The following is a 204,827-nucleotide window of genomic DNA, read 5'->3' on the forward strand; positions in this document are numbered from 1 at the left end:
CGCCGGGACACGGGCCCAGCAGATGTTGAGTCTATTTTGTCTTCCTGGCTCCTCTTGGGTTCTGCGTGGGCGGCTCACGTGAGCACAAAGGGGACGGGGAGCAGCCCAGCCTTTCCAACATCCAGCCTTGAGCTCGGGTTTTTGGAGAGCCAGGACGGGCACCGAGTGCATTTTCCCCCCGTGAATCACAGCTCCAGCCTCCTGGAAGAAATCCGTTTCGACGTTGTCCTCGTTCCTCTTGTCGTGAGCCATTGCGGAGGAATTTGCACTGAAGCCGATCGCAAAAGTCCTTAATTTTTGGTGCTGTGGGCATAGAGGGAGAGGGCCTTCCCTCCGTGCCACCACAGCATCACTCAGCTTGGAAAAGACCTCCCAGATCACGGATCCCAGCAGGGAATGGTCCCTGCCGCTGGGAAGGGAGCAGGGAGGAGAGGGGGCCTGGCTGGAGGGAGCAGAGTCCTGACAGTGCCATGAAAACCCCCAGGGAAAACCCACCCTGAGCCCAGCAGGTGCTCACCAAACCCACTGTGACCTGAACAAAGCACCAACGGAAAAAAGCGACACCTTGTTCTCCTTCTCCTCCAACCCTGGTGAGAAATGTTACTTCACTCGTGCTGCCAGATAAAATCAGGTTTGAGCCTCAAGCACGAGGCTGTGTCTGAGCCAGGCTTGGAGCCTGACCTTTACACAGCTCCCAGTTTCAAACACCAACCCAAAATCGAGCCCTGTGTCACCAGCGTGGGGGTGCCTGAGCAGCAAAGGTTGGATGGAGATAAGAACAGGTGTTTTGTTAAATAAATGCATATTTTAGTTAACGAAACCCCCAAACCCTCTCTGGGAGATGTCACTACAGCAGTGCTGAATCAAGTGACAAGAACGGCCCCGTTGTCACCTGAGTGGCCCCTGGGCTGGGCAGGGGGTGGCACTTGGATTCCTGCTGCCACCACTGAATCTGGGACCTGTTACAGCATATTTCAAATTATGAATTGTCCCTGTTGGGACAAGGGACAGTGCTGTGGGTGACCCCAAGGAGGGGGAGCAGGACTGCACCTTACTAATTACTTCAGCAACCTCACACTTTATCCTTGTTACTGCCTTCAAAGCCATAATTAATAATTAATAATAATTAATAATAATAATTAATTGCAGGGAGGTGGCAGCAGAAAGGGCTTGGTGGTGCTGGGGTGGAGGAGCTGAGGGAGAGCCCCAGAGCCCAGGGGGGGCCCAGGCTCGATGGTAGAGGGTAAAAAATGAGTAAACCTGGGTTTTCTGCAGAAGAAGAGGCAGAGGCACCCACCCACACGCCAGGAAATCTCTCCTCTCCGTGTGGGTGGTGGAGGCCCCAAGATGAGTTATCTCTAAAGGGCAACTCTGGGGATACCTCGAGATCTTCAGGGGCGTGGAGCCAGCGAGGAAATATCACCCTGCCAGCTGAGCCCTGGCCTTCATCCTGGCTTTTTGAACAGCCTGCTTTAAATCAACAACAGCAGAGCCTGCACCCCACCTCATCACCCCATTTTTACCCTTCATGGGGTGGGTTTAACCTTTCTCCTCCCTGCTTCCCATGGGATGATGGTGGGACAGGGCAGGAGCAGGTGGCTGGGACAAGGGGCTGTTTTTGAAGGTGTTTAATGTAAAATAACAGCATTTATTAAGGGGCAAAGCTGCAGCTAAAAGCTCCATCGTGCTCCTAATGCTCTGAAAAGTGCTCCTCCACGTATCCCTCTGCATCAGATGAGGAACTAAAAATATATAATTTACAATATAGATCTAAAAACTTGAGCCTGGCAGAGATTTTTGGCCTGGCCAGAGAACAGCTGGCTCTGGCTCAGCTCGTAAAAAAAAATGCAACTAAGGGGAGAAAGGGAACAAAAAAAGGCACCCCCAGCATGAAATGTTTATATTTCCAGCAGCTCCGAGGTTGCTGCAGCTGATCTCCCTCCTGGTGCAGCTCACTCCAGCTGAGTCAGGCACCAGCTGCTCCGGATCAAAGCTCAAGGCTTTTCCACGTGCCAGGGGAAGCTGGCTGCTTCCAAGGGGAATCCCAGAGGTTCTGCCACCAGGGCAGGGAGAGGAGCCCCGGCTGCAGGCAGAACAGCAAACCTGAGGAGGAGCAGCACATCCCAGCCCTTCCTGACCATCCCAGGATGTGCCAGGCTCACCGTGGCTCTCCAGCTGAACCATTTCAGCAGAGCAACAACACCCCTGAAGCAGAAGGAGGGAGAATAGGAAAGGCTGTTGTCTCCCTCCTGTGGGGAGATGCAAAAAAATCAAACTAATGCCCTCTCCTCCCTCGGGGTGGGGTTGTGCTGCTGAAATATTCCTTTTAAAGGAACGCTTTTTTTCCCCAAAATTCTGCCATTACAGGCAAATAAGAGACATTTGTCTTCTGAGCTTCCCCTGAGCTTGGATAATGATGTGGGGGAAGGCCAGAACTGGAGGTGCCAAGGGTGGATTCAGTCCTGTCCAACTTAAATCTGACCTGCACACCTCCATTTCCTCCATCCTAGCAATTCCTAAGGACAAGTAGAGCAGGAAGAGCCCAATCCAAGCACACCCCCTGCCTCTTAAACCAATTAACAACTCAACTCAGCATATTTTCCCCCTCAAAAAGCACAGAAATATGCTGAGGTCAACCCTGAACCCATTTATTACTTAAAACTGAATTATTATTAAAAAAAAAGACTCCACACCCATAAAACCCCAAGTCCTTGGAAACTGTGCAAACTCAGCCCTTATTTCCGCGAGCGCTTGTGCTCGATGAGCAGCACGACGAGTCTGTTCCGCAGGAACTTGATTTCCTTCATGTAGGACCTGCAGAACAAATCCCTGAGCTTCTGGCGCAGGGCTCTGAGGGAAGGCAGCTGCTGGCAGCTGGGAATGTTCAGCAAGCTCTCAAAGAACTCTTTCCACAGCTCAGCGTTGGCGAGCCTGCAAAAAAGCACAAAAAAAAGTATCAAGAAAAAGCACCAAATCCAGCTGCTAAATACTGATTTGCATTCATCTCCCAGCTAGAAAAGCTGTGACAGAAGCTGACCTCAGAGCAGTGAGGTACTGATTTTCAGGAAATCTAGGTAGGATTTGGGGGATGTTTTGGACACCCACCTCCTGAAGGTTCCCTCAGGCTTCCAGACGCCGTTGTCGTCCTTGAGGCGCATGTAGGTCCCGAAGAGCATGCAGTACACGGTGGCTGCGATCCCAAAGTAGTCTGTCTGCACCAAAACCACACCAGTTTTGTGTCAAAAAACACACCCAGAGCGCTGGGAACGAGCTGAGAACACCCCGTGGAGGGGGAGAGGCCACAAGGCTGGTAGAGCCCAATTCCACCAGAACTGGAGTGCAGGAAGCACCGGCGTTCCGGGCTGTCCCTTACCTGGTAGTTCCAGGGCTTGTTTGTCAGCATTTCCACGCACTGGAATCCAGATGTTTCACACCTGGCAGTGAAGGCTGTTCCCTCAGGGAAGAGCTTCATGTCGATGCTCTGGCCCAGGTCAATGAGGGTCAGGCCGTGGCAGAGCCCGTCGATGTCACACGTGTCGTTGTCCAGGAACCTTCAACCACAAGAAGCAACCCCGTGAGCATCCCCAGGCTCCTCTGTGGTGACACTTGGGGACAACAGGAGACACTTGCCTTTCTCCCAGGATGAAATTGTCAGGCTTGATGTCCCCGTGGATGATTTTGCAGCCGTGCAACTCCTCCACCATGTGCAGGATTTTGACGGCGAAGTAGACGACAAGGGCTTGGGGCATCACCTTCTCTGGGAGCTTCTTGTAAATGTTGATGGCATTCTGGAAGCCAGGGACACACACAGGGCAGGGATTAAGGAACAACACATCCCAAAGGAAGGTGATTATGGAGGAGGGAACGCCCCAAGGCAGGAGTTGGTGGCACTCACGAGCAGCGTTCCGTAGTTGTGCAGCTCTCCCACCAGAATGCTCCCGTTGGGGAAGAAGTGGGCCGAGTAGAAGTGGATGTAGAGGTGGCGCACGCTGGGGCTCAGCCTCTCCAGCAGCTGGGTTGCAATGTAGAACTCCCAAGGGTTGGCAGGTTTCTGGACCTGGGAGAAAGAAAGGCATTGTCATGGGAAAAGCTGGAGTTCCTCATGGGTTGGGTTGTGTTGTTGGTTTTTAATGGAAGATCAGGCATCTTCCCTCTTGAACTCGTCCTAGGGAACTGAAAGATGATCCAGTTCCATCTTCCATCCCTTCCCTGGGACACCTTCCACTATCCCAGGCTGCTCCTGGCCTTGAACACTTCCAGGGATCCAGGGACCTCCCCACCCTCACAGTGATTAACCTCAGTTAGTAAACTCCATGATTAATCCTCTCAAATCAAGACTTCGATTCCACACACTCCTTGTGATGCTCCAAAAAAAAGGAAAAATTGACTTTTTGTCCTGAAAAAGTTTCACTTCAGGGGATAAAGAGGGGCTCTAGCATTCCCTGAAGGACTGAATGCTGGAGGGCAGGTTCACAGAAAGGTGCCAGAGGCAGATGTGACGTGGAAAGCCAAAGATGTGTGTGAATCCACCCAGGGGGAGGGTCAGACTCAAGAACTGCCCCAACACCACTGACCTTGAATACCACTTTCTGGTTATTCCGAGGGTTACTGGCATCCAGGATGGAAGCTTGGTAGACTTGGGCAAAAGCTCCTTCCCCAACCAAGCAGTCCACATGGAATGAGCTGGGACCTTTAAAAGATTAACATTAATTCCTGCTTGCCAACTCCACAGAGGAAAAACAGGAGGAAAAAAAAAAGATAAAAGCACCAGCCCATATGAATTATTAAATCCTAGATCAAATCTTTCCCTACAAATCTCTTCCTGCTAGGAACAGGAGAGAGCAGGAGTGCTGGACGTGCCACACACTCGACCCCAGTGTTTCTATTTTTGCCTGACCCCCTGGAAGCAGTCAAATTCCAAAGGGCATGCCCTGAAAAGTAAACACTAATGTTTAAGTCCCACAGGGATGTTGCAATCCCTGTCCTACAGCTTTTGTTGACATGGGCCCGCTGCTGTTCCACACAAAGCTGGAGAGCTGTGGCCCAGTTTGCAGGGAAAACTGGGAAAAATGCCTCATCCAAAAAGCTCATGCTGCAAAAGACAAACAAACCAACCCCAGGCCTCATTCCCAACCTGAGGCCGAGATAATCTGAAGATACACACACAAGGAAGCTGAATTCCCACACACTCCTGAGAAGCTTTCCTAGGAAAAGGCTCAAGAAATGAGGGTTTGCAGGAGCTCTTACCCAGTGAGAGTGGAGCCTTCAGTCTGATGGGTGGGAGAGGAGATTTCCACTCAAAGTAGTTGGCGCAGGTGCGCAGCGGTTTCGGAAGCTCCGACAAGAGTTTGCCAATCAATTCCTTGTCCCAGGGGTTCTCAACAAGGACTTCATGGAAAAAAGGGAAGTGTTTAAGCTCTGGGTGTCATTCCAAGGAGGTAACACAAGCTTGGGCTTGAATGAGCATCACTAATTTAAAACCTAAAGCCCCCAGGAGGGATAAGGATGCGAGAAGCATTCCTCGGTTTGGACACTCCTGCTTTTGCACCTTCCCAGAAATCCAGAGTTCCCCAAGATGTTTGAGCCTCAGTGAGCCCAGAATGCTCAATCCAGGTACAACCCATCCCTACAGGAATCATGGCATTGCTCCCTGCAGTGCACAAAGCACTGGAATCCAGGCAGGAGAAGCAGGGAATGCCGTGTACCTGCAGGTCTCCCATTCCAGGCTGTCCTGTCCACCCCGAGGGAGGAGGGATGTCCAGCTCTGCTTGAAGCTGTCTGCTCATGCAGTCCTTGGGAAGCAGCTGCAGCAATTCCCTGGATCCCAGTCCCTTGTTTCAGGATGCTTCCATGAAGCCCTCTCTTCTCTGGGACGTGCTGGAGAGCAGTGCTGCAGATTTCAACAAAATATTATGAATTATTTTTGGCCAGTTAATTTTTAATTTCAAGGGGGCAGAACTTAAATCTTGGAAGGGTTTTTGGGGCATGGTCACCAAACCCAGGTCCATTTACCCCAGAGTGTTGGGATGAGTGTCAGGCAGACTGGAAAAACAGTGGAAAACCTTGGCAAGCTTGCATTGGAGCAGCATACCTTAACTTCTTGAGCTTTGGCTGCCTCTGCAGTTCTTCAGAGAATTCCACATCCATTTGGGGCAAATTTTCCTTAGAGGCTGAACACAGGGAGCAAGAACAGGAGCAAATCAATGTTTATTTCCCCCAAAGCAGGAATATTTGGAGTATTAAAAATCCTTGGAGAGGTGATGAGCTGCTGCTCCACAGGCAATGGAGTGGCTGCAGTGGGAGCCACACCTGGCTGGGATTTGGGCAGAAATGGAATTGTCAGGCACCAAATTCCATGTTTTTCCACTCAAAACATTCCTTATTTTACCTCTGTCCTCCAAGGGGGGCTGGGAGGGAGCTGCCAGGTAATTGAAGGGTGTGGACATGAGCTGGGCAGCTCGGGCAAAATCCCTGGTGTTGTCTGGACTGGGAGCCAGGGCTTTGCTGCTGCAGGGGCCATTCCACACCGTGTAATCATCCCGCAGGAATTCTGCACTGCCTGTTTCTTCCTAGGCAGGAAAAAAAGTAAATCCAGGTTTAAAATTAAACCAGCAAAACCACCCTGAAAAAAAAAAAATTTAAAATCCATGTTTTCATAGTTTTAGACTAGGTCTGACTGTTGGTAATGGTCAAGGCCACAAGCAAAATGCCAGACCACCAGAAATTGCTGTGAGAGCCTGGAAAAGCCAATCCCATGGGAAGGGATCTGTTCTATCCAAGCTTCATGCTTCTCCTTGGCTATGGAAGCTGTGAGGTGGCTGCTGGAAGAGGAAATGTGATGCCAACTCCACACATGTGAGGAGTTCTCCATCAATTCTCTGTCAAACAGCAATCAATAAAGCTCATCCCATGTGCAGCTGGGCATCATTCCTGGGAATATTGTGGGATTGGGATAGAGCAGAGGTTATTAATCCTTGCATAACCCACTTCCAAGGCTAATCCCTGCAGGATCACCACTCACTTCTGCTGCACAGTTGGTCAAGGGATGCTCTCCAAAAGTTCTGGGCTCTTCTGGTTTGTTCCTCTGCTGTGGGATCCTGAAAAACGATCCAAAAAATATTTAGAGCAGGCTTTTCCCCAGGAGCTTTCCCAGTCACAACAAAGGTTGGTTTGTTTTAACTTGAATTCTAATTTTATTTTAAGAGCCTCATTTCAGCAGCTTGCAGAAGCTGCAGCAGCTCAGTTATCCCCAAATCCTCCAGAGAATGAAGCCTCCCAAGCACTGTCCAAACAGGGAAGTTGTGCAATCCCAGAGCAGCAACTCCTGCTTTTCTCATGCCACTCCAGGCAGCTGCCACAGCCAAGTCCCATGGAATGGGATCCATTTTCTCTGTGATTTTTAAGGAGCTGAGCTCAGCTGCTCCTTTTCCCCTCCTCACCTGCCATTCTCCTTCTCCTCCTCATCCTCAAAGATGGCAAATGCAGGAGTGACAGGGACAGCAATGTTCGTTTTCAAACATCCACCAGGCTCTGAAAAGATAACCCCTGTTACCTTCACCCAATAATAAAGATTATTTACACAGCCACCTTCTCCCCCCTCTCCAGGGCTCCATCCAGCTGCACCTGCAGAATTCCCACTCCAATCACCTTTCCTACAACCTCTTGGAAAGAGGATTTTTTCCAGCCCAACCTCAGATGTGATCTCTCTCTGCTCACTCTGGTAAAGCCCCTGGGTTTCAGACTGACTCAAACTCTTCCACAGCAAGGACAGATGGGAGGTGGCAATGGGAAATAAAGGATGGAATTCCAAGGGCTGGGAAAGTAAAGAGCACACACCACTTTTTCTGCAAAAGGCTTCAAACTGTTCCTCACTGTCCTCCAGGAGAGATGGCTCAGGCAAGAAGGGCGTTTGGAACATATCCATGAGAACACCTAAGAAAGAAAGAAAAAAAAGAGATAAGTAATAAAGGAATAACACTCCCAGAAAAAGGAATTTTCAGAGGTTCTTCCATTGTGTAGTAGCCAAATTAAATGCCAATTGACTCTAGCAGCCTTAAATGCTAATTAATAATATTCTTCTAATTTATCAGCAGTCAATAACCAATTATTCCTCCCTCTTCGGATTTAAACACCTCAGGCAACTGATCAGACACAGGAAGGGCCAATTTGGCCAACACACACTTTATATTCCCTATCCAAGGGTAGATTCCAAGTTTCCTAAGAGCAAATTCTCCTTTAATTTCTCAGATTTCTGGAAAACTTAGATGTTTGTAGGACTAATTAATACCACTGGCTTTTTAGGTTTATTTTTTTCATTTTCATTCAGCTCAGCATCAAGCAGAGCTGGCTGTGAACTTCCAAATTGATGTGGTTTAGGTTTTCACCTCCCAAACAGGATTCCCTGAAAAGGCAGCTCAGACAGCACTCCCAAAGAAGCCTAGCAGTGATTGATGCAGGAATGGATGGGATGTGGCTGCTGGGGTGTTGTTAGAACACCAATTTCTGCTCAGAGGTTTTGGGTCACCCAGACACCAACAGACAAGGAATGATTTCATGTTATTTTCCTCCTTGACTGGTGCACATGCCCATCCCTGAGTGAAAAGGCTCCACTAACATTTCCAGGACTCCAGGGGAAGGAAAACTTTATTGCAGACCTTACCCAAGGCTTCCTTTGTGTGGACCGTGGGCGATGGCTGCACCTTGAAGGGTGTTGTTGTCCCCACTGCTCCTCCCAGAGAGGTGTTGGGGGTGGCTTGGGAAGCATTTCCACAGGCAAAGGAGGAATTCCCAACTCTGGAGGCTGGAAAACACAACAGCAAGATCATTCCTGAAGGAGCCTGGGATTGTTTATGAGCATTCCAGCAAAACGTTAGTGAGGGAAGTAAACAAAAGGAGCGGCAGCGACGCAGAATTTGGGGAAGGGATTTTGGCTTGTTCAGAGATTTGTGGGGCAGATTCCCAAGGGAGGCTGCCCTGGAGGGCAAGAGGGACCTGGGACAGCTGGATGGAATGGATCTGCAGTTCCCAGGAATGCTCTGTCCTGGCACAGAAGGTGAAGCAGGAAGCAGCGATTCCCCACCGTGCTCCAAAGGGAACTGCTCAGAACACAGGAACAGGGACTGGATCCATGTTCCATGGGAGGGATGAGAGACCCTGCTCACACATGCAGGGATGGAGGCTGGGAAGTCAAGAAGCTTTGCCAGGGTTGGAGCTGCTGTCCACAATTAATGATTCCCAGCTGGGAGCAGCCACACCAGTGGCATCAGTCTCCATGCAGAGGTTCCTTACCTTCCCTCACATCCACAGCAGGAGTTAATCCAGTGGATCTCTTGTTAGGGGACCTTCAGGAGAGAGTCACAACATTAGCTTGGAATAAAAGCCTTCTAAATCCCATTTCAATCCCTATTCCAATGAAGTGAGAGGTCCTTTACTAAAGATCACCCTGGAAAGCTTCTCCTACAGCTGCCAATAACCTGGGAGGCAGCAGAGTCCTTTAAAAAGGTTAAAATGCATTAAAACCTCTCCTTGGACACAGTTTGCCTCCAAGGAATTCTAGAATGAGTGAATATTGTTCCCATCTTGGCCAAGCCAAACCCTGCTGTGCCAGCCTGGGTTTCTCCCTCAGCCCCCCTCATTTTGTGGCCAATTCCCACAAAAGCAAAAGCGCAGGAGGGAAATAGCTGCACTTTTAATCTTTCTCTGGAGACCTTGGAGTGGGATCTGCAGATCCCTGGGGTTTATTCCAGGCAAGCATTACACACTGAATTTCCTCTTAGTGCAATTAAACCATGGGGTAGAAGGAATTAAACATGGCCATGAGGACCAAGTTTGACCTAAGTTTAATAAGCAGCAGTTTCAGGTCAGTTTTTTTTTTTCCAGAAGGGGAAGAAAGGATTATTTTCAGCTAGCTCTCAGTGTGCACCCTGAGGACACAAGTGCAGGAGCTCACACTCACAGTTCTGCACGCCGAGGCACAGCTGGGTTGGGATGAGCCTGTTCCTGAGCTGGAGCAGCACTGAAGGGAGGGTGCAGCAAGGTGTTCTGGAGCTCCCCAAGCTCTGCCCGAGCTCCAGCTGGGTTCTTCTCCTCTGCTGCTCCCCAGGGGGAGGCTGCTGGGATGTGGTCACCGAGGGGCTTCGCTGGCTGCAGCCTGGGAGCAGGCACTGCTGGTGCCTGGAGCTGGGGCTGCTCAGGCACCAGAGCTTGGCACTTTGGCACATCCAGCCCTGGAGCAGGAGCCATCCAGTTCCCTGGGGTGTGAGATGTGCTGGGCCTCACAGGCTGGGGCACCTTTAGGGATGAGAAGTGCTCTGTGACACCCAGCTTCCCCCCCAAACAGCCATTCCCATTTTCTCTACCAGCTCCACAGGAGCAGAATGGAACAGAACCTTTAGGTTCCCCCCAGTACAGCCATTCCCACTTTTCCTATCAGTTCCACATACCCAGAACCCCAGAGGACTTCTAGCTACATCTCAGACTAAACTGTGGAGAAGCAAAAACATTTCCAATCTGGGTGTTGTGCCAGGTTTCCACACTGGGTATTGCAGCCTCAGCCTCCACGTTGGGTTAACAACCAGCCCTGCTTCCTACAGCATGGCTGGATTTTGTGGGATAAGCCCAGGCAGAGCATTCCTGTCCCTCCCAGAGCCCACTCACCACCCTGTGGCTTGGCTCAGCTGCTGGTTCCAGTCTTGCTTCCTCCAGGCTTCTGGAGAGCTGGGTGAGCTGGTCCAGCTTCTGCTGCAGGGCTTTCAGTTCCAGGAATGCCGATTCCTTTTTCCTCATGGAGTCCTTCTTTTCTTCCTCTAAGGATTAAAGAATGATATTAAATGAATAAATGTGCTCTGGATGCCATGCTGGTGGCTCCTGTCTCCTCAGGAGAGACACCACAGATTGTGGCACTGGAAAGAGGAGCCCAAGGGATGAGCTTAACCAGGAAAGAGCCACTTGGAAAGCTGGAAAAAAAGGAGGATACCCAGTGCCTGCTGCCTCCTGAGGAGCTCATCTTTCCTGAAGTATCTCCTGGCCCTCAGCTCCTCGAAGGAGAGCTCAGAGCCCTGGCACAGGAGCAGGTTCTTGTCGTACATGGGGACCTGCTCCACGCCCGCGGCGCCGGGCGCCGCCTTGGGCACCACCTCGGACTTGGAGATGTAGGTCACATAATTCCTGGGAGGGAAAAGGAAAAAAAGGGCCAGGGTTGGGGGATTTATCCCAGGACACAGCTCCTTTTGGGAGCTCAACAGCACCACCCAAACACTTACACTTCTTTTGCAGCACCACAGCATTGAGAATCAGCAGCATCCAGGCCCTACAGCAGGGAAATAAAACACAAAAAATGAAATGAAATTAATTCAAGCTGGCACAGAATCCACTGCTAACGTTATCCCTGTGATTCTGGGAATGTCAGGCCACTGAGTGTGTCCCAGTGCTTCCCAGATGAGACAATCCTATGGAGATGTGATACAAACAGCAGCAATACCATCTCAGTGTCAGTTTTGAGATACACCAGATGCAGTCACTCCACCCTTATTCAGCCAACCTTCCCCAAATAATTCATCATTTACCTGATTTTTGCAGGGATTAGGACTTGAAACACCTTTTGGAGGAGCCATCTGATTTGCAGCATGGGAGGTCTGAAGTGGTTTTACAGCAGGAGCATCTGGGACAGAAGATATAATGTAACTATTTTCTGCTCATTAATGAGGAAAAATTGTTTGCTCTTTTGTGAGTTTTGATTAACTTGAAGCACTGGAAAATTAATAACTTGGTTTGAATACACTTCCCTGAAGAATTTTTCATGTAGAGAGGGAAAATAAAGTAGCTCTTACAAGGAATTTGTTTCCTTCAGTGACAAAACTCACTTGTTGAGGTAAAAAAAATAATTTTGTGGAGCTACAGATCAAACAGGACTCTCCATCCTCACCTTGCAAAGGGGGATTCCGAGGATCATAACTCTGCAGGGACCTAAATTGCAAAAAAACCCCAGTTATTACCATGGGATCACCTGTCCCTCACCCTTCCCCACCCTCCAGCAATCTTGGATTGTACAATCATGCCATGAAATTAACACTGAAAAGCAGGAATTTTACTGTATGTGGACATCTCACAGCTGCAAAACTAAAAAGAACCTTCAAGAGGCAGCAGGAGAACAGAACTGGCTATTTGTTTAGTATTTTATTTTTTTTTTTTACATTTAGCTTCCCAGAATTAAATGCTTAACTCCAAGACTCAACTCAAGGATTTGCTTCACTCTGGGATATTTTTTTTTTTTAATGCACATCCCAAAGCACACAATAAACATTCAACAGCAAAGAAATGTTGTTAAGTTTAAAACTCCCTTTACCAAAAATAAGCACATGCTAGTCATGGTTAATTAAGAGTGAGTATGAGCACTGAGTAAATGAGTAGAAGAGGCAGTGGGGTTACCAGTGGAGCTGCTGCAGGCTCTCCCGGGGCTGTGCCTGGTTGAGGAGCCCCTTTTGGAGCACAGCCCCTGCTCCCTGCACGTTTCCTTCCTTCAGCAGCAGCTGAGCCCAGGCCAGGTAGAAATCCGAGCTGGTGGCTCCGATTCCCTGCCCGTGCAGGTACTCCAGGTACTGGCAAGGGGAGGAGATGAACTCTGCCTGCAGGACACAAGTGCACCCAGCCATCAGCACTTCCAAACAAAACACAGTTTATCAGTTACCATAACAGGAAAGTATGATTTTCTAAGGATAAGACAAGGCAAATTTCTCTGAGTTTTTCTGAACCCACTGCCCTGCAGAGGATCAGGATTGCTGAAGCCTCCTGCTGCTCCCCGAGCTGTCTGCAGTCCCAGAAGTGAATAATTTAACCCCCGTAAGAACGCACCAGCTTGAGGCAGTAGCTCACAAACCGCGGGTCCTGCTGGTACCGCTTGTCGCCCACGAACGCCTTCACCAGCTCCTCCAGGAGCCCGGGCCAGCGGCTCTGCTTCTCCTGGGCAGGGAGACATCCCTCTGCCCACCGCAGGTACCTGCGAGCATCCCGGGTCAGCTCCGGCATGGGAAGGGGCAGATCCCGGGAGGGGATGGGGCAGGGAAGGGGCAGATCCCGGGAAGGGATGGGGCAGATCCCGGGAAGGGATGGGGCAGGGAAGGGACCGATCCTGGGAAGGGATGGGGCAGGGAAGGGGCAGACCCTGGGAAGGGATGGGGCAGGGAAGGGGCAGATCCCGGGAAGGGATGGGGCAGGGAAGGGACCGATCCCGGGAAGGGATGGGGCAGGGAAGGGACCGATCCCGGGAAGGGATGGGGCAGGGAAGGGGCAGATCCCGGGAGGGGATGGGGCAGGGAAGGGGCAGATCCCGGGAGGGGATGGGGCAGGGAAGGAGCAGATCCCGGGAAGGGAAGGGGCAGGGAAGGAGCAGATCCCGGGAAGGGATGGGGCAGGGAAGGGATGGGGCAGGGAAGGAGCAGATCCCGGGAAGGGATGGGGCAGGGAAGGAGCAGATCCCGGGAAGGGAAGGGGCAGATCCTGGGAAGGGATGGGGCATGGAAGGGGCAGATCCTGGGAGGGGATGGGGCAGGGAAGGGATGGGGCAGGGAAGGAGCAGATCCCGGGAAGGGAAGGGGCAGATCCCGGGAAGGGAAGGGGCAGAGAAGGGGCAGATCCTGGGAAGGGATGGGGCAGGGAAGGGGCAGATCCCGGGAAGGGATGGAGCAGAGAAGGGGCAGATCCCGGGAAGGGATGGAGCAGATCCCGGGAAGGGATGGGGCAGGGAAGGGGCAGATCCTGGGAAGGGATGGGGCAGGGAAGGGGCAGATCCTGGGAAGGGATGGGGCAGGGAAGGGGCAGATCCCGGGAGGGGATGGGGCAGGGAAGGGGCAGATCCCGGGAGGGGATGGGGCAGGGAAGGAGCAGATCCCGGGAAGGGAAGGGGCAGGGAAGGAGCAGATCCCGGGAAGGGATGGGGCAGGGAAGGGATGGGGCAGGGAAGGAGCAGATCCCGGGAAGGGATGGGGCAGGGAAGGGATGGGGCAGGGAAGGAGCAGATCCCGGGAAGGGAAGGGGCAGATCCTGGGAAGGGATGGGGCATGGAAGGGGCAGATCCTGGGAGGGGATGGGGCAGGGAAGGGATGGGGCAGGGAAGGAGCAGATCCCGGGAAGGGAAGGGGCAGATCCCGGGAAGGGAAGGGGCAGAGAAGGGGCAGATCCTGGGAAGGGATGGGGCAGGGAAGGGGCAGATCCCGGGAAGGGATGGAGCAGAGAAGGGGCAGATCCCGGGAAGGGAAGGGGCAGATCCCGGGAAGGGATGGGGCAGGGAAGGGGCAGATCCTGGGAAGGGAAGGAGCAGATCCCGGGAAGGGATGGGGCAGGGAAGGGGCAGATCCCGGGAAGGGCCCACACCCAAACCGGTCCCGAGCTCACCTGTCCCACGGCTCCAGCGGGTCGGGCCCTCGGTAGTTCCGGATCTGAGCCTCATAATTCCTGCAGGGAAAAGGCCGGGACCGTGAGGGTGGGCGGCGGGCACCCCCCCGCTGCCTGTCCCGATGCCGTTATCCCGCTCCCCACCCCGTTATCCCGGTTTATCCCCGTTTCCCGCTCCCCGCTCACCGCCCGGGCCCGTCCATGCCCGCCCGCCCCAACCGCTCCCGCCGATTCAAACTGGCCGCGCGCCGCCTCCCCATTGGCCAGCCCTAGGCCCCGCCCCGCTTTCCCATTGGTGGGTGCCGCCGTCAATCATAAGGGAAACCCCGCCCTCCCCACGGGTGCAGTTCCAGGCGCGGCCACAGGACGGCGCCCTGTGCGCATCCCCAAGGAAAATCCGGGCTAAAAGGAGGGATGGGGAAGGGAATGGGAAATTCTGGGAGCGCACGTGGAGCCCTAAAAGTGAGAAGCGACCCCACTCCTGTCCCCATCCTCATTCCCAACCTCCCAGCGCTGCACCTTATTACAGAGCAGCCACAACCCTCTCCCGACATTAACATTCCATCGTTTTTCCAAACTGCTGAATTTATTGTGCTGAAGAGCCGCTCCATTCAGCACACACCGGTGCAGAGCTGCGTACAAAAGTGCTGAGATACAATTCCAGTTACAAGGAGGAGTTATTGAGGAGTTATTGAGGAGTTATTCCATGGCACAGCGCCCACGGCGCCGTCCCTCTCCGGGCACAGCCGGACACTCCGACCGCCCCCTGCGTTCCAGAGGTTTACACCAGCCTTTACATGAAATAAAGCTCCTTGTCAGGACAAAGCTGTTTGTTCCCCCTGTGCCACCCGTGCCCCACGTGTGGGAGCAGCCAGGGAACATCTGGGCAGCAGGAATCAGCTCCAGTCCCTGATCCCCACATCACGCCGCGCTCTCGGAACTCGGGCTCCTGGGAACAGCCGAGCTGGGGGACAAGTTCAGGATCTCCTCAAAGGAAGGGCCTTCGTCCTCCAGGGGTATCTCTGCCTCAAACATGCGCTGCAGCAGAGCATCCACTGTCCTGTATCCTGGGGGGACAAAAAAAACGCTCTATAAGCGCCAGGTGTGCTCCTCTGGATACTTTAAAGGATTTTAAAAGAGGCAAGAAAATTCCCCAAATCACACTCCCTGCTGTTCCACCCCATCTCCCTAAGTTCTCACAGATGTGGGACTTTAAGCCCTTCTACTCCCATACAATGGAAGCCTGAGGTACAGCAGGAAAGCCAGGAGAAGGAGGGAAAGGAGGATATAGTCACCCCGTGATCCAAGGCAGCAGGAATGCAAAGCCCATGGAGGAAGGAGAAAGGAAAACAGGAGTCTTGGCACAGCAGGACCTCGGCCACCAGGGCAGTGTCTCCAGAGGGAGGTTAATGAAGACAAGGAACACAGAAGGGCTGAGGTGGGAGAGGAGAAGATGCTACAGAAGTAAAAACAAACAACAAACATCAAACGTCCACAGCTGTCCCAAAGTCTCCAGGTGGGTTTCAGCAGCTTTTATAGCCCCAGGGGAGCAGCAGGGGTTGGGATCTTCCCCAGGAACAGCTGGGAACCTTGGGCTGGACACCCTGGGGGGTCACACTTACGTTTGGAGGCAATTTTGAACACCAGCCCTTTGCTCTGTGCCTTCATTCCACCTTCTCCCTCCAGCTCGTGCTCCACACTCTCCATGTTGTCAAGGAGCTGTTCCTGCTGGAGCTCATCCCTGCACAGCAAGGGCCAGGAATTACCCCAGGGAGGGGGCACATCCCACCCTGGGAGCCCTGCAGGGATGGGGCAGCACAAGCACCAGCCAGGGGGTTATTTCCTGTCCTCTGGGCTGGAATTCCCAGCTGGAAGAGACATGGGAGGCAGCAAAGCCAACACCAGTGGCCTTCTACTGGAATCTAAACCAGCAGATGAGTCTCCATTTCCCAGGAAGATGAGCCAGAACTTTGTGACAAGGAAGGGGAATGTCAGCTCACACCTGGACACAGAGGGTGGTTTCCCCTCATCAGTGCCACATCCAGCATGGATACATTTGGGGGGGCTTACTCTTGAACTCCCATTCCCAGCTCCTGGATTTTCTGCTCGATGGCAGTTTCCACCTCACTCTTCTCCAGGGAGTACTCCACAAAGAAAGCTTCCAAGATGAACGACACGAAGATGCTGAAAGAAGCAATGAGCAGCACTGATGCAGCATTCCCAGGCTCATTTCCCAGTGCTCCTTCCCCTCCAGGTCAGAGCAGCAGATCCCTCTAAACACATCCCACCAGCAGTGCCCTGGCAGGGGCAGATCCCCCTTTCCATCTAAAGCAGAGGAAATCATCCCAAAAAACATACTTGACGATGATGATCACCATGACAATGTGGAAGGCGATGAAGTAGAGCTTGGCAGGCTGAACCGTCACGTTGGCAAATCCATTGGCAAAGAGTGGAGTGGGAGTTAAGGGAAAACAGGGAGGGAGGAGCTGAGGGAAGAACCAGGAACCCAACAAAACCCTCTGAGGGACCATCCCTGCTCCCTGTCCCTGTGCAGAGCGTGGATCTGAGAACAACCCAACCTCCCCCAAGGATCCAGCTGGGAATGTGCTCCACAAGGGATATCGTGCCACTGGTTGACCACGGTGAGCTCCATGAGGACGATGAAGGATGAAGCAAAATCATTGAAGTTGTTCTTGCAGTACCTCCCACGGGCAAACAGGGAATCCTTGAGAGCTGGATTCCCACATTCCAGGGCGTGAGGAGCATTGGAGTTGGCTGGGAAGTACTGGATTTTCCCGTGGAACAGCTCCATGCCAATGATAGCAAACACACAATACACAACCTGGGAAGAGAAAGCCCATCACCTGCTTCTCCAGCAAGCTGCAAGCCCCAGGGCAAGCTCAGCATCCCAGCAGGTTTTCCAGTTTCCACAGGCACAGCAAGGGGCTGGGGGGCAGCACAGACTCCAACAGCAATCACCAAGCAGCAATAATTAGCCAACAACAGATAGGAAATATTCCCAAATCATAACAGCAGCTCATTTTAGGAAATCACTTGAAATCCAGTTTTTTCATTCAACCTCTTGCCCAAACCATTATTTGATTCTTTGATGCAAAGCCCAGGCTGCCAGAACACCCCATGGATCTAAGGAGGATCCAGGAAAAAGCAGGAATGCAGCCCCTCTGCACCCTTTGCTTGCACAATGGCCACGATTCAAACGGACACTTACAGTTCCAAAGGGCCTGCCATCCAGGGAATTGCATTTATCCCCTTGGAAACAGCATGAGTGTGAGATTTAAGGCACATTTCCATGAAACTGGAGTGCTTTGAGCCAGGACACCAGGATTTCTTACCAGAGTGAGCCCACCAAAAGTCAGCATGGTCGGGACGATGTTGATCAGGGTGTTCATGATGACCTGGAACCTACAGAGAGCCCACGCTGGTTATTGTCACTCCCTGGCCACCACATGCTCCCCACATCTCCCCAAAAAAGCCTCCAGAGAGGCTGCAGCCACTGGGCTCATCCCAGGGAGGCTGGGATGCATTGCAGGGTGACCATGAGCACTGCTGGGCACACAGCACAGACCAAACCCAAAAACCATCTCCCACCCCACTTCCTTCCTCACCTCTGAATGCTGTCAACAATCCTGATCAGCCTGAGGACTCTCAGGATGAACACAATGTCCAGGATCTGCTGGCTGTTGTACTTCATGGCTGAAAAAAAAAGAACAAAGATGTTTTTATCGTGAAAATAAAGCTGGAGGGAAGTGTTTAGATAAAATTCTTTCATTTGTTATTATTGTGTCCTTGTTAAACACTAGAACAGGGAGCTTAAAAAAAAAATAGAAAAAAGGAGGAAGACTGGGTTAGTTCTTAGAAACCCTCCAGAAATTCCTTGTCTGGTCACAAAGGCTCTCAAGCCTGAGGTGCTGGCACAAGGCTGGGGAGGACACCAAGATTCCCAAGGCATGCAGGCTGCTCAAGCTGCACTTACTGGACTGGAGGGTGGCATTGAGAATCGTTGCAGTCAGGGCAGCAAAGATGATGAGAGTATCAAACCTGGCACGAGGGAAGGCACTGCTGTTAGATTTTGGGGGACAGGAGCAGGGTTTAAACGAGGAGTGACCCCTGCTCCTGGGTCAGCTCAGACTATGGGCACATGGGACAGCTTTGTCACAACGTCCTGGCACAGGAGTTCGGAGCCTTTCAGTGCCTGAGGAGCTGAGCACAGCACTCAGCACACCCCACACAAACTTCCAGCCCACTCACCAGTTCCAGAACTGGGTTTTGCCAAAGAACTCCCTGGGTTCGTAAGTGTAGACCTTCAGGAGGATCTCGATGATGTACAGAGCCAGGAACACCCACTCTGCATAGGAAATGTAGGGGCTCTCCTCATCCAGAGCAATGAAGATGGCATTTATCAGGATGATGGCATCATAAGTCCAAACAAAAGCCCTGCAAGAACCAGGAGAGATCAGTCTGCAGCTCCCAAGGAGGTCACAGTTATTTCAGGAGCTCTTTGCCTCCTCTCTCAAAAATTCTTTACCCATCAGTTCTCCCCAAACCTGAGAGTTTTGGGGAGTCACTGAAGAGTTCAGTTTTGTTCTTGAGGTCCAACACAGAATTTGGTTAACAGGTCCAGGGAAGTGATTTCAGTACTGGTGAGGCCACACTTGGAGGTGCTGAGGGAGCTCAGCTGGGCTCCCCAGCACAAGAGGGGCCTGAACACACAGAGCTGGTGCATGAAAGGGTCACAAAACTGACAGAAGGACAGCACAGTGCAAGGTGGTGTGTTAGGAGAGCTGGGGTGCTCCAGCCTGGCAGGGAAAGGGTCAGGAGCAGCTCCTGGGCATAAATACCTGATGGGAAGGTGCAGGGAAGATGGAGCCAGGCTCTTCTCAGTGATATCCAGGGGAAGCACAAGAGGCAAAGGACACAAGTTGAAATACAGGAACTTCCACTTAAACAAAAGTTGCTTGGGTTGTTTTGTTCTTTTTTTAACCAGGGGTGATCAAGCACTGGAAGGGGTTGCAGAGATATTATGGACTCTCCATCCTCTGGGGATACTCTAGACCCAGCTAGGATAGCCCTGAGTACCCTGCTGTGGCTGACCTTGCTTGGAGCAGAGGGGTTCCACTAGCCCATCCCTAGACGTTCCTTGGAACTGTGGGGGTTTGTAAAGTCTTTATCTCCACAGACTAAAGAGGGAAGTTTCCTGTTTCAAGGAAATTAGTGAAAGACTATTTTAGAAATGGTGAGCTAACTAGCTTTATACGTTTTCAGTGTGAAAAAAAAGTGTGTAGGGAAAAAAAAGAAGTCTAAAGTTTTATTCTGAGGGTTTTTTCTTGTAATAAAGTTTCTCTTTGTACCATTTAAAGCTCAGCATGTTTTTGCCTTCCTCCTAATCCTATCCAGGAAAATTTCAAATCAGTAAACCAAAACCATTACAGGAACCTCAGCTGTATGGGGATTCTGGGAAGGTTTGGAGGCTGATGAGGCAGCTCTGCAGCAGAAACTGCTGAGGCAGGAGCAGATCTGATGTGGCAAGACACAGAGCACAGCCTGATGTCAGCAAAGCCCGGCTCAGGCAGCGAGCTGGCTCCTCCACAGTCACAAAGGCACCCCTGAGAGTGGCCTGGCCACTGTCAGCATGGCCAGGTGAGCCCTGTGCCCCTGCCAGACCCACCTGTGCCCCTGCCAGACCCACCTGTGCCTCACGGCGCCGCGCAGGAGCCGGCTGGGCGCGGATCCGTACAGCGCCGGCGCCCAGCGCGCCAGGGGGTGCCTGCGGATCCTCAGCGTCACCACCTGGATGTTGAGCAGGTCTGCCAGCTGCACGAAGGACTTCTTGTCTGCAGCAGGGTGCCATGTGTCAGATCTCATGGCAAAGGAGCAGTGCCTGCTAAAGGCAAATCCCAGCCTGGGATCTGGACTCGGTGTCTGCTCCCAGCAAAGCCAGTCCTCAGTGGTATCCACCACAACAGGCTGAACTTAGAATTCAACCAGCTTCTCCACCCCACTCCTGGGTTATTGGTTGGAGCCATGGGCCAACAACCACCACAGAATGTTCAATCTCTCCCGATATTCCCTCTCAGAGGACTGTGTGGGGAGCCACATTGCATCTGATAGCAAGGGAGGCTTTCCACATCCTCTGCTCTGAGCAGGAGGTCCCACAGGCCATGGAGAGCTTGGCCACAAAGGGCCACTCACAACCTTCCAGGACTCCAGGAATCTGAAGGGAAACAGGAAAAGGAGCCTGGAGCCCCCATTCCTGGCAGCGCTCAAGGAATGACTGGTGGCACTCAGTACTCTGGGCTGGATTCTGTCTTGGAGGTCTTTTCCAACCTCAATGACTCTGTGATTCTGAGTCCCTCTGGGGCCATTAGAGATCCAAAATCCCAACTCCAACCCCCTGAAGGATCAGGCTCCTCCCCAGCCCCCAGCGCTCACCTACGAACCCTTTCTGCTCGTCATCCGAGATGCGGAGCAGCAGCTCCCGGTGGGAACTGCTGGTGTCAGGAGCCACCAGCTTGACCAGCTGCTTCCACTGGGCTTCCTTCACCACGAACTGCTCTCCCTCCTGCTCCTTCAGGAGGTTGAAGGCCTCGACCATCTTGCGGCGTTTCATGTAGGCGAGTTTACGGATCTCGTTCTAGAGAGAGCGCCGGGAGTCAGGCGGCTCCAGGTGCCCTTCCCCCTTTTTTTAACAAACAAACTCATTTCCACAGCACAGATGCAAGGAGAGACCCAGGGGAGTGACACTGGACACAAAGCACAGCACAGCTAGTGTGTGGGAGGGGTGAGGAATGGTGTTTCACAGGCAGCTGTGGGCTCTCCACACAGAGCTCTGGAAGGATCAGCAGATTGCTGGATGCTGGGACAGCATAGAGAAACCGGAAGGAAAGACAAAGGGTAGTGCCAGACAGGAAGGAGGTGACAGAGACCACGGGATCTGCATGGCCACAGAAGCAAAGAGGATGTGTCCACACATGCCTCCCATCCACAAGTGAATCCTGCTGAGAGCAGGGTGGGGATCCTCTCCTGCACACGGCTGTGAGCAGAGGGACATCCAGCACTCTGCTTCCTGGGAAAGATCCAACCCCTTCATGGGAACACCCAGGAATTCCCAGCTCTCCCCCTTTGATCATAGTTTGGGTAGAACAAAAATTCTGATTTACTCAGACCTCCCATTTCCAGCTCCCTTGCTCTAAAAGCACACGCAAAGATGCTGTGCAAAAACAGCTCCCTGCATGGGGACATCATTCCTGAGCTAGGACTAAGCCTCCAAGATAATGCAGAATGTGCTTCTTATCTGTTGGGAACACCACAGAATATTTAATTCAGTGCCAACAAACCCCATGATATGGAAAGTGAGTCTGTGCTTGTCATTTGCAGAGCACCAAAGGCAAGAAGCTGTTTCCCCTTCCCAAAGCTCTCCAATGGAAAGCCTGAGGTTCCTGACAGAGAGCAGCAGGAATCCACTGGTCAGAAGCCCCTCCAGGCATTACCTTCAGGTGTTTTTTGTAGTTGTTGTAGACCACAGCCAGGAAGAGGGACATGAAGATGTAAGTGTTGACGATGACGAAGGCGATGAAGAACAGGGCGTACCAGGAGCTGAAGTCAAACGCTGGCATCCTACAGAAGGGGAGAGGGATTGCTGCTCGCCAGACTGACACACAGGGAAAGTGAGGCCATGAGAAAACAGACTCCCACAGGGATTCCCAAGGGCCTCCCAGATCAAACTTGTCAGATAAAAGCTAAAAGCTGCATTCGTTCAGCAAGAGAACACTTTTCTCCTGCTGGGTTTTCATCCTGGTTTGTCAGGCCCTGACTGAAGGGGTGCAGGAGACAGCACAGAGATGAAATCTCTGCCAGTGTGGCCAAATTTAAGAGCAGACATGAGGCAATGCCTATTTTTTGGCCTCACACCCTTGCTGCACTCAGCTCTGCTTTTCCACTTGCTCTAGGACGAGCAGCATTTTATTTCTCAGTTTAAATTCCCAAGGGCCCTGTACCATCCCAGTTGTGCTCAAGATATTTCCAAGCACACAGATGACCCAGCCATCCCTCCCTGTCCTACTCTTGCCAGCACAAACTGCAATGGGAACCCAGAAGAGAGAGGGATGAAAAGCCCAACACACCCACACAATTTTAGCTCTGCTGTGCAAGTTAGAGGCTGCACAGAGAGCCCTGAGAACATTATGAGAGAAAGATTTGATCATCTGTACATGACATCTGGGCTGTTTGCTGTCGTCACCAGCACGTAGAGGTCAAACACAATCTCCAGGTAGTTTCTGAAGTAGGGCAAGCCTTCTGCTGTCTGGAGATTCCTAGGAGGAAAACAGCCTGGAGTTAAGCACTGGGATCACAACAACAGGAGCTGTGCCTATCAGCAGTGCTTGCATTCCCTAGGAACTGTTTGGAGTCTGCCCAGGAGCACAGAAAGCACCCACACCTCTCTCCAAAGAGCTTCAAGGCCATGAGGGAGAACATGAGGAGGCTGAACATGAAGAGCAGGAAGACGTAGGTGATCTCCGGCAGCGTGTTGCGGATGCTGCGGAAGGCCCTCCGGATCTGCCGGGGACAAGGGGAGGGTTCAGAGGCAGCCTGGCCCCCTCCCCTTGTTCCCCTCACCATCCCACCTCCATCAAACCCCTCAGCTGGGCTGCAAGAGTCCTTTCCTCCTTGTTCTCCAGGGGGATCCTACAAGGAAAGGCCCCAGCTACAAACACAGTGAGCCAAGGGACAGAGGGCCCCAGGGCACTGCTGAGATGTTCTTGCTGCAGGGAATCAGTCAGGGACACAAATCCACCACTCCAGGCCACAGAACACATGCTGTGAGCCCAAATGTTGAGGTGCTCCCTCCCACCAGGCCTCCTCAGCACAGTTTATTCATTTGTTAGTCAGGACCAGACCAGTCTTGGGCAGCAGGACAAAGATCTCTCCGTGCTGAGAGGAATCAGAGTCCAAATCTGGACTACAGGCTTGAGAACAGCATGACACTTGTTTACCCAGGAGACTTCCAGAAATCAGTAACCTGGAGAAACACTGGGCTTTTCCTGTGGTACTGTGTGAATCCACCCTTCTGCCCACCTCAAATTACTGCTTCAGGCCACTTCTGGAACAAAACCTTCTCTCACAGAACCCTAAATTCTGCCTTAAAACCTTTCTGCTAAATCCCCTGGATTGTGCAAAAACCAGGGCCCTGCACATCCCACCAGGCTTTTTCCTTACCTGGCGACTCTCTGCAAAGTTGATGAGGAAGACTGGCCTCACAATCCTGGACCATCGGATGCTCCTCACACCATACAGCCTGAGGACCCCATACACAGCCAGGTCTGTCAGGGATAACTGCAGGGAAAGAGGGAAAGCTCCCAGAATCAGTGCTGGAATGTGTCTGGACAGCAAAAAGCGTTCACTGATACAGGAGAGGTGCATCCAACAGGTTTGTGAGAGCTGGCTTGGCCTTGGCTCATGGATGCCAGGTCTGGGATCCCAGGACAGCAACAGGAGGGGAAAAACCAAACCTCCCCTGAGCCCAGCTCACCAGGATTGCCACCACGATGCAGATGTTCTTGGTGTCCTTCCAGAAGACGTTGTGCAGGGTGACTTTGGCAAAGTGGATCAGCCTGCCGAGGAACACCAGGAGGCACAGCACCTCCAGCACTGAGGTGGCCTGCAGAGAGAGCAGGGCTCAGCCAGCACGACCAGCAGCTGCAATGCTCCTTTTTGCACCATAAAAAACAGGCAGAGCTGTATTCTCAGGCTTCCTTTTGTGGAATTCCCTGCCACAGAGCCAGCAAGTCTGTGTTTGCTTAGGAATCAAGGAGTGAATCTTTCACAATCGCACTGGTGCAGGACAAATAAAGGCTGCAGAAAAGCCTGGCCTAAAGTAAAACTTGGCTTCTGCTTTCACACATGAGGACTGGACTTGAGTCCCAGAGAAGGCTGGAACTGGTCTCTGAGATGGAGAACAGCAACATGAAGTTGTCCACAGTCACATGGGCCACTGCTGGTAGCCACAATGGCTCCTACAGTCCCTGGCCAGCTCCTGTGCCTTTTTTGTCCCCATTTCAAACAGATCACAGAATTTTAAAATCACAGAATCATCTGGGTTGAAGGGGACCTTAAAGATGATCCTATTCCACACCCTGCCATGGGCAGGGACACCTTTCACTACCCCAGGTTGCTCCCAGCCCTGTCCAACCTGGCCTGGAACACTTCCAGAAATGGGGCAACCACAGCTTCTCTGGGCATCCTGTGCCTGGGCTTCACCACCCTCACAGGAGACAATTTCTTTCCAAAATCCCATCTAATCCCTGCCCTGTGGCAGTGGGAAGCCACTCTCCCTTGTCCTGGCACTCCAGGCCCTTGGAAACAGTCTTTCTTGGTGGCCATTTCAAGGTCTGAAAGATCCAACTGGGTGACTCTGAAGCTTCCCCAGGCTGAACAACCCCAATTCTCCCAGCTCCTCCTCACAGCAGAGCTGTTCCATCCCTCTGATCAACTTGGTGGCCTCCTCTGGACCCACTCCAACTTTCCATGTCCTTCCTGTGCTGGAGACTCCAGGCTGGGTCTCACCAGAGCAGAGGACCAAAGATATCCATGAAAACATCCCCATCCACAGCCTCTTGGCACCTCTGACAAAGCCCTCTGAAGCAAGCAGCCCTCGCTGGCTCCAGCAGCTCCATGTGCTGCTCCTACAGCACAAACTCACCAGGAAGGGCAGTGGATACACAGCAGGCTCCTCAAACAGGGCAAGGGACAGGTTGAGGAAGATGAAGAAGTAGGTGGCTCTTCGCATCACCCAGTGGTTGTAGAGGCGATAGAGCCTGGGGGAAGAAGGCACAGGCACCACAAACAAAGGCTACAGGGCACGTCCCCAAATGTGTCCTGGAAGAACAGCACTTGCTGTCCCAAACAAACATCTTTGCCAGCGAGGAATTTGGCAATTTGTTTCCAAATCAGCCTCGGAGCTGATGCTGTCTGGCAGAACAGGGTTAAATAACAGAATATTTATTACATAATATATTGATTACAGTAAACAAGGAATATTTAACTATGCACCCTTGCTCCAGCAGCTGAGGGCTGACCCAGCCTCCCAAACCCTTTTGTTCCCACAGAGGCTTGGAAGACTTTATGTGAGTTTTATTTTCTCCTCTCCAGCAAACCACAACTTTTTTATGCCATTACCCATCCTCAACATACAGATGGGCTGAGCTTAAGCCCAGTTTTTGGCACCACACCCATTCACCCTTGAGGAGCGCTAACACTCCCGATTTTTCCGGCTGTTGCTGTTTGCCCACGGATGTGTTCAGCTCTCCACAGGTGCGTTTGGAGCGAGGGGGCGCATCCCTCCTTACCTGACCGCCTCGGGAGAGGTCTTGAAAGGAATATTCCTGTTGTACTGCGCATCGGAGACAAACGCCGCTGCCAGCAGGAGATCCTGGGGGGAACACGAGACAGCGTGTGAGGAGCTTCGGGGAAATCGCAGAGCCAGGGGAAGAAGGAGCAGGGGAAGAAGGACCCCGGGACGAGGCGCTACCTGCGCCGCCGCCTCGGCCATGGCGCGGGCGATCGCGGCGCCTCCCCGGCCCCGCCGCCTTTAACGGGGCCGGTCCCGCCCCCGCGGCGGCGGAAGCGGGAGGCGGTGCCGGGCTCGGGGCTCGGGAAGGGCGGCATCCTTGGAATACAGTGCGGGAAGAGACGACAGCATCCTTGGAATAGCAGCGCTTCTGGGGAAGGACAGCATCCTTCTGTTGTTGCCTGCCGGAGAGGACAGTCATCGCATGGTGCTCCTGGGTGTTTATTTCTGGAATAAATGTGAAAGCGTGCCTTAGGGGCACACGTAACAAGTCCCGTTATGGCTGTGCGTGGGGACAATTCCGTACAACTTTCCCTACTTGACATTTGTTGTGTTCATTCCTCAGAGAAACAGCCCTTTGTTTAACTACCAGGAAAACTTCTTCTCTTGCACACAACACCGCTATTAAGCTTGTAGGAGACAAGATTCTAAGCTCTTTTCTATAGAAGAAAGTACCTGGAATTTAACTGCGAAGTGGGTGAGAAATGCTTGGACAGCGGTAGTTAAGAGCCCTTTTTACTTCTTAACCCAGCCAAAGGGCCAGAACATTTGGCTGTAGGGAAAAAGGCTGGCAGTAGCTGGGATTGTATCTTGGGGAGCCGTAAGTACCTGCGTGCACTGCAAAGTTGTTAAGCCCCAGTTCAGCCCAAAGACTCCCAAAATATCCAAAGCCTGTGTTCTGATTGTGGCCTTTGAAAAGTGATGTGTGAGAAAGGAGGATACCCTTGGGGGATCCTTTGATGAGTCAGTGGTGGTGTGGCTGGGGAAGTCATTCCCACATCAGCCCCCGTGCAGGTTCCTATCAGTGGTGTCTGTCCTCTTCCACAGGGTACTGAGAATTTAAAACCCCTGTCAAAGGCAGAAGCTTACAAACTCTGAGCAGCAAGGAAGAACACAAAATGTCCTTATTTCCCTGCGGATGGGTTGGGCTCGCTCAGTAAAACCAAATGCCCTCCATGCCGCGCGACCGCCACGCGAGCCCCCACCACGTGACCCCCTCACGTGACCCCCCCTCACGTGACCCCCCCCTCACGTGACCCCCCTCGCGTGACCCCATCACGCGAGCCCCCCCACCTGACCCCCCCCACGCGTGACCCCCCACGTGACCCCCCCACGCGAGTTTTTTCCACGCGAGTTTTTCCACGCGAGTTTTTTCCACGCGAGATTTTCCACGCGAGTTTTTTCCACGCGAGTTTTTCCACGCGAGTTTTTCCACGCGAGATTTTCCACGCGAGTTTTTTCCACGCGAGTTTTTCCACGCGAGTTTTTCCACGCGAGTTTTTTCCACGCGAGATTTTTCCACGCTAGTTTTTCCACGCGAGTTTTTTCACGCGAGATTTTTCCACGCGAGTTTTTTCCACGCGAGATTTTTTTTTCCACGCGAGTTTTTTCCACGCGAGATTTTTCCACGCGAGTTTTTTCCACGCGAGATTTTTCCACGCGAGATTTTTCCACGCGAGTTTTTTCCACGCGAGTTTTTTCCACGCGAGTTTTTTCCACGCGAGATTTTTCCACGCGTGTTTTTTCCACGCGTGTTTTTTCCACGCGAGTTTTTTCCACGCGAGATTTTTCCACGCGTGTTTTTTCCACGCGAGTTTTTTCCACGCGAGATTTTTCCACGCGAGTTTTTTCCACGCGAGTTTTTTCCACGCGAGTTTTTTCCACGCGAGTTTTTTCCACGCGAGTTTTTCCACGCCAGATTTTTCCACGCGAGTTTTTTCCACGCGAGATTTTTTTTTCCACGCGAGTTTTTTCCACGCGAGATTTTTCCACGCGAGTTTTTTCCACGCGAGATTTTTCCACGCGAGATTTTTCCACGCGAGTTTTTTCCACGCGAGTTTTTTCCACGCGAGTTTTTTCCACGCGAGATTTTTCCACGCGTGTTTTTTCCACGCGTGTTTTTTCCACGCGAGTTTTTTCCACGCGAGATTTTTCCACGCGTGTTTTTTCCACGCGAGTTTTTTCCACGCGAGATTTTTCCACGCGAGTTTTTTCCACGCGAGTTTTTTCCACGCGAGATTTTTCCACGCGAGTTTTTTCCACGCGAGTTTTTTCCACGCGTGTTTTTTCCACGCGAGTTTTTTCCACGCGTGTTTTTTCCACGCGAGTTTTTTCCACGCGAGTTTTTCCACGCCAGATTTTTCCACGCGAGTTTTTTCCACGCGAGTTTTTTCCACGCGAGTTTTTTCCACGCGAGATTTTTCCACGCGAGTTTTTTCCACGCGAGTTTTTTCCACGCGAGTTTTTTCCACGCGAGATTTTTCCACGCGAGTTTTTTCCACGCGAGTTTTTCCACGCGAGATTTTTCCACGCGAGATTTTTCCACGCGTGTTTTTCCACGCGAGTTTTTTCCACGCGAGTTTTTTCCACGCGAGTTTTTTCCACGCGAGATTTTTCCACGCGAGTTTTTTCCACGCGAGATTTCTCCACGCGCCCGCCCCGCGCCCGCCCCGCGCCCGCCCCGCGACCGCCACGCGACCGGCACGCGACTGCCACGCGACCGGCACGCGACTGCCACGCGACCAGCACGCGACCGGCACGCGACCGGCACGCGACCGGCACGCGCCCGGCACGCGACTGCCACGCGACCGGCACGTGCCCGGCACGCGATTGCCACGCGACCGGCGCGCGACCGGCACGCGACCGGCACGTGCCCGGCACGCGACTGCCACGCGACCGGCACGTGCCCGGCACGCGACTGCCACGCGACCGGCACGCGACCGGCACGCGACCGGCACGTGCCCGGCACGCGACTGCCACGCGACCGGCACGTGCCCGGCACGCGACTGCCACGCGACCGCCACGCGACCGGCACGCGACTGCCACGCGACCGGCACGCGACCGGCACGTGCCCGGCACGCGACTGCCACGCGACCGGCACGCGACCCCACGTGCCGCCCACGCGAGTTTTTTCCTCGCGAGTTTTTTCCTCGCGAGATTTTTTCCACCCGAGTTTTTTCCACGCGAGATTATTCCACGCGAGGTTTTTCCCGCGAGTTTATTCCACGCGAGTTTTTTCCCCGCGAGATCATTCCACGCGAGTTTTCTCGGACCGGGCGGTGTCCCGAGGTGCTTCCACCCGCGCCTGCTCCGACTCCAGCCGGGGGGCACAGAGCCCCGCTCGGTGCTCGGGGCGTTCCGGAGCGCCCGGCCCCGCCCCGGGCCCGTCATCCGGCGGCGCCGGCGCTGTCCCGTTGCCCGGTGACCATGGCGGAGCGGCGGGCGCGGGGGCCGCTGCAGCGGGTGCAGCGCCGGAGCCGGGAGCTGCTGGGGCAGGTACCGGGGCTCTGCCGGGCTTATACCGGGGCTCTTCCGGGGCCGGTACCGCGGTTATATCGGGGATGCACCAGGGCCGGTACCGGGTTATACCGGGGCTGTACCGGGGCTGTCTCGCCCTCCCCGCCCCTGACCCGCCCGTGCCCCGGTGCAGGTGGAGGAGCTGCGGGCGGAGAGCGCGGCTGCGGCCCCCGGGCAGCGGGAGGAGCTTCGGCTGAGGTGAGAGGGATCCCGAGCCCCATCCCGAACCCCATCCCATCCCATCTCTGCCCTCACCCTCCCCTCTCGTACCCCCATAGGGTTCGTTCCCTCTGTGCCTTTCCTCTCCCAATTGTACACCTCTCCCAGCCCCTTCTCTCTCCTGTTTTCCAGGCTGGCTCTTTCCCAGCCCCTTCTCTCTCCTGTTTTACAGGCTGGCTCTTTCCCATTCCCTTCTCTCTCCTGTTTTACAGGCTGGCTCTTTCCCAGCCCCTTCTCTCTCCTGTTTTCCGGGCTGGCTCTTTCCCAGCCCCTTCTCCCTCCTGTTTTCCAGGCTGGCTCTTTCCCAGCCCCTTCTCTCTCCTGTTTTACAGGCTGGCTCTTTCCCAGGCCTTTGGGGCTGAGGGCAGTCTGGAGAAGGGAAGATTTCACCAATCCATATAAATATCTCCAAGGCAGCTGCCAAGGGGATGGTGTCAGGCTGTTTCTGAGGGTGCCCAGCAATGGCCATAAATTCAAACACAAGATCCATTTGAACATGAGGGTGGCAGAGAGCTGGAAGAGCTGCCCAGGGAGGGTGAGGAGGGAGATCTCCCTCTCTGGAGACATCCCAAACTCACCTGGATGCATTCCTGTGTCACCTGCTCTGGGTGATCCTGGTCCATCCCAGTCCCAGCTATTCTGGGATTCTGTCAAATGCTGCTTTTCGGGGCTTGGAATTCTCGACCTGCACATAAAATGAAACCTTTCAGTTTTGCTTTCAATGCAGATGTACACAGCTGAAGAAATCGGTGGAGGAGAATACAAATGCTCTTCATGCTTTGAAAAAAGTAAGTGTGGAGATTAATTTGGGGTTTTCTCCAAAATTCAACTTGGAAAGTGTTTAAATAAAATCAGTGCTCTATTTTAGAGGTCTCAGGACAAGAGCAATGCCCAGTCCCTGTTTGTGATCTCTCCAATTTATATTTCTTTATATCCATCTAAATAATTTTAAAACTCACTTTAATGCTTTATTTTGTCCAAGTCTCAGGTGAAAACAGAGAATTTCACCTTGCCATTTGTTGGGTTCTCTGTCAGGCTGACGAGCCCGCGCCCGTGGGGAATTACAGCCAGAGGAAGGAGGAGGAAGAAAAGCTGCTGCTAAAACTCTCCCAGCAGCTGCAGAAACTCCTTCTTGTCCTGGATCAGGACAATGTGGCAAAGAGCTATGCAGGGTGAGTAGCTTAAACATGCAAAATGCAACCTGGTTTTTTAAAGGATGGCTGGAATGGACCTTGAGAAATCATTCTCTCACCCCCTTAATTGGAAATAACAGAAGGATAAAAAAGAAATGCTCAGGAGAGAGAGAAGTCATTGATGACTTGCTGGGATTTTCTCAGGGTGCTGGATTATGGCTGGAATACAAGGTTTGGAGGAGTTTCTTCAGGACAGAGAGCAAAGCACAGCAATGAAAATGCTGTATCTGAATAATAGCAATAATGGTGGAAATGATGCTAAAAAATAGTTTGGTTTGTTTTGGGTAGGGCTGAAGAACACAAGAAAGGCCCTCGTGCAGAAGAGGGAAATGAAGAGGAGGAGGAGAGTGAAGATGAAGAAAGTGAGGAGGAAGACACTGAGGAAGATGATGAGGAGAAGTTGTTGGATGACCCAAATGTTAGAGAATGTGTTGCTGTTGGGAACTTTGATGCCCAGCAGGAAGGGGATCTCACATTTGTGGTAAATATCTCTCTGTAAAGGGTTTTTACTGCTGATCGCTGTAATGAAATGCTGTGCTTTTGGGATTCAGCCAGCTGTGGGGAGAAACTGGAGTTGGGTCCTGTTTCATTGAAATATTTGGTTTTTTTGTCTCTGTCTCTTCCTGCAATGCCAAAGAAAGGTGAAATCCTGCTCATACACGACAAGAAGGCGGATGGCTGGTGGGTAGCTGAAAATTCCAAGGGGGAGAGAGGCCTCGTTCCCAGGACCTACCTTGGGGTTGGTGTGCTGTCCTCTTCTCACCTCTGCTCTTTTGTACAGATTCATGAGCTTATCTCTGCACAAAATGGGTGCCAGTGCAGTGTGTTGTTGGGAAATAAAGCCAGTTATTTGGGAATAACCCCATGTTTTTATCCATGGGGATGGAGATAGCCATCAAAAGCAACATTTCTGTGAAGTTGTGGCAGGGAAGTTTCTTGCATATACAAGTCAGAATCTTTGTCACTAAAGGTCGGCTCTGGGGACTCCAAGCTGCTGTGGGATTTATTTGAGGTTTTAATAATTTATCTGAAATGGGAGTCCATGTAAATGTGGGACCGTTTTCTGCATCACAGAGAGGAAATCTAAACTTACTTAATTTATTCTAAACTTACATTACCATGGGCTGTGGTTGGAGAAGGTATTTTTAAGAACAGAACTGGGAAGAAATCAAGCCCTTTGCCATTTCAAATATGAATTCCAGGTTCCTAAAGAAGAGGAAGAAAGCCAGGAGGAGTCAGAAGAACACATAGAAGTGGTGGATGAAACAGCAGAGGGAACTGAAATTAAAAAAAGGTAAATGGAACATCTCAGATATGGTTATGAAGCAGCTGCTGCTGTTTGAAAACACAGCAATATTTAGAGGTTATATTTTTCTTCAGGTGAGGATTTACTAGAAATCCTTCTATTTTCCTCCAGAACAGATTCCCACTGGAGTGCTGTCCGAGCCATCACAGAGGTGGGTGCAGCTTCACCTGCCATAATCCTCTTTATTTTGTATTTTTGCTGTGCCTTTTCCCAAACACTGTGTCCCACATCACACACCACTGTTCTTAATGAACATTAGGATGAAACTAGCTGTTGAACAGCAGCAACAGTAATCTCCTTTTTTCCTTTGTTTTCACTAGAATGACACTGTGGAGGTGCTGACCAGCACAGGGGCAGTTCCTGCAGGATTCCGTCCATCCATGCTTTTCCAGCTCTTGCAGGAAGGTGAGGATTTCACCTGGCAGGATTCTCTGTGGTGGCTTTCTCCACCCTGGCCACCAGCCCTGTTGGACCCCAATCTGTATTGCTTAATTTTAATTAATTGGCTAACTGGCTGTATTTGACCCAGGTTTATTTGATTTTTTAAAAATTTTAATTTTCCCCTTTTCTCAAAGGTCTTTTGTACTCTCTTCACCAAACATAATAAGATATCTCATGTGTTGTTAGTCTCTCTGTTTAAAGCTGTTTTAAAATTAAGTTACTGTGCTTTTGGGATGAAACACCTCAGAACACTCACAAATAGTAAAGAGTGCTCATGGCCTATAATTCCATAGTTTTGTTTAGTCAAATATTCAACTGGGCATGAATTTTGGGTGTTGTCCTTTTTGGCACAATAAAGACCACTCGAAAAATGAAGAGTTTTTAAATTTGCTCCTGTTGCAGGTGAAGAGTTTCGAGCGAGTTCCTACTTGCAACCTGAGCTTACCCCATCCCAGCTGGCTTTCAAAGACTTGGTGTGGAACTCTGAGAGAAATACTGTGAGTATTGCAGGGAGACACAAACCACAGCAGCTCCTTTTGGTTGATGATTATGTCTTAATTTGCACCATTTCTGGAATATTTCTTCTGCTGGGACCCCAAGAAACGTGCTTGGGGCAGAGCTAAAGGCTTGTGAAGAAATCCTGCTGCTGTCACTGCGCTGGGTTTGTGGCTGGGAGAGAACACAAAATGACTCCACATGCCCTGGAGGTCTAACCCTCCTTCTGCTGTGTTTCAGATCCATCCTAGACCCACCAGAGTGTCCCTGATTGTCACTTTGTGCAGCTGCAAGATGATCCCTCTGCCTGGAACCGGCGTGCGGGTCCTCAGCCGGCATGTCCGGCTCTGCCTCTTCGATGGCAGCCGGGTAAGGAGCGAGCCTGCTTCCCAAAAAATCACTGGAGGAGGTCTGCATCTTCCAGGATCCTTCAGGTTCTGCTCCAGCTGTCTCTCTCAGAGACACACACACAGCCTGCCTGCCAAGCTGCTTCATTTGTGCTCACAGCAGTGTGGTGTGAGCCCACTGGCCCAGAATAGAATTGAGAGCTAAAACAGGCCAGACTGCATTGATGGCCATCGGGCATGGCCAGGCAGGCACACTCTGCCCTGCTTCCCACAAAGCACTCCCTTGGTTTCTCCCCCTCTGCTAAGTCAGGTGTCCCTGAGCAGTGTGAGGTGAGCCAGGGAGCTGCTCCTGTCACACCCAGCCCCCGGGGCTCAGGGCTGTGCTGGGTGGCCCTGGGAGGGGCTGGGGTGGCAGCTCCCTTTCTCTGAGTCCCTAATTTCGGCTCCCCCACCTGCCATTGTGCCTCCTTTGTGTTCCTGGTGATGAGTGTTTCCCTGGGATGGGCCTGGGTCAGATTCCTTGATCCTCTGCTCCTTTGTGTGTGTGCAGAGCAGCTTTTTATAAAAACATAACCTTGATTATCCAGCAGTTTTCTTCCAGGTGTTTTTGTTGGGTGCAGTGTTGGATCCATCTGGGATAACCCTGCATTTTCTGAAAGCAGCAGGGCTTTCCAGAAAAACTTGCCTTAGCTTATTTTCCCCACTTTAGGTGCTGAGTAACATCCACACAGTGAGAGCTACATGGCTGCCTAAAAATCCTCAGACTTGGACCTTTTCTCCCAGGGTAGGTGACACAGCCACTGGCTGTTCACAGCTTCTTCCTTCAGTGTCACCGAAGTGTTCCTTGGTGGCACAGCTGTGCCCCATGGAAAGACAATAAGGGGAGCAAGGTTTTGTGTGGAATTGGTTCTCCCCTCATTTTTATATGCAGTGGGATTGGGTCTTAGATCTTGTCTTAAGTGAGGGATTTTTTATTTTTTGTAAGTACATTAACTTATTTTCTTTTTACTCCCTCTCTCTGTATCAGGTGATGGGCATCTTACCCAGCTTGCTTGATGGTGACACTTTTGTCAGGTCCAGCTCCCTGTCTGCAGACATTGGGATATTGTTTGAGCTTGGCATCACGTACAAGAGCAATGTGAGTGTGGGGAGGTGCCATGGAAATGTAGAGGTTTATAAAGGGAACCAGTCAGAGAATAGGACTGGAGAATATCCCTCATTGGAGAACAGGATTAGACAATAGGATTACCTGGAAGGAGCCTACAGCAGAGATGGAGAAAGACTTTTCACTCATGAGGCCCTGGCACAGGGTGCCCAGAGCAGCTGGGGCTGCCCCTGGATTGTTCCAGGCCAGGCTGGATGAGACCTGGAGCAGCCTGGGATGGTGGAAGGTGTCCCTGCCCATGGCAGGGGGTGGAAGGAGATGATCCTTGTGCCAAGGATCCCATGCCATGGACCACAATGGATTAGTTCTCCCTTCACTCCTGCAGTTTTCCATCTCTGATTTATTTCAGGCTAATGTACTGTTTGAAAATTAAAGTTTTGACTGTTTCAGCAGCATGGACAGTGGTTTTCAGCTCCAGTTTCCACAGATAGAGCCTGTCCATCTGGGATATGCTGCTGGAAACCACAACAGGTAGTGAGACAATAGATGGTAAAGCCAGAAAAACTACCCTCAGAGAAGGCAGACTGTGATTTTTAAACACCCAAGGGTGAAAGAGGAAAAGGGGCATAACCACAACAATTTTGAAGTGGTTACTGTTATTAATTGTGGTTGAGTCACTCATTCTGGGTCAGCTGCTCAAATAATTTACATTTCTCTTTTTTTTTTTAGTCAACAGGTGAAAGAGGAGAGCTGAGCTGTGGCTGGGCCTTTCTGAAGCTTTTCACTTCCAGTGGGATTCCTGTTCCTTCCAAGTGGGTTTGCTGCCTTTTCCTGCCCTCCCTGTATTTCCACTGAGATTTTAGACATTTTAGATTGGTTTTAGACTAAATCTCACCTTTCACACTGCTGGGGCAAGGGACATCCAGACGAGTCTTTTATGATTCTGGCTCTTCCTTGCTGCATTATCCCTTTGAAAATTGGGAGACTGGTTCCCAAGATCTGGAGGCAGGTAGGAGTTGTTGTGAACAAATCTCTCACTGCTCTTGGAGTATGAATTGAATTTATGTTTAGTGGATCCAGTCATCTGAAAGGATAATGAAGTGTATATATTTTTATTTTATTAAATGTGGGAAAACTTTCTGTTTATTGACAGAAATAATTAGTTGTAGCTCTGACTTTCAAGACTTGGTTTTTACCAAATATTGGTGGACATATATATATTGTGTATATGTGTTCTGAATTTATCTGGGTTACAACACCAAAAACATACCCACAGGACACCTCTGCTGTTCTAGAAATCTCTAAATCTCTTCTAAGTATAATTTTTAAAACATTGTTCTACTATTTCATTAAGTTACCATGGTATTACAGATTAAATTTCGTGCTTATTTCAGCAGTGACTTAGTCTTGGCAGAACCGGGGTTACATTATTCTTTAGCAAATTTTAAATATGGAAGATTTAAATTGTTGAAGTGATGATTCCTCAAAACCATTTTAGTGAAACAATTGCTAAATTGGAAAAGAAACAATGTTGTTAATGGCTTTTAAAATAATTGACCTCTCAGTATAATTAAATTCCAAAAGGAGTTGAATTCCCAATATCATAGAGGCTTCAAATTTATCTTTATTGACAGGATGTATGAGCTGGTCCTGAGTGGTGGAACTCCCTATGAGAGAGGTGTTGAGGTTGACCCATCAATATCAAGGAGAGGTGTGGTTTCTTTTCAATATAACATAAACATAATAATGTGATTAATGCTGCATCTCCTCCAGCCTGGTTTGGGGTTTGTAGTGTGTTCTGGTTTTGCACATATTTCATTATTTGGCTGTGGGGAGCTGGGTGGTGCCAGGCTAACTGAACTCAGAAGAGTTCTTCAAGCCACTGAAATGCCCATTTTTGTAATATAATCATTGCTGTTGTTTCAAAGTGACTGCTTGAATCTGGGCTGTTTGTTCCTGCAGCAGGCTCTGGGGTTTTCCAGCAGTTCATGAGCCTCAGGAAACAGCCTGTGCTTCTGGTGAAAGTGAAGTCACCAAGTGTGCACTCAAAAGACATCCTGAAGTGAGTCCTTGTGCTTCCATAAAACAAAAAGTATTCCAGACAGCCTGGAGAAACCTGCAGTGTTTGCAATAAACATCTCAACTGCTTTCTCTTACTTTCCCAACAGCTTTCTCCCTGAAACATTAATTGGGGGCATGTGCTACATCCATCTGCTGGTGTTCTATCGGCAAATCCTTGGGGATGCCCTCCTGAAGGACAGGGTGAGCATGCAGAGCACAGGTGAGCACTGCAGGAAGGGCAGGTTCATCCAGGGAATGACTCTCTCCAGAGCCTGCCTTTGGTAAGAGATGTTCCTGGCACTCAGGCTAAGTTAGCCTCTTCATTTTTATTTTTTAATTAGTGTTTACTTACTGACAGTAGGGAGAGACAGGAGTTGGAGAATTCTGATTTTGGAACTCAGTGTTTTGCCCTGATTATTCAGCAGAACTAGTCTATAGCCTTCTCCATTTCAAAACTAACTTGAAATAAGGAAAAATTACATTTCTTAACTGTACTACATATGAATTTATGTGGGTGAGAACTGCCACACTTACCTGATTTGATCTTCATCATTTAGGACAGGCTGACAAACTCTCCTGGAGTTAAATTGCATCCCTTTGGATTCAGACTTGAAGTGATTGAAAGGCTTTATCCCAGAAGTTGTTCTGGTAGCTGTGCAACTGAAGCAGATTCCTGTTATTTCAAAACCCACCATCACTTTAGGAATAGACAACTGAAAATGTCTGTTCTGCTTCCCAGAAGTCATCAGTCCTGGCTCTCTTCCCCAAAATGTTTTGGCATTAGTAAATGCTTCATGTTTACCAAACTTCCCTTCAAGTGTACATCCAGTATTTGAAATCACATGGTAAGGAAAACCCTTCAGCCAAAATCCTGCTCCCTGTCACTTGGAATCTTATCCACAGTCTCATCAATTAAAATAATGACAGGAGCACAGGGATTTCTCATGGAAGTGACCCAAAAAAAGCAGTGGGGTATGTGCCCCATTGGGAAAATTGGGAAAATTCACTGTTCTCCTAAAATGCCCCACCACACACACCAGGCTGAGGTGGAACCCAAGTGTGTCCATGCATAACATCCAAAGCTGGCAGCACAATTGCAGCTGTGTATAAAAAAGACAGGTGCAGAAATGAGGGAAAACAGCCCTGGCAGGTAAATGGGGAAGGGCTGGTGTTTGCTGCCGTTCCCAATGCACAGCACTGGGGTTTGTGTGTGTCCTTTCCTAGTTCAGCTCTCTCAGCCACTGAGAACTGGCTGCAGGTTTTAGGGAGTTCTTCACCTTCCCTGCTCTGGAGAACTGTTACAGCTCATTTTCCATTTGGAATAATCTGACAGGAGGGGATGTGCTGAACACCTGCATGTACCAGTACTTTGAAAACCATCCTGATTCTTCCTTAGCCTTGAATGTGTTTGTTTTCTGTTTCAGACCTAATCTGCAATCCTGTTTTAGCAACTTTCCCTCAACTCCTGGATCAGCCAGACCTGATGGATGCACTTCGGGTATGTTACCTTGTCAGGATTTCCAGGCAAAATTTGAGCTTTTTTTTTGTCCTAGGAGAGGACAAAGCTCTCCACAGCCTTGGTCTGATTTTACATTTCATTTTAGAGTGCCTGGGCAGACAAGGAAAGAACATTGAAGAGAATTGAGAAGGTAACAAATTCATATATTCCATATATTCAGGGAAATTCCAACTAGCTGCACTCTTCCAGTGCAATTGCTGCTTAGCTTTTCCTCTCACTGTGCATCTCTTTAGAAAATAGAGATATGTAAATGCAGCTCTTAACATTTCTCACCCAGATTTATAACAGTAAACCAGGAGCAGCAGGAAAACTAAATTAACTTGTAAGTTTTGATTTCAGCGTTGTTAAGAGGGAGCCTGTTAGAGGTTGGTACCAGAGTGTGGCTCCCTGTCATGATGTCCTCCAAACTCTGAGCTTCAGTCCTCCCACAATGTGCCTGGGAACAGCCCCCCAAATTCCTCAGATCTCCCTGCTCCAGACAGTTGTAATCCCACGTTTTGGCACGTACACAGCAGGAGAACTGACCTGGCTGTCCCTGGGCTCACCCACACCTTGTCCTACCTCCTGTGCCCCAGGCAGAGAGCAGCTGCAGGGAATGCATGGGATGGCAGAGCTGGATTTGCTGGGAGCAGCAGTGGGATGTTTCATTCCCTGTGCACTCTCCTGAACTGATGCACAAGGATGGCTCCGGGTTTACGCAGAACAAACACCTGCTGAGTCACAGCAGCTTCTTCAGGGCCGTTCATCCAGAAGGAAAGCAGATCTGCTCACGGAATTGGCAACTCCCCACGATCCCAGAACCATCCAGTTCTACCTGACTGGCATGTGCCACTCCCAGGGCAGGATTGCTGCCTGCTGAATGCTCCAGCCTCGAGTGGTTCTGTGGGGCTGAGCTGAGAAATGCTCTCCTGGGGCTGGGATCTCTCCCATGTGTTTGAGAACTGACCAGGCTGATTCCCTGGGTTTGCCAAGCTGATCTTTACAGGTCACACCATGCACAAAGAGGGGGACAGCAGTGCCCAGGGCCAGCATCACCTCTGGCTCCAAGGAGTGGGATCAGAGCCAGGACAGCAGGGAAATGAGGAATTTGGGCTTCCAGGGCAGGGAGGTTGTGGCACTGCTTTTAGGAAATAGGAATAGCCCCCAGCAAAGGGCTCTCAGTGCCTGTAGTGTGTGGGAAGGCTGGCAGAGTTCAGGTTTGTTGATATGCTGGAAGTTTATCTGAGATAACAGATGTGTGTTTAGGAAGGTCAAATCTCTTCCCGTTGTTTTCCTGGCAACTGGGAGGGAGTTGTTTGGGTTTTTTCCCATGTGCATCACTTTGGAAAAGTGCTTGGCAAACACTCTTCTCTGCAGAGAGATCAAGAATTCCTCAAGTCTGCGTTTGTCCTGGTGTACCACGACTCCGTGTTCCCTCTGCTGTGCTCCACCTTCCTGCCCAGCTACAAATGGGCTGATGAGGAGGTGGAATTGTCCCGCTGGAAGGTGATCCATGACTTCCTGAAAAGGAGCCAGGAGAAGGATGGTGCACTGGAGTACCTGCTGTCATCAGAGAGCACCCACAGAGCCTTTGACATCTCAGAGCTGGCCTATGATTTCTTAGGAGAAGTGAGGGAAAACAATCCTGGAGAGTGAACAACTCAGGCTCTTCGAAGGACACGGTAACAACACCATTAAATTCTTACCAAAGAGACTGTGCAGGATCTGAATTGCAATGGATATTTTTTGCACAATTAAGGTTTTGAGAGAAATTAAAATTATTTTTTCCATTTATCTACTGGAAATTGTACTTTAAATTTTTAACTTTGCAGCGTTAAACAAGGCTCTGGTTGCCTGTTACCACCTGTTGTAGCCATGTCAGGTGTCATATTTTGCCTTTTTCTCCTCTCCTGCGGCTTCCAATTAATTTCCAGGGTTGTTTTAATCAGGGTGAACAAAAGGCTCTTTGTGCCAGTCCCCCAGCAGCCTGGGAGCAGGGAAGGGGAAGAGCAGGGATCTCTAAGAATGCTGCTGAGCAAGGGCAGCCAGCTCAGGGGGAGAATCCTCTCTTGCCCAACCCGTGGCCAGCAGGTTGCTCTGTTTTTAGACTGCCTGTTCTTCTCCCCTGCTCAAGAGAAGGCTGGGTGACTCCCAGGAATGTGCCTGACCCAACACAAACAGCAGCTGGTGGGAATCCTGGGAATGCTGCATTTCCCCAGGATTATTTCCTCTGCTGATCCCCCAGTGCCTTGTGGCCACAGGCTCTGTGTGCTGCCCACACCCAGAGGGAAGTGATTAATCCACTTTCTCCTTGGTGCTGGAGCATCTGGATGCTTCCTGCAGGCCGATGGGGACATTGCCACCGAGTCACACAGGGATTTAAGCTCAGGCTTAGTTTTGTTTGGAGAGATTTAAAACAATATTTTTTTGAAAGCCTCCACTGCATGGAGCCAAAAAGCAGCTCCCACTGGAGTATCTGTGAACTGGAGCCTCCAGAAATACCACAGGACACTTCCCCCAGCCTAGGAAGGGCTCAGACAAGAGCCGTGGATTTGATCTTTGCTCTGTGTTGTGCAAGAGCTTGGCATGGAAGCCGAGTTCCTGGGGCATCACCTGTCTCACCTGGCAGATATCTCACTGGGACAGTGTCTTCCTCCTGCTGTAGGTCATTCTGTCCTCTCTGGGCCACCAGGCCACCAGCCTTTCATCCCACCCCTTATCTGGGCGCTCTGGGGCCAGGCACAGTGCACTGGATGAGCCAGGAAGTGCTTCCCGAATCCAAAACGCACTTGCCAGGAGGCAGAAATTCCTGTAGCTCTCCTCCAAACCTTGCTGGGCACTTGGGAGCACATTGCCAAACCCTCCTGGTGTGTTTGTAAAACTGACCTGCTGCTTTCTGAAGGTTGATGTGCCGGGAGGGCGTGGAGGGGTCTGACGTGACCACGGAGCAGAAACCTGAACAGAAAGAGGAGGAGGCAACAACAGTGGAAGCAAAAATATTTCAGGCTTGGAAACGTGCCAAGGACAACTGTTTGCAGGAAACATTTCCATTCCGGCAAGGTGTAGGGAGCTTTTTTGCTTTTCCCTGCAGCTAATGACCTTGCATTGGTGCGTGGCGGGGCCGGGGTCCCGCTGTCCCATCTCTCAGTCGCATCCCGGCTGGCAGTGGGATGCACGGAGCCTCCGCAGCCTCCGGCGGTGCCAGGGGCAGGTCGGGCCGGGCCGGGCCAGCGGCGCGGTGCCAGCCCGGGCCGGTTCCTGTGCTTACGTGCCGCGGGCGTGTCCCTTAAATCCCGCACGGGAGCGGCGCGGGGCGGGCGGGAGCCAGCGGAGCCCGGCGGAGCGGTGACAGCGGAGCAGAGATGGCCTCGGTGGGTCCCTCTGCAGCCTCCACGCAGCCCGCCCTGCCCTCGGGACCCGCCGTCTTCAAAACCATCCCCTACGCCTTCATCCTGCCGGAGATCGTGAGTATGCCTGGCTCCGCTGCCTCCCGGCGCCCGCTCCTGCTAAAGTGTCCCGAACCCATCCTGAAGGCAGCATTACTGGGAAGTGGCACCTTGTGCTGAATGCACAAAGTATTCCCGACGGGGGTTTTAGGGACGGCTCGAGGACTCGGCTCCATCGCAGCCTGCTGCCGTGGGGCTGGGAGAGGCTGGAGAGCTGCTGGTTCACCTGGGGCAGACGAGCAGCTCCTGTTATCCTGTAGACATGGCTTGGAAAAATCACGGGAATTTTGCTCTCTGTATCAAGTCGTTGCAGGCGTTGAAGACAATTGGTGATCTTGTAGTTTGTGATTCCATGATTGTCTCAATTGCTTCTGGGTCCAGAGGGCATCCAGTGGGACTGGCCAAGATAGCAGCTGGTGTACTTTGTCATGGAGCACTGGGCTGGAACCCCCACACCCCGTGCTCCACAGGCACGATCCCTGCCCATGGCAGCGGGCTCAGCTCCCTGCTGCAATCCCAGGGATTTCACCATGGGCTCATCCCAATTACCCCATGAGCTTTCTGTGCTCACTGAATATTTTGAGTGGATCCAGAGCGAGCGACTCGCTCCAGGCTGGTGTGTGGAGCTGAGAGGAGACTTCCTCGCACCGAGATTCACCAGTGGGCAGGGCTGGGTTGAGGCAGCCATTCATTTTTCCCAGATAAAAGCACATTTTCTGGCTTCTCCACCGAGTCCCTCGGGGTGAGACATTTCCTTGTGTGGAAGGCGGCAGCAAACCCTTCCTTTTTGTGCGAGCACTCATTTCCCATGAGTGTTCAGGGAAAGTGCTGCCAACTCGCCAGGATGCTATGGAAAAGATGCAGGAGGGAACTGGGGAGGAAAAGAGCATTTCCTCGTCTCACACTCATCAGAGGCGCCTGCTTGTCCCTGGCAGGTCTGCGGGACCTGGGTGTGGATCCTCGTGGCCGCTACCTCGGTCTCCTTGCCGCTGCTGCAGGGATGGGTGATGTACGTGTCCCTCACCTCCTGCCTCATCTCCCTGCTGCTCCTCCTGAGCTACCTCCTCGGCTTCCACAGGAACAGCGAGAACTGGAAAGTGCTGGTAAGGAGGGGATGGAACGCGGGCAGATGTTGGCAGCAGCAGTGCGGGTGCAGGACCAGCATGGCTGGTGACCCTTTCCTGCTTTTGCCTCGTCCAGGAGAGCCCTGCTGTGCAAGCACTGCCTGCAAGGGCTCGGTCCCAGCCCCATCCAGGCACTGTGGGGCACTGACAGAGTGAGCCCTGCCTTGTTTTGCAGGACAGTTTGTACCACGGCGCCACGGCCATTCTGTACATGAGCGCCGCTGTCCTGCAGGCCAACGCCACCATCACCTCTGAGTTCGGCCCCAACGCGCCACTCAACTACCAGCTCAACTGCGCTGCCTCGGTGAGTGCAGGGCAGCCTGCGGGCTGCAGGGCACACAGCTCCCCCTGGCAGAGCAGCAGCACCTGCTACAGCCACAGCAGAGCCAGCCACAGGTCATGCTGGGCAGAGCTGCAGCTCCTCACCTCTGTGGGTCGGCTTCTCAATCCACCGGTTCACAGCCTGTGATGTGGCTGGATCCTGGGAAAAGCTGAGGCTTTGCCTCTCCTGTGAGGCTGGGAGAGCACTGGGAGGAGATGGGGTTTGACTCTGCCAGCTGACTCTTCCTCTTCTTCCTCTCTTTGTGCAGTTCTTCGCCTTCCTCACAACCTTCCTGTACATTCTCCACGCCTTCAGCATCTACTACCAGTGATCCTGGCAGCACCACGTTCACCTTCACAGGACGAGGGCTTTCCCAGTGTGAGAGGCCCTGCTGTCTTCCCAAGGTGTCCCTGCCCCAGCCCTGCCACCAGGCTCAGGAACAGCAGGTCCTTTTGCACTTCATCACAGGAGGGATTTTGCTGGGACATTTCCTGCCTTGCTGGGGGCTACGCAAGGGGAGGGGCTGGGCACAGGCCCTGAGCCTCCAACTCTGACATTCTGCCAAATATTGACACCAAGAGAAGGGGGGGGGGAAAAAAAATCACTGTTCCTTCAGCAAACAATCTCCTTTCATATGTTATTTGCCTTTCTCTGGTTCAGCTCCATCCCTCCCCAACACAAATTCATAACAATCGTACAAGATTGTGTTCCTTGACTTTCAGATGGTTTCATTTGGTAAATGCTGTATTTGGAATAAAGTGTCAACTGACAGATTGTGACTGCTCTGTAAGCTGTGTTCACTGAACAAGCTCGTTTTACTCCCCAAGAGTTAGAAAAGAACCAGAAAACGCTGGCTTGGAAAGCTTACAACAGATTTGAAACAAGTAAATCATAGAACTCACAGGAACTTTCTAGATGTAGTATAAAACTACAAAGAATGATTCCAACAGCTCTCCTCCCGTGCCTCCTGATTCCCATTACAAACCCTGCAGCTGTGGAGTCCGGCCACGGGCACTGGCGTTACTGGATTCCCTCTTCCAAAGCCTTGGGCTGAGCTGAAGGAGCTCCCTGCTCCAGGGAATCCTGCAGGGGTGGCACAGAGCTGGCTCTCAGCACATCCAGGTAGAGCAGGTAGTCCTGCAGGCAGGCGGGCAGCGGCAGCTCCCGCACGGCGCGCTCCGAGCGCAGCCGCTCGCTCCCCAGCAGGGACCGGATCCGCAGGCGGCACAGGTGCGACAGGGGAGGGAGCGAGGCTGCAAAATGGAGCCCCAGGTCAGACTGCACAAATAGATTTACTAGCAAAAAGGGAAATAAAGAGAGAAAATCTCAATTTCCCAAATAACCCCCACTTTTGCCTTTTTTTAACTCCAAAAACGTCCTCATTAGCATCAAACATTCTAAAGGAAGTACTATTAAATGACTTTATCACTTGGACAACTTAGAAACTATTACAGACCCTTTCAAAGAAGAATTTTCTTTGAAAAGAATCATTAACAAAGTGCAGTTTTTCAATCATGACCTGCTTTTCTATCAAACATTCCTGCACAACCAATTGAATCTTTTTGGCTGGTCACGTTTTAGATTATGTTTGATTTTTATGGTTTGTATTTCATTACTGCCCAGTGTTTACAAAACAGGACAGATGCTTCATTGGAAATATAAAACACAACTAAGTCATATTGTCATCTTCTCCTCAATCTCCCCACCTGCAGTCTGGAAGCTGGATATGTGGAGACATTATTTTCCTGCCTGTATTCCTTACCAAAACGGCTCTTGGAATTCCAAGTGAACTTCTCCTTGTATTGGGAAAAGTGTTGCTCCACAATTGGAGGAAGTCTGCTCCAATTCACGAACTCCAGGATGAAATTGAGGACATCCTCACTCATGGAGAAAATCCTGTGTAACAAAGACTCCCCTAAAATACCTTTTAGAAGTATTTGTAGATTACAGAATAAAAGACCAAAAAGCATCACTTGTGATGGACAGTGAGATGTGTTTTCAGTCACTGAGTTGCAAACTTGTAGTGTGCTCACTGCAGAAAATACAAACATTTCATAACTCCAAGTTAAATCCTGAAGTGCCCAATTAAATATCAAACATCACCAAGCTGTTATTTATATGTGGAACAGCTTCAATAATAATAATAATAAAAAAAACCCAACTGGAATTTTTGCCACATTGTGTTAAACAAAACAGTCTCAAACTGCATCCGTTTCCTCTCCTCCCAGCCTTGGCCCAGCTTCACTTCCCATTTGTTTCCCATCCCTCCTGACCTATTTCTCCCATTGGAATTTCTTCTTACCATGGCTGCATTAAAGTATTACACACACAGTTTGCAGCTGAATTTGGGGGTTAATTAGAGATGTTCTATATAAATTTGGGAAGTGATGCTTTATTGCTACCCTAGAGGAAAGCAATTCCCAGTCTGGTTTCTTCCTAAATAAAACTGTTTTACTCCCTCCAGACGTGACGTGTGAATGATTTATTTCAGACTTTCCACAACCCCTCCCGTTCCTGATGGTGGCAACTGATTATCAAGGGCCATCCTGTGAGAGCCCTCCTTCAGCAGCAGCTCTGCACATCAGCATGGGATGTTGAAGCAAATAAAGGAAACAGTTCTGCTCACCAAAACTTGCACATGAAATTCACGGGGTTGAAGCCAGCCAGGAGCAGGCAGGGCAGCCATTCCTTGTACTCCTTGTGCACCGTGCTGCTGTAGTGGATGAAGTCTTTTAATTCCTCCCCCGAGGGCAGGGAACAGCCCAGCCTCAGGAAGCGCCGGAACACGGCAAACTTCTTATGGCACAGGCAGTGTGCCAAGTTAATCCCACGCAGGGTGATCCCGTATTTCAGCAGGACATCGATGAACTGATAATACCTGTGAGCAGGAGAAGGAACAGGGCATCCCATCAGCCTTCCCTCAGAGAGCACCTAGCACCCTTTACATCTGCCTGCAATAAAACACTTTAAAATGCTTTTATTAAAATCCTTTTATCATCACCCACTGCAACAAGGAACAGGGCATCCCATGAGCCTTCCCTCAGAGAGCACCTAGCACCCTTTACATCTGCCTGCAATAAAACACTTTAAAATGCTTTTATTAAAATCCTTTTATCATCACCCACTGCACCAAGGTAACAGGATGAGGACTGAGACTGTGACTGGTGCTGCCTTTCAGTGATTAGATGGCACATCACAGAACTGGTGCCATGTGTTACCTGCCTCATTCACAGAACAATCACCTGCTCTGCATCCCTTCCTAAATTATTTATTGTTAAAAAGCAACACCAGGACAGAAAGGGAAGATTGCTGTCCAAGGATTTTTAGAGCCTAAACTCACCACCACCAAACCTCATTAATTTAAATGGCAGCACCTACTCCATAAATAAATTTCAATCCACATACAAAGAAATCATCTGTTAAAATCTGAGAGGATTCAAAAGCTGGTTTTGACAAGGTTGCACACGAGTCACATTCCAGGACTTCACACTAATATTCCCAAGGAGGAGTATTAATGAGGAGTGTCTGCAAAGGGGGAACACATTGGAATTCTGGAAAAATATTAATGATAGACAGCAGGGAGGTAGGTGGAAAACTACACATTTAAAGTTAATTAAAGCAAACATGATTATGAATAACTTCAAAAGAGGAGAGGTTTGCCTACTGCTTTTGGAAGACCATGCACATGGGGGACCTGCAGTCGAAGTCCAGGCACTCCTGAGCATCGGGGCTGAAGCCCTGTCGGAGCAGCATCTCCAGGCACTCCCCGTGCCCGCCGTACAGCGCCGAGTACACCGGGCTCACCTTGCCCTCGCCCCTGTCACAGACCCGCTCAGTGACGGGGATCAGCAGCTCCAGGATCCTGCAGGGATTTAAAACCACACTTTTCTGATTTTATTCAATGAGTAATTTTAAACACATAGTCATTTTTTTCACAGGGACATGGCAGCTTTGGAAGGAGATGGTGGTTTTTCACTCTTGAGTTTGTAGCTTTGTAATTCCATACACAGACCTCTAGCAAACCTAGAGGTGCTTTGGGATGGATTTGGACTGGAAAGAAGTATGATGAACCAAACCAGGGACAGCCACTTCCTATTGCCCAACAATTCTTTATACAGCAACAGAACACCACTGCACCAACTCTGAGGAAGTTCAGAAGCAAACTGGAAATGTGAGATGCAAATGAAATGAATTTAGTTCTGTGAAAAATCATTCTGTTTACAGCTCACATCACATTAGTGACAAACACCAGTTCCTTTGCTGCTGGAACTTACTGGTGCTGCATAAGACTTGGCAGTGATGCATCATCATTTAAATATTTAAGTGCTGTCCATGTGTGAATCATGGAGTTCCTGAGAGATCCTTCTCCCCAATGGCCAACTCCCAAAACTTCCTTCCACTCTTGGCTCTCTGCTGTGGAACTGACTTGTATCTCTGAAACTGGGCAAAGCTACAAATGCATCTCTGGAAAGATTAAAGAAACTCTTTTGTGGCTTTAATTTTTCTGGCTGGTCCAGCTAATTCAATATTTGTATGTAATTACTTCTGCTACTTAATAGAGAACTCTAATCAGCAGCTGTTCAAGTCATGTATAATGTAAATTCAGTTACTTGTATTTTTAAATGGAAAAGTAATATGGCCATGGAGTGAATTGACATCTGCTTCAGCACTGTGGAAAACCCTCTAAATTCATTAGGCTATGGATCAAACCCAGGTTAGATGCTGAATTAAAAATCATACAAGCACAGAATGGCTGGGGTTGGAAGGGACCTTAAAGGTGATCCAGTTCCACCCCTGCCATGGGTAAGGACACTTCCAATATCCCAGGTTGCTCCAAGCCCTGTCCAACCCACTCTGGAACACTTTCAGGAATGGGTCAGCCACAGTTTCTCTGGCAAACCTGTGTCAGGGCCTCACCACCCTCACAGGGAAGCATTTTTCCCTAATATTTCATCTAAACCTACTCCGTGTCAGTGTGGAAGACACCACTAAGAGCCATTTAAAATACAAAAACAACCAGAATTTCTAAACTAGAGAATACTTTGAACACTCAATATTTCTCCCTTTTAGGGCTGAGCTTCCTCCTTTGGGGATCATGCTTGTGTGCCCAGGACTTTGTGCAACCACCTACTTTGCATGGCCCATCTCAGCTGCTGCATGAATGGGTAGCTGCCACTTATCCTCGTTGCAGTAGAGGTTTGGGTCTGCCCCTGCAGCCAGCAGCAGCTTCACACAGTCCAGGTGTCCCTCCTGCGCAGCAATCAGCAGGGGGGTGGCCCTGTCCTTGGCCTGGCAGTTGACATCTGCACCTGACACAAAACCAAACGTTATTCTCCACAGGGTGGCTTCAAACTCAGCGAGTTCAAACCTCTAAAACTGCACTGAGTGGGAGCTGATGGAAGTGTAACAAGGGAAATGAAGGGTCATGGTTACCGTGGGACAGCAGCAGCTGCAGACTCTCCGGTTTGCCATACTGAGCAGCCACAAACAGGGGGGTAATTTCAAAGTCATCCCGACAGTCCTTGCTGGCCCCTTTCTCCAGGAGCATTTGCATGATGTCAGTGGAACCCTGAAATAATTGTTCTGAATTCTTAAACCAGCAGGGAAGTGAGGAAATGGCACAATCTGGTTTTCCCCACGTCTCCCAGAAATAACAAAACCCACAATACATTCAATATTCTGCAGATGCACTTAAAAATTAATGGTAAAAGAAATTAGGCAAGTTCAAATTGATCACTTTAGCTCATTTACATGATAAACTCATTTGTGTGTGTTAGAACCATTAAGCCAACACATTTTTAAGTACAAGCTTATGACTGCTAGGGTAGGTCAGGAAAAAACTACTTGACAAAAATGCAGTCATTATTAAATAAATAATTATCCCCCAGAATACACCAGTTACATGGAAATTACAAGGTTACCTGAAAGGAAGCTTGGTGCAAAGAATTCCATCCAGACCAAGAATGAGGACCTTCAACATTTGCTCCGTGTTGGAGCAGAAATTCCACAACCTCTGGGTGTCTATTTTCAACAGCTTCCATGGAACAGTAGTAATAAAAATAATTAAAAAAAAGAAAATAATTTTATTGAAGAGTTTTAAAAAGAAATAATTAAATTATTTGGATTTAAAAGCTCAAAAGGTCTCACTGCCAACTTCCTGAAACAATAATCATAATTCCTTTAAACTTGCCCCATTCTTTTCTATTTAGATCCCCAAAACAGCGCTGGAGAATGGAAAGGATGCCAAGATTCCCCCAGACTTGGAAAAGACTTGGAAACAAAGGTAACGTGGCACCCATGATGTCTGGGTACAGAGGCAGGTAAATCAATAAAAGTAGACCCTCAAATTGACAGTAACAGAAGTTTAAGCATTCATCTGGGTCAAACAGAAATCACAGAAAAAAAGCTAAAATAATGGACCTTAATGGCCAAAGCAGGAATGCCAAAAACAAGTCTTTTCACATAAAAATTAGGGAGGAATTATAAAAATCAAAAAGGCTACGAAACAGCCTCATACAGACATAATCCTGAACTCCTCAAGTTTTTCTGTGCTTGAAGCAGAAAACCAGCTTGCTTCTATAATTTTGTTTAAAACACTATCTGAAGCAGCCTGGCCTAGAGCCACAAAAAGATGCAAAATGGCAAGCAAGGAAGAAATTTAACCCTGGTGAGCTGAAACTCAGAGAAAGTTGAGTTTGAAGTGGAGAGCTCAAGCTGTGGGACTGCAGGGAGGTCTGTGTCACCTAGGAAGAGCGGGGTGCTGGCGGATCCGGTGACGGCGTTGTCGAGGACTGCCCCAGCTTCCAGGAGAACCCGCAGACATTCCAGAGAGCCGTGACGGGCCGAGAGGTGCAGAGCACACAGCCCTTCAAACGTCCTCGAGTGGATGTAGTCCTCAGCTGGAGCTGCACAGGGGCATCAGCAGGGGGAAAAGGGAGTGAGAGGAATGTTAGAGCTGTCTTTACAAACAAGCTGTGGATCTGATAGCGGATCAAACCAGCACTGAGAGATAAAAGAAACAATGGGAAGGATTCCACTGATTGATGAATGGAAAAAAGATATTTGCCTTTACAAACAAACTGTAGGTTTGCTGATAAATTAAATTGGATATTGAAAGATGAAAGGAGCAATGAATTCTGTAAGAATTAAAAATTAAAAGGAGGGTTATACATTAGAGGGGAATCTCAGGTATCAGAAGTCTGTATGTCTCAAGTACATCAGCCAGTGGGGAAAGAGAGAGGGAAATGTGGATGGGAACACAGGATAAAAAGGAGGCTGTGTCCTCCAAAAACTGGAGAGACCCCATGGCTTCTCCCTTTATTTATTATGTCCTTTCTGGACATAAACCTCTGGAGTTTGTGGATTAATTTTCCTGACACCCCCAAACAAGGCTGGGATAAACCCATGTAACCTGTACTTTCTGTGACAGGGTGATTTAGCAGAAAAGCCACGCTATTTCTCATGAGGTTTTCCTTACCTGTGTCAATGAGCAGCTTCAGGCACTCAGTGGAATTGTGAGCTGCTGCCTCGTGGATGGGCAGCCACCTCCTGTTATCGGGGACATCGACGCTGTAGCCACGACTGATCAATTCCCGCAGGATTTCCACGTTGCCCTCTCGGGCTGCAAGGCCCACGGCTGAGCAGCGGTCGGAATAGGCTTCTGTGAAATCCATCCCTGCCACGGGACTCTGCAGGAGCAGGGAGGGAGGGGAGGGGAAAAAAAAAGAGAGAGGTGTTGGTACAATATAGGTACAAATGGGATTTATTTTGTTTTGCAGAGGATTTTGTGTGGTTTTAGGAAAAATGAGGTTTATTTTTTAGTAAAATTTTAATAAAAGACAATAGGAGACAACACCTGGGTTCTTGGTTCTTACTATTCTTGGAGTTATTTTAAAATATTTTAAAATTACATCAGCCTGTTGTATATTTATAAACTATTATGCACATTTAAACTATTTTATAAGCTAGTTTACACATTTTAGGAACTGTTTAGCATGGCCACTTTTTGGGTCCGCCTTTTTAGAGTGTGTGCGTGGTTTTAGTCTATTTTTATTATTACTTTTAGTCTGGGCTTTGGTTTAGAATTTTTCTAGACAGCAGGTGTTGATAGTTGGCATATCAGTAGCAGGATTTTTATTATGTTAATTGGATGTTATTTTAACTAAACAGGAGGTTTAATTACAAGCATAACTATATTTTAGCTGTCCCACTACCATGTTTAAGCTTTGTTAATAGCAGAAATAAAGTTACAATAATAAAGTTATTTTAACATTATCCATATAGTATTTATCTCAATATTTGTGAAAAGCCGATTTTATGACATGTATTTATAACAGTTTGTGGGGTTTGATGGTGGCTTGAGGGGCTAGGGGAGGTGGGTTGGGGCAGGTTGTTCGTGGATTTTGGGGTGGGTGTTTGGAAGGTGTTTGGGGAGGTGTCTGGGGATTTAAGGGGGGGGTTGAGTTGGAGGAATTTTTTCCTGGAAAGGCTGAGCTGGAACAGAGACTAGGCAGAGCAAAAGGAATAAAATAGGGATTTATGGACAGGACACACCTTGGGCAGGATGGATCCCACTCACGAGTTTTCACACTTTTATAAATTTGGATCCATCTACATATTGGGGTCAATTATCCAACCACAGCCCCAGGCTATGAAGTCTCATCCCCCAGGCTTTGCCCCCTTTCCTTTGCCATTGTTTGTGCTTTTTGGGTACTGCTTGTCCTTGATTCTCCAGCTAGAAAGGATTTGTTTTGTCACTACGCTGTGAAGAGAACTTATTAATACCCGATATGGGGTTCCAGAGCTACACACTAAGCAGCAGAGATTCTGAAAAATATAGAAGCTAAGACTTAAGGCATCAGAGACACAGACTATCGTTTATGGGGTCGTTCTTTGTGGGGTTTGGGGCAGAGGGGACTGCGGGGCTTGGGGCAGGGTGGGTGCTCGGGGGGATGTTCGCAGGGCTCGGGGGATGCCTGCAGGGCTCGGGGGGTGCCTGCAGGGCTCGGGGGGTGCCTGCAGGGCTCGGGGAGCAGGGTTCCGGGGGCTCGCCGGGCGGGGCCGCTGAACGGCTCCCGGGCAGCGCCGCTCCCCGCGCGGCTCCGCAGCCGCCCCGGGGCCGCCCCCGGCTCTGCGCAGGCCCCGCCGGGCCGGCCCCGGCCGCCATGTGGGTGTTCGGCTACGGCTCCCTCATCTGGAAGGTGGATTTCCCCTACCAGGAGAAGCTGGTGGGGAGCATCCGCGGCTACAGCCGGCGCTTCTGGCAGGGCAGCACGGACCACCGCGGGGTGCCGGGCAAGGTGAGCGGGGCCGGGGAGCGGCCGGGCCGGGCCCTGGGAGCTGCGAGAAACCCGAGCAGGGCTCTGGAATGCCCGCTTTTGGCTTTTTTAGGGGGTTAAAAACACCCCGGGTGTGCGCAGGGAGTAAGAAAAGATGTAAATAACACTCTTTGGAACCCCAGACACTGTAAAATAACTTGCACAGAGCTCAAAGGTAACGCAGCTTGAGCCACCACTGACACAGGTTAAAGAACAGCAAGGAGGAAAAACAGTTCTGACAAATATACAGCAAATTACACGCTAGCTGTGTTTTTAAAATCTTTTCAGAGGATTATTCCCAGCAGTACAAACAGTAATTAATTCCTCCGATCGATAGGTATTTAGTGATTTGTTTGTTAATGTTTGTTTTGGGTAGTCCCAGGCAAGACGAGGACTCTGCAAAGCGATTAACTAAATATCCTGCCCTTCCTTAGGCAAACAGATCCTTCTTCCACCACACAACCCACCTGGACATGAAGCTCTGCTCAGTACTGCCCTTCATATCAAATCAAATTGGAAATCAAATCAATTATTAATTAATTGTCATGTTTAAAACAGAGTCTGGACAGCACATGCAAAGCAAACAACATTTGACATTCAAACCCTGCCCCTTTCTGACTGCCTTAAATTTTTGTGTCACAGGCCCTGTCCACACAGAATTTAACATGTTGTTTATTTTATCTAGTACACACCAAAAGCCGCTCTCAGGAAATACTTACAGTGGATCTGGGCCTTATTGGAATTGTGCTGGATTAGTTCTCTGAGTGTTTCACTCCCGTTCCTTGGTTTTTTCTCAGTTTGGTTTGGTTTTGCTCATGATTTAGGGCAAAAGCCTGTGACTGAATGATGATTTCTTCTTTTAAATTTTAGCCTGGAAGAGTTGTGACCCTGGTTGAAGATGCTGAGGTACAGTACTGCTGTACAGAATATCCTGTTGCACTTCCACTCATTATCTTTAGGGAAAAATTCTCTCAGTGTTTCCCAGAGTTACACCAAAGGCTCTTGATTGTTTCAAATAATCAATATAAACTGGAAGTAGTTTGGGTCTGTTATTACCACAGGGATATTTTAAAGCATATTCTGGGATGGTCACTTTGGCTATCCAGTTTTGAGATGCAGAATTTGATATAAAGATACGTCAAAGGTAAATGATGGAATGATAAATGCAATTGTTTTAATTTCAGCTTCACCAGGTTTAACCAGATTGGGAAGGTATCTCAGTTCAGGTGTGTAACAGGTGTGGGTGACCCTCAGGTCCTTGCCAAAGTGTCACTAAACAGAAGGGACCTGATCAAAATTCCTTCAAAGTCAGCATCACTGAAATCTGTCCTTGTGAGGTCAGGGAGGAACTCTGTGTCCTTAGTGGCCTGTAAGTGTGGCACATTAGTTATCAGTGCCTAAATAAAGGAACCATTTTATTCTGGGATTCTCACAGACAGTGCAAAAAGCAGCAGGAGGGCAGATAAAACCGACCACGCTTTTAACTGAGCCTCCCCACCCAGGGCTGCGTGTGGGGCGTCGCCTACAGACTGCCAGCCGGCAAGGAAGGAGAGGTGAAGGCCTACCTGGATTTCCGGGAGAAGGGAGGCTACAGGACCACCACGGTGATCTTCTACCCCAAGGACCCGTCGGTGCAGCCCTTCGACGTGCTGCTGTACATCGGCACCCGCGACAACCCCAACTACCTGGGCCCCGCGCCGCTCGAGGACATCGCGCGCCAGATCCTGGGCGCCGCCGGGCCCAGCGGCAGGAACACGGAATACCTCTTCGAGCTGGCCAACTCCGTCAGGAACCTGGCGCCAGAGGATGGGGATGAGCACCTCTTCTCCCTGGAGACGCTGGTCAAGGAGCTCCTGAGCAAGCACCAGAACCTCAACTGTCTATAAAGGGCTTGACAAGCTGGCTGTGCCTTGGGAGGAGAGGTTTTTGTCGGCGGTGTGACCTCTGGTTAATACTGCGTATCTTAATCGATGCTGCACTCAGAATTAGGAGCTGGTTACTTCAAGCAAAACTGCCAAAATAGTTTCTTTCAGGAGTCCAGGAAAAACAGCAAGCAAGGAGAGCATTCTGGGTCTGAATCTGGTGTCTGAGCTTTTCATCCTCAAGACAACCACTTCAACTTCTCCTTGTGTTTTATTATTATTTCAGGTTTAAAATAAATCCTCAGAATATTTTTCAGATCAAAATCAGCATGGAGAGAGACAAGTTCCATAGATTTAAGTGACAGTTTGCTCTGATTCCAGACCACAAGGCAGGAATTTTAATTGTGTAGTATAGAACATTGATATCAGCATTCAGCTCCTCTGAAATGAAGTTATGCCACTGAAATAGGCATCTCACCCTTTTTATGTTAATTTATCCTTAAAATGCAGAGGATAAACCAAGGAAATAATTCCTTCCCTTGGCTGCTGCTGCCAAGCCCTGAAAACCAAAGCTCTGGGCACTCTGACTCAAAGAAGCCATAAGCTATCAGTGCCTCATTTTAATTTTTAACCCTAATATAAAGAATAACCCCAAAATATTAAAATTAACTAAGAGCATGACTTGAAGTCACAGCACAGCAAGAAACTCTCAGGTGCTGTTGTGGCCCCACCTCTTCAAAAATCCCAGCTCCAGGGATAGATCTGAGTTTCAGGGATGCACCCCAGAAGGTAATTAAGGAAAAAACCCTTTTTCCAGTAAGTTTAGGGGTGTGTATGGACCTGCCAAGAGGGTTGGGAACCCCCAGTTTAGGCTGGTAGGTTTCCTGACGCACTCCCATCAGCACATGGAATATCCGTCCCAACATGGAATTGTCTTGCTCCTCAAAAATTTGTATTTTTATTAACTTTTAACCGAGTATATTTTTATATCTTAATATCAAAGGTCCTGTTTTCCCATCTAGGGAATGTGTAAGTGTTTAGTAGCAGCCTGGAAGTCTGGATTCTGCATCAGTAATTGCAGAAAAGGTGTTTTTTCCCCTAAAAAGTTTGACCTTTTCTGTTCTTTACATCTTCCTGGTTTATTATTTGTGAAGGTAAAAATGTGCAATGGCACTCTCTGCTTTCTTGAAAATTCCTTCTGGATTTAAAAGTTCTTTCCTCAAAGACTTTTCCTTGTTCCTTAAAGCAGGGCAAGGGATGCTTGTGCTCAGCCATGACCCAGAACCATCAGGGCTGATTCTCTCTTTGAAATGCGAATTATTTAAGTACTGTGATTCTGTGTAGCTCCACATTCTCTCTCTTTAATTGTCTCCAAGGCTCTGTTGGTTGCTCCCCAGATCCATAAACCATTGCAATAATACACGTTCCTCTGTGTGTGTGTACGACTTCAGTGCAATAAAAACGCATTACAGTGACTGACGGGGTTGGAAATTTCCAGAAGTGTTGTGTTTAAAGCGTGTTTGTGTGAGGATGGACAGCAAGGTGTGTGTCCAATGTAAAACTGTTGTTGGGACTGAGAATGATTAACAACACAGGGGCTGCTGAAAAGTGTGGCACTTCAGGAATTAATTAAAGCATGTTAAATATAAATATATACATTTGTTCTTGCTGTGTGGGATTAAAGCCACTGCTCTGCCCCCAGCTTTGGTCACCACCAAAAACCTCCCAGATCTGCTGCCTCGAAAATTTTAGGCCATTTAGGCTTCTTTTGTTAAACTCGAGCTCTATTTGTGCAAATACAGATTTTAGATCTGTAGGCTTCACTACACAACCACGCACACACAGCTGCTGCTAAACCTGTTCTCAAACCGCGTCTGGGCAAACAACAGGCACATCCACGACTGTTAACAGAGCATAATGCAGACAGGAGGGAGAGGGAGGTATTTTCCAACCACAATAACTCCAAAGCTCTGCAATAAGGGGATTCTCTGCAGCATGGCAAATTAATTTCCTGTCTTCCCTTCAATTATTTATCTCCTGTATTTCCTTCAGTGATCCAAGGATCAGATGGGACTGGCCTAAACCTGCTGTGATGTGAAGGCTGCTGGCTCCCTTGTATATGTATCAGGTGTATAGATACACACATATATATACAAATACACACCTAGGTGAATGGAGAAACACACAGAGGAGCCCCTGAAGTGCTGTTTTACCCCCTTAACCTCATACCTGGCTGGTCATGTTAAACCTTTAGTGCTGCCACTAATGACCAAGAGGTGAATTACTCACATCCCATTCCCCCCATTCATTCCCTCATTGCCCTCCTCCTCTTACCCCCATTTTATCCCTCCCCAACTCATTCCCTCACACTCATTCCTTTTTTATCCCTCCCTGGCTCACTCCCTCATTCACACTCCTCCCTCACACTCATTCCTTCACTTACACTCCTCATTCAAATCCCTCCCTCACACTTCTCCCTCACGATCATTCCCTCACACTCCTCATTCAAATTTCGCACTCCCTTATACTTCTCCCTCACACTCATCCCCTCATTCACATTTCTCCCTCACGTTCATTTCCTCACATTCCTCATTCTATTCCCTCACACTTCTCCCTCACACTCATCCCCTCACTCACACTCCTCATCCAAATTCCTCCCTCCCTCACGCTTCTTCCCCCTCGCTCCCTCCCTCACACTCCTCCCTCACGCTCACTCCTTCACTCACACTCCTCATTCAATTTTCTCGCTCCCTCACGTTTCTCCTCCCTCCCTCGCTGCCTCCCTGTGTACACACGCTCCCTCACACTTCACTCCCCCTCACACCCCGGCCGCCTCCCCTCACAGCCCGCGCCCCGCCGCTCCCCCGCCGTGCCCTCACCTGCCGGCGGGCCGTGCCCCGGATGCCGCGGCCCGTGGCGGGCGCTGCCCCGGTTGTTGATCGCCGCTGCCGGAAGCCGACGTGGCGGCGGCGCGGCGCGGCCTCGGCGGAGCCGCCGGCCGGCATGAGGGGCTGCGGGCTGCGGCCGCCGAGCCCGGCCCCGGCCCCCCGGAGGGGCTGCGGGCTGCGGCCGCCCTGCCCGGCCCCGGCGCTGCTCTGCGGGCTCCTGGCGGCCGTGGCGGCCGTGGCCGAGGGCGGCCGAGCGCTCCCGCAGCTCAGCGACGACATCCCGTTCAGGGTGAACTGGCCCGGCACCGAGCTCAGCCTGGTCGGTACCGCGGGGCCCGCAGGCCGGGGAGCGGCTCGGAGCCCTCCGAGGGGGGCTTGGGTGGGGCTGGTCCGCCGCCGGAGGGAGCCCGGCAGCCGGGAGAGAATCCCGGGGGATCCTGTGCTGGGAGCGCCGTGGGGAGGGCTGGGCGTGAAGGGGCTGGGGCTGCCGTAAAGGCCTGAAATGGGGGAGCAGGAGTGGGGGCATTCGGAGGGGAGCGGGGATCTGGGCGGGATCGGGAATCTGGAGAGGATCAGGGGTCTGAAGGGGAGAAGGAATCTGGAGGGCAGCAGGAATCTGGAGATGATCAGGGATCTGAAGGGCAGCAGGGATCTGGAAATATGGAGGGGATTGGGGAACTAGAGAGGATAAGGAATCTGGGTATCTGGAGGGGATCAGGGATCTGGAGGAGAGCAGGGATGACTGGAAGTAGAAGATGCAAAGTGAAGGCAGCAGCAAGCAACTCCCAACTAGCTTAACCAAGGCTTGTGGTGTAATTAAGTCCCAGGAAATGCTCTAGATCACCACTCAGGAATTCAGGGGTGTTTCTAATGAGCAGCATTGAAAAAACCCTACCTGGCTGACCCATGGGTTGGTTGTTTTCTCAGCCGACCACTGGTGTCTTGTACAAGGAGGACAATTACATCATCATGACCACTGTGGATAAAGAGAAGTACAAGTGTCTCCTGCCACTCATAGCCAGTGGCAACGAGGTGAGTTATTCTGTAAATAGAAACTGTAGCTGAGTCTTTACATTGTTGGTTTTAATGTCATGAAATGTGCTTTTGTTGCAGGAAGAAGAAAAGGACTATAAGGGTCCTACTCCAGGGGAACTGCTGGAGCCTCTCTTTAAGCAAAGCAGCTGTTCCTATAGAGTATGTTACTTCTGTCTTGTTCATTAGTTGCCAATTAAAAATGTTGCACACCAGTCAAGGTTTAGGGTAGTAAATGAGATACAGGCTGAAACAAGGTCTTTATAACTTTATGCCTTAATATCACTGACAAAATTCTGTGTGATTAAAGATATCAGAATTCAGATTAATGTGTTGCTGTGGCAGCAGTTAAAAATGTGGATTTAAAAAAAAATATTTTCCTTCATTTTGTCTGTGTGAAAGTCAAGGAAGTCTTCTCTGGCATGTTTGTTTGGGCAGCACTGAGTCCACTCGCTGTGCTCTTGGTTTTGAGGCTGCTCCAGCATTTTGCTGCAAAAGCCAGCATTTGGGTGGTTCTGTGGCGTGTAAATCCATCTAAAGATCATGTTTTAAAATGTGTTTTATTTCTAAGATTGAATCTTACTGGACTTACGAGGTGTGCCATGGGAAACACATCCGTCAGTACCATGAGGAGAAGGAAACAGGGCAGGTAGGCTGCTCACATCCCCCTTCTCCACTGGCACCTCCCTGCTGAACTCCTCCAGCAGCCTTGAATTCCCTGAAAAAGCTTGGGAAAAGTGGTAACTGGTGTTTGTTTTGACTGCAGAAAATAAACATCCAAGAATACTACCTGGGGAATATGATAATGAGGAACCCGTTGTCAGAACCAGGTGTGTTTTGGATTATTTCATTCTGCTGATGTTCATGAAATATTTTGGGTTTTAATTATTCCTGCCTGACCAGTATGAGAGCCTTTTGTTAGGGAACTTGGCTCAGAAAAATTCAAGTGTCTAGAGTGGGACTTGGGTGGAAATGTGGTGGCTGAGCCCCAAACTCAAAGAGCAGTTCAGAATAAATGATTTTTGGAGCATTTTTTGCCTGTGAATTAGTTCAAATAAGTCTTATTGTTTTCCTAGAAGTGATTACCTGGAATGCTGCAGTCTCCTGGGGGGGATTTAGTGCTGTTCATCCCACTTCTGGATCCCTGGCTGCAGCCCTGAGTTAGGGATCTCAGTCCTGGAAGGAAACAGGGGGTCAGAACTGCCTTGTTCTGGGGGAGTGGGTGCACAGAACACAGCATGTTTGATTCTAGCCCCCATTTTGTGGGGCTGGATGTTGTGGTGGTGCCTCAGGTCACCACAGCTGAGTCTGTCAGGCTCTTGTCCCTCTGCCCTTCCTGGCTGGGAGGCAGATTGTGTCCTGTGTCCTTTCCCTGCCTCCTCTCTGGCAGCTCCTGCTCCTTCCAAAGCACCTGCCTGTATCCTGTGCAGTTCCCACCCTTCCCAAACAGCTGCAGTGACGTTTCTGCAGCCCTGCCTTGGTGTCAGGGCTGGGTTTGGCCTGTCCTACCAGCTCCAGGTGCTTTTGTGATGAGCTGACGTGTGCTTTGTTCTGTTTGCTGTGGGCCTCAGATCCCTGGTTATCTCCTTTCTTTCCTCTTTTGCACCTGCAAATGGCTCTTGGCAGTGTATAAAGCACCAGCAAATAACACAGACCAGAAAAAACTTCTCTGTGAAATCCCATTTCATTTCAAGTGCACAAACTTACCTCCTTCTTAATTATTCCCTAGATCAAGAAGAGAAGGAAAATTCCAAAGACGATGCAAAAGAGGCAAGTGAAAAACATCTGTTTTAACTTCTGCCATCAATAGTGGAGGCAATTTATAGATGATCATAGAATCCCAGAATGGTTTGTGTTGGAGGGGACCTCAAAGCTATCCAGTGCCACCTGCCATGGGCAGGAACACCTTCCACTATCCCAGGCTGCTCCAAGCCTCATCCAGCCTTGGACACTTCCAGGGATCCTGGGGCAGCCACAGCTTCTCTGGGCACCCTGTGCCAGGGCCTGCCCACCCTCACAGGGAGGAATTTCTTCCTAATATCCAATCTAATGATAAGAGGATGTAATTAGTCCCCTCCCAAAAAGAAGATCAAGAAATGAAATTGTTCCTGAGCTGCACTTCTCTTGCTTTTAATTATCAGTTCCAGCTCAGAAAATTTATTTAGTCTGGCTACTCAAATTACTGACTTACACTTAACACAGCCCTACAGCACAAAATCCCTAAGAGATGGAGCTGACTTGCTTAGAGAACTTGCCCACTTGTTTAGGCCCCAAAACTCCTGAGTTGCTGATTCTGTAGCAAAACAACAGGAATACCTGAAGCATGGTGGAGTTTGGAGTTAGTGAGAGCAGGTTTGACTTTACTGCCAGTTCCCCTTCATTTTCAGGCTGAAATGAAGTTTTTGTGCCTGTGGCCTTTGGAGTAGCCCAGGGTGGTGGTTGTGTAGGGATCTCAGCAATACCCAGGATTAGGGAACAGTTTAAAAGTCATTTTTGGGACAGAACACGGCCTGTTCTGGTGGCAGTGGCATCTTGGAAAGCCAAGAAAACAAAGTGTTTTGCAGTGCAGCTTTTTTTCCCTTCAGCTTCAGAGCAAATTAAGTCTTTTATTGCCTTTTCCTTGGGCAGTATTTATGATGCACTTGCCATGTCAGGATTTCCTGGAATCTCTTATCAGGAAAGGGCATGTTGGTTCTTTAATCTCATGAATGTCTTCACTCATGGTGGAGCAGTTTCTGGGAGGAGTCTGGGCTGGGTGACATGGCTTGAAAGCCAAAGCAGGTGAGGGGCAGAAAGGTCCTGGATCCCTTAAATATCCTGACCCCAGAAATCCCTGGAATGTCCTGGATCCCTGGAGTGTCCTGACCCCACAAAGCACCCCTGTCTTTAAGCACAGACCCCTGTCTGTTCAGCACTGAAAACTTTCAGTAGCTCAAGCAATACAGGTAAAAAAGAGTCAGTTTGTGGGTGTAGGAACTTTGGGAAGCCAGGAACTCCAGCTGCTTCCAGGATAGAGACTTTACCCCTTTAGGGAATTAAGGTCTTAAAGAGGGAGCTGGATGAGACAGGAAGGAGCAAAGCTGAAGAGAGCAGAGTGGGAGGTGTGACACAGTGGGATTTACTCTGTACATATTTATTTTGTACACACCATTAACTCTGTTAGACACAGCCAGGGGTGGTGTGGGATCCTCTGGATAAGGAGCAGCCTGGGCTGGGAATGCTGAGAGGTGTAGTGCAGGTGCTAGAGTGACTTTGCAGGGATTTTTTGGATTCTTTAGGGCCTGGTGCTGAGCCTGGGCAGACCCAGGTGTGGATGTTTCAGAACAGGGTCCGATTTTAACCTGGCAATGTTGCCTCTGCACACAGGAATAACATTTTTTGTTCCAGGGGAGTCTCAGGAGCTCTCCTGTGCTTCTGACCTATTCCTTTCCCTCTCCCAGATCCCCACAAAGAACATTGAAGGGCAGATGACACCCTACTACCCCGTGGAGCTGGGCAATGGCACTCCCTGCAGCCTGAGGCAGAACCTGCCCAGGTCCAGCACAGTGATGTACATCTGCCACCCCGAGGCCAAGCACGAGATCCTCTCCGTGGCAGAGGTCACCACCTGCGAGTACGAGGTGGTGATCCTGACCCCGCTGCTGTGCAACCACCCCAAATACAGGTACAGTGTCCAGAGCCACCCCAAACACAGGCACAGTGCCCACAGCACTTCTGTCTCTTCCTAGTTTATGATTTCTTGAGGGAATCTCAGGAATCTTCATGGCATTTGGAGACTGCAGGTACCACACTTTACAAGTCTATCAAACCAAAAGTACCTTCTGCAGTCATAACCTGAACCTTGATTTTAGCTCCTCCCAACATGAGGAGCTCTCTAGAAGCCATTTCCATATGGAGAATTCACAATTTCAGTGTTATTTTCCAAAAATTAAGTGTAGGCTTCTTGTTTCCTCCCCTTCTCTGAACTGTACCACGTATCTGAGGGAACCCCCTGAGTCTTTGGACCTTCCAAGGGGTGTAAAGAGAACTGCCAAGGGAATGTGCCATACAGACAAGGGGGGATAATGGACAGGATGCCTGGATTTACACAGATGTTGGAACAAGTGAGTATTTAATCAGTGATCTGAAACAGGCAAAATCCTGCATTTTGTGAACACTTGGCAGTTGGAGTTATTAAGTGCTGCTGTTTTTAATGTTTGTTATCCACTGTAAGTTTTCTCATGTGCATGGGTTTGGTTATCTGCTATCTCTGTTATTTGCTGCACTTGTCTGTGGCACTGTTGTGAGCCTTTTAAGCCTCTGTAGCAGTAGGAAAAAAACATAGAAAGTGCACAGGGAAATTGTTCTGTTGCTGGATAAGGATAAAATCTGGAGCTGCTGCCTCCTTCCAAAGGGAAGGCCTGGAAGGGTTGATGCAAACACTGAAAATAAACACACAGGATCATCATTCCCCCCTTACATCACCTTGGTAAAAAAGGAAAGGTGGAGGTGGCAGCCTGGGAATGCTGCCCAGTGACATCACAGGGTTCACAATCCAAATTCCAAGTTCAGTGCCCTTTTTTCCTGCCCTCAGCAGTGCCTCAGCCTCTGGGGCTTTCCCTATCTCATCCAGGGAAGCACCTGCACCACCTGGGCAGCGGCACAGCCAGAAGCTCAGAGCACTGAGCTGATTGCTGTACTTGCAGGTGTCACAGTGACATGTTCTTACCTTGCTGGGCAGGTTCAGGGCTTCCCCTGTGAATGACATCTTCTGCCAGTCCCTGCCAGGATCCCCACTGAAACCCCACAACCTGGAACAGCTGGAGAAGCAGCAGGAAATGCTGAAGATGCCTTTTAGGAGGGTTAAGGAGGTAGGGTTTGTTTCATTTCCTTTCCATCTTCAACACATTTTGTGAGATGATGTCAGTCTTTCATTGGTCTCTAAGACTGTTGAAACCATCTGTAACTCATCCTGTTTGGAAGGAAAACAAAGCAAGTGTGGGCTTCTGATTTAAAATTTTTGTAGCCTACAGTTCACAAATGTGTGAAGGGTTTGACTGGAATTTTCTTTCAGGTAAAATTGACCAAAACAGCCAACCTGCTTCAGTGTTCAGTGACTTCATATAACCTGTAAGACTTTGTAGGGGACTCAGTGGTATCCTTTAATTGCAGGAAGAAATGCCTTCAACGAAAGAAGAGAAATTCTCTTCCATCCACAAGCCTGTGGCTGTTGGGAGCCACCAGCTCTTGACAGTGGGGACAACCCACATCTCCAAACTGACTGATGAGCAGCTCATCAAGGAATTCCTCAGTGGCTCCTACTGCTTCCATGGGGTGAGCAGCAAAGCCACCTGGAATAAAGCTACATGGAATGCATCCTAATTCATGTGCTTGTTTAATTTTGAGCTTCTCTGTTGAAATTCAGTTTATTTGAGCCTGGGTTAACTGAGTGCTACAGCTGAAACAGCAGCTTTAGGGTCTGGGGGGATAAAGGATGGGTTTGGTTTGGGGTGTGCTGTTTGTTTCAGGGGTTTTGTTGGGTTGTTTTTAACACTGAGGTTGTTCCTCTCCCCAGGGCGTTGGCTGGTGGAAATATGAATTCTGCTACGGCAAATACGTCCACCAGTACCACGAGGTGTGTTCCTTTCAGTTCTTTTAATATTATAATTTTATAAGTTATGTTTTATAGTATTTTAAGTTAAACTAAAAATTGAGGGTTTTTTTTAATAAGGTTTTTGAGGATAAATTGTTTAATTAAAGAACGATACTTAAATTATTTCTTTGAACTTAATAATTATTTGTGGTTTGTAATGTGGATTTTTTAATTCAATTGTAAAATATTAATTAGATTTATGAAGAAGGTGAAAAACTTTTGTTTTAAAATGTTTATTTTGGTTTTTTATATATATTATTATCTTTCAAAATTTTAAACTTTTAAGTTTTTTACTATGTGATACTACACACATCTATTTAAATTGCTCACTTATCGTTTCAGTTTTATTATTTAATTTTGGAAGGTTTTTTCACAGCCTCAGGTTAAATGTAGTGGGTTTTTTGGGGGGTTAGTTTAAAATTCTCAGTGGCTAGGGTTCCAACATTCCTGTCAAGGAAACACAATCCTCTGTAGTGATCAACTTTTGCTGTTTCAGGATAAGGAGAGTGGCAAGACCTCGGTGGTGGTGGGCACCTGGAGCAGGGAGGAGCACATCGAGTGGTCGAGGAAAAACGCAGCCAGGACCTTCTACCTGAGAGAGGATGGCACCCAGACAGTCAGGTACCAGCCCAGCCCTGGCAAATCTGGGTTCTGGACACACAAATAAACTGGCAAGAGCAGCAGGCTCAGGTTGCCCCCCAGTCAACATCCCAGATGAGGAATTCAGCACTTTGGGTAGGGCACAGAGAAAAACTATCAACAATGAGCAACTGCAGTGACTGCAATACCACCTATTGCTATATAACAGTATAATATAAAATAATAGTAAAATATAAATTACAGTGTAATGTATTTGTTACTATTGGTTTGTATATTAAATACTTGACCCATGATGAGGTGCTGGATCACACCATGGAACTGCCTGCTTGGAAATGGTGCTGAATACTTCCAAACTCTTCCATTTCTGATCTTTCCTGGCAGGATGGTGTCTCATTTCTATGGAAATGGAGATGTTTGTGACTTGACAGACAAGCCAAGGCAGGTGACTGTGAAATTGAAGTAAGTGGACTTTCACACAGTGATGTTTTGTGCCTGTTTCCTGCTGCTGAAGGCAGGATCTGTTAACTTTATAAAATGCTGCAGGCAGCAGTGAAATAAGTGTTACTGTGTGCTTACTGCCTCCCAACCCCCAAATTCTCCTGTTTCCAGATGTAAAGAATCAGACTCCCCTCACGCTGTGACCATTTACATGCTGGAGCCTCATTCTTGCCAATACATCCTTGGGGTAGGTACAGACACCCTGAGGTCAGGGCTGCTACTGGAGCCCATCTCCAGCTCTGTGTTTAAGTGGCCCCTTCCTCCCAGTGGCTCTCCCCAAGATTCCTGCAGGGCTGAGTTCATGCTTTGGTCTCTCTTCCAGGTGGAGTCTCCAGTCATCTGTAAAATCCTGGATACAGCAGATGAGTATGGGCTCCTCTCGGTGCCCAGCTGAGGACAGCACAGCCCCCCAGGCCAATTCCTGGCATTCCCATGGGAACAGTGTCTGTGAGCTGACAAAGGCCTCACCAGCACAGCTCTCCAAGCTGAGGGACTCGTGAACCACTTGTGTATAACTATGTGTATATAAGAGCTTATTGATAAACTTTTAATGATTAAAACCTTGTCTTGCACTTGCTGCCTGGCTCGTGTGTGACACCTTCCCCCCTCAGCTCAGAAAAGGCACAACTGAAGCTTCAAGGGAGGAGTTCAGCTGCCAGCAGAAGGACAAGGTGAAGCCAACACTTCCTGCTCAGGAGCCACAGCACCACTCCTGGTTTTCCTACTGTTCCTGCTTTCTCCAAACACCAATGTCACCTCACCCTGACTGCTGGGAATTGTATTCTCCTGTCACTGTACCTCACCCCTCTTCAGCTGCTCTTTCTGGGCTGCTTCCCAGGACATTCCATGGATTTATTTATATTTAGCACTGTAGGGTTCATCTTCATATAGTTACTTTGAACATCCTTCCTGCCACCAGGTGCAGTTCCCTGGTGGAAGTTTTGATCTGCTGGCAGTAGGCATTCCTAGAAGAGAGGGACCAGATGAGCTGAAATACTGCTGACAGGAGAATCAGAAGTAGATTTACATTATATTTTTGAAAAACTTTGTAGTGGCCAACACCCAGCAGAGCCTTGAACGTCTGGGGCTGTAGCAACAGTGTCCAGTCAGCGTGTGTTGGTCACTTCCATGTGCCCACCACATTTCCTCTTTTCTGCAGCCCTTGTGCAAGGCACAGGAATTTCTGATGCCTGTGGGGAGGAACCTGCCAGCCACGTGGCAGATGAGTGGGCAAATAATGCCCAAAATACTCCCCTGAGCTGCTGGGCTGTTGCAACAGAACCTGTTTTAGTGTCTCACCAAGCAGAAAACCCAAACAGCAGCAGCAGCATGATCTGGCATTTAAATTGATTCTCACTGCTCTTGCTCATATCCCCAGTTCTGAGGCTCAGCAAGGTGGCAGGGAGAGCTGGAAATGGAAAAGTCTTGTACTGATTCCCCCATTCCCAGCCTTCCTGCCTGCCAGAGGCAGCAGCAGCCATCACAGAGTAAGAAAAGATGAAAGCATTTCACCTTCTGCTGGCTGGATCCCCTCGTTGTGGCTCAGAGCTGTGCAATCCCTCAGGATGGTTTTATTTGGGATCAAGGCTGCCCTGATGAAAGGCTGGAGCCACCCAGCTCTGGGCAGCCTCAGCATCCCCCAGGCTGTGCCAGGGAAAAGGGAACACAACACACTCACACCCCTGCACATCCCTCCTTGTGGTGATTAGATCAGAGGGCAAGCTGAGAAGAGTTATTTCTGTGGAATGTCAGAATTCCCCCCACGAGAGGGAACTCCCTGGCAGGAGGGGGAAGCACATCCCTGACTCAGAAGCCACAGCACCTGGTGCCCCCCAACAGCAGCTTTGCCATGGTGTGAGCAAACAGGCTCTTGGCAAACCCGTGTTCCTCAGCCTCCACTTCCCCTTGCACAGGAAGCTCCACACTCACAGCTATTCCTGCCCAGCACCCACACCCACCTCCAAAAGAAACATTTTTTGCTTCCCCCTCTTCTCCCAGGCCCTCCTGACCAGCAGCTGACTGAGGTTTGCTCCTACACCTTCAGGAGGTAGAGCTGTTCCACACAGACAAGTGCATTTCCAGCTCATAATTATATTTTCATTCAGCACCTAATAAGAAAAGCTCCTGTGAGGTCTGGTGCTGATCCTCTTTGGATTTGAGCAGCTCCTGTGCAGGTACAGCTCTCCTCCATTAAACAATATTTCCAAAAAGCCTTTCCCTGCAGAGAGAGGCAGGACAAGTGGCACAGGACCTGTTTTGGGAATGAAAGCACTGCTCCTGTGCTTGGCCACATGGTGTGGACTTTCCAGCACAGGGAATTCTGCTTGTACCAAAAAGCTGCCTTTTTAACTTTGTCCCTTCCAACCATGACTGGCTCTCTCTGGGATTTTGCTGGCCCCTGTGCTGGGATGGAGCTGTCCCATCTTCCCAAAGGAAAGCACAGCCCGAGGCTCGTGAACTCCACTGCATTTAGAACTGTCCAACTGCAGGGCGTCACCCCGCACTGACAGCAGCAGTGAAAATTCCCCTGACATATCCCAGCTTATCAATTTCCTGCCCCTTCTACCAAAGCAGGTTGGGATCTGTCTGAAGCTCTGTGGGGCAATTCCCAGAACCTGCCACAGCAGGAAAGTGCCCACTCAAACAGCACAAACCACCTCGGGTTTTCCAGCCCCCAGGGCTGGACAGAGGGGCCTCTGGTCTGCCGTGAGTTTCCAGTCACTGGTGGTTGCAAAAGAATTGGAAAAAAAAATTGAAGTGATATGAAGCTCCAGGTAATAACTTAGAGTAAGGTTCTTACCCAGGTGTCCCTGTGGGGCATCAACTGACCCCAGGATGTGATGGCCACTCCTCTGACCTCCCTCCCCACTCAAGCTGCTTTTATACTATTTTCTTTGAGGGAGAGGCAAAGGTGAAGTTACAGTTGATGTCACTTCATGGTTATGAGGACTTTGAGGGACTTTGGCCATCAGGACGGGCTAACAGCACAAGTAACCTGGATTTCTGAGTCAGTGAAGCCAGCCCAGCGTTGTCTGGATCATTCCTTTGGCTCTGTTCCCATTAGTAGTGCTGTTTCTGGCAGAGCATGGCCACAGCACCCCAAGCTCCACCCTTTGCTCGGGGTTCCCCTGGGAGCAGCCCCCCAAGCTCCCTCAGCATTCCTGCAGTCTGTCCCTGCTGAATTCGGTTTCCCAGCTTTTCCCCCCACCTGCGATGCTGTGAAAACCCTCGACACTGTGTTGCATTAAACGAGCAACTTCCACCTTCTATTTCCCCCTCGGCCACGGGTTGGGCAACGCCCGGTAGCGACCCGAAGGGGAAAACTTGACGGATTCCACCGGGGAGGATCATCTCCGGCATCACCTCCTCCTCCTCCTCCTCCCCAACCCGCCCAGCTCTGCTACAGCCCCACAAAAGGCACCGAGGCAGCAGAAAGGGAGGCAGGAGCACCCGGGAGAGCAGGTAGGGGGTGTCACAGGGATGGGAGGGTGCTGGAAGGGAGGACAGAGAGAGGGGGGCATCAATTGATGATGATTTTCACCCCTGTGGGACTGTGGTGACACAGGTGACTCACATGGAGTCTGCACCTGCCTTTCCAGGGAACAAATGCTGCTTGGAGCAGCAGGGTCAGGGACTCTAAAATTATTACTATTAATATTTATTATTATTTATTAATATTAATCATTACAATAATAATATTCAATAATAATAATACTCCCGGCACTGGGAATGCTGTGGGGCACTGGGGCAGGGACCTCTCCTGGCCGCCTCCCATATCCTGCTCCCAAAAAAACTTACCAAACAAATGGTAAATCCTCGGCAGAGCAAAGCTCCAGGGGCTGGCACCAGGGGAAGATCCGAGGTCAAACAATCCCGTGGAGCTCCCTGGGGCGTCGCTGAAGCGGCTGAGCAGGTTTTGGAGGGCTCAGACTTACTTGGTTCTCATGCACTGGGATGGGAGACTGTAAAAGCTGAGCCCCACGGAGCCCTGAGGCATTTCAGATTCTGCAGGGGGAAGGTGGTATTGCAGGGGCTGCCTGGGAAAGAAGAGAAGGAAAAATTCAGACTTTATCTACCACGACCTCAGATGATTAGCACTCTCCTTCAAATCACTGTCTCTTTCTCTCTTACTCTGAAGTAAAATTTGTTTATTTTGCTTGATATAAAGGGATTAATGGATACACCTAACAAAACAATTTATACACTTCAAGTAAATTAGGATTATTTTTAAGGGTATTCACTAACATATTATAATGATGGATTTAACATTTATTTTCTCCAGGATGAGGACCCTTCCTGGCTGCCTTAATTTCTACTTCATTCCTTTCTTACTCAGCGGAGCACACGGATTCCTAACGTGGAGAACACCTCCAGCCTTCCTGGTTTATAACTACTCCTATTCAAATCTCTCCTCTGTCTCAGAAGCACAAGCTCCAAAAACAGCAAGAGCTCTCAATTTCTCACACAATGTCATTGAAAAAATTACCCAGGGAGACCTGGAAGGATTTGACTGGCTGGAAGTTCTGGACTTTTCCTACAATCGGATCAGGGCTGTTGAGCCTGGAGCGTTCCAGAGTCTGCTCAGCCTGGTTTCTGTGGATTTATCATTTAATGATGAGAAGCTGCTTCTGTCAGATCTCCCACCCCACCTGAAGCTCTCACCTGCTGGCAAAACTCCGAGGTCTTTGCAGCTTTTCAAGAATTCTGCCACATCCTCGGGGGCTGCTCTGGAGCCTTCTGCTCCCACCGAGGAGCTGCCACGTCCTGGAGTTCCGTCCCTCCTGCAAATCCTCAGCCCCAGGCTCAGGAGAAGCACAGGGAATCTCCTCAGGAGGGGAGATAGGAACACAACAGCCCCTCCCACAGCCACAGCTGAGCCCACCCTCTGTGGAATTCCCATCAATGGGACACTCAACCTGTCCCACAGCAACCTCTCCCACGAGGAGCTGATGTTAAAGCTGGATGACAAACTCTGCCAAGCCCAGCTGGGCAGCATTTTGGAGCTTGACATCAGTCACAACAATGTAGAATGGGATCTTCTGTCACTGTTCTCCCTGTTCTTCCCAATGGAAAACACACTGTCCATTGATGCCAGCTCCAACAAGTTAACCATTAACATCCTGGATGCCGAGTCCTTCTGTAAGTTCCCGTCCCACCGGCTCTTGTTCCTGAACATCAGCCACAACCCCATCAACAACCTGGATACGCTGTGCCTCCCTTCCAGCATCAAGGAGATTGATTTGTCCTTCACCAACATCAGCCAAATACCCCCGAATTTTGCTCCCAAATTGCTTAACTTGGAAAAAATGTATGTTCATGGAAACCACTTCATCTACACAGCATTCTCAGAAAGCGGGAATTCTCTTCCCAAGTGCGTCCCTCCCCCTGGAACTATAACCATCTCTGCCATCTCCTTGGTCAGGAACCAGGCTGGGACACCCATTGAAAGCCTTCCTGACAAGCTGAAACACCTGGGAATGTCCAACTGCTCCATCGTGGAACTGCCAGAGTGGTTTGCTGACACAGTGAAAGAACTGTTATTTCTGGACCTCAGCAGCAACTACATTTCTGTGCTCCCCAATTTCCCGCCCAGCCTGCAGCACCTCGACATCAGCAACAACGACATCCAAGTCATCGCCCCCAGCCTGAAATCCCTCTCCAACCTGACAATATTTAGGATTCAAAACAACAAAATTGTGGATATAGACACGGAGTATTTTCCATCAGCCTTAAAAGAATGTGATTTTAGTAAAAACAAGGTGAAGGTGCTGTCCTTAACTTCTGCCCTGGAGAAGCTGGAACATCTCAACGTTTCTGGGAACCTGATCACACGTCTGGAGCCTGCTGGCCACCTTCCTGCACTGACCAGCCTGGACAGCAGCCACAACCTCATCCCAGAGCTGCCTGATGGCCTTGGGGAATCCCTCCCAGGGCTCAAGTATTTGAATCTCTCAGGGAATAAGATCTCCTTCCTGCAGGCCGGCTCTCTCCCAGCTTCTCTGGTGGAGCTGGACATCAGCGACAACGCCATCACCACCATCGTGGAGGCCACCTTCAGCCCGCTGACGAGCCTCAGGCTTCTCACTGTCCAAGGGGAGCATTTCTTCTGTACCTGTGACCTGTACTGGTTTGTCAATGTCTACATGCACGAGCCCCAGCTGGAGATCAGGGGCGGGGGGGCTGTGAGGTGCAGCTTCCCCCCGGAGCGCCGCGGCTCCCTGGTGGGCAGCAGCCGCCTGACGCTGCTGCGCTGCTCCCTGGGCGTGCAGCTGGCCGTGACTGCTGCGGCCGCTGGGCTGGCTGTGCTGGCCCTCACCGCGCTCTGCTGGAGACTGGATGGGCCCTGGTACATCAGGATGGGCTGGTACTGGTGCATGGCCAAGAGGAAGCAGTATGAGAAGAGGCCAGAAAACAAACTCTTTGACGCCTTCATCTCCTACAGCGAGTATGACGCCGGCTGGACCAAGGAGAACCTGCTGGAAAAGCTGGAAAACGACGGGTTCAGGATATGCTACCATGAGAGGGATTTCAAACCGGGGCATCCTGTGCTTGGGAACATTTTTTACTGCATAGAGAACAGCCATAAAGTGCTTTTTGTTCTCTCTCCCAGCTTTGTGAACAGCTGCTGGTGCCAGTACGAGCTGTATTTTGCCGAACACCGGGTCCTGAATGAAAACCTGGACTCCCTCATCATGATCGTGCTGGAAGATCTCCCACCCCACAGCATCCCACAGAAATTCAGCAAACTCAGAAAACTGCTCAGAAGGAAAACCTACTTGAAGTGGAGCCCTGAGGAACACAGGCAGAAAATGTTCTGGCATCAGCTAAAAGCTGTCCTAAAAACAACCAACGAGCCGCTGGTGAGAGCCGAGAACGGATCCGCTGTGGAAATGCAGGAGCTGGAATAAGACACAGGGAACCTTGAGGGCTGGAAAGCCTGTGCTCAGATAAAAGTATTCACCTCCTGCAAAGGCTGCTGTGGTGCCCAGGGGTTTGGATCAGCCCCAGGAGAGGCTCCCAGGGGGACTGCAGCACTCCCGGTATTCCCTCTAATAAGAATCCCAAAGAGATGAGAGCCGAGCACTGATAAAGAACCTTTTCCTCCTGGATGCCTGAATTTGTCCAGCTATTCCCAGCATTTCTGCAAGTGCTGTGGCTGTCCCCTGAAAGGAAGAACTGCTCAGGCCACAGTGCATGTCCTTGCTGCTTTCCTGGCAGATGGTGGCAGCGAGAAGTGGTGTCTTAGGACTGGACTGAAGTTCTGGGACAGCTCAAGGTGGGAACAAACCCTGTGTGCAGGTAAGAGAGCCACAAACCCCACTGGTGCACAGGGAGCAGCTCCTTTCTGTGCTCTGGTTTAAAGCTGAACTTAATTTAGCCCTCTGAGAGAGGCTAAACCCACACTGCTACAGACTTTGGGTTCAGTGACTGCTGGGAGAGATGAGACTTGAAAACCTTTTGTAAATTCAGAATAAAATATACAGCCAGACAATACAGAAAGGAGAGCTGAGTGTGGTGGTCTCTGCTGTCAAATAACTGGGGTGAGCTTTGTTTAATCACAAATCTCTGGAGAGTAAGCAAGTTCTGCACATTATTATTTAGATTTAGGGAAGTTCCACCTTCACCCTGACCCATTTCCAATAGATTCAGTGCCACCTCTGCATGGTCCTTGCCCTCAACTAGTGCCACTTGATAAATTTTATTTATTGTGCCTGGGAAAAAAACAAAAGAAATTCAGCTGATCCAACTTTGACAGGGAGATCAACAGACTGTGACAGAAAATAAACACCAGGTGAGGACAAATGATTTGGTTTAGCACGACTTGCTCCTATGAGTAAACACAAACAACTTCCCAGCAGAAAATCCCAAATCCAGGAATGCAGCATGTCTGGAACACTGACTCTGATCAGCTATGAGCTTTCATATATTAGGATAAAACCCACAATCCTGCAGACCAGCAGCTGAAAAAGCCAACTCTTTACACCACAGAGATCTAGGGCTTAAAAAGACTGTGAATTATACAAACGTTACAAATATTTTTGTTCATTTAAGCAACCAGAAGTCACTTGCTAATGAGACTAATGAGCCCCAAGTAATTAAACAGTTGTTTTTCTAATAACCTTTATGCTTTCCTTTTGCTAAAGCACTCAGTGGTCACATTTCTCACCTCCTCTCTTCCCCCACATTTCCCACCTCCACTGCTGCTTCCCTCTCAATTCCACTGCTGCTTGTTAACCTTGCAGTGACTCTTTACTGGAGCTTCACTGGTTCTTTACTGGTTCTGTGCTCAGAAGGCTTCTGACAGAAGAGGCTAAGGGAAAAAAAGGAGAAGTTATACTCCAGAAGAGTCTAAACCAATTATTTTATCAAAATTTTGATTCTTTCAGTCCACAATTCACTGCAGTTGTACCTGCTTTCAAAATCCAATTTCCATTTGCTACATCCATGAACCTCCCACAAAACAGCTATTTGGTGCAGCTGGCTACTTAAACGAGGTTTTGTTCCTCCTGCTGATTGAAAGGTGTTGCACCTTCTTACTGGCACTATGACACTGTACAGATGAACACCAGTATTAATGACACAGGTGGTGTTAAGGGCACCAGGAGTGAACAGAGAGCAAATTACAAAGAGCTTGGGTGGGGCTTCAGTTCTTCTGTCACACAAAGGCAATAAAACCTCCTGCTTGGCCCCTTCTTGCTTTACTCTCACATGAATACTCAATGCAGATGTTTTATGAGGTGTGAGTGGTTTAATTTTGAAACATGGGATGAAGTTCCTGTGAGCTAAAGGCACAGGAGAAGTTGCACAGCAACACAGCAAACCCCAAAAACTGCCTCGTGTGTATTTTTCCCTCCAGTACAATTTGTACTGAAGAGAAATTCAAATACAGAACAGTCAAACAAGATCTTTTCATTATCTTTTATACTTGGTTTAGAAAGAACCACATTATTCATTCAGAGAAAAAAGAAAGAATTTGGGCAGAGAGAAAAGACTTACGGAAATAATTTCCATTTTACATTTGTATTAGAAAGTCGTTCACACTGATTTTATTGCAAGGAAGCTGGTTTGAATTATTCAGAATTAATTCATACTCAGTGTTAAACAAAGAACAGTTTAGTTAACCAAAAGCCTGACCCAACAACTCACAGACAGCAATGATGTGGACATTTTTTGTTTCTGAAGTAACAAATCACGTTCCCATCACTGACACTTTCCTGAAGATGTGGCACTTTCCTTTAGCAAGGCATCAAAAGCCTGTGGCACAATAATTTTGGAGACACTGAGGCTGAAGGCCACAGAAGCTGAAAGGTGATTTGCCTGTTTGGAAGAGATCTTAGAGCAAGAAGTGTCAGGAATTTAAATTAAAGCCCCTGAATTGCTCTGTCTCCCAGGGAATTCCCACAATAGGATACAACACAAATGGGTGAATTTATTTTAAAAATACTTAAACCTCTGTGACTTGCTCACTGTGTAGACCAACAGACAAAATTTCCAAGCAGACAGATGAAATCAAACTGATGTTAGACTTAACAAAACCACAAAAACTTGTCGTTCTGGTTTCAGAAATGTTAATAGCTGTCAGTTCTGCCTTTGTATAAATCCCAGTTTATACAAAGTCATGGGCAAAAGAGCAAGCAGCAACACGACTGCAGCTGACCAGTTAGGGAATTCCAGAGGTGACTGTGCTCCTCCTGGTGCATCAGTCACAAAGTATTGCAAAATTCACCTTTACCCTCAAATAATGCAAATAATTAGGTAGTGCATGGTTATTTCTATCAGATGTAAAACACTTCTCCAAATTATTTTGGGGAACAGAACGCCACCACCATTAAAATCAATGCCCAGCAGATATTAATATACACACTGCAGAGGTTTATCCCAGTGCCACACTTCCCAAGTGTCCCTCCCCAGTGGAAATGCAACACTGACCAAACAAAGCCTTGTCCCACTTGAAGCCAAAGTTGAAATCCTGAACTTTAGCTGAGTTCATGGAAATTCTGCCATTTAGCTCACCAGAACCAGGGTTTCACTCTGTGAAGATAAAGGGCTTTTGTTATTACTGAAAAACACTGATTCATGAATCAATGAAATGGCAAAAGTTTAAACTCAAATAGTCACCTCTTCAACTCTTCCTTCCTGAAAGCACAAGGTATTTATGATACTCGGTGTTACCACAGAATGGTTTGGGTTGGAAGGGACCTCAGAGCTGATGGGCAGGGACAGCTTCCCCTGTCCCAGGTTACTCCAACCCGGCCTTATCACATAACGAACCACAGAACTGTGGCGCTTAGGGTTTTTTTACTTGCCCAGCAGTAAAACTGGGTAACAAAACCACCCTCGTGGAACAACCCCAAATGTAAACCATGCCCCTGGCTGGCTCTCCAGGCGAACTCCAGCGCGCGTCACGGGGGCGGCAGCTCCGCGTTTGCTTCCAACCGTGGAGTCCGGAGCGATTCCTGCCCGGGGCAGAGCAGGGCAGTCTCTGGAACGTCTAGGGCTACACGGAGGGCAGCGGGATGTGCCTGGCGGGGACGGCGCTGCCGCAGTGATGGAGCGCGGGGCCGCAGGGCTTGGCGAAGGCGAAGGAGGAGCCCGCGGGCTGCAGGCTGTGCGGGGTGCTCAGCTCGGCCGAGGGGCTGCTGTTGTACACGCTGTAGTAGGGCTCCACCCGCGTGTTCATGGGCGTGGAGCTGCTCTGCCCGTAGTGCTGCTGCTGCTGCCCCACCGACGCCTTGGGGCTCAGCACGCTGTCCTTGGAGTGGCTGGCACCAAGCTGCTCCAAACCCTTCTTCTGGGGCTTCGGGGACAGCATGTAGGCCGAGTTGGTCTCGTGGTGCGAGGACTTGTTCCTGTTGACCTCCAGGCTGCCCTTGCCCACGGCTCGGAGCCTCGTCTTGTGCTGGCAGCAGAAGCAGAGCAGGGCCGCGTACTGCAGGCACCAGAGCACGCGTCTGCGCAGCCCCGCGCTGTTGCGGGAGTAGATGAAGGGGTTTAACCCCGACTTGAAGAAAATGAGGGTAAACCCACACAGCTCGAACTGGTAGAGCACAAAGCCGCCGCTGCCGGACAGCATGTCCTGCACCAAGGAGATGGCCAGCGGCAGGCAGCACACCAGCACGGACAGCACGATGACCACGCACGTCACCACCGCCTTGGAGTCTTTGGCCGTGGCCAGGTTGACGGCCGAGGCCAGCGGGAGGCGGCCGGCGAGCTTGGCGTGCCCGTGGGGCGGCTTGGTGCAGCTCTGTGTCCTGTACAGCTCCGGGCCCGCGAAGGGCTGAGCCCTGGCCGTGCCCGCGGCCACCGCGGCCGGGCACTTCCTCGCCCGCGCGTTCCTGCGCAGCGCCTGGGCGATCATCACGTAGCACACGGACACCACGGCCACGCAGCAGATGAAGTCGGTGACATAGAGGTAGGGGATGAGCTTGCCCTGGCCGCTGGGCAGGCTGGCCATGGGCAGGCAGAGGCGGGAGCCGCGGGTGCGCAGCGTGGCCAGCGTGGCCAGCGTGAAGCTGGCGGCCCAGAGCAGCAGCGTGAGCAGCAGCGAGCAGGGCGCCGAGGCGGCGCGCTGAGGGTGCTTGCCCAGCACCATGCGCAGCCGGTGCAGCGCGATCACCGCCACCGTCTTGAGGGACATGATGATGAAGCCCGAGCTGGTGAGGTGGAAGGTGAAGCAGAAGGCGCCGGGCACGCCGCGGGCCGGTCCGAAGAACAGCACGAAGGCGAACATGGGGGCGGCCACGCCGCAGATGAACAGGTCGCAGAAGGAGAGGTTGAGGATCATGAAGTCGAAGTCGGTGCGGAATTTCCGCAGCGCCGGGTCGAAGAAGGAGAGCAGCACGATGAGGTTGCCGTAGGAGCCGAGGCAGAAGACGAGGGCCAGCAGGGAGGCGCAGGCGGCCAGTGTGGCGGCGTGGGTGCCCTCCCGCAGCTCCGCGGGGCCGCTGCTGTTCGCGCCCAGCTGCTCCGCGGGCCCGGCCGGCAGCCGCCCCGACCCGTTCATCGCCCGCGGCCCCTCACAGCCCGCTCATCGCTGCCTTGACCCGCTCATCGCCGCCCGGCCCCTCACAGCCCGCTCATCGCTGCCTTGACCCGTTCATCGCCGCCCGGCCCCTCACAGCCCGCTCCTCGCCGCCGCGGGGCTCCCGCCTTGCCTCTCGGCCGCCCCCTCAGGGCTCCCGCCCGGCCCCGCTCGCCGCCGCCGCCTCAGCGCCGCCCGCCCCGCCATGGCGCCCGGCCCGGCCCCTCCCCGCTCCCCGCTCCGCTCCCTCCGCCGCGGTGGGGCCGGGCCGGGCAGCGGGGCTGGAGCCGCGGTTCCCCCCGCACCGCCAGGGCCAGGCACCGGCACAGCGGGCCCGGGGGAGGCGGCACCGAGCTCCCCTCAGCCCCGCGGTGCTGCGTCCCCGGCGCTCCCGGCTCGGGTGGAGCAGCGGAGCACAGAAAAGCGTCTCGTTCCTCTCTCTCCCTGCCATGGTGAAAGGGTTCTCCGTGCCTAGAGAAAGATTTCACTAGCGCAGGTTGCTCCAAGCCCTGTCGAGCCTGATCATGGACACTTCCAGGGATGGGCAACGCGTGCCAGGGCCTCACCAGCCTCACAGGGCTTGTTAATTTTCACACAATTTCTTCCTAATATCCAGTCTGAAACGACTCCCAATTCTCTCTCTCCCTCGTCCTGTCACATGCCCTTGTAAATAGTCTCGGCTCATCGTTTTGTAAGTTCCTTTCAGGTACTGGAAAGGCTGAAGCTTTTCTTTTTCAGGCTGTACAATCCCAATTCTCTCAGCTTTCCTCACAGCAGAGCTGCTCCGTCCCTCTGGGCTCACTCCTACAGCTCCCTGCTGTACCAGGGACCCAAATGCAGTGTTCCAGTCCAGAGCAGAGGATCTGTGCATCAACAGAACACCTGCCTCAACCCAAAACCTGTTCAGCATCAGCATCAAAGCTCTGCCTGCTCCTCCTGCCCTGCTTGCACTTCTGCACCACTTTCCTGAGCCAACTTAGTGTGGCCAGGGTGCCCCTGGCATTTGCTCAGAAGCACAGGATCTAAGGCAAAGCATCTGGTGTGCTCCCATGGGCAGAGAGAACAATCAGCATCATTTCTTTATCTGTTAACTCCCAGCTATCACAAATACAGCAGTGATGGAGATCCAAGCACTAACTTGAAGTACTTACAGGGATGTGAGGGTGAGGAAATGCTCAGTGCATGCTCTCCAAGGCAGACACAGCTTGAGGGGCCTCCATGGCACTGGAAATGCAGGTGGAAGAGACCAAAATCCAGCCAGGCAAGGCACAAAAGCACTATGAAAACACAGGAGAGCCAGCATTTCTGACTTATGCATGCATTTGTCTTACAACCATTATATATACATTAATCTATTGTTTAATAGCCATCTCCTTACCCTCCAGCCAGCCACAAGTGTGCCAGTTTGGCACCTGAAAGCTTCCCAGTGCCACCTGCCTGTTTATTTTTCAACACATTCCTTTCTAAAGCCCAGAGCAATGTTTCTCCAACCCTGCATTTTTTATTGGTTTTGTCCTTAAAGTGGTTGTGTACAGGAGGGGGAAGGTCCAGAACCCAAAACGTGGTTTCCTGTGGCTTCAAATGATGTCTTTCTCAGCTTGGCTGCCTCTTATTTTCTCTTACTTGTATTTTTGTTCTCCAGTTGTGGTTAATTTGAAATCTGTGGGTGAATCTTGGCCCTCCTGAGTAAGAGCTGCTTTTTAATCAACAAGCTGGGATCTCCCTCCTTGAATTTTCTTATTTATAAATTCCAGAGGACACTGAATTATGAGATCAAACAAGAGTGACAAAAATGTTAGCATTGTTAGGAGTGGGGTTGGGTTGTTTTACCACTAACTGTGGTTTGAAATGGAAAGTGTAGCTGGTCCAAGCTTCCCATTGTTCAGTCTTGGAGTTCCTGCTGCATAAGGAGTAACATGTTTCCATGGCATTTTTTTACAACAGTGTTCTTTTGCAGCTGTCTACTGGAAATTAATTTTAATTGTTGAAATCTGCCCTCATCTCAGCCTAAGATTTGTATCTTATGATTTTAACAAAAGAGTTCTAGGGGAAAGCAGATGGAATAATAAAAGAGGAAATTAACCCAGGGAAAAAAAAAAGAAATAAAAGCCAGGAGAGAATAAATAAGAGTAGCAGTGAAAAGCTTTTAAGAGAATACTTTCAGGGTGAACTCAGCTGGGCTCGTACCTGGATTTACTGTAATTTGACTGCAGTTCTTGCTAGAACAGATTTATTTGGTTTATTGCTGGCTTTCCTAAGAAGCCAGCCAGAAATAATGGCATCTCATATTCCCCAAGGGAAGTGTGTGTCCAGCTCCACCTGCAGCAGCAAAATCTGCTCAGCAGCGTTCTACATCCTGCACAGAGTTTGTCTTTGTTAAACCAGGCTGTAACTACCATGGCACCAAAGCCATGAGGACCTTGCCTTGGATTAACCACCTGGAACCCCTTCCTTGGAGCAGGGATTCCTCTGCTGAGCCTTAATTCCCCTCCTTTTATTAGAAATCCCCAGAAGTTGCCTTCCAGGTACTGCAGGATGCAAAACACATCAGCTGGTAACTCCCAGCAGGGTTAGGGTTAAAGCCTTCCCAGCCACAGGGAGGCCCTTGCATCTTACCAGATTGTTGTGTTTTCCACAGCCCTGGGGAAAAGGGGGCTGGAGGCTGTGCTGCAGGATTCCAGGAAGCTGGGGAAGGAGGAAGTGTGAGACTGAGCAGGGTGTGGGATGCTGGGGATGCCTGACTGTGAAAAACTGTCAGGAGACATCAGCACATCAGCACAGCAGTCCCAGCAGCCTGGGAAAGGAGGAAGAAGGGGGAAAGGGAGATACCTGGGTATAGCAGGAACGCAGCCATAATATTCCAGAAATAAGGAACTTCATCTCTTTGCCTCTTTAATTAAAACCCAAACCCCTCCATACATGAACTTTTTAGCGACACAGTGCTGAGACTGTGGCACCACACAAAAGCGCAGGTTAAAATCTAATTTGCCTACTTGGTAATTTTCGTATATATCAAAATAAGCATCAAATTCACCCACCTGATTATGGAATTATTGGAGATCACACCACTTAAGGGTCTAGCAGGAGTCACTGAGCAGTACATCACTGGCAACTTGAGTAAAAACCAAAAACCAAACCCCCAAAAAACCCCAACAAACCAAAATACCTCCCAAATTCTGCCTCACATCTCTGCCTTCCTTTGGTGCTTCCCCATGATGCTCACAGGTTGTCTGTGCAGTCTGACAGGTGGTCTCTAAGGATGTCGAGGCTATCAGACTATCCTCAAGATGTTTTTCCATCTCCTTTCCTGTTCCAAGGGCGGAAATTCTCTCTTCTCATGCTAGAAATCTCTCTCTCTCTCTCCAGACTGAGGTACTGCAGTTGGTTTATTTGACAGCTTCAGGGAAGAGACAGTATAAGACATCAGTGATGGAAGTTCAGAATTCAGGATGTGGGTGTTGCTTGGGGAAAGTTAGGGAATAAATCCAGTGGTGGAGTTGTGGTGTTTGGTGAAGAGTTGGTGGTAAAAAATTGTCTCTGCATTTTCAGGACAAGAGACTAACAATCCTTCCCTCACCAAAACTCAACCAGCACAAGTTTGCTCACACTACCACAGGTGTGTTTTATCCTACAGAAATGCATTGTGAATATTGTGCTGCACTTACTGGGGGATCTGTTTGGATAAAATTATTTACTGTGGATTTATAAGGCGTTGGGAATTAATACCATTCCTGACCATGATTCCCTAGAGTGCACTGAATCCTCAACCAATGGACTGGCTAGGCTAGACCAAGGAAAGAGATTCCCACATGCAGTGTCTGCTCCAACACTTCACCAGCAAAGGATCCTTTAAATCCTTCCACCACTTGCAAAGATTTAATTCTACCAGCAAAATCCTCTCCAACAAAAAAGAGTTTCTGCATTTCTCAGAAGTTAACAAGTGTTTTCCTGGCACAAGATACTTGTCCATAAATGTAAAAGCTGATTTCCTAGACATTAGAACAAGATCTTTAATTAATCCTCAGTGTTGCCTTAACTCATGACCAAATCCCAGGACAAACACAGGCCTCATCCAAAAGCTCAAAAGCACTGTAAAAACCTGAATTGTGGTCTTAAACCAACACATTTCCTCTTGAGAAATACAGGAAGATGCAGTAGTTACAAACAGTCCATTTATTGGGTCTTAAACTACGTACACAATTGAAATCATAATTTTGGCACTACGCTATACAGTGGTTACATCCGTGTGCTGACACTGCTCAAACACTGCCCCAGGAGCACTGCTGTGCTTCCAGGTCTGGGATGAGCCACACAAAGGTCTCAGTGCTCCTGGGGGGGATTTTGCATGGAAGATGAAACACACACCAGCTGATGAGTTATTCCCATGTACCTCACGTTCTAGGAATGGATCACACCAGAGTATGGGATGTCAGCATTGAGAAATGGCCACACGTGTTGCAGTAAAATCTGAATGAGACACAGTCATGAGATACAGGAAAAGCAAAACAAACCCTCTCAGACACAAAGAGATATTCTGTTAAAGAAAATAATTTAAAAAACTAAGAATGGCATTTGTTTTGATACAAAAGCCAGAACCACTACTGTATTAACATCTAAGTATGAATCTTTACAAATTAATCTCACAATGGTGTTATGTAAAAGGTTGCAAACTGTACAATGTTTTGTCAATGCAATGCCTCTACAATTTATACAGTCTTTTACAACTATGTAACACATATTAAACAGCTTGTTAAACAGCCAATTGATACCAGTCTCTTAACAAAGCTGCAGGCAAAAAAAACACAGAGCTTCCACAATCTTCAAAAGAGATATGCTTGCTCAATCTTTAGGAGAATACACTGTTAAAAACTGCCTTTCCACACTGTGCATACATTTCATTCCGTGAATTCAACTAAAAGTCCATCATTTCCTATCTGTGGGCTCTAATTACATGGAAACACCCATTTCCCCCTTTAAAATATGCAGAGAATCTCATATTTTTTATTCCACACGTGCTCAAGACAGCCCCAAAGGCCTGGCCTGGCCTGGCCATGCTGCGTCCTTCCACCCCTGCACTGCACAGAGCTCAGCTATTTACATTTGCACAAGGGAGAGAATACAAAAAGGCAATGCTGCCCTGAGGTGGACTGGATGTTTCTCAGATCCCAGTAGTGAAAAATAAAACTCTGAGGAAGGAAGGAAGGCCCCCGGGGTTGTGTAGGGACTGCACAGGGGAGGAGTTGCATCGGCAGAATTGGAGAGCTCCACGGAGAAAATTCCGGTTTGTGGCACTCTCTGCTTCTGCACATCCTTAATGCTGGGAACAGGGGGCACGAGAGGAGGGTGAGGGGTGTGCACTGTAGGTCACTGTGTGCAAGGAAGCAGAAACAAGACTGATGTGCGATGCAGGCCAAGGAGAAGGGTCTTGCCATGGACTCACGATCAGGCCCTGCAGGCGCAGCCTCGGGGTTCCCCTGGCTGCTCCCTGGGGAGGAGAAATTCCTTTTGAAGAGAACCACGTCTCTAGGTTTGTATTTAAAAGTGGTTTTGATTAGGCATCAGGATTTCCAGCACAAAGTTCTCTACATGATCAATTTCTTTTGAGTTTCCTTTATTTCCCAGAAAAATTCCTACATCCTCATTTTCCCCAGGAGAAACCTGAAAGGAAAGAAGACAGAGTTCAAAATACAAATATTGCTCTTGTTAAAATAAAGCTTCTCTTGGAATAGTGTCATAAAACATCACAATACAATAGAGATGGGAATCCTGTAATGGATTCACTCTTTGGGAACATGGCTGTGTGAAGAGCCCTGGCAGCAAAGCCAGAGTGTGGAAGAGGAAACCGAGTGGTAGCAGCCATTCCCCATCCTGAGATATAGGTGATAGGGTGGTGTAAAGTCCTCAGATGCATCAGAAGTATAAAACAGCACTTTAGGGACACTGCCAGGCATTTAAAAGGCAGCCAACTGGCAGAAAATGGAGAAAAGGAACATCAACATTCAAGAAAAGAAGTGTAAATGTATTAGCAAAGCACAGGGATGCACAGAAAGATGGGCAACATTTAAAATATTTAACCCAAATAAATCTGACCAAAACCACTGGAGGAGGCAAGGGCCAGATTTTGGCTGCAGGTTCAGGACTCCTAAGAGTGAAGTTTATGGCAAAGCCCATGAGCTGACCCACCTATGCATAGTAGCAGGGTGAAACCAGGAGGTCAGTGAGCACCAGGAGCTGGTCATCTGTGAACTGCTGCTTGTGCTCCTGCCAGTTGTCGTGGTGGGTCCTCCGGAAATTGGAGAGCGTTTTCTTCACAGTCATCTGCCAGCACAGTGGGATGGAGCTGTCAGCCAGGGAGCTCCACACCAAAACCAGCATTGGGTACAGCAAACACCACTGCTCAGCACCACCAAGGGCTGCAGCACACCCACACATCCCCAGAGACCCCAGGGAATTCAGGCCAGGATTTTAATTTTCACAGCTCAGGGTTATGACTCCAATGACTGCACCTACAATTTTGAGCTGGGAAACATTTAGAGATTCTTATAAAATACAAGCCAAGTGCTTTTCCCTCACAGGGTGTTTTTGGTCTGAAAACATCAAAGGAATTCTTCATCTCACTCCTCTGGCTAAAACAGCCACAGTCAAGAGAACCCAACATTAAAAATTCCAGACCGATGTTTTGGTTCTAGGTTGAAGTTTCCTAGAATGGCATGCACAAAAGGGACATCTTTACTGAAAAAAATCCCACTCCCTCATTATAAATACAGCTCTTGCAGCTTTCAATTTAATGTTTTAAATTTGAAAGCAAGGACAGATCTACCACAAAAAAATACTTGAAAGCAGGTCATGCTTGAAAACTATTTTGAGTCATTTGGTAAAAAGCAGCAGAAATTAAATTTCTTAATGGGTTCCTGTGCTTTTCTAGGAAAAGAGAACTGAGTCACAGGTGCTCAGCTGTGCTCTGTTGAATAGAGAAGTGCTGTGTTTTTACCTCAATAGGCTGGGGATCGTTGAGGTGGGCACTGAGGTCCATGAGCAGCTGTGGCATCCAGGTGGGCACATCGTAGGGGCTGGACAGGATGCAGGCGCTGAGCCCCAGCACGCCGGCGTGGCGCTTCACCAGGTCTGCAACAACAGGGCATCAACCCTCACCAGTGCAGGGAGAGCAGCAACAAACCCCTGTCTGACTGCACTGCAGGCACCTCCAGAGAAACCCAGAGTGCTACAGACTCCAGGCTGCTTCTGCTCCCTTACTCAGAATCCCAGATTCATTCTCCTATCTTTAATTTTTTACACCTTCTTCCAGTAAGAATCAATCTGCGACTGCTGGACACTTCATAAACATTTCAAATGAGCTTTCCTCTCTCAAAGAAACTAATGAATGACATCCCTATGTTCCCTCTTTCTGCATTCAGAGTGTTTTCTCAAATCCCAGAACTACTGGGCAATATGGAAAGCCAAACTTCTGGGTGAAATGACTGACTCAGATGCATTAAATGCCAAAGTTCCAAATCAGAGTGAACTAAGGGGGTTTTTGTTCTGGTTTATTTTTTGGTTGGTTGTTTTGTGGGGTTTTTTTAGAATAAAAACCCCACACTGCTAACAAATAGAAGGTGAGGTGGGCAAGAAGTAAGAAATTAATTTAACATAGGAATACATAACAAAGAGATTTGCCTTTGCTGTGTATATTGCAAATCAAATGCTATGGTAGTGTGTGTTACCCAGAGCACTGATTTCTTCCCTCTTACCCCCTGAAGGAATTGTGTCCCCCATGGAGGCCAGGTCCCTCTTCCTTTTCTTGGGCAGCCTCATCTTGCAGAGCTGCTCGAAGTGGGTCTGCATGGGCCCGTCCATGGTGAGGAAGTTGCACTGCAGGAGCCCGCTGAGCGTGGTGGCAGCCATCTCCCTCACCTGGGCACAAACACAACACCCAGTGATGCCTCTGCTCCCTGGGAAGCACACCCAACTAGCCCAAGAGAGCAAGTCAGAGAACCCTCTGAAGTGTTAGCCTGCTATTAGTAGTTTATTAGATGGCTCTTTCAAAATAATAAATGTGCTTTGCTGCAATACAGAACTAGTGGCGTGAAATTTGCCATAAAGTGACCTGCTACTCAAGCAAAGAATGTGATTTAACTCCACTGTCAACAGAGGAGTTTTAGAAAGTTTAAAAACAAATGTTAACTGAGACCAAATAATCAGCCTGCTTCACAAAATTCCTACTGACATCAGTTTTAAAATGGGCTTTATTCAAAAGCATTTAGTATTTCCCCTGACAAAAGGAAGAGAGATTTTCCAAGAAAAGGCAGGAGGAATGTTCCAGAGACTCAGTTGATTCTGTTCTACCCATAGCACAAGAATTCTTTAAAAGACATAACAGATGCTGGATTAACAAGCAACAAAACAAACTTTATAATCAACAGCTCAGTTCTGTAATGCTCCAGCATTCTTTGTCTCAAGTACCAGATCTCTGCACCACATGAATAAAACCAGAAATCCAGGTTGGAAAAATATTCTTTTTAAGGGTAACACAGAAAGCCCAAAGAACAAGACTAAACATAGCTTTCATCTAATTGCCAAGCCATTCAAAATACAGATCTCCTTTTCCATTCCTTTTAAACCAGCCACAGCACCTTGTTAGTGAATTCTGAGTAGAGACAGCTCATCCTTGCTTTTAAAAACAAGTGACTAACCCATCAGTGTTACTAATTTCTCTCACCTCCTCAAATCTCCCAAAGCCAGGAGGTTATAGATGTGTAAAACCGCATTTAAACTGGGAGTCCCTCCAAAAGTCACTCCCACTTTCCACAATTACATTCTGACCAAAGCCTCCCAACACTTACAAACCAAATCAAGTGGTTGAGATGCTGCCACCAGATTTTCTGATAGGGACATTCTGTCACAGGTAACTGCACACAGAACACTTGTCTCTGTGGAGCACAGACACCTCCCAGTGCTCTGAATGCAATGCAGCAGATTATAATAATAAATCACCTCCTTGAACACGATGTTCTGAGCCTCACCAAGCCATAAGTACAGCTGCAAGAGCTGCAATAATTAAACACAGGAAGTTCAAAGAAGCTCTTGAGACTCTGGCCTGTTCCATTTAAATTTCTACAAGGTGCTGTTCTAACGTGATCTCCTTGGCTGATAGGGAAGCAGGAGGGATGAGGTGAGAGGCTGGCAGTGCTGTTTATCAGCAGCCTGTGAGTCCCTGAAGAGCTGGGCTATTAAATGAGACATGATGTGCTAATACAAGAGGCAGACACAAAGCAGCTCGGCTGGGAAGTGAGCAAGCTCCCAGGAGAGCTGGGCTCATTTCCATCCCTGCTCCCTGGATTACAACCACTTTCATTCCTAAATTAATCACCCAGCTAGAAGGAACATTTTGCTGTGAGGAGCACCTGGAAGCAAAGCCTTTAAAAATAATTCACAAAGCAGCTGATCACTCACCACCTCTGGCACTAAATAATTTATAAATGATCACACTCACCATGAAATACAGAATATAAAACGAGAGGAATCTCCCCATCACCTATGGAGCTGGTTTTTTTTTTTTTTTGTCAGAAAGGACTGATCACAGTCTATAAAAGTGCAACAATATCAGAACAAAACCACTCAACAGCACCAGCCAAACCCAGGTGCAGAAGCTGCTACTTACACAGAGAGAAAATACTCTAATTTCTGTAAAACTGCAGTGCAATGTGATAAATGCTGTGCATATTAAACTAATCACCATCAGCCTTTTGTATCAAAATCAGCAAAAAATAAAAGTACCTTAAAATCTAAGAACCAAAACCTCAGTTCTATAGTGGAAAACTAATGATTCTCATCTTAAAAATCCAGCATCCAAAAACTACACAGGAATTACTCAGCAGGTTACTGCATCTTGTCAGTTATTACCAAGAAAGAACAAGATTACTTTTCAGAGAAAAGTCAAAGCTTCCATGGCAACAGCATGATCCAGAGTGGTTCTGAACACAGGTAGGCTTTTTGGATTTGCACCTCTGTGGTGCAGAGGGATAATTTGCTACATTTAAAGTAACTGGATAAATTGCATTCAAGGGAATAAAAGCTATTTTTCAAAATGGTGTGAGATTATGAGGCAAGTGTTCTGACAAACAACTTCTGTAGGATTGCAAGGTGATGCAGAATCTTTCTTCTAGGAGGGAAAAAGCATCCAAAATTAGGATTTCATGGATATTTGCCAGCTGCACAAACACCAGGGAGAAGGATGGTGCAGGGAGATTGGCTAGGCAGGAGGTTAACACTCAAGATTCTTCACTTTGCTTAAACATGCCTTAAATTCACAACATTTAATGCAAGCCCCTCAGTTCTAGGCAGCTCTTGTTATATTTTTGTCATTAATATGAAATGATTAGATGTGAGGCAGGCCTACAGAATAATAAATAGTGGTTTCATGCACTTTTCACACAGGAAAGGATGGTGAATTCTCTACCTAATTTTCTACACACATTTGTAGTGGAATTAATGCCATCCTATTTCATGTACTGAAACCAAGTCCCAAGCAATGCTGTGAAAAAGCAGAAGCAGTGGAACTTTCGAAAAAAATCACTAATGGAGAATTTTATTATCAAATGTTTCCCTGGAAAGAATATGGAAGAAACAAATCCTATAAAGCTCATTTTCCAAGCAGGAAGAATGCTGAGCAGGAAACACCTCCTGAATTAATCTACATGTCATATTCAACTTGAGAAAGGCAAGAACCAGTGGTCTGAAAGCAGTGCAGAGAAGGCAGCACTTGCCTCGAGCTGTTCATCCTCCAGGAGTTTGATCACCAGCCACCTGATGTCATTGACTGCCTCGCTGTTGTTGAGGAAGATGAAGAGATTGTAGAACACCATGGTCTGGAGGTAGGTTAGGATGGTGTAGCGAGCGTGCCAAGAATTGCTTCTTGCTGTCTGCAGTGAACAAATCAGGGTGAGAAGGCAAAAAGGTCAAAGAAAGATGCAAAGTGAACAATATTTAAGAAAAAAAAGCTTCTGGGGGCAGTTGCAAAGAACTTCCTTCATTCAGAGAATTTTGTTTCATGCACCTTTTATCTCCAAAGGAGACAGGTATTATTTAGGTAATAATTTTCACAGGCTTCACTTCCAAAGCAGATTGTTAAACAGAAATATATTGCAAAACCCTAAAAAAGAAAAATCAGATTCAAGGACAGTTCTTCAGCTGAAGACTCATTCTGAAACTGGATTTTGAATTGTTATGCTCATGAGGAGACTTAAAGTGATCCACTACTGAACCAAATATTAATATATCAAAATGCTGTTCAATTTGTTATCAAAAGAAAGTGGCTTAAATGTTAAACAAGGTACACTAAGTATTCTAAACCACTTTATTTAAAGTTTTTCAGATCTAAATCAGAATCTGATTTGCTTAGAATTGTAAGCATTGTATACTCTTAAATAAAAAGCAGAGGATGCACAAGCTGGAGAAGCTTTAAGCTGTTTAGCCCACACTCACTTGTTTTAGCACCTGAAGTACCAAAGGCACTTGCTGAGGATACAGCAAACCCTGAGACATCAAGGACAAACACATCTTAGCATCTCTTTTGAGCTCATCGTAGCTGTTGTCATTCTCCACGGGTGCAATCTAAATAAGAGCAGGGAGGGAACAAAACCCTGTTAGCAAGCAGGCACTGGTGACAGCAAAATCTTCAAAACAAGGGTCATCTCAGGAAAGGACAGCTGTCTAGGAAAAACACATTCAACATAATGCTGAAAGATTAGAAAAACAATCAATATGACATTAAATATTCTCAGAAAATAACAGGAGCTGCTTAGAAAGAATTATGTAGTCAGGAAACAAAAGAAAATGAACTCAAGGTCCTTTAGAGAATCATGGAATGTTTGGGTTGGAAGGGACCTGAAAGGTGATCCAGGGGACACCTTCCACTAGAGCTGGCTGTTCAATGCCACGTGTAACCTGGCCTTGGAATACTATAAATACATATAAATCAAATACCTTCAGTTTATTTATACAATCCTTTTTCAACCCAACACAGCCAATAGAGGAGAAATTAAAAGACCTACCTTGAAAAACAAAGGTAAGAGCTGGAGTTGCTCTGTGACAGCTGTAGAGAAAGATCGTCCTGCACTCGCCATCAACCACTTCAGAACTGTGTGAATAAAGAGAAACAATCGCTGATTCAGAAGAGAAATATGAACAACTCTGCTACACAATTTGCAGATCATCATGTGCTAAAACAGCCCTCCATTCCTTGAGCTTCCTAACTCACTTGTTTTCAAGAGTTTAATGCCCTGAGTTCGCTCGTCCTGTTCGCCGACTCCGTTCTCTTCCATCACGTGATTCTGGATTTCTTCATCTGCTTCCATGAGGGGTTTGAGGTTTTCAAGTATCCGGGTAGTAAATTCATGGACACGAGGAGATTTAGTTGCAGCAGTGTTTGGCAAGGAAACATCTATCATGAATATGTAGGTCAACACACTGAAAAAACAGACAAAGCCAGCAGGAACACACAGTGAGCACGACTCTTGTCCGGAGAACAGCGACCTGTGAACTCCAAATGATCCAAGATCAAATTGGTTGACCTCTGAGGGTTAATACTTGGAGAAAATTTCCTCTCATCTTCAATTCAAAGCTATTTAAAACCAAATGTCTCTTCTAAGAGCTTTAGAGATGTCAGACATAAATATAGATAAGAAATTGGCGTGGCCTTGGCACAGGGTGTCCACAGGAGCTGTGGTTGCTCCAGGATCCCTGGAGGTGTCCAAGGCCAGGCTGGACACTGGGGCTTGGAGCATCCTGGGATAGTGGGAGGTGTCCCTGCCCATGGCAAGGGGTGGGACTGGATGAGCTTTTAAGTCCCTCCCAATCCAAAACACTGAATAGACAAATGAAAAGATGAACATTCTATGAAAAGACAAATTATAGAGAAGTCATCTGCAATTTCTGCAGCACGTCTCTTCATTTTTCATCTGATTTATGTTACAAGCATTAATGCTCTGCAGGTTAATTGTTTATCTCCCCAAGTACCCAAAGGAAATGAAGAGTTGTAACCCAGCAAGAACTGCAGCAGACAGCACTGACCTTCCTATTCTCTCTCGGACGTTCTTGTAGACCTGGGTGAGTTTGGGCTCCAGGTACTTGAGCAGCCTGTGCAGCAGCTCTGGCACTCTCCACTCCTGCTGGGCAAGGCCCCCTTGCAGCACGTAAAGCCGGCTGGGAATCACAACAGCGAATTTTTAATCACACAGAACATCCCTCCTTCCCCAGTCCCCTCTAGGCTGCGTTTGGGTGTGTCAGTGCATCAGAGTGCCCCTCGATGAGCAAAGATGGGTAAAAACTGCCCAGTGAAACAACAGTGCTGCTGCTCTGCCAGCCCCAAACCTTCCCACTACTGAGTTATGTTAAAATAATTATCATGAAGAACCTGCCATTGTGGGGGGGAGGCTAAGCGGAAAGCATTGACTTGGTTCCCCTCCCCTACAAGGCAGCTGGCACAGCATCCTCTCAGTGCAGGGCTGGGTCCCCTGCTCTATTCAACCACAGTAAAACAGCTCAAATTCATCTTACCAGGCATCTACAAATGATCCTCCTTCACCACTCAGTGGAGATTCCAACAGCAATTCAAACAACCAGTGCAGCTTCCTAGGATCTCTGCTCTCCTGGAAAAGAGCAGAGAGAAGAAATGTAAGTAAATGAGGGGGGTTTGAAACGTAAACGATGTATAAAATAAGGTATAAACAATACTGCAATTACCAAATTTACTACTGTAATTGCCCTAATTTACTTCATTTTTGAGATATCTGAATAACCATGCCTGAATTTTGCTAATGAGGGTTCTGGCTGCCAAACTACACTGAGTTCTGCTGAGTGATGTGAAAGAATTACTGACCCAAGATATTTGTGACCTACCACTGACCCTGCTGCCCAGCACAACAGCTCCCAGTTCACTGCAGGAAGTTAATCCACAGTAGATCCAGCTTTAGGAGGCAAAAATTGGGATACTCACACAGGAGGTGGCAATGCAGGTGCCCCAGTCATTGTAGGTTTCCACTGTGATGTTGGATAAAGCTGTTCGAAGCAATGGGCACAGAAGCTTCCAAAGTTTTTCCACCTGTCCAGCAAAAACACAAGAGACAAGATTTTGCTATTTAAGGATGTCAAACCCACCCCAGATATTAAGAATGACCCAAAAACACTGCTCCAGCACCTTCTCAAAGGTCCAGTGTTTAGAACCTCTTATGAGGCCAGCTATGATTTCAGCCAGACATCTCTGGGTGCTTTCATGGGAGTCTGCCACCAGCTGCTCCAGGTGGGGCTGAAGAACTGGCAAAAAGGCATCATCAAAGTTCCTGAAAAGGCCCTGCAAAACAAGAGGGAAAAGGGTCTTCAGGAGCCACCCAAAACACTCTCTTCCCAAGAACACCATAAAACTGTGAGCACTTGAGTTTGAATGTGCAGAAAGTGAAATCACTTGGCTTTTTTTCAGTGTCCTTCAAACTATTACAACACTCTAAATATGTTTCCCTAAGTAGTTAATCAGAAGAGAGGATTAATAGAATTACCCAGAGCAGCTTTAAAAATCAATGTTTTGCAACAGTATGAGCCCAGCAGTCTGTGGCTTTTCCATGCTCTGGGAATTGTCTACAAAATGAGAGCAATTTAGCGATTGAACTCTCCTTACCTTGAAGAGGCAAAATCTGCGAGGATTAAATTTGTCCTTTCCCTTTCTGTCTTCTAAAGACAAAAATTTTATTAACTGCTCAACAAACTTGGGATCAGAAAAGTGATCATAAATAATTTGTTCTGCCTGTAAAAGGAAGAAAAAAAAAGGATTAGTTTTGAGGTGTTTGCTTGTCACAGTGATATCCCAATCTTCACAAGTCCCACGTTACATTTGCATTCTCAAGGAAAGAAATGCCTTGGTTATCCATTCCCCTCTTCATTTTATAGGGAATTATCACAACCCCTAACAATTAATCCTTCCCCCTGTCATTAATGACCTTGTTCTCAACTCTGATCATGATTTGAAAGGGAACAAGAAAGTGCTCATTAATACAATTATTCCATGATCCCTGAGAGAAAAGCAGCAATATATTAAAACAGTAACTACTTCTGGTGTGCTGACACAGTAAGAATTAGAAAAATACAATTTAAAGCATCTTGTGGGGATCTCCACACTCATCTGTGGACAATATTAAGAGAAGAAAAGAAAAGTAGTATTAAAAAAAACCCCACAAACTTGCAACTCTTACCTCTGTCAGCTCATCTCTCCTTCGCCCAAGCTTTGGTTGCTGCTCAACTGGGGCATAAACTGTCATAGTTCTGAAAATAAAAACAAAAGGGAAGCAATGAAAAGTTCAAATAAAAACAAAAATCCACTAGCACACGTTGTTGCTTTCTATGTTCTCAGCATTAACTAGAACTTATCCCCAACTCCAAAAGATTGAAAGTTAAAGAAGAGAATTTACAAGAGAATGAAGTTTGCTATTAATGGTTTTGCTACACAAGCAATCCAGAACTATTAGGGATAGAATACTCTACACAGATCTAATTTCCAATATGAATATTCCATTTTGACAGCAGCAGTTAAACAGCCATGTGGAATTTGTACCAATTTGTGTCTATAGCCCATACAGAGAGAAATGGATAGAAAAGAAACAATAAAAAAGCCTCAACCCAACCAGCAAAACCCACCCAGAAATAATAAAGCAAGCAAGGAGCACAAAAGACAAAAAAAGCATTTTTTGTGGTTCAATCAAATTAAATACATACATACAAGAAAAATTAAAATCCATAATATAAGGATTTAATTTCCCACAGAACTTTTTCCTGCTGACTCTCCCAGCTCCCCCTGAGCTAATGTTACTCACTGGGGCCAGGTGTAATATCCCCAGTGGGTTTTCTCCACAAAGCAGCAGGATTCCCAGGCTTCCTTGGTCTTTGGTAGGCTCTGGCTGTTGTAGTGCAGCCACTGGTTGTCAGCTCTGTCACCAGCCTGGATGCTGGAAGGCTTTGGGCTCCCACCTGATCCAAGAGGAAAATCAAAATTAACATGTAGAAAAATGATAAAAATACATAAAACATTAAAAAGGATACATACAAATTGTTCTCACAAATTACAAGGTTTTTGGAGAGGAAATAAGCCCCAAAAGCAAAAAACAACCAAATTGAAAAATTACCAATTATATTATTTCTATATCATATTATATTACTTCTATACCATATTTATCTATTTGTTTAGAACATTAAAAACCAGGGAGGAAAGAAAAGCTCATGATTCTATGTTTAATTTCACCAGAAAAGCTTTAAAAACCATTTTAGGATAAATGTAAGATGTGTCTTGTATTAAATTAAACCTACTTATTTCATAGGGGCAGATGGGCACTTTCTTGTGTGTTCTCTTCAGCTGCTTAAGAATCCCAGCCACAGCAGAGATGGCCACCTAAAGAAAAGTAAAAAATGGGCATTAATGTACTCATTCCATACATTTCCCTCAGAAGGATGTGGCTCATCATCCCTAAAAATGCAGTGAACCCATAAGGAAATAATCCTGGTTATTTCAGGGGATACAGGACATGAATTACTTTATAGTTCAGAAAATCCTCACTAATAATTTTGGTTTCATTTGAATTTAATACTTGAATTAAATTTGAATTTAATATTGTTTTAATAATTTCTTGAGGGAAAAGGAGGTTTGTTTTGAGCCTCACTGAGGCAGCAACAGAACAAGAGAAACACATCGATGGCTCCCTTCAAATAACAAATTGCAGGTGGGAAAAGCAGCCATCTGCAAAGGAATTTCTGCAAAAGAGCTCTGTAATAAATAAGGACTCAGCCCCTCCCACATGTTCACAGTTTACAGATTTACACATGGCACTGCCAAGACTGCCATTTCTTGGGTTGGCAATTTTATACACGTGCCTGGAAGGGGAGGAGGGAGTTCCAGCTCTGCTTTTGTGCTTTATCCCAGCAAAATTCCGGGAGCCCCAAGTAAAACCCCCATGTAAAGCCCCAAGAGCTGCAGGGCCAAAGGAAATCCTTCTCCTGGGCTCACCTTCCGAACCACAATGGCATCGTGGTTGAGACACTGCACAAAGAATTTGATGGCACGGGCAGGCAGGATCCTGTCATCCCTCAGCAGCAGGGACAGGAAGCCAATGCTTATGTGCTCGAACTTCCAGGGCCTGAAAAATCCCCAAACATTCAAAACAGGGTGTAAATACCAAAGTTTGTGTACTGAAATTATGACATGTATTAAGATTCTGTAAATACATAAATTAATGGCACTGCTGTAATCAACGAGCTCAACTCATTCTGGGAAACCTTCACTGTTCAGGTGCATGGTGCAAAATACCTGTAGGCACAGGTTTTCAAAAACCTTTTTTTAACACAAATATTATGGGAACAATTAGAATCTATTCTGATGTCAGTGTTACAGATAGAACCAGAGCTTTTTTAATTAAAAAATATTAAAAACCTCACTAAGAGGCCAGACTAATAAGGGAAAAAGCTTTAGTGATGATACCTTAAATTAACAAATCAAGCTCCCAGTGCAAATAATCTAAGGCCATGGTAATTGTCCTCCTGGATACTGAGCCATGCAACCAATCCACCCCAAAAAGAGTTTTCATTCACAAAAAAGGGGGACTCACAGATTTCTCTGTTCCACACAGTCCAGCAGCATGTTGACCAAATTTTCATAGTTCCTGAGAGAAAGAGAGGGAGTTACCAACCACAGAGTAATGACAGATCCACTGAAAAACAGGCAAGTTCCTCACACAGAGGAGTGTGTGAAGGTGAAAAGGAAGAGGCAGAGGAAACAGAAGTGTACAGAGAAGATGCAGCCCAACAATCCTTGGACATTCTGGGTTTTTCAGTTCAGCCACTCTGGCTGATGACATTTCATGTGTAGCTCAAGGAAGCTGAACTCACCTCAGAGCCTCAGCGCTCTTCTCCTTCTGTCGCTGAATCCCCAGCTGGATTTCCTCTGATCCCAGAGCTGGGAACTCTGAGCTTTGTTCTGACTTCTGCAGCAGCACAGCCACCTCCATGCATTTCTCTGGAACCTGTTGATGGACAAAGATTTGGGACTTGAACTTCCAAGTTTTGGACATCTCTGCTTTGGAATGAGCAGAGTACAGAGTTCCCCTGTCCACACAGACGAGCCTGAACACCAAGGAATTGGTCACTCACTGCAAAATCCAGCCCAATGGTTTCATACTGCCGATGGATTTTCTCTGCCAGGTCATCAAAGAGCCTGACTATGGATGGTTTTTCCAAGGACATGGCTTTGCTAAGCCCAGAAGAGACAATTGCTGGCCAGGTCTGTGCTATGCAGTCCCAGTCGTGCAGGTTGGCCAAGCACACCCCGCTGTGATTCCCCAGGAGACAATATAAGGCACCCTGTGGGATGGAAAATGGAGTTTGGGAAGGTTAAAGCTCAGCTCATCTGTCATATCAACATGCACACACACAGAATAAAAACTCACTGCAGCTACCAAATCACTAAAATGTCCATAAACATTCAGCCTCACTGTCAAATTACTGAAGATTTTGCACTCTTCATTTAATGAGATTGGAAGCCCTGCCAATTAATTTATCCACAGATTGGCTGCCTGATTTCTCAATTATGTTAGAGGAGATGATTCACAACTGCTTCACCTTGACTACAGCTTCTCAACTTCCATTCCATAACTTAAAAATAGGTGCTCACTCACATTTTGGTAATACCTGAGCACACAGGGAACACATTTAAACACAAAATTCCTCTTGCAAATACATCTAACACAAATAATTCCTTCCACCAGTCATGCCTATTAGCCATGAAAATATCAGTCATGCTGGTAAACAAACAAATCCCAGTTTCCCCATTAAAAATTCTCATGTAAAAACACTTTGAGAAGACAGCCACAAAACCAAGTTAATGAGGCAGTACTTTAAATTGCTTCTGAGTGACATCTTGTCGGTCAGGCCGCAGGAATTCCAGAACTAAGGGAATGATGTCTCTGCAACAGAAATTGTAGGTCCCCAGGGCTGTGAAGAATGCTTGCTGAGCTTTACTTCTGACCTGAAACAAAAGATTTTCTAGATAAAAATAACATCCTCATCCATTTCAGTTATTTCTGTATAAAGTTTGTATCGTGTGTTTGTGCACAGAAACAAAATGATTTGTGGAAGGTTGTAAACACCCCACCCTGTTTATAAAAAAATCTACTTCTTGTTTCTCATTTACATGAGAACAGCTACACAGTTACAGAAGATTCTTTATGTTGCCAGAAACGAGGTGTTTTTAAGATCATTTGAAAAGCAAACAGCCAGAACAACAGATTTAGGATGCAGAATCATTTGAAGAGACTGACAAAATACTCCATAAATCTCAGTTTAAAAAACCAAATATCCCATAAATCTCTCCTCACCTGCCCATAAGAACTCGTGGACAAACACAGAAGATCCCTGATCATCTCCTGGTGGGAAGTTTTGTACTCACAGCCTTCCATGGTCAGAGTTCTCAGCTGAATTGATGGGGAGCACAAAGAAAGCACAGATTGTTTTTCCATTTCACACATTCAAAGACACCAGTGCAGGAATATTGTTATCATGACATTTAGCTAACTATGCAAAGCAGCTTTTCAAGCAAATTAATGAGGATTGAAGGGGAACAATTACCTCATGCTGCAGCATAACCCTGTCGATCAGCAAGGCTCTGATGTGCTGTTTCTTTCCTTGAAGCTGTAAAAATAAAAAAATCCTTTGGTTTAGATTTCATATCAGATCTGCAATTCAGGAACCAAAGGTTCACAAAGCCAAGTCACTGACCCTGTTCTCCATTGATTTTTTCACTAGATTGAAACTTTTCCATCGTGAATCAAACTCATGCTTGTGAGACCCTTGGAACTGCAGAACATCACTGATAATCTGGAAAGAAAGAGAGGGTAAGAATGATGGTTTTTCAGAACAAGTTTAGCTTTAAGTTTTACACATGTAAAGCATACCTTTATTATTAGAAACAAAGACTTGGTGTCATCTTCTGAATTATCAAGAATGTAACCTGCAATTGAGAGAAATGAAATGTATAATCAGACAGGAACAGAGCTTTAAAAATGAGCAATAATTTTGTTTCTGCAAAGCTTAACTTGCAGAATTATAGGCCAAGTGAGCAGTATAATTTCCTCATCTATAAAATCACACTGAAGTTACAGGAGTGATCAAACTTACGCAGCAATTTCCTTGTAACCCTTGCAATTTTTTCTCTGTAATTCTCCCTGGATAAATCTAAAAGAAAACAAAACATTTTGTGATAATCATACAACAGCATAAAAAGCAATTTATTGTGGAAAGTCAGAGCAGACTATTCAGAACTATTACAAAAATAACCATTTGTTATATCTAAGGACATGGCTCTCACCACTTTATCACCTCAGCTGCTTGCCTTTTATAAGTACACAACCTTCTTTATATTCTTTGACAGTTGGTTTTATTTCTAAGTTCAGGCAGTTCATTTAGCACATGGGAAGTGAGGAACACACAAAGTTCCCATCCCCAGCCAAATTGCTGCAGCAGATCTCACGTATCACTGCTGAAAATAAAAGTCTGTGTGCACAGAGTTCTGGAGTCGGTCATAAAAACCCATTTCTAAGAACAGAAAAATCAAGATTATGGTCTCCAAATTGTTTTTTTAAAAAAGTAAAAAAACTTAAATTAAAAAAAAAAGAAACAACACACAGAGCCTATCTCAACAGACAGGGATCTACTCACCATATTCAACACCAGTGTACAGCTTTGTCTCTTCCAAAGACACCAGACTTGGGACCCTGCACAAAACAAACCAAGAATTACTATACTTTACAGAAATAATGAAGTATGTGCATTTCCCTGGCATTTAATTCATTTCAACAAGCTAAATTTCATACCAGTAGCACACAGACTTCTGGATTTATTAACAGTATATCTCATTTATAAATGAACCATCCCTTTGGGTCAGACTCTGTCAGAGGTAGGGACACCATAAGGACACCCTGAACCCAGAATTTGCATTTCCCACTTAACAGGACCTCATCAGTTCTATTAAACAGGCAGGAATGTGGTGTCTGTGAAACCTGTGAATGCACTCATTGAAGCACCAGAGCCCAGCATGAAGGAACAGAATGACTGAGAATGTTTGGGACACAAAAGGAATGTTACTTACAGATGAGCCACCCTTTCTCCTTTGAGAGGAGGCAGAATGTTCCCAGAGCCAATCAGGCAGTTGTGCACGATGGCAAGACACTGCTGCACATCATCTCTTCAACAAGGAGGAAAACCTGGTTACTTATCTGTTAATTGCTTGGAAATACCCAAATGACAAACCACATCTTTTGTGTGAAGTTTTATGAAGTTTTTTCTTTGATTCCATCAGTTCTAAACACAGAAAGAAGCACTGCAGAAATCAAGCTGGGTTTTTTTGAGACACCTAATTTGTTTACAAATCCCAATATTTAACTTCATTTTCTGGAAAACATGAGAGATTTTACACTTCAAAACCATGCAGATGAGATAAACTAATGTGAAAATTGCTTTGAAGAATTTTATCTAAACCTCATATAAAACCTATGAACTAACTCCTCACCCCAAGGCCAAGACAAATCTTTTCCCCCATGGAGAGGATGAGGGAATACTTTAGGAGTGAATATTTTACAGTCTGAAGATAAATTAAAATTCAAAATGTGAACAACTTCTTTCCTGTGTTACTTTAAGGAAATTTAGATGCTCTAACTTCCAAAGCTCCTGCTTCAGCTATCTTAAAATAACATTGAAGTGCAGCATTTTAGTATTCTCCTCTCAGATTTTGCACTGTCTGTGTGACTGGCAATAACTGCATGGAATGGATCCATTTTTCTCCATCCTACCTGGACATTTCCAGCTCTCCAAGTGCATACTGCTCCAGCCTGGTGAGCTCAGGCTGCAGGAATGTATCCAGCAAATAAAAAGCAAAGTTTATTTCCTCAGGTGAAGGAACATGCCACTGGATGTCCAAGTTCCACAGGTCACCTGGTTTACCCCAGTCCTGCAGCAAATAAAGATGTTTCTTATTAATCAAGTTATTTGAATTCTGTTTTTTTTTTTTAAAAAACCAGCACTTAACATTATTTTAAAACCCCCAAACACACGTGAACTAACTACTGCTGTAAAGTAAAGTAATATATCCTGACAATTCCAGGAAAAACACCACCACCATAAAATCAAACAGAAATCCCAATCCTGTATATGGCTACACATACCTAGAAAATAACACATATCTGAAAGCACTAAAAGGAAAAGGACTGCACTGGTCTAATTGAAATACAATTAATGATTCCTTTGATTGGATATAAATTCAGACAAATTCTTAAGTACAACTCAGACTCTTCATAGTCCCAAATGGATATTGGATAATTTTTGTTTGTTTTTAAACTGTTAACTGGCCCAAATGGATGCCCCCATCAGTCACAGAGCTGGACTAGCTTTCAGGAACAAGTGATTAATTGCAATTGGGAATTATGTAAACTTTTCAGCAAAATGCAGTTGTATATTGAAAGAGGCCAGCTGAAAATTGCTGCCTTTTAACTGGAATATTGATAAATTGATCTGAAAGTCTTAACAGCAGAGCAGCACATGACTTCTGACAGCTTCAGTAACTTTCAATATTGCCACTTCTGCCTTCATTTTATCTCAAGCTCATGGCAGACTCATTATCTGTGATTCTGCTGGCCTGTAAAACACCACATCTCCTTGCTGTGTGTTAACTTACTATAGTCATGCAGTCATGGTAAAACACACACATCACAAACCACTAGTAAGTCATACAAAACTACTCAGAACTATACAACTACTCAAACAACATCAGTATTCATTGTTTTGCTATCAATATACTTTAATTGTCATTTGCTCTACATTTCAAAGCCCAAAGCATCACTTTCCATTGCTGCTACCACAGTTCAGAACTCTCCAAATAAAACCATTGAGTGTACGACTGCTTTAAAAAAAAACAAACAAAAAAACCAACAAAAAAGTCAAATCCTCTAATCCTAAATAAATGAAAATCCTTGCCTTGATAGGAAAGTATTCAGAAAGAGGCTTGTCAAAGCCACCTGGCACACTGCAGTACTCTGTGGGGTAGATAAGTGTAGCAGAACGAAGAAGATGGTGCAGTAGGTTACAAGACAGAATGTAACCCTGCTTACAGGTTAAGTGTAGGGTGCGCTGCAGTATCTTCCCAAACTGCTCCCTGTACAGTAGCAGCTTCTTGCCATCCACTCGAGTGATCTGGGGGCACAGAGACACATTGCAAACATCAGCCTGGTGCTGCAGGCTGGACAGGCTGCCAGGGCTCAGCCCAGCTGGGCCAGGCTCCCACTGAGCTTCCACAGCTTTCAGGGATGCCATCTGCTTCACCCCAGCCTGAATTTTCTAGCAGCACCCCCGTATCTTCTTGAATTAATTTTAAAACATTTCTATTTACCAAAAGCTTCTTATGTTTCCCCCTGCATTGATCCCTCTTCTTTCACTCCCCCTCAACAATTGTTTCAATTTCATTCCACATGCAAAACTGTTTATTTGCTTCACACAACAGCCACTCGTGTTGCATTCAAAGTCAGCTAAAAACCAGAAGCTCTCCAGTGCCACTCATACAACACTCACATTGCTTCAATAAAAGTTTATTTTTTCCTCCTTTCAGGGACATTAAGAAGGACACAGTGACACACAAGCACAAGAAGAACTTTTTTGAGAATACCTCTGATAAAAGTTGAAGATTCCAGAGCAGCTCCTTATCTAGTTCTTCATCATGTAACACATCATCATCTAGAGGAACAAGGGATAAGCACTGCTGTCACCACACTGCAGCCACCTTTTCCAAACAAGCTGCATCACAATCCAAAACCTGACTCCCAACCCTCCAACTCACACTGCACCCATGTCCAGCTGGAGGTCACCTTAGCCAATGTACCATCCTGAAACTGAGGAATGACTGGAGACATTTCAAACTGCCACATTTTTAAGAAATCATGGTCTTGCAGCCTGACAGATTTTGGCCTTAAAATGACACCACTGTCACTTTGGGTTTTATTTGTCCACTGCTGAAATGAACTCGTGGGAAACACCCAGTTCTAGATATCCTTTTCATGCCTAACAAAAATCAGCCCCACAGCAAGCCAGTGAGACTGGAAATGTCAGGAACTTACTGCCTGTGAGGTGAGTTATGACGTTGCAGCAATGGGGTACAAAAAGCTTCAAGGACTCCTCGGGGCGGCACTGCAAACAGCACCACAAAAATTAGACTTGGAAACAAAACACCTGAGGGAACTCAGCACACACACTAAAATAATAAACATCTATGACTAGATTGCATCCCAGCTCCAAATCAACATGCACTCAGCCTGACTTCATGATTCTCAGTCAACAAAACCCAAACTTAACATAAATGCAAGATAAGTAAGGTGTGAATCAACCTCCTGAAATACTGCTACATGCAACCAGCCAATTTTAGAAGACATAATATTAAGAGCCACTGTATTTACAGAGGAAAAGGCAGCATCATTAGCTATTTTCTTTTTTAAAGAGGGAGTGAAGTTAAGAGGATTTTCTCTCACTTTTACTGCAGCTCGGCACATATCGGCAACCATCCGACCAGCAACTCTTGTCTCAAATATATTTGAAACAGCAAAGTTAAAAACCTTCTCCAAGGCAACCTATAGATGAGGACAAAAAAATGGAGATTGCTTTAAAAAAAAAAAAAAGGTACTTCAAAATGTTTGATGTTACACAGAAGGCACTATCTCTACATAACCATGAGTTCTTTTAAACCAGAAACCCACAATTCACGTGGGGAAAAAAAACAGAATAGAGAGAGAGAAAGCAGCTCTGTGGAAAGCCTGAAATGTTCTCTTTGGGAAGAGAGGAGGTGGATAGCTCTTGATGACTCATGTGAGTTTAGGGTGATTCTGAAAAACTACACAGAAAATGTTTTCCAGGAATAAGTCACAGGCTGATGACAGGAAAGCTTATTTCACATGTCACAGTGAAGGAAAGTCAAGACATCCCTTGGTTAACAAATAAATAGGGAATTAATTAGCAACTATTCAAGTAGTTTTAAAGCAGATTATTTCCACCCAACACCATGCAAGGCAAGGTCAACTATATAAAATGTAGATTCCACAAACACTTGAATAATAGACAAACAGGAAAATACAAATTAAATACTTATTGACAACAAATAATTAACTTAAGACTTGCATTTACTGAAAGATTCCAAACAGAAATCATATCCAAGTGCCAATGTTCAAAATGTACAAAACCTGGCATCTTCAAGGATGAATTTATTTAAACAGAAGTATGGTAACCCAAATTAGAGGGAAAGAAGCTGTCCATGTAATAACCTGGATTCTCCACCCTCTCCCTCTGAGTTATTTTAATCCAGTTAATTTTTCTGATCCCATTAGCCACACAGTTCCTTGAACAGCCTCTTTGGCCCAGCTGAAGAAGTGGTAGGGAGGGGGAAAAAAAGGAAACAGGGGCTTGGGTGGGTCAGCATTACCAAGACATGAAAATCCATAACTAAACTGATGCAGGGATAAAAGAAACTGTTGGAATGATTTCTTGTGTTTATCATCAGTTTGCAGGAGAGCTCTGTAGGATGTAGATAAAATCACCAACCAAACTGCCACGAATTCAAGCTGGCCCCTCAGCCCTTTCCTTGGTTAAATGTGGAAGTTCACATGCACAAAGGAAGAGTTTGAACACACCAGTTGTTGCCAAAATCCAGTTTCCTAAAGGAGATGGAAAGCCCATGCTCTACATACCTTAAAGATATCCTTTGAACACTGGGTAAGGATTGTACTGAAAGTGGAAGAGAGACCCAGTTCCACCAGACTCTCCAAATGAGTCATTTTCTCTGTTTCAGTCTCCTCTCTGGTCTGTTCTAAAGTGCTGCTCTCTATAAGTCCAAAACACCTACACAGACAAACCCAGTAAGTGCAGGGTTAATTTTATAAAGTTTTATAAAGTTCTTCATGCCAAGCTTTCCCCTGTCCTTATCTCACTCACCTATCCATGAACTGTAGCACAAAATCCTCAAATTCAGCAGATGCAGAGCACAGTTCTCTCTCCACCTACAGTTTTCCAACACACAGGAAACACACGAGGTTGGCTTGTATTAAGTAAACAAAGTTTATTTCCTATCTTAACCACTTCCAGTGTCCAAGTGAGAACATCCTCCAGTGCATTTCCCACCACACAGACTCAAGGGCTCCATGAAACACGTTCCTGACACTGTCCTGTCCCAATTTCCTGGCCTGGATGTGCATCCAAATAACCTCTCTGGTGAAATCAGGTCTGCCTCCATGGATACAACCTTTGGCCTCACCACTGATCCTCCTTGGCAGCAGGAGGTCAGTGAGAGCCAGGGGTGCTGCCAGACCTGCTCTCCTGGCAGATTTACATTAAATACTCACTGAACAAACTCCTCTTTGTTTCTGAGTGCTGCAGCTCTGGAGCACTGGAATCCACCTTTGCATTTGGGCAGCCTGCAGCTCTCAGAGCTCCCAAGTGTCCCAGGAGCAAACAGGTGTGGTGATAAGGGGGATAAGACTCACTGCCTAATGCTGTTACTGTCTCTTAACTGGAAGAGATTAACAAGTATCTGGAGGGAAAGCAATAGAATCTCAATCAGGGAAGGGAAGCAGGACTTAAAACAGGAGCAGGGGTTTCTTCAGGAAGAAAACAGCCCTGGAAAATGAAGGGAAAAAACCCCATCTGAAGCACTCTTTAAAATAACTGCAGAGTCCAACATCCTCCTCAAGGCAGGGAAAGCTCCAAGTCAAATGACAGCACACAGGGCCCTGAGCAATTTAGTTTGGACTTAAAAACATTAAATTGCCTGAATTTAACATTCTCTACAACAAGCTGTGACTAAGAACAATTGCTAAAGCCTATTTGCACACTGGCATCAGCTCCACTGATAGAAACAAACAGGATTCACATCTTTGCACATGCTGCTAGAAATTAAATTGAAAATTAAGTGACAGCTTTGTTTTCATACCAACCCAGCACTCTTACCTCTGAAAGATCATCTCTTTCTTGCAATACAGATGAACAATCTACTAAAGGCACCAGAGTAGAAAATGTTGCAATGAACTGGAATGTAATCTGTTGAGAGGTACAAACAGCTCTTTAATCAGTGTTATTGCATCTACACCTTAAAAAGATTTACAGTTAAGGTGTAGGATCTAAAGAAAATTATACTAAAGAAAAAATAAATAAATCAAGAGCTCATTCTCTCACCCTAAAACTTCAACAGTTACTTCAGATTTCATATATAGAACTTAACAGGCAGCACTGTAAAATCAGTCTCAATTTTCTATGTAACACAGTCATTATTCTGTGCTGAACTTTAAAGCTACAAAACCCCAATATTTACATTGTTTTAAGTAAAATAATATGAATTTCTAAAACATTAACTTTCATAATATAATAAAAACCTAGTGATAAAGGGCTTCCTTTTGATCTTAGGACTAGGAATATTTGCTAGCAGCTGTGGAGCAGCCATTTAATCCTATTTTTCAGAACAGCCCAAAAAGTCAGTACAATGCTTATCACAACCACTTTGCACTGCTAAATGAGCCAAAGAGGCTTGTAATATTAAATTTTTAGGAGTAAAATCATGCAGGAAAAAAAAAAAAAGGCTGATAAATTCTGGACACGGGAGTTACCTGCTTCCACAGAAATACAGAAATATTTCTATATAAAATATACTATCAGTTAGTTAATAAAAAAGGCAATATTTGTCCACTCACCATGCACTTGCTGAAGTCATTTGGGTCCACCCCAGGCAAGGCTCTCATCAGCAGAGGTAGCATGTGTGTGGGACCCTCAGGAAACCACTTCCCCCCGGACACCAGGCTCCGAGCCACGCCAATGACACAGCTCAGCGTGGCTGTGAGCTGGTGAGGCTCTGTCAGGGTCTCAAGTGCAGGATATGTTCTGGAAAATGGGAGGCAGGTAGATTGGCTACTGTAATGTTCCTAAAGCTTTCAAAGAAAATAAAAGTGGACTGTATGTGGTATTTGCTGTGTTAAAGACCAAAAAAAATGGAATGTTTCCAAAATGGTCTTCTCATCATTTCCCATAAGATTTAATATTGTTTTGTTACAGTGCTCCTTCCACTGGATCAGTTCAGGATTAAAGACCTTCTGAGCAGCTGCAGCACAGGAATGAGGAACTGCCTGTGCTCCTGCATCCTGTGATTTCCCTGTTTGGACTTGGAGGCAATGCCAGCCCTAAGGCTCTTGTGGCAAACATGAAAACGTGTTTTGGCTGCCTCTAAACAGAGAGGGGACCTCTTACTTCATGTTACATTCAAGTCCAGACCTCTCCAGCAAAAACTGGGAAGTTACTGTGATTTTTAAACCTTTTATTTTTTTAAAAACACTTTCCTGCTGCTACAAGAGCCTCCAGCTCCAGGAGTCACAGAGCTACCCCTGCCCTACGTCAGCCAGAGCACAGCTCACCCAAATCTTCTGCAACTGCAGCCAAGGCAAACATTCCAGGGATAGCCTGAGCTAAAGGGAGGGCAGCCCTAGCCAGCACTGCTGCCCTGCTTGGGTGTTTTGTAAAAGAGTGCATTTATCAAGTTTTTACAAACAGCTGAGTCAGGGAGGTGTGGAACACAGGGAGAGGGAAGGGCTCTTCAATCAAACTCATTCCTCTGCTGTTTTGTCAAAGTACAAAAGGCTCCAGAGGGAATACAGATGGGGGCTAGGGGAAAGGCTTCAGAGGAGCAGGAAGGAGCAACATTTTAATTTGGGAATTTCAGGCATCAAGGCATTAGAAATAGTACAAACCAAGTATTTTCCCAGGGCACACAGTCTGGCAACTACAAAGTCAGCAATGCCAGTGAATTTAAACAATCTGTAACACGATCTAATCCAAGCAGAAATATAAAATAGATCCTTATGGCTACACAGCCATCCAGGTGGCTTGTGAATAAAGGATGCAAAATTGCTTTTTCAACTGGTCCACCCACTATCTGATACAAAATGCTCCCAGAAATCCAAGTCACCTGAGGACTGCCTACCCTAAAGCACACGAGCTGTCAACAGCTCCTAGAACAACGCCACTTGCCAGGTGTTAAAAAAAACCAAAACCCAACCAAACAACAAACAAATCAAATTAATTTAAAAAATCGAGTTCTCCCTTGCTCCCATTCTGACTGAGGTGATTGCTCAGCTGCAGGGATTCACTCACAGCAGCAATTAATTTATTATTTAATATGACTGCTCCTCCTATGGATTCCGTGGGCAGGATGTTGCAACGCTCCTGCAAAACTCACTTCTCAAGCACGGGTGGAATTACTAATTCAGGACGCATCAGTGCCAGGTTCTGCAGGGCTTGGGCAGCCTCCAGGCTCCCAGTTTTGCTGAACATGGCCAGGAGGACGGGCTGGATGATGCACTGCACAAAGTCTGTCACATCCTGGTCTGTGAGTTTGTGGCTCTCAGGGACAGGAGTTAACCAGGTCGCCTTCTTGTAGCGCTCGCGGTGCAGCCGCCTCACCACGCTGCTGGGCAGCCTCTGCAGCAGCTTCATCAGCTTGTTCTGGGAACACAGCACAAATCCTGCTCAGGGGCCTGGGCAGCACCACACTTCCATACAAAACATGAAGTACACAGCCACAATAAAGGAGCGCTCAGAGGAGCTCTAAAATACAACGCTCAGAATTTGTTGCTAAAGTTGATCCCCAAAATATCAGTAACTGTGCTGCCAGCACTTGTGGTTAAAAAAGTCATGAAAATCACATTAAAATTATACCATCAAGGATCAAGATTATTTACATATTTAGGACATCTTTGGGAGCATTCCCTGCACGTTCACATGTAAGCAAATACCCTATTCAAGAACAAGCCAGCTGCCTTGGCACTGCTGGGACCAGCCTTGCTGTTTTAATCTCTATTTTCCACTAGCTATCACAGTGAGATTCTTACACTCTTCAGCAGAAGATTCCTCCAGTTACATCATCCAAAATTAGGCTTCAAACTAAACAATGCACTAAAAATCCTTTTTGTTTTGTTTAACAGAATCACAGAATGGGTTGGGCTGGAAGTGACCTCAAAGCTCGTGCAATTCCAAACTCCTGCCATGGGCAGGGACACCTTCCACTAGACCAAACTGCCCCAAGGCCATCCTAGATTTCCATAACTTGGAGCACACAGGGCTGGCAGGCTGAAATCCCAAGTTCTTGTCCTGCCACCCCCAGCACTCACCAGCCAGCGCCCGTTATTCGAGGGGTGGTAGAAAGAGGCAATGCTGTTGAACAAGCCAGACAAATGCTTCTGCACCAGCTTACTTGGTCCACCCTGAAACAAAGAAATCACTGCATTTTATCACACAGACCAAGATGAAACCATCAGGTAACAGCAGCAGGAGGCACGGGTGTGTTAGACCTCAAAGCAGCAAAGCACATCCCACCCTCAGCTAAGCACCAAGAGCAAATTCTCTCCCTCCCATCTGCTGAGCTTCACACTCAAACAGGTGCCTGCTCCTTTCCCAGCTGTGACACAAACCTTCCCAGCCCCATCCCACACTGAGACTGGAACAATGGACTTGAAATATTAATCCTAAATACGTATTTAAAGCTTTGCATTGGTGTTTGTTTCATTTTATGAAGCAGTTGCTCACCATCATGGCTGTGATCCACATCACTGCATGTCCTACATCGTAAGCATTTGTTAAGAATCTTGGAACAACCACCTGATTGCTTCCCACTGGCAGATTTAAACTCCTCAAAATCCTAGTAAAAATCTGACAGGAAGAAAAAGAAACGTTGGAAACCAAACCCACCATGCAGGATAAGTAAGGCTTATCATGAAATGAGCACTGTTACCTTTGGTACATATGGATCCCAGTCTATGTACCCAATGTTGTCAGTGGCCAAGCGAGCAAAAAGATTGACTAGATGCTGAAAATAACCAGAAAAAAGGGAATATTCATTAGAATATATTGAGAATAAGAGATGCAAAGCCCTCCAGCTACTTGACATACACAAGATAAAAGCTACCCATGGCACTAAAAGCACTTGAGAAGGGAGATTTCACTCCAAGCCTTTCACTGGCCTAAAATAGAATTTGTACAGAGACACGGAAGGAAAATTCCACCAACTCATCCATCTAGCTTTTCCCAATATTTAGCTGTTTAGGACAATTAGTTCCTGCAGGATCCATCCTACTCAGTGTGTGCTGCTGGCTGTCACATTTGTGTGCTTTGGTTTAAACCCATCAGTGGCTTGTAAAGGTCACAGGCATCAGCTGTCAGCTGGGAGGGCAGCCTGTGACTGCCCATGAAGTATTAGACACTCCATCACCAGCAGACAGCCCCAGGAGCCCAAAAGGGAACTGGAAAACGTCCTCAGGAAAGATAGTTATCAGGATTGAAGCAAGGAAAAAAAATGAGATGGAGTCTCACTCTTGTGTCCTGATGACAAAAAGCACATCACCCACCAACTCTGCTTTTAGGAGCTTCTTCAAATCAGGAAAGACCTGCCAGGCTCTTGATGCTTCCATCAGTATTTTGAAGCAATGACAAGGCCAAAAGGAAGGGCCTTAAATAATCCTGCCTAATTCTGAGACAGATAGGCCAGAGGAACAGGTCACCTCTCAGGCTGGAGGACATGGCAGCTTTGGAAAATCCCCCAAGTTCAGTTCAGGACATCAGACACAGCCTGCAGACAAGGGTTACACTTTCTGTAATGATCTGCCTTTTTCATTTGGTCTGAGGAAATACCCACTGAAAAAGATCCCTGCTATGCACACAAGGAATTGATTCCACAGCTCCCCTTCAAACAGCAAGTCTAATTCCTGCCAAAGCAAGCTGAGGAAAAGCTTGCAGCATACAGAGGCTTAAATTGGATTGCAGAGTCAGAACCCATGTGTCTAATTATCTGCATCCCAGCCTGATGGAATGAACCTGACTTTAAGAAATGGACACGACACAAAAGCAAACAAGAAGTGAAAGCTTTGGGGGAAAAAGCAAGCAAACTGTCACAGTACAGTGATAGAGGGAAAAAATAGCAGAGATAAGTTGTGAAAGAGTGCTGATGATTATTTGTTACACAGCTTGACAGAAACAAACTAAATCATGATGTTCAAGCACAGGCTGTCACAGTTCTGTCAGAAGGAATAGACAGAATTATGGGGTTTTTTTGGAGGGGAGAACCAGAGAGCACAGAATCTCCAACCCAGCTTTGGCATCAGCAGTGCTTGAATCTGGACAGCTGCCAAGTGCTGGGCCCAAGGCTGCTCCCCTGGACTTGTGCTGGAAGGCAGGAAGACCCATGGAAAGTGTGCTTTGGCAATCAGACACAGAGAAGTTCTCCTTGTGGATCCAGGCAGGAGATTAGTAAAAGGAGCCAGATGGCCAATGAGCTTATGTTCATACTGAGCAGGGAAAAAAAAACTGGGGATAGGCCAAGTTTCACTGCAGCAAACCAAGGCACAGCTCAGCTGACACCAACAGCACCTGAGCTGCTGCTGGGGCTGCCTCCAGAGGGAGGTTTTCACTTCCCAGCTTTGCATCTCCTCACATGAGACACACAGCAGGGCCACACAGGTCCAGGGCAGACTATCTGCCTTGGAAGATACAGCCCAAGGGAAATTTTGGCCAAGGGGAGTACAGATTCCTTATTGTATCTCAAAGAGGACAGCAGCTCATTGCAGTGAAGGCAAAACCACCACTCAAAATTAGGGACCATCCAAGATGCATTAAAAGACAGGACAGAAGTGTAATTTCTAGAAATTACAACTGCACTTTGCATAATTCTAAGTATTAGCAGGAAGTCTGGGAAATGCCAGCATTCCCAAGGCTGGAATGAAAAGCTGCCTGAGCTGGCCATTAGACAATGTCCACCAAGCACAACTGCAGCCTCATTTATTTAGACAGTAATTGCTTGCTAACAATAATGAAATTATTGTCTCTGCTTTCTTGTACTAGTTAAAGCAGAAGGGAAAAAATCCATTATATCACTGATTGGCTTCAATTCCTTGCAAGCACATTGTAGGAATATTTAAATGAGGATTTCTTCAAGCAAATACTTACCCCTTCCCACTGGGGAAGGTTTTGAACTGACACCCAAAGGCCTATGAATTCATCAAACCAAAGCCTGGAAGGAAACAGAAGCAGAATAATTTTAACACTGAGAAAGCAGCTCCCTCACTGAATATTTATCCCTCACTTTGCCAGGTGGCTGCAGGAATTCACCTGTCCCTCAATTCATTCAGCAAGAACAGGGATCAACACACCTTTATCAATTTATCACAGCATATTCCCAAATCTTTTAGTCCTTGCTTTTTTTCTTTATTTCTCCTTTGATCCCCCTTTCACACAACTGTCTCTTCAGGAGTTTCCTGATCTACCTCAGCTCTGCCATCCCAACACAGGGAAATCAGATAAAAACAAGTGACACTTCACATCCCTCTGCCTTGCACTGTGAAATTTGTCCCTTTTGATCAGTGGTCACAAGTGACATCAGCTTCTCTGAATTCATCTGAGGCCAAGGATGCAAACCCTCCACACCAGTCCCTGACTTAAATTCACCTTTACAAACCCCACTTAATTCAATTTAGCTTGATTTGCTGTGTGTAATCACCAAAGAAGCAGGCTGACAGCATTTCTGCCTTCAACTCCTGCCAAAAACGCTGCTGGAAAGCCACCAGTGACTTGGAATCACCCTAAAAGAGATGATTTCTTGCATTTGGAGCAGTGGCACCTACTTGAAACCCTTGTGGTGGAGCTCAGGGGGAAGGGTGGTGGGCAGGAAGAGCTCAAAGTAGGTGATGGCCTTCTGCATGGTGACATCGAAGGGACACATCAAAGGCCTCCACTCATCCAGCATTTCTGCAGTGGCATCTTCTGGGAAATACCTGGGAACAAGGGAACCATTCAATCTGCACTGACTTGCCTTGAAAGTTGGGCTCCTTTTAAGCACATTAAAAACTAGCTGTTAATCTATCACAAATGTTCACTTTAGGGTAAAACTAAGTGCCCAGGCAGCCCTCACCTCCAAAACCCTTCAAAAAACAGAGGTAAATCAAGGACACTGTGGTGCATCACTTTATTAAAAAGATTCCTGTCCTGTTGAAGCAGAGAAGAATCTGTGCAATGCAAAACCATCTCACTGTGAAGGCTGATCCAAATCAAACAACTATTACTCATTTTTGATGCAATATTAAAAAAAAAAAATCACTTCAGGCACGAGGATCATTTATAGAAACATTACAGGAACACTGATGATTTAATTTCTTTTAAAACACACTAAGTATGCATGCAATGCAGTATTTAAAATGCATAATAGGTACATTTTTTTATACAACAGAACTATTGCAACCAAGGCTGTTAAAAAAGGAAAAATAAACCCCAGAAAAGTCTCTCCTCTCCACACCAAGCTTTCAAACAGCAGCCAAGCAATGACAGTGGGGTCTTTTAGACACTTTCCCCCTCCTTCCTAAATTAATACCAAAAAAAAAAAATAATGAAACAAACACTTACGGCCTGCAGCTCTTCACGAGCGTTTTCAGAACACTTTCTACAGAACTGAAACAAGAAAAGGGAATGTCAGGAATAATACATTACTAAATTTCAGAGACAGCATAAAACAAACAACCATTTGCTGACCTTTCCCTCCAGAGCTTAAGATAATGTTGATGCAATTAGATGTCTTCTCTGAACATGCATTAGCTAATTGCCTTCTCCACAGACCTAACTGCAACAATTAAAATTGCTCTGCTCAACTCCTGCTCCTATTTTTTATACACTACTCTGGCACTTCCTGCATTAAAATCAGGAATTACTACCAGTTCATGGAAGTGAAATTTGAATGACATCCTGCATTTTGTCCACAAATAACCAGCAAAGTGACTTCTGGGGGAGAGGAAAACATAGAGAAATGGGTTTGTGGAATTCATGAATATTTGTAAGATAAATAAAGGCGACTTGTTGGTTTGTCCTTTTCAATGTGGTTTTGGGTTTTGTCCAGTGGTTCTAAGAAGAAATGAATTATCTGCACATCAAGGGTTATTTCACTGGAGTCCCTCCCAAGTAACAAGCTGATTTTAGAAGTGCTTTCATCCACAGCAGAAACTCTTATCTGAGAAATCATTTCAACACCTATTGTCACAGGATGCCATCAAAACTTTAAAAAGGCTAAATCTCAAAATAAACTCGAAGAATACGAGGGAGGGGGAGCAGAGAGTGATCAGGCACAAGGGTAGTAAATTGTCACCTTCTTCAAACCTTCCATTTATTACACAACCACCTCAAGACTAACTTGCACTTCTACCCAAAAACATTCCCTGAATGAAAAAAAAAAAGTCCTGGCAGAACAAATCCTTACATCTTTTAGATATGCTTTCTCTAGAAATAGGAATATTGCATTCTTTCATTCAACATCCCAAAGGAATGTTGAAAAATGCTTTTCTGCTCAGAAAAAGATGATGCAAATGTGAATTTTAGAATTTTACCAAGATCAGTTAATTCTGAGACACACAAATACTGATCATGTACTATTGCCTCTGCAGGCCTGTGTGAAGTAAACTGATCCCATACAGCCAGGAGAAATAAAAAAATGGATAAATCACCATTTATCACTCAATATAAGCCAGGAAAAGCCCACCCAGCCCTCAGAGCACCGCTTCAGTGCCCTGGAAGATACAAAATTATGTATATTTTATGCAACAGTGACAAAGGCAACTCCTCCAGAAAGAAAATTTCAGCTAACTGACTCTAAAGTGTGGAGAGGAAATTAAACAAAATAAAGTCATCAAACAAAAAGAAAACCAAACTCTGCAGGAAGCTCAGGAATATCCTGCCTTCAAGTGAATATTGTCCTTGAAGGAGTTAGAAAAAAAGATAACAGTTGTTCCAAGAGCAGATAAATAAAGCATGAACCAGCACATTCCTCAGGAGCATTAAAAATTCACATGATAAATGTTTGGGTGACTAAAACAAACAAGCTCCCCCCAGACTGTCACTCCACTCAAGTCAGCTCTCACTAAGGAAAACCTGAAGGACAGGAATTTTAACAATTGGCCAGAGACCAAGAAAATTTTAAAATCAAAGAGTTTTTACTCAGATCTCAGTGTTTGTCAGTGTGAAAGGAGAAAGACTGGGATGTTCTCTCCTCTCTTTTGGTCACAAATGTAGGAAGTCAGCAAGATTTGTACCCAAGGGACTTCCATGCAGGAGAGTGTTCAAGCAGAGCCCAGCTCCAGGGACATCCTGGAATATTCCCATGAGGGGATTGATAGGAAAGGACAGGACAGTGCAGCTGGGGAGACACATTAAAGAACACCCAGCACCACTTTTAACATCTAGCACTGTTAGCTTTTTTGGATTACAGGATTATTTGCTTCTTTTGGAAAGGGGATGGTGATACTCATTTGCAAATTGTGGGGTTTTTTTCCCTTTGCATTTACATAGGGAAATATGTTTCAGTTAAAATGATTTACATATGAACAGAGAGTTGACTATTCCTTTATCAAAAAGCAGTAAGACAAATTTCAGTTTTTCAGGAGAAGGCCTGAAGGTGAAGTCTAGTCCTGAAGTGGACACTCCACCACAGAGCTTAAATTAAGACAATGGAAAGAGCAACCAGCTAGAGTTTCACAAATTATTTTAGTGATCTCCTAACTAGAGTGAGCCATCTCTCACTGGATTAGTACAACTAAGCCCTTGTTTCTAAAAAAACCCCAAACAAAGCAAACCCCACTGCAATCCCACTGCCACTTCCACCAGTTCTCTGCATTTACCATGCACCAAACCTCCAGATACTGTGTCCCTACAAAAATTCCCAGTGAACTCTTGACACAGAAGCCCTGGACAGCCCCAAGGTTGTTGCTGGGTGGATTTTCCAGAAGCCATTACCTCACTGCTAAAGCACTTTCCATGATTTCACAGGATTTAAGAGGAAGGTACCTTCACCCTGCAATGTGATTTTATCCACAATCACACACAACAACTGCTCCAATGGAACACTCAGCTCTCATTTCAACCCCTGAGATGGTTAAATGAGTTAGAACAGAGCCCTGGAGAGCCACTCCACACACACTGCTCGGGTCCCCATTAGCAAGGTTTGCATCCAGTGCGACATTCTCATCACCAGTGGTGTCAGGTTAACATCGCCCTTCCAATACAATCATTTATGCAGAGAATTCCACCTGTGTGACAGTGTTACAGTCCAACCCAACATGCAGAAGGGACATTGGCCAGAGCTCAACAACAACAAAGAAAGAATCATTCTTACCACCTATGTAATACATTAAGCACAAATGTTTTAGGTGAAGACCAGCCTGGTCGATATGAACTGAATGTAAACAAAAATAAAATTCAATTAAAACAGGAGGTAAATTAAACAGCTACAAATCAGCTCTTAAAACCTTGGCTGCCACCAAAAAGATACCCCTCAAAAAAGGATGAGCACTGTATGAGAAGGAATCGCACTGCATGCAGTGTCTGACACAGAATAAAGTTAATAAAAGGTGAATGCTTCAGTCAGATCTTCACAACAGAAATCTTCCTTCCTGCTTAACCTCCTTTATCCTCCTGGAACAGTTCCCTCCTCCCTACACCTTCCCCCCAGAGCAAGGTGTGCAGGTACAAAAATAAAAAAAGATAAAATAAACCAAGGAAAGGCTGCGCTCTTTCACATTTTACCTACAATTACCAAAATAATTCCATTTAGTAAACTGATTCTTTTTGAGAAATTCAGCCTGAAGTGCTCCATATATTTCCTGTTCATGTTCCCCATCATCAATAGGATCTTCCCCTAAGGAATCAGGGGCAGTGCTTCATCATCCTTCAGCAAATTATTTTTTTAAAAGCAAAAGCAAGTGAAGCACTTTCACCTGCATTTCTTGACATAAAGCTTCAATTCAACCAAAGATAATGCATTATCCATGTGCTATCTTTTATAATTTGCAATTTACAGAGCAGGACTTTCTCTGACTGGGGTAATTATGAAAATTTTAAGTCTGAAAATCTGACAGATGGAGAGGGACTGACAGTGCAGAGAAAGCAAAGAAAACAAGTTTTCATTTTTAAAATCAGCAGAACATGCCTAAAATTCTTAACTGGAGAAAACAAATTGTATCTCCCTATCACAGCATCACTTTGAGTAAATATGTGTATTTCCTATAGAAAATAATTCACTTTTCTGGGAGTGCAGACTGATTTACACCTGGATTCCAGACCCTGGGAATGATTACAGGACAAATATTCAAGGACAATACAGTTTGTATATTTTTCCCCCCACAATTTTACCTTGTTATAGAAGAGAACAGCAAACACTTAACTTAGTAGCTGTGCTAGTTTTGGCTGGGTTAAGTTAATTCTATTCACATTATTACCCATCTTTAGCTCAATTCACCAGTTCTCACTTTTACCCTTCCAGTTTTCTCCCCAGTCCACCAGGAAGGGCAGTGAGTGAGGCTTAGTTGCCAGCTGAGGTTAAACCACAACAACACTCTTAAATATTTCATCCTAAATTCATTAAACTGTGGGTTGCCACCCTAAAATAAGTCAAGCAAGCATATTTAAAAATTAATATAATTCATAAAGAAACAGCATGACAAACACAAGCCACCAGCAGAAGGAGATACATGATTCAGTGCAGCCCTGCATGCAATTATTGAAAGGTGCCTGGTGAAAATAGAAACAGAATATTTCCCATGTATCAAATCCCAGATATTAAAAGCACATTACAAAGTACTTTAAATCAGGTACTAACAGCTTTTAAAATGTGAACTTACTTGGGAAACCAATTTAATCCCAGATGTTCTGTTTTGGAGTATAATATCCTTTCCAACATTTCATAGAGTGGTCGCCATGGTAACTCTAAATCATCCCTGGAAAGCAGTTCCTTTTTCCTAATAGGAAACAAAACACCAAGCACTTCAGGATTCCACACTGCCAGGGACATGCTGCACATGGGGACACCCAGATCCCTGCTCCCAGTTTGGCACAAGCTGCAGGAAGGCCAGGCAGGACCAGGCTGGCCACTGTGACAGTACAAGTGACACCATCAGGACTTTTCCTGACTAAGTGGAGTTGTGAGCCAGTCTTCATCCTCTCCCTAGCTGAGATTCAGCCTTAATTCTTGGCTCTCTGAGCTGACTCCTTTCAGTCCCACTCCTAAAGCTCTGTTTGTGTTTGCACAAGAGAACCCTTTAACCACCAGCACTGTACAGGGCAGATAAGTGAAGTAACCTTTAACAACTCTGCCACATGGAAGGTACAACATTGAGCAAGAGATCAACTGTTCTCAGGCAGAAGTTTCCACAGTCAGCAGAAATCTCTACTCACTTCAACAGGTTGATCAGCAGGCGTGCAAATCCTTGCATCATGCTGATCTCCAGCTTTGGAATTGTCACCAACTCGTACAGCAGTTTGATGAACAGCACGTGATCCTCCCTGCTGAATTTTCTCCCATACAGTCGGATGTATCTGCAAACCAAACACAGGGGGACTCAGCAACATTTTAAAGCAGCCCATTTTATCCAGGACCTGAGCCAGAATCATTCTGATTTGCTGCTCAGTGAAACAAAACTAAAACCTGGTTCTCAAGAACCTGAAGACACACCAAAGGAAGATTTACAACTGCAGTTACAGGAAGAAAAGGAATAACCAAATAAAGTTTACAGCCCTCTTAAGATTCTACAAATACTGTAACTTCATGGACAGGACACAATCCAGGAAGCTAAAATAACAAAAAGCATCAAGCCAAGCCCAAATCCAATAGCTGAACAACTGATTTAGACACTGAGCTTTGCTGGTGGGGTGGCCCACTATCTTCAGCAGGGGCAGATCCATCAGACTCACTCCAGAAGTGTTTGCTGGTTTTGAGTTGAGATTGAAAAAAAAGATATTCTGCACCAGCAAAACCTATATAAGGTGCTAGCAGAGCATTTTAGGTGTGGCACAACTGCAAATTACTGTTCACTGGGAGGCAACTTCCCTTTTTGTTACTGCTCTGACTATTCTTAAAGACACACAAGAAAGCTGCCCTGCACTTCCCTTTTCCTGTCAAATTCAAGGGGGATGTTTACATTTGACGGGCAGGGTTCTCACTACTGTTCAGCTCAACATGTTGTACTTATTTTAAACACAGAAGGAAACAAACAAAACACAGGATAACCCACTTTTCCACCACAGGAACCTAAATAATCTGGATTGGCCAGAGACACTACCTACCTACAGAATTACACCACCCAGAGCTGAACACCTACACTTTTCACATGCCTAAAAAAAAAAAGACATCCAAAAAGAATCCTCAGGGTAAGAAAAATGGGTGAAACATGTATGATTAAAAATAAAAAATAAAAAGGAAAAAAAGAACTAACTGCAGAAACCTGGAAAATAAGTTGTAACTCCAAAGAAACACAGAGATCCAATTCATCTGCCAGCAGTGCTATATATAACTGAAAACAAAATGTTTGGCTGGTTCTCCTCCGTGACATTTGCTAACAACAGCTCTGCTACACAAAATGCTGTTTAATTAAGAAAGGAGTAAAGTACACAGAAACGTGCTGAACACCATGCCCAAGCAGCAGGATTTGATGCCAAATTGCTCCCATATTTTACAGCTTCTTTATGTAGGAGGGAGGCAGAGCTGAAAGGGGTCAATTATTTGTATTAATCCAGCTGAGCATTAAGGCAGTGGCATAAAATAAATACTTCTAGAAAGGGGTGCTCAGCCTTCTCCTCAAGATTGAACAAGAAAAATCTGTTAGAGGGGAACTGCAATATTTTCAGAACATCCCTTCAGAAGGGATGAAATACCACCCTCACTAAATAAAAGAATAGAGGCACAACTTGATAAACTCTGAAGGGTGCCCAGGGGTCAATCAGTCCATCATAGAAATGGTGTTTCTTCAGGATAATTGGGTTATTGGGGGAAAAAATAATTGTAGAACTAAACTGTTGTAAAATAAAAGGTAACACTTCTGGAAGCAGATAATACTACATTGAGATGACACCTGAAATCTTAAATCCACTGCCTTTTTGACTGCTTTGAGATTTTACAAGTTCTTACCCTGCAAAAAGGACAAAATTATGGGGAAAAAAACCCAAAACCCAACAAATAAAACACACCCACACAACATATAAATCGTGATTAAGAAGTGAAAATTCTGTTTCCAACTCCAGCCTTTCTGTACAGAGTACAGGATCCCTGGAGATTACAAAAAAAAAGAAACCATCAAGCCAATTGCCCAGTCTCAGACTGCTGGGTATCCAATCTCTCTCCACAGTACAATAGGCCTATTTTTAGGAAGTGTACTATGGTATCATGTGGCCATCCCAAACTGCCCTAGAAAGTTGGCTGCTCTGCTACAGTTAAAAATTCCCTCTCCTCCAGAGGCTGAGCAGCACACCCCCTGAATTCCTGGCTCTCCATCTGCATTTCCCAGCACACAGGACAGGATCAGGACTGGTTTAAAGCTCGGTTTTTGATAAATGATGTGAAAAGCAATGAATCACGCTCAGCAGGACTGCTTAAATCACATGTACATGTACACAGCACACACATCCCTCACACAGCCAAAGAAAGCTTCTGTTTCCCTGATAAAGATGAGAGAAAGATGTCAAACAAGACTTTTAGGCAATAGTGATTAAAATAGTTGGCAAAGTCCCACGGAGACATTTCCATCCTCGCTGTAACTTTGTGTCCTGTCATTCTCCCTCCAAACAGTTGAGCTGCGTTTTTTCCACACCTTAGAGCAAGGCAGTTGAATGTCATTTTATAAGTCTACAGCTGACAAGCACACAAAATAACATTGTCAGGGGCAGCAGTTGAGTCCTTCACCTTCCCACACCCCTGACTGCTGGAGCAGAAAGCACAGAAAGGCATTTGTGTGTTTGCCTGGCTGCAGAGTTAACTCCAAGTACAGTAACCATGAAATGTCCACACTACATTAATATGTTCATTTACTGACAATGTTTAGGTTTTTTTTCATTTTTAAAACAATCTATAAATCATGAAAGAGGGAGAAGTTGAGACAATGTATACTGCTGACCTGAAGACCATAAAAAAATTATGGAGCAAGACCAGTTAAGCAAATAATTTTGATGTAACCTGCTTTTCCCACACACGCTGTGGCAAGCTGAGATGAGCTATTCTGCTTTCACAACTGGTTAGGATTTTACAAGCTTTTACCAGACAAAGCTGGAGGAATTATTACAGATTTAGCTGCCAGTCTTTGGGGCAAGTTTCACTTGCTTCAGGAGCCTAATGAAATCATAAGTTACTCTCCTCAGAGGAGAGAAAGTTCTCTCACCACAGCCCATACACACATCCCAAAAGAACCAGGTGTCACCACTGAAAATGACCCATAAAAGAATTATTCAAATCAGCTTACAGACATTATGACAGATAAATTCCTACTCTGCCTCTTTTCTGTCCCCTCCCTGCTAAGTTGGTGACATCAGACAGCTGAAACAGCTGGTCTGAAGATAAATATGTGCAAGTCATGGTTCCAGCTGTGGGGGGTATAAAACACACACAGTTCAGCTGTCATTCTGAAAGAGTGCTCAAATTTTTAATTCATAAAAAGATCTGAGTTTCACTTTCATTCTCTCCTGTGGCACAGAGCTGCAAAAAGCTGAGGAGGTGTAACTGTGCAGGTGTATCATCTGCTTGCCACTGCTTGCTTTGCTCATCTGTAGGCACACATAGCCCAGTTTGTATTAACATTTGGATCTGTGCAATAAATAAAGACATAAATTATTGCACAGAACACTGCAAGAATTACAGCCTTTGCAATTCAGACATTGGCAGTGAATCTAAGCAGCCATCATGCCACTATGAAGATTCAGAGCAATTTCTTTTTATTAATTATAGCTTTTTTCAGGAGGGGAATAAAGGGAACAAGGCAATTTGGAGATGAGTCCCTGACTATCAAGAGACAGCAGAAAATTGGATTCTACTGTCATGAACACCACAGGCTGTTTTACCTACATCTGAACCTTTGCTTCTGCATTTCACAGAATGACAGAATGGTTTGGGATGGAAGGGACCTTAAAGCCCATCCAGTGCAGTGCCCTGCCATGGGTAAGGACAACTCCCACTGTCCCAGGCTACACCAGGCCCTGCCATGGGTAAGGACAACTCCCACTGTCCCAGGCTGCTCCATGCCCTGCCATGGGTAAGGACAACTCCCACTATCCCAGACTGCTCCATGCCCTGTCCAGCCTGGCCTTGGGCACTTCCAGGGATCCAGGGGTAGCCACAGCTGCTCTGGGTACCCTGTGCCAGCCCTGCCCACCCTGACAGAGAATTCCTTGCCAGTATCCCATCCCATTCCCCCTTGTCCCACCACTCCAAACAGTCCCTCTCCTCTGTCTGCTCCCTTCAGGGTCTTCCCTTTTCCAGGCTAACAATCCCCATTCTCCCAGCCTTTTATTTATCCCTAGAAGTACTCTCTCAAGTCAAACCGAGCAGCAGCACATCTCTCACATTAACTACACCAGCTTATTTTTTACACCAAGCCCACTGCTTCCTTCCCTGCCCACACCAAACACACTCAGAGCCTCCCTGTATCTAAAATGCCACAAAGAAAAAATCTCGGCACCAACAGGCATCAGACAAGCTGCAAACACTCACAATGAACTCAGACTTCAAAGTGTAGGTGGAAAACCACAAATTGGAGCCTGCTGACCTTTCTGTGATTCATAAAGCGGCACAGCAGTGGTTCCCAACAGGCCAAATTCAGTGCCCTGGAGCCTGAAGTGGTAACAGCAATTGCCATTTACAGAGTGAGTAACAGGGTGATCCTGAGGCACACTTGGAATGCGTTTTTGTGCCTATTTAGCTAAATCTCATCTTTCTCACAGCGGGGACGCCTAAGTTTACTTCAACTCGGTGGGAAAAGGAAGTTCCAGCACAGGTGCAGGCAACAGGTACCACTGAAACCAGGATGAGCTGGCAGATGGCTGGGGGGGTGGAAAGGGAAGCAGCGTTGAACTGGTTCCAAGCAGGTTCAAACTGTCACATAACACAAACATGTGAGTCATTTTGCAACCACCGCTGTAATTCTATCTAAGACTGCCTCTTGGGAAACAGAAAGACACTCACATTCCAATACAGCCTTCGACTGAGAAACGTATATTCAATTCTCAACTGATATTGTAAAAAAAGGACTTATGTAAGGCGAGAAGTTGTAAGTGAGTGAGTGTTTCGAAACGGTTCAAAACACACGTACTTTGTTGTTTCTGGCACACAGGAAACGCTGTTTGCGAAGGCACACACAGCATTTAGCAACAAACACGATAAACATCCACAGAATTTACTGATTGGAGCTACAGGACTCACTGTCATATGATGCCATGCCCGGTGCCAGAGCGTCCCGAATAAAACAGGGTCAAGTGTACTCGGTAAAATTCACGAGAAGAAACCTATGTAGTACTCGGAGCTATCTATGAAACCACTGTACAAAACCACCTTGCCAGCACACACGGCACAAACTGATGTACAGCCAAGATATCAAGGGCACCAGCGGTGTTTACACAGCACTAAGCCAGAATTTAATCCTGCCAGCACTGACCTAGCAAATCGCCTGACTTGAGAAACACCCCGTGCCCCTAGAGCAGAAGTTACACAGAGATTTTATCAACTCGCCCAAGAAGGGGAGAGGTGGCCAAACAGGCGTTAAAAAACAGACACGCATTAAAAATAAAAGCGGGAGTTAAAGGCTCGCAGGATTCGGAAGTCCCAGAGGCGGCAGGCGGGCTGTGGCGGCCGGAGCCACCTTTGTCCCGGTTTCCGATGTGGCAGCGCCGGCCTGGTGCGGGGCAGGGACGGGGCCGGGAGCGCCGGCCGGGCCGGGCCCCCCGGTCCGTTATGAGGGAGGCGGGCACGGCTCGCTAAAGCAGGGCAGGGCAAGGCAAAGACGCGAGGCTCGCAGCCCCAGGCCCCGCTCCCCGTCCCGACACTCACGTCGAGAGCTTCCTGGTCCAGAAGAGCCCGCCGGGCCACAGCTCCTGCAGCTGCACGGCGCGGGCCAGGTTGCCCTTGATGTGCTCCAGGAAGCGGGCGGCCTCCGCCTCCAGGCGCTCGCCGTAGGGCAGCAGCTTGTTGTAGACGATCTCCTTCTGCGGCGGCCGGGCCATGTCGGCGCTGCCCGCGGAGGGCCGGTGACCGCGGCCGCCGCGCCCCGCTCGGCTCCGCGCCCCGCCGGGCTCCGCGCCGCTCACTTCCGGCGGAAGGCGGGCCCGGGGCGGCTCCGGGGCTCGGCGGCCCCGGCGCTGAGGGGGCGGGCAGGCCGCGCTGCCCTCCCGGCTGCGGGGCTCTGGGTGGTGGTAACAAGCCCTTCTCCTCGGGCTGCCGCCGGCAGCTCGGAGCGCTGTCACCGGCAGGGAAGCATCGGTGTGGGGCGGGCAGGGGGCGGCGCTGCGGATAACGGGGCAGCGCCCGTCCCTGCCGAGGGACAGTTCCCACAGCGGACGGGCTCGGTGTGGCTGACACCCAGCCGTGGGAATGGGTGATCATCTCTGCCAGCCTAATTGATTCGGTGGCGCCGCAATTAGCCCCGCGGTTTGATAGCAGATTGCGCGGCTGCCTAAGAGGCTTATTTGAAATAATAGCGCTAGTCAGGAGCGCAGAGCTCGCCCGCGGGCCGTGGGTGTGGGATAAACTGCTGAGGGATATGTGATAACAGCGCTGATAGCTGTTATCTCCAGCTGTTCCTAATAGAATTGAATTTCCCCTCAAGAGTTACATCCTGGCCGTACAACAGCTGCAAACTGATTAGATTTAGAGCTACTGACAAGGGCAAATCCTTTATGCTCAAACTAGCTTAAAATTAAAAAAAAATTAAGATAGCTAACTAAATTCTGGAACGCGACAGGGAGAGGAGAAACACCACAGGAAAGCAGAGTATGACAGGCAAAGGCATGGTGGCATCGCTTCCTTCACCCTCCTAGACCTGTATTTTCAATAAAGGAAGCACCAGGATTCTGTTTGCTGTCCCATCCTCCTGAAATACTCTTCCATTCCTAGAAGATTTTTGTGTGACACGGTCTGGTGGGTCACATCTATCAACTTTCACATGATTACAAAATAGCTGCACTTCACTAAAACCTTCCACAGGGACTTGACAGTAGTGTTGCCTCATATCTGCGTGAGGCAAAACAATTCATAGATGAATCTCTGCCCTTTCTGGCTGGGATTGAAAATGAAACTTGAGCATGGCCAGCTTTCTGTGGGGATAAAGTACATCTTGGCTTAGCGTTTTTCTGGTGAAAACAGAAATAAATAGTACAAAATGAACAGTTTTATCACGAATTCAGTCAAGGATAAATTGACCCAAAAACCAGCATCTATGGTTAGGGAAAAGGGTGAATGAAAATACATGTGTGTTGAAACTGAAAAATCTAAAATTACTTATTTTCTGTCACTGACAGGCAATTCTTGGTAATCACAATGGTGACTTGTTCAGACATTTCCAACGTGGGAAAGTGTTTGTGAAATTTGAAGCATAGAGTTTATTTGGACTTGGAGGGGGGAAAAAAAATCAAAATTCTAGCGCAATTTTCTGAAATTGAAGTTGGCAGGTACACCAGGAGCTTCACAGCTGCGTTCTGCTGCTTTGTAGCCATGTTGTAAAAAATGACTCCCGCCCTTCTAACCCAAGATAAAACTAAGCCTCGATTTTTCAGGCATTTTGGAGCATTTGTGGTGTGAATGAACACCTCTGAAGCTCAGGGAGCTGTTCTGCCCGAGCCAACAAGCTCAGACACGAGTGCCTTCCACCAGGATTAAACACTCACCTTTTGGGGGGAAAACGTGCCAAGTTGTGTGATCAGCACCTGCTAACTCATCTCATCTCTGTGTTCAGAGTGAAACAAGGGGAGAGGAGATTCCTGCTCCATTCATAATTACATACCTGCAGTGCTTGCTTTTTGAATGTGTTTTCTGCATGTTGATCCATTTACAAATTATTTTAAAACCCCTAATCCTTTCCCCTCCCTTCTCTGCCACCATTCTGCTCTTTAAAAAGCAGAGAGGGAAAAAAAAAAAAAGATCCACTTTGCCAAGTGAGTCAAAAATAAATGTGTTGTTCGAGTTTGCAATATGTTTTGGCTGCAGCAGGGTGTGAGAGCACATTTGGTTCCCCCGTCAGATGATGAAGGACGGGGCTTTCATAACACAGGACCCGTCTGTGCCACTCCACATCAACAGCTTCCTCCTCTCCTATTAAGTAGGAGGAATATGAATTGCCAGCAAGCCAAATGTGGCAGCCACCTGTTGGTTTTGGCATTGCCTGCTGAGGAGTGACGAATCCCAGTGGTGTGGTGTGAGGAGAACACAGTCTCCCATTCATGGGGAGCTCGGGGTGCTCTGGGGGCTGTTCACCTGCTTTTCCACCCAAGTTAAAAGCTGGGTAATTTTTGAGTGGCAGATTTCAGGCTATTTTTCAGGGATAAAAATGGAGAGGGACATTTCACAAGGACCTGGAGTGACAGGACAAGGGGGGATGGCTTCAAACTGTGAGGATGGGGAGGCCCTGGCATCGGGAAGCTGTGGCTGCTCCATCCCTGGCAGTGTCCAAGGCCAGCCTGGGATGGTGGAAGGTGTCCCTGCCCACTGGATAGGGGTGGAACTGGATGGGCCAAAGGTGCCAAAGAGGCAACCCAGAAACATCCCTGTCACATAAACTTCTATTTTACAGAGAATTTGTCTATTTGGGGGATGAGGGCAAGAGTAATTACAGCATCTGAATGAGGAACTTAAAGTTTCCTGTGTAGTATGGGACAAAAATAGGCTCTTCTGAAGTGTGATTCAGAGGAACTAATTTTAGATCCCTAAAATAAGGCTGTCTAAATACTCCATGACATGTTTCCAGTTGGATGGGGAGGCGGGTTCAGTGTCACCTACAGCGCAGACGCTGAATATTGTTCTTTTTCTGCAGTGCCTGTTGGGATCTCTGTGTTCCCATGTAAGTGGAACATTTCTGTTGAGCAGAAACAAGAGGCCCTGGTGAGGAGGTTCAAGTGTTCTTATGGGCACCTGTGTAATTTTTAAAGCTCTATTACATAGACAAGGCTGACCACATAGCTGCAGCACTGTTATCCTTCACTTTACATTCCCAGTGATTCTGTTTGTGGGAGTTAAATCCATCCTCAATTATATCCACTCATAAAGTATTGTTTGTCCCTGCTGTGTTTGCAATGGACAGTCTTTGTACAAGCTCAGGATCTCAATTCTCCTTGGAGAAATAAATTAATTTATAGCAAAAGTGGTTTTTCCTCTCCACTCCCTGGATTTGTTCTCTTTTGGTGCCTTATTGCCTAAGATTTGGAGAGCATAATTGTCCCAAATCCACAGCAGAAATTCTGCCTGTGACAGCTTGTTTCCTCTACATGTCTGAAACTCCCAAAGATATCCCTGGAAACTATTGTGCCTGCAGGAAGAAAAAGCAATAGACTTGAGCCTTTCTGTAAAAGGTTCTTTCCAAATTACTCACAGCTATTTGAAATAAATAATAATTCCCTGGACATGACAGAAATGCAGCCAACTCTGGGGAAGGAGACATTAGGGCTATTTTTCTGCTCCTCTTGAGCCACTGAGATGGATTTTTCTGTCTCACTCTCTTGCCAAACAGAAACCAGCCCCAGAGGAGCATGTGGTGACAGCAGACTTGCAGTGGTTATTCCTAGGGATCCTGCTGTTCTAGGAAACCAAGGAAGCACAGTCCCTTGGCAGCCTGCAGCCACTCACAGAGAAACTGCTCATTACACACTTGGTGTCTGGTGCAGCTGCCCTGTGTTTGCCAGGGAGGATTGTGACACACCTTACCCCAAGTGCCTGGGTAGCTGATCACATTTATTGTTTTTAAGTGGCAAATGCATCTCTTGTGGCTTCATCTGCAGTTCTCTGGTTTGTCTGTTCCTTGTCAAGATGAAAAATTGGCAATGTCTATTTAAAAATAAAGTTTAAAAAAAAGTCTAAGGTCTGTTTTTCCAACCCAGGGTAAATCAAGTAACAAACAAAAATAAAATCTTTGCTCAGGTTTTCAGTCTTGCTTCAAGCAGCATTCAGCACAAATAATTGTGTTTATTGTGGCCATAGCTCAAGTAGTTGTTCAGGCTTTAATTCTGTGGGTGGATTGTGTGTTCACTGTTTGGACATGTGGATCAGAAGTATTTAAATATTTATGAATTCTGGAGGAGAAGCAAGCTCACTTAAACATCCCCTTAAGCAACCAATCCTTTCTCTCCTGCTAAAGAATTATCTATCCTTTGCTCCTGGCCGAGTTGTTTTGTGCATGGAATCTGGAAGGGAGACTTTTTGGCACGTTTCTAAAGCAGCAGCTTCTCTCATGGGGTGTTAGGGAGACACCCAGCAGATTAACAAACCTTTGGGAGGATCCCATGGAACAAACTCGGAGCTCTCTGCTGTTCACTTGGTCTAACCTGGCATGTTGTTTATGTCTACGCTCTGGAAAAGTGGGGATAATAAGTGCAATTGTGCCAGGGGCATGATTATGGTAGTGCTGGCCTGCTGACTAACACCAGGATTCCAGGAACTGTAAATTGGTTTATTATTGTCCCAGCTATCCCATTAAGAAGAGTTCAAGGTGAAACAATGACTGTAAATTAACGCTTCCTTACAACCTCGGAAACATTAAGTGTCAGAAAGGCCTTTCAGGATAGAAGGAATGCTCCAATTAGAGCGCACAGGAGGCCTGTAAATTCAGGGATATCCCAGGGAGAGGAAAAAGTTGCTTTTGCCACGTTTGTGCGTTGTTATTTCAGGGCCAAGCCCAGTGGAAAGCTGAGCCTTGCTCAGTACAAAGGCAGCAGCTGCCCTTCTGCTGGGCAAAGCACTGAGAACTGAAAGAGCTGAGGGGATTTAGAAAATTCAAGTGAGAAACAGAACCTGCCTTGAACAAAAAGAGCAGGAAGAAGACAGCTTGTAATCTGCAGAGAGGGCCCTGCAGGACAATCCGGTGGGCGTTCACTGTGGCTGTGATACCACTATCTACAACCCCCATGTGTTTTCCTTTTCAGTAGTACTGCAGTGCATGGATACAGAACCTGATTCATGCTTTCTTGGCTTTGCCAAATGCCTGCTCAAATCCTCCAGCCATGCTCTGAATTAATCTGCTTACCCAAAGGCATTGCTGGGAACCTGGTTGTCCTTGGAGATTCCAGCCCCCCTTTGCCTGGGAAAGAGGGAGCCATCAGCATCTGGAGTGGTGTTAGCAGGAGGCTTGACAGGCTCTGAAATGAGAAGAAACTGAGCCAGAATCACTCTGGTTACCCCTAAATATCCTCAGCAAATGAGCACCTCTGAAAAGCAGGGAGTTCTGAGATGGGAAGTCGGGAGCAAAGCGAATTTGGGGTGGTGTCAGAGGTGTTTCCAAGTTCAGAGCACCCAAGAGCTGGATGTGCACAGCACCTCTGCATCACAGCAGCTGCAGCACCCTGGGTGCAGCCACAGGGTGCAGCCAGGGCCAGCAGCACAGGGCACCTGAGCCTGCACTGCACAAACAAGGGATGGCATCCACCAGCTCTCCAGGGCTTTTCAGGGAGCAGCTGGTACCAGCACGGTTATTTTGTGGAGTATCTGCTTGAGGTGCCCTCACTGTGAGTTTCTGGAAGTTAGATACTCACTGAAGTAGCCTTATTTTCCCACTAGATTCCCAGCCTAGGGGCCTTTTTCTCTCTGCAGCCCCTGCAAATGTTTATTTTTTCCAGGAAAGTTTCTTTCAGTTCGTTTCAGACTGGCCTCAGCCTTTGCTGCGGAAATGTGCAAGAACATTTTCCTGTGACAAGAGCAAAACTCAGAACTGAAGATTAAGAACTGCATACTCCTACTTCCCCCCTGCACACTCTCCATTTTCTTAGTTCACAGGCAGACATCCTGAGTCACAGGCTATTTCGTTCTGTTTAATAGCGCTAAATGGGTTTTTCATCCCCTCATTCATCTGCTTTTTAAGCTCATTATGTTCTGGCATCATGTTCTGCAGCAGTAATTTCTGATTCATGCACAGTGTGAAAAGTTGTTCCCTTCTGATTGTTGTTAACTTTTTATCTGGGAATTTTTTGAGTTGTTCTGTGTGAGAAATAACAAGGCCATCTATGATTACACAGAGCTGTGTGGTCTACAAAAGTCACGCTGATTCTTCCTGTTTTACCAGAACCATGAAAATTCCTGCTAGGTTGGATGGGGAAGGTGCCATCAAGTTATAAAGATGGATGGAAGTTTGGGACTGAGCATCCCTCCTTTCAAAGGGCAGAGAGCATCTTTCTCCACCCAGATGCTGACTTTCACCAAGTTTGCCACAAGTAAATGTCTTTGACTCATACTTTTGTTCACACTTGGAGAGTGAAATCCAGAAGTTACCCAAACAGTGAAACACTAATCAGTTTGGTGAGACTTTCTCTGATGGCACAGGCTGCACTAACACAGGGCAGGATTCTGAAATACTCACTCTTTTCTCCTTGTTGCTTTTGAGAAGAAATAAAGGTCTAATGCAATTAAGGAGAATGAATCAAATACTTTCACAGAGCTGCAAAATGCACTGCTGTCAACCCACCTCCCTGAGAAACCATTCCTTTAGCAACCCATGCTCTTTTGTGTGATCTTAGATCTTTTGTAGAGCCCTGAATCCTCCCTAAATTTGACAGCATTGTTCTGGCAGCTGTGGGAAGGGTGATGCTCAAAATTTCCTGTTTCAATGGGAATAAAAAACTCGCTGCCTTAAATGACCACATCTCCTCCTCCTCAGCATGTGCAAGAGGAGAAAACATAAGGGTAGAATCTCAATGTTTTCCTCAAATGTTCATGAGTTTCCTGGGAATGGATATTTCATAAATCAAATGTTGGATCAATCTGCTTTCCCATCAAAACCATTTAAATGTAGGAGTTACAGTAGGTGGGGTTGTGTTTGGATTTAGTCATCGAGCCAAGACTGACTTGACCCTTCATGCCAGCAGAGGACTCACAGAATTAACCCCAAATTCAACCTGATTCCTGTGCTTTGCTTTGGTACTGAATAGATTTTTTTTAAATATATATCAATGAAAATACTTCTAACAGCTTAATTTAGACTGAAAAATTTTGAACTTTGTTTTCATGTGGTTTTATTGGTGGAGGTTTAGAGGCTTGCTGCCCAACTTAAAAAATAAAAGCTCCTTTCATAGAAACTGTGATAGGTCTTCATGCCCTACAGAATCAGGGTATGATACAAAAATTAAACAAAAAATAACACCAAATCTAAACAATATAGTCTAGCCAGAGGAAAAGAACAGGCTCACAGTTTTGGATGTGCTACCTTATGTAAGCAGTCCGGGATTTTGGAGCACGAGGGACAAATTTAGGTCCCATCGGCACAGTTTGGCATCGCTCCTGAAATCTGATCTGTGTGGGTGTGACTCACACCCTGCACAACACTCCCCTTGCTCAGGGGCTGCTGCACGGCTGGGGGGCTCTTCCCACACGGAGCACGTCCCTGGATTTGGATCCTGGAGTGTAAATGGATCAGGATACAAGTGTTGTATCCAGGTCACCGATGGGCACACTGTGGGCTCATCTATAAAGTCATTAATCACTCAACCACCAGAATAAAGCTCCCGAATAATCCCCCTTTGTGCCTGTCCTTTAGACTTCCAAATATAATCTGCAGTGCTAAAAAGAAAAAAGTTCCTGATAGCCAGGAAAAACTGGGAGATTAAGCCCTCCAAAAGGTTTCAGCATATTTGGATATTATGCAAATAATGCACTGCAAGAAAGGCCCTGAAGAAGCTTGTATTACTTTGAAGTGGAGGGAGCAATCCCATTAATCTTCATTCAGAAATGAGAAGCAAATACAATTCAGGAGAATAAAACCTTGTATGGGAACGAGGAAAAGAGGAAGACTAGCGAAAACGAGGAAAAGAGGAAGACTAGCGAAAAAGGTTAAAAGTTTATAATTTTGCCCGAAGAAGAAAACATAAAGGAGCAGCAGTGCATTACTTTACAGGACAGAGAAATAAAATCTGATTTGCATTACCATTGACAAAAAATAAGGAAAAAAAGCTGGAAAGGTCAAACTAAGTTTACATGGCTTCTAACCTTCTTACCTGATATTCCATGCTCCCTAGGTAACAGCAATAACCTGGCAACAGAAGCAGCATCCTTATAATTTATTTACCTGGAGGCTTTGGTGTCTTTTGGGAAACACTCATCAAAATCATCTGGGGACAGTTTGCAAGGTCTAGAGTTTGTTTCAGACAAACAGAGTTGCACAGCTACAGATACATCAAGAAACTTTTATGACAAGAAGTAGCAGGAGAGAGAAATGCAATCAGAGCAGGTTTGAGGAGGAGCCAGGTTACCTAAAAGCGGTGCAGAAAAAACAGCAGTGCAGTTAGAAGGTGAAGGATGACAGCAAGGTGGGAGGTTATGTGCCTGATGGGATATTTTCAAAGCAAGACAGAAATCCACACGAATGCCAAAAGCAGTCATTTTGGGAGCAGAAAAAAATCAAGAGTGTGCAGTGCTGTGAGGGGACAGCCATAACAAGGTGAGCTATAACCTCCACATGACCACCCCAAGAGCTCAGCAGCTGAGATGCCTCAATCAAAGATGGGATTTTTATTGGTAGTGGGCGGAGTCGGGGCACCAATGGGGCTGACCTTCCCAACCAGCCTCACCTGTGACCCACCCACACCCCCTCTGCTCGTTGGTGGAGCAGCTCTACTTAAGCTGAGGGCTGAGCAGAGCTCTTGCCTCGAACTCATGGGTGGCTCCAGTCCGGTTTCCTGCCCTGGCTCTGCCTGCCCAGGTACTGTGGGGTTGGTGTGCCAAGGCTGCTCCCAGCTGCAAGGGTACTATTGCTGGGTGTTGGTGTTTCCTACTCACAGTAATTTTTACTAAACCCTTTTCCAAGCCCTGGCTAAAAATCAGTGTTTGAAAGTTTTACTGTGCTTGGAATGAAGGCTGGGAGTTTTTAAAGGCTTTATGCCCAGAGATGGGGCAGAGGGCCTGGTGGTGAGATGTGCTATTGTTTTTATGACTTTTTGTGAAAAAGTTATAGCTTTGGGAAGTGCTGCCAACTGGTTTTCCTTAGGCCAATGCCACAGCTCTGGAATAAGCAGCTGCAAGTGGGAGGGAAATTCAGAACTCCATGCAGGCTGCCTGTGGTTATTGGTAGTGTGTGCCAAAGCTCTCTTTCTAATTAGTGTGTTTGAGTAACCTTTGGTTTCTAATATTACTGAAGCAGCAAAATATTAAATGTGTCACAGTGTCATCTTGTGGTGCTTTCTGCTACTTGTCATAAAATAAGGAGAAAGTTGGACTTATCTAAAGAAAGATAGGCAAGATGTTTTGGCAAACAAATAAAATGTCAAAGGCTGTAGTGATAAAAAGTGTTGTTGCTAGTGCTGGAATCTGCAGGTAGCAAAGTGCCATCAGCACCAGGACAAGCTCTGCTTTCAAGGCTTGTGTGGCTTTCTAGTGTAATAAACTGCTACTAAAAATCAATTTTTTTACTGGTTTTGTTCTTCCCTGCTGCCAGATGGCAGCAAATTGCCAAAGATTTTCTGTGTTCTGGTCCTCTTGCTGTGGAATCCTCCTCCTTCAGAACAAAATGGTGCTGATTCCACATTAGAAAAGGGTATGACCTCTGTGAAAGGCTAACATTTGGTTTAATGTGCCATATAGGTAATGCAAATGAAGTTTTGTCTGTTATGTTCCTATTCCCTGACATACTGGAAGCTTTTTGTTTTTATGTGAATATTGGTGTTCTGTGCTGAGTGTTTGTTTCTTTAGTTAACTCCTGCATCTGGGAAAAGTAATTTTGTTATTTTCTTGGACTTTATTTTGAACCTCCCTCAAGTTTTAAGATCCAAACTTGTGAGCAACTCGGGTTATGCTGCATTACTGTAGAACACAAAGTATGGATGGAAATTGCTTAGTGGAGAGAGTGTATTTTGACTTTTATTGTGAAGTTGCTGTTAACCTACCTTCATCTCTTGGTGAGAGCAACATTTGAGGGCTTTTTCATTTAATTTTCAACTACCTAATTTCCCACCTGATCGGGCAAAATTACCTCAGCTGGCACACACTTTTTTTTTCAATGATTGCTGTAAATGCCTGGGAAATACTAACACCGCTCACCTGTGCCGTGGATGCTGGGGGCTCCAGGTGTGCGTGTGGCAGCACCATTCCAGGAGAAGGAGATGGTGCTCTTCGGAAACTGCTCTTTGAAAGTACTTTTAATCTGAAATAGAGATGGGAACGACACCTCGTGAGGGCTCTGTAGGACAGGGATGCGGGGCCGCTCTCCCCTCACGGGCAGGATCGATTTTTCCCGCCTGGATGTGTCGGCCGCTCTCCCCTCACGGCAGGAGTTTTTTTCCGCCCTTGGGCTCGGCCGCTCTCCCCTCACGATAGGATCGGTTTTCCCTCCCTCAGGGCCGGTCGCTCTCCCCTCATGGCAGGAATGCTTTTCCCGCCCTCGGGATCATGAAGCGTTTCTCGGGCTCGGCCACTCTCCCCTCACGGCAGGAATGCTTTATCCTCCCTCGGGGCCCGCCGCTCTCCCCTCATGACAGGCTCGGTTTTCCCTCCCTCGGGGCCCGCCGCTCTCCCCTCAGAAGAAGCGCTGTTTCCCCTTACGGGCAGAGCCGTGTCACCCCTCGCTGCCAGCTGTGTGTCCCTGACAGCAGCAGCGGTGTTTCCGCCCGCCGCCGGGCGTTCTCCCCTCACACTCGGGGCTCCGCGGCCCGCCCCATCCCTCCACACGTGAGGCGGCCGCCTTTGCGGTAAGCTTGAGCCTCTGGCGCTGCCGTCCGGGCACCGGCGGCCTCCTCAGCGCCTCCTCCTCCTCCGCTGCTGCCATGGCCGCCCTGGCCAAAGCCTCCGGCGCGCTCAAATCCGTGGATTACGAGGTGTTCGGGCGGGTGCAAGGTGAGGGCGGCCTGAGGGGGGCTGGCGGTGGGAGCGGCCTGAGGGGAGGCGGGAGCGGCCGCGCCTTCCCTGCGGGACGGCGAAGTTTGTGGTGTTTTTTTTTCTGCATTCTACATAATTATAAATATTCCCCCACCTTGCGGCTCAGCTGCTCTGTCCAAAGTAGCTCCCGTTCCCCGCACTTTGCTCTCTTGGCTTCTGTGTGGGAATGTCCCTCACGTCCTTCCCATTCACACGCTGCAGCGTTCTCATTACCGCTTAAATTGAGTGATCGTGTGACGAAGGGAAGGCTCAGACAATTTCTGTTCGGTTTCCCTGGTATTTCTTTCCCTGAAATCTCCACAATAAAACACCACGTGTTTTTTGTGTACGCATCCTTGCTTTTTATATTAACTGAAATTCCTACAGGTAATAATACTTTTACAGGACTTCAATTTATCTTTTTTTCTTTTTTCTTCTTTTTTAGGTGTTTGTTTCAGGATGGTAAGGCAATGCAGGATTTGCTAGCTACTTTATGGTGTAATATTTCCAGTGCTAAAAATAAGGCAGCAGGTCTGTGGAGTGTAAACATATCCAGCCTGAAGTTTGGTTGGGTGGCTAAGTACTGTGAGTAGACTTAAAACGGTTTTATATTAAAACGGATTTTTAAAAGCTTACTAATGTGCTGCTTGTGTAGATTGCGGTTTGGATTACTTGTGCTGTAAAAGCCACAAGAATGTCCTAACGCTTTGATCTTTAGAGAGGTTAAATATGCAACAAGGTGTTTCAGTTCAATTTGTCAGGTGGTGACTCGGCACCTGTATTTAAGCAAGGTTACTGTGGGAAAATGTGGGGAAAAATGTGTTCCAAGTAAGCACCTTGTGGCTCATGCCCTAAGCAAGTGACTCCAGCAGCTCTGAGGGGCAGCAGGTGGTTCTGCATTTCACAGAAACCCACGAAACAAGAGGACACAAAGTAGGAATAGTTTTTGTCTCAATGCCTCATGCTTAATATTAAAACTGAGAAATTTTGTGTAGTTTATATTGTGAAATAGTGATGAGTAGAAATAAGCAGAGGACTGCAGTGGAGTTTGCCTTGAATTTAGTTATTCTGTCAAGAAGAAAGGGTAAGTCCAAGTTTGCTGTGCCTTGTTTTGAGCTGACCAGGAACAATGTGAACACACAGCTCAGTGCCAGTCCTGAGGAAAAAGTTTGCAGCTGCATTCCTGTGCTTTTGGGCAAATTACTTTGGAGGAGCTGCTCATAATCAGCCTGGAAAACACTTTTCATAGTTAGCACCACTTTTTCATTGGCTCAGTCACCCCAAAGCATGTTTTGCCTTTTGGAATGGGTCACACACACCTGCAGTTTGGCTCTTGCTGATTGTGAATTCCATCACAACTGGGTTGCTGGCAAACCATAATTTTTTGGTACTGCAGGAATATGCTTATTTTTTTCTGGTAATTAGATAATGACCTCTGCTGTTTGTCAGCAGAAATGCAGCAGCTGGGAGGAGGATTTAAAGGGTGAAAGTCAGGTGGCAAGGATTTGAAAGGGAACTGGAAAGTCTGTGCATGTATCAGATTTAGTGAGTTTAAAAATTGTGGTGGTTGAAGGGTCAAATGAGCAGTGGAAAGGAATAAAGTAGGCACAAGGGAATTATGTGGGAATAGTGATCAAAATAATTTTCATTTTGGAAAATGAGCTGTGCCTGCTGCAACTCCAGAGCTGCCAGGAAAATCTGAATGCCCGAGGATGAGCATCACTCAGGGGTTTTTATTTTTTAACTGTAGCTCCTGCAGCTGGGCGAGTGCAAGTGGGGGTTAAGTGTTGTGTGTGTGGTGTCTGTGCTGGCACTGATTGTCCTCTCTCATTATTTCCCAAACCAGTACACAGAGCAGGAAGCCAGGAAATTAGGAGTGGTTGGCTGGGTTAAAAACACCAGCCAAGGAACTGTGACAGGCCAAGTTCAGGGTCCAGAAGAGAAAGTGAATGAAATGTAAGTATTTCTGTGTTCATTGCTTTTTTTTTCTTACTCTCATTAAAATAGTTTTTAAAAGTGTTTTTACTGACACAGAGATGTACTTGTCACTTTGCATTAATGTGTTTTCTTTCAGCTTTGGGGGTAAGGAGGTGCATTCTTCAAACTGTAAACAAATATTTAAGCTTGAAAAATTTCATTTCTAGTGTCACACAGTTTGTTAATGTATATCCTTCACACCCTCATTTTTTGTGAAATGAAAAAGCTTTTATTCATGTGGCTAAAGTGACATGTGACATGTTTTTTAATTCATCAAGACTTGTCTTGTTTAAACAAATTGAAGAACTTCTTGAAATGTTTTCTCAGTCTGTGCTTAAAAAACAGTTTAAAGGAAACTGTTTAAATATAATTATTTTTCTGTTTTAAAAAAGCCCTAACACATAAATACACATTTTTGGCCAAGGCCTGCTGTCTCTGCCATTTGGAAATGAGTTTTGAAGTATTTTGGTGTCTTTTAAAGAATGGGTAATAATTTTCATTATGAAATTGCCAGTTTCCAGCAGCTTAAAGCCATCACTGAGGAAATGATGCCTGGAAAAACACAAAACCTGATTGAGTTGCTTCCAACTATCATTTTTTACAAGTGTATACAGGGGGAGAGTGTTTGGAACTTTAAAAAATCCTTCAGGGGTTTGTTCTCTCAAGAAAGAATGAGTGGGGACAGAACTTTCCTTTTCTAGGTAGGAAATTAGCAGTGCACATTCTGCCAACACTTTCCCATGCAGGAATTGCTTCAGAACTGAACTTGCACGAGAAGGAGTTGGCTCTGTGCACAGAAAAGTGTTGCACATTCCAGTCAGGAATAATTTCAAATAATTTTCCTTGGTTTTGTGCTTGACATGAGGCTGCTGATCTTGGGCTGCAAAACATTTACAGAGCCAGAGAAATAATCAGTTTGTTTCTTACACCAAGTTTGCGTTTATTTTTACATTAGAGTTTTGTTAATATCCAGATCTCTTCATGTGTTGTGAATTTGTGTTGGTGCCACGTTTTTATTTAACTTGGAACACAAAACTGATGACATGAGAAACCAGGGTTTGCTTTCTATTTGTCTTACTTTTTCCTTTAAAAACACAGGTCCAGAAGAAATAAAGTTATTTTCAGTTGTTGCTCCTTTATTTCATATTGCAAATCAATGTGTTCATCTGATGTGGGAAAACTGGCAATGCTGAAGTCAAAGTGTGGTTTTGATGCATGAATTATTAAATTTGGGGTCCTGGGGTGAAATTCTGAAATGGGAGGACTTTTCCTTAGATGGGAAAGGCAGTGAGTTTATTTTTGTCATTAACTTGGTGAAGTTAAATGTGAAAAGAGCTTTTGTGTATGAATTGCTCCTTATTTCTCTCTGCTGGTACTAGTGAATAACAGATCAAAATGGTTTTGATGTTCTGGAAGTTTTTTTCAGCATTTATGAATTCATAATACTGACTTGCAGATTTAAGTGTTATTTGAAATGTGGGATTTAAAAAAACAAAAAAATGAAGTTTGCTGTTTTGATCTCTCTTAAACAATGTCTCTTTGGTTCTAAGAAGAGTGAAGAACATGGGCTAAAAAGAGTAGGGATGCCAGTGAAAAGTACAGGTGTCCCACAGGTAAATAGACAAAGCAATATAAGGGGGAGGAAGAGAGGAATAAGGGGTTGAGAGGATGATAAATACAGGTAAAGTGTAAAAAATGTGGGGAAAAGCCCATGAGGCTCTCAGTGCTGCCAGAAGCATGGAGTGACTACCAAAGCCTGCCTTGGTTCTGGACAGGAATGCAGCAGACCTCTATCCCATGGTTTTCCAGCAACTCCCCATTTTCTGCCCCTTTTTCTTCTATTTTTATATCAATAATTATACTGGGAGGCACAGCCACAATGCATCCAGTGCAGGCTCAACATCAAGAAACCATGGCTTTATGTGATTGATTTTTTAAAATTATTTTAAATTTTATTTTGGTGCAGGTTGCAAGGTAAGATACAACTTAGGAGGAACAAGAGGATGAGCAGATATAAAATGTGGTGATGCTGAGTTACTCTGAGAGGTGCCATGAAAAATAGTTTGTTCTGGAGCAAACAGCCACACGAGGGCCTCAAAAAAAAAATCAGTGTTAAATTTTAAATAAGTGTGAACAGCTGGGGCCTGGGAAGTACTGCATGTGCAGGAAGTTTTGTCCCTGACTGGACCATTTGTGTTGGACATGGGTATGAATTTCTTTGGAATTGCTGGAGGCAGATTCCTTGATATCTGTGGTGCTAAAATCTTGATCCCACTGAGAACTGATAAACTCTACCGAACTGCCCAAGCCTGAGATTGCAGTGGGAATGTCACTGAGGAAGCTTAAGGGATAGATGAACCCTTCTGGATTTTCCTTTAAATTTTGCATTCAGTTGGGTTTTAATGGAAATCTTCTGGTTTCTGAGGAATCAGCTGACTTTTATGGAAAGTATTTTAAAGCCAATTTTTAAATTGGGAGGTCTTGGGGAATGTTTTAGAGGATGTTTTTAAGAAGTCTTGAGCCTTTTACCTGTCAGCTTGCTTTGGTATCCCTTGGTTTTTAACTCTAGATGGAGCTGTTAGTTCTGAAGATGCTCACCCATCCCTGCTCTGTGTGCAGGGAATCTATTTTTAGACTGTTGTGGTAGAATCCATCTTTTTCCTCACTGTATTTTGTAGTCCTGTTCCCTTTGCTGCTTCTCACAGATCACACCCTGCATCCTTAGATAAAAAAAGCTGATTTCAGAGAGTTTTACCTATCAAGCCCCAAGAGAAGCAGAGCTGCACCATTTCTGTAACATGATAAGGTTTTATGGTCAAGTGAAGGTGCTTCTTTGCTAGGCAAGGCATGAGCTGATGATAAAACAATGTTGTAGAGGAGTATAGGCCTTCGTTTTAATTTTTCTTTTCCCCAGGAGTGCTCACAGCACAGGGTTTTTCATTGTAGTATTTTGTGCTATTTCTTCTGCTTCACCATTAAATCAGGTTGGAGCCTCTGTAGTCATGGTGACTGTTGCCACAGCAACCTGCATGGATGGGCTGGAAGTTGCTTTCCTGGGAGGATTTTCTGAACTTTGATGAGAAATTGCTTAATTCTCCATTAATGAAGGAAAAGAAGAATCTTTGTAGAGTGCTACATTCAGAATTTTCTCCGAAAATTAAGGTTTCAAATCAGACTGACACTTGAAAATGAGAAGTCTTAGGATGTTTTTCAGGCACAAGCATGTAACAGCAGAGTGAGTGTTCTTCCTGCCTCTAGAGAAAGGCAGAGTTCTAAATATAGATGGCTTGTCTTGGAAGTGGGTTTTAATTAGGAAATGAATGCTAATTTCATTTGAATGTAGTATTTTTTATTAACCATGTCAGTTAAGAATGAGTACTGAGATTTAACTGGCACAAGATTTAAATTCTTTTAGTGTATAAATGCATAGAGAAATCTATTTTTATCATTTAGAAGGGGAGAAGGGAACTCTGTATTAGTTATTATCATATTTGTCATTGTTTCAGTAATCAGGTGTAGCCAAGGTTCCTGTCTCTACTAAGTGACATGAAATTAATATTTTTTCCCAATGTTAACTTTAAATTGTTTGCAGAGAATAGCCCTTAAATGGAACTAAATTAAATACCTGTGGGGGGGAAAATCTAGATCCTAATGCCCAATTGATGCTTAGTTATAAAGTGAACATTTTTTAGTCAGCTTTTTGAGACTTTTCTCCATTTTAAGGATTTTTTTGAAATGTTTTGCTCAAACTGGAAGTGTTCTTTAGGAGAAGAACCCTTAACATTGGATGTGCACATGAGCTTGTGCCCCAGTAGGAGAGCTGAATTATTCCTGGGATGTGCTGTTCTTGGGAAGCTGACAGTGAAAGATTTCAGAGAAAAGGGCAGAGGGAAATGAAAATCACATTCTGTAGGGTATTTAAAAGAATGTTAAAATGCATACCAGTGGAAGGTGTTAGATTTAATCTCACTTATGATGGTACAGAACAGTTCCTACATTAATCACTGCTGAAGGTGATTTAGTGTTTCAGCAGATGACAGGAAAATGATGGGAATTTTATAATTCAGTGTGGCTCCAAATATAAGATTAGGTTTTTAATGCTTGATTGTATTTTTTGTTTAAAGGTGTAAGACTAATGTGTGCTGGGAAACTAAACGAGGCTATAACTTTTGTGGGTAATAAAATGGTAAATGTGACCCTTTTTATATTGAATGTCTGAGGTATTAATTTCTTCTCTGTAAGTACTTATTGCTTAAAACTGACAGTCTAAATTGTGAATTATTGTACTTACTGGTCCTGTAAGTGAAATTCACTGAGCTGTTACTGATGATGGCCTGGGAGAAACAGGAGTAAGCCTTGTTCTTTGGGTGTTTTAGCTATATAAAATTAGATGAATGAACTAACTCATTTATTGTAGCTGCTGTGCTGTTTAAAAGCCAAGGGATGGGTCAGGTAAGTCAGAACATGGAGGTTTTGGGTACTGAAAATTGGGTGAGCAGTTTAGCTGAAGGAGTGCTCCCAGCACAAACCCAGAGTTCTTGTGCAGCGTCCCCAGGGAATTCCCCTGTCCCTCTGGGGCCCAGGAAGAGGCTCCTTCCCCTGAGTGCCTCAGGGGCTGAGGTTGGAGGTGTCCCTGTGCCCTGAAGGTCACCCAGCACACCAGTGACAGCCAGAAATAGCAGTGGCCTCCTGGCACTGCTCCTCTGCTTTCCACTGTGCTGGCTGTGCTGATCCCTGCAGTGCCTTCAACCACAAAAGCTTTTAGCCCTGCTTGGGTCTTTCTGCTTATAGAATAATGTAAAAAAAAAAAGTGTTTTCCACACCCCTGTTTCTTCTGCTGGAGTATAAAAATAGCTGCCTTGCATGACCTTGTAGATTTATTTTTTTTTATGGTAGCTCTGTAGAACTGGAATTCTTTATCAAGTATCTGCTTCCATTTCTACTTATCATTGAAGTGTTTTTGTTTATAGAGCATTTACCAGATAGTTCTGTGTGTGAATTTCTAGGATTTTGGCTCTGGAGTAAGCAGTGCTGGTGTCTGCATTGTCTTGGAAAGCTCAGAATGTGCTTTTGGGCAAGATAGATCACTTCTCTCCTGTCCCTGGTGGATGCTGCATTAATGCTCCCAAGTCCTTTAGCAGTGTTAGGAACCAAGGCTGAGTTTCCTATGGAATTCCAGACTTTTATTGGCTTTGCTGATGGGTGTCTGTGGGAACAGTGAATTCCAACATGCTAGGAAGGATTGCAGGGCTGTATTGGATTGTTCTGTGAGCACAGGCAAGTTGAGCTGTTGTTTGAACACTCAATTTAGGCATTTTATTGCATAATGAGCAGTTATGTGCCTTTCTTCCACACTGGGAAGTCAGGCTTCTTCTGGCTCAAAATTAATCTTAACTAAACCACAGTAACTGTTCTGTGAAGGGTTGATTGAGCTTTGTGTGAGACCGATTTAAAAATTTCTGATGTAATGCATGATTTCTACTGGGAGCTTCTTGTCCATTTGGACACTTATGCATTCTTTAATGCTGATATTTTTTTTATTTAGCCACATGTAGTGCTTTATTTCCAGAGTGAAGGTGTTCTGTTATTGCTGATGCAGTAGGATGTGGTGCAGCTCAGTACCACTCTTTTAGGTTTTTTTGTGCTGAATAAAGTGTTTAACATGTCCTTAGTGCTCCACCACAACACTTGGAGAGACACTGAGTGAAATGGAGCTTAAACTAGGATTTTTAAATAGCTTTTGTTATTTAGTTTATCAGGATGGGTAACTGCACACAGTTGAAAATAGATCTTTGGCCACACACTGGCAATTATCAATAAAAACATGTACTTAGTGTAGGTTTCCTGGAAACCTGTTCTGGGTGTGATGTTTCAAACAAGTTCTGAAAATACAAACTAACTCGGGTGACTCTTAGAGCAATTCAGAGCTGCAGCTTTTTGGCTTTCCTTTTGGTGTGCTGATGTTTGAAAATTACTGACAGGGAACATAATCTTGTGACCATTTCTCTATCTGAAGGGTGTTGTTCTGGGGCTGGAGATTTGTTTGTAATCCTGAGGAGAAAACAGAATTGCATCTGATTTTATTGATGTTGATGGGATTTCAGCACTGCCTTAGCCAGGTGAACCTAGGACTGGAAGCAAAATCTATTCCTTGTGCCATGTTTCCAGAAAGGGAGAGGAAACTACTTCAGCTTTTATGGGGAAAGAGCTCTGAAACCTGTTGATGTTGCTGTTTTGTTCCTTAAATTACTGTCGTTCTGCTTTGGTTCAATGGCAACCTGTGGTCAGTTTATTTGCCATGTTTTTTTATCAAAAAGGAGTATGTTTCACACTTGTGTACTTGAGATACACCATTTGCCAACAGCAGAAAAATCAAAATTACTTCTGATGCTGCTCTTCCCTCAGCCACTAAAAAATGTCTCTCTGAGTAACTTCATTATATAACTCAATTTTACCTTGCTGTTTTTCCTCAGCTCCTCCTTCCCCTCTTCTCTCTGATCTGCCTCTGCACTGAAATACAATGTTTATTTGTTTAAGATGGTGCCCTGAGGTTTCCCTTGAACTGTGCTGGATGCCAGCAGCTATCCTGCAGGGTTAATATTACTTTGGTGTCTTTGTCTCTATGTGGCCCCTCTGAAGGGGGATCCTGGAGTCCCTCTAGAATCACTTGGACAAGTCCCTGGGTTTGGTCTGCCAGCCTTTTTGCTCTCCAGCTGATTTCCTGTAGTGACTGGGTTAGAATCTTTTTTTACCAAAGCTGGTGTTCTTGGAGTTGTTTTTTTTTTTGCCTAGCTGGGGTGGAACAGCTGGCTGGGCTCATCTGTAGTGAATGCTCTGCCTGTGTACCTCCAGTGCTTTCCTCTGGTGCTCACATTTGTGCTCTGCTCCTGGCATGCTCTGGGCTCATCCTGCTGCTAAAGGAACAAAGGAAATCAGTCTGGAAAGTGTTCAGAGCTTCATTTGGGCAGGGGAAGGCAGAGTTTTTAACATAGGGGGGAAAAAAACCTAGGCATTAAATTTAATTAATGCCTGATTTAAAACAGGGCAGCTGATAATCAATTTGGGCAGTTTCCTAGAACTCCCAATGGACATTCTGGTGGAGTTTTCCTTCCCTTTTTGGCTCTAGAGCTGTAGAATTTTAATATGTGCTAGAACAAACCCATTTGGAGCAAAACCCCAATCCATTCCAGTCTGCAAATCTCCCAGCAATTGTTTAATGGTGTTTTGTTCATTGTGCTTCTGGATCTGAGCAGATTTGGTGTACCAGAGGAGCTCACCTGAAACCATCAGACTCTAAATGGTGAACCTGAGCCTCTGTCCCTGCTCACTGTGTAATAAAAACCCTCCCTTGAAATGGGATTTCAATGTCAGTGTTAGGAGCTCTTCAGGCAGCACAATTCTACCTCCCTGTTGGTAGAGTTAAAATAATCTTTAATTTTAGATGGCTGGTGATTTGTAGAGGAGGTTTTCAGGAGTTTAGGAAAAAGTTTGGCAGGGTGTTTTAGGAGGGATGGAGAACAGCAGCTGCCTGCTGCCAGTCTCAGATCTCCCTGGCCTGCCCTGCTGTTCCAGGCTGTGGATCCAGGAGCTGGAACCTGGAACCTGAGGTCTTTCCTTGGCAGTCAGAGGGCTGCAGGGCTTTGTTGAAGACTCCCAGCAAACTGCAAATTTGGTTCTTTTTGGAGGTGAATCTGTTCAACCTCCAGCAAATCAGTTTTCCAGGGAAAACTTCCATATGTAACCTGTCTCATGGCTGGGAGTACATGCATAGATAGAATTTTTCTGCTGCAGATTTCTGTTGCCTGTGCTGCTCCCTGCTTTGCTGGAAAAGTGCTTGAGCAGTGTCACTCCACCTCAGGGGTGGGAAAGCACCTTGCTGTTCATCACAAGGATCACTCCTCGTGTCTACCTGTGCTTTGAAAAGCCTTGACTGGGATGTGATAAAGATCTAATGGATTTCTGTGTTTCCCAGGTTTGTCTTGTCCTGCTCACACAACACTTGAGTGGTTTTGTGTCAAGTTCAGCTGCCAGGACCTGCTGTTACCCAGCCTGAGGGGGTTGATGTTCTTACTGCAGTCTGTGATGTCCTAAATCCCAAATCAGCAGCAGTGCACTGCAGCTTCAAAACCCAGAGCTCCTGTTTGCTTTTTGGCATTGTAGTGGAGCTGAAATTGAGAGCCATGAAGGGACTACCTAAATTTGGAATGAGGGCTTAGACAAAATTTGGTAAACACTTCTTTTTTTTTTAAATTCCTAGTGCAAATGTGAATTAAAACTGAAGATAATTTTGGTGAGTAGTTACACATGGATTATTCCATGCTGCATGTGGAGGAGCTGGGGCACAGAGCAGAATTGGGACAGTCTCTTATGGCAGAGTTGTGATGGAGCTGAGACCAGTGTGGGGGTGTTGATATCCTAATCCTTGGAACAGAGTTCCTTCCTGTGAACTGCTGGGGCTCTGTGCATTGCTTAACTAATGTCAGTGAAGCACTGCCCAGAATTTCAGGGTGTATCATGTGCTTGTTTAGTTTGCAGTAACTGCTTTTGGACTGCTTCAAGCCCTACAGCTGCATTATTGTGTCAGCTAATTCCTCTGGCCCAGATGGAGCTGTTGCTTTCTGCCAGGTCCAGAAGAAATCCATCTCTCTCATCTCAAAACGTTCAGGAGTACAAAGGAAAAAAGCCTGATAGGCTGGAGTCAGTCAGGACCTCATTCTGCTTTATCAACATGAAATTCCTACTGCCAAGAAACAGATAGGAAAATTAAGGAGTAGAGCCAGAGAATGAGAATGTGCTATAGGTTTCCATTTGTAAATTAGTACTGATTGGCTCAATTGCACAGAAATTCTGGTGCTGACTCTGGATTCAAGTTCTTCCCTGTTCCCCTCACCACTCTGCTCTTTGTTCTTGTGGTCCTGTAGTTTAAAACAAAACAAAGCTGTTCAACTTTCCTTGTTAATAGCTATAAAATACAAACATGCCCTTTGTAGTTCTCACACTTCAGAAGTGAGGCAATTGTATGCCAGCTGGCTTTTTTTTGTTAAATGCTAGCGTTAATAATAATTAATTGGATAATTACACAGACATTTTTGTTCTGGCTCGTGTCCATATGGATAGTATGGGCAGAAAATGCAGAGTGGAGTGGAACATACGAGCAATTAATCGTTTCAGTGAGTACTTGTAAACAAGGTCAGCTCAGCAGGCATCCAGGAAATCTCTTCTGAAATGTGATACTGTCTTCATTATCCTTTTAGAAGCTGTTGGTGTAGGACCTGCAGCAGGGTTTCTCTGCTGTGCTCTCTGACTACACACAGCAAATTTGAGGGCTGGTAGACCCAGAGATGAGCACTAAAAAAAAAAAACCCAGACTTGCAGTATTTTACTAGAACTGTGTATTACTGTCATCTTTGACAGTGCTGTTTTGCCTGAGTTTATGCAGGTTAACAAAAATCTATTCAGCTTGGTGTCTGGTTTAGTATTTTAGCTAATATTAAATGGGGTGTTTCTGGTTGGGAATAATGGGAGCATGTGGAAGGCTGACAACTTTGGTATTTACTGACTCACATGTACTGAGAAATGCTAAATATTTTGCTTGGTGTTGTTTAATAGAATTAAAAATCTTGAGTTTTGTAGTTGTCAGACGTGCAAGCCATGCCTGCTGGAGAGCTGGGAATTGCCAAGTCTGGAGCACAGGGGGCTCAGGCATGGAGCAGTGTGGTGTCTGGGACTTAAAAACATCCCCTGGCCGTGTGGGATTGATGTGGGAGGGGATGCTGGAGCTCTGGGATGGTGCTGGGACCTGTGCTAAAAATCCTTCCTGCTGGAGACCTGCCTGCTGCCTTTGCCCTGAGGAAACCACTGTGTTATTAGCTCTCCTCTTCCTAATTATCCTCCCAAATGGAGATAAAAAATGAACTTAATGGCTTTAACTGGAGTCCTGCATGGGAATTTGTTCTCCCAAGGGGATCAAGTCACTGGGAATGTGACTCCTATAGAAAGGTCTAAAAGAGGTCTGGGTTAGCATGGGGTTTGAAAATAGAACTTGCTGAAATTCTAAGTGTTTTTCCAGCTGATGTGGCTTTGCAGAAGGATGACCTTCACCTTGAGATGGATGGCTGAGTGCAGAGCCCAGGTGCCTTCAGTGGGATTGTGCCTGTGCATGTCTCCCTGACTTGTTATGGGAAACACTTCCCTCACAGTGTGTGCTTTGAGATGTGGGGAACTGGACAGAAATAGAATATTCTTTGTTCTGGGCCAGGTGATCTGTGCTGCCTAGCCCAGTGTTTGCAGTGAAGAGCAGGAATGGATGTGCCAGAGTGCTGAAAGCAGGGACTGTGCAGCCTCTTGGGTTATGTGGGGCAGTGTCCAGGACAGCCAAGTGTTTGTTTGCAGGGTGGCTTTCCTGGCAGGCAGCTGCTTATTGTGACTGTTTTGTCAGAGTGAGCCTCAGAGGATAAAAAGGGAAAGGACAGGGTTTGTAGCCCTGTCAATAATGTGTTGATGCCATCGGAGTTATACCTGGTATGCAGCAAGTGTTCATTTTGAGCAGCTGTCTTTAGGTAGGAATAAGTTCTCTGATCCACACTCTCAAAATACAGAATGGGCACGTTGTGCTGGTCACGAGATTGGGCAAATCCTGCAGTGGCAGTTTGTGTAGAAAGGGACACAGGTGCCACGGGCTGCCCGAGGGTGGAGCACACACTCCAGTCCCAGGGAATGTTGGTGCCGCTTGTTTGGAGCTCTGTGGTTGGTAACCCTGCTCTCAGCCTGCCTCCCTGCTCGCGGTGGATCAGCAGGGAACGTGCCAGTGGCTTTTGGAATTCATCTCAAGGTCACATCTAAATACAGGAGAACAAAAGGCAAGGACTGTGATACGTTTCCCCCTAGTCTAGGCAAGAGTAGAGTATCCTCTCTATGGCTCTTATACAGCAGTCCTGGGATTTGCTGAACGGGAAGGAATGAGGTGAAGTACTCTAAATGCTGGTAAAAGAAAATATTAATCCTGGTTCTGTAACCAGCTCAAAAAGCTGAGAATAAGATGGGCAGGATGACCAGGTACTTCTATTTTTGTTGGTGTTTCTGTCCCTCTGCAAGAGAGGGAAGAGCAGCTGTTTCCACACCAGCAGACACTGAAATCCAGGAGCACTTTTGTGTCCTGGCTCCATTCCAGCTTGTCAGGAAGCAAGATCCTCTGGTGGCAATTTAAGTTGAAGGTTTGGTTATTTTATACCACTGTAGTGTGGCAGAGTGACTGGAGGACAAAGAAATTCTGCCTTGATGATATTTAAGCTGTCTAGTGATGAATGCAAAATAAATAAAGCTCAGGAAGGGGGTTTTGAAAGCATATGGGTCTTGATGAGAAGATCCTTTTTAAGCAAGGTTAATAATTAAATTCCTCTGGGAGAAAGGCTTATAACTTAAGATGCCAAGAGGGCTGTTGTTCTGGAAAATAACTTCTGATGTGTTTTAGTTGCTGAATAAAAAGTCTAGAAAGGGAGGTGAGTTTTAGCTAATTATGGAGAATGGTTTTTTATCTGTTGTCAGGCACATTGATATTTAATTCACTAATGACTCGATAGCATCTTGATTGACTGTATTGTTAATTAAACATTTGTGACAATTCTTGATGTTTTTTGCTCAAGGCCTCAGTATAAAACTACTCTATAGGAATTGAAATTCTATTTTAAATAAAGGTCTGTAGCCTTCCATGTTGCATTGTTGAGATAATGCCAAAACAAAGGCAGACAAACATCTGAATTTTGGTTTAATGGTCTCAGATTTCTGCTGGTCTCATGACTTTTTGGCAGTTGATTAATAAATCTGAACATGAGGGATTATTACTAATCCTTAGCAAAAAGGAGATAGTAAGAGTATTAGGAATTATTTCCAGGTATTTCTAACTCTGTTCAGGTTCATTGCACACTTTGCTGCTCTGGTATCTAGTTCTAATTTAAAAAATGGCAAAAATGCAATAATTATGTTCAGGTAAGGCTGTGATATATTAAAGTCTTTTTTTAATCAGACCCAGTGTGATACTGATGACAAATGAGAAAAAGCAGATGCTGAAATGGTGATGGAACATTTTCTGCGGTCTGTCTTTGGACTGTGGAGGTTTTGTATCTTAGCAGGTAGGAATGGACAATGTAATTCAGACACTCAAGGAAAACAGAACAAGCATTTTGTTCCAAAACCATGTAACTTGCCCTTGTTTTCAGTGTATTCCTGCAGTGGTTACTTGGGGGTGGTCACTGAGCTGTATTGGGCATTGCTGCAATTTCATGTTGTTTGCTTTCAAGCCCAAAACAAAAATTTTTTTTTTTTCCCCTTGGATTCTGCCTGTTTGCAGTTTCTGAAACTCCTTAGCTTGAGGAGAGAACTGCATGCATTTGAGGCTGAGTGAATTCTCTGTAGCTTTCCCTTCAGAGCTCTGTAGGGTTTAAGTAGTGCCAAGGAACCATTTTCCAGCTGACTTGGTGTGTACACTGTCGGTACTGTCAGGAAAGTTTGGTTCAGAGTGGAGCTCACTCCTGTGCCCTTGCAGAAATGGCCCTGGGAGCAGCCCTTGTTTCATTTTTCCAGCTGTTTGCCTTTTCCAGAGCTTATTCCCAAAGTCTTGGCTCACTTCTGACTCATCTTGTACAGCTTCCCTGGAGTCCTGAGTTTTCCTGAGTCAGAGCAACCCTTGGGTTGTATCCACAACAGCACAAACTGTCACTTGTGTGATGATTAACACATTGGGTCAATGGCAAGCTGAGGAATTGTGTTTACTTTAATAATAATTTTGGCCTTCACCATCACTCAGGGCAATAGGGTATCAGGACACAGTGAATCATTGGGTTTGATACAGATGTTCTAATATTGTTATGGAAAATGAGTTGTGAATGAGTCAGGAGTTTTTTGGATGGTCTTCTCTCAGCCTTTTTTGTGAAATTATTACAGGCAGGAACCTTAAAGTAGTGCTAAAACGGCCAGGAGTTCCAAAATCTCTGCCACCAATACTGGACAGTGTAAAAAGGTGATGAACTTGAGATTTCTTTGAAAGGTGTTGCTTTGAAAGAAGTGAAAACACCTTTGCCCAAAGATATTTCAAATGCTAAACCCCAGGACCATGATCTGGTACAGGGGGTCAGTCCTCAGTGGAATGACTTTGAGAAACCTTTTATTTTTCTATAACATATAAACTCTTTCCCTATTCATTGTGCTAAAGAACAGTTGATTAGAGACAATTTTACACCTCTCCTCATCAGTCTCTGGGCCTGCAACACAGAAATGGGAGTATCCAGTCATCATAAATTCTAGAATTAAACCATGCAAGCATTATGCCTTTGTCTGTAGCTCTTCACCTTATCCAGAGGTGGAGAAGCTTCTCCTTGGCCAACTGGCCTGTGTTCCTCTTCCTTCTTTTCCCTGGCACACTTTAGTTCTGATTTCTTCTTTGCTCTTCTGATTCACTGCTGTCATCTCATTTCTCCTCTGCTGGAAGTCACTCAGCCACTGGTACAATGTTTTTGCTTTGTGTAGCTATTAAAAAAAAAAATTGAAGGTGCTTGCGTTTAGAGGATTTGATTCTCTTGTCACTTAAAAAAAATTAAATTAATCCTTGTTGATATGGCTTTGTAGTTCAGTGTTTTTACACTAGATGTCAATCTACTTGCATGTGTGGAAGTCACTGTTTTGTGCCTTCTAGATATTTCTCTCAGCAACTCCCCTGCTAAAATGCTGCTTTCCCTCTGCTTTGCAGGGGAATCAATGCCAGGAGAAAAGAAGAGTTGAAATATTGATTTTTCTTTTGATGGCTGATGTTGAACAGGATTTTTTGCAAATAAGACAGCAGTTTTAGGCTTGTCAAGTGTAATTAAAATCACTTATTTCAGTGAAGCTGGTTGACAGCTTTAATGGAAAATGAAATTTCAGCCAATGTGGAGAAACCTATTCCAGTGCTTATTTCCTAACCTTTCCCTCTTTTCAAACACCATTCTTGCAGGATTTGAAATGGGATTTTTGAGTTTACAAAAGCATTTCCCACCATGCCATTGCAATGTTTAGGAATAAATGGAACTAATTCCTGCTAGGAATGCAGATTTCAGTGAGTTGTATGGAAGTTTCTTGTCACAAGGCAACTAGTTGTTATTAACTGCTTTTTAAGATACCTCATTAAATTAACCCCTTCCCTTGTGTTACAACTCCACTGCTAGGATGTCTTCTGGGAGGCCCCAGAGTATAAAAGCTTTTTTTTTTTTCTAGTCAGTACTTAAAACATGTTTCAATTTGTATTTGTGAAAGATGAACCAAGATAATGTTTTGTTACATTCTAATCCCTGTATTTTATTTTTTAATTTTTGGAGTGCAGGTCATTGCCTTAATACAGTGTTCCAGGATTTTCTTTAATAGATCAAAAATTCCAGACATCATTGTACAACTGAGCTAGCTGGAACTTCTAGTCATTTGGAGAACTGCATTGTTTAGAATTTTAAAAGGGCAAGAATATATTCAACATGGCAGTAAAACAGAAGCCAGACAGAGCATCATGGCTTGTTAAAAGGAAGTTATATAAAAATTTTAAGTATGCAGAGACTTGAAGAGTTGGTGCTTCTTCATTATGAAGTTGATTGCTGATGAAGAGTGAGACAGGCCTGAATTGCTTTAACTCAATTTTAACTTTTTAATTATTTGGGAGGGTTTGTGGCTCTAAAATATTAAAAGGCTTTTTGGTGCCTAGTCTCACTTGGTAGCTCAAAATTTTTGAACTACTGGGAAATGAATTGGAAACTTGGGGATTTTTTTAAGGGTTTACAGAAGTCCTGGGTTTCTGTCTGGAGGTTCCTGAAAGGTGCATGGGAGAAGGTGACCTTCACAGTTATGCCTCATTTATTTTGTGTTATTTCATCAGGCTGAGTATCAGTTCAAGAGACACAAAAATTTGTGTGAAACAGCTGCTGGAAGTGGTGGATGTATCTAAAGTAATAATTAATGAAGAGTAATTTGCTTTACAAAAATCCTTTTGGTGAGCTGGGATGATTTGTATTCTCTAGCCAGCAACAATTTCTTTGTCTAAAAGAATTTTGCCATAAGGGAAGTGTTTTGCATTCCTTAGCAAACACAGTCTCTCCTGGGATTCACTCAAGTGCCCTGAAGAACTGTAAGTAATAAGTAATTTTCTTTGAAACTGGATTTATTTTAAAAACATATCAGGAAAGGGTGCAGTTTGAATGTTGCATAGTAACATCATGGAATAGATTTAGGTCCTCTTTATCACATTTTACATAAAAATCCCCAGCTTTGAGCTCTGTTGCTCTGGAGCAGCCTACAAAGTGATTTTTATAGAAGCACAGGAGTGGAAAGTGTGCCCAATTCTTTGCTTCTCATCCATGTGTGAGGATGGGGATCAAAAGGGAAGCTTGGTCCTTGTCACTTGGTGTCCCAAACCCAGCCATGGCACGAGATGAGCAGCAGGAACTCATTCCACCTGGACTGGAGGGAGAACTTCTTGGAACAGCTTGCTCAGAGGGGTTGTGGAGTTTCCATCTCTGGAGATGTTCCAGAACCAGCTGGGTACAATCCTGTGTTGTGTGCTCTGGGAGGAGCCACTGTGGTCCCTTTTTACCTGACCCATCCTGGGATTTTGGTGTATCTTGTGACTGTTTTGAGCATAAAACCAGAGAATGTGGAGCTCAGGTGTTGTGGAGAGCTGTTGCTCTGCTTCAATCTGTGCCAATTTAGGTCTTGTTCATACTCTGCCACATTGAACTCCGCTCTGAGCCAGTTTTGTAGGCTTCATCTGTCCTCTTTGCTGCTTGGTGGAACAATGCTCACTTAGGAGCTCAGCAGAGAGCTGGGAGCATACAGCTGTCACTTAGGGACTGCAGGCGGGCAAGGTAGCCTTGGTTTGTAAGAGACAAAAATGGAAGAGACAGATTTATCCACATAAAACTGAATGGGAAAGCTACTCCTTGTTCTGAATTAAGTGCTGCCTGCACCCCTTTTAATGTCTGCTTGGGTCTGGTGTTCAGCCAGGTTTCCATCAGTGTGGCTGCTCTGTTTAAATGTGGCAACTTTGAGCTGCTCATGGTTCATGTTAAAGCTGCAGCCATACAACCATTTTTGTCCCATGTGCTTGTGGTAAATGTAATTGTGTTAAAATTATACATGCAGATAAAGGCATGAATTGTTTATGCATAGTTTTCTGTTCTGGTAATTTGTTCTCCTTAGGGTTCTCCCTGTTTGTTTTCTAATTAGTCTTGTAAGGGTTGTAGATGTGTTTAGGTGGAATGAAGAGGTTTTATTCCCTGCCCTGTTGCTTCAGGGTTTGGTCAGTTGGTGTTTGCTGGTCACCCCAGCTGTGTATCAGTTGTAAAATGTCTCTTCCTAATAAAAATCAGTGGTTTGTGAAAGGTAAGGAACTGTCATCCCTTTAGCAGTTCTTGGGAGCCATCCAGCACTTTGGATCTGAGTGCTGTGGGGTTTGGAGAGAATCTGCTCCAGCAATTCAGAGAGCTCATTGTCTAGCTCTAAACACAGGAGAGGAGTCAAAGTTTCATTTAACCAGCACCTACAACTTGATTAGCTGGGCAGGTTTTGCTGTCTGTATTTCTGCTTTTGCTGTCTGTGTTTTTATCCTTTTGCTGCTGCTGCAGGAGCAAGGCAAAGCAGGAGATATTAATATTTAATGAAATTTTCTGGATCTCAGCTGTAATCGTGTTGCTTTTTAGCTGGAGGTGTCATCCCTTGAAGTTCCTGCTGGATTTCTTTGTCTGAGAAGCTCAGCCCAGATTTCTCAAGCTGGTAGACTTAATCTTTGAGTTAGTTATATTACCAGTTGTTTTGGGTGTGTTTGTAGGGGATCACACTCTTGGCTTAAAAACATTTATAAATTAATATCCAGAGTAGAAAATTAATGCACTGGTTAGGTTTCCTAGATGGTCACTGAACTCATTCTTAACATACACCTTGAAGATGAAGGACCCTTAAGAAATTGACCCATCCATCAATATTTATGAATTTTGGGGCTTTGTCTTCCCAGTAGTGGGAAAGGTAAGTGATTAAAAATATCCAGCAGTTAAAAATGGTGTGAAAATAATGACTTCAAGCTGAAATGTGGAGTTTTATCTGAGAGGCTTAAAAATTAACAACATGTCATAGTATTTTTCTCCACACATACATTTTCTACATCAATATATGGATAAATAAGCAAAATTGCATAGAGGAGAGAAGGTTGTTTCTGTCATGAAGTCAAAGGAGAATGGAGGAACAGAAGGATTTACATCACAATGGTAGATCTGTCAATATTTGAATCCTGAACTTCTTTCCACTGTTTCAGTAAACAAATATGTGGGCAAGCCTGTGATGTCCTGTACTAAATTTAAAACCAAAATGGATATTTTAATTAGATAAAAATCCTTTTTGCTGCTTCATGTTATGGGGGAGAGTTGTTCTGTGGTAGAGATGTTTCTTTACTTGCAGGTTCTTTCCTAATTACCTTTGTGCTGTTTGTCCTGTAGCAGAGGAGCTGGAGAGCCAAGTTCCATGTGGGACTGCTCAACCTGTAGTGCAAGGTTCTGGCTTTATTTGGGCTCCACAGTCCACATGCAGAATTTCATACCAGGCTGGGGAAGTTGTTGATGTTATCTGAATTATTTATTTACTAATTGGTCAAGTTCTGTGACCTAATGCCCTTAATTGCCAAGAAAACTGCTGCAGCAGCTCTGTGTTAGGTTGGTTATGGCACTGTGTGTGTTTAATGCTTGGAATCAACCTTACAGGTGTTCACTGGTTCATCAATTCCTAGAAGTTCTTGCTGACTGGGTCCTGACATCTGTTGACTTCCCAGTGCCAGGATTTCCAGTCTCATGGAGGAGGAGTTTGGTTTGCCTAAATAATTGAGTGTATCTGTCCAAAAGGAAATTAAATGTGCTCTGGTGATTGGCATCCAAGAACTTGAGGGATGGCTTGTTCTAAAAATGAATGTCTTTGGGATTGGAAACCTGTATATGGTTGAGAATATATTCTATGTGGACTTGTCACAGCCAATATTAGCTTTTTATACATCTTTTACTCCAGGTATAAATGCAGATTTGCCCTCAGTAGGGTCTCTTTATACAGTAGCAGCAGTTCTGCTTCAGATGCCTTTGCATGTGTGTTTGCTAATGAAAATTCCACCAGAATAAGCAACCACTCATTTCTCCAAACACAGGAGGATTCAGCATGATGTAAGAAGTGGGACTGACTTTGCACCCATGTCTTAGTACTGTGCTGAATGCAATGGCAATTGTTGCTGCTTGTTGAGATTATCAAGGGTGAAACGTGCCTTTGGAAAGACTTGCAGTGATTCCTCCTTTTACTGGTACCCAGTCTGAGAGCCTGGAATGTGGCTCACAGAGGTGATGTGCTCTTGAACTCCTTCCTGATCTGTTACATCTGTCTGGTGGTGAAATCTGTCACATCATCATAAATATTCCTGAAACTCGGTCCTTATCTCAGAGTGGGAATTCCTGGAGGCTTTTAGTGCCTTTATCTGGAGGCAGATCTATGGTCTAGCCACTCTCCTCATCCCACACATGCTCTGTCCTGGATTTCAGTGCAGCTGCTGTGAAGTTCATCTTTAACTGATGTGATTTATATAGTGTTTGGACTATTTTTTCTGGACAACCAGGCAGCTTGGTTTTGTAAAAAGCATGATGACATGAACTGTTCTGACATGAATTTTGTGAAATTATTATTTCACAGCAGCTCCCCCAATCATACGCTGCTCATGTTTGGGAGTTTGCATAATTCCTATAAATTATTACTTTTTGTTGTTTTGAAGGTCTTGGTGTTGCCAAAAACTGAAAACATCTTTTATTCTGTCTACTTAAAAATGCTCAAATAAACCATGAGCAAAATCAAAGAGACTGAGCTTGCCTTGTGAGAGGTTTTATTCTAGGAATGTCTCTGTGTTCAGTGTGAGGGTTTCAGCTCCCTGCCTTTGGAAATCTTTCACTGGAAGCACCAAGGAACTCCAAGTTGGCTGTGAAAGGAGTTGAGGCGTTTTTTTTCTGAAATACTTGTACATAAATTTCAGTAAAATGAGCCACTAGTTGGGTTTTTGGTTTTCCAGGTTTTTCTTGTGGCTCTCAATTCACATCCCAACCCATGTAGCTCCTGCAGCAGCCAGACTCTGGGAATGCCATCAGGAACAGGTCTGTCCAGCCAGAAGCAAACTTCAAAAAAGGGGAAAGGGAAGAAAGAAAATGGCATAAATTACAGAAAACAAATGAGATGTTTGATACTTCTTGACAACCCCTGAAGCTTGAAGGAAAAATGGCAAAAACCAGGAAGATGGAGTTCAGGAACATATTTATGCTTTTATTATCTTCTACCAAGCACCTCACAAAATATCAAACCTGTTCTATATTAAGCGATTATGAGGCATAAGCAACATAAAAAATTTCTGCAGGACAAGGTACTTATGAGGAGTTATTAACAAGACATTTTTGGGGCTACTTAAACTGTGTGAAATTGTCTTCCAAAGATGGTTTTGGTATTTTTCTTCTGTAGTTGTAGTTCTTTAAATTTTGTAAAAGCAGACATCAGGTTTAAGTGCTGACTTTAGTAGCTGGAAGGTGCTGTTGACTTCAGTAGAAATAAGACACTACCTTTAGTAGAATTCTGCTTTTATTCTGATTTTTCTTTTTTTTTTGGAGTCTGAAGCTCTCACTACCAAAATTATGTACTGTTAACAGGCAGATTTGGAATGAGCAGGAAAATATCTAAACCCATAGGAAGCTTAGGTGGAAAGATGAAGCCAGTTAACCTCAATGATAAAATCTATCTGTTTTTTTCTGTAAATGGTGACTTCAAGTAGGAAGTTCCAGAGCTGCTTTGAAAAGGTGAGATTTTGGGGTTTCCAGTCTGGGTTCATTTTATAGAAAAAATTAAAATAAATCTATTTCTTGATTCATTCCTTTTATCACTGTTGCAGATAAACAGGAGAATGTTTTAGGTAAGTACTCTGAAAATGAGGTTCAATAAAACCATGATGCAGTACAACACTGAACAGCAAGAACACATATCAGATCTCATTTCAGTACGTATTAAAAGCCTTGTTGAACAATTTTTTTACACAAAGAAACATTGAACCAGGATGCTTCTTCATGCTCTGATGGCTTCTTTAAATAGCTGGGAGCTTAGTGTGTTTATTTTTCCTCAGTGAGGATATCCATAGTGACAGTCCATGGACCCCAGGATGGGCTTTGCCCTTGGCATACTGGTGAAAAAAATCTTTTCTATTTTTTTAATATTAATAGAAAGTATAAAGCCAAACAATTGGAGACTTTGAGGAAATCAAGTAGCCCTGGCTGAGTTAGATTTGGTTTTTGCTGTCTCAGCTGATCTATCCAGCATCCCTCCTGTTGGAGGGGTTTGGGATCAGGGCTTGAATGGCTTTATTAGGGTGAGGTGTTCAATACCTGCCTGCAGAGAGTGGAGGAATAACTTCATTGAACTTGGGAAGCCAGGGAAAAATAAAATTGAGAGCAGATCTACCAGAAATAGTGTCTTGAATACAGGTGAAATCATAAGAAAAACATGATAAAGCAGCAATGTGCTGAAGAATGAAAGTTATTTTCTTAGTGTGGAATGCAATTCCTTGGGATGGGCAGTGTGGAAAGGGGTGTTTGCTTCCATAAGGTCCCTGAGGGCCAGCCTGGCACATCCATCCTGGAGCCCCTCCTGCCTCAGGCTGTTGTGTCTGGAGCTTTACCTCGAGGCAGAGCAGACACAGGGCCTTGGGGGGAGCTATATGATGGAAACAATAAATAATAGATATCCTAGTCCTTGCTCTGCTTTCCAGGGAATGTTGAGTGTGCCTCCTGTGGGTGACAGGTGCAGTGTCCCCTGCTCTGGTGTGCTGGAGACCACCAGGAGCTCTTGGCAAATCAGGAACAGAATCCCTGCAACATCCTTGTATTCATGTTTTGCCTTCTGCTTGTTGGAGCTATATCTGTAGTGCCAAAAAAAAAATAGACCATTATGAAAATAAGTCTTGATAAAGCTCATTTTCTCTGCTTATAAAATTTAAGCAGACTATTAGCTAGTGGAATCCACTTGGTGTTTTCCTGAATACTTGTGCCTTCTAATATTATGTATTTAGAACATTTTCTTGTTGCTCTTACATTCTGACATGTCTGTGATGTTATATCATGGTTGCTTTTAAAAAAGCAGTTGGAGATGGGAGGTTAGAAGGGGGGTGTGACTGCTTCCTTGAAAAGTGTGCAATTTAAATTAACAAATTAGATCACATAGTGTAAAATCAGGGGAGAAAATAGAGCTGAGCTGGCTGAACGCTTGACAAAAAAAATTCAAAACTCTTTTGCAAGCTAAAGATAAAGAGAAACTTAAAGTTCTTAGTTGTAGGCCAACCTTGTTAGCTTGTGAAATATTCCAGCAGAGGCATTCTAGGAAAAGATAAATTTGTGTGCAGTCACTGCAACGCTGGAAATGTTAAATATTGGCCCTCAGACTTGCTCAGAGCTCTACAAGAGGATGCTTTACAAGTGTTGATGCTTTGCTTTTAGACCTTCATAATTGGAAATGACAACTTCTCAGTGAGCATTCTAACTCTATTTTTTCAGCCCTTTAACTATGTGAAGAGATTTGTAGAGTAAGGGAGACCTTTGAGGAAAATAGAATCCCAGTGGTGCTTGAAGGAATTCACTCTGGTTTGGCCTGGCATTATTTTTAGTTCTTGCATAATAATAAATCATTCTTCAGTGTAAGTGAAGAGGGGATGCAGCAAGTGAGGAGCTGTGGGTGTTGTTCCCTGGTGGCTTTTGTGTCTTCCTGAGCCTTGGAACTGCAGAACAGGGAATTGTGTTGTCTTTCAAATTCTTTTGTGGACTCAGGCTGTGTAAGGACAGGGGTTTGAAGTGAAGCTGAGCTGGTCAAGTGTGATGATTCATTATGGCTCTGAAATGGCCAGGGTTTAATTAATGTTTTGATGGGCAAAGTTGGTCAGGTCCTGCAGTCCTTGTTCTATCTTATGTGGGTGCTGAGCATTAGAAAGAGCTCTTCTTGTGTTGTTGGCCCAACAGCAACAGTTCCTCCTCATTTAAGCTTCCTGTGGCCTTGGGTTTAATGATGTGGAATGGCAGAGAACCCTGAGTGCAGAGGGAGGGGTTAGCCAAAATTCCCAGTCAGCCCGGGGAGCCAAGCGTCCCTGCAGGGGCAGGGAGCAAACACAATGAGCCCTTGGGCTGCTGCTGGCTTCCTGGCATGTTTGCTGCTCTGGGAGACAGCACTCAGGCTTCACTGGAAATTCCCTCTGTCTCCTGCTTTTCTGTAGGTCAGTGTAGACATAAAAGCTGTGCTTGAGTTACTGGATGGCTGAGTTTGGGTTTGCTTTTCACTCTCTTCTTTACTTTGGAACAAATGACTGCAGTGTTGCTGAGATTATTCTGATAAGATCTCTGAGAGAAGCCAAAAGTGACTTGCCTAACATGGCCTAAACAAAGAGGTATGCTGATAAGTTTTAATAAAAATATACTTATGATCTCATGTTGAAATGATTAAATCCTCCTTGAAGGTTACCAAGATGATTAACAGGAAAGTGCACAGCAGATCTTGGCATTGCATGTGACAAAAGCAAAACAACTCCGGGCTTGGTTTCTATCATTGTGGGATAATTCCTCCTCTTTAATGTAATAGGTGAGGACATTTACCATAGATCAGATACCCGTGTCAGAGCAAACTTGGGCTCTGTGGAGCCAAATTCTCTCCTGATACAAACTGGCCATGATCACTTTTGCATTAAAAAAGCCTTGCCAATACCATACAGAATGTGATGATTAACACATAAGTCACTTTTCTCTAGTCTATAAATAGAAATTCACCACCAAAACATGTATTTGAGGCTTACTCAGGGCCATGTCCCACACTATCTGTAGAATCTCAGATCCTGCTAATCTGCCCTTGCTGTTGACATCCTTTCCAATATATCTTGAGGAAAAGCTCATTGTGGATTCCCGAGGGAAATGCTGCCCCTGAGTGCAGCAGGGAAGGAAGAAATATAAACAAATTAACAACATTCATCTGCCAGCTGTGTTTAAAAACGGAGTCAAACACCAGTTTTGATGAACTACCTTTCTCTCCTTCCTCAAACACTTCAGAGCTCGTGTTAAGTCCCCGATGGGCTGAGGCATTGCTGCTGTGGGGATGCAGGGAGCAGCATCCCCACCCCTCCAGGCTGCAGCTCTATTCTGGGCCACCCTGCCCACGCCTCAGCAGCTCCCTTCCTTGCCAGCCACCCACTGCTGGGTCTGGATCCTTCAATCCTGCTGCTTTTCCTTTCTTGCTTTAATCCTCTGGAGTAACCCCTCACTTGGCTTGGGTGTGATGGGGCCATCCTGACAATGGGGTAAAAATTCCCCTGCCTTGCACTTTGCCTTTTCTCAAATCCCAACACACTTTTTAGCCAGGGTTTTTATTCTTCCTCTGCTGCTTTTTCATAACACTAACCCCTATAAATTTTCTTTACCATTGCCTATTTTCCTGGCAGGAGGAGCAGAGGTGTAGGGACCATGGGAATGGCTCTGCAGTAAGCTGAGGAGGGAAAGGTGGGTGGTGTCTTTATGCAGAGGAATTTGGGCTTTATAAAAACAAAAGCTTTTGAGTAAATGTTCCTAGCCCTAAAGACTAGGGAGCAAAGCTTGAAAACCATGCCTTAAAGTTCTTCCCAAAAGCTCAGAAGCCAGACAGCCATGAGAGAGAATTCCACATTTCTTCTGCAAATGTGGCAATATCAGGATTTATGAAAATTGGACAGTGCTATTGCAGAAGGCAGCAATATTTTTGGACAGATTTTATAAATATTTGTAGGCATGGTCTATATGCTGTCACAGATGTAAATGTGATCTTCAATAAGTAACATTCTCTGCAGTATTTTATCCTAAACAGAGGGAAGTAAAGTGTAAACAAGCCAGTGCCATTATTTTCTCTTCCTCTAAATAAAAGCACAGGTTTCTCCTGTTCCACTTAAGGGACACTGTGCTTGAAGAGAGAGGAACATATTCCTAACCTGTGCCTAATTCCTCATGTATTAACGCTGGAGGGCATTTCCAGGTCCTTTCCTAGCACCACAGACTGTAAATTTCTCCAATATAACTTTAAAAGTTTGTCCTTTTGCATACAAAAAATGAACTGTTGCAGGAATAGTAATTCAGAGAAGAATGCCAGGCAAGCTGTTTGTTTTAGAGAGATCTGTTTTGTAGCAGAGATTGGAGTTAAAAAACAAATATTATTCAGGAACTCAGGAAGTTACTCTGTTATTATAGTATTTCAAGCACAGTGGGTTTTAGGGCTGTGCCAGTGTTATTAATTATTATTTTTAATGATGGTACTTAGTGCTGTGGTTTAGTTGACAAGATGGTGTTTGGTCAAAGGTTGGAATCTATCTGGGAGGTCTTTTCCAACCATGGATTCTGTGGTTATCCTGTGTTACAGATGCAACTCCTTCAATAACTTTTCCAGGGAGTTCCCAATTACTGGCCAGGCAATTTTTCCCTGGGAAAGTGGGGAGGCCCTGGCACAAGGTGCCCAGGGAAGCTGTGGCTTCTCCATTCCTGGAAGTGTCCAAGGTTGGACAGGGCTTGGAGCAACCTGGGATGGTGGAAGGTGTCCCTGCCATGGCAGGGGGTGGCACTGGATGGGTTTTAAGGTTCTTTCCAACTCAAACCATTTCTTGAAGTTCAACATGGTCAGAAATGGCTATTTAGATGTTAGCTCTTTTTCTGGATTCATTGGAGCAGTCACTTGGGGAATAAATCCTTCAAAACAGGAGTCAGGTGTGGTGTCCTCTCAGCAGTGTCCTGGTTTGCTTCAGATGAGTGAGGGGGAGGGAGTCTTTGCACTCCTGAGAAGTGGGAAGGAGCAGTGAATTTTAACATGGATGCTATAAATGACAAGCTGAGACTCCAAATGTGAGTGCTTGTAGCTCATCTCTGCACACATGAAGAGATGTGAGGTGAATGGGAATTGAGAAGGCTGAGTGAAGCAAGGGGAGGGTGCAGAACCTTTTCTTCACTTTTGATCTGGATACTTAATAAGTTTAATAAGTTAAAACCACTTTTAAAAATACCTCTGGTAGTGATGAGATTGGAACTGACATTTAACTTCTAGGAAATACTGATTTTCTGCTTTCTTAGCTTGTAAAAAATGTGCTTCCTCATAATGCTGGTGACTGGGCTGTCACTTGAGCAGAGAGAGGGAGGTGGCTGAGGAAAGTCCCCTGGAAGCAGAGCTGAGCCCCAAAGTCCTGCAGTTCCCAGGTATTACCTCCTCCCCTCCCTCCTGCACTAAATAAGGAATAACACACATGCTGTAGAGAGTTTCCATGGAGCTGGGTTGCTCTGATGGGATTTTCATAATTTGTGCTTCATCCTTGCTCACGTGAAAGAGAGCATGTGGAGCTGAGAATGGATTGTTTGCTCTGGTCAGGGTTTGTAGTTATTTCTTCACCCAGCAGAACCTGGGAGGTGGAAGCACCCAGGGATGGATTTTGGTTGTGAAGGCTGGATGAGGAATGTAAGTCACACTTGGAACATGAGGTCCCTGGGTCTGTTTTGTGGGAAGTTTCATACAGAGGCTCTTTTATTGCTTAAGTCTCATTGAATGCAAGTTCAGAACTGTCTGTGCCAGTGATGAGACCAGTCTGTGAGGGAGTAACATGATTCATTGGGAAATTATTTGTCTCTGGTAACCAGTGAAGCCCCCTGAGATGTTTTGCAGTGTTTTCTGGTGTCAAGAACTGCTTTTTAAAAATATTTTGCATGTAAGGTCTCTAGCAAGGTGTGTTTCTGTATCTCAGATATGATACACTGATTTACTGGCTCAAGGTAAGTAATTTCTGTGCATGATTCTCATTATAAAGACATCAAAATTAGGTTGTACTGCTGGGATATTGCAGCTTACAATGCTCAGTGTGATTCTGCAAAGGATTAATGAGCATAATTTAATAAGACATCTATTGTTTTCAAATCAGAATTTAGGTAAATATTTCTTTTTAATAGTAAGCAGTTAGTAGAGGTACTTAACATCTAAAAATTATTTGTGTGGAAAATATGGGAAACCTTCAATATGGTACAATAAAAACTCTTTTTACTTTTGGGAGTTTAGTACAACCAAGATTACTGACCAAGTATTTTTTGTAAGTAAGCCTCTGTGTGTAAGCACTCACCTGCTGCATTTCCAGTGTTTGGATATCCAGTCCTCCAGTATAAATAAATAGTAAATTCAGAATTTATCACAAATCAGTATTGCTCTGACATAACTGGTGTCTTTCTGCTGGTTTTGAACTAATTCCTTCCCAGTTCCCATTGTTTTAAGTGGCAGCCAGGAGCAAACTGGCTGTTGGGGTTCTGTTTTCCTGTCACTTCTCAGTTATCAGTGGTTGGTGGGTCCTTGCTAAAGCACAGTATTGAATCTGCAAGGGTAATTCTACCTATTGGAATGCTATTAATAGTGTTTAGCAGGGATCACTGCAGTAAATCTGCTTCAGCCCTATTGTCAGCTGTGTTTTTGTGTAATATTGTGTAAATCCCCTGCAAACACTGATACCTTTAAAGAGTTTGGTTTGCTTTCAAAGGGGAGAGGGAGGGAAAACAACAGATTTGGGGGAATTTCCTTGTTGAAAGATGCTTTTTATGGCTCTTCAAAAAGTAAAAGTGAGTGAAGGTGTGACAGAGAATAACCCCCACATGTGCACTTCCTTATCTGCCAACTCTCTCTTATTTTTCCTGCAGGAAATCCTGGCTGAGCAAGGTTGGAAGCCCAAGTTCCCGCATCGATAAAACAAACTTCTCCAACGAAAAGGAGATTTCCAAGCTTGACTTCTCGGATTTCAACACTAGATACTAACAGGAGGGTGCCTCACTAAGCACAAAACTGACATTTCTGCTGCATGGTATTTTCTGTGCCTCCATCAAATGCCACAAGAGCATTGGGATGCTCTGCTGTACTAGGGATAAACATAAATGCTCCCTGTTCCCACCAAGTAAGAATTCCTGGTTGCTGTGTTAGACATCTTACACCATGAATGTCAACATTTAGTGTTTCAAATGCCAATGTCTAATTTATTGCAGCTTTGAAAGACAGATAAAAGCTTAGTGCTGCTGGTTATTTGTGCACAATGAGACTTGTTACATACAACCAGATGGTACCTAATCCTTGCACTGTGAGTCATACTTGAGATGAAAAATAATAAATTTATGTTCTACTGTTTGTAATCTCACCCAAAATACATAACCACAGAACTGCAACATTTGATAGTTCTATGTAACAAGTCTGTTATAGACCAGGCTCTTTGTGGTAATTAATAAAGTTATAGTGGTAATTTAAAATAAATGTTGTTTCAAACTGGGATTATCTAAGCAGCTCGGTTTAAAATTCTCCTCAATTCAGATAAATCTTGTTCCAAGGTGATGGAATGTGTGGCCTCTCACCCTGCTTTTTTCCCTGTCTACTTGTAACTTATGTCCATGCTGACTATAAAGGATGTTTTAATCTTTGCTTTTTTAATGTTATTACTGAAATTGAGGATTTAAGTGATTTTCCTTAGATGTGGATGTGCTCCTGAGTTAAGACTGTGTGGTGGAGCCTGCCCCCACATCCATCACCTGAAGTCCATCAAGTCCTGAGCCATGGGCTTGCAATAAATCCTGGATAAATCTGCTCCCATGTGGATCCAGCTCCCAGATCCTGTCTCCACAGACACCCTGGGGTCTGTCAGGACTGGATCAGACCCAGCTCCTCACTCCTGCAGTGCTTGTGGGGCAGGATTGGAACATTCCAGGAGGATCCTAAAGCTGGTGTTCCCACTGCCTGCCCTGTGCCCCTTCCTGGGGTGGGTGGTGTCAGTTTGGGCAGCTGCACCAACTCTGCAGCTTGTGGTTTGAATTTCAGCAAGAACATTTCCTAACTGCAGCACTGCACTTCTCCATCAGTGCAAGGGGTGCCTAGAAAGGTATTTCTGCTCACCATAGATTGATTTTCTTTGGACCTTTGCATCAAGCAGTGAAATCTCCTTTCTAGAATCTGCAGGAGCTGCTTATGAATTGTTCTGTGGTTATGCACAAGCCCCCATTGTTGAAGTCGTGGTCAATAGCTCTCGTTCAGCTGCTGGTAAATGGCAAAGTTCAAGTGTAGCAGGAGCTCAGTAACTGTTCCATCCTCATGGAAAGCTGTATCCTGCCTAACAGAGGAGTTCACATTTTCCTTGGAGCTACCTGGCAGAAAATACCCCCTTGCTCAAAGATTTTCCAGCCGAGTGCTTTGCTCCTATTTTGAGGCACAAGGAGAGAGGAAGGCAAAAAACAAAGGGGTCATTGGATACAGAGGAAGAGCGGCCAAAAATTGTTTTAATGTGTTCCAGGGGTGGAGCTGGGTGATTTTACCCCAACTCCCCTAGAAAGGCAAGGCCTGAGGAGAGGGAAGCAACCATATAAAGCACTCACTTTTTTAGGGAGGAAAGGTGGAGAGAGAGAATTTTTCTGTGCTGCAAGTCATGTGTTGCTGTGTTCCTGAAACTAATGGAGCCTTGGCTGGCAGTGTGGGCATTAATCTTCTCATTCTATTTAATTCTCAGATTCTGGTAAAGTATCCTGAATCCAAAGCCATCCCATTTGTGGAAGTACAGTGTGTGCAGAACAGCAGAGCAGTGTCTCTAGATTTAATGAGAGCATCATTGGTTTTGAGGAGCCAAACAAGATAGGTAAGAGGGGAAAAAAAAGCAAGAACAGTTGGATAACTAGACATTAAAACTGAGTTGAGACTTAATTCCTTTTCTACTTCATGCTAATATCACTCAGTTATGACTGTAGATACCCCTGAATTTTATTTTTTTGAAATGTATTGCAGCAAGAATGTATGATGTGTAGGCCAGCTTCATTCTTGCTGCAAGTGGAAATACTTTCCACTAAATAGTTTTTATTTAAATAGAAGTAGTTTCTATCTATAGTTTCTATTCTCTTCTCCTAATAGTTTCTATCTAAAGATAAAGGGTTGAGACTGGGAAATAAATAGTGGGAACAGACTTCCATAAGTTATTTGTCAATTTTGGACACTGCTGACTTTCTCGAGGGGAGAATGTTATGCCTGACTTGTGTTCTAGAATTCAAGAAAATTCACCTTATTAAGCCTAAAGGCTAGTTAATTAAAATCAGAGCTGAACTCCTGGATGACAGGCATTTCAGAAATGTATGGGTTGGTTTGTATTTGGTCAAAGAACACAAAAATAAAACCTTGCCAGAGCCATGAGCAGAAGGAGAGCTTTGTGCTCCTCAGGAACGATGAAACCTTGCAGAACAGGGATGTTGTGCTGGACCTGCTCCTTCCTGATTTCTGTGTGGGGAAAAGCATGGTGGCATCTCCTGCCATACTTTCTCTTAGGTGACACCAATCTGTCACTTCTGATTTTCTTGATGTCCTCTGGAGCTACCTTGCTTGGCTTGTTTTCTTCTTAGAAAACTGGGCATGTTTGCTGCTGGAATCCTCTTACTAGACAGAGTGAACTGGATTAGTCACTCGAGCTTCCTGATTAATGCATGGCTCTGTGCTGCTGTGAGGGAGGAGGCCCAACACTGCTCTGTGCTAGCATTTCTTTTTCAGAGCCTGTTCATACAAAAGCAATCCCCTGTATTGGGATTTCTGTAGTATCCTTCTTTCTTTAATTCCTCACAGTCTGTTGTGTAGTGGGTAAAAATATTGGGATTTAAGAGAGGTTGTTTTTGCCTCAAAAAACACTGTAGGGACTTGAAATAACTGAACTCACCCTAATTAATTTGATATTAATACTGGCATAATTGAATTAAAAATCCTGACATGGAAGATCAAAGGAGGAACAGCCTCACTTTTGGTGAAAAGGTCTGCAGGAGTGGGTTGGGAGGTTTTACCACCCAAAATTCCAGAATGGTTTGAGTAATTGGGAGGAGGTCCAGTTGTCTTCCACAATTAGATGATGGTACTGTAAAACTTAATATGCATAAGTGCAAATTAAATATTTAAAGTAGTTTCTGATGGATAACCCTGTAAATCAGTTGTGAGATGAAGTTGTCTTTACCCCAGTAGTGAGGAATTACACTCTGAACAGCATTAGTGGGGGAGTATGAGAAGTTTTTGGCTCAAAATCCAACAAGCATTTCTGTTTCTGATGAAAGGGCACTGTGGGCTCTCCCATAGCTGTGTTGTTTCCTTGGTGTTAGGAATTTACACCTCTGATTTCTGCAGTTTGGAAATGGGCAAGTCTTACAACATTTCTTCCTGCATTTGTGTTGTTCTAAATGCAGGCAGCAAGCTCTAAGCCATGTTTTTGTTTCATGGACAGCTGATCAGCACCAAGAAGCAAATTTTGTCCATCATAACCATGGTGTGTGTTCCAGAAAAAAGGGGTCAATGCCCTTGTGGATTTTTGGGAGCAATTTCCTGGTTCTGACAAGCTGAATTAGAGGGTTTCTCCACTAGCTGGAAGGTGACCTGGCATTCCCTTGCATTTGGCAGGGAGGTAACAAAGCAAACAATGCAGAGACACAAATTCTGTGCTGCAGGCACTGACTTATGTTCCACTGGAATGCTGCCACGGACTTCAGTGGGAACAGCAATTGGTCATGCAACCAAGGAAATGCATTATTAATGGGACACTGTTTGAGCAGGAGGTGATAAGATAAAGACCAAGCTGCTTTCTTGGTGCTGGTTTTGTTTCCTCCTAATTACAGAGGAATCACTGTGGCTTCAGGAACATTAGCAAAGCCAGAATTTTACTGCATGGAGTTCAGCACTTGAAACCATGCCAGGTACTCACTATCCCAAGCAAGCCAGTAATTCCCAATTTGTAGTTCCAGAGTTCTTCTGCAAAGGGTGGGAGCAGAGAGTGGACACATGCAACTCTACATAATAATAAAATTAAAAATAAAATTCAAGTGCAGCCATAGAAATGGCAAATAGAACAGGTAGGGAGCAGGAGCTTTAAGATCCATGTGGAGAAGTTTACTGCAGTTGTTTATTGGGAATGGCAGCACTGGAAATGAGTTCTGTGTGAGCAGCATTGAGAAAAGGGGTGGCTGGGGAAGAGGGGCTTGGTATAAGAGGGTCTGAAGAAGTGTTCAGAAGCAAAAGGTCAGATGTTTGGAGCATGAGAAGAGAGCCAGTGTTTGATCAGCTGATAAGGGAATGCTCAGGTTCGATGGCAGCACCTGGGTGCTCTGGGTGGGTCACAGCAGGGATTTGAGACTCACAGTGAGTCTCCTTCAGCTCTTGGTGATGTTTTGCATTTTGCTCCTGTTTAAAACCACTCGACCTCAAACTTTTCTTAAACATCCCCTCCTGAACTCTACAGCTGTGGCACTGCAGTGAGTAATTCAGCACCAGGTAGGACAACAACCCTGAATTGTGTGAGGGGCTCTAACAGTGACATCTCTTCCCAGAAATAACTGGTTACAGGCAGACAAAAAATTTGCAGACCAAGTTAAAACTCATTAATGACCCACAATATAACTCTGGGAGAGAAAAAACCTGTGCAGTTATCTAAGTTTGCTGACACTCTGGAAACAAAATGATGACTAAATAGTAATGTGTGCTCCAAAGAATGAGTGATATACCAAGATGAATAGGATTTAGGCACTGTTTATCACAGTTAAGCCATAGCCTGAATACCATAATGCTGATTCCTTAAATTCATTATGCAGCCAGTATAATCTAGCAGGCAGCAATGTGCCTGTGAGAAGGAAGAAACTATTTCCATTGTTTTAAACTGAACTGTAGGCACAGAGTGATTGACAAGATTGTGCTTTGTCTTATGTCTGAGGTACCACACCAGTGTCTGTAACAACACTTGTGTGAAGCAAAGTGTTAAACCCACTGAATTCTTACATTTTGCTGTTTAAAGTGCTCATCATGGTGTATTTATCTGATGGATACAGGAGGATGCCATTCCATACATGTGAGAAGTGTTGGGGATGCTCCCATCATCCCTGTTTAAAGCTGGCGGTGTGTGGGTGCTTCCAGCTTCTGTTTATGTGACTGGGATTTGTCCTGTGGAATAAATAATAATTCATTTTTCTGGTGTTAATGCCCCTGAGGTTCCTGAGAGCAGCCTCCCAGCTCTGCATACAATTATTTGGGGAAATTATCATGTGTGAAATAACAGCTTTGTTCTGACCCAGCCATAAAATTTACTCTTTGGGTGGTAGGAAATGTGGCACTCCTGAGCTGCCCTTCAATGGGAAATCTGTAATATTTTTGGGAAGAGAGGAAGAGGAAGGGACAGAAATAGCCACAATTTCTGAAAATTTTGGCTCAGTCAAGGTATGTTTAAAACTCCCCCAACGTTCTGAATGAAATAAGTGGATTGTTCTGGAGCTACTGAGATAACAGTTGCTGGTTGCTTTTTTTGAATTTTCAGATAGCATTCAGGAAGTGGAAGGAGTGAAAGCACACGGGGAAAGCTGAGAGATTTATTTTGTTTAATGTCCTTTTTATTTTTTTTTTTAAAGCCACAGCCAGGACTTGCAATTTTTAAAACCTGTCTGTGGGGGAATGGAGCCACTAAAAGCTGGAGTGGCTGTGATAATTAACATGGTTTGATGTGCTCGATGCCTTGAAGCAAATCACTACAGAATTCCTGGTGCTGGCTCCTGGGGGAAAGGCTGGGACACATCACATTGCTTTATAGGAAAGCCCCTTGGGTTTTTCAAGTGGTGTACAGAAGACAGCTTGCAGCCATCCAGCTAAAAATGCCACAGAATTATCAATTCTGAAGAACCTTAGCAACAGCAGGGTAGCTTTGCTGCCCTCACTACAAAGCAAAAGAGAAAAAATGGATTCTCCTCTGTGCTGCTGCAAGCCAGGAGGAATTCACTTCTGGAGAGGAGTAGGAGGCAGGTTTCACCTTAGATGCTTGTATTCCCTGAAATAAAATGTGAGATGGCAGCTCTGCATTATTTAGTATCAAACAACTGATGCATCTAATAAGAGAAGCAAGGGAAAATACCCTTTTGAATTTTAAATTATCTGTTTGAGGCAGCAAACCAAATAACCACAACTCAAAGGCTTGCAGCCATGAGAAGAATACTTGAGAGGACAACCTATTCACAGTGACCCAAAGCAACCACTAAACTAATGCACTTGGAACAAGGATTCAGGGAAGAAAATAAATCTGCTACCTAGAAAATCAGGGGGAAATAGGAACCTTTACCTCTCTGTTCCTGTGTTTCGTGGCTGGATTAGCTGGATCTGCTGCCACTAGGTGAGGACTTTTTGGTTCTGCTTCTGTCTATCACAATTGTTATGGAAAATATTCTTTTTGGTGAGATGAATCCCACCAATTCCCTGCTTTACACTTCCCCACTAATTTATTTTTCCTCAAACATCTTTTCTCATGTTTTGCATGGCTGAGCTGCAATCCATCTGTCTGTGACAGAGATGTTTATTCTTAGTCCAAGATGGAATCTCAGCCTCCTGTTTCCTGGTTACCATTTTCCTTTGCCCAAGAGCTGCAGATTTGGATGTAGGATATTGACAATCTAAAATTTCAAGTGGAGCAGCCTGAAGAATTGAAGCCCTTTAAAGAGCTCTCCATGTCCTCTGAAAGCTGCAGCCTGGAGTGCAGGGACCATCCACAGGCTTTTCCACACTGCTTCCATTTTGTTTTCCAGCCCTTTGCTTCAGATTAGAGTTGTCATATCCCACTGGCCAATTCCATGGCACTCCCTTCTCTCCAGTCTGTTTTAGTCCCCTTGAGTCTGAGGTCAGCTGGATTTTTTTAGCCTGTGAACTCCTAGAAACCTGTGTGGCTCTGCTCTGGCCCTTTGGGATTTTGCCTTTCCATTTTATTCCAGGCTTTCACCACTGATCCATCTCTGTGAGCAACCTCATATTCCCCCTGCTCACTGCTCTCCTGCACCCTATTCCATTTCAGCTGGCAGTGCTCACTAATGGCTCCTCTTTGTGCCTCCCTCCAAATCCAGCCTCAGCAGCCACACTCCACTGGATCTTTGGGGGTGATCCTTCCTGACAGCGTAACCCCACTGGGGATTGCATCAGCCAGGCATGCAGAAAAGAGAAAGTGCCTGTCTAGTGTAATAAAACAAACACACAGGGAAAAATGGCCAGCCAGGGGTGGAGCTGGGGCTTCCAGTGTTCTTCAAAAACCTCCCCTACATGGGTATAGTAATACACCCTCTGATCCCCTCAAATCTTTAAGGTTTTCCATAAATTTGGTTTGTATTTTGTTTTGGTTTTTTTTTAACATTGGGTATCTAGTGAGTTTTCTTTCAACTGCTCTTCTTTCATTATGAAGAAAATGTTAATATTAAAAAGTGAAATCATGCATATTCAGGGTTAGGGAAGTTCAGTCACTGAGCCATCAGTTTAGCCCTGAGTCAAGTAAGTTTAATCCAAGAAAACAAAATTACATGAACCAATCTTATTTCTTCTTCATCCTGCTTTACAATAAACAGAGTTATTAGGATCCTGAAACTTAGTTTATCCCTCCCTCACCACCTCTAGCTCCTTCCCTGGAGCCCCCACCACTAAATCCCTCTGTGACTGCATCCCACAATCCTTTCAGAGGCAATTGGCTTATGGCAAACAAGTGGAAGCCCAGTTTGGCACCTCCTTGCTCTTTTCAGGAGCCCAGGGTGCCTAAATCCTTCTGCAGTGCACCAAACTTAGCAAACCACTTGCATTTGCAGTCATCTTTCACTTGGGATTCTGCATGGGGGAACAAATCTGTCCTTGAGAGAACTGAAATCCACGTGTGATCAGGGTAGGTGGCTCCAGTGACACAATAAAGGTAATTTCCTTCAGGTGCTGGCTGTAAATGTCAACCCCAAACCCTCCTTCTCTTCAGGTAAGTTATTTCTTACCACTAAATGAGGTTTCTGGAAGAAGTAGGGACCAAAGCTGTCCAGTCCCAAGAGAAAGGGCTCTAAAAGGGTGATTTCAACTGGATGTGGTGAGTGTTGTGGTTCCTGCCACTCTGAAATGTCCCCCCAGGCTCTGGATGCTGGGTCTGGCTGCACAAACATCACCCTGGAGCTTGTGTTCTTCCCTTGCAGCTCATTTCTGCTTGGAGCTGAAAGAATATCAGAGTTTTTTGGTGTAAACTGGAGTTACAGAACTAATACTCTAGACAGGTTGTTTTTCCAAGGCTGCTTGAGGTATATCTGGTGCTGGAGACACTGAACAGGGTGCAGGAAGGTAAAGCTTCTCTATCAAACTTGCCTTCTTTTTCTCTGTTTTCTCCCTTATTTTTCTTTTTTCAACTTAGCCACTCACATGCTGGATAAACAGAATTTCCAAGAGCTTTCCAAATCCAAAAGATGGGGATGTTATACAAATTAATCTTATGGAGCGAGGTATTTCCTGGGAAAGCCTTCTAAAGGAATTTTTTTCATTAGTGAGTCCCTCATTACAGGATTAAAAGCTAAGCTCCTTGCTCCCTCATTTCTTCCACAAATTAGGTTTTCATAAGACCTTTTATGTGTTTTTCTAAGTACCCCAGGTCTTGCCTCTTCTGGCAGAAGTTTAAATGTTAATAACATTAATTACTTCAGGCTAATAAACTACTTTGGGGAACCTTGGCTAGGAAAAATACAGGAATCCCTCTTTTTGCAGATTTTTGCTGTGGTATTTTAAGTGTAGTTGGAAATATCTTGGGCCACATAGTAGATGGATGTCATTGACTTTAATACAGTCTAGATTTTGCAGAATAACTCTGTTCTGGCTTTCTGAAGCCATGCCTACTTCTAATACTGGTATTTTAGAGGGGATTTAGCTTTGTAGGGGAAACTCAGGCCTGTTAAATCCTCAGATCTGGCAAGTGGTGTCCAAAGGTGAACCCTGGATCCTCTGGAGATGCTTTCTGTGTGGGGCCAAGGAAGGATCCTGGAAACATCAAGGAAAACATTATGGAAGTGTTTGTTCCTCTGTGCACATCCAGAATTTTAAGGGAAGTGCAGAGCAATGCACAACAATTCAGTGCCAGCCAAAAGAAGGATGTGTAAAAGATGGCATACATGAGGTTTAGCAGCCTGAGAAATGCACAGAAATTAACATTTGGGATCCAAGGGCTCCCCCTCAGCAGTGACAAAACAGGCACAGGAAAATTAAAAAGGAGTGCCTCAACTGGAAGTGTGAAATTTGATATAAAATTGTCTGAATTCGGGTGGAAAAAGGTCATTCATCTTGCAGTCCCTATCTTAAAAAGTGCTGGGCAGTGTGTAATGTTCTTAGAAGTGTCACATTTAATGAGATTTGACCCAGTGACAAGATTTCATGATGGCTTCATTTAGAACCCTGGGACAAATGGAGAGGAACAGTTAACCTGAGCTCTGAGGATTTTGTTCATGTACCTGATTTCCTAGACAGGAAAAACATCTTTGCCGAGTCTAAGAAAATCCCTTAATGAAAAGCATTTATTTGTAAGTGGAATTGGAATGTGGAATAAAACCAGACTGGGAATTTCCAGAGATGTAATTCCTCCTCAGAGACAACTGGGAGAAGTCTCCACCGGGAGAAAATTATCAGAAAAAATCCTTTGGCCCTGGTGGAGAGCATTTCTGTTTTAAACATTAACTGTAGATCACAGTTCTGGGTTATCACCGTGATAAAAGTCCAGTTCACCGTTGTCTTGAAACGACTGGAATGTTTTGTAACTGAGAACCATTTCCTTCTGTAACTTAAGCGCTTAATTGCTTCTAATTGGTTTCTGTTGCGAAGGAGACTGGGATCCAAATGCCAGAGCGGAGAGGAGCCCGCGGTAGCTGCACATCACTGAGGTGTCAGTGGTGTGATCAGAGGTGTCACTGCGGGGCAGGACAAAGCCAGAGGAGGAGGAGACTGCGGAGCATCTGGGAATGCGCACAGAGGCGAGTGGGGATTCTGGGAAACGTCGCTAGAGATTAGTCCTGGCGAGCAAGTCGGGAAAGCAGCGTTTGGTGAGGCATAGAGTCCTCAGCTAATCGTGTTCAAAGCAGCTGATAAGGGCAGGCAAAACCATTGAAATCAGCCACTCGGTAGCACTTGGCAGAGCTGGCACCATGGTCTGATCAGGGGAAGAAATCGCAGGACTAAATCAGGAATTGAACACCAAACAAACTCAGAACAGGCAGCCTGGTACTGGGATCTGCTCTGTGCCTTCAGGATGCAGTGGTAGATGTGAGTGAGTCATGATCTTAGTTTAGGAGGACTAAGAAGTCATTTTCACTGCAGCTTTCTGTACAACTGACCTTCATTGCCCTCATATGAATCAGGAGTAAGCAGAAGAAAATTAATGTGAAGAAGAACAAAATTTCGTTTTTGGTATTTGCAGAAACTTAAAGCCAGATTATACACCTTGTTCTGTTTTTGGAGCAATCAATAGTATCACTAGGGCATGCTGGCTTCTGAACCAGTACTCAGTGGCATAAGCATATTTAAATATTATCAAAGAGTAGGGTTCATGCATTGGTGTAAAACTTCCTTCCTTGTCTTTTCTTTTAGCCTGAATAGAGGTGGAATGTTTAATACTGGCACAAGACCTGCCAGCAGAGACTTTGTATCTCTCCCAAATAAGTGCTGCTCATGTTCACCATGACAATCCCCATCACATTGTGCAGGATTAATTAGCTCCAGTGTAAGGCTGCTGAATGAGCAGTTATGCTATTGGGGAGCAAAAGACACCAGAACAAACAGAGAAGCAGGTTAGATTGGCTATTAGGGAAAACTGTTCCCTGGGAGGGTGGGGAGGCCCTGGCACAGCTTTACCAGAGGAATATCTGTGCAGAGATGATTCTTGTCTCCATATAGCAGTGCATGTCAGCAATTACCCTGCTGATGTCACTCGAGGTGTTGCCTCCTGGCTCTCTCCCCCATCCTGAGTAAAGAGCTGTAAAAACTGAGAGTTCACCTGCTCTATAACCCTGTATCAGTAACAACCCTTCCTCTGGCATGGATAAACCAAACCTTTGGGAGTTACCTCATGAGGAAATACTTCAGTTTAAAAGTTCCACAGCTGGAGGCTGTGAGGTTGAAAGAGCCTCCCTTCAGTTTTTGAAGGTAGAGTTTGAGAGAGTTGGGAGACCAGGTGTTTGCAGTGTCCCCTGGCTGAGCAGCATGGGTAGCACAGAGCCACAAGGGCTGTCTCAGGGCAGGTAAAATTCAGTCTCATGTCCTTTTTCCCAGCTGTCTCTAAAGCAAATTAATGAGAGCAAGTCTAGACCAATTTTTAACCAACTGCTCAGACAGGCTCTCTCTCTCTTGCTGCTGTTTTGTCAGCATAATGGCTGGCTGGCCTTTTATTCCCTGCAAGCAGGGCATTTGGGGAGCTAAGTGCTCCATAAAATCAGGTTTGGGTTTAGGGAGGCCTCACCTAAAAGCATGTCAGGAGGAGGTGTCCCTTGGGGGGCCTGGCAGCAGTGTCTGATCAGCCACTCACCCTCACCTGCTGCTGCTGGGACTTCCATCACAGCTTCTCTCTGCAAGAAGCTGCTGGAGAGCAGCTGCAATCCTGCATTTCTTCACTCCATGTGTATTTGTTCTGAGGCAACTGGTTGGGGAGCCAACACCCTTGCTGACTATGCCAAGAGCATCAGCTGAGCCTGCTGCTGTCACCAAAGGCTGTTCCAGGAGAGCAGCGTGGCAGCAGCAGCCCTGGAGACCAGAGCTGTATGACTGAACTGCATTGTCTTCTACTGAAATACCCCTGTCCTATGGATCACTTGTTTGGTGCCAAGAACCACTTGGAAACACAGCAGATTAACAACCCAATGTGTTTTCCCAACTCCCAGAGCCTGATGCAAATAAGTATAGTTCTCCTCTAATGCTCTGAGCTGCTCTGTTTCTGTGGGCTAACAAACAGATTTTCAAGTTGGGACAGAGGGGCTCCCTACTTGGCAAGTTCCAAGCAATCTGAGATGTGGAGGGAAAAGCCTTTCTCTCTTAATTACCATAATTGTCAGAGGAGAAAGAAGGGGAGACATTTCCTTGAGCAGAGGGGACAGTTCCTTGTCTGCCCTGGTTGAAGGAGGGGAAGGGCTGCTTGCTCAGGGCTCTCTCTCTTGAGTAATTGATGAAGCAGATTCATTCTGCAAGACACAGAAGCCAAGGTGGTGCTGACTGGGCAGATCTTGGGAGCTCTTCAGGTCTCTGGCAGCAAAGGGAAGAAGCAGCATCAGAAGAAAATCATTTATGTTGCAGCAAGAACTGTCATGTGCTGGCTTTCTTTCCTCCAGGGTGGGAGGGGAAGGAGAACAGCAGTTGGCTCTTTTTCCTGCTAGTGAGGAGAGGAGCATGGAGACAGGAATGTCATTATACAGACAGGCACAAATCTCTGTAAATCGGTGCAGAAAGGGGTGACAATCAGGGACAATCCTAACTCACAGGTGTGTGTTCTATCCAGTGTCACCTGGTGCTCAGGTCAGGAGGCTGCTGTTACAACTGCTGCCAAGTTTTTAATTGTGCAGACCCTCTTGCAGTGAATTCACAGCCAAATGGGAGTTATGAAATCATGGTTTGAGATTTAGTTTGTATAGTCAAGCTTGTGTAGTAGAAAATAAAAGAACCCCATTTAGAACCATGACAGATTTTGCTGAACACTGAGAAGAGTGAGATATACAATCAGGGAATTATTTTCATTTTTCTGATCCTTTCTGCAGCAAAAGTCATTACAGAGGTAATGGAATTTGGAGTGTGGCAACTGTATTTACCTTTACCTGGAGGATCCTGAAGCCTGTGACTCTTCCATGGGTGCTGTTGCTTGACTTGGTGACCTGAGCACAAAATCTATGTTCCCTTGTGCCAAATCTGTTGTTTCCTTGCGGGAAGTCTTTTGGGCTCTTCTAGGAAAGAGCTTGGCTGTGCTCTCATGGCTGTTTGGTGTTGGCCTTGTGTCAAGGCAGATGGAAGTGGCCTGTAACAGAATGCTGGATCATCTGTCCATGTCCAAGGAAGGAGAATGCTCTGAAGGGCCCTTCCCCTTGGCAGTACCAATTTACTGCTCCTAATATGGCTGTGGTTATTGTCCTGTGCTTTGATCAGTCATTTTTGGCCTCCTGGAACTTTGTATCCCTGGAGACTGCAGCACTGCCAGTTTATTCCAGTCTGGAGCCCCAGATGGGAGACTTGGGGAAGGCTTCTATGCAGGTACAGATGGGGAAAACTGGGGAAACCTGGTCCAGTGATGTCAGCCAAGCTGTGGAGCAAGGATCAGCTTAATGAGTGCTTATCCAAGGCTGATTTCCTGTTTAGAGAGTGAAGATAATAATCTTTTAATATTGAAAAATCAGCATGATCAGCTGAAAGCACCAGCATTTAGGGAGTTAATGGCTGGCTGCTGCTCTGTGCTCCTGTGAAGCATCTGATGGAAGCAGTCCCATCCCTAGCCAGGATCCCTAGGAGCTCTCTTGTGACTCCATTCCACTGTGGGGGAAAGGGGCTGGGATTGATCCTGGTCATTCACAACCACTGACAGCAAAAGACTGCTCCAGTGTTCCCTGAATTGCTGCTGGAGTGCCAGGACTGGGAGCAAGCACAGGGCACCCCTGTGGCCTTTACCCCTCAGCTCCAGTTGAGCAATGCCCCCCTGAGCTGAGTGTCTGCTCCTCCCAGACAGACACAGTAACTCCTCTATGGGAACCTTCATACCAGTTCAATCTTATCATCGAATCGTTCTGTTCCATCACTCCACTTAATTAGCCATGGGCTTTGGTATTTCAGCAATGCTGCACCGTGCCAAAAAATGAAAGTATTCTTTGTGTGGTACACACCCAGCAACTGCCTGCCTGCCAGCCAGGGGCAGACCAGCAAATATTTCTCCTGCACCAGAGCAGTATCTGCTGGGAAATGTAATTGCCCACTTCTGTTTTCTCAGACCGAAATGAGTTCGAGGCTGTGGTCTTTTCGTCTGGGCACTCTGCTTTCCTTGCAGCAAAACCAAGCTGGTTTCTCCTCAGCTGTTTGGTGAACATGAACTGAGATGAGTCACACAAAACCCACAACTGAAGGGGTTCCTCGAGTGTTAGTTAATACCTCTTTCTGTTTACAAGTGATAAACACAAGAAAGAAGCACAAATTAACTGCTCGTTAGCAGCAGATCGCAGCTATTACCTAAATCCTGGGCTGCAGCAGGGCCCTGACTTTAGGAATGTGTATCAGGTCTGACCTAATTTTGTTTTGTGTTTGGAAACATCCAAAGCCAGGCAGATCATCACATCCCACTTTGAGCAAGAAAGCGCCTGATTTGGCAACCTCTGTTGTAAACGGCTGCAATTTTTTTTTTTTTTCTCTAAAATTTGAGCATCTCCTGTGAGTAAGTGAGGATAAAAAGCTCTGTGATCTGCAGAATCCAGCCTGGAATTGCTCATCAACAACTGACAGTGAGGGGAACATTAGGAATGGGGAGATAATAATGATTGGTTCCCTGCTGCCCACTGGTGCTGAGACCCATTTACATCGCCAGGGAGGAGGAGGCCACCAACTTACCTGTGACAAGGAATCAGTTGATCCATGGAAACAGGAACTCTTTTAATAGCCCCCCAACGCTGTGCACTGCCATCTGAGGCACTTGGCCTATTTTTGTCACACAGCAAATCCTTTTTCCTACTCTACTGGGGGCTCAGTCCCACCCAGTGATGGATGGATGGAAAGAGCTCGCTGCTCTTTGAGCATGGAAATGTTCTGTGCCTGAAGGCAGAATTTGGCTGGATCTGAGTAATGACATCTGTAACGTTCCTACAGACAGGACCCAAAAGACACCAACAGGTGCTGATGCTTATCCAGCCTGCAGAGAGGTGTTTGTAAATCCTCCACACTGCTCGTCTGCATCTTCACCTGCTTTTGGAAAATCTGCCTTGGGAAGGCTTGGAGAAAACCTGGAGCTGCTGCAGGAACAGGGTGGGGGTTCAGCCTGTCTTGGTGGCCCAGACAGGACCTTAACCATCACAGCACTCCTGCCAAAAAGCCCAGGTGATTGTTTATCTCCTGTGCAGTACAGCCAGGTTCTGCCTCCTGTCCTCCATATGAAAACCTTGCTTTTCCTATCATCCCCAGAAGAGCCAATTCCAGAGGTTCCATTAGCATGAAAGAATCACATCACCCATAGAATTCCAGCATTGCTGTGAGCCCCTGGTCCTGGTGACAGCAATGGAAAAATACATGTTCACCTCTGCTGAGCCACAATTTCAGTTTCCTGGGATGCCTAAGGAGTGGCTCCAAAAGTGCCACTCTCACTGGGGTTTACTGATTTAAAACAGACCCCTCCTGGCCTTCCACTTGTCCCAGCAGTTTTTTTGGAAGTTGCCTGTTTCTCTTCACCATCCTTTGCTGTATGAGCCCAGAAAACTCCTTGAAAGAAGGCTTTCCTTGCATTCTCAACAGGAATTTACCTTGCTGCTCTCCAGAGCATTCAACAAAAATCCTTTTGATTTTTGCCTTGTGTTGCAGCTTCATTGAGACAGAGAGGTGTCAAAGCAACCTATGGCCAGATATTCACCTTTAAACCTCTCCCCTCATTTGTCTTGCTGAGGCTGCCAAGGTGTGGAGGTTTTCTGGAGTCCTGGGCTGGTTTTTGGTTTCTGTAGGCTGTTCTTATTTAGAGTAGCTGTGATTTTGTTCTGCAGATTTGTTTTTTCATGAACTCTTTGTCTCAGGGGTACCTTTAAATGGCGAGTGTGGCTCTATTTCAAGGGAAAGGGGAAAATAAAAGGCAAGAAGAGGTCGAACTTCAAGATTTAGCTGCTTTTATATGAAGCTGGAGCAAGATCAGTGCTGGTGTGTGAAACCCAGCCTTGTCCAGAGAGGCTCAGCCTGGGGCAGCAGCTCTTTTGCTTTCTGCTCTGTGTAAATACCTTTGCTGCCCTTCCCACCGGGCTCTGGGGATCTCCAGTGGATAACAAGTTAAAGGCCAGATCCTGAGCCGTTTGGGGTGATTGATGGGGGATGTTGTGCACACACCCAGGGTATGTCATTTCCAACGTGAAGGGAAGCAATTGTTTCCATATGTTGGCACGCTGGGGCTCTTGGTGCCGAGCCAGTTGTCTGGCTGTGATAAGCAGCATCTCTCAGTGATGGAAGATTGTACCTTGGAAGAGGGGTGCTAACTTCAGGCTGTATTCCTTAAAAGGATGCAAACTCTGAACACTTCTCCAGGATGTAATTTATGGTTCCAGTATGTTTTGACTTTACATAGATGAAAAAACAGGCCTTTTCTGTATGCATATATGCATAAAAATTCCTTCCTGCTCCACAGCCCCCTCTCCCCCCCAAAGGAATCCAATAAAACAATAGCTGGGGCTGGGTTATGTTGCTAACTTGGCTGCATGGGCTGCTGCCTGCTGGGGCTCAGAAGGATTCCCCCTCTTATTAATCCCATTCCTTACAGGTATTTTAACAGCTACATCTAGTTTTATTAAATAAATCTAGCTTTTGTTGCTCAGCTGGAATTCAGGCTCTTGAAACAGATTTTAGAGATGCCCTGCACCTACCAAACCTATCATGTTGGGATTTTGGGATGGTTTGGTTGTATTTTGTGCGGTGTCAAACTGGTTGCATGTTGCTGCACACAAAAGTTAATATAATTTTCCAACTTTATCTGCAAAATTCATCCATGCCAACGCCCTGCATCAAGCAGGGAGAGGCCAAGTTAAAGGCTGCTGAATGAGGGTATTTTTAACATTTAAGCCACCAATTTAAAATATTCTGTGAGTTCCTGAGCTATCCACAATTCCCTGAATCACCCTCACTGGAGCAAAGCTGCCTGATGGTGATGCAGCCAGTGAGGGATCACCACATCCTTCCTGAAGTGTCTGTACTGCCAACAAAACCTGCAGGAGATGTTGTGTGTGTGACCCCAATTGAAAAACACAGGTCATCAGAGACTTCATTCTGTGTCATATCCAGGCCAGTTCTTTTGGATAAAGTCAGTCTGAAATTCTAAATAATGCATTTTTCCCCTCTCTGAATGGTGAGCAATCATCAGGCTTTTAATTCTGCAGCCAAAAGCCTTTGCAACTGTGAGACACAGTGGGCAGAACCACTCAAATCAGTGCAGCAACACTCCTTCCCCCAGCTGGGAATAGAGAACACATCCAATCACTCTGCCACACATACATTTCATTGAGGGAAACGGGCTGGATTGGTGTTTTCACTCTGGAAATGGTTGCAGTGATATTGTTTGAGCATTTTGGGACTGTGCATTGAGCATGGGATCATCTTCCCTGTGCAAGAGAGAGGTTGGAAGGCTGAAAGCCAAGGATGCAGATTTGTTCCCAGGGAGACTTGCAGTGTTGTGAGAGGAAAGCAGAGACACAAATTTGTTTTTCTTTTCAGTCATGTGCTTGGGTTATTTTTAATTTATTGGAAATATTAAGACCCTCTACTGAAATATTTACATGGTATATATTACATGATCTGAAGAGATTTTTGATGCCTAAAATTCCACTCAGAGGAATGAATTAATGTCTTTTAATAGAATTTTAATAGATTCATGTGCAAAACTGAAATGTTTGAGGATATATAAGGTATTCAACTTTTAAAGTCATTTATTAAGAGAAGAGTTTTGATCTTCTGAGCAGGTGTTTGGATATTGAGGAAAAATGCTCAGTGCTTTTATGGAGCTACATGCACACCCAAGATGTCAACAATGGCATTATTGTCCTGTGGTTTTGAACAATGGGGATTCTACCTTGGCTCTAAATGATGCTCTTGGTGCCTGAAAAATGTCAGATAACAATATTGTTCATGCAGCTACTGCCGTGGTTGGTGTGAATGTATATAAATGTGCACCCCTGGATTCCAGCATGAAAATTGGGAGCTAGAATTTCCATCTCATTTAAGGTCTTCTACAATTGCACGTGTAGATTTGGTTATTAAACATCAGGAATCAGGCAATTTACAGCTCTATCAAACCAAACAATTCTCCATATAAAAGAAAAGTGCTCATTTTCAGTGTGCCTCATTCCTGCTCAGAAAGTTGTAGCTCCAGGGATGCCTGAAGCTTGTAGGGCTTCCTGAACAGCCTCAAATCCATGTGTGTGCACTTTTGTAGGAACTCCAGAGCTGTGTTTGCATTCCTGAGCTGCAGGGATTGCCATTCCCCTCCTGCCACTGCTGAACTCCGGGATTGCTCTGCGATGGTTGACCTAAAACTGCTGCGTTCTCCTAGAAATGGGCTGCATCCCACCCTCTGGAATGTAGGTCTGCCCTATCTTCAGTTAGCTCTAATTAACTACTTCAGCACATTAACAGCCTTGGCTCTGTGCATCAATACTGGATGGACGCTGCTGTAACGAGCTGCTCCGTGTTAATTACCCCCTGATTGAGCCAGCCACTTTGGGAAGAGTGGGAGATCCATTTCCCTTCAGCTCCGCTCCTTCCCTCCCGGCCTCTGTGCCACGGTGACCTTGAGGAGCTGCCGAGCTGGGATTCCTCCCCCAGCCCAGCCCAATTCCCCGGCTGCTGCTCTGGCAGAGGGCTCCAGGTTATCACACTCACACTCCTCTACCTGACGTGGCCTTTGCTGCTATTTGGGGCCCATGGACTGCTATTTCTGTTCCCAAAATAAATGTCCTTAAATTAGCAGGTTTGGTTACAGGGAGCAGTCGGGCTGCAGCAGCAGAGAGCTTGATTTAGGCCAGTTTGGAATTTTCTTTTTGGAGGAAATGTGCTCTTTTGAGGTTAATAATTATCTAATTACTTAGTTAATAATAGATGCCTCTTAACATATTAATGGGATATCATATATTTTTCAAAAGGACTGGATCCTTGAGCAGATGCAAGCCTTGGTCCAGCAATGTTGTAGCAACAAATCAACATCTGTTCAAGGGCTGCTGGTTGTATCACAGAGATGCCAATCACAGATTTCAGCCCTGCTTCCACTCTCAGGGTTTGTTTGAGGGGTTTGTGTCCTAGTGACTGTGACAACTGCGCTGAGCTGCTGCTGTGCAAATGGAAGTGCGGTGGCCTACATTCCCCTGGTGATCAGTGAGACAGCCTGACCCACTTGAAACACTTCAACCAGCCCTGCTTCCAGACAGCTGGGAGCACTTGTCCACCACTGGACCTGGGCTGATGCCATGCCTCAAGCTGAAAATCAGGAATTTCTGGCAGTTTTGGAGGATTTGATACAGATAATTTGAGTTGCGCTTGGCGCTTGTTTTCTTCCCCTTGTGCCTTAATGTGTCATGGTTCAGTGTAATGGGTCAGTCTGTGTCTCATTAAATATTAACAGGGAAAATGATTTGTGCTCGTTTAGAGAGTAATGCTGTCGTGCTAATGGATGGAAAATTGCCGGGAAGTCTGTTGGTAAAGGTGTAGTGGCAACTGGTGCTGGACCCTGGTTCTGAACTGCCCTACGAGGGGGATGGGAAACGTGAAGAGGTAAAAAATCTACAGGAAAACAAGAAGGAGGAATCATCTGACTGGCCTTCTCTGCTCTGCACTGCAAAAACGATCCCTCTGAAACATGGTGTCCATCCAGAGCCCGGCCAAAGCCACCTCGGGGCTGTGTCCCTCAGCAAACCCTCGTGCTGCTGTGCCCGTGTGAGCCCAGCCTGGTATCCCACTCCTGGCACCCCCTTTCCCTTGTGGGAAGCCCTGTGGTCTCCCTGTCTGCCAAAGGCACTCGAGCAGCTCCGCAGAAGCAGCTGCCGCTTGTGTTTGTGCCCCATGGGCTCCCTTGGCCCTGTGCTCCCCGACAATATTGTAACAATCTGTTCTTCAGAGCATCCAGAGGTCTGCTGGAGCTGTTCCAGGGCCAGACCTCCTCTGGGCATTGGTGCATGGCCAGGGAGCCTGGAGATGAACCCAGCCGAGGGAAGGTGGGACAATGTGCATCCGCTATGATTAATGGCATCCAGGAAAGCGCAGGAGAACGTTTATCCCAGAGCTTCCGACTGGCTGGGCAGGGGGAAGATTTGTTGTCAGATGCTTTAGATTGGCTGACAATTAATATTAACGAGCTCTTTTGTGCTCCTGGGACATGCTCCCCTTTGTATTTGTGTGTGCTGTAGCACCCAGGCTTCCTGTGGGCTTGATAAACAATAACCTAATCATAAATCACATGATGTGGATTTCTGGAGAGGGTGTTTATGCTGTGATTTCACTGAATCCCACTGTCTCTGCCTGCGAAAAAGCTGCAATGAGTAAGATAACAACAAGGCTGATGCAGAAAGGTCTGTTTTGATACAGGCACTTAACTCTTGCCAGGCCTTGCCTCTCAGGGGCTTGTACATGTGATTATACATTCCTTATAAACCAGGCTGTAATATAAACAGGCTCTGATAGGCTTCAAGGAATCCAAAATACAGGATTTGACCGTGAAAAATATTTTGAGACGTGCGGTGGCCTGCTCGTTTCCCCTTCTGTTTATGTGGAAAACATAATAGTGGGGAGGATCCTGCGTGGCTCTGATGAGCAGGCTGCTTGGGGATGCAGTCATAAATCTCCTGGCCTACAAAAGCAGCGGTTCGGCAACGTCCCCATGGCAACCCGGGGAGCCAGAGATGAAATCTGATATGAAGAGTCTCACCGAGGAGAGCCGCACAAGGAGCAGGGAAAATAAGATGTGTTTTCTCTCACTTGTTGCTTCTCCCTGAGTGTTCCTGCCACGGAGAAAAGGGGCTGACAAACCAGCCATTATTCCATGGCTTTCGGCTGCTCCGAGCCAGGCCCAGGGCCAGCGGAGCGGCCGAGAAACGAGCGCGGGCTCTGCCAGCACTTGAGCTCATAAATGAACTCAGCTCACAGCTGCATCTCTGAGCTGCTCATGTTCCCCTGCTTAATGTCAACCTTGTTTCCCCTTCCAGCGCCATGGAACTTTTGTGTGTGCACAGATAAAGCCAACGAGTGGTCGGTAGCTCCTGAGAGGACAGAAATATTCCCGAGCGCTGGAGGGTCATGTTCAGCAGAACGGCCAGAAACAGAGAAAGGAAACTCAGTGAAAAGCTGAATGACCTCACCCACTTTCTTCCTGCAGAATTCCTGGGAGACACTAGGCTCTGCAAATCACTTATCAAAACCAGACGTCAGAGAAACAGCCGAGGCATACCCCAGAATTCCTGCGGGAGGACATAGGAGTTCAGGCGTGTCTCAGGCAACTGAGGTGGATGTTGGCTGCCCTGCTGGGGAGGAGTGAAACCCCTTCCATCAGCACAGGAGCAGGGTTTTACCAGGAAAACATGGAGACACTGACCCCACCAGCACCAAGTGACGATAAAACCAAGCCTGGAGTCGCTCTCTGTTTTTATTCCAATGTATCAGCGACGCCAACCTCGAGCTGACACCAGGGAGTTGTTGGAGGCAGCACAATCCTCCTTTGACGTGCCAGCAGCTGCACCATGCTTTGATGTCTCCACAAACCTCTGTGTTTATCAGATCCTTCTCTAATGGTGACATTTCTCTGCCTCCCTGGTGCCATCAGCCCCTTGATTCCTTCCCTGCGCCCCACCAGACGGTTTTGAGTTCATCAACGTTTTCAGAGCTGCTGCTCACAAGTGGAAGCCACTGTGATTCATGAAGAGGTGCTTCGTTTTCCAGACTGGTTGTACTTTTCCTCTCCTGTTTCTGCTGGTTGCTAGGTGTTCTGGGGGTTTTATTTACCGCATCCCTTCGGGTGCTGCGGTGTGAACGGCAATTCCCTGTGCCGGCTGGTGTCAGCTCGTGATAAATGGGAGCCATTGTTGCTTCCGTAGGAAACAATGACAGCCAAGAGGGACAATTTGCTGCAGTCCACAGGAATGCAAAAATAATATGTCACTGCTCTCCACAGCTAATGAAGACAAACCCTTGGAGCAAGCCCTTTTGGGGAAGAAGAGAATGCTTTTTGCCTAAGATTTTAGTCTACATTTTTTTTTCCTCATATTGAGGTACGTTAAACAAGAAAACAGTAAATTAACTCAGGGTTTCCCCTCCAGACTAACAAAAACAGTTGTTCAAGAGGCTGAAGAACAGGTTTTATTGATATATCTCCAGTATATTTCCCTGTACTGTTCACTGGTCTTCCCAATAGGTTTTTTACTCAAAAACAGCCCCCCATATGACATGCTGTGATAATTTTTCATTTCTTCTTTCTCTGGGTAGGTTTTTTAACAAGAAGTGGCAGCAGCTCAGCGTTATATTTAATCAGATATTTATGTAACACACACAGATCCCCAAACTGCGTTAATCTACTGTGAAGTTTTGCAAAGTCCAGTTTTAGACAAGATACCTCAAAAGAACAAAATGCCAAAATGAAAATCTATGGGAGACCAAGTTCACATGGTGGAGAGGGTGTTGCCATCACATCTGGTGCCTTTTCAGTCTCATGAGTGCCTGGAGCATCTTCACCAGCCAGCCCTGAGGCACCACACCAGGATTCCCTGTACTTGGAGCTGCTGTCTGAGGACTTCTGTCTGTCAGATCTTTTTATTTTCATTGAGCATCAGTAAAATCAATTCATTAGTTACTGTACATAGTGAGAAACCAGTGCTATTTGATATGAACTTGGTACAAAACACATTTCTGTATCTTGGAGAGTTTTGGGAAATAAGTGCAACATAGGAAAGATGGAACTTGGTTTATGTCTTTCTTTTTTAATCAGAGATTTTAGGACATCAAAATCTTTGGTGAAATCTTTGGAATGTGACAGCATTTTAGGACTTTTGAAAGTGGATACTAAACTTGGAAGTTCCCAGTATGTGCAGTTGGGTTTTCAGAGCATTCATTGACTTTTTGTGACATTTGGATGCATTGTTATGTGCTCGGGCACGAGGCATTTCCTCAGGAACTGTGCTACCCAGCGTGTCTGGCTCATTCATCTGCCAGCTATAAAATCCTGTGAGGCAGCAACAGGAGGATGAAAGCACTGGTTATACTGTGTTTCAAGATTCCCAGGCTTCAGGGTTCCAACATCCCTGCACCAGCTAGGAAGCCTTGTCCTGGTTTAGGTGATGGGAAACTGCAGAATTCCAGAATGGTTTGGGTTGGAAGGGACCAACCCCTTACCATGGGCACCTTCCCCTATCCCAGCTTGCTCCAAACCCCATCCAACCCGGCCTTGCACACTTCCAAGGACAGCCACAGCACCCTCACAGGGTGGCACTGACCTCAGTTTACTGCTTCTTCAGCTGATCATAAAATGGCAAAACTCGTGGCTGAGGCTTCTGGCAGCTCCTGGCTGCATTGTTTGCTCTGTAACACACTCATCCTTCCCTCTTGTCAGTGGGGTGTCCGTGTTTTCTGAATATAAATATGAGGGCAGCTTCAGGGAGCATAGATTTATTTCTTTTTCTCTCTTTGGAGAGGTGATTCAGGATGGTGGGTGGGGATCAGTGTGTGTTGTCCAGAGCTCAGTCAGCAGGAATCCCTTTGGGATCTGTGCTGCTCAGTGTGTCTGGGTCGTGTGTCTGTCACTCTGTGGTGTGAGTTACCAATCTGTTTGCACATCCCAGGCAGGAAGAATTGTGTGAAGAGAAAGCTGGGAGAAGATTCCAGAGTGTGCAGGGAAGCCCAGTCTAGACAAGCTGAAGGTGGTTCATTATTCAAGGCTGCTGCATTTCTGCTGTGCAGTGAAGACAGCCAGTGATTAGCCCTGTTATTGTCTGCATAGCACTGATTTAACAGAACTTGTGAGATTTAATCTGTCTGGGTGAGCAGGTGGGTTTTTGGAACCCCTCACAATTAATCAGCAGCTGCAATTGCAAGGCACAGCCTGAAATGTTGTGTTGCTCTCAGCTGACTGAGACACGAGGACGTGCCTGCTTCCAGTCCAGTGGCAAGTTCATGAATTCCATCAATCCATAATACAGGAATTCAGCCAGAATAGCTGCAATCTGGGATATCATGGCTTTTCACCAGCTTCCAGAGGCAGTGCCAGGCAGGAATGGTGTCCTGCCATGCTTTGAGTGCAGAGTGCAGTGCTGAGGCCACAGCTGCAAGGTGTGGGGGCTGTTCCCTGTATCCCAGGGGGGAATGTCGCCTCTCCTCTCTCAGAGCTGCCGGTGAAGGGCAGCGAAGCAGCCTGAGGTGGCCGTGCTGGAGCATCATTTTCCATGGCAACTGGAGCAGGGACAGCCTCCCCTTGCCGTGGCACTGCCATTATCCGTGAGCATCCTGGCGGCTGCGGCTCAGCACCTCCAGTAAAGCAGCACACTTGGACATCGCAGTCCCTTGTAAGGTCCTGGGAAGTCTTTTCCCGTCAATCTTTAGCTCTAGGGTGGGGCGGGAGTGAATGAAAGTGCTGCCAGCAGCAGTTGGATCCGGCCGGGCGGATCTTTGTGTCCCAATTGTCTCCGAGGGCCGCGGCTTTCAGCGAGCCCCAAGTTAATGGAACTGCAGCGTCAGTGGCTCCGGCCGAACAAAAGGAGTGGAGCCCCGGCTGAACACACATTTCCCCTCGGCAGTAAGTAACGGGGGCAGGACAAAAGTGCAGTCTTTGGAAAAGGCCCCGGCCCCGCCGTTGCGTTTCTTTGGCACAGATCAGCGGGGATTAAGCTGTGACCCATGGAAGTTCCTACTAGAACTCCTCTGTGAATACAACTGCTGTCACTGCACATGGCAGGGGAAGTGGTTTGTGCAACCACAGAGTGTCTGTGAAACACTGTGGTCAGACCAGGGTGAAAGTGAGGAATATCTGACATGAAGTGAGTAAACCCCGAACACAATGGCCAAAAGGTTTGAAATCTGCTCTAGGAAATCATCCTGTAGAGTCCTGATTGCTGTCCTGACCAAAATTTTATTAAATTTAACAGTAACTGAACAGAGATTTACTGGGAGCTGTACAGGTGCTCTAGAAACCCTTCATAGCACAGATTTGTGCCTGTAGTCTTCTCTCTGCCTCCAGTCTCCCTCCAGCTCTCCTCAAAAGAACATTTTTCAGCGTGAAACCTATTTGGCAATATTTGAGAGGAGATGTGAGAGCGGTGGGATCATTAACAAGCCCTATTCTGAATTTGTGTGAGCCAAGAAGAAGTTCAGGAGGTGTGTGGGGAAGGTGAGCATTGCACACAGGTTTAGCACTGATCTCCCCATCTCTTTCCCTGCTCTGGAAGCAGCTCTGGACAGTGGGATGTCTCTGAAGGTGGGATGTGGAACACAGACACTGGGCTCAGCTGCTCCAGAGCTATTCTGGTGAGAGAACAATACAGACAAAACACTAAATCATTTATTCACTGCAAATGTCAATTAAACATTAATCAAATGCCAAGGTAGAATGTGGGCAATCTGAGCAGTGTTTATTCTGCAGATCAATTTTAAAAGGAACCTTCTCCCACACTGCTTTATTGGAAACTTATGGGCTTGTTCATTTTTAAACCTAAGAGTCAGAGCAATCCCAATCATGTAAAATTACAGAAAAAAATAACTGTGTTTAAATAATTAATAGTGAATGATTTTCTAATGTTTTTTTGTATACTTGGGGTGCTTTGCTGAGCTGTATTCGTGGAGCTATTGCTACTCCTGTTAGTACACTGTGAATTTACATGGTTTTATAGTAACCTTTCATATCAGCCCTGCAAAGGCAGCACAGCCTGGCAGTGCCACCATGACCTGTGTCTCTAGGCAGAGGGATTTCAAGCTTTGCTTCTCCTGATCAGAAATAGAGGAAGGGATTTGCTGGAACAGAATGATGAGCTTTAGGCATTCAGGTGGGTCCGGGGAGCTCTCTGATCCCTGGCTCTCAGACAATCTGTAAGGATGCTGCTTTCCTCCTTTGTAGGAATCCTCGAAGCTTCTCAGGCACCACGATAAGTGTGGTCATATCACAGCCAGCCATCCAGTTTAATTAGCTGTCCTGGGAGCCTGCCGATGTGGTAAAATGTCAGGCAGAGCCCAGATCCAATCCAGGGACGGTGTCTGAAGATGGGAACGCTGAGACACTGCCTCCCGATCTCCTAGGTGACAGGAGCTTGTGTCACTAATTGGTCCCCGAGCCTGCGGCACCGGGGTGACGCGATGGGGCTGAAAGGCAGCGATTACAGCTGAAGGGGTTTGGTACGGAATTCGGTGAGAACCAATGTTGGGCGTGTGCACAGGGGATTTAGCCGGAGTTTGTTCACACAGACCTGTTGTCTAGCGAGTTACTCGGAAGAGGAGCCTCAGGCTGCAGGATTAATCTGAGAACCGTACTGGGTAAATGTCTTTTCTGTGACCAAATCACAGGTACAAAACAAATCTTCTGGGGAAGCCGAAACTGTTTGGTTTGTGTACAGCTCTCTCACACATGCCTGCACCTTTACATGGTGTGGAATCCACCCTTTTGAGGAGGTATTTGCCATCTATCCCACGAATTGCTCTGCTGCTGTCTTGGTAGCAAGTTAAAACTGTGAGTCAGCTAATTGAGCTTGAAAAACAGTTTAATCCTATTACAGCACATAAGACACTGTCTTTTTTGTTTCTCTTTCAACAACAGTGCTGGTTCATGCACTACTCCCAGATATTAAGAAACACATTGTAAGAAGTCTGTCTCCTCGAAACAAGGCGTGGACCTCAGCAGGTAAATGAGCATTGCATTCTGCAGTCCTTGTCACTGGGACTCCAGTTCTCTTCACTGTGCCTTGCCTCATCACCATTTCCACAGACCACCACGCAGATATTTCACTAAAATGTTTGGGTTTGTGTTTTCCCTCACACACTTAACCTGTAGCCAGCCCCTGGATTAGAAGCAGCAGGTACCAGTAAACCAAGGCATTGTCTTCTCCATGTGAGACAGTGTCTTCAGAAAGAGAGTAGCAGCTCTCATTTGGCTAATGAGGCACAACTATTATTATAGTAATATTAGCAGTAGTAGTAGTATTATTACTATATTAACATAATAATAGTAGTAGTAATAATAATGAAGCAGCTGGCCTTTCAAGAAATGTCTGGGCATGGAGAAATTTTGGAGTGAGAAGCCCTCTGCCTTTAGGGTTGTGGCACAGGGCTCTGCTGTGACTGACCTCCGGAGGAACAAGTTTGTGAGCTCATTATTCCATAGCAAAACTCTCCTTAGTACCTGGGACTGTTTTCTGCTTGCAGAGCTTGGCTGTTCTCCAGCGCTGCTGCTCTCCTGCTCTGGGTGACCTTCAAAGGAGCAGCAGTCCAAGTTGGATTGTTCTGGGACAAAGGCTTCTTCCCATGGCCTGGGACTCAGTGTCCACAGGACACTCAGCCACTCACTTCCTGCACCTTCCCAAGGGCTTTATAAGCATAACCCAGCAGCAGGGACAATCTGTGTCAGAGCAGCCAAATCTGCTGCTGTAACCACCACCACCCTCCAAGTCCTGTGCTGAACAGGGACATGCAGGTAGTGGACATTTTACTCCATTTATTGCTCCATTTGTGCGTATGGAGCAATATATTTCCCTGTGTATGTGTCAGAGCTTGAAAGGAGGATCCATTTTTAATGAGCTATACCATGCATAGCTAATGCAGAGACTTAATTTTAGACACAGATTTTGGTTTTATCCACACTGTAAACCCCTGTGCTGAGTTCAGTGGTGACCTGGAACACAGGTGAAGCTGCTCCTGCAGGTGCCTCAGTGCTGGATGGATATTGCCCAGCACAGCTCCTGTATGCATAATGTACCAGCCTGTTCCAGCTGACCCATTCCAGAGCCTCCTAAAGGCTCAGTTCCCTGCAGGCAAGGACTAAAAATAAGTCATCTGAGGGGGTACTAGCTCAGCTAATTAGCCAAGGAGCAGAGTACAGACTGCTGCACTGATAACAGTGTCTGGCTGCCTTGTTCCAGTGCCTGGCACTGCCCACGAGGATCAGGAAGATCCTGCCCCAAGGTGAACTCCACAGTGCAGCTCTGTGCTGAATGAGAGGCTCTCCAGCTCAGGATCCAACCTCTTTGGCCAAATCCTCAATCCCTTATGTTCTGGTGGTACAAAGCTTGCATGAAGCTGGCCTGGGGTCCCAGGGAGTGTTTCCATGAATCCATAACCAAATCCTGAGCTGCCTGTGTGATAATCTAAGTGTGTCATGATCACATTGCTGTCAGTGCACCCCACAATGTTCTGGGCTACAAACAGAAGAGGTCAAACTCTCAGTCAGACCAGACATAGATGCACAAATACAAGAAGAGGAATTTTTCCCAGCTTAATTTCTGTTGCATCCCACTTCTTTACCTGTTCTGCTCACTTCAAAGTGACAGCTCTCCTTCCATGCTCTGGACTGCAAATCTGGGGTGTAACATAAACTTCTCTTTCTCTTAGTTCTGTTTTGGTTTTGATCTTTTTATTATTATTTTTCAGCAGTCAAGGAGAATTGTCAAGTACTTCATTTGTGCTGATTGGAAGTGGCAGAGCAGTACCAGCAAGGCCTTTGTGCCCCAGGAAATCACTGAGGTCCTTTATGGCTGCTGAGCATATCCATCTAGAAGCACCTTTTTGCAATGTTCTCCCTCCCCTGCCAGTTGTTTATTCATGCATCAACAATGAGGAGCAATTGAAGGTGAGCTTACTCTTGCACTTGTAGTATATTAAAATTAAAGAGCTGTGCTTCCAAGAATTGCACTCTGCTTCCCCAAACACAAAAAGAGAAGCCAGACCTGAGCAAAGTGCACCAGGAGATGGGATATGAACCTCGTTCAGCTCCCATAATTAAATACAGAGATCCACAAGATCAAAGGGCAGCTGGGTGAATGAAAGGAAAAGCCTGTATGGAATGGATCCATCTCTGGAGCAGCTTCTTGTGGATTAGAATGATGTGAAGCCTTATCAGTCAAGGCAAAGGTGAATATGGCTGGGATTTAACTGTGTGGGCAGAGTGCACTTCTGGTTTGAATTCAACATAGAGGCTGAACCAGGCTGACACCAGTGAAATGGGGAGGTAGCTGTCAGTCAGTGAGAGTCCTTCTGTTCACAGCAACGACCCTGGGCTGGAATTGTGTCCCCAGGATGTGTCTGAGGCAGGCAGGAGAGCCCCTGGGTGCTCCTGGCACAGTGCAGCAGGGAGGCAGGCAGGGGAGGTGAACACTGAGGGGCACAGCCAGTGGTGAATCGGGAATTCTGGGCAGCAGTGGAGCCAGTCCCAGCGGGACTGACACGTGCAGGGGAGGACAGCACATTCCTGGGAGCACTGGGGCAGAGAAAACCCAAACCTGGAGCAGGTGGGAGTGACTCACATGGCATTCCCTGGGGGAGAAGCTGCTTGGGCTCGGCAGAGTTGGTCCAATTTAGCACGAGCGTTTTCCAGGACAGTGAGAGCATCTCTCCTTGCCCAAGGAGTGCTTTCCATCTCAGGAAGGCTCTTGTTCCCACAGCTGAGATTCCCACAGTGCCACCCGAGTTCGAGGCACTCCAGATCCGTGAGGGTAAGGCAGGGCTCTTGAGCACCAGGAGAGCAGGATCTGAGGCCAGTGAGCAGGGATTAGAGGAGCAGCACACACTTGACTTTGTTATTGTAAATCATCCCACATCCTTCCTACCGCACCAGTTGGAGCCATCCCATTACGTCTGCAGGGTAAGCACACGGCCATGAGAATGGAGTGCACTGCCCTGCTTTGTTAAGCCCTGCACTGGTTCAGAAGTCACTGGGGGTAAGTAACAGCTCCTGGAGGCAGGCGAGATGATGGCATCCTCATTTCCATTTCAATGTGTGCATTGCTCTTCCAGTTCACGGCTCTTTCATGGCGGTGGTGATGGTATCTGGGGACGGGGAACAAAGCGGGGATCTGAAGGCTGTGTCTGTGCGCCGAGCTCTTTCTGCAGCAATTAAAAAATCACACCGCTTTGAATTACGTGGGACCCTTGAAAACCTTCCCTTCAGAGCTGGGAAACTTCAGAGGAGCTCAGCCTTGCTGCCTTGCCCTACTCTGCAGTTTCCATGTACACTTTATCCCTTGGAGTAAAATGTGTGTGGGCAGTGTCTCGGTGGTCCAGCCTCTGGTGCCACCCCAAAGGAGTGTCTGACTTGGCCAGAGTGTGAGTAACCTGGTAGGTTTGTGCTGAATCTCAGTCTTAATAATATCAGAATACAGATAGATATAGTATCAGTTAGTAATGAGCAGAGATTCCCTCAACAAGGAGTGGGAATGCTAAGACTGGCAAAACGTTATGGAATTGAGATGGTGGATTGATCACTAGGGCTTGCTGCTAGCTTAAAGCAAATTGTTTTCAACACTTGGCTAGGCCTTTGCTAGGCTTGAAGGAGCTGTCTGTCCATCCCAACACCCACAGCCTCAGAGCCTGTGGAGCAGTGGTGCTGTCTCTGATGGGAGAGGGCTCATTCGTCCCTGGAAGTGCTGCAGAGCCTGTGCTGCCATGGCACTCCCTCTGGAAGGTGGAGCAGAAATCCTGCAGCTGCTTACCACGGAGATTTCTCTGTGATGACAGGACATCTTACTGCAATTAGTTTGAGGGACTAAGAGGGACTTGGAAGGCTCCAAACAGTCAGGAAAAAGACAGAAAAAATAGGGTGTGGAGACCTCTTAACCATTTCCTCAGTGTCTGGTGCCTGACTGTGACTGATTTATTGTGCCTGATCTGAAGTGGGAGATGGAGGATCTCAGAGCTTTGCATGCCAGGCCAGAGTCACAGATACATCCAGATCCACAGAGGATATCCACATTGTGTGAGCCCACACATTGTTCCAACATTAATTTGGGATCACAAGGACTGTTTTGAATTTTCAGGCCATTCTTCCCCTCAGCTTTGCTGTTCCTTGGCATAACCAGAGTTGTTTTTTGCTCAATGGGCTGTATGGGGATTAAATATCATTTACACTTCTATCTTTCTCTTTTGACTGTAAGAATAACTCAGTGTGCTCCCTTAGACAATTCCTGGGTATTAATTGCAGGTTTATTAGCTGGCTCAGAAGTGTTCCTCATTTACAGGTGAGCTGTGATCTCAGAAGATAAAGAAATGTTCCCATCCTAGGAAATATCAGTGATGGGCTTTTAGGCTTAGTAATCCATTTATATTTGTTCTCTCCAGAAGAGGAAAGGCTGGAGATTTGATCTTGGTTATGGAAAATCCTTTCTTGCATCACTGGAGATGAGCAGAAGAGCAGGTTGGTGTGACAGCCACAGGGGCTGGCTCTGAGCAGTGAAAATGTGCTTGACATGGCTGAGTGTTTCCTAAACAGAGCTGCAGGAGAGGGGAGCATCTGGTGGAATTAATTGCCTGTAATTTTCTGGAGGTCATAGCTGAGTGGGAATGGCTGCAGTAGAGCAGAGATCAGAAGGGTGGAGGCAGGTTTTGTTTTTTCAACAAAAACTGTATCTGATAGAGCATCTCGAAAGGAAAAGCTGCATGCAGAGACTGTCTTAACACACTGACATGTCCCAAAAGCTTCAGCTGCTGAAAAAACATATTCTAGAAAATTCAGGTGCCTGTGCCAATAAATGGCACCAACACATTGGCTGAGAATTCCAAGTCCCCTTTTCCAGTAGCTTGTGAATGACAAATTTGAGCTTTTCAAACCCAAGTATCCCACCCTCAGTGCCAGGCTCAGGCTGAGATTTGCTGTGGATTTTAAACTTTCAACAAAAGCACTTCAGCTCTTCCACATAACCAAGTGTGCCCTACATACGTGATTTGGTTTTTTATAGATTGGTTAAACTTCTTTGACTTGCTCTTTTGGAAGGTGTGTGATTTGCCTCATCTGTGAAAGTAACCCAAACTGAGACCTTGTAAAACCTCAGTAACATCTCCTTCTACCAGGAAGAGCCTTGCTGGAGTTTATTCGTGCAAAGGTGAGGTCTGGTGGAGTGGAATTTAGGAGATCAGCATGAATGAAACAGGTTTCATGGAGCCTGAGCCTGACTAGATAAACAGAGGTAAAGATTGGAAGCCAAATAATGAGGATTGACAGGGAGGGATAGGAAGCAGCAGGGTGTTAGTCATGAGCACCAGGAAAAACAAACCAACCCAAAAACCAGCACAGAGATGAGAAATCAGAGTTAAAGAGCAGAAATCCAGGCATCAAGTAACATGGAGGAAAATGAGGAGAAAACAGAGTGTCTACTCGTTGCTGTTAGGGATATTTTTCCTGGAGACAAGAAAAGGCTGGGGCCCAGTGGGAAAAATAGTGTGTAATAGTTCATAACACAGGGAGGGCTGAGTTAAAATTGCACAAGCAAGTCTTCATCTGCGGAGGTGGGAGAGCGCTGGGAGCTTGCATTAGTCAGAGGAGTGGTTTGGTAGTTTGTGTTTGTTCTGAGGGGTTTTTGTTTTCAACAAGGGCGGTAAGTGATCACTGCAAAAATGTAACAGGCTGCATAATGAATGAGCAGTGAATTGTCTTCCCCTTGGAACCTCCTGAGGAGCACAAAGCTGACCAAGGTGTAATGCTGTTTGCCCAGGATATATAGCTGGGGAGGAAACGATGATGGGGATGCTGTGGCCTATGGAAGAGGGACATTCAGGCCGTTATTCCTAATGAAGTCCCTGTTCCTTCAGTCCTGGCATTTCTACATTTGCTTTGCTTGACCACCACTTCCACGCTGTTCCTTGGAGACTCAGCTTTCCATGAGCAAAGAAAGGCTTTCCCTGGCTTGCTGGCAGCCAGATCAGTTCCATTGGCTCCTCTGTGCTGCACGAGCCTGGCCTGGCAGCGTGAGATCCTTGGAAAAGCTGGAGGAGGAATCACCTTTGCAGCCCCAAATCTCTCCTGGAGTTCTGAAGTCGTCAGGGACCAGATGATTCTAGAAGGTGCTTTTGATTCTCTGCCTGCTTGCTCCCATTTCCAGCCTTCCCTGTGGGAATTGGCTGCTGAGAGGAAGCTGATCCTGATCCTCAGGCCTCTGCTTGTCCCTGGGGACAAGGGATTTGTCCTGCAGCCTGGACGTAGGCAGCAGTGATGTAACACAGGAAGGGAGGCAGGGGGAAGGGAAGGAAATCTCATTTTTCCTCCAAACAGCAGAATTATATTGATGCCTTGAGATATGCCAGAATCAATGAAATAATTTGGGAAGCCACTGGAAAATCTGCTGTGGAGGTGGTGCTGTCCTGTGGGCTCTGAGTCGTGGCCGAGATGAAACAAGGATTTTTCTGGGGCTTCACTATAAATCCCAGAGCTGCTGGCCTTTTGGAAAAGGGTGGGAAGTCCCAGGCTGTGTCCTGGGTGGAGACTTGTTGGCTCTGAGGAGTGGGAAGGGGGCCAGTGGGCCGGGGCCAGCCCGTGGCCTCTGCTATCTCCTGGCACAAGGGCTCTGCCCCTCCCAGCCCTGCAGCTGCTCCCGGAGTGTTTGCCTGCAAAATCCACTCAGATCCCGCCTGGATTTTGAGAGATCCCGACTGAACCTGCAGGAAAAGGTGTCCTGATTTCTGCCAAGGCTGGGGGCATATTCTGCAGGGCCCTGCTTGCCCTCAGGCACCCTCAGCTGGTGCTAAACCACTCCAAAGTAAAAATCTGGGGGATGTCAATCCGATATGAAAATCCCACTGTCCTGCTTTAGGATGTGCCACTGTTTGGGCTGGGGTTTAGGGCAGACTTTTAGAATTGGAAAAGAGAGGGAGCACTGCAGAGGCTGTGACTGAAGGCCTGTCAAAAGAAGGATCTCAAACGCAGGTCTGGGTGTGCCCTAGGAATAGCAGTCCTCTGGAATCCCTTCCACTCCCATTTTCCTCCAGTTCAAGGTTTCTGTCAGTGACAGTTTTCTGAAGAGACACTCAGTGAGATGCAGCTAAGACAAGCTGACACCTGGGAGCATCTCTCTCCCTTTCAGCCCTCCTGGCTTCCAGGTAATTCCATCCTGTGCACACATGAAAGGGGTCCTGTCCTGAGATGAGCTTACCAAGCCCAGGGCTCTGAATGAATATTTGCAGCTCTTGGGGGTGTCCTTGCCATGACAGTGCATTCAAAGCCAGCCCAGCACACAAATCCTCTGCAGAACATATTAAAACTGTCCTAAAATCACTTCTTCACGTGCACCACAACAATCTTATTCCTTTTGAATTTGGGCAAGGTGTTAATATTCTTGGCTGGCTGGAAACCTAACAAATATCTTTGACTTCTCCCTTGGCTATGCTTCTTGCTGGATCTGCCAAGCATTCTTCAGATGTCAAGGTCTGGGATTTACATGCTGGAAAGTGCATGATATTTTTGAGGGCACAGAGTTAACCAATTTTGCACAGAATGTACTGGTTATGTAAAAGTCATATTTTAGAATGAAATCGATGCCTTATGGAAAATCCTAAGCAAAGTGAAGCTCTGTGTTTATGCACAGTGCAGACCCAAGCCCAGGCTTGGCTTTGCAGGATTCTCCACCCTCCTGTGTTTCTGTGCTTGAGCCAGGACCTGGAGGGATCATCCCAGAGGTGAAGAGCTCCATTTCCACGTCCCCTCTCCTAGCAAGAGTTTCCTCTTTGGCACGTTGCTTTGTTTTCCACTTGGTGTGAAGGTCTGAATTCCAAAAGCCCAAACAGCCAGATAACAGCAGGCGTTTTGCAACACAGACTAGTGGATTTCTCCGTGGCTGCCCAAAGTGCTGCTGATTTGTGGAATTAGGGGAGAAGGTGAACGTTCTCCTCTTGCATTGCACTTCCACCCCATCCCAAACCTGATCCTCCTGTAGAGGAGGTAGATTAAAATCCCATGAGACTGAAGAAAAAAGGAAAGTGGATGAATTTTTATATTTACCTTTCAGTGGTCTCAGATGCATTTAAAAGCATTTTTGAATGGCTGAAAAGGAAAACAAACTTACTTTTTCCTTTTTGTCATTATGTGAACAACAAAAGCATATTACTCATAACTTTATTTTAGTTTAATTAATGGAGAGATAATAAGATATTTCCAAACAACAGCCCTGGAATGGAAACTGAGATTATCCTTTGCCTTTCTGGACTCTAGTAAAGGTCTGATTGGGAGCTTTGATGAACTTCAGTGCAAAAATACATGGAGTGAATATGGCTTTACTGTGAAAAGCAGATATGGATGATTGCTAGGTACATTCCATACTCTCTTTGGAGGTGGATGTGGATCCACCCTGAACATGTCTTTGTTTGTTTGTGACATTGTTTCCTGCTTTTCCTTATCACAAATTCCAGCTGTGAGTTAGAGAGGCAGCTCTGACGTTTGGGTCTCTGGGCTGAGGGGTGCAAAGAGGTTTTTCCTTCCAGGGAAGGACTTGGACAACTAGCCAGGGGTACATGGAGGCAGGGGAGGCTTCTCCAGCTTCCTTCCCTCAGCTCTTAGTCTGACTCCTCTGGAGCAGAGGGAATAAGAGCAAGAACAAACCTGGGCTGATTTTTAGCCTGGTTTCACATAGGATTGCACATCTGTGTCTTCTTCTTCTCCAGTGTCTTTTGGGGCTGCTGGCTAAACTCAACACTTGAATTTTTAGCAATAATTAACTTTTTACATGTTTCCCAAAAGAAAACTTGTTCTATACTTCTGTCTGATCCTTTCCCTGTACATTTCCCTGCAGCATTCCCATTAACAACAGAAGTAATGCCATCCTTTTCTCCTGGAAAACAATGGGGTGTGGGATTAGGAGCTGACCCAGATTCTCCCCTTGTCATCATGTCAAAGTCAGTTGTGAAGATATCTGAGCGTGTGAAATTTTTAATTACTCTTGTAAAATCTATCAGGAAAACCCTGGTAAAATGCATCTCAGTGATCTTTATCTAGCAGTGAGTTGTGATAAAATATTTTAGGCTATCCTAGAACAGAAATGGTTTGTAGAAAAGCCTTCTGAGTGAGAACGTGAAAAATCAGTGTGCTGCTTCTTGGAATATGAAAAAACCTCAGGCATCATTCTCTGCCCCTACACCCATCAGTCACAATAAATAGAGGAGATGTTATTAAATAAATAAATGATGAGAAATCCCAGTCCTGGGTGTTCTCCCTGCTGCAGGCAATGTTGCAGTGTGGATTTGGAGGGGCAGTGCCTGGTGGTGACCTGTGCAGCACCGTGGGGATGGCAGCCCTGGGAGCTCAGGCTCATGGGATGACCCTTGCCTTGCACAGCTGCAGCCTCAGCATCTCCAGGCTGCCCTCCCTGGCACTCCCTGCTCCCTGGGAACACTCTGCACAGAGCTCTGTGCCCATATGGGCTCCTCTGCACCAAGGAATTCAGGAAAAATTGCTGGTCTTTAAAGCATGGGGGTGAATCTGGGTCTTGTTTCCATCTTGGCCTCTTCAGGAATGAAGGGAAGCTCCAGGTTGGTTCCCTGTGCCCAGCAGCTCAGGATTCTGAGGCAGTGAATGTCAGCCAGTGTGGAAATGGCAAAGCAGGAGAAAAATGGGTGATTTGAGACCAGAACTCCAAAGTTACCCCTATCACCATTGAATATTTTTAAATTTTTTTTTCCCTTGTGAATCTCTCATTCTAAAATGAAACAAAACCACCTAAAGGTCACAACATTTTTTTAAAAGTGCATTTTCATGCTGTATTGCTTTTGCTTCTTTTGGTTACATTTAACCCTTACTCCCCTGCCCTATTTTGAATTATAAACACAGAACTTGATTCCAAGTGATAAGTGCTGAATTCTTCCACCTTGATTGGAAAGATGCTGATGACTTTCCCTTTTTTCAGCATGGAGCTGATCCAAGGCTCAGGGAAGGAAACTTCCAGCAGGCGTTGGCCTGTGTGTCACAGGCACTTGAATGACTTTCTGTGCAGGGTGGGAAAATAGAATTTTCCATTCTATTATTTTCCTTTTGAAAAGGACATGCAGTATGTACTGGGTTCTTTTTTAAATTATTTATACAACTGTATCCTGACAAGCTACAACTTCCTCCTGGGTAAACACAGCTCCAGTTTGTTTCTGTAGTGTGGAGCTGTGTTTATAAGGTTGGGGAAGGACCACAACTAGTGTGGGGTGTGCTGTCCCAAAAATCCCCCCCTTTATATTTTCTTTGCAAACTTTGGGGATGTTCTTCTTGTGTGGGTTTCACGAGTTCTGGTTCCTTGTACCACAAAACCTGTTTTATGTAACCCACATTTGTTTTTATTCAACACTGTGCATATGGATTTTGAATAACTGCATACATAGAACAGTGAGTTCCAGGCATTTGAGGGGAAAGTTGCATCACAAATCTTTTCATTCCACGTGCATTTCATCTTGAAATTCCACCATCCTGTCATTGTTAAAGGCCATTTTTCCATTCTAGGCTTCCATTGGCTAGACAAGACCAAAGCCTTGAGCTGGAAAGTGCTTTGTGGTACCTTCAACGGGGATGCAGGGAAAAAAAATCAAATTCTGCTCTGTCAGGTGCTTTAGAAAGTTCATCTCTTGGCTGAGTAAATCACTGCTGTGCCCTGGGTTTGTGCCATTTTCCATGGGTAGCACAGAGGCTCTAAAAGCACTTGAGAACTGGGAAAAGCAGTCTGATTTTACAGGGCTGTCCTCCCATCAGCTTCCCACTTTTCACACTTTCCTAATGGCCATTTTGTTGGTCTGTTTGGTTTTTTTTCCCCTTTACACAAGGCTGGATTGCCTGCAAATGCAGAATCCTCTGGATATTTTTTCCCATTAAATCCAAGCCCCGGTTTTGGTGCCAAAGGACCCCATGTGGGTTTGGAACTGCTGCTTCCCCAGGACCAGAGCACAATATTTACCTGCTGTTTCTCAGGGAGGAATAACTGTGCTGCCTTCATCCCTATGGCTCACAGGGAAATATCAGCTTGTTTGGCTCTGTAAAATTTACATTTTTCCTCCTGAAAATAACCTCTGAGGATGAGGTGACCCCTCGGTTGACTGGAAACAAAGCTGCCTTCCAGGAGCCAGGGTTCCTGGAGAGGAAGGATGCAAGAAGCATCACCTGCTGTGTGAGTTTTGCTCTGTTTTTTCTCACTTTGTTTTTGTTCCTAGAGGGACAGTGTGTTAAACAATAGTCTTCTGACTCGTGCTATGCTTTGACAGTTTTGGGAATAGCATACACGCTGAAAGACAGGAATTTAGACGTTGTGACCTCTGGCTGACTACAATAAAGATAAAAGTTGAGAGTTTTCCAAGGGAACTAGCTCACGATTAAGATTTAATTCTTCGATTCGCCATTCCCCCCTCAGCCATCCTGCTTTGTGATGAAATTTCCAACAGATGGCTGGGATCCTCGAGGCTGGAGAAACTGTTATTATCCGAATATTAGCAGCTTTTAAACCTTCCTCCTACCTTGCTAATGAGGCTCCCATCTCCCCTCCAGGCTTTGCCTCAGGGCTTTCTCCTGCAAAAGGGACTTTTCAAGGAAGTAGTGAAGGAAATGTTGTAGGTAGGGCCTTGGAAGAAGATTTCCCTTCATATCCTTTCTGCAAAGGGCTAAATAATGCTCGTGATTTTTTTTTTTTCCCTTGTGGAATAAAGATGTTTGGACCTTGAATTGAAGTGTGTAGGAGTAAACTTCACAAAGCTTTAAAATAGAACCACAGCAAGAGGGGGAAAGCTGCATTCTGCAGAAACTTGCTGCTCTAGAACAAGGAGCAGGAGTGTGTGAAATACCAGATCCTCTGCCTTGGGTTTCAGGCGAGCCACTATTTATAGGGTGATCACTGGAGCTGACTCCAGACTTCACTTATAAATAGCTGAGCCTACGTTTCCTTTCTCTGCCAGAATTTTCCCAACTGCAGTTTCATGCTTCCCTTGCCATGCTGAACGGTGCTGGTGCTTTGTGGACAACATGGCTGGGCAGTGGGGGCTGATAAAATCGGATTCACCAATAGATTCCTCTCCCTTCCTCATTAGCAAATCCTGCATGGATCCAATCCCCTTCTGGGAGTGATGTGGGAACGTGGGTGCTATTGCCTGGACACAGACAGGACTCTGGTGACACTTGAAGATGAAACTTGGGACTTCAAAGTCTGACTGCAAGTCAGATTTTGTGGAAAGGTGTCTCACTCAGTGGGATTCTGAGGAAATCCTGCAGGCCATGCCTTAAGCCTTTAAAATTTGCTGTGCTTGGCAGCCTTTGGCTTTTTAAAATTTGGCCAGATCCTTTGTAAGGCAGAACCAGGACACTGGGGGCTCTTTGCCCACCAGAACATGGCAGAGTGATAAATTCCTCATTCCTGGAGTTCATGTGGAGAGTTCCTCACTAAGGCAGTGACTGTTACAGGCCAGGACATTTTTAGAATAAGCAGTCCTGCATGGAGGCAGGTGAGAGATGAGGAAAGGGAAATCTTCTTACAGCTTCCCACAGAATTAAAAGTTACCAGCTTCCCTGGTGTGGAGCGTGTCCAGGATCCCACATGGAAGTTATGAACTCCAGCCTGGAGCTTTGAATGACAGAGCAGTCTCCTGGTTAATAATTCCTGTTAATGTGCCTCTCTGGGCATCATTTCTTCCACCTGTGTGGCAGCATGAAGGCAGGGAGAGCAGATGACTGCACCTGGATGAGGCTGCACTGATGTTAGACACATCCCTGCACATGGTCCAGCTGCATGGAAGTGAGCAGAAGGAATCACAGCCTCAGCTAGAGCCCAGCATCACCACAGAAAGCATTTAAAAATTAGTTTATGCTGCTGGGTTCTTGGAGTATGTGCTGATGTCTTAACCTGACCTGAAAGCTTCTGTTTCTGTAGGAAAAGTAAGCAGGTTGTCAGGAAAACAAATCTGGGAGAGGATTAAAAATTCTAACTTTTTTTCCTGTAGTAGTTGATGGACCAGCTGCACCTGACAACTTTGTTTTGTCAAATTACACAGGCTGGTGTGTATTTTTCATAGAGTCATGGAATGGTTTGGGTTGGAAAGGACCTTAAAACTCATCCAGTGCCACCCCTGCCATGGCAGGGACATCTCCCACTGTCCCAGGCTGCTCCAAGTCCCATCCAGCCTGGCCTTGGGCACTTCCAGGGATGGAGCAGCCACAGCTGCTCTGGGCACCCTGTGCCAGGGCCCCACCACCATCACACAATTTCTCCCTAATATCTAATCTAAAACTATTCTCTTTGATATTAAAGCCATTAAATTTCTAATTAGATGCATTTCTGATGCATCTGGAGGAAATGGAGGAGTAAAACTCTGGTGAAACAACTAAAGAGAATAATGTTTGGCAGCAAGGGGCAGGAAATTGTGCAGGTTTTTGTGGGAGGGATAAATGCTGAGGATTTTGGTCAGCTTTCCTCTTTGGGTGAGAAACTTTGGAGGTTCAAACTGATTCACCATGAAGGGGGCTTTGAAGGGCCAGGAAAGTTCCTTTGCAGTTGTAGCCATCCTCTGTGATTGGATTCCTTCCGTGTGGAGCCCTGAGGACACAAGAGCAGGTCCCAAGACATCCATTTCATTTTTAATGGACTGCCTTGAACACAATGGGAAGGTCTGCAGGGGATGTTGTGCTAGGCTGGCCCCAGCCCCTGCCAGCTCTCACTAATGCTTCCTGTCCTTCCTCAGGGATTCCTGCCAGGGCTCCTCCCGGCCGCTGGAGCCTGCCTGATGCTGGCAGGGAGAGCAGGAAAGCCATCTTGTCTTCACACTGTCAGCATTTCCACTGCTGACTCCGGTGGCGTGGGAAGGAGACAGCAGCTGGCGAGGCCAAGGCCAGGCTTTTGTAAGTGCCCCGTGCCTGAGTCATTTTCCAGCCTTGGGGATGTTGGGCACATGGAGAAACGAGCCTGGAGCTCACAGGAGAGAAAACAGCTGAGAGGGGATGCTCTGGGGACAGGGCAGGCGCAGAGAGTTGGGGAGCACTTAGAAAAATCAGACTTTCTCAACAAAAGAGTATTGCCAGAGCTCTGATGTGCAACCTGAGAGCAGAGTTACAATTGGTCTGCTCTTTGTTTGTCCCCTAGAGCCCCTTCCTGTGTCACACACACCTTTCCCTGTGGATACTGCGTGGGGATGCCTGCACGAGTGTTTAATGCAGAATTTTGGGCAAGTCAACCTCCTGAGAAGAGGCAAGCTAAGGATTGAGGATCAGACACATTTATGTTTTCAGTGACTACTTGGAAACAAAATATCCCAGCAAATCCATTCTGGGAAATGCATTGCTAGGTGTAACCAAGGTGTTGAGGAGAGACTGGGATCTGGGAGGGAATGTTTGTGAAGGGGAGCCATCCTGTTTCCAGACACACTACACACAGTGAGGGAGCTGAGCTTTCCCTCTGGGCAGATTCTTGCCCATCTTTGATTTTCCTCTCAAGAGCTTGGCCAAATCTGCCACGGGACAAAGCTGCAGTCTGGATTTGTGCCTTGGAGCCCTGCTGTGTGTCTGCAAGCTGGAGCTCCAGGTGCAGGAAAGGTGTGTCTGGTGGGGGAATGGATCTCAGCCATGCTGGAACCTGTGCAACTGGAAGTGTCTGATGGCAGGAGGCTTTCCCAGTCTGATGGAGCAGCCAGGCAGTTTTTTATTACAGCGGGCATTTCTTGGTGTGCGTTGTTATCGCGCTCTTGGCGTCTGACACCATCCCTCAGTAGATTTTTTGGAGTTTTAGTATTGCCTTAACAGTTGTGGCTCTTAATATCTCATCTAGATGTGCTGCTTTTGTGTCTGCTTGGAAGTGCCCTTTTACAAATTCAAATGTGGACCTTGGGGACAGCCTTGGCAGCACTGGGTTAATGGTTGTACTCTAGGATCTTAGAGGATTGTTCCAACCAAAACCATTCTATGATTCCAGTTCTGATTCATTTTGTTTTGAGTGATGCATTAGGTTATTTAAACTAGGATTTATTTTAAAATTAACTTCCAGAGAGGTTGGAATATGATTATCTGTCTATGCCCTGTGCAGTGTTTTCCCCTTGGTGAAGGTGTCAATGGATCTGTTTCTGTGGGATGAGCATCAAACAATAATATTGAGTGTGGTGCCTTGGTAGAATTTCAAAAGGGAAAAAAACCCAAGGTTAAATGTTGCTTCAGCTGTGAAGAAATCTAAGTTAGCCTGGGCAGAATGAATGAGGGAAGGGCCTTGGGCTTCTGAGCCAAACTAACTACAGAGTAACAGGGCTGAAGGGAGTGACTTTGCCCAACATTGTTGCTGCCTCTTTCCACATCATTTAACAAGTTTCTGTCATGGCCATTCATTCCAGGCCTTTCAGTTGGATTAAAGCAGTGGGAATGTGGGCATCAGTGGGAACAGCCTGTTTGTCTGACTGGCTTTACTCACTGGCATTGGGAAGTGCTGCAAGTTTGCCTTGTGAGTGTTCCCTGCTGGATTGTCACCTGTAGGATTTGGCTTTCTAACTCTGCAAGTGGAAGGTTTGTGCTGAAAGTACAAACAAATTGGTGCAGTAGTTTATAAAATTGAATGAGCATTCTCTCTATCAAACCTGGAAATGCTGCTGAGAACTATCAGCAGCAGAACACTTGTACCTGCCCTGTTCTTTACCAAATGCCAGCTGTAAAAAGGAGAAATTGTCTGTCAGTAACTGGGATAACTGGTTGGAGCCCACAGTGCCCCCTGCTATTCTGGTCTTGGTTCTCCAGGCATTCATTCCTACTCAATTATTTCCATGGAATCCATGGCCCACCCATCTTTGAGCTGTGGGGGCCAAGGAATCCTAAAATACAGTGTGCTCTTGCTCCCTCCCAGACATTGCAGATTTTTGTCCCTTCTAACTTGATGGATATTAATAATTGAGTGAAGGGTGGTTTTTAAAGGATATTTCTTAACATCCTACCATTTAAATATATTTTTAAAAATTTGTATCTATGTGCAGACATTTTTACTGCATCCCATATGAACCAGCACGAGTGACAAACATGAAAGTATGTTCTTAAATCTTTTCAAGAATCTCGTAGGCTTCATGGTGACAGAATATTTTAAAGAGACTTTCTGAGTGCCAGAAGAGCTTTTCCCAAGTTTGAGGGACTTAGTCTCTCTGGGGTCTCACTGGAAACTGGGAGGAGGAGGCACTGCAGGAGCTGTAAGGAGGTTTTGGAAACCAAAGCAGAACAGAATATCCAAAAAAGCCAGGCTGATAATTTTGACAGGCTGGAAATGAAGCAATATTCCAGAGATAATGCCAGGAAGTGGATATTGGAAATTTTGGCAAAGCAGCTGAGTGTGAAGGGGCAGGAGCCAGATAAGAGGGAGTTTAAGATATGTGGAGGAGAGGAGCTCCAGACAGCAGTGAGTGTGGGGATGGAGAGCAGGAGGAAGGGAGTGATAACCAAGGAGCCAAATGAATCCAAGAGTGCTTTGTTGGTTTTTTAATAAAAGACATGGAGAGCACTGGTCCATAGCTGTGGTACCAGCCAGAGGTGAGGGAGAGTGGACAGGAGGGAAGAACATGGGAGGCAAGCAGGGAGGCAGGATTAGCCAAGGAAACCTGAAGCAGCAGTGTCTGCTCTGACCTTGGCTGTGGAAGAGGGGAAAGGAGGGAAGGCGCTCTGGCTGCGGGACAGCAGCTTTCTCTGGAAATACAGGCAGAATCCTGCCCAGGAAAG

The 204,827-nt window shown here is 46.1% G+C and overlaps 12 protein-coding genes across 17 annotated transcripts; 6 read left to right on the forward strand and 6 right to left on the reverse strand.

Annotated features, from left to right (window-relative positions):
- Positions 1-2,669: 2,669 nt before the first annotated feature.
- Positions 2,670-6,572, reverse strand: LOC116994670 (mitotic checkpoint serine/threonine-protein kinase BUB1). Its single transcript, XM_033056557.2, has 10 exons — positions 6,389-6,572; positions 6,092-6,170; positions 5,706-5,890; positions 5,248-5,388; positions 4,575-4,690; positions 3,896-4,057; positions 3,631-3,788; positions 3,374-3,551; positions 3,106-3,212; positions 2,670-2,931 (listed from the first exon to the last, which is right to left on the reverse strand). Exons 1-10 carry the CDS (start codon positions 6,444-6,446, stop codon positions 2,736-2,738), a joined length of 1,380 nt encoding a protein of 459 aa, XP_032912448.2. The 5' UTR covers positions 6,447-6,572; the 3' UTR covers positions 2,670-2,735.
- Positions 6,573-9,911: 3,339 nt separating this feature from the next.
- Positions 9,912-14,591, reverse strand: LOC122149382 (mitotic checkpoint serine/threonine-protein kinase BUB1-like). Its single transcript, XM_042779149.1, has 10 exons — positions 14,575-14,591; positions 14,389-14,502; positions 12,850-12,994; positions 12,427-12,623; positions 11,924-11,964; positions 11,565-11,659; positions 11,262-11,308; positions 10,976-11,166; positions 10,657-10,805; positions 9,912-9,923 (listed from the first exon to the last, which is right to left on the reverse strand). The coding sequence occupies exons 1-10, from the start codon at positions 14,589-14,591 to the stop codon at positions 9,912-9,914; spliced, it is 1,008 nt and encodes a 335-aa protein (XP_042635083.1).
- A 370-nt stretch (positions 14,592-14,961) lies between these two features.
- Positions 14,962-26,200, reverse strand: LOC116994493 (two pore calcium channel protein 2-like). Of its 2 annotated transcripts, XR_004417499.1 has the most exons (20): positions 25,934-26,200; positions 25,752-25,834; positions 25,106-25,220; positions 23,936-24,064; positions 23,623-23,739; positions 22,844-22,962; positions 22,617-22,718; positions 21,897-22,023; positions 20,839-21,040; positions 20,096-20,240; positions 18,658-18,843; positions 18,383-18,447; positions 18,015-18,102; positions 17,742-17,811; positions 17,011-17,230; positions 16,747-16,837; positions 16,459-16,572; positions 16,011-16,129; positions 15,684-15,844; positions 15,364-15,455 (listed from the first exon to the last, which is right to left on the reverse strand). XR_004417499.1 is itself a non-coding variant. In XM_033056238.1 (19 exons), the coding sequence occupies exons 1-19, from the start codon at positions 25,952-25,954 to the stop codon at positions 15,310-15,312; spliced, it is 2,259 nt and encodes a 752-aa protein (XP_032912129.1). In that variant the 5' UTR covers positions 25,955-26,200; the 3' UTR covers positions 14,962-15,309. The 2 variants fall into 2 exon arrangements, 1 of the variants encoding a protein (XP_032912129.1); XM_033056238.1 differs by lacking the exon at positions 15,684-15,844 and having other exon boundaries at positions 14,962-15,455.
- A 2,979-nt stretch (positions 26,201-29,179) lies between these two features.
- Positions 29,180-39,728, forward strand: NPHP1 (nephrocystin 1). 2 transcript variants are annotated; one of them, XM_033056239.1, is made up of 20 exons: positions 29,180-29,248; positions 29,403-29,467; positions 30,216-30,276; positions 30,524-30,660; positions 30,970-31,162; positions 31,319-31,420; positions 31,884-31,975; positions 32,099-32,138; positions 32,308-32,392; positions 32,831-32,925; positions 33,164-33,292; positions 33,980-34,054; positions 34,298-34,408; positions 35,105-35,187; positions 36,010-36,086; positions 36,338-36,437; positions 36,544-36,656; positions 37,861-37,934; positions 38,041-38,085; positions 39,312-39,728. In XM_033056239.1, exons 1-20 carry the CDS (start codon positions 29,180-29,182, stop codon positions 39,588-39,590), a joined length of 2,025 nt encoding a protein of 674 aa, XP_032912130.1. In that variant the 3' UTR covers positions 39,591-39,728. The 2 variants fall into 2 exon arrangements, with proteins under 2 accessions (XP_032912130.1, XP_032912131.1); XM_033056240.1 differs by having other exon boundaries at positions 36,341-36,437.
- Positions 39,729-39,816: 88 nt separating this feature from the next.
- Positions 39,817-43,607, forward strand: MALL (mal, T cell differentiation protein like). The gene is made up of 4 exons (XM_033056248.2): positions 39,817-41,398; positions 42,316-42,483; positions 42,680-42,808; positions 43,095-43,607. Exons 1-4 carry the CDS (start codon positions 41,297-41,299, stop codon positions 43,155-43,157), a joined length of 462 nt encoding a protein of 153 aa, XP_032912139.1. The 5' UTR covers positions 39,817-41,296; the 3' UTR covers positions 43,158-43,607.
- Positions 43,608-43,622: 15 nt separating this feature from the next.
- Positions 43,623-53,790, reverse strand: ASB3 (ankyrin repeat and SOCS box containing 3). 3 transcript variants are annotated; one of them, XM_033056243.1, is made up of 10 exons: positions 53,709-53,790; positions 50,304-50,514; positions 49,570-49,731; positions 48,748-48,860; positions 48,260-48,395; positions 47,958-48,135; positions 46,521-46,688; positions 45,453-45,704; positions 44,589-44,722; positions 43,623-44,079 (listed from the first exon to the last, which is right to left on the reverse strand). In XM_033056243.1, exons 2-10 carry the CDS (start codon positions 50,497-50,499, stop codon positions 43,847-43,849), a joined length of 1,572 nt encoding a protein of 523 aa, XP_032912134.1. In that variant the 5' UTR covers positions 50,500-50,514; positions 53,709-53,790; the 3' UTR covers positions 43,623-43,846. The 3 variants fall into 3 exon arrangements, with proteins under 3 accessions (XP_032912134.1, XP_032912135.1, XP_032912133.1); XM_033056244.2 differs by having other exon boundaries at positions 46,491-46,688; XM_033056242.1 differs by lacking the exon at positions 53,709-53,790 and adding an exon at positions 52,863-53,006 and having other exon boundaries at positions 46,491-46,688.
- On the forward strand, positions 51,956-55,484 carry CHAC2 (ChaC glutathione specific gamma-glutamylcyclotransferase 2). Its single transcript, XM_033056247.2, has 3 exons — positions 51,956-52,125; positions 53,014-53,049; positions 53,646-55,484. Exons 1-3 carry the CDS (start codon positions 51,991-51,993, stop codon positions 54,027-54,029), a joined length of 555 nt encoding a protein of 184 aa, XP_032912138.1. The 5' UTR covers positions 51,956-51,990; the 3' UTR covers positions 54,030-55,484.
- Positions 55,485-56,906: 1,422 nt separating this feature from the next.
- ERLEC1 (endoplasmic reticulum lectin 1) lies at positions 56,907-65,227 on the forward strand. Its single transcript, XM_033056246.2, has 14 exons — positions 56,907-57,212; positions 57,821-57,925; positions 58,007-58,087; positions 58,497-58,574; positions 58,692-58,755; positions 59,655-59,695; positions 61,366-61,589; positions 62,646-62,775; positions 63,077-63,238; positions 63,480-63,539; positions 64,054-64,178; positions 64,539-64,616; positions 64,767-64,842; positions 64,978-65,227. The coding sequence occupies exons 1-14, from the start codon at positions 56,907-56,909 to the stop codon at positions 65,047-65,049; spliced, it is 1,602 nt and encodes a 533-aa protein (XP_032912137.2). The 3' UTR covers positions 65,050-65,227.
- A 3,711-nt stretch (positions 65,228-68,938) lies between these two features.
- LOC116994636 (toll-like receptor 2) lies at positions 68,939-74,291 on the forward strand. Its single transcript, XM_033056487.1, has one exon. The coding sequence runs from the start codon at positions 68,939-68,941 to the stop codon at positions 71,561-71,563; it is 2,625 nt and encodes an 874-aa protein (XP_032912378.1). The 3' UTR covers positions 71,564-74,291.
- Positions 74,292-74,904: 613 nt separating this feature from the next.
- GPR75 (G protein-coupled receptor 75) lies at positions 74,905-76,825 on the reverse strand. Its single transcript, XM_033056488.1, has one exon. It carries the CDS (start codon positions 76,657-76,659, stop codon positions 75,154-75,156), a length of 1,506 nt encoding a protein of 501 aa, XP_032912379.1. The 5' UTR covers positions 76,660-76,825; the 3' UTR covers positions 74,905-75,153.
- A 4,010-nt stretch (positions 76,826-80,835) lies between these two features.
- Positions 80,836-131,888, reverse strand: PSME4 (proteasome activator subunit 4). 2 transcript variants are annotated; one of them, XM_033056565.2, is made up of 48 exons: positions 131,822-131,888; positions 126,828-126,939; positions 116,023-116,163; positions 115,470-115,586; positions 111,214-111,258; positions 110,439-110,588; positions 109,765-109,828; positions 107,558-107,632; positions 107,353-107,475; positions 106,938-107,030; positions 106,007-106,272; positions 104,472-104,658; positions 103,735-103,824; positions 102,724-102,788; positions 102,480-102,630; positions 101,271-101,369; positions 100,863-100,932; positions 100,415-100,482; positions 99,730-99,945; positions 98,550-98,707; positions 97,850-97,945; positions 97,420-97,475; positions 96,880-96,936; positions 96,657-96,712; positions 96,481-96,579; positions 96,331-96,393; positions 96,081-96,176; positions 95,600-95,731; positions 94,858-95,067; positions 94,597-94,730; positions 94,317-94,370; positions 93,719-93,848; positions 93,025-93,106; positions 92,535-92,688; positions 91,917-91,986; positions 91,346-91,471; positions 90,872-91,024; positions 90,671-90,775; positions 90,232-90,323; positions 89,746-89,877; positions 88,934-89,142; positions 88,728-88,813; positions 88,159-88,287; positions 87,441-87,596; positions 84,426-84,588; positions 83,669-83,802; positions 82,861-82,995; positions 80,836-82,335 (listed from the first exon to the last, which is right to left on the reverse strand). In XM_033056565.2, the coding sequence occupies exons 3-47, from the start codon at positions 116,061-116,063 to the stop codon at positions 82,861-82,863; spliced, it is 5,187 nt and encodes a 1,728-aa protein (XP_032912456.1). In that variant the 5' UTR covers positions 116,064-116,163; positions 126,828-126,939; positions 131,822-131,888; the 3' UTR covers positions 80,836-82,335. The 2 variants fall into 2 exon arrangements, with proteins under 2 accessions (XP_032912456.1, XP_032912455.1); XM_033056564.2 differs by lacking the exons at positions 126,828-126,939; positions 131,822-131,888 and adding an exon at positions 121,652-121,859.
- Positions 131,889-132,399: 511 nt separating this feature from the next.
- Positions 132,400-162,147, forward strand: ACYP2 (acylphosphatase 2). The gene is made up of 4 exons (XM_033056566.2): positions 132,400-132,613; positions 133,080-133,096; positions 134,481-134,590; positions 161,383-162,147. Exons 1-4 carry the CDS (start codon positions 132,544-132,546, stop codon positions 161,495-161,497), a joined length of 312 nt encoding a protein of 103 aa, XP_032912457.1. The 5' UTR covers positions 132,400-132,543; the 3' UTR covers positions 161,498-162,147.
- Positions 162,148-204,827: the final 42,680 nt, after the last annotated feature.

Source organism: Catharus ustulatus, chromosome 3 (assembly GCF_009819885.2).
Source record: "Catharus ustulatus isolate bCatUst1 chromosome 3, bCatUst1.pri.v2, whole genome shotgun sequence".
NCBI lineage: Eukaryota > Metazoa > Chordata > Aves > Passeriformes > Turdidae > Catharus > Catharus ustulatus.

What these genes read in the sequence shown, in the direction of transcription:
- LOC116994670 (XM_033056557.2), bottom strand. Translation starts at nt 6,446, where the DNA reads ATGTCCACACCCTTCAATTACCTGGCAGCTCCCTCCCAGCCCCCCTTG. An exon ending in CTGGAATGGGAGACCTGCAG is followed by an intron (nt 5,389 to 5,705) that starts GTACACGGCATT and finishes TTTTCCATGAAG; the next exon opens with TCCTTGTTGAGAACCCCTGG. An exon ending in GAAGGCTCCACTCTCACTGG is followed by an intron (nt 4,691 to 5,247) that starts GTAAGAGCTCCT and finishes AATCTTTTAAAG; the next exon opens with GTCCCAGCTCATTCCATGTG.
- LOC122149382 (XM_042779149.1), bottom strand. An exon ending in CCGCTGGAGCCGTGGGACAG is followed by an intron (nt 12,995 to 14,388) that starts GTGAGCTCGGGA and finishes GGATGCTCGCAG; the next exon opens with GTACCTGCGGTGGGCAGAGG. An exon ending in CTAATCCCTGCAAAAATCAG is followed by an intron (nt 11,309 to 11,564) that starts GTAAATGATGAA and finishes TCCCTGCTGTAG; the next exon opens with GGCCTGGATGCTGCTGATTC.
- LOC116994493 (XM_033056238.1), bottom strand. Translation starts at nt 25,954, where the DNA reads ATGGCCGAGGCGGCGGCGCAG. An exon ending in ACTTTGCAGAGAGTCGCCAG is followed by an intron (nt 22,963 to 23,622) that starts GTAAGGAAAAAG and finishes TGTCCCCGGCAG; the next exon opens with ATCCGGAGGGCCTTCCGCAG. An exon ending in CTTTTGGTGGGCTCACTCTG is followed by an intron (nt 17,231 to 17,741) that starts GTAAGAAATCCT and finishes TTCTCTTCCCAG; the next exon opens with GTTGTGTATTGTGTGTTTGC.
- NPHP1 (XM_033056239.1), top strand. Translation starts at nt 29,180, where the DNA reads ATGGCGGAGCGGCGGGCGCGGGGGCCGCTGCAGCGGGTGCAGCGCCGG. An exon ending in CCCATCAATATCAAGGAGAG is followed by an intron (nt 36,087 to 36,337) that starts GTGTGGTTTCTT and finishes TTGTTCCTGCAG; the next exon opens with CAGGCTCTGGGGTTTTCCAG. An exon ending in CACTCAAAAGACATCCTGAA is followed by an intron (nt 36,438 to 36,543) that starts GTGAGTCCTTGT and finishes CTTTCCCAACAG; the next exon opens with CTTTCTCCCTGAAACATTAA.
- MALL (XM_033056248.2), top strand. Translation starts at nt 41,297, where the DNA reads ATGGCCTCGGTGGGTCCCTCTGCAGCCTCCACGCAGCCCGCCCTGCCC. An exon ending in CCTTCATCCTGCCGGAGATC is followed by an intron (nt 41,399 to 42,315) that starts GTGAGTATGCCT and finishes TGTCCCTGGCAG; the next exon opens with GTCTGCGGGACCTGGGTGTG. An exon ending in GCGAGAACTGGAAAGTGCTG is followed by an intron (nt 42,484 to 42,679) that starts GTAAGGAGGGGA and finishes CTTGTTTTGCAG; the next exon opens with GACAGTTTGTACCACGGCGC.
- ASB3 (XM_033056244.2), bottom strand. Translation starts at nt 50,499, where the DNA reads ATGGATTTCACAGAAGCCTATTCCGACCGCTGCTCAGCCGTGGGCCTT. An exon ending in AATTTCATGTGCAAGTTTTG is followed by an intron (nt 44,723 to 45,452) that starts GTGAGCAGAACT and finishes TTTGTTACACAG; the next exon opens with GATTTTCTCCATGAGTGAGG. An exon ending in GAATTCCAAGAGCCGTTTTG is followed by an intron (nt 44,080 to 44,588) that starts GTAAGGAATACA and finishes TCCATTTTGCAG; the next exon opens with CCTCGCTCCCTCCCCTGTCG.
- CHAC2 (XM_033056247.2), top strand. Translation starts at nt 51,991, where the DNA reads ATGTGGGTGTTCGGCTACGGCTCCCTCATCTGGAAGGTGGATTTCCCC. An exon ending in ACCGCGGGGTGCCGGGCAAG is followed by an intron (nt 52,126 to 53,013) that starts GTGAGCGGGGCC and finishes TTTAAATTTTAG; the next exon opens with CCTGGAAGAGTTGTGACCCT. An exon ending in CCCTGGTTGAAGATGCTGAG is followed by an intron (nt 53,050 to 53,645) that starts GTACAGTACTGC and finishes CTCCCCACCCAG; the next exon opens with GGCTGCGTGTGGGGCGTCGC.
- ERLEC1 (XM_033056246.2), top strand. Translation starts at nt 56,907, where the DNA reads ATGCCGCGGCCCGTGGCGGGCGCTGCCCCGGTTGTTGATCGCCGCTGC. An exon ending in TGCAACCACCCCAAATACAG is followed by an intron (nt 61,590 to 62,645) that starts GTACAGTGTCCA and finishes CTTGCTGGGCAG; the next exon opens with GTTCAGGGCTTCCCCTGTGA. An exon ending in ACGTCCACCAGTACCACGAG is followed by an intron (nt 63,540 to 64,053) that starts GTGTGTTCCTTT and finishes TTGCTGTTTCAG; the next exon opens with GATAAGGAGAGTGGCAAGAC.
- LOC116994636 (XM_033056487.1), top strand. Translation starts at nt 68,939, where the DNA reads ATGAGGACCCTTCCTGGCTGCCTTAATTTCTACTTCATTCCTTTCTTA.
- GPR75 (XM_033056488.1), bottom strand. Translation starts at nt 76,659, where the DNA reads ATGAACGGGTCGGGGCGGCTGCCGGCCGGGCCCGCGGAGCAGCTGGGC.
- PSME4 (XM_033056564.2), bottom strand. Translation starts at nt 121,824, where the DNA reads ATGGCCCGGCCGCCGCAGAAGGAGATCGTCTACAACAAGCTGCTGCCC. An exon ending in AAAGAGATGATCTTTCAGAG is followed by an intron (nt 102,789 to 103,734) that starts GTAAGAGTGCTG and finishes GGAAAACTGTAG; the next exon opens with GTGGAGAGAGAACTGTGCTC. An exon ending in AAGAGCGCTGAGGCTCTGAG is followed by an intron (nt 94,371 to 94,596) that starts GTGAGTTCAGCT and finishes TCTTTCTCTCAG; the next exon opens with GAACTATGAAAATTTGGTCA.
- ACYP2 (XM_033056566.2), top strand. Translation starts at nt 132,544, where the DNA reads ATGGCCGCCCTGGCCAAAGCCTCCGGCGCGCTCAAATCCGTGGATTAC. An exon ending in GAAGAGAAAGTGAATGAAAT is followed by an intron (nt 134,591 to 161,382) that starts GTAAGTATTTCT and finishes TTTTTCCTGCAG; the next exon opens with GAAATCCTGGCTGAGCAAGG.